The following is a 274,124-nucleotide window of genomic DNA, read 5'->3' on the forward strand; positions in this document are numbered from 1 at the left end:
AATGGATAGCTGTGCCCTCCCGCTAAAGGCAATCTGGAAATCATATACTCTGACCCTTTTCCAGCCACTCCCGCCAGTGCACGGGAAAGATCAATGTATGCTTTTCCTATGTGGCCTACAACACGTGGCTGTTAAGTGAGGGTCATTGTTATGCAAAGTAAAAGTCAACCATTCACAACAGTAACAATACACTAATTGCCCTAATTAGATGCAGCATTTCATGAACGAGATCACCCTGATGCGGGTCCCTCGGAGTCACAAAGAGCGGATGCTAAGGGAAGCCCTGCAGAGACCAGGACCATATGCGGCCATGCTTGTGGAGGCGATGATTCCCATCTACATAAGGATGTCCTGGCGCGGAAGAGTGTGCTTCCACGGAGCATCCAACAAGGCACCTCTCCCCAGGAACCTCCTGTGGAGGCTTTTCGAGGACCTAAATGAGACCTTTCTTGAATTGTCCCTGGAGGATTATTGTTCAATCCCTATATGTGTGGACCTACTTTTCATATAGTTTTTCATTGAAAATTTTATATATAGTATTTCTATTTTTTTATACCTGTTTTATAAAAAATAAATGTTTACATGTTTATAGCACTTACCGCCTGATCCTTCCCCTGATTCAGAGTCCGGGTTAACGGCCGGGGAGGATTGGTAGGGGATCTCTGTGAGGGTGATGAAGAGATCCTGGCTGTCAGGGAAAGCGGTTTTGTGTTCGCTGTCGCCTGCGCCGTCCTCCACAGACCGTTCCTCATCTTCCCCATCGGCGAACATCGAGGAGGAACTGTCCAGGTTCACTATGCCATTCACTGAGTCCACGGTCACTGGTGGGGCAGTGGTGGCAGACCCACCTAGAATGGCATGCAGTGCCTCGTAGAAGCGGCATGTCTGGGGCTGGGCTCCAGAGCGTCTGTTTGCCGCTCTGACTTTTTGGTAGCCTTGTCTCAGGTCCTTGATTTTCACGCGGCACTGCATTGCATCCCGGCTGTATCCTTTCTCTATCATTGCTTTGGAGACCTTCTCAAAGGTCTTTGCATTCCGCTTGCTGGAGCGCAGCTCCGACAGCACAGACTCCTCGCCCCACATACCGATCAGATCCAGGACTTCCCGGTCTGTCCATGCTGGGGACCTCTTTCTATTCTTGGATTGGCTGGACTCCTCTGCTGGAGAGCTCTGCATCGTGGCAGGTGCTGCGGAGCTCGCCCCTATGTCCAGCCAGGACGTCAGATTCAAAGTGCCCAGACAGGAAAATGAATTCAAATTTTCCCGGGTCATTTCCTGTGTGGCTGGTCAGAGAATCCAAGCTCGGACTGCTGTCCAGAGCGTCAACAGAGTGGTGCACTGTGGGATAGCTCCCGGAGCTACTAAGTTCGATTTGCATCCACACCTAGCCTAATTCGAGCTAGCCATGTCGAATTTAGCGTTACTCCACCTGTCGGGGTGGAGTACCAAATTCGAACTAAAGAGCCCTCTAGTTCGAATTAAATGGCTTCCTGGTGTGGACGGTTGAGCGGTTAGTTCGAATTAACGCTGCTAAATTCGAATTAAAGTCATAGTGTAGACCAGGCCTCAGGAAGGCGGATTTTGGTAAGCTCAGAGAGCTGATAGGTAAGGTACCATGGGAATCAAAACTGAGGGGAAAAACAACTGAGGAGAGTTGGCAGTTTTCCAAAGACACACTATTAAGGGCCCAAAAGCAAGCTATTCCGCTGGGTAGGTGTCAAGGTTCCTCCCCCACTCTGAACTTTAGGGTACAGATGTGGGGACCTGCATGGACACTTCTAAGTTTAATTACAAGCTTAGATCTGGTAACACTGCCACCATCCAGAAATTTCAGTGTCTGGATCACTTTCTGTTCCCCCAAAACCTTCCCCTCCCTGGGCAGCCTTGAGAGGCTTTTTCACCAAGTTCCTGGTGAACACCAATCCAACCCCTTGGATCTTAACACAAGGAGAATTTAACCATCCCCCCTCCTTTCCCCCACCAATTCCTGGTGAGTCCAGATCAAATCCCCTTGGATCTTAACACAAGGAAAAAATCAGTCAGGTTCTAAAAAGAAAGCTTTTAATTAAAGAAAGAAAGGTAAAAATTATCTCTATAAAATCAGGATGGAAAATACTTTACAGGGTAATCAGATTCATATAGCCCAGAGGGACCCCCTCTAGCCTTAGGTTCAAAGTTACAGCAAACAGAGGTAAAATCCTCTCAGCAAAAAGGAACATTTACAAGTTGAGAAAACAAAAATAAGACTAACACGCCTTGCCTGGCTATTACTTACAAGTTTGAAACATGAGAGACTGATTCAGAAAGATTTGGAGAGCCTGGATTGATGTCTGGTCCCTCTTAGTCCCAAGAGCGAACAACCCCCAAACAAAGAGCACAAACAAAAGACTTCCCTCCACCAAGATTTGAAAGTATCTTGTCCCCTTATTAGTCCTCTGGTCAGGTGTCAGCCAGGTTTACTGAGCTTCTTAACCCTTTACAGGTAAAAGAGACATTAACCCTTAATTATCTGTTTATGACAGTAGGAAAGATAGAAAATGTGGCAAAAGACCACCTTGGCTCAATCACGAGATCTTGCATGATCTAAAAAATAAAAAGGAGTCATATAAAAAATGGAAACTAGGACAGATTACAAAGGATGAATATAGGCAAACAACACAGGAATGCAGGGGTAAGATTAGAAAGGCAAAGGCACAAAATGATCTCAAACTAGCTACAGGAATAAAGAGAAACAAGAAGACTTTTTATCAATACATTAGAAGCAAGAGGAAGACCAAGGACAGGGTAGGCCCTCTGCTCAGTGAGGAGGGAGAAACAGTAACAGGAAACTTGGAAATGGCAGAGATGCTTAATGACTTCTTTGTTTCGGTCTTCACCGAGAAGTCTGAAGGAATGCCTAACATAGTGAATGCTAATGGGAAGGGGGTAGGTTTAGAAGATAAAATAAAAAAAGAACAAGTTAAAAATCACTTAGAAAAGTTAGATGCCTGCAAGTCACCAGGGCCTGATGAAATGCATCCTAGAATACTCAAGGAGCTAATAGAGCAGGTATCTGAGCCTCTAGCTATTATCTTTGGAAAATCATGGGAGACAGGAGAGATTCCAGAAGACTGGAAAAGGGCAAATTTAGTGCCCATCTATAAAAATGGAAACTACAGACCATTTAGTTTAACTTCTGTGCCAGGGAAGATAATGGAGCAAGTAATTAAGGAAATCATCTGCAAACACTTGGAAGGTGGTAAGGTGATAGGGAATAGCCAGCATGGATTTGTAAAGAACAAATCATGTCAAACAAATCTGATAGCTTTCTTTGATAGGATAATGAGTCTTGTGGATAAGGGAGAAGCGGTGGATGTGATATACCTAGACTTTAGTAAGGCATTTGATACGGTCTCGCATGATATTCTTATCAATAAACCAGGCAAATACAACTTAGATGGGGCTTTCTATATGGTGGGTGCATAACTGGCTGGATAACCGTACTCAGAGAGTAGTTATTAATGGTTCCCAATCCTGCTGGAAACGTATAACAAGTGGGGTTCCACTGGGGCCTGTTTTGGGACTGGCTCTGTTCAATATCTTCATCAACGACTTAGATATTGGCATAGAAAGTACGCTTATTAAGTTTGCAGATGATACCAAAGTGGGAGGGATTGCAACTGCTTTGGAGGACAGGGTCATAATTCAAAATGATCTGGACAAATTGGAGAAATGGTCTGAGGTAAACAGGATGAAGTTTAACAAAGACAAATGCAAAGTGCTCCACTGAGGAAGGAACAATCAATTTCATACATACAGAATGGGAAGAGACTGTCTAGGAAGGAGTACAGCAGAAAGCGATCTAGGGGTTATAGTGGACCACAAGCTAAACATGAGTCAAAAGTGTGATGCTGTTGCAAAAAAAGCAAACATGATTCGGGGATGCATTAACAGGTGCGTTGTGAGAAAGATACGAGAAGTCATTCTTCCGCTTTACTCTGTGCTGGTTAGGCCTCAACTGGAGTATTGTGTCCAGTTCTGGGCACCGCATTTCAAGAAAGATGTGGAGAAATTGGAGAGGGTCAATAGAAGAGCAACAAGAATGATTAAAGGTTTAGAGAACGTGACCTACGAAGGAAGGCTGAAAGAATTGGGTTTGTTTAGTTTGGAAAAGAGAAGACTGAGAGGGGACATGATAGCAGTTTTCAGGTATCTAAAAGGGTGTCATAAGGAGGAGGGAGAAAACTTGTTCACCTTAGCCTCTAAGGATAGAACAAGAAGCAATGGGCTTAAACTGCAGCAAGGGAGGTTTAGGTTGGACATTAGGAAAAAGTTCCTAACAGTCAGGGTGGTTAAACACTGGAATAAATTGCCTAGGGAGGTTGTGGAATCTCCATCTCTGGAGATATTTAAGAGTAGATTAGATAAATGTCTATCCGGGATGGTCTAGACAGTATTTGGTCCTGCCATGAGGGCAGGGGACTGGACTCGATGACCTCTCGAGGTCCCTTCCAGTCCTAGAATCTATGAATCTATAAGAGGCTTTCTGATTTGTTTCTCATGATTTTGCAACCCAAAGAAATTTCACACATGCAAACTAAAAATGCCACTGTTGCATGAAATTACCCAATTGTAGATTTGGAAAAAAATGCCATCAGAGGAGGAGGTGAAGGTGGTAGTTCAATATACAGAACTGCAGGGCTGCAGAGAACTACAGTTTGTGGTCCGTGAGTCCAGGTGCTTCACCACCTTATCTGGAGAAGTGGAGGTAGAGGAGTGCTGGCATGCCCATTCCATGGCCATGTGCACTACTGAGGCTGGGGTAGGTTGGGAAAAAAGAAAGGCAACCCCCACTAGATGGCACAAATTATATACTTTCAGACCTCATAGGTGTTGGGGTGCAGGATGCCAGCATGTGCCACAGCACCCATGCAGGTTGCATGATGGCCTCATTGAGGGGCAGAGCAATGTGCATTTGTCCCCGAGGCTGGAGGATGTCCAGCAGCTGGTGATGTTGGTCCTGAACCTCCGCTGGGGAGGCGCAAGTCGAGGGCCACCCTCTGCAGCAACTCCTGGTATTGGTGGTGATCATCAGGAGGCGAGAAGGTAGGGGGAATTAGGGCCTCATCTAGAGAGGAGGAAGCCTCCATCAGGACCAGTGGAATGGCGGTACCAGATTGTGTTCTGGGTCCTCTTCTGGGTCTGAGCTGATTGGTTCTGGCAGAGAGACCCAGGTGGAAAGGTGCAAGACCATTGACAGTGGGTACAGCTGGTGGTAAGGGTCCCATGTGGGCCATTGCTGCCAGGAGGTTGGGCCCTGAGAGTACCACCTCTGTGGGACTGGAGTGTAGCCTGTCTGGTGTGGCTGATGCGCTTGGGAGTCTGATCTATGTTGGGAGACTAGGGAGAAGGATGGGTCTTCTGCCGAGAAGCTCTCTGAGTCCAAAGAAACCTCCAGTAGTGGTGGAGCTGTGGATGCAGACAGTGCTGCGATCAGCAGAGGTGGGTCCCAGCTGAGGAGGATCGGTGCATCTGCTGGTGTAGGAGGCTAGGGAACCGAGAGAAGTGGTGAGGGCGGGTACAGTAAGTTGAAGTGTGTCATCAGGACCAACAGTTCCACCTGTCCCAGCATCCAGGGCACGTCCCGCTGGCCACTGAACCGGGGGGGTGCACAGAGCAGAGCCTAATGTGTCCTGCCAGGGCAGAGGGGTACATCCCAGTGGGCTGTCTCCTCACTCAGTCGGCGCAGGGACCGTCAGTGCCCACCTATATTTTCCACTTGGCCTTGCCCCCTGCCTTAGGGAGTGGTGTGGTGGGGTCTGCATGTGACATCTTACCCAAACGGGTATGGCTCAGCGAGGAAATGCCATGGATCACAGTAGTCTGCAACAGGAAGCTGTTGCAGTGTCAATTGGAGTGCTTGCAGCTCTCCTTTGCCTTATCGGTGGTGCCACTGGATCTGGGCAGGAGGTGGTGGGTGGCGAGGTGCACCTCTCCCAGGCAGTAGAGACAACGAGCATGCTCGTTGCTCACAGAGAACGAGCGAGGACACAAGACAATTTTTAAACCCTGGAACGTGACACACCCGACTAGGTCCCGTGTGGGGTGACTAGCTAAACTAACTACGCTATTTACAGAACGAAGAAAGAAAGAAACGGAACGAAATAACTACCCGGTATATACCACAGACTATTATTCTCGTAGAGACTATGAGCATGCAAAGAGAAGCTTCCGACTACGACCGTGCGGTGAGATGGAATTTAGGGGGCACCACCCCACACAGCTTCTTATAACCTTGCATGCAGCATGAGGCAAGGTAAGATGCGTGTGCGCGTCAATTGACACTGCTGCTAAAACGTCTGACGCGCATACATACCCCATGTTTGGAATACGTAAAGGGACCATCACTCAAAGAAGAATATTACTTTTGGATTTTTTGGTTTGAAATGTCTGTTTCAAAATTGCCTTCAATTAAAAAAATATGTTAACAAGTACTTTAAATTGAAACAAAATGTTTCAGTTTGGGTCCAGCAAAATGGGTTGTTTGACCTGACATTTTTTTTTTAACTTTTCAACTCTGAAATTTTCAAAAAAATTAATTTTGGGGTCTACCCCACATGGTTTTTTTCCCCTTTCTGAATTGCCAGCCAACCAAAAAGTCAGTTATTCACACAGCTCTAGTCCTGATGTCTGTTTCCATTAATGCCACTGGTTGAACTTAACACTATTATGAATTTATATTGCACTTTACAAAGTGTTTCGCTAAGCCTTAAAACACACCTATGAGCTAGATAAGTATAATTATCACCTTTTTACACAAAGAAACTAAGGAGCACATCAGGTGACTTGCCCAATATCACACAGAATCAGTGATAAGAACCAGGATTTGAAACCAAGTCTCCCGATTCTCAGCCTTATCTCTACCTAACTCACTCACAGCAATACTGCCTAGCAGGCAAAAATAGCCTCTAATTTTGTGCTCCCAACTTTATTCAGTGTGGGCATGCTTACATTTATTACATGTTTGTGCAGTGCTCTGTACACCTGATCAAGTCCTTTAGTCATTATCATAAGATAAATATTAAATAATTATAATGATAAATCTAAGACCCAGTATTGGTCAAACACTATTTAACTGATATTTGTCTGAACTTCTAGAATAATGCGAGTTGAAGACTGGGACATATATGTGGAAAGTATTTTATTTTTATCTACAGTAAAGGAATACTAAACCAGCCAAGATAAAAAGCATTTCACAAAAATGGCATGAAGACAATTGTCTGGTTCACTTTGTGCACAAAACTTTCTTTCCAGCTCTACCATCAGCTCTGACATCACTTCATTTTTCATAGAAATGCTTCCAATTCTAGCTTGGAGAGGTGAAAAAAATTCAAGTGCCTTCTGCTTCAGGAAAGTCTTGAATTTTCCCAATTCAGCCAAGAGAGTTGAGCTGTACGCACCATTAATTTCTATGCAGAAAACAACGTTCACTTCAACCAGCAATTAGTAGCAACATTTCTATCTTGTGTAGTGATGAGATTTTTATGCTAATCATTAAATAGCAGTAAATTAATCATTTGGGCACATTTAGATGGGATGTATATTTCATGAGACAGATAAAGATATCGAGATCAGTTTGATATTTACTCATGGTAAATATCAGTGTCTCAGATCATTATGAGAGAAGCATACTAAATACATATGCAGCCAGAAATGTCTGTAGTGTAAATGCATAAGAATCACAGCTTTACCTTAGTACTAGGAAATTACTGTCCTTCTTATCTCTGTTTAATTATTGTAAGGGAGGTAAAAACCCAAGGGATCATACACTTAAATCATTCAAAGACACAGTATAAACTTCAAATACCACCATCACATGAAGGACAAAATCAGTAACCTGATTTCTCAGCCTATAACTCCCTCCTTTTATAAACAGAAAAATTACCCACTTTGCATCAGGCATTCATCTCAATTTGCAGATAGTCTAGTCAGCCAAATGAATGATGGATCTGATTTGACCTCCCCACCCACCCCAAAGAAATGTCTGGAAGTTCTGACTCCTAACAGAAAGGAATCCTGCCTGTGTTTGTCCCCTCCTCTCAGATGATGAAGGAGGTTTGTAACATCTCCAGTAAAATGTTTGTTTAAATTTACTGACACTGTTCCACATATTTTTATTACATTTAAATACCTTCACTCTTTCTTCAAATTAGGAAAGGGCATCCCAGTGCAATTTTGGAGGTATTCTGGTTGACCTGAAGGAAACTTAGTCTGGTGCATTTATTTTATAATGTTATCATAATATTTACAAGAAGCCCGGACTTCCTATGTGTTGCCTGCACATGAAAATAAATTTTTTTTACCACCTCTTAATTTCTTGTCTCTGAAGAAAGCATGACAGGAGGTCCTCACTCAGAGATCAAAGGCAGTGTACAAGTTGAAATCAAGGCTGATCCCCCAGTCCTGTTATGGATATCTCTGAATCACATGGCTAGGTGATTGCAAATGCTTCCAAATAGAGAACTGAACAACCTATGTGTAAATTTAATAGCTAAAACCTAAAACATCATCACTACTAAAGAAAATAACTCCTACTTTGAGCAGGAATAAAGGCAAAATATTGAAGGGGAGCTACAAAGACCCAATAGAAATGGAAAGAAAAATCTATATATAAATCATTTCATTGTTTATTTACCACTGCCTGTAGGACCTTTGAAATAGAGGTTTATCAGTTCTATAGTGTCTACTGGAAAACATGGAAGTTTGTCAAAATAGCTGGCATGCAAATCTCCTCTGAAGAATATCCATTCCTCTCAGGCCATGAGACTGGTGGAAAGAGTGATATTATCTTCAGAAGAAGTAATTTCCTTAGTTTTATAGGCTCTTCGTGAAAGCTGTGATCTAACACGCAATCATAAATATAGAAGTTTTGCTCTCTCTGCATCTCAGATGGTATTTCACAAAGACTATGGTGAATTTTCTCATTGGTTCAGGTAAATTTGGACTGAGCGTTTAACATCCAAGCTGTACTCCAGATTCTCTTTTGGATGGACTAATGAAGAAGGTGGGAAGAATAATCTCTATGTAAAATTTGGAATTGCACTTTGGTATGTATATTGGAGCTATGTACAGAACAGCTTTGTCTGGAGGCTTAATACAATATGGCATTCTATGGAGTGCTCCCAACTCAGAAACTGCCAGTTGACATAATGGCAGCTAACGAACATGCTTTAATTGAAAATAATACCTCTATCAATGGCTCAAATGGGGCAGAGGTTAAGGCTTGTAACACCAAGTTTACCCTTCCTGTTGGAAACCTATGGATCTTTGAGGAACAAAATCACTTTGACAGAACTTAATAGACAAAGATGTGGTGCCAAAGTTCATGTAAGGTCTCAAAAACAGGACAAAGATTTGAATGTAGAGACTTACAAGAGCAAAAATCTCCCATTAGTGAGGACCACCAGCCATGCACTCATCAAAGAAACATTTCTGCTACTTTTACACTACACTGCTTTTGAAAGCTGTAGAAATTTTGTGGTAAGTTTATGTCAACCATTTCTTTTAAAAAAAGAAGAGATAATATCTATATACAGTGTCTGTGTAGGATTAGTGAAACACGTATATTAGTTAAAAATCAATATAGGAACACTATCAGGGCTCTATTGCGGTAAATCTCAATAGCTGGAAGGAAATGGATGTCTCAGATAATTATCATTTGGACACCAGAATCTTCCCCAATAGCTCAACAGTTCAAATCCATCACAGGCCAATAGCAACTGAAAGTTATTGTAGATTATTGTATTAGCAGGAGTGTTGTAAGCAAGAGATGAGAAGTAATTCTTATGCTCTACTCCACGCTGATTAGGCTTCAACTGGAGTATTGTGTCCAATTCTGGGCACCATATTTCAGGAAAGATGTGGACAAATTGGAGAGAATCCAGAGAAGAGTGACAAAAATTATTAAAGGTCTAGAAAACATGACCTATGAGGGAGGACTGAAAAAACTGGGTTTGTTTAGTCTGGAAAAGAGAAGACTGAGAGGGGACATAACAGTTTTCAAGTATATAAAAGGTTGTTACAAGGAGGAGGGAGAAAAAAAAATTCTTAATCTCTGAGGATAGGACAAGAAGCAATGGGCTTAAATTGTAGCAAGGGAGATTTAGGCTGGACATTAGGAAAAACTTCCTAACTGTCAGGGTAGTTAAGCACTGGAATAAATTGCCTAGGGAACTTGTGGAATCTCCATGATTGGAGATTTTTAAGAGTGGGTTAGACAAACACCTGTCAGGGATGGTCTAGATAATACTTAGTCCTGCCATGAGTGCAGGGGACTGGACTACATGACCTCTCGAGGTCCCTTTCAGTCCTATGATTAGTGGCAAGTTTAATACCTGATGTGACTTTTTTTTTTTTAGCCATTTTCCCAGTTCTGTATATCAATAAACTCAGTAGGCATGCTGCAAAATTTAGAAGTTTAACAATAATTAATACATGCCAAAAGAACATGAGGAGAAAACATGCCCTAGAATATCTCCCAATTCTATCGTCTCCTCTTCTAAAAAAACAACCCCACACCTCAGCAGAGTGGGTCTGGCAGGCCACCCGGGCTGGGAAAGAGAAAACCAGTAGTGGATGAGGGAAGTCAATCCTCAAATTAACTTCTCATTTTCACTGCCAATGTCCAGCTACCAACCCTCTCCTGTTTAGAATCCAGCCTCCATGATATTGCATGGGAACAGCGACAGTTCAAGGACTAGAAATGTTTAGAGCTGTGCAGGTCAAAACCAGCTCCTCACATTTCACCCAGGTATCAGTTGGCAGGCAGTGAAGATCACAGAACACAGCTGTACTGTCTCCTCTGCATGAAACACTGTGTGTGGTGGGAGAGTGTAGCCATATAAACATGCACTGCAGATACATATAGTGAAACCTGCATTAGAAAGAACAGGATACAGCCTTCTTTCCAAAAGAAAATGACTGAAAGCGCTCGTAGCAACTGTTACTTGGACATTCAGAGGCAGGTTGTGATGCTTAATACCAAATGGCCAGCAAGCTCCCTTCTGCTGGGGGTACTGACAGAATTCCCACTATTCCTTCTGTTTCCCTTCTATGATGAAAGACTTGGCTTTTCCTGGATGAAGTGTGAATTGAACAACATTATCCCTCACCACGTGTAAGATTTTGTTACGCACTGTCTCTGAAGTCTCAGTAAGGGCAACCAGCATGATTTGAATGGATTTGGAAATTTTTTAAAGCTATACTATTTTAGCCATTGCACCTTTAAGACATTAAGCAAATAGTAACATCCAGGGTTAGCCTGACCTATAACCCCAACACAATGTGAACACTGTATTAGTTAAAAAAGCTATGGAAGCATGAGATCACTTTTAGTGCTAATGTGTCATACTAATATCTAAACTACAAAAATCCTTCACACATTACATGTAAACACAGTAAAACTACTATTGTGATGCAACAGATTTATTCAGTGTATTTTCCTGCTATACAGGGTTACTTATTTACAGACGGCTATTCTGCAATAATTTTAGGAGACAGACATTAGACATTGATTAGAGTGTAAAAGTACTTAATAGAAGAAACATGAAATAAAAATCACTAATGGAAGGCATTAAATCAGTAAACAGGACCATGTAAAAGGAATTTGCTTTGAGGTCAGAGAACAAAAATAAAAATCAGCAAAAACCAGGATGGAAAAGGAATTTCCCACAGCTGTGGACCACATGCATGAGTGGACTGAAGAATATAAGTCTTCTTTCTTGCTTTTTTATTACCTTGGCAACATCTCTTCCATGTCAGCAATTACATAGGAGACGACAGTCCAAACAGCAGCACAGAGATTCATCTGGCTTGGATCCTGAACTGTCATTGTGTCCCCTTGAGTATGATGAAACCAGAAGTATTTACTGATGTCATCATGCAAGCTGGCACCTACAGAGAAAAATGGGCAATTCCTTATTATGTAAATACATATATTTTAAGATTAACATAAACATGAATTTATTCCTGTGCTGGTCTTCATTAAATCCATATGCAACAGAGTAAGTTCCCATATGATAATTTCACTGAGCCATAGAACATGGGATTTTTCAGCATTTTAGCATAAACAAATTTTACATAATGTTAGCAGCCTTGTTACGAGTACATGAGCCAGCAAACATATAATATATATAGAAGGGAAAGGCAGTATTTCCCTTAATATCTTTGTTGCACCAGCAGTAGTGTAAACACATTTCTATATACGAAGCACAGGAACCCAATGTAAGGAAATCCATATAATTATTCCAAGTGTGGTGTTTTTTAATTTTTTGTTTTTAATGTTGGTGAATTTGAAACAGACTGCTTCTTTTCTTGTGATGCTAACCATCATGTATGTATTAGTAAGGCTGCGAGTCTGTCACAGAGGTCATGGAAGTCATCCACCCAACTGCTTCACTTCAGATTCCCTCCACCTAACCTTCTTCTCCCCTGCTCTTTCCCCTTGGCCTCCCATCACTTCAATGACCCTGTTCCATTCCCTTGTCTTGTCTTTCCATTTAGCTAATCACTTCCTATTGAAACTTCACACAATTTACAAACAAAACAAAACATGTCTCTAAAATGCTATTTGCCACCATCACACTGATTGCTCTTTTTGTATGTTGCATCCCTTTCCTTTTGTCTGTCTCATCTATTTAGATTGGAAGCTCTTCAGGGCACGAACAATCTGCTTCTCTGTATTTGTACAGTACCTACCACAGTGGGGCTTGAGCTTGATTGGTCCTTAGGCACTACTGTAATAAACATCATTAGTAATAATAATGCTATAGTGACAAGTAGAAGAGGCCCTAATCAGAAATGGAGACAGAGCTTAGATGCTGCACTGAGATGCGCTATAGACATACCTCACATAGAAGGCCATTTGATTGTATAAGAGGAGGTTACTCACCTGTGCGGTAACTGACATTCTTTGAGACGAGTGTCTCTGTGGGTGCTCCGCTGTAGGTGTCGGTGTGCCCCACACCATTGTTTGGAGATTTTTACAGCAGTACCCGTATTGGCTGCGCATGCGTGGAGCCTGTCTCACATACCAGTCTTGTCTTAATAGTATGCGTGTGCGGCCGAGCTCCTCAGTTCCTTCTCTACAACGGAGGCTGCCTCAGCTCCAAAGTAGAGGGGAGGAGGGTGGGGAGCGGAGCACTCACAAGGACATTCATCTCAAAGAACGTCAGTTACCGCACAGGTGAGTAACCTCCTCTTCTTCTTCGAGAGGTGTTCCTGCGGGTGCTCCACTGTAGGTGACTGAAACACAGTATCTCTCAAGGAGGTAGGGACTTCGGATCTGGAAGGAATGCAGTAGATAGAAAAGCTCTGCCCACACGTGCATCGGTGATGGGTCCCTGTGTAAGAGCATAATGTTTTGCAAACGTATTTTCAAAAGCCCAAATGGCAGCTCTGGAAATGTGCATCCTAGATTCAAAGGAATTCAAATGTGGTTTTGGAAAAGGTAGAGAGATGGATAGGCTCATTGATGTGGAAAGATGAGTGTACCTTCAGTAGAATTTCAGGGAGTAAGTGTAGGGTGACTTTGTCCTTAAAAAATATGGTATATAGTGGATCTGCCCTGAGTGCTGCAATTTCTCCGGTGCATCTCACAGAGGCAATTGCTACCAGAAATGCAGTTTTCATAGAGAGATGTAGGAGGGAACATGTGGCTAATGGTTCAAATGGTTTTTGGATTAGGCATGTTAAGACTAAGGGAAGGTCCCAGAATGGATTAGGTGGTTTGATGTCTGGGTATAGGGTTTGAGGCCCCTTAAGGAATCGCTTACTAATGGAGTGAGCAAAGATAGTCCTATCGTTGATGGCATCATGGAACATTGTAATTGGGACCAAGTGGACTTTGATGGGACTCAGGGAGAGTCCAGAGAGTTTAATCACTAACACATAGTCAAAGATTAGTGGGATAGGCACGGAAAAAAGGAGCGGTTTTTGTGACAGCCCACCAATGTGTAAATCTTGTCCAGTTATGAAGGCAGGTGGTGCGTGTAGAATTTGTTGTGCTATGAAGGAGTACATTTTGAACCTGCTCCAAGCAAGTTCGCTCGCCATGAGAGAACCATGAAGGAGCCAAACCTTGAGGTGTAACATGGTTAAATTGGGGTGAAGTAGTAGACCATGTTGTTGGGACAAGAGATTCAGGCGGAGGGTATGGGATGGGTGCGGAAAGTGACATCTTGGTAAGGAAAGGGTACCATGCCTGTCTGGGCCATGTGGGGATATCATTATGACTCTGGCTTGGTCTGTTCATATTTTTATCAATAATTTGTGTATGAGTGGTATCGGGGAAATGCATACATTAGGTCGGTGTTCCATGGGAACATGAACGCACCCCCTGAGGAGAGTTTGCCTAGTCCCCTCTGGAACAAAATCTTGGTCATTTCTTGTTTGCTGCAGTTGCAAAAAGGTCTGTGGTTGCGTATCTCCGTGTGTGGAATATGTCTAGTACTATATCCTCGTTTAGTTCCCATTCGTGGTCTATGGGAAATCTTCTGCTGAAGTCGTTGCGGTGGTATTGAGAGAGCCAGGTAAGTATGCAGCTGATATTCAGACATTGTGTCTGAGACACCAGTTCCATCGTTTCATCACTTCTGTACAAAGGGAGTGGGATCACCCCCCCATTGCCTGTTTACATAGAACATGCAAGCAATGTTGTCAGTCATTATTCTGACATGTTGGTTTTGTATGAAGGGGAGAAATTGGAGGCAGGCATTGCATATTGCTCAGAGTTCTAGATGTTGATTGAAGGGACGTCTCGGTAGGAGACAAAAGCCCCTGGGTAGTGTATTGGGGCATCTGTACTCCCTATCCCATAAGGGATGCATCTGTAGTTATGACAACCGATGGGATGTCCTGTAGAAAGGGGACCCCAGAGGAAAGGTTGTGAGGCAATGTCCACCAGTAGAGGGAGTGCTTAACTCTAGGAGTTATGTATAAAAATTTGTTCAGACCATGGATATTCTGTCTGTAGACAATGGAATCCAACTTTGGAAACACCTCATGAAGAGGTGAGCATTCCTGACTACAAAAGTGTAGGCAAGCTTGTGCAGCCACTTGTGGAATGTTGCATAGCTTGAGAATAAAAAGGTGGATGGTGTTAAAAAGGTGGAGTGGGAGAGATGATATTCTTTTGCATGAGTCAAAACGTGCTCCTATGAACTCCAGTTGTTGGGTGGGAGTGAGTGACGATACTCTTTGTTGATTTGCAGGCCAAAAGCATGGAAACATTGGACTGTCCGTTGTGTGGCTTGAATGGCTTCTTGGAGGGTCCTAGCTTTGAAAAGGCAGTTGTCGAGGTAAGTAAAAATTATGATTCCCTGCCTTCTGAGATGAGCTGTTACGACTGCGAGGAGTTTGGAAAAGACACGAGACACAGTCGAGAGGCCGAAAAGGTAGGACCCTGTACTGGTAGTGTTGTGAACTCAGAACGAAGTGAATAAAACATCTGTGGGCAGGATGTATGGTCACAGGAACATAAGCATCCTGCAGGTCGAGGGTTAAAAACCCAACCTCCCTGGTCCAGTGCTGGAATTATGGTTGCAAGAGTCACCTTTTTTTTTTTTTTTTACAAATTTATTGAGGCATCTGAGGTCAAAAATAGGTCGCCATCCCCCAGTTTTATTTTGTGTTAAAAAGTAACGGGAGTAGAATCCTTTTCCTCTGTGTTGGTAAGGCGCTGCACCTCTTGGTGGAGCAGTTGTCCATGAGAGGGGGCCCCAAAATGGGATGGGGGGTGCGGGGAATGGGCACTGAAGTAGGGATTCTATACCCTCGGTCACATCTTCAAATTTGCTTATTAGTGGGAGGGGGTTGACACGGAGCTGATGAATTGGTGCGATGACATTGATATCTTGGTCACTGACATTGTTGTTCATATGGTCTATGACATTGTTGGATAGCATAGATGTTGATAAGGTTGGTATCTATATTGTATCCTCCTATTTGCAGGGGTTTGGATACCGAGAGACCATAATGTCGCCCCTCGAGTCCTTCATGGAGTGAAGCACATTGTTGGTGTTACTGGCAAATAGTTTATCACCATCAAAAGAGAGATCTTTGAGAGTATTCTGAACCTCACAAGGAAAAGAAGATGATGAAAGCCATGAAGCTCGACATATCATGACTGCTGTAGCAGTGGACCTCACAGCTGTATTAGCAACATCAAGCGCAGCTTGTAGTGCAGTACGGGAGATGATTTCTCCCTCAGAGACTATGGCTTTAAACTGATGGTCATTTTGCCCTCTGGAATGTCATCAATAAAGTCCATGAGTTTCTCATAATTTTTCTGGTCATATTTTGCCAGAATGGCCACATAATTAGATATCCGGAATTGTAATGTGGATGAAGCATACACTTTACGACCAAGCAGGTCCAGCCTTTTACTGTCTTTATCAGTTGGGGTAGACCTGGGAACTGGCGTTTGTTCTTTTGGTTAGCTGCCTCTACTACCAATGAGTTTGGCACTGGGTGAGTAAAAAGGAACTTGGACCCTTTGGAAGGAATAAAATATTTCCAGTCAGCTTGCTTACAGGTAGGTGTACTAGTAGCCGGTGTCTGCCATATGGTTTTGGAAGGATCCATGATGGCTGGACTTATAGGTAAGGCAATCTTGGATGTGGAGGAAGGTTGCAGGATGTCAGTCAACTCATGTTGGTTTTCAGAAACTTCCTCCAGATTAATCCTCAACTCATTGGCGACTCCTTTGAAGAGGTCTTGAAATTTTAAGAAATCATCTGACAGTGTTCGTGGGGGAGGCAGTATAGCCTCATCCTGTGTGGATATGGGCTCCACAAGGTTTGGGGAAGCATGTGTAGCGTGTTCATTGAAGTGTGGAGTAACAGCTTGTTGTGTCTCATTCATAGCACTGGTGGTGGGAGGTGGCATTGCTCCTATTTTTGGCATCTTGGTGATCATAGTGCCCATTGTAGTGCCGGACGGTACCATGAGAGAGGCAGGCAACTAGAAGCCTGAAGCCTCAGCACCGGGAGCTTGCGTTGTCACCGCAGCCACAGGCGGGATTAGCGTGATGCTGGGGGAACCGGCGCATCAAAGGTGCTGAGCCAGGGGAAGGTCTACATAGAAGAAATAGACCTGCCCAGCGAACTTTTTGCTTGCAATATTTCCCTTCTGGGTGAGGGAGGCAGGCGTTTTCTTTTTTTTTTGTCCTTTTTGGAGGTGGGAGGGCTGCGGTTCACTGAGGAGCCCGTATCTGGGTCAGAAGCAGGTCCAAGTGACTTCTGTATAAGAATAACTTTCAGTCGGAGTTCTCTGTCTTTATGTGCCCTGGATTTTAATTTGGAACAATGGGCACATTTTTGAGGACTGTGGGACTCCCCCAGGCATTTTATACTCTGGGAGTGACCATCTGAAATAGGGATGATGTCCCTGCATGTAGTGCACCACTTAAATCCTGGGGAGCCAGGCATATTAGCGTCAGCTGAAGGCTGAGAGGAATAAGCGGGAACACATTTTTTTTTAAGGGGATGAACTTATCTAGTAACTAGAGTGCTAAAATAAGGGGAAAAAGGATGTAGAATGGGTAAGAGAAAAAGTTTTAATGAGTCTGCTGTAGGTCTGACTCTGGCTGAGGATGGGAGAGAAGGAACTGAGGAGCTCGGCCGCGCATGCGCACTGTTAAGACAAGACTGGTATGTAAGGCAGGCTCCGCGCATGCGCGGCCGATACGGGTACTGCTGTAAAAATCTCCGAACAACGGCGCAGGGGCGCACTGACGCCTACAGTGAAGCACCCACAGGGACACCTCTTGAAGAAGATTTTAGTATGAAATGTTATTCTGCACAACTTTTCCATATGGGTAACTTGATTGATTACAGTGAATCCTAGAATATAGAATAGTGTTTTCCTTAATTCAGGGAAAAATATCTTTCATCTTGTAAAGTATAACCCACATAAATGCTAAAATAATGTTGGTTTGGAATGATTTGTTCTTGACAAATCCATGTTGGCTATTACCCATCACACTATTGTCCTCTTGGTGCTTACAAAGTGATCATTTAATAATTTATTCCAGTATCCTGTATAACGTAAGCCGCTTGTCTTCACTTCCAAGGCCCTTTATGGTCTACACCTGCCCTGTCTATCATCTTGCAGTCAGTATTGAAATGTCAACTCCTGCCTCCGATTGGCCCGCAGTGCCGTTGCCTCCATCACCTACTTGTTAAATATCCAAACAAGCGCTTTCATGCTTTCTCCCCTGCTGCCCCTCATGCTTGGGAGGCGCTCCCAGTAAATGCCACACAGTTAACTCATTTTCTTCCTTCAAATCACTCCTTAACAGGAGAGGTTGCTCACCTTGTACAATAACTGGAATTCCTTGAGATGTGTCCCCCTAGGGGTGCTCCATGTCAGGATGTGCCCACACCAGTGAACTCTTGATCACAAATTTTAATCAGCACTGTCCACGAATCAGTGCTTGAGCCCTAGACACCTCCATGCCCCAACATGAGGACATATAGGGAGGGGTGGACTTGCTGCGACTCCAGTTCCTTCTCAACCACAAAGTCCAATGAGAGACTCTGAGGCAGAAGAGAAGGAGGACAGATACTGGAGCACCCATTGGGACACACATGTCAAAGAATTCCAGTGGCTGTAGAAGGTAAGTAACCTCTCTGTCTTCTTTGAGTAGTGTCTGTGTGGGTGCTCTACATCAGGAGGCACCCAAGCAGTACCTTCATCAAAGAGGAGGGTGCTAAGGAGGTGGATTCAGTACTGAACATAGAACAGCCTTGGTGAAAGCCATGTCAGCTCTGGAAGCAGTCACAAAAGAGAAATGCTGGAAAAACGTGTGTACCAAAGACCAAGTGACTGCCCTGCAGATGTCCGAAATGGGTATGCTTTTCAGCAGGGTTGCTGAGGCAGATTGAGCCCTGGTGGAATGAGCAATGACTCCTGGAGAAGGGCAACCTCCTAAGGTTTTGTAACAGGTTAAGATGAATCATGCAACCTATATGGACCGTCTTTGGGTGGAAATCACCTGACTTTTCATGCATTCTGCAACTGAGATGAAAAGCCTGGGTGAAGCCCTAAAGGGCCTAGTCCTGTCTAGGCAGAAGGTAAGGGCTGTTCTTACATCCAGTGTGTGAATGTTTGATTCTTCTCTCAAAGAGTGACATCCTGGTTGATGTGGAATTCTGAGGAAACCTTGGGAAGGAAGCGAGGGTGAGGACATAGCATCATCTTGTCATGACAGAACACTGTGTACAGTGGATAAGGCTCCAAGTTCCCCAATCCTCCTGGCCCAGCTGATGGCTATGAGGAATATAGTCTTAAAGGAACGGATGGAGGAGGGAACAGTTTGCCATAGGTTCAAATGGGGGTTTCCTCAGTGCGTTGAGGACTAAGTTTAGGTCCCAGGGTGGAGCTGATTCTTTACCAGCAGGAAAGAAGTTGAAGAGATCTTTGATAAACCTTGTCGTAGTTGGGTGGTCGAAAACTGAAAACCCTTCAGTTTGGGAAGTGAAAAGCTGTGATAGCAGCTAGATAAACTTTGCTGGAACTCAGTGATAACCCTGAGGCTTTTATATTGAACAGGTAACCGAGAATGTGTGTTACCTGAGACTCAAGAGGAGGTATAGATTGGTGACTGCACCAAGTCTCAAAGCATTTCCACTGCTGGAGGTAAGTTTTCCTTGTTTTAGGTTTTTTGCTATGAAGCAGTACTATTTGTATGTCTCATTCTATATCAGAAAGCCATCTAGTAGCCATGCCTTAAAGTGAAGTGCTGAAAGATTTGGATGAGTGGTCAATCCCAAATCCTGGGTGAGAAGAATCACCATCAGGGGAAGGCAGAGAGGCAGTCGGCAGAGACATGCGAACACACTCTAGGAACCACACCTCTCTCAGCCATGATAGTGCTAGGAGGATGGCTACTAATTTTTCTTGTTTCAATTTGTTCAGAACCCTGAGCAGTAGGGGAGTCAGGGGATTTATGTATAGCAGTACGCGAGGCCAAGGAATGATTAGAGCACCTCCCATCCATGCCCTCCCCTCAAGCAAAATGATCTGCACTTTGCATTGGATGGAGTTGCAAAGAGATTTATCAGTGGGTGTCTGAGGTAAGACATATCTCTCGGAATACCTCCGTGTTCAGTTCCCACTTGTGATCAATGCTGACATGTCTGCTGCGGGAATCCACCACTCTATACCTTAGTCCTAGAAGATAAACCATTGAGATCTGTATGAGGTGTGATATGCACTAGTTGGATAGTTTTACGGATTAGGTACATAAGGATTGGGATCTTGCTCCTCCTGGATGACTGATATATTGCTGCTCTGTTGCTCAGCATTATTCTGATCAGGTGGCCCCTAGTGTGTAGTAGGAAGTGTTCAAAAGCATAACCAACTGTCCTCAGCTCTAATATGTTGTTATGGAGGATAGCCTCCCAAAGGGTCCATCTTCCTTGAACTGTGAGGCCCTGGGAATATGTGCCCCAGATTATTAGGGAGGGGTTTGTAATGATGATTCTTGTGAAAGGCGGCTGCAGGAACAGAACTCCCATGCACACTTTTTATGGTTCTTTCCACCAACTGAGAGAGGTGAATACTCTCCAAGGTACTGACAACTGTTTGCATAAACTGTGCTTATTGGGCATATAAATGGGTCTCTGCTAGGCCTGAAGACTCTGAAAGTACAGTCTTGCTAAGGATGTCACAAATGTACAGGCTGCCACATGGCCCAGAATTTGTAGGCAAACCTCTGCTGTAGTTTGTGGGCTTTGTTGTATCTTTGACACACGTTGGACATAGTGGTAAATCTGTCCTTGGGTGAGTACACCCTGGCAGTGGAGTCCAGAGTGGCCCCAATAAAGTCTATGTGCTGAGTAGGTACAAGGGTAGATTTTTCCATGTTGAGGTGGAGGCCAGTGAGTGGAAAAAGAGACAGAGTTTTTCTGGTTGCTGTCTGAGCCGCTAGAAATGAGTGCCCATTCTGTAGCCAATTGTCCAGGTAGGGGAAGACAATTATTCCCATTTTGGTGAAGATGGGCTGCGGCGACCCACAGGACCTTAGTGAAGATTGTTTGGGGGGTGTAAAGGCTGAAGGCTAGGACACAATACTGGCAGTAGTTCTTGACTGGCACAAAATGTAAGAAACATCTTTATGAGAGATGCATGGTGATATGGAAATAGGCATCCTGAAGGTCAAGGGAAACAAACCAATCTCCCAGATCCAGAGAGGGAATTTTCATTGCTCAGGTTACCACTCTGAACCATTGAGCTTGGATGAAAGTGTTCAAAGTTCTGATTTCCACAAATGGTCCCCCCACCATTTCTCTTTTGACTAGGAAGTATCAAGAATAGAGCCCTTTTCCAATATAGCCCAGTAGAACAAGTTTGATCACCCCCAGTAATAGGAGGGATTGTACCTCCTCACTCAAGAGATCCTTGTGAGAAGGGTCCCCAAAGAGGGATAAGGAAGGGACAACATAAGTCAGATGGGCCAATTAACCTATTAGCCTAAATGTCCCCTGGTTTGCAGTCTAAGAGGAAAGCTCTAATCAAGGGCAGCTCACCTGTGCAGGAAAAGGCAGGGCTTCTATAAAGGCAGGGAGCCGTAGCAGAAAGGAAACTGCAGGGGTGAGGGCTGCTGTCACTGGGCTGAGGGAGAGAAAGGGTTCTGGACCCAAGAGCAAGGGTTTATCTAGCAGACCCAGGAGATAGGGGTTTAGCTAGAAGAGTGGAGAATGTGAGCCTAGAATAGGCAAGGTAGGAAGTAGTCCAGGGGAGTGACAGGAAGGTTTGTGGTAGTACAGACCTTAGCTGCTGGAGATATGGCCCCTGGGCTTGAACCCAGTGTCAAGAGTGGGCCTGGGTTCCCCTACCAGGCATGGAATCAGTGGCACAATCTGTGCAGTCAACTTGGAGACTGTCTGTTCTAGCCACGGAGGGAGTGGCAGAGCCATGGCAGGGGACTTAAGGATTGCCCGGGACGATGTGAAAGACTTTGATAGGACCCCAGAAGGGGAGGACTATTGCAACTTGGCTAGAGGGCTAAGCCATGAAGACAAGGCACGGTAACTCCTGAGGAGCAAGAGGGGGGCCACAGAGTGAGACGACAGACTGAGGAACTGCGAGAAGAGGGCATCAGGCTGGCAGAGCTAATCCCCAGACATGGCCAGTGAGCAGAGGTGACAGATGCCTACAAAAGCCTTGACAATGGTTAGACTGCTGGTGTGCGGATACCACAGGCTATTACACTGACCAATGCTGTCTCTCAGTTTCTTTTGCGCCCCATCAGTCTGTATCCATCTGTTGTCTTTTGTCTTACACTGTGATTACCTTAGGCAATACGGCAATACAAATAATAAATAATATCAGAGGAAACTATCTTGGGTACTTAGAAATCAGTATGCATTTGCCATTCAACAATATATATGGTCTGCCCACTAATATACTAAGCTCTCACTGTCTTTACCTTCAAGAAAACTCTCGAAACCCAGCTATTCCATTAAACTTTCAAACTGTAATGGATACTCCCCACCCAGTACGTATTCTGCCTTGTTTGTACTGTGTCTTCATGGTTCAGTACCTCTAGATTGTAAATAAGACCTGCTAGATGAAGGGTACTGATCTTCTACGGTACAGTGATGTGTCCATTTAAGTTGCTAAGCAAATGAACGATAAAGATTTATAAGCAGTTATTTATTATTTGTATTATAATAGTTCCCAGAGGAGCTCCATTATGTTAGGCTCTGTACATAAACATATTAAGAGACAGTCCCTGCATGGAAGTGTTTACAGTCTAAATAGACATGAGGGAGTAGAAGGGGAAAGAGTTACACATAGAAGAAGTGACATCCTCAGTGTCGGATAGCAGGTGAGTGGCTGAGCCAGGAACAGAAACCAGAACTCCTGATGCCCAGGGCAGTGCCCTACTCAGCAGACCAGGCTGCTTTTCATTGCTTGTTTGCTCAAACAGTAAGCAAAAGTCTGAAGGGCCTTGACAAAGTTCCCAAAAATCTGTGAAGCTAAAATAAACCCTGCAAACAACAACTTACAATGAGCTAAAATACTCCCCTCACATCTCCCAAACACCTTTATGCAGATAGACGGATCTAGAACACACTCACATCCACCCCCATAGCAGCAGAGGGAGCCTTTGGTAAGCTGGCAATTCAAGCACAAGGATTAAAAAAAAGGCTAATTTTTATTTATGAAGTTGCTTTCCCCACCATGCTGAACACGTGCAGTTTTGTTATCCAGTAAACAAAAGATTATTTAAAAAAAAACAAAATGAAAATCTTCCTGACCTCAACTTCAACCTCAAGTTCTCCTTGACTTTAATGCCGCTACTCAGGGGAGAAACACAAACACTATTGAGTCCTAAAAGGAATCCAACTTTTGGGAAGTAAACCATGAGATATGTAGCAACATATGATACTGTACCTCTTTGAAACAGAGTACACAGCATAAGAATACATACATAAAGAGGAAACCTCAGCCTTGGCACAACTGTGCTGTGCCCTGGGAAGTTCACAAGGTCCTGCAGAAAGGGAAATTTTCCTCCTCAGATCACAGAGCATGAGCACAGCCACTCCACATTGTACCTGGCATTCCTACATGGAAGAATACCTGGTGGCTCCATTTAGTTGTAGATTCAATAGCCCCAAATTCCTGTGCATTGGTTGCACAGGAAGTTTTCAGGGGTGGACCCCATGTGGGTTCCTGGCATCTGCAGTTATGGGGGGAAGGGGAAATGTATGATTTGACTTCAAAGGAATCAACTTTAAAGCGAAGAGTAACAGGAAAAACTAACCTGTTAAAAGATCTTGTACAGTAATATAATGTCTTGGTTTTTTGATAAACAAGAAATTTCACAAATATCAGTTCCCCTGAAGCAGCTACCCTTTTAGAAGAATGGGTGTTTTAAGAGCTACTTTGGGTATAAAGTTATCCATTTTAAAATGGTATCTATTGTACTGCAAGTGATGTTTAGCATTTAGATTGCTACTGTAGGTGTTCCACAAATGATTTTTTACCTGACTTTGGTTAATGCAATCATCAGAACAATTATTGTAACGAAAACCCAATTATTGTAGCTGGTCCCTGAAAATATTACGTTGCATCCCGTCACCTGCTTCTTCCCGCAGATCATTGCTGACTTTCATGCCAATGAATTTAGGGTAAATTTTACAAAAAATGCAAAGGTGATGGAGGAAATTAATATTTGTTTGGAGAGGGGTGACAATGCCATTCGTTCTGTCGTTTAGTCTCAAATGCTGAAATTACAGGGTAAGGTGCTTGAGCAACACTGCTACAGATGCTGAAATAGTTTCCAGCACAGAGTTTATATAACATCACATGTCGTGCTGTATTACGTCCGGAGTCATTTCTTTTGACAGTCTTTAAAATTCATGACTTATACAGAAAGGAAAAAGGAAAGTATTCAGTCAGTTGCTTCCTTGGCTAACTAAATGAGATCACAATGTACGAGACAAAAACTAAAGTATGCATTATTTCTTGTTTTAGTTAATGTATTTGAGTGTTAATCCTGTGGATACACTAAACAGACTAAATTACAGTTCAGGATTATTGCAGTTACTTTTACAGCATATTAACCTTTCACTCATTACTCCAGAGCCACAGTGGCAGCTGGGGAGACTTGCATTAAATTGTATGAAATCAGGTCTCAGGAAAAGAAATGGTTCTGCTCTGTAGAACATAGGTTAACTGGAATCTAATACAACATATCCTAAACTGGTCCCAATTTACCAAAAGCAGAATAAGCTGCAACATTAAAAGTGCTCTGGAGGCCGTTTCTCCGCCCACCCTCTGGTTTTAAATAAGCACAGATTTAAGAAAACAAACAAACAAACAAAAATGGGGGTACAGTACTAAGCTGAAATCTCAAACAGCACAGCTTGAAATCAGACCTCATGTTTGCTACACCATCTTCAGCCTGTTTTGTTATAAGAATACGGTGCAAAAAATGCTTCAAAATGAAGACTTGGTATGGAATGTTGTGAGGAGAAAAGGCAAGGACTATGAAATAAAAACTAACAGTTTGTAAAGGTGCTGTGTAATTGCTGATCAGGGTTACAAATCCATCCCATTCCCCCTTCTCAACTAGTTTATCAACTACAGTCATTGTTTTAACGGCAGAAAATGTCAGTGCGACAAACAATTTTTCTCATGTATCTGAACAAAGTGGTGTTACCTAGGTGCCAAGTGAGCAAAGCACTCACAGTCATGCTTAACTATGTGATGTAAGTAGTCCCACGGACTTCAGTGGTAATGCTCACATGCTTATGGCCTAGATTTTTAACAGTATTTAAGCATCTAACGCCTAATTAAAATCAATGGGAGTTAGGCATCTAAATGCCTTTAAAAATCTGTCCCTATGTCCTTAAATGCTGTGTTGGATAGGGGCCTATATGAACCATCTTTCTGATTAACTGCTCTCCCAAAATTTAAATTTCTTTAATTTTTCATAGTAATGACTGTCCTCACTAACCAGTTGCATCCTTATCTAATACTAAGTTTGTAAACGGTAAGATACACCTGTACAGTGCTTTGCATAATTTCCCCCCCAACCAACACACTACTGAAATGGAAATTAATAAGTATGTTTTGTTACTCTGACTACATAATATACATCTGAGTTGTAAAACAATGGTGATTACTTTCCTAATAAATATAAAATATTTTGGATATTGCTGCTAAAATGCCTTATGCATTGGACCTGCCAACCAATGTGTGTCCAACTTATTAGTATATCACCATCAATTTAAACTGAGATGTGCCTGAGCCACAAAGTTCAGATCGGGGTCCTATCTCAAGGTTCAGGGCTCGTCAGATCTGGGGTTTGCTTCAGGCTATCTTTAAAATAAGGCTGTGGGTCATTCACCCCTGTCTAAGACAACCCACAATTCTCTCAGTGGAGTTGAACAGACAGAAATAGGCAGGTAGCAAGTGATTCCTAAATATTCCTGAACTATAAAGTGTATATTTTTCTTCAAATACATTGAAAAAAACAACATACTTCAATGGAAAAGGAATCTATATGCAATTAAAACTCCTCCTCCATCATTGTCGACGGATTGCATTAGCCTTTTTTGTTTACATTCTTGCAGCAACACTGAGCCAAATTAAGAAAGGGGGAAGGTGGAGGGCTGTTTGCACTTCCTTACACCAGTTCTGAATTTGGACCATTGGGTGTAGCATGTTGCTGATTGCATATGAATTCCAGGTGATCTACATGAAACAACAAGACTAACATTAGGAAAATAAACAGTAAATAAAGCATCATTGCTAACTAAACTAATTCTTTCGAGATGCAAATTCCTGTTGATATGTTGGCTATCCTCTCATGACAGATGATACAGATGATACAAAACTCCTCAAGTTAGTTAAGTCTCAGGCAGACTGCAAAGAGCTACAAAAGGATCTCTCAAAAACGGGGTGACTGAGCAACAAAATGGCAGCTGAAATTCAATATTGATAAATGCAAAGTAATGCACATTGGAAAACATAATCCCAACTTTACATATAAAATGATGGGGTCTAAATTAGCTGTTACCACTCAAGAAAGAGATCGTGGAGTCACTGTGGATAGTTCTCTGAAAACATCCACTCAATGTGCAGTGGCAGTCAAAAAAGCAAACAGAATGTTGGGAATCATTAAGAAAGGGATAGATAAGAAGACAGAATTATCATATTGCCTCTATATAAATCCATGGTATGCCCATATCTTGAATACTGCATGCAGATGTGGTCACCTCATCTCAAAAAAGATATTTTGGAATTGGAAAAGTTTCAGAAGGGGCAACAAAAATGATTAGGGGTATGGAACAGCTTCTGTATGAAAAGAGATTAAGAAGACTGGGATTTTTCAGCTTGGAAAAGAGATGATTAAGGAGGGATATGATAGACGTCTATAAAATCATGACTGGTGTGGAGAAAGTAAATAAGAAAGTGTTATTTACTCCTTCTCATAATGCAAGAACTAGGGGTCACCAAATGAAATTAATAGGCAACAGGTTTAAAACAAACAAAAAGAAGTATTTTTTCACACAACACACAGTTAGTCTGTGGAACTCCTTGTCAGAGGATGTAGTGAAGGCCAAGACTGTAATAGGGTTCAAAAAAGAACTAGATAAATTCCTGGAGGATAGGTCCATCAATGGCTATTAGCCAGGATGGTCAGGGATGGTGTTCCTAGCCTCTGTTTGCCAGAAGCTGGGAATGAGCGACAGGGGATGGATCACTTGATGATAACCTGTCTGTTCATTCCCTCTGGGGCACCTGGCATTGGCTATTGTCGGAAGACAGGATACTAGGCTAGATGGACTTCTGATCTGATCCAGTATGGTTGCTCTTATGTTCTTATGACACAGACTGGCTAAATGACCTGGAATTTTCAAAGACACATAGGGCAGTTAGGTGCCCAACTCCAACTGGCTTTCAGTAAGAGCTGGATACCTAACTCCCATTGGTGTCTTTGAAAATCTGTCCCTAGATAAAGCTTTACCAGCTCCACTGTGATCATACAATTGTACAATTCAGGAAGCAATGCAGAAATGTGTATTTGGCAGCCTTTTTGGATAAAAATACCTGTAGCCTAATTTTATATTTCATGTTAACATTGCTCTGTACAACCTTTATACAACTTTCATGAGCTGCTATAAAATGGTTATGTCCTAATTATGATGCAACTAAAGCAGATAATTTGATAATACAGGGCTATCTTGTGCAATACAGAGTAAACTAACCTTGCCTAGTTTAAACATTTGCTACAGTCCCTATGATATACTGTGACCCTGCCAAAGTCTAGGATGTCATTTTTAACTGTGCAAGTCTAACTGGGATATTTTCCCCATTTTTTAAGAAAAAAATCTAATGTAAATAAATGTTGCTGAAAATTTTTAACTTGTTTACATAATACTTTATCTATGGCACAATGCAAGGAAAAGCACAGCAGACTAATATTGACAACTGATGATGGTCGAGAATACCAAGTGATTTGATCTTTTATAGAAACTCACCATTGAATGATGATCTGTAGATTTTGATGGGGGATAGTAATTCAACACATTCTTTAAAAAAATCTTAATTTATGCATCACTGGGCTTGGCTCCCACTGCAAAAAGTCATAATCCCAAGTCTCCATAATTAGAGTCCAATTTGACTGACATCTGGGAAATTCAACTTGATTGTTTAAGACAATGTGGGAAACAGGTTTGCAGTAACAGATTGCATTTAACTCTTCATTTCCCTCCATCTACTGTCCTCATCTACTGGCCTTCCCTCTCTTAGATCGTTTTTACTCTTTCCTGCATTATCCTCTTCTCCTGTCCATTATTTTCAGTAATGCATCTGTTCTTCCCCTTTCTTCTTTCTTGCTGTTTCCTTCATTTCCTATTTTCTTCCTCTCTTCCCTCCCACCACCTGTTTTCTCTCCTCCTTCTCATCTTTGCCCTTTCTCGGTTTTTTAATTCTTGTCACACTGCATCCTCCTTCGCCTCTATCCTGTTCTCTCTTCCTTGATCAAAAAGCAATGCGTTTCTCCTTCACAAAAATGGCACATTCTCATGAGATTTTTGTACTCATAAAAACCTTCAAATTTATTTAAGAACTTCTGGAGTTGTCTAATCCCAAGAGAAAAGTTCTTATTATACCTTGAGCTGTCAAATGAAACCTCACAGTTCACCTTCATTCCAAGGATTATTATGTACAGATCATAGAACTGTCTAACAGAACCTATCTTTTCTGTGAAGCTTTATTTAGAAGGTCATAACAAGACAACCTGTCAAACTGGGCCTGACAATCACACCACCTGAAATGTTTAGAGTTCCTTCACCTTTTTTAATCAGTTTGAGGACTGGGAAAGGCATAGAGACCATGCTGGTTTTGTTGGTAAATGATCTCCTTTAGTCAATGAATGAAGATCATTGGCTGGCTGGGAAACTAGCAGAAGTCTTTGACAATATTAACTGTGAAGTATTGTTAACATAAGTGCAAACCTTGGCAAGGGTGGCTGAAATTTGCTTGAGTGGCTCCATTCTTCTCTTTTGGAGAGGACTAAGGGGTAAGTATGAGGCAATTGCTCATCTTCTGTAACCGCTCTCTCATGTGGGGTATCAGAGCTCTATTGTACCCACTTTTCAGTGTGCATGTGAGACTGGCAGAGAACGTAGTCAGAGGGCCTGGCATCCTGTGAAGTCATCAATATACCGATGAGTCAGCTCTATGTTGGATCCTCATGATGCATTTGCTCCACTTTCCAAATGCCTGGTCAAGATTGGGGTTTAGAGGAGAACTAGCTGATTGAAGCTCATTCTGGACGAAAAAATAGTCATGTTGGTGGATTGGGGAGAAAAAAAATCAATCCAAAGAAACAGTGGATGGTATCTACCCATTCATTAAAAGGCATGCTTGCTTTTATTATTCAGGTTCACTATCTAGAAATCACATTGGATCCCCTTCTGTTTCTGGATGGTCAGACAGTGGTGTGCTGGGTAAGACTTTTCATCATTTTCATTTGAAAAAGAAGTTGCAGCCAATGTCATCTCTAGTTTAGATTATTGCAGTGTATTCTCTACGTGGAACCACCTTTCAAGATTGCTCAGATATTCGCTGGTACAAAATGTGATGATAATTCATATATGTAGCTTATTCCACTCCCTCTCTGTATTTTAACCTGGCTGTTGAGATCAACTGAATATATAAACTGACGGTTCTTAGAGTTGTACATCTGGTGACTGGTACGTGTCATACCTGGAATTTGCTTCCTTATTTGGCTCCCTAAACTTGAGCTTGACACTAAATTTTGAGACTCAAATAAATGTCTCAATCCAGCTGAGACCCCTTTCTACTCAGTCCACATCATTAAGAAAAGCCTGATTAAATAGACAGGTCTTACAAAATAGCCACAAGAGCAATAAACTCAGGCTTTGTCAGCCTGAGACGGAAGCAAACTTCAGATAAGACATTTGCCTCCCCCAGGTGTGCAAATATACCAAATTTTTGCATGCATGCACGCATGGCTACATCATAAATCCACACAGAAGTTGAAATAGATGAACTACCACAATCTGACTTAATCAAGTGGAATACCCTGCCATAAAACCACAAACTGCACTACCTGCCAATTAGCCTTTGAGTGCAATTTAAGGTGTTTTGTTTTGCCCTACAAAAACAAAACAACTGAGGAACACATTTTTAAGATGATATCCTTTGCCCAAATTAACTTTTCATACTTGTACTCCATCTCTTGAAGCCTTTAAGTCAAGACAAGATGTCTTTTTAAAAAGATATGCTATAGCTCAAAACAGAAATTATGGGCTTGAGGCATAAATTATTGGGTGAGGTTCCTCTGCTGGTGTTTATGCAAGAAGCAATGATCATACTGGTCCCTGTGGCCTTAACATGTATGAATACAGAATAATCTTGTCTGCTTCTCAGTTGAGATGTTACACTATTCTGCATAATGTAAGATCACAGGAACTGACATACACGGAGCACTCAAAGGTCTGTCGGTTTGGTATTCATTTTCTAACCATAGTTAATATTGAATGCCTAGAAAGAGATGTGAAAAACAAAATTCAGATTGTAGAGATCATGTCTGCACTGCAAGTGAAGGTGCGACTGTAGCAGGGGTTGGCATAATCTAGCTAGCACGGGTATTACTAGGAGAGAAGTGGCAGCAGGACTAGCAACCAGAGTACAAGCCCACTGGGGACCCTAGGTATATATTCTGGTTGCTAGATCTTTAGTCCTATTGTTACCCATACAAGCTAGATTAAAGCTAGACCATGTTACAATCAATCACATCTTCACTTGCAGTATAGATGTACCTAAGAAGTATTGCTGCATGGACTGGAGGACTGATAACGTTCTGAAGTCATGTGTCTTCAGGGTCAAAAAACATACAAGGGAGACTTCAAAAGAGTAACAGCATTAGAGCTAAGTGCAGTCAAATTGTTCCTGAGACTGCCCTCACTTCTCACAGTTGTCAGCGAGTCCAGATCTGCAAATGTGGATTTGGGCTTTCAAAAACCCAGTTCAGCAGAGGAGGCAATAATAACTACTTCAGTAATTAGGTTCTGTCATGCACTGTATATCTAGGGCCCAGGGCTGATTTGGAATTAGAAGAGGCACCCAGAGTGCTTTTAGAGCAATCTATTTTAGTGAATGTTGCAGCCAAATATCCTTTTCCTGAAACAGTGAAAGGGCAATCACGCTGTTTTCAGTTCCAGTGAATTTCAAAAGCATTGCAAACCAAAAGAAAAAGGATTGAACAGAGGGAGAAAGCAACTGACATGGAATAATGCTATCCAGGAAGAAATCCACTTATTGGATATTGCCTTATTTTTCTGAAGAGGGAACAAGTCACATTCACCAAATTGCACATAAACCAAGCCGCACAGGAAATGCAGGGAGGGGAGGAGGAAGTTCTTTATACAGCTTGAAGAAGCTGAAAGGAAAAAATGCAGATCTGCAACAAGGAGTTAGATCTAGTAGGCTCTATGCAGGTACACAAGGACTGGTGAATAAATGGGTGCAAGGAATCTTCCCCCAGCCCTTCACTCCTAGGCAAGGTTGAGACACACATGGTGTGGGAAATGCTGACATTTGTGGACTAGTGACCCAACTCAAGGGGAAGGGCAGCATTCCTTTTTGCCTAGTAAACCCAGCAGAGCTGGCCCAGCGTATGGGGGTAGGGGGGACTTGCGCTGCACTGTGTTACAAGGTATTGCTCTAGGATCTTCTGCACCAGAGCCCCAGAAAGAATGCTAAGTGCGTGCTTGGGGCGGCATGCTGCGGGGGGCACTCTGCCGGTCGCCGGGAGGGCGGCAGGCAGGCCGCCTTCGGCGGCATGCCTGCGGAGCCGTGGGACCGGCGACCGGCAGAGCGCCCCCTGCGGCATGCCGCCGTGCTTGGGGCGGCGAAATGTCTAGAGTCACCCCTGCTCAGGAGACAATTCCTCTAGGGATTTCAACTGCAGTGCGGCCCCTTCCAAATTCCACTCCGCATATCACTAGTAGCTGAAAGCCATGATTTGGTTCAAGAGGTTCTAAGAAGTAGCAGTTACTAAATAGGGTATTTTGAATAAAGAGTTTCCAAAAATGTCAAGAACGCCATTATCAGAAAGACTAAAGTGATGCTTTTAAAGTGTCCACATCTGTTTCACAACTGAGACCTCAGGGAAGCTACTCCCCAACCTTGCAGCCTACACTAAAGAGAGAATTTAAGAGGAAGGCAGAGAAAATAAAAACTATGTTTCTTCACCATGCTCTGGCCTTTCTCCCTACTTCCAATAAATATAAAAATAAATACTCCGGAAATAAAAGATGTACATGCAGAGTGTTCAGCACAATCAAACCATATCCAATTTATGTGTTCCAAACTATGATTATCCACGAACAGCTGTGCTATCACTAGCCAGCAGCTTTTTGGTGGACAAGGGGAAACCCATCCATAATAATTAGGAAAGAGAAAGAGATGCAGACTAATTAGCTCTCCTTACTGCTTCCTGTTTAGCACTTACTATGAAAATGAGATGCATAATCTGTGATGTTTTCCAGATAAAATGTTTAGAACATGAGGTGCTCAGGATTGGTTGCACGATGGAATCTGCAGCACAAGTCTTGGATTGTTCAAATACAAAACAGAAATTTTTGGAGCTGACTTTAGGTGTTAATATATGAAACCCTCTAGACCTTTTGTCATGGAAAAAACATGAACTATGAGTTAACTCCGAGGCCTTGTCTGTACTGGGGATTTTCACCATCAGAGACCATCTATCAATGTAGCTGTACCAGTGCAAGACCCAAGAAGAGACAAAAAGGCAATTATAAAGCACAGTTTGCACTGAAGCAGCTAACCCTTGCTTGAAACTCAAATAAACTGCACAGGTACAAATTGCAGCTTATAGCCGCTCTGCCTATAGGAGGGTTTGCATTGCTGTAACTACACCAGTGTCTAATCACTAATGGTTTTAACTGTGGCACATCCCTAGTGTAAACAGGGCCTGAGCTATCCTGTCAGATGGACTTGACTTGTAAAGGTCTGAGTGAGAGAAAAAGAAAGATAATGGCTGGATGGACTTCAGCATTTTGCTTCCAATGACATTTCTTCCAGTGACATACTTTGTGCATACAAAGGGTTTTAATTCTGCCCTTGAAATGTAAATGAAGGAATACTGCCAGCACAGACTTTGATTTCAAGCACATTCTGCTTGTATTGGAATCTGTGTATAATTTAGAAGCAAGGTTTCTACTGCTGCAATGTCTCATTTGCTTGCAAATTCAGTTAGCATTTTTAAGCATGTGGCAGAGATATCAATAAATAACCACATAATAACAGCTAGGCAGGTGCCCAATAGGGATTACAGATATCATTAATGCTTCTTGTTTATTCATAGCCTAAAACTGAAAACAAACAAAAACACCCTTTGGCCTGAAAGCAGATAGTTGTGCACATAGTTAGTCCGTGTCACCATATAACACTGTCACAGTTACCCTCCTCTTTTTTCTTCCATTTCTTCATATGTGCATCTTGCCTTAAATTAGAGCCAGAACCTGCAATGGGGTCTCACATACAGAGCCAGTTGCAGGCACAGCTGCCCAGACAGAGCCAGCTGAGGATAGGGGCCTTAAATTAGAAACTTTTGCGGGCAGGGCTGGTTCTTACTGTGTATTTATACAGTGCCGAGCAGAATGGAGCCCCAATCCTGGAGCCCTACCTTTCATTTACATTTGAATAATGTGAATGAAGGGCAGAGTGATGCATATGTTGATGGTTCAGAAGATAATCTTGTGGCAGAGCTTTTCTGATTTTTTAGTACAACATTTTAATAAGCTTTGGTGTTTCACTGAATGCGTGCATGTTATGTCCTTGATTTACCCTGAATTCAAATGCCACTGACATCAGACTGAGATTGTGACTCTGAGCTGATACTGCGTAATAATTTATTTCAAATTCAAAGGAAAATTCTAGGATTTTAAATAATATGCCTAATAGTCATTGGATCAGAAATCTGGATCTGATTGAACAGAATAGCAGTAGCCCAGTTCTTCCTTATTACTGTCTGGCGGTGCTGTTTGTATTCACTTCAACTCTGCCAAAAGTTTTGTTCCTGGTCCCCCTTTAAGATAGAAGAGGATAACCTGATGGAGCTACACAGTATCTACATGTGGAGTATTTACTCATATCTGCATCAAATCCTGAAGTGTACTTTGTGCATGTATGTGGATTGGTTTGTTTAAATTAATTGTTTGCAATCATATTTCACCACTGTAGTAGTGCAGGACACTGAGAACAGTATTTGCACTGGGATCCTCATAGAGGGGTGGCCTGGGGTTGAAAGGCAGTGCTGGGGAAGAAGTGGATTTTCCGTTGTGCCAGAATTCAATGATTATGATTTTTTTCTGTCCTGAAATGGAACAAAACTGTATATGTGAGTGGTAGTAATAGCAGCCTAGTGAATCTGGCATCCAGCTGTCCAAGGGCAGCTTCCAGCATACTGATGCAGATCCCCAACTAGTGCAGAATTATTGCACTGTAGACTTCAATGGCGCTATGACAATCTACATCAACTAAGGATCTGCCCTATAGAGGTGATTTTTTTTGCAGCTTTGCCTCAAAGACCCAGAAACATTTACCCCTTCACATCTGCTGTCCTTAAGACACATGGGCCCTTTCAGACACATGGACCAGGATGGTCCTTCATTCTTTGAGTCTCGGCATAAAACTGTCTAGTATTCTGCCAATCTCCACCAGAAAATTCTCTCCTTGTAAGACCGCGACTTTAGCCACAATGGTGATTAAGTCCAGCAAAATACAATATGCCCACAAATTTGCCTGTCGTGATCTCCTTAAAAAGGCCCTTGATGATGCCACATCACCTCCTGACTCAGTTTCTGCAATACATTCCAAATGGGTGTCAGCCAAATGATAAATTTTGGCTCTCTGCCTTCAGTATCTAGCACAATTGGACTGGGGACAATACCACAGTAGAATATAACAGAATACTCTGGCCTAAGTAGCAATCCCCTGCAGATAGAGAATGTCTCTGAAGTAGCTCACAGTTCCCTTACAGGCATCAGCAAAAGCTTGAAGGTACTATATAGTCTTTGGAAACTTACAGAGTTGTTTGCAAATATCTTTCAAAATAAATCCTGAAGGCTATGGTTATGCAGTGCACAGTGCCAATCCAGTGAAGAACCTCCATATGAAAGCTAGAGAAACTGGTGAGTATAGAACCCAAATAGCAAAAGCTGGAGACTGCCTCAACAGTTTCATTATTCAAAGAGATTGGAGTCATGGGTGGACTTGATCCTATGTTTAGCAAGAGTGAACGATTGTCCCAAAGAATAACTCATTCCACTGGGATGAGATAGAGGTGCAGTAATGTGAATTTTTTCCTGGTCTACCAGTACAGGCTTCATGCTGTGCGACCCGAGCCATTAAGTCTTTCTCGGCAACTTCCTTCACCTCAGGTGCTAGGTGCAGCTGCTGCCCTGCGTCTTTGCCACCTGCATTAGCCATCATTTCCAGGGTTCTCATTGGACTTGTCCACCTCACATAATGTCCAAGGAGATATTTTGGACCAGCCTCCATAGCTGATGGCATAGCTCCAATGAGCAATCCCCTCCACCACGATACAGGTTGGACTCCAGGGGAATGGCGAATTTAGACCCCATAATTTTGTATACATAGTTGGGATTATGTTTTCCAATGTGCATTACAGGCAGTCCTCGGACTTGCGACACAATTGGTTCCTGAAAATTGTATCATAAGTCAAAACGTTGTAACTCGGAACTGCAGTACACTCCATTGTGCGACAAAGCATTGTAAAATCAAAGCCAATGGTCATAAGTCGAATCAGGGTGTCAATTCAGATTGTAAGTGGCATTCGTCTTAAGTTGGACATTGTAAAATCAAGGATTTCCTGTACTTTGCATTTTTCAATACTGAATTTCATCTGCCGTTTTGTTGCCCAGTCACCCAGTTTTGTGAGATATCTTTGTAACTCTTTGCAGTCATCTTTGGACTTAACTATCTTGAGTAATTTTGTATTGTCTGCAAACTCTGCCACCTCACTGTTTACCCCTTTTCCAGATAATTTAGGAATATGCTGAACAGCACAGGTCCCAGTACAGATCCTTTGGGGACCCAGCTATTTCTCTCTCTCTGTTATGAAAACGGACCATTTATTTCTACACTTTATTTTCCGTCTTTCAACCAGTTACTAATCCATAAAAGGACCTTCCCTCTCATCCCATGACTGCTTAGTTTGCTTAAGAGCCTATGGTGTGGGACTTTATTAAAGGCTTTCTGAAGTACTTTATATCCACTGTTTCATGCTTGTCCACATGTTTATTGACCCCCCCCCCAAAGAATTCTAATAGATTGGTGAGGCAGGATTTCCCTTTGCAAAAGCCGTGTTGACTCTTCCCCAATGAATCATGTCCATGTATGTGTCTGATAATCCTGTTCTTTACTATAGTTTCAACCAATTTGCCTCGTACTGAAGTTAAGCTTACTGGCCTGTAATTGCCAGGATCTCCTCTGGAGCCTTTTTTAAAAATCAGCATTACATTAGTTATCCTCCAGTCAACTGGTGCAGAGGGTGATTGCTCAGGTTTAATATAATTAAATAGAACTAAACTCATTTATAAAATACAGTCCAGCCAGCTCACAACAGGAACAGTGCCCTCTTGGGTTTCCAAAGTCTGCACAGTGATTGAGACACCACTGTGTCACAGCACTGCTGCTGGCTCTGGGAGAGTGGCTTTGCTGGAAAATCAGTCTGAATCTGGTTTTCTGGCTCTCTTGGGGGAGTATATGCAATGATATTATAGCTTCTTTATATATCTGCGTTTTGCTTTTGGACAGGTTTGTTTTCTCAGTATCCTCTATCACAGACTCTTAAGAGGCTATATTTAGGGTTCCATTTCATGTCAGTCACTAATTTCCTCACCTCCTCTTCACTAAATTCAGGCCTGGAGTAAATGGATGCAATGTCTGCTGACTGCAATGCAAGTTGGGCCAGTTAATGACAGGGCTGAACTGTCCAATAATTTAGTAGTAACAGCTCTTTCCCTCTTTAAAACACTTTACTTTTTCTGTAATCTTCGCAACACCTCTGTGAGCTAGGTATTATCCCTCATATTACAGATCCATCCAGAAAAGTAAAAAGACTTGGTGAAGAAAGGAGTTCATATCAGAGCTGGAATGATAATTCTGTAGTTCCTGGCTAGTAGTCTTGTGCTTAGACCACAAGCTTCTCTTGGTGGCTCTCTACTGCAGGTTACAGACTCTCATTTCCCCTCCATGACTTACAAGTTCCTGTGTAATTCTCCATAAAACAGTGTTCTGACTTGAAAAGCATGGTGACCTGTCAGAAAGACTGCAGCAGCCTGAGAAAACTGTCTGACATAGATTCATGTCTTAATTGGGGAGGGGAGAGGGTGTTCTTAACTCAGGTTAGCTAACTCAGGTTACAATAGTAGTGAAGACACTGCAACTTAATTTTTTCCTTCACTGCTATCTTAACCCAAGTTAGCAAACTCAGGTTAGCTGCCCAAGTTAAGAACCCACTTTGTTTCAATGAAGACGTATCCTTAGATTCAGCACCAAATCCCTGGGGCCCAGGTTGAAAAGGGACCCGCCCCAGTCCTGTGAAAATGAGCGCGTGAGGGAGGGTGGGGGACAATGAGCGATGGAGGAAGTGGGGATGGTGTGAGTGGGGTGGGGCGGGGCCTCGGAGAAGGGGTAGGGTAAGGGTGTTCGGTTTTGTGCGGTTAGAAAGTTGGCAACCCCAGGCCGCAATGCTCCAGTCTTTGACAGTTCAAACAGAAGCTTTTAACTGTTTAGGACTTGCTGCAGACTCTCTCTGAAACCATTTAAAACCTGTTCCTCAGGGTTAGAAGCCCACTGCCCTCCCTAGGCTTCAGAGCCTTAGCTCCAGCCCAAGTCGCAACTCCAAAGTGCTGTTTACCCAGCTATTTTTAGAGCACTAGCATGAGCTCTGCTAGGTCGAGTCTCTTGACCCAGGCTGGGAGGCTCATTCCAAAAAGGTATGTAGACACACCAATACAGCCCTCCATCAGGCCCTGTTGGAAGGTAGCTAACTAGTCGCAGGTGAATTGGATCCATTCCTTCTTAAATGGGCCAGTCACCTTGTTTAACACTGTTAAAAGGCTAGTTGGGCCTCTGTTCCCTTTGAGGTCTCTCTGAGTGCAGCCCCTCAGTTTCCAGATCTCATACCTTTACTTCTTCTCGATTATAATTCTGCAATTTTCCCTCTCAAAGGCTTGGTCTACACTTAAAACTTAGTCTGGCCTACATCACCCTGTGTGTCAACTCTGCTTACCCAGCAGGTCCGACTGGATTCCGTACCTATGGATCTTCCCCTTCAGGAGTCTGTGACCAATGGTGTATATAGTGACCAGTCTTCTCAAAACCAAAGAACTGTTTATTTTAGCAGCAAGAGCAAAGTGTTAGAGGAAAAGGACTTTAAAACTACCTTCAGTCTATGTGCATGTCTAGCTTACTTAAAGGCTGCCCATCCCCTGAGGGTAACCTGAGCAGGCCTAGCTTCTTCAGACATCCCAGCCTGTGCTTGTGCCTTAGTCTGGTTCCCCCAAATTCCCTCCTCTTTTGAGAGGGAGAACCCCTTTTTATACTGCCATAGTCCTTTTGTTCTTCTGCGTCCCCAGGCTTTGGCACTTCCAGACCAAATTAATCTTCAACTAACAGTCAGGGTCCTGCCTCTTACCAGCCCTCAGGTGTTTGCTGAGAAGTGCCTTATCTTGTGCCTCCCTTTTTCCTTCCTGCTTGCTTTTTCCTTACAGCCCCCATATAAACTAAACCAATATATTCATATAGTAAACACCCCAATAACTGGGTCCACATATTACTATTACAACATTATTATTACTGAGCAGCTCCACTTACATCACAGATAAAATGAAGGGGAAATGAGAGTGCATCGTACCGTTGCTATGTATCTAAGTCTAGAGGCCCCAGCTGAAATCAGGACTCCATTATGCTAGGCACTGTACACACACAGCCCCAATGAGCTTACAGTCTAGATCAGTGGTTCTCAAACTTTTTTACTGGTGACCCCTTTCACACAGCAAACCTCTGAGTGCGACCCCCCTTATAAATTAAAAACATATTTTTATATATTTAACACCATTATAAATGTTGGAGGCAAAGCAAGGTTTGGGGTGGAGGCTGACAGCTTGCGACCCCCCATGTAATAGCCTTGTGACCCCTTGAGGAGTCCCGACCCCCAGTTTGAGAACCCCTGCTCTAAAGAGACAAGGCAGACAAAGGATGGAAGACCAGAAGGACTATCACACACACTTTGCCGATGGGGTACTGAGAAACAGATTGGTTAAGTGAGTTGTCCAAGCTCCTACAGGAAGTCTTTGATAAAGCCAGGAACTAGACACAAATCTCCTGAATTCCAGTTCAGTGCCTTAACCACAACACCCTCCTTCCTCTCCAATTTCTATCTAAATTCTTACGTAGCATCCATCTGTGTTGGTTATGTGTATCTCTCTCCCTCTCTCTACCCTCCAGGTATCAGGATGGTGGTTTTTTGGGGAACGCTAGGTTGAAGAAATGGGTTTAGTATTTTGCTCTGAAGAAGCCAAGGTTTGTGATCCTCCCAATATCTTCCTGAAGTGACTCTTAAATTAGATCAATCTAATCACTCTTACTGTTGACAGTTCTGCTGCAGTGGAATGCAGCTGTCAAAGGAGGTCGCCATTACAGAGGGTGAGGAGACCCATCAAGTAGCTTTGACCAATATCATGGAGGGCTTTGAAGATAAGGACCGACGCATTAAAAGTGACCACATATGGAACCTGTGAAGAAAGAGCACCGGGATGATGTGCTCTTAGTGTTCTTTGTTCCTGAGATCAGGGGCTGCTGTAGAGTTTCAGACTGCAAGATCTTTATGGACCCGTAAGGTAGATCTCTGCTCCAAAATGCCCAGCAAACTTTTGAATGTTTAATAAATAATGAAAGTGACATGACAGTGGTTTCCATTTTGGAAGTCAACAGAAACTTGATAGTTTTTTAGGAAGTGCTCCCTTTGGTGGGCAAAATTCCAGCAACAATGGACAGAAGCAATGGTCCTTGTAGATTTGGTCAATGTGACAAACTACTAATAATACCTAAACCAGGTATCGTTTTTAACTCCCTTTTTCATTATATTCATCAATGAACTTTATTTCAGTAGAATACAATGGATCATTGAGGGGAAAAGTAGTACAAATACAGTACTATATATATCCTAAATAATGAAAGAAAACACATAGAAAACTACAGCAAGTTTGTCTTGAGATTGTATCTTGCCACAGTATATAAAGAAATTTCTGCTCACTCAGAATTTAAGGCCCGAGGGACCATTAAATCATTTAGCTTGGCTTCCTGTGTGTCACAGATTATTAAATTTCATACAGTTACCTCTGTTTGAGCCCAATAACTTGTGTTTGGTTAAAGTATCTTCCAGAAAGGATCCAGTCTTGATTAGAAGATCAAGAGATAGTTTGTTCCAATTGTTTAGCACCTTCAATTAATGTTGCATCTTATTTCTGATTTGAATTTGTCTGGCTTCAGCTTCCAGCTAGAGGTTCTTGCACCTTTCTCTACTAGATTAAAGAACCCTCATATTTTCTCCCAATGAAGGTAGCTATACACTAATCAACCTCTCAGATTTCTTTTTCTACAAGAGAAACACACTGAGCTCTAAGTCTCTCACCATTAGTCATTTTCTCCAGACCTTGAGCAATTTTTGTGGCTTTTTTTGTGAAACCGGTCCAAATTTTACATCTCTTTCAACATGTGGACACCAGAACTGTGATATTGACTTAAAAACAATTTGTGCTCCAGAAATGAAATACTTCACTAATATGCCTTAACGATAATACCACAAGTATTAATAGGGAGCTGCCCTTAAAAAGTAGCCTCTCTGGATCCACAGACATTTATCTAGAAAAATCCAGCATTCCCAACTATTAATGCACCTAATTTCTTGTACAACAATATTCCAAATAGGAACAATTAAAGAAAAGAAAATTAAAATAATTACATTTAGCTTCCATAATTTTCTATTTGGAAAATATTATTCTCTTTCCTCCCATCCCTAACTTTCTTATGGAGTTTAAACTAATAGAGCTTTGTTTCATTTATTCCATCTTTTGTGTTTCAGCTTCAATGAAGATGGAACAGTTCAGGGAATAAGGTTTAATTAACTTGTTACTTCTAAACTGCACATTGCTGCACATCAACGCTGAACATTGTGTTTTAATGTAGGACACTGCATGTTACTTTTTAAAATCAGCTAGTGGCAAATGATCACATATTAAATGAATAACCACTCCCACATTAAGAGTGTAGTTTCCTGTGTGCTGAACAGTAGAGCTACAATATGTCTCAGGCTTGGGCTACACTACGGAGTTAGGTCATAGAATCACAGAAACACAGAACTGGAAGGGACCTTGAGAGGTCATCTAGTCCAGTCCCCTGCACTCAAGGCAGGACTAAGTATTAGTCAGGACTAAGTAAGGCAGCTTACGTCGATCTAATTATGTCAGTGTACACTCTGTACAGCCTTGCTCCTGCGATGTAAGTGCCCTGCTACACTGAAATAATAACAACTCCACTTCCAGGAGAGGCGTAGCGTAGGGCTTATGTCGGTGTAGTTAGGGCGCTGACTGCCTCAGTTGTTGGCTGTCATTCTTGTCAATTTCATGGCTCCATGTGAGAGCTGTGAAATTGACAAGAAAGAGGTGGGGGTGGGGGCTCCAGCTAGAGCCAGGTGTACCCGGGCTCCCCACTCCCACAGGGCTCCTGGCTTCCGACTCTCAGGCTGCATCTGCCAGGCTCCCTGCTCAAAGCCAGGCTGCCCCCTGGGTCCTGGCTCCCCAAGCCCAGCCATGCTGCTGCCCGGGTTCCCCACTCCCTGTGGGGAGCTTGGCTACATCAAGGATCCCAGCTCCACATTCCCTGCTGGGAGGCCGGGTGCTGCCCTGAGGCTCCTGGCTTCCCACTCCCACAAGGCTCCCAGCTCCCCACTGGGAGCACAGCAGCCACCAGGGCTCTCGGCACCCCATCAGGAGCACAGCAGTCACTCAGCGGGGAGTCAAGATCTGGAGGTGGGGGCAGCTGTGCTCCTGGTGGGGAGCCATGAGCTTCGGGGCAGCAGAGAGCTGAGAGCCTCATGGCAGCATGGCTCCTGGGGGCAGGAGGGAAGCTGTGTATGGAGCTGAGAGCATGGTCTCTCAGCCCCCTCATGCTATCGCTCAAGTCAATGGAAGCGCTCCTGGTGAGGACACATGCCACCAACAGAAGGACAGTATGGACACGAACCAAATAGGTTGACTTAAGTTTTTAGTGTAGACGTACCCTCAAAGAGACACATCTAATCTTCCTAAAAGATAGGGGTCTTCTGAGTATTAATCAATTGATGCCTTTGAAATGTTTTGAGACTTTCATGTGGTTAAGTGCTTAACGTGTTTAGCATTAAGTGTTTTTATTCTAATCCATGTCAAATTACTATTTCCACAGCCCAAAACAAGGGAACAAGATGTAACATTTGGACTGGTATTCACAGAAGTAACAGAGACCACATAGCTAAAATAGAGGTAAATCCAGTAACAAAAAAAGATATGAGAACCATTGGAAACTACAACATTCTTTAAATCTGTTAATTCCGTTTTTCACTGTTAAACCTAATGAGGCCATTTAATATTTATAAATATTCATATGAGATTCTTTAAGGGCTGCTTCCTCTCTTTAATAAGGTAAATGGTATGTTACACCAGTTGTTAATCCGGTGTGTTGTAGTTCCTTAGTCTATCGCCACCAAAGAAACACTACCAATTAAAATGCAGTGCAAGTGACTATAAAAAAAGAGAACAGCCACTAATAAAGCAGGAAAACTGAAGTAATGCAGCAACAATTTATAATTAAGCTTTCCACGCAGTTTAATTTTATAGTTTAACTCTTCCAGAAAGGGTGAACTTAACAAGCACTGCTATCTCTGTGTTAATTAGGATTCTCAAAATGTAGTACATTTGCTCATAATAAAAGATAAAGCTCCCTTGATATTGAAAACATCAAGTATATTTGAGACGGCTGAGAGTTAAAAGTAAGGAAGCATCTTTTTATATCAAAAGTTTATGAGATTTACTTATAGATGTATATATTTTAAAGGCCAGAAGAGACCATTACGATCATCTAGTCCAGGAGTCAGCAACCTTTCAGATGTGGTGTGCCGAGTCTTCATTTATTCACACTAATTTAAGGTTTTGCATGCCGGTAATACATTTTAACATTTTTAGAAGGTCTCTTTCTATAAGTCTATAATATATAACTAAACTAGTGTTGTATGTAAAGTTAATAAAGTTTCAAAATGTTTAAGAAGCTTCATTTAAAATTAAATTAAAATGCAGAGCCCTCCGGACCGGTAGCCAGGACCTGGGCAGTGAGAGTGCCACTGAAAATCAGCTCGCGTGCCGCCTTCGGCACCTGTGCCATAGGTTGCCTACCCCTGATCTAGTCTGACCTGCATAACACAGAATCTCAGCCAGCAACTACTCCCTTCTCCACAATCCTGGACTTGAGAAACCTTCCCTACAACATTTTGATCTAAACTGAACCAGGGAAGTGGGATCCTAGCTGGAAGGCTTTCCAGCTAGCACAGACTGCTGTAAGCTTTTTGGTGAGAGAACCCCTTTTGCTTATTAGCCTTGGTAAAGTTTAGGAATTAGCTTGTATGTTTATCCTTTTATTTCCTTTGTAACCAATCCTGACTCATATGCAGCTATACTTGTAATTACTTAAAATCTGTCTTCCTTTAATTAATTCACTTGTTTTATTGTTTTGCCTAAACCAGTGTGTTTTGGTTGAAGTGCTTGGGAATCTCTACTTAGGTCAACAAGCCTGGTGCATAGTCATTACCCATTGTTGGAATGACGGACTCCCTATAAGCTTATACCCTTCAGGAGGGTCCTGCATAGTATAAGACGCACATTTCTGGGGAGCAAGGCTGGGGCATATGCGGCTCTCACCCTATATGTAATTCATGGATGCCTGATAGCATTCATGTATTCAGCTGGGAGTGACATTACATGCTGGTGGCTGTGAGTGAGCAGAGTCTGGAAGGGTTTGCTGCTCATAAGCAAAGCAGAGTAAAAAGCTTCCCAGGCTGGAGAATTAAGGGGACACAGCAGTCTGGATTGCACCCCAGGGAATGTCACAAGGATACAACAGCCTTACTTATAGACAGGACAAGTTCTGAAAGGTTAATATAGACGTGATATTATGCTAAACAGTGAGCATTTTAATAATGCCCTATGAAGTAACCTACATCCACTTCTATGAAAGTTACAGTACATTTAATTCATTTAATTACAGCAAAGTAATTCCTAGGTCTCAAAGCTTATTTTTTATGGGACAATGATAAATGAAAACCATAGCTGAATTATTTTACAGGTTAATAGTCATGGCTCTAAATTCAATCAAGATTTTAAATGGTTCTAATAGATGTAATAGTTATAGCAGGTTCTTTAAGTGCCAAGCAATTAAAATTGTTCTCTTAGCATACTGCTTCAATTTAATATCTCCCAAGTTGCACAAAATTTGACTTCTGCTGAGAAACACACTCTTATACTAAATTTTCCTCCTGTACCATAATAAAAGACATTTATTTATTTAAAAGGGAGACTGAGTGGCTCACAGAAATTGATACATTGATGCCAAGATATGACAAGTATATCCCACTTGTCCAGGATTTAGGTTTTCACGGCTATGGGGAGGGTTCACCAATACCAACCCAGCACAGAACTCTGTATGTAGCAGGAGGAGAACAGAAAAATAGGCCCGGCCTGCCCATCCACCCATGCAAGGAGACCCTGAGTTGCTGGGAGTAGGTGTTCTTCTGGATGTGGTGTTCTGTCCCATCTTGTGGCACTGAGACCAGACAGAGAGACAGAGACAGAGACAGGAAGGGGGAGTGCAGGAAGTCACACACTGCCTCTCTCATATCAGATACCTTGTTTTCTTGACTAAAATATTAGAACATCTGTCTAGTTAGGGTCACTACATGTCTTTCCACCTGTTCAGAGAGCAGACAAGCCTGTTATAACACAACATGTGAAACAATATACTGTACTTGCAAGTGCTGACCAAGCCTCTTGGTAAAACACATGTGCTGTAATAAAAGGCATTATGTGTATACAGAGTTTAGAAATAAAGCTTAATTGAGAGAAAGCCGAAATGTGCAATAAAAACGACAGAAATTAAGGATTTTGGAAGACAATTGAATAATTAACAAACTAGTTCTTTAAGATTAATGGCCATCTCAAATCACTAGATCACCCTATAATAGACTTCACAGCAATCAACTGCCTTTGCCTACTGCTTTATGAAGCAACAGCTATAAGACCACAAATGTTAGAAACACAATATTGTCTGGTTTTACTAAGATTGTAGAGATTTCTCATTCTTGGTTCAAATTATTCTCCAAATTGTTGAATATAAAGACCACTGCAGGAAATCTCTCAAGCATTCAGAAGCTACACAATGTATTAAATCCCACTGCTGTGTTTTTCCACAGATTCCACCTCTTGTACTACATCGGTGGTGTTCAGATGCTTAATTAATGTTTTTAGATCACTTTGCACATCTGTGGCACCTGACAGTAGTTAGCGCTATTATTTGTACAAATATGGGTACTCCATGCAGTTCCACAATTTAAGGGAAAGGATAAATGAGTGATACAATATTCAACTGTACTCCCCTGTAAAAGAGAATAGCTTAGCCTCTGAGAAGCAGGAGTGCAGTAGTCTGAACTAGGAGTGGGTGGAAAACAAAAATTCAGTTTTAGGAAAAATGTTGAGTTTTCAGAATTTTGTTTCATTCCAATGCTGAATGAAAATGAGATCTTTTGAAATTTTTGTGAAAAAATATGGAAGACACTCACCTCAGAATAGCCAGTAGTTTGGTGGCTGGGGCACTCACCTGTTTTATGGGAGACCAAGGTTCAATACCCTCCTGTTCCTGATTCAGAACTGCAGCTTGAACCCAGATCTCCTGTATCCCAGGAGTGTGCTCTGGTCTAGAGAGTCAATCTCGCCTGTTGGAGAGATCTCTCTCCTATTTATTTGTATAATTAAATATGAATTGGGCCAGAGAGTGGGTCCCTTCTCTGAATCAGGTAAACCTTCCAGACAAAAGAGCCAGCATTCTTTTGTGGATAAATTCCTGACTAGCTAAACCTAATCTAAACCTTCACCAGAAGTACCGGTAGTTATGAATGAAGGTAAAAAGCACAAGTAGTATTGTTTTCACTGGGCTTTCTGACTCAAAGGAGGAGGTGGAACAGAAGCTACTCCTGAACTCGAATTAATACAGTAAAAATTTAAATGATAAGGAACTGAATATTTTGGGTCACAAATTCTTATTGCTGATGTATTCCATGTTTTCTGTAATACGTCGTGGAAACAAAATAGCCAAGTGTATTTTCAGGAAACTATGTAAATGAAATTGATGAAGTATCCACACTTGACTGCTTGTTTAAATTGGATAACATCGGAAAAGCTGTTATAGTATGTTCAGATTGTTACAATATTATTATAGACCATAAGTGTTCATTTGAACAGTGAGAATACTGCAGACAAAGCGTGAAGCTTGCAAGATGTTTAAAGCCTTCTCTCTGGTACAGTATGATACAATCTGAAGCAGCAGTTCTTTTAATGGAGTTAATTCTTTCATTCCATCTCTCCAGGGGAAAGCATCATACTTTGCATTGTGGGGGTACTTAGTGATTCGCTTAACAGGAGATTAAATGAAGCAAAGTTTCAAACAGCAAAGAAACAAACCAGCTAATGCTCCTAATGTTTAACGTTAAAGGTGAACTGAATTTCAGTTGATGAAAATTGCTATATAACAACTAAGTATTGTTATTGACTGGGTTAAACAGATTTGAAACTTAAGAAACCCCCCCCCCCACACACACACACAGTTTCTCTCATCATGCACCTCACAAACAGGGGAATTTCTCTATAGCCCCAGTGCTTCCCCTTCAGCCCCTCTGATGCGCCCATCATAAACAACAGCTGAGGTTCCAGATATTCCTACATACTCATTCCCACCTTTGCAACCAGAGGCATGACCACAGATGTAGGTGGTAAAGGCTGTGTTAGGTGGCAGTGTTGGTGGCTGGGCAGTGTCCTGATCTGTGAGGTGCACATGGAAAGAGACAATATGGGGTGGAGGGAAGAATTCATCAAGAATTCATTGGTCCCTAGAAAAATTCATCTCTTTATAAAAGGGGATCTTTCTTCCCGAAAGCCAAAGCATATTTTACCATGACAGCATTTCTGCCCCTTTATATTTTCTAAACATGCACCAGATACACTGGGAAATTCTCATGTGCTAATGACTACACAGATATACAGATCATCTGGACCTGAAGTCCAGGAGCAGCGGTACATATCCACAGCCTTTCAGAAGAAAGGGAGATGGAAGTGGCATGGTTATTGACCATTGGCAGCTCTTACCCATCCCTCAATTTAGCATATTTTTATGCAGGTGTAAAATACATGCAGTTAGAGCCTAGGATCAAGGACGTGTAAATTACAGGGTTACAGCAGTTTGATGTGCCACTTAGTAACTTGTGCATGGAACAGAAACACGGGCAGCTGGTGACCCGGAAGTTGGGGAGGCTATCCCCCAACCCCTCTTCTTCAGTCCCCCCTTCCCCGCAGGAGCCCAAAGCATGCCGACCATGGGCCCCGGCATCAGGCAGCATGGCCACAGCACTCCCTGCCTGGAGCACCAGGTGGTGCAGTGCGAGCGCCAGGCGGGCAGCGCGGCCCCAGTGCCAGCTGCCCTGAGTCCCTGCAGCAGGTTGCCCAGCCCCAGCCAGCCTGGGTCAGGGCAAAGTGCTGGGAACTGCAGGAGGAGACCTGGGGATGGAGCAGGGCGGGGCCACGCCTTCCCTAGGGTGACCAGATATCCCAATAAAATTGGGACTGTCCTGATATTTAACTCTTTGTCCCACATCCTGACCAATGTACAATTGGGATGCCATTTGTCCCGATATTGTAGGGTTGCCAGGCATCTGGTTGGTGCGGGGCTAACAGGCTCCCTATCCAGCTCCATAGAGCTCCCCAGAAGTGGCAACATCTCCCTCTGCGTCCTAGGCACAGGGATGGCCAAGGGGGCTCTGCGTGCTGTCCCTTCCATGAGCGCCAGCTCCGCAGCTCCCATTGGCTGGGAACCACAGCCAATGGGAGCTGCGGGGGCCGCGCCTGCGGGTGAGGCTCTGTACGGAGTCCCCTGGCCATGCTTCTGCCTAGGACCCAGAGGGAGATATTGCTACATCTGGGGAGCCGCCTGAGTTAAGTGCCTCCTGGAGCCCATACCCCACACCCCAACCCCTGCCCCAGCCCTGAGCCCCCTCCTTCACCCAAACTCCCTCTGTGCCCCAACCCCCAGCCCCAGCCATGAGACCCCCCCACTCCTTGCGGCCGGGCCGAAGCTGGAGATGTGCACCCCTTCCCTGTGGCTTGCAGCAGGGGCTGGAGCTGGGGCCATGTGCCTGTGAGGGGGGCATGTGCGTCCCCCACCCCCATGGCTCTGGTTGGGGCTGTGAGCCTGTAGCTGTCCCACCAACTTGTCCTGATATTTTACTCTTGTGATCTGGTCACCCTATCCTCTCCCAGCCTATGATATCCACCACCCATGAGTAGAAATAGTGCAACTAAGATCTGAGCCCTAAGCAAACAACATTTTCCCCAAAGTAAGAGGCATATGCTCCACAGCCCACTTCAGTACCTATCAACCGTCCACAAGGTTAGGAGAAGAGAGAAGCCAGAAAGATTCCAAAAGTATCTGATGTGTCTGCATCATTTCAGTATCACAATTAGACAACAAGGTACTTTAAACATAAACCAGCATAAAAAGAAAGTTTTTGTTTTGTTTTTAAATACCAAAAACCAAAATATCTTCTGCTAGGTTATTCAAGTGTTGAAAATATGGTAAAAGCTCAATTAGTCTCACATCCTTCAAGCCTATAACCTGGTTGTTAGGATGCTCACCTGGTAGAGAAGAGATCTGAGTTCAAGTCTCTTCTCCAGAGTGCAGACTCAAACCTGGGTCTCCCATATCTGGGCAAATGCCTTAACCACTGGCTAAAGTTATAAAGGGACAGAATGGCACACACACCCAGCTAAAGGTTATAAGGGGACATAAACAGTTTGCTGGCCCTGAAAAACTTTTCCCCAGCTGAAGCTATCATGTCAAATTTGCAAATAGTTTCTGCCAACCCGAAAATGCATTTTTCGGCAAATAAACTATTTGTCCAAAAAATTTTGTCCTGCTCCAGTTTCAAGTCACAGTACTTTTGCAAGAAGATTGCTACTTGCATGAGGCTCAGAAGTGTCACTGAGAATAAATGTAGAAACTATTTTTCAATTACATATACAGGGCTTTGTCCTTCACTAGATTTTAGTGTATCGTCACCTTTTCGTCTTTGAGTGCTGAATCCCCACAGAATAAATGTATTGAAAACAATTAATTTTTTTAAATTAAATTAAATAAGAACAAGTGAGAAGTGGGCTGAATTTCAAAGGGTTTTGGGGTCCTGTGTTAGAACAAAGCTGAAAGAATGCTCTACTATTTTTATACCTCTGGTATAGGAAAGATTAATATAAATCGTAAAGCCTAAAAGAAGATTTTAGGTCTGTTGTCCCATGCATAATCTAAAATCTTTATTAAACTGATGCTCAAACACACATTCTGTCCTAATTCTGTGGTTAGTCTTTAAATATTTACATATTTCCTCTCTAATAAATATTACCCAAGGAAAAGATTTTTTTAAAATGTTGTCAAACATCAAATAGAGCAACAACCGGAATTTAAGAAGTAACAGCATACAGAAACAACCAGGCCAACTCAGCCACTTTGTCTATGACTTCATCCAGCATTCTCACCTGGTACTCCATCTCTCACCCAATATTCAGTGTCTGTTTCACTACCATTTTCGTAAATGTTTGTAACATTGATAGGCTGCAGCAGCTGCATAATCTCCTTCAGGATGGCACGAGCTTTATCACTGCCTGTAAAAGCCAGGCCCATCGGCATGAAGGTACCCGAATCAGACTCCATGACGATGTCAAAGTTGGAGATGTTACCCTAAACACATAAGAAACGAACATTTTAATGTTTATTTGCAGACTATTTTTGTAAGACTCCAATATTTGCCATTTGCTATATGTTACTAACAGAGCATGCAATACCGAAAAATTAAAGAGAATGCAGACAAGAGATGTATATGAACTATATAAAACAAAAAGCCTCATCTCTCATATAGGAATTGCTGATAAGGCTCTCCTTCCTGAGGCAACGTAAGACAGAAGGCTTTTATAAAATAGCCAGTCTGGTGGCACGAACATATTGCACTACTAACTAGTCCTCTTAACACCCCAACCCTTTTGAGGCCATTTAGAACTAGTTATACCTGAACTGTCTTGAAGGCACCTAACAGAACACACTCCATCTTCACAAGTTAGAGGTTTTGCTTCTACACACATGTCTGGGAAATTCATGACTGCATAAGTGTTACAAGAAAAAAAAAGTGCTATTAAGCAGTGTGTCCCATGAATAATAGACCCATGCTAAATTGACTCACTGGTAACTATGAAAATGATCTCACACAAATATTATCACCAATGAATGTTCAAAACCTGTCACCCTGGTGCCACAGGTTTTCTGAAGTTCAGCAATAGAATGTGCTGTGCATGCTCAATGTGCTATTTTTAATTGCTGTAACTTGGTTCTTTCAAGATCAAAGTATTTCAGATGTGGCAAAAATAGGAGTTCCTAATTCAGGAATAGGTATGCTAAAAGTTTTAAAAGAAAAGTCTTTGAGATATTTGAACACAAGGAAGTGTCTGAAAAGCAACTTAAATAAAGACTAAGTCACCTCCCCAACTGTTGGACAACTAAATGGCTAAACAAATTAAGATATTTTTGAAAATAATTAACTTCTTGGTTAAGTCGAAAAGCCTGAAAGGTTTCAACCTAGAAAGGTAAAAAAGTTACAACTAACTGGGAACAGAGAATTAGAATGGAAGTGTCCTCTCAGCCGTATCGCCAGTGCAATTGCATAGGTCATGAGTTCTCACCCTGGGGTCAAGACAACCCTCCCTTTCCTTACGGCGAGTTGAGAAGAAGGACCAGAAAGTGCATTCTGTTGTAATGTGCTAACCATATTGAAACAGCCGAAAACCATGACTATAGATGATAGAATGTGTAAGACGCTAAGCTTTAGATTTCAGGCTATGTTAGCTGCCAGTGATAGTATGAGAGAGTGTTCAGAACAGTTTTAAAACATTTCAGTCCCCCGGTGCCTGAACACAGATGTACAAGGTGTCACAGTTCCTGGGTAACTGCACCTGTATTCCCCTTCCGCAGTCTGCTCCAGGAGTGCCCAATCAGGTCTCAGGCCTCAAGCTATCAGCTGTCTCTAGTCCCACTCCCTTCTGACCAGGGTTTTAAGGCTGCACATCTCCCTGTCATATACAGTGATATCCTCAGCAGCTCTCACACTTATCCAGCCCCCTGCTCTTTACCCTGCCTGAACAATGACAGGGTTTTTACCAGTGACCACACAGCTCTTAGAAAGCAAAATACATTTATTCTTAAGGCAAAAGCATCACAGAAAAAAACATATAAAATGATAAAAGGATTTAAATGCTCACTAATCATACTGGGACTCTCCCAGCTTCTACATGGGAAGTTTGTTAGGTCAAAGTCTTTCCAATCCTTGTGCAAAGGTTGGAGCCACCCTACAACCAAAGGTCCTGTTTGCTGAACCAAAAGGACCTAGTCTGTTTAAACTCAGCCTTTTATACCAGAAGTCTTTCTTTGTCCCCCAGCCTCCTGAAAACAGTTAAAATCAGTCCCTCCCACTCTTCCCCAGCAGGAGAAGCTTCAAAAGCTGGAAAATCTACATAGCCAGGCTTGGGATTTTGCATTAATCACTATTTAGTGATCCCAGATCCCACTGGAAGCCCCACCCACCCCCAGTGATCCAAGATAGCACAGGAAACCACCCTCTATTTCCATCCCAAAGTGAGCCAGGAAAACACAAATACATTTGTATTGGTACAAAGGGCTATTCTACCAGCTCAAACTGTGCGGCCCATCTCAGGCTTTCATGCTTTCTATGAAAATACAATATGGTCCCCAAAGATACCATATCTGTCACACAAGAGTTACCAGTTAAAAGACAATATTTGCTACAGTAACCACCTTTCTCTCCTGTATTAGGTGTAGGAGGGGAAAATCTGGGTATCATTCATACCACCAATCTGGCAAATGCTAACTTTTTAATGCTGACCATTGTACCAAATCTGGCCTGTAACAGAAGCATTTCAAACATTGGCTCTTGAGCAGCTCCACTGGATGCCTGTAAAGCACTGGCTATGTCTTCAAAACAATAACTCTGCTCAAAACAGTACTCATATTTAGAGCCCTACCAAATGTATGGTCCATTTTGGTCAATTTCACAGTTATAGGATTTTTAAAATAATAAATTTCATGATTTCAGCTATTTAAACCTGAAATTTCATGGTGTTATAATTTTAGGGGTCCTGACCCAAAAAGGAGTTGGGGGGGTGGCAAGGTTATTGTAGTGGGGGTTGCAGTACAGCTATTCGTACTTCTGCGCTGCTGCTGGCAGCAGCACAGCCTTCAGAGCTGGGCAGCTGGAGAGCAACGGCTGTTGGCCAGGACTCAGCTCTGAAGGCAGAGCCACCACCAGCATCAGCACAGGAGTAAGGATGGCATGGTATGGTATTGCCACCCTCACTTCTGTGCTGCTGCCTTCAAAGCTAGGCCCTCGATCAGCAGCTGCCACACTCTGGCTGCCCAGCTCTGAAGGCAGCAGGGCAGAAGTAAAGGGTTGCATGGTATGGTATTGCCACCTTTACTTCTGCACTGCTGCTGGTGGGGCACTGCCTTCAGAACTGGGCACCTGGCTAACAACCTCTGCTCTCTGGCCACCCAGCTCTGAGGCCAGTACAGAAGTAAGGATGGCAATACCACAACTTCCCTAAAATAACCCTGTGACCCCCCCTCGCAATTCCCTTTTGGGTCACGACCCCCAATTTGAGAAATGCTGGTCTCCCCTGTGAAATCTGTATAATATGGGGTAAAAGCGCACAAGAACAGATTTCACGGGGCAGACTATATTTCATGGTCTGTGATGTGTTCTTCATGGCTGTGAATTTGGTAGGGTGCTACTCATGTTACAAGGGGTTTCTAGTGCAGTAAGAGTGATCGATAGTGTGTAAATGAATTGAGACAGACTATTTGTGGCTGGTAGAGGGAAGTGTTGGTGTGAATGGAAGAATGAATATGGGGAAAAAGATTATCTGAAAGGCAAAATTAGCCACACCAAGCAAATGTCAAGATATCAGCAACACTGGTGTGCAGAAAAGACCACTTAACCATTGTAGAATTATTTTATAAGTTGCTGCTATGGCATTCTTCAATTGTTTTCTATTTATACAAATATTCACATATGTTTTCAATATTAAACTGACAAAATGAACCACCCACAGTATACAACTCTGCCCTTTTCCTCCTCTTTTATATTGTAACTGTTTAATTGTTAGCACATGCTGGAGGGGTATGAAAACAGAATGTCGTTGCAAAACCAGATCGGGGTGGGGGTGGGGAGGAAGAAAGAGGCCACAAAGGTTAGAACTGCTCTTTATCCTTGAGAAGACTATCTTTTTAAAGCATTTTGTCCATTAGAATGTAATGAGTAATTGCATGTATATGCAAAGTGTATTTAGAAAACAACAGTAATGTAGGCTCCACAAGAGGTGGTCTGGGCTGATTTCACCACACCAACTTGAGCATTTGTAATAAGATACTAAGGTTCCTATGCATGAGGGAAGAAATATGTTTCATGTAAGACTGTCCTTTATTTCCTTTAGATGGTGCAGAGGTAACTGCTGTTTATCAAAACAGGCTGAGACTGCATTTTGTTCTCATAAGCAAACACTGGAATATAACTGTAGGATTACAGAATAACTGTGGGCTCAGCTGTTCCCTCCACCTCTCCCTGTACTGAAAATTTCATTCATATGCAAGCTCATTAAAAACTCAGGCCACTGAGATAATCACTTTTGTCAGGGGCCAATGTATTTGCTGCAACTTGCAATAATGCAACATACTTAATGGTATACTTCTCACCATGATACACAGCACAGAGAATTAAATGAAACACACTGGCTCTTGTTAATGGGAGTTGCCTGCCTAACTCTCTTCACACTAATGACATTTATCCTTTACATTCCTGTGACTTGATCCTGTACATAAACTAGATTTAATGCAGGATAAATCTGCCACAAAAGAGGTAACTTCTTTCTGGCTTATTACGTCTATTGCTTACATTTAAACTTTGAAATGCATCAACATAGAGTTTATTGCTCGCATATGCAAATAGACTGATCCCTGCCCGTATTTTCCCTCATTTATTTTTAAATATGTATTCTTACCAAACAAAGCTAAAACACATTTTAAGCATATATCCCCTCCTCCCTTTCAACCCATAAGGCAAGCAGCTAAAACCATGAAATCACAGCCAAGTCCTTTCAATCTATAAAAGGAACTGAAACATCTGGATCTCATGAGACTATGAACGTATTGATTCTGTCAGAAAGGTAACAAGCCCCACTAAGACCAGGAACTGGGAATCCTAGTCAGCCATGAAGTCAACTGTTTAGTTAAAAAAAACCCTTAATACTAAACAGGGATGATGATGGTTTGTCAGGCATGAGACTCAAACCATGTTCCCAAAGTCTCATGACTTATCTACTGAGTCACTGAATTTCCTTTTTCAGAGCTGCAGCACTGGGAAACCAAAACTCCCAGATTAAACAGGGGGCAGGGTGGAGCAAGCTGTTCTAAAAGGCTTTGGCAGCATTTGGGCTATTTAAAATACACTTATCTCCTTTCTATAAACCTGAGAATCCTAAAGATAATTTGGAAGAAAGAGAGAAGAGTCCAGTGGCTTAGCTGTTCTTGACTGGTTCTACCACCAGTCCTAATTTAGAAGACTCACCACTTTACAAGGAAAGCATTAGAGTTTCCTTTTATGACAAAATATTGCCCTTGATTTGCTGGTTAAATATTTGTTCCAGTATATGGGACATGATGCGAGTTTGGCAGTCTCCCTCAAGTTTTCTGCTACTGAATTACACTTAGCATTAGGAAACACCTACACTTGTATGTCAGGATTTGATCCTAAGCAATTTGGATCTAAATATAGTATTGCAATAACCTTCTCATACTAGATATAGTCAAATGATAATCACCTCACTCAAGTAACTATATACATGTCTAAATCAACACAACAGGTTTATTAGCCTGGTAATGGAAAATGAGTATGGAAAATGTGGTATGAAAATATGCTAAAAGCCTAAGTGTGTAACTTGCAGGTAAAAAAAGAAAACCAATTAGATTATTTTTAAAACTCATATATCACTATAATGTCAATTTGAGTTGCTATTTTTAGCCAAGCTCAGTTAATAAAGCAAAATGGTATAAATGGAAACTGAAGAAAAAATTCAGAACAGCTGTTAGGAAGTAGAGATGAGCTGGTCTCAGAATACAGTAGAAAAGCACAATTCATACTCCAAAAGAGCGAGGACAGCAAAAGTCCAGGGAAGCGTTACTTGGAATATTTCCATACAAGTTACCCTGTTATTAAATGGGAGAACCTTCCTGTGAGGCATTGTACAAGGAGGATTCTTTATCCCTCTCAATAGTCAGGTGAAAGATTTTTCTGTTGCACTTAGCTGGACCTATGTTTTGTACCTCTAGACCAAGGGCTGGCAACCTTTCAGCAGTGGTGTGCCAAGTCTTCATTTATTCACACTAATTTAAGGTTTCGCGTGCCAGTAATACATTTTAACGTTTTTAGACGGTCCCTTTCTATAAGTCTCTAATATATAACTAAACTATTGTTGTATGTAAAGTAAATAGGTTTTTAAAATGGTTAAGAAACTTCATTTAAAATTAAATTAAAATGCAGAGCCCCCTGGACTGATGGCCAGGACCTGGGCAGTGTGAGTGCCACTGAAAATCAGCTCATGTGCCGCCTTCGGCACACGTGCCATAGGTTGCCTGCCCCTGCTCTAGACCAGTGGTTCTCAACCTATTTATCATTGTGGGCTGTAACACAATGTGTTACCTGGGCCACAGATTGAGAACCACAGTGTGCTCCCCACCCCCCGAGCCCTCCCACAGACCACTATGTTCAGTGCCTCCCACACAGAAATCCCTCCACAGAGCGGGGCCAGGAGCAGAGCCCTGGGCAGGGGGCCAGATGGCACCCCGGACCCCTGACCTGGACCCGACCGTGAAGCAGGGCAGCCAGGCAGCAGCCCAGATCCCGACCTTGTGGGGCTGGGAGCCCCAGACCTTGGACCCCACCATGCGGGGATGGCCGACAGCCCTGGGCTCCAGACACCCGCTGTGTGGGGCTGGGCGACAGACCTGACCTCAGACACTGCGGGGCCGAGTGGCAGTCCCGATCCCGGACCCCTGCTGTAGATGGCCGGGCGGCAGCCCCAGACCCCTGCTGTGTGGGGCCAGCCAGCAGCCCAGATCCCAGACCCCCACCACGGTAGGCTGGGCAGCCCACACTCTACTGTGCCGGGCAGCCAGGAAACCAGACCCAGCCACGCGGCTCAGCAGCCTTTAGCACACAGCTGGGTCTGCAGCTCTCAAACTATGGGGCAGGCCTCCCAAGGGAGGCGTGGGAATGTGTCAAGGGAGGCTCGAGCTGTGTGCCCTCCAAACCCCTCGGTCCCTGCCTAGAGCACCTTCCTGCATCCCAAATCCATCATCTCCAGCCCCACCCCAAATCCCTCACCCTCCACACACCCAAACCTCTCCCCAACCTGGAGCCCCCTCCCGCACCCTGAACCCTTCATTTCTGGCCCCACCCCCAGCCAAGAGCCCGTACCCTCTCCCAAACCCTGAACCCCTGCCTCAGCTCGGAGCCCCCTCCCATACTCTGAACCCCTCAGCTCCACCATACCCAGCCCAGAGCCCCCTCCTGCACCCCAAACCAGATCCCGTCCCCCCAGCCGGAGCCCTCACCCCTTCCTGCACCCCAACCCCCTGAGCCAGCCCAGTGAAAATGAGCGAGTGAGTGAGGATGGGGAGAGTGAGCAACAGAGGGAGGGAGGATGGAGTGGGCAGGGGCGGGACCTCAGAGAAGGGCCAGGGAAGGGGGCAGGGCCTCAGAGGAGTGCCAGGAAGGGGGGCGGGGCAAGGGTGTTCGGTTTTGTGTGAGTAGAAAGGTGGCGACCCTAATCTTTGCTCCATACAGTTTAGTGACAAAACTCTCATTGACTTAAATAAGGTCCAGATTTCACCTACAATCTTTTACTTAATTATTACCATTTTGCTTGGTGAAGACAAATTACCAATATGTCTATGTGTTTTGTAGGTGTATTATTGTTTCTCTCTGTTTGGCAACCCTCACAGACAATACAATTTGTTATTGTGTGTTTTGAGTGTCAGTCTCAATTGATATAAACTGCAAAAGGAAAAGGAGATAGCATTAAGAACAGCAACATGCTACATACAGTAGCCCTGAGATTACCCATGGTCTTATTTGTGGCTATTTTTTCTCTTTTGACCATTTTAGTATAGTAGAGAGCTTTGCCAATGAGAGATTTTTGTTATTCAGACCTGGATACTTATTATATACAAGCCCCTTTATTGCTCAGGAGTAGAAATAATCAACATTTTCTGAATGTTATTTTTTCAATCACTGGCCTTTTTACAAATACATCTCTACCCCGATATAACACGACCCGATATAACACGAATTCGGATATAACGCGTTAAAGCAGTGCTCCGGGAGGCGGGGCTGCGCACTCCGGTGGATCAAAGCAAGTTTGATATAACGTGGTTTCACCTATAATGTGGTAAGATTTTTTAGCTCCCGAGGACAGTGTTATATCCAGGTAGAGGTGTATTTTCTTCCAAAATACTGTCAACGTTGTTGAAGTTTTTCAATTAAAATATTGTGGCTTTTTTCATTTTACCCACAAATTTTTATGGAAAACATCAAACTGGTTACCAATTTTTTAAATTTCTTAAATCATGGGTTTTTAGTAAATGAAATTTTTTGATAACATTTAAAATAATATTTTTAATAAAATTGATTTTTGGAACAATTCAAAACAAACAATACTTTAACATTTCCTTATCTTTTGCAAAAATAGACTTTCATTATTCAACCAGTCCTGCTCATGAGCCAATGAAGTAAAATGAAACTGAAGTATTGAGGAAAAACAAAGTAGGAGCAAATACAACATGTGTTCCTTTTCAGCTGTCATCTGAGACCCCTTTCTACAGGTGGAGTCTGTTTATCCCTTTCTCTCTTCATTAGCAAACAGACAAACTTTGTCTCTTTCCATATGCCCTTCACAATCTGTCCCCAACTTCCAGACAAAGGAGCCCTGAAGTAACTGTAAAGCAGCCCATGTCGCCCAGTGACAAGATGGTAGCTAAAGCTGTGGAAAAAATCAATGGCAGAATCGGTCTTTCAGACATTGTAAATGCTTATCCAATGCACATCCCAGCAGTAGCTTTACATCAGCCTGCCTGTAACCTGGGGGCAGAAAGCCATCCATCCTCAAAAGCTGTCTCCTCGTTAACTCCAGTGAGCCTTTGGATGGAAGGGCAGGCGGGGAAGACTTGATGGTTCCTGGTGCAAGTGCTGGAGGAACCAACTAGGGGAAAAGCTCTTCTTGACCTGCTGCTCACAAACAGGGAAGAAACAGTAGAGGAAGCAATAGTGGATGGGAACCTGGGAGGCAGTGACCATGAGATGGTCAAGTTCAGGATCCTGATACAAGGAAGAAAGGAGAGCAGTAGAACAGAGACCCTGGACTTCAGAAAAGCAGACTTCGACTCCCTCAGGGAACTGATGGGCAAGGTCCCCTGGGAGAATAACATGACGGGGAAAGGAGTCGAGGAAAGCTGGCTGTATTTTAAAGAATCCTTATTGAGGTTGCAGGAACAAACCATCCCGATGTGTAGGAAGAAAAGTAAATATGGCAGGCGACCAGCTTGGCTTAACAGTGAAATCCTTGCTCGTCTTAAACACAAAAAAACAGCTTACAAGAAGTGGAAGATTGGACAAATAACCAGGGAGGAGTATAAAAGTATTGCTCAGGCATGCAGGAGTGAAATTAGGAAGGCCAAATCACACTTGGAGTTGCAGCTAGCCGGAGATGTTAGGAGTAACAAGAAGGGTTTCTTCAGGTATGTTAGCAACAAGAAGAAAGTCAAGGAAAGTGTGGGCCCCTTGCTGAATGAGGGAGGGAACCTAGTGACAGAGGATGTGGAGAAAGCTAGTGTACTCAATGCTTTTTTTGCCTCTGTCTTCACAGACAAGGTCAGCTCCCAGACAGCTGCACTCTGCAGCACGGTATGGGGAGGAGGTGACCAGCTCTCTGTGGAGAAAGAAGTAGTTCGGGACTATTTAGAAAAGCTGGAGGAGCACAAGTCCATGGGGCCGGATGCGCTGCATCCGAGGGTGCTAAAGGAGTTGGCCGATGAGATTGCAGAGCCATTGGCCATTATCTTTGAAAAATCATGGCGATCGGGGGAGGTCCCGGATGACTGGAAAAAAGCTAATGTAGTGCCCATCTTTAAAAAAGGGAAGAAGGAAGATCCAGGGAACTACAGGCCAGTCAGTCTCACCTCAGTCCCTGGAAAAATCATGGAACAGGTCCTCAAGGAATCAATTCTGAACCACTTAAAGGAGGGGAAAGTGATCAGGAACAGTCAGCATGGATTCACCAAGGGCAAGTCATGCCTGACTAACCTAATTGCCTTCTATGATGAGATAACCGGCTCTGTGGATGAGGGGAAAGCAATGGATGTGCTATTTCTGGACTTTAGCAAAGCTTTTGATACAGTCTCCCACAGTATTCTTGCCAGCAAGTTAAAGAAGTCTGGGCTGGATGAATGGACGGTAAGGTGGATAGAAAACTGGCTAGATGGTCGGGCTCAACGGGTAGTGATCAATGGTTCCATGTCTAGTTGGAAGCCAGTATCAAGTGGAGTGCCCCAAGGGTCGGTGCTGGGGCCGGTTTTGTTCAATATCTTCATTAACGATCTGGAGGATGGTGTGGACTGCACCCTTAGCAAGTTTGCAGATGACACTAAACTGGGAGGAGTGGTTGATACGCTGGAGGGTAGGGATAGGATACAGAGGGACCTAGACAAATTAGAGGATTGGGCCAAAAGAAATATGATGAGGTTCAACAAGGACAAGTGCAGAGTCCTGCATTTAGGACGGAAGAATCCCATGCACTGCTATAGACTAGGGACCGAATGGCTGGGCAGCAGTTCTGCAGAAAGGGACCTAGGGGTTACAGTGGACGAAAAGCTGAATATGAGTCAACAGGGTGCCCTTGTTGCCAAGATGGCTAATGGCATTTTGGGTTGTATAAGTAGGGGCATTTCCAGCAGATCAAGGGATGTGATCATTCCCCTCTATTCAGCACTGGTGAGGCCTCATTTGGAGTACGGTGTCCAGTTTTGGGCCCCACACTACAAGAAGGATGTGGATAAATTGGAGAGAGTCCAGTGGAGGGCAACAAAAATGATTAGGGGGCTGGAGCACATGACTTACGAGGAGAGGCTGAGGGAACTGAGATTGTTTAACCTGCAGAAGAGAAGATTGAGGGGGGATTTGATAGCTGCTTTCAACTACCTGAAAGGGGGTTCCAAAGAGGATGGATCTAGACTGTTCTCAGTGGTAGAAGATGACAGAACAAGGAGTAATGGTCTCAAGTTGCAGAGAGGGAGGTTTAGGTTGAACATTAGGAAAAACTTTTTCACTAGTAGGGTGGTGAAGCACTGGAATGGGTTACCTAGGGAGGTGGTGGAATCTCCTTCCTTGGAGGTTTTTAAGGTCAGGTTTGACAAAGCCCTGGCAGGGATGATTTAGTTGGGTTTGGTCCTGCTTTGAGCAGGGGGTTGGACTAGATGATCTCCTGAGGTCCCTTCCAACCCTGAGATTCTATGATTCTATGATTCCAAGGAGTCAAGGTGTGTTGGCAGCTGCAGACTATGGAAGCTGAAGAGAGATCAACAGGCTGCTCATACACACTTTGAGTCTGTCCTCCTTGCAGCTGAGGTTTATGAATAATAAACAAATTGAGCACATATTTACTATTAAATGTTCATTATATTCATGTTCTACCGGGCAATGCTCTCCAGGGGCCAATAGACACAGTCTACTAGGTATTACTTATATTTTAATTGTTTGTCGGGGTACCCAAGAAAGGGCACTCACATAGTTAGTGTAAGTCCCACTAAAGTGGTACAACAAGAAGCCTATGGGACAGGTTCTCCAGTATGCCAAGTTTATCTTGAGGCACTTGTGCACAAAGTGAATTTAAAGCATACATAGGCTTGCACTGGAGAATACCCCAGGTGTAGGTGGATTCCCTACCAGTGCAAATCTAGCTGAGGTGGCTTCTGCTACCCAAAGTAAAGGGAGGGAAAGGGTGTATCGCAGGGGGTGGGGAGGGGAGGTGAGGGAAGGGCAGGTCACAGGAAAGGAGGGGAGGGGAGAGGAGGGAAGGGAAGGAGGCATGGTGGAGTGAGATTCTACTAAACCTGATGTAGTAAGAGGAGGCCCAGAGATATAAACCTTGGTATCAGAGGCCCAGTATGAGGCCTGAGGCCTGAACTAAAGTAATGTCAAGTCTTTGCTAACATAAAGCAAAGTTAAGCTGTGAGCCAGAGGCAGGCCCTGCACACAGAAGCTGGCAAGGAAAGGGCTGATGCTGCAAAAAGAGACATACCTAAAAGGTACTGGATACCAGATATCAGAACATTCGCATACTTGTACATTCCACACAGATAACAAGGAACAAGCTGACTCATCCCAATGACAGGGCCAAAAGGGTAATATGATGGATAGAGTTGTTTTGTTCTAACCAACATGTACAAGGTGAGAGATGGCACCTTACTACATAGAGGGGTTGCCCCTCAATATGTCAGGAGTGATGTGTAACTTGTTTGTACCTGTGTATAAGAATGCATCCCTGGGGTGGTGTCTTTGTCTGGCCTAGGGGGCAGTGGAAAATTCCGCCACTGACTGAGCGGAGTCCATTGTCAGGGAGCACATATGTACTAGCTAGCAGCACCTTAGCAGCACCTTGGACTTCTATGCCGGGGAGATGGAGACTGTGTTTCTCTTCGACAATAAACCTGGCCCAGGTGCCTTCGTACCTTACTAGAGTCTGTGGTCATTGGGTGTTCTCTTGGGGTCTGCTGTGTCAGCTATCTGTGCAGACCCGGGGCAGCACACAGAGGGAACAGGCACACAGCCGATTGATATCAACATTGAACAGAGCAGAGCGTCGATGACACCTGATTCCCTTCTAGCTTTAAGTACCTGAGGGGCATTTTTTCAGCAATGTAAATTAAAATTGCCCATATGCTGCTTAACTTATGCTGAGACTATGCAGCTGAGAATCACAGAGCCACGATTCGCTCCTTGTCAGTCCTCATTTGGGTACAGTGGAGAATCAATCTATTTTTGCGTTTTATAAAAGCCTGCTTTTCCATTAAGGTCTCCTGTGGAAAACAATCACAATTTAATATTAAGAAATGTATATTATAACTCACTAAAATCACTGTCATGCAAATATAATTGTTCATGTAATTATATCTACATTCAACTCATTAGCACAACAAGTGATAGTAATAAATATTAACTGTGATTGTAGAAAATTAAGTGGAAGTGGCTTTTTCTTTTTTGCATCTTTATGTGTGAATATTTTTTCTTATCCGTTTCTTCCATTCTCATCCTAGTGACTCACAAACAAATGCTTAAATAGAGATATCAAACTGATCTCCCTAACACAGATCTCCATGTTACATTATTTGCCTAAAACATATAGGACAATATAAGTGAGATGGAGGTCATACCATTGCTAAAATAAGCACTCAAAAAACAATTAGCTGAAGCCTGAGGCATAAAACCTATTTGTCTTTCATTCTTATCTTTTTTCCTCTCCAGCACTATTATCTTCTCCTTTACTGCAGCAGCCATGTATTGATTTAAAAAAAAAACCAGAAAAAAACTCTTCCTGTTTATTTTTTAAAAGGTCATCCTACCTGTTTTTGCAGGTACAGAACCACAACAAACACACACATAGCTGTGCAACAAGATAGGAAATAACATGCTCATTGCGACTCCTTAGCACACACATCCTGCATTCTTAATGAAAGGAAAGCAGGGGTTATTAGATTCTTAGAGTTTTCATCAAGTACCTAAAAGGAGAAATCCTATTATTCTCATCTCAGCAGCAAGAGAGAGCAACAGTAGCCTCCTTACTCTCAAGCCATCTGATTCCCTTGCGTGCATGCATGCAAATAAGGACCACATTTCAGATATCAAAGTTTTTAAATTTTCTGTTAGCAGGAATAACCAAGCAGGGCCAAAGATCAAATCTTTTTTCTAATAAGTACAAAAGTAAATCAAAATAAGTTGCTCCCGTTAGTATCTTTGATACAGTCAAGTCTTAATCTAAACATTACAACAATGGACAACAGGTCCATTACGGCCTAAATAGTTTTACGTTACTTGCCTCGAGATAGCAATATTACTACACAGATTTATTGTAAGAAAGTTTTCTTTAAGATGATTTGAGTTAAATTTACACTTGATGTAATGCTTCCAGTGATTTCAATGGAATTACAAGAGTATGAATTTGGCCCATTGTCTCTTAATTGTAATTTTCTGAGTTTTCCAGTTGTAGAGATTGTAGTCAGTGTTGTTGTAGCCAGGCTGGTCTAAGAGGATATTAGAGAGACAAGGTAGGTGGGAAAAAGAATTCTCTGTAAGCCCAAAAGCTTGTCTCTCCCACCAACACAGGTTAGTCCAATAAAAGATATTACCTCACCCACCTTGTCTCTCTAATTGCAGAGATACTTTTGTTTCCCTTGGAGACTCCCTGTAATATCTCTATTCCTAAATAAATATGATTTGCCACTCATGTTTTCTCAAATTTATCTACAGAAAGAGCCACAATATGGGTGCTAATAACCCTTATTATGGCAAGTTCCTTCCTCTTAGCCTGTGTAATTCGGAAAGAATGGCAGTATTTGTGACATTTTGTGGTTTTAGATTTTTTTATTATTATTATTTGTATAAAACCCAGGAGCTATACAATCAGGGCCCCACTGCATTAGCAACTGCACTAAACACCGGTCCTTGCCCCAAAGACTTAGGGCATGTGACAGGGCATCAGGGGCGGCTCTAGCAATTTGGCCACCCCAAGCATGGCAGCACGCTGCGGGGGGCGCAGTGGCGGTCGCCGGTCCCGCGGCTCCAGTAGACCTCCTGCAGACGTGCCTGCGGGAGGTCCACCCGAGCCGCGGGACCACCGGACCCTCCGCAGGCACGCCTGCGGGAGGTCCACCCGAGCTGCCTGCCACCCTCCCGGCGACAGGCAGAGCGCCCCCCGTGGCATGCCGCCCCAAGCACTTGCTTGGTGCGCTGGGGTCTGGAGCCGGCCCTGCAGGGCATGACTCACCACTGTGGCGCCTCCTGATGACTGTCCAGGGAATTAGCACTGCACCCTCTTCTGGTGGTGTCTCACCTGCCATCACCTCCATTCCTGGACCCACATCATTCCCAGGACCAGGGTGTCCACTTCAGTGACACTGTCCTCCCGCTGTGCCACACTCTGTTCCCCCCCCCCTTCCAGGGGGACATGCAGTCTACTGTCCGGCCACTCCCTTCAGTGGCAAACTGCAGTCCACGGTCCAGCCACTTCCTTCAGTGGCTCCAGCACCCTCTTTGCCCTTGCCCTCAGTCTGCAAATCTCTGCAACCTGCCAGGAGCTGCCTTTAGCTCTCAGGGTCTCTGCCTGCAGCAGTGCTCTGTCCAGGGTGCTTGCTGCCCTCCATTTGCAAGGCAGCCAGTCCTCCTCCCTTCTCAAGCTCCAGGTCCTGCAGCCCTTCTTATATGGGCCAGCCTGGCCCTGATTGGCTGCTCCTATAAGCCCTTCTGTGATTCACTGCCTCCTGCGCAGCCTTCCTAGGGCTGTTTTTAACCCCTTTTCTGCCAGTGTGGGACAGATGCCCCATCACAGGGCCTGATTCTCATTTACACCACAACTGCCAGAGTAAAGGCGCCTCAGTAAAAATGAGAATCAGGCCCTTTAAGATCTAGGAATCAGTCTCAATTTAAAAGCAATGACCATTTTGGCTGGTAATACTTTTATGAGCAATGGTACTGGTGATTCAGTATGCAGACCTCTACCCTTTGAGTTGATACTGAGCAAGTGCCTTAGTATGGTGTTGGTAGTGGACACTGCACTGTTGAAGGTACTGTTTTTCAGAGGCAACACCTGACCAGCTATATTCATATATTAAATATACCGTGGCAGTTTACCCTGGTGTCCTGGCCAAAACCCTATAGGTGCTGTGATGGGGCTTATCCCTACCACCTATTAAAAAAATATTAAATATTCAAAAGCCCTGAGGTAGGAGGGTGCACAGGGAGTAGCTTAGGCTCCTGTGAAGGAGGCCCTGAGGTAGGGTCAGTTAAGAATACTTTAGTGGAGCCCAAGAGGTATGGAAGAGTGGTTAGACCAGCAAATAAAGGAGAAGCTTGGAGGATCTAGGGAGAAGCCAGAGAACCAAAGGGAGACTGATTTAAACACAAGCTGTGGGGAAGCAACACATGGGGCTTGAAGGTAGAAAGAAGCCAAGGGAACCAATAGCATGTTTGAAAAAGCAGAGCTAGCTGCTTAATACAGGGTCCCTAGGTCACAACTCAGACTAGAGGGTCCCCCTGAGGAAGGGGCTTGCCAGCCCAAGAGAAGAAATATTGAACTAAGGTGGGACTGAAGACTGACCCCAAAGGACAGGCCAAGGAATAGCCTGAGGGTGGGGGAGGAGCAAAGGCTCTTTTGTGTTGGGACGTTTTGTGAACTTTCAAGTTGGACCTTTCTGTTATTCTGGAAGGGGACTGAACTTTGTGAGACTTGGCCAGCAGTGTGAGTCACAGAAGACCCAGTGAGAGACAGATGGGCTTGTAGGAGGTGCCAAAGACAAGGACGTCTAGTATCATTGCACCCTGACACAAGAGGGCGCTACATGTGGTGAGTACACTACTTTACAGGTGCCATTAGGTCGGGGTGCAAAGAGACTGAGAGACTCTCTCCGTAGAACACCAAATAGCCTGTACACCCCGTCATTAATGCATCTAGTGTGCAGATACTGCAATAATGGGAGCCACAGAAATACTTGAGAGTGTTACAAATAAAGCTATACATAGGCCTATGAGTTACTTTCTACTAAAACATTATCTCCCTGTAGCTATATTATCTTTATTCTGTTGCTACACCAACTATGTCAGAATTGTACGATTCCCACTAGGGTAATGTCACCCTTCAAGGGTCTATTTGCCAGAAAATAAATATTCTTGAAATCTAAAACTAAAGGGACAAAGCAAAAAAGTAATCAATTCAATTCCATTTTATGCAGCTAAACTGTATATACAGAATCTTTCAAATCATACATCTACAGTACAGTAACTCCTTACTTAATGTTGTAGTTATGTTCCTGAAAAATGCAACTTTAAGCAAAACAATTTTAAGCTAATCCAATTTCCCCCTAAGAATTATGTAAATGAGGGGGTTAGGGTTCCAGGGATTTTTTTTTCACCAGACAAGCCTATATTATATTATGTGTATACACACACACACACACACACACACTATAAGTTTTAAAGAAACAATTTAATACTGGTACACAGTGATAATGATTGTGAAGCTTGGTTGAGGTGGTGAAGTCAGAGGGTGGGATATTTCCCAGGGAATGCCTTTCTGCTAAATGATGAACTAGCACTCGGCTGAGCCCTCACACTCAGAGAGGGTTAACTCTCACACTCTACAAGGCAGCAGGAATGGAGGGAGGGGAGACAGCATCACAGACAGAGATAGAGACACACACTCTGTGTGTGTGTGTGTGTGTGTGTGTGTGTGTGTGTGTGTGTGAGAGAGAGAGAGAGAGAGAGAGAGAGAGAAAGAGATGCGCATTTCCCCTTTAAGTACACTGCCTTGTTAATTAGATCAGCTTGCTGAGACCGCAGCTGCTGCCAGCAAGCTCCCTCCATCCTGAGCCCTGTTGTGTGTCCCCCCTGCTCTATGGAAGATGGGGTAAGCGGGGTGCAAAGGGGGGGGGACACCCTGACATTAGCCCCACTCTTTCTCCCCTCTCCCCCCGCACAGCAAGCAGAAGTCTCGGGGAGCAACTCCAAGGCAGAGGGCAGGAGCAGCACATGGTGGTGGGGCGGGAGGGACAGCTGCAATTGCTAGCCTGCTGGGCAGCTGCTGCACATGGAACTTAGGGGAGCGGGGAGCTGATAGGGGGAACTGATAGGGAGGCTGCCGGTCCACCCTGGTTCCAAGCCCCCACCAGCTAGATGCAATGGGCTGCTCTTCCTGCAAGCAGTGGACAAAGCAGGTGGCTACCAAACGACGTTAGAAGGGAGCATTGCACAACTTTAAACGAGCATGTTCCCTAATTGATCAGCAATGTAACAACGAAACAATGTTAACTGGGATGACTTTAAGTGAGGAGTTACTGTACTTATACTTGTTCAGCTCTATTATCTTCATTAATCTACCCTGCCACATGGGAATAGTGCATTTGCACTCTCACAAACATTTCAATTTCAAGGAAATCCATGTCCTGTTCTGCTGATGTACAGCACCTTTAAAATATTTCTTTTATTTGACTTTTAATCATAACCACCAAGAAGTAGTTCAGGCTATCATAATCCTATTGCCTGAAATTTGCACAATAAAACATTAAAAGGTTAAGATATTTTTCATGCTCAAATAGAATGTACAGAATTAATTTGCTTTATTTGGTTACTATGTATAATGAGGATTTCTTGTAGGTAGATTAGCAAGAAGGGGAAAAATAAATACAAATGAGAGTGTGATTCTTACTTATTTTTTCCAATTAAGTATTAAATGCATATTAGGTTAAACTGTGCAGTCTTCTTAAAACATCCAGAACTGAACTGCAATAGAATAACAAAAATTGACATAATTTTTTCTGCCAAATTAAAAGTGAGTTAAGTATCATTCGCCGCCTTTATTTGCTAATTTGATTATTAAATGTAATCATCTACATCAATCTACACCTAAAACCAAACAAGGCTAGCCACAGCATACAAGCACAGACTTCTTGTCAGAGCATGGGAACAGAATGACACGATTCCATATAGTGGTAACATTTCTTTTTTAAGAGACTACTAAGCTAGCCCTGGCAGATCCTATTTCTTTATAGAGTGAAAATGGATGATATCTTCACCATCTGCTTTGGCAATGTCCCCCTTAACAGCATCATGCATATAGTACAGTGTGTCTGCTGTGTCTCCATCTCCTGCATACATGGATTTTTGGAAAGGATTTACATAAAATTCTTGTTATACAGTCTCCTGTTTTGTTTCTACTTAGTCCATCTGAACACCATAGCGTCAGTGATCAATCCAGCATTTAAGAGACACTATCCTCCTCCAACGATACCACAGCAAACCTGTCCAAGTGTCCTCTTTGACATATCTACCAACTGAGGGCTTGTCTACTTGGGGAGTTTAATTCTCAGTGAGCTACCTTTTGTCGTCAAAACTGTGCAGTTTAGACATGGCCTCACTCATGTTACTGAAGGTTAAACCACCCCCTTCCCATGCAGACAAACCCTGATAAGTCTAAAATGTCCTAATAGTGTTGATATAATAGGTGCGTAGGAATCCACATTATCCAATGCCTATTTTAAAGCACACTAGTAAAGAAGCAAATTGGGACCCACTCCCACTGTTCCTTATATGGCACCATTGTGATGTTAACTCAAGCCATTATATCATTGTTTTCCACTACATTCAATGTGATTTAATTCCATTTATTTTTTCATAGTGAATTTTTAATTCTGTGCCTCCTCTCAAAATGAAACTTCCAGTTATTTGTTCTTTTAAGTTAAATAATGTTATGAGCTAAGTGAAACCTTGTTATGGGCTGAATTAAAACCTCATTCAAATAGATGTGTGAATGAATCCCCCATTCAAAACAGCTGTAAGAGACAGTTACGTGGCTATACCTCAAACAAAAAATTATAGGATCTGCCCAAAAAGTAGGTCCGTTGTGGTGGGTTCGGCTAGGTATTGTGTGAAGAGGTGGGTGCAGAGGGGAGAGAACACACAGAAAACTGCAAAAGAGATAGACTGAAGGAGCATCTGAAATCACAATGGCTAATTAGAAGAAACCTGGGAAGAGGTTTTTGAGCAAGTTGCAAATAGTGCAAGTTGAAAAGAGTGCTCTTGGTGCTGTGAGCAAAAATGGTGCTGTGCCATTTGATGACTTCTGTGTTCAGAGACACAAGGCTTTGTGCATTCTTTGTAAATAAACAAGACTTAAGAGAAAATACCAGACTCCATCTATTTCTACATCCCCCGAGCCCTGAAATTCAACTAGCTGCTTGGGTCAAAAAAGGAGCAAACAGGTGTCAGAGAGGGATCCAGTATCCAGGGAGACAGCTTGTGTGCTGGTATTCCTGTTAACCGAACATGGAACAAATAATGGAAATGCTTGCAAAAATCAAAAACAGCCAGTGGGATTTAAAACAAGAGCTGGTGAATTTTCAAAAGGAATTCAGACAAGACCTGCAACAAAAGCTGGAGATGTCCTGGAAAAGACTCAGAGAGGATTTGTAGGCTGAGATGAGTTCTATGTTGGAGCAGCAACTATGAAGTACCTGGACAGATTAGGAAACCCAGCTGCGGAACACCCAGGCTGGAACAGTAACATGGATTCATGAGGTGACCAGCAAATTATCTCAGTCAGACACCAGAAAAACTGGAGATGAAGCAAGTTTCGGCCAACTTGGAACTTGCTAACAGAGATGAGCTGCAGCCAGGACTTACGGAGCTAAAAACTCAGATACATAAGGAATTCAAAGACTCGATGATCACGGTGGATGGCAGCTACCTGGATGATTAATTGAACCAATCAGAGGACTAGGGTTAGGACTGGACATTAACAACAGTTTTCTACCTCCTTTGTTACTCACAGAGGCCCAGAGGGGAGAGGTCAGGCTGTCCCAGCTGAAATAGTCCAAAATCCCACACACTATCTTTGAGGGAAAAACTCTCTGGGAGGTTATTTGATTCAATTCAATGTTATACAGTAGCTCAAATGAGTGGCTAAGAAGAAGGACAAAAACGGGGTGTTACTAGCAGCCAACTTTGGTGGCCCAGCTCTGATTGTACTGCAGAGCTTACCACCAGAAATGAGACTGAGTTATCCAGATCTGGTGCAAGCTCTTGACATGCAGTTTGGAGTTAGTCATCAATCTAAGCTGCCTGCGGCACAGCTACAAGCTAGAAAGAGAGGACAGAAGAAAACCCACCTGAACTGGCTGAGGACTGGCAGAGACTTGTGCTCCTGTCATACCCAGATACCACCAAGGCCTTTAAGGATAAACTGGCGATAGACAGAGGACAGCAACAAAAATGATAAAAGGTTAAGAAAACTGGGCATGTTTAGTCTTGAGACAAGAAGACTGAGAGGGGACCTGATAACAGTCTTCGAATATGTTAAGAGCTGTTATAAAGAGGATGGCGATCAATTGTTCTCTATGTGCAATGAAGGTAGGAAAACTAGTACTAGGCTTAATCTGCAGCAAGGGAGATTTAGGTTAGATATTAGGAAAAATGTTCTAACTACATGGGTAGTTAAGTTCCGGAGCAGGCTTCCATGGGAGGTTGTGGAATCTTGATCATTGGAAGTTTTTAAGAACAGGTTGGACAAACACCTGTCAGGGTTGGTCTAAGTTTACTGGGGTCTGCCTCAGTGCAGGAGGCTGGACTAGATGGCCTTTTGAGGTCCCTTCTAGCCCTACATTCTATGATTCTAACAGTTCTGTTAAAAGCTCATTTGGACAGTCTGTACCCCTAAGTTCATTCCTTTTACAGACTATGTTAAATTTTTTACAAAGCATACTGTGTGAAGAGTTAGTTGCATTTTACCTTTTACTTCCTTGTAACCAATTCTGACTTCTATGCCTCATTATTTGTAGTCACTTAAAATCTATCTTTCAGTAGTTAATAAATTTGTTTTATTGTTTTATCTAAATCAGTGTTTGAATTGAAGTATTTGGGAAACTTCATTTGAGATAACAAGATTTGTGAATATAATTTTCTATTAATGAAATGACAGAGTTTATATGAGCTTGTATTGTCCAGGAGGGTGCTGGGCAGCACAAGACGCATATTTCTGGGGGAAGTCTGAGACTGGGAGTTTGCTGGTGTTGCCCTGCAATGTAATTCATGGGTGGTTGGCTATAGCACTCATACAGTATAGCTGCGAGTGATTTACATGCTGGATTGTGTGTGAGCAGACCAGGAATGGTTACTCTCACAGTGAAGCAGTGTAAAAGGCACTGTGGGCTGGAGAACTGAGGGGAAACAACCATCAGTCCAGACTGTACCTGAGGTAACATCACACTAGTACTCTGCCACAAGTGTCTAGAGAAAGCCTCCCTCCCAGTTCAGGAAACAAGCTGAAGGGGCAAAGCTTGGAGGTACGAGGACAGCCTCACAGTTTTTGTTTGTGACTGGACAGTTAAACAATAATAATGGGAGTTTGTCTACACAGTGTGCAATAGGATCTGTGATGTGTATAGTCATAGTTGATACATGTTCAATCATAAAAGAGTTATTAGACCAGACATGATAAGAAAATAAGGGAATAGGGGATCCAGAACTGAACTGCCTAATTGGTCTCACATGGAGATAATGACTGGCACAATAGCACCCATCTAAAAATTGGGTTTGACAATTGGATCTTAAATTTAAGCAAGAAGTCTGGGTGGTTGAAATAGTGGATGAGCAAGTAATTGGCTTAGATTCCATTATGGCTGATAACGATGTAATCCATGCCAGGAAAAGTGTCTTACAGAGTCTGTCCTTGGAAATTCCCTTTAAAGATATGGCCCAAGTGAGACGAATGGTTTGTAGATAACTGGTGTGCAGTGAACTAATTGTCCTGCTCCGGGGGCATAAACCATTACAACAGCTACATGCTGTGGTAGCTTTCCAGCCAGGAAAAGATGGGGAGTGGCTGAAACCTGTTCTGAGAGCCAGAGTTTCAGGGGAATCTTAGCTGCTAAAGTTCTTGTGGCTATGAAACAAGAATTAATCCCTGTTTGTTTGCTGAATGTTTCTGACAAGCAGCAAATAGTAAAAAAAAACAAAACAAAAAAAAACTGCAGTTGCAAAATGTCAACCAATGGATCTGTTAAATACTGCTATAGAAGAAAACTGCAAGGGGGAAGGTGAGTTCCCAGAGTTTCTACTGGGCTTGTACCTGAGCAGTGCTGTACACTCAAATAGGGAACAGCAGAACAGTCTAAGAGTTTGTGGTTAAGAATCAGGAGTTGTTCTCCTGAGCCAATAAAAATATAGGTTGTATTACACTGATTCAGCACAAGATTGATACTGTGGGAAATCAACCCATTAAACAGCCACCTCAGCAGTTACCAATAACAAAAAAGGGAAGAGATACTCCAGGCATTGAGGAAATTTATCAGGAAGGCTCATTGTGTGGATAAGAAAAAGGATGGCAGCACCGAATTCTGTGTGGACTATAAAAAATTAAATGAAATCACTTCAAAGGTTTCTTATCCATTACCACAAACAGATGATACCTGGGATGCTGTAGCAGTGTCAGTTTGGTTTTTCACAGTGGATGTTAAAAGTGAGTATTGGCAAGTAGAGGTGGATCCAAACAACAGGGGAAAAACTGCTTTCACAGCAGGACAAGGCTTATGGCTTAAAGTGATGGCTTTTGGCTTGTACAATGCAACAGCCACATTTGAGAGGCTTACAGAGACAGTATTATGTTGCATGCCCCTCTCAGGCTGTTTGTTATACCCAGATGATATCCTGGTACATGCTAAAACCTTTGAACAGGAACTAAAACATTTACAAATGGCCTGTGATAAGCTGAAGGCAGACAATTTGAAACTGAACTCAAAGAAATGTAAGGTATTCCAAAAAAAGGTAATCTACCTCAGGCGCACAATTAGTGAGGAGTGAATATCCACTGACAAAAAGAAAATTGGAGGATGTACAAAGCTGGCCAACTTCCCAGACACTCACAGATGTGCAGAGTTTTATAGGCCTCTGCTCCTGTTCCAGAAAGTCCATTTGTGGGTTTGCCAATATTGCAAAATACTGCATCGGTTGTGTGAGAAAGGGAAACCATTTCAGTGGTCAGCAGAGCAAAATGTATCATTTTGAGAGTTAAAAAAGGCTCTACTGACTGCTCCTGTCTTGGCCTATCTATGTTTCAAAACCCTTTTCATATTTGATACAGATGCTAGTAACTAAAGTTTGGGGGCAGTATTGGCACAACACAAGGGACTTGAGAGGGTGGCAGCTTACTATAGCAAAAATCTAAGGTCTCCTGAGAGAAATTACTGCACCACCAGAAAGGAACTCCTAGCAGTGGTTACAGCTATAGAAAATTTTCATCATTACTTGTATGGAAGGAAGTTTCTGGACAGGACAGGACAGGCTTCCTTGCAATGGCTCATTAGATCCAGGAATCCTGAGGAACAGCCTTGACTGTTGGTTGGAATAACGGCTGGGTTAGATTTCACAGTCAGACAGTGGTTAGGTCATAAGCATGGTAAGGCTGATGCCTTGTCCAAACAGCCTTATTGGGAGGCCAATTGGAAACACTGGCCCAAGTAGGAGAGCAAGGAATTAGTTGCTCAAGGGAATGGATGTGGCTCTCTTTCTTGACTTTTCAGAAGTGCCTATGTTCTTAATTCATCCCTGGAACAATGGGGATGGAGTTGCAGGAATGGACCCCAGAGCAATTAAAACTCTCCCAAAGAAAGAATCCTCATACAGGGATACAGTGTGAGTGGAAAATCAACCGGCAAATGCAGTCAGCCTGGAATATAGTGTCCCCTCACAACACCACAATAAAAGGTTTCTAGTCACACTAGAAAAACTTGGAATTTAAAGTCGAAATATTGTACAGAAGATGGTAGAAACCAGTGGGTGATGGATACAGGCACCAGCGGGTTGTCAGGTACATTGAAAATAAGTTTTGAGGTTATGTCATGAGATCAAAACTGATGGACATTTTGAGATTGCAAAAACCTTAGCCAAGTTAAGGGAGAATTTCTATTGGGTAAAGTGCAGGGAGGATGTAGAAAGGTAGTGCAGGAAATGTGATGCTTACATTGCAAAGAAGGGCACTGGGAGTAGCTCTTTGCAGCAGTATCTTGTGGGGGCACCAATGGAGTGCATTGCCATTCATGTTCTTGGGCCCTTGCCTGAGACAGAGGCAGGCAGTTATTATTTGCTGGTAGCTATGGACTACTTCACAAAATGGCCTGAGACTTACTTAACAGGAAATTAAGAGGCTGCGACAGTAGCAGTAGTTCTAGTGAATTAATTCTTCACCAGATTTAGGGTCCGGGGTGAGGTACTCACTTTGAATCCAAAGTGTTTCAACAGGTTTGAGGGATTCTAGGGAGCCACAAAAAATGCCTTCAGATTCTGCATGTCTGAGGTGTTGCAAAAGGTTCAGTAGGACTTTGGGGTTCAGCTGGTAACCTTTGTAGAACAGTGAAGACGCAATAAATCGACCAGCGAGCGCTCTCCTGTCGACTCCGGTACTCCACCAGAGCGAGAAGCGAAGGAAGAGTCGATGGGGGAGCGTCAGCAGTCGAACTAGTGCAGTGAAGACACCGTGGTAAGTAGATCTAAGTATGTCGACTTCAGCTACATTATTCACATAGCTGAAGTTGCGTAACTTAGACTGATCCCCCGCTCGCCCAGCATAGACCAGGTCTTAGCTATGCCGATATAAGCTTTCCCGAGTAGACCAGGCCACAGAAAACTGAAAAAAATGACAGAGAGTGAGGGACAGACTGAAGGAGCAACTGAAATCATAATGACTGTCTCTGGAAGAAACCCGGGGAGAGGTTTTGGGGCCTGGGGTGCAGCCTGAAAAGAGTGCTCTTGGTGCTGAAGCAAAAGAAGCTATTTCCTGCTATTTAATTCCTGCATTCAGAAACACCGGACTTTGTACTTCTTTGTCAATAAATAAAACTATATCAGAGAAAATACCAGACTCCATTAACTTCTGCTTCCAACTAGAACATCAATGGAGTCCTGAAATTCTACTAGCACTAAGTTCAAAAAAGGGGCAACAATAACATCATAAACACACTGGCAGGAATTTTATTGCAAGACATGTATTCTGAAAAAACCTGCTGTCATGGTAGAACAAAAACTTTAAACACATTTTTCTTCATCAATTTCTTGGCTTTGCATTGCAGGTTTAAGCATTGTTGAGATTAACTACTACCAAATAAGGGATCACAAAACACAGATAAAAATCAGGAGTTAGTTATATGATTACAGGGTTAGCTTCCTACAAAATGTTTATATTTTGAAAATTGTTGGCTCCAAGACAATTTTATGAAGTTATCCTTCATGTCATGCAATCCTTTGAAGAGACAACTGTGCACAGCTAATATGGAAATAATATTATGTGATATTTTCCTCCTAAATACCAATCCTCAAAAAGAGTTTTATAATTTTATTTAGCATCATCAAAAATAGCTAGTGATGGCATTTAAAATGTCCTTGATCCCATACAGTAAATAATACTTGGCTGAAAACATTTTAGATCGTACTCACCATTAAAATGTTATATATCTGTGCTTCCAAAGAGAGTTCTCTCTTTACTAGCTTATTCATTACATTTCAGTGCATTATACAACATGCAAAGAAACAGAAATATAAAGGGTAAATTAAATGGATTAATATTGCCAATGTGTATGGATTGCTCACTCCATAGCAGATATCCTTATGAAATATTTGCTTCATAACAGCTTTGTGACATGGCATGGTAGATCATGTAAAGTACATGCAGAGCTTATCATACCCCTTAACTTTTGACCTTCAGATGAGAAGTCCCTATCATTTTTCCCTTTTGCAAGCCAAATGAATGTCTGAGTCAGAGAGTTACATTAACAAACCAATGGAAGCTAAGCACAAGAGGATGGAACTTTCTTTAAAAGGATTATATTAAAACACAGAGTATTTCACAACATCTGGGATATAAAGTAGTGCCTATGTATCTGCAGGCAGAACTGGACTCTATACGTTTAGTTAGACGAAGAGTCTGACATTTTGAAAATCTAGTATTCTCAGTCAAAAAAGCAAATACTGTAACAGATTATTTTATTACATTATTTACCTTGTGTAACTGGTAGTACTGCTCAGCACCCACCCCTCCTGGTTCTTCCGCCGTCCACAGCACCAACCGCAGAGTTCTTTTGGGGCGGAGCCCTAAGACATACAAAATTAAATATGGCTTTTAGTCCCAAATGTTCTATTTGTCTAAACAATTCATGTGTTGGCCTCCATTTCCCCAGGGCAGCTGCATATGGATTTCCATCAGACACCCACCTCTGCTCTATGACCTCAACAAAACAGTGAGCGTTAGTACTTTTACTGCTGCAGAGTAGAAGATGTATAGCTGGGGCCACTATTAGTGCGGTAGCAGCTGTGTGTTACAGCCATCTCTACAGGCCTGAACAACAGACTCTCCACAGTCACTTCCTTACCCAAGCCTCTTACAGGGCAACATGTGCTACTGCCCCTGCCATGCCTGAAGTAAATCAACTAACCAAACCGCTTTCAGCGGACTTGCTGGTAAGGATCCTCAGTACCTTCACCTTAATTGAAGATATGCTATTAGATTTGTATGAGAAACTCTAAGGGTTTTAAGTACTAAAGGACAGTAGGATATAATTTTGCTATTCATTATACATTACTAATAGCAGAGAGAGCTGTACTTTAGATCCTTACACACAACAAGCTGTTGAGCATATGCAAAGCTTTTTAAAGCAAGGCAAGTGCAGGGCAATATCAGCCGAAGGAGAAAAGTAGGGTCTATACTGCAAAAGAGTTTATTTCTGTAACAGATCCGGGCAGGTATAAATTCTGGTCTTTGATTTATGGTTAATTAATTCAGTTAATTAACAACAAGGAGTCTGGTGGCACCTTAAATACTAACAGATTTATTTGGGCATAAGCTTTTGTGGGTAAAAAAACCTCACTTCAGATGCATGGAAGGAAAATTACAAATGCAGGCATTATATAATGACACATGAAGAGACAGGAGTTACCTCACAAGTGGAGAACCAGTGTCCACAGGGCCAATTCGATCAGGGTGGATGTAGTCTACTCCCAATAATAGATGAAGAGGTGTCAATTCCAGGAGAGGCAAAGCTGCTTTTGAATGAGCCAGCCACTCCCAGACCCTATTCAAGCCCAAATTAATGGTGTTAAATTTGCAAATAAATTTTAGTTCTGCTGTTTCTCTTTGAAGTCAATTTCTCAAGTTTTTTTGCTCAAGTATAGCTACTTTTAAATCTGTTATAGAATGTCCTGGGAGATTGAAGTGTTCTCCTACTGGCTTTTGTATGTTAATTAAATCTGGTAAATCAGTTCATGAAAAAGTATATTTATTCTGTGCATCAACATTTAACACTTTTTTAAAAAATGCTTAGGGCTCCCATACAGTATAATTTTTAAGAATGGTCAAGAAAAGATGGGCATAGGGTGAAGCCAGTTGTGAAAAAGTTATGGGAATGTAGTCATGCACATCTCTGTCATTAATTATAACCACCACCACCCAATTTTCCCCACCTGAAAGAAATCAGGAATATAATAGAAACAAAATATTCAAAATATGAAAAACTTACACTTATTATTCTGTAATTCAGCAAGTACAAACAATAGAATCCAGTAATTAAAACTAAATTTTCTAAATGCAAGTCATCTGACTCTAAATGCAGGAGAACGCTCGTTTTCTAAAAAAAACCTCCCCCCCCCACTCCCATCCCAACAGTTTGCTGCTCCACTTCTAAGTAATTACAACACAGGATTAGTATCCTTCCTATTTCAAATCAGCCAGATGACCAATGATGACATATTATGATAATAATATAGATATCGCATTGAAGTTAGCAAGACTTGCCACAAAATAACCAAACTTGGCAGCAGCTTGGTTAATAAAAAAGGCTGCTCTAAGATCAGGGGCGGCTCCAGACACCAGCACGCCAAGCGCGGGAGGGTCGCCGGGAGGGCGGCAGGCGGCTCCGGTGGACCTCCCGCAGGTGTGCCTGCAGAGGGTCCGCTGGAGCCACGGGACCAGCGGACCCTCCGCAGGCACGCCTGCGGGAGGTCCACCGGAGCCACGGGATTGGCGACCGGCAGAGTGCCCCCCGCGACATGCCACCCTGCTTGGGGCGGCTAAATGTCTAGAGCCACCCCTGTCTAAGACATAAATCATGTTCCGGCCCCAAACCCACATCAGAAGAGAGTGTGTCACTTTCCAGATGGTGCTAAAGATTAAGGCTTAAGTGACAATTAGACAGGATTTGCTGCCATTTTATGCATTCCAGAAGTGGCTAGAGATTACTTAAATATTTTAGGCCACCTTTGTTAAACATTAAGCTTGATGATCGAGATCTTGATGAAGCTATGATTTTATCAAATTAACAAGGCTAACCTTTGAGCAGAGATTATCACCCTCAAAAAACAACTCAAAAGGAAATTAATAAAAAAAAGTTGGGTTACGAGTCACAAACACAAAAAAGAAAGAAATCTAAATTTAATTCTGACACACAAAGTCGTTAATTTGTTGTGCTACTGATATTACAGGTTTCTCATTGCAGGTCAGTCCATGGTTTTACATACAATGTCTAAAATCCTGATGCCACTGAAACCAATGGCAACTTTGCCCATATATGTTCCATAACCAAAGTATAACTGACTAAGTCAAAATGCATCAAACTTTATGTTTGAATTCCTGGTTCTTGCTAGCTTGTGTCACAACTTACTGTTATTTAAACTTTGTGTGTGTGTATGAAAGATTGAGATCAATAGTGCAAAGTACTAAATTCCCTAAAGTAAATACTTTCCCACCACAGATTAGAAATGTAAACCAACTATTCATATGGAAGGTTGGCAATTAATGGTACAGTCGAGTCTAACAAAAATAGGGTCTGATAGGTAGTCAGATAAGTTCTTTTAGAGAATTCATAATACAGTTTAAAAGGTTGTATTCACATTCAAAATGTCAAAATTATTCTGCCTTCACACTGAAGAAAGGATCAATTTATTTAAAGTCCATAACACTGGGCCATATTCAAAGGCAATTTAAATGATGGTGTAAGTCACACAAGGTATGCAAGTAGGTTGAAGAACGGTTGTAAGTGGATGTAAGAGGTAAAGTAATGTAAGTTGCATTGATATAGTATTCGGTGGGTGTGTAAAATGAAGGGGCAGAAGGCAGGAAAAGCCTTTTTCTTATACAATCCTGTTAGTTGCTATTACTGCTGTTGCCCCATCCCTTCTGGCGTTTTCACCTATGTGCTATGTTCGTTTTGCACACCTTGGGTCAGATCCTGCACTTGCCCCTTATGTGAGTTAATTACATTGGTGGGGAGAGCATACTGATCTTTCTCCCTCTCTTGCACAGCGAGCATAAGGGCCAGGCAGAATCAGAGGCAGAAGTCAGCTGCACCTAATAAAAAAGCATATCAGCAGATGTACAGGCTGCGTGCCTGGGAACTCTGGAAGCCAGGATGTCTCCCAGGGCTCCCTCTGGGGCACTGCAGCTCCACCACCGCCAAAGGGCTCAGCCTAAATGGAACACTTGAGTCTCCACTGAATACCAAACTGGTGCAAATTACACTACATGACCACTTATCCCACTGTTTAAGCCACTGCTGTATTTGTTACAGAAATTTCCATGGAGCTGCACTTGCTTACACCAGCTTCAAGTCTGGCCCGCTTTCAAATTTAACATTTTTTCCCCATTAGTAGCCTACAGTCTGCTTTTATGAAGTACATTTACGTACCTGAAACAAGATACAAAATGGCCCTGTACAGCACATTACATTGTTGTTATTCATTAAATCCGTACTGCATCCTATATGTTGTTCAGGTTTGTAGGGTGATCAGGTTTCATTAGACACAAGAGATTCACTGGATCACACTAGCATTTAAAGCCCTGACAGGAAACTTGAGACATCTTTGAAAAATGCCTGATGCCAATACAAGAGGAAAATCTAAATTCTCTGTGTAGAAAACACAAAAAGAAATATACAACTACATGCTTAGTTAACAGAAGCCTCAGAATTAGATTGCCAAATGCATTAGTAAGATTTGTGTATGTTCTGGCACTGATCTGGTTTCCATAAATATAATTAAATGATACACTAAATATGATTTCCTATAAGGGTTCTCACTGTGATATTAATAAGGAGGTGTTTTCATACTTCTTTTCTCCTGACTCTACTCATTTACAATGGTTTAAGTTAGGAAAAACTCCACTCATCACTGGTTTGAATTAGTTATGCAAGATAATAATCTTACATAGCAAAAAGTCTGTCTCTCTAACACCAGCCTACTATTTGCATCTGTGTCCAATCATCACTCTATTATTCCCCAGAGTTGACATCTCTGTTCTCCTTGTCTAATGGTTTGTATCTAGTAGTTTGAGGGCCCATTTATTTTCTCCCAAACACATGGTGCCAAGGATTCAACACTGTTAATAAATATGCTGTACATGGTGCTATTCTTCTAATTCAAACAGCCTACTACCAACAATTTAAATTAAGTGCCTGATGCACATCTGATGGAAGCTCCTATCTATTTATAGTTGGCAAATGACAGTGGCCCATTAAAAAAGGAATCCTTTGATCCTGGGTAAGAGTTTAGAATCTGAAGTTGAACACAAACCTCTTGCTCACAACCAGTTAAAAATTCATTTCAGGTGCAGGAAGGCTGGGAAACTATCCCTTTTAAGAGAAAAATCTATTCACATTACAATAGCATTCACTGGATTGAATGATAAATTTAGCAGAATAGATAGACAATATTAAACTAAGTTATACATCATATACAATTCTTTTGGATGGCAAGCCCATACCCAATAACAAAAACAGAAGCTTTTCATTGACAGTCAATAGAACTAAGCACCCTAAGTGTTTTTGGACATCCCACCCATTCTGATTTAAAAAGTCTCTTCGTACAATTATGCAGAAAATTAGCTAGTGGGAGAAAGAAAGATTTTTTTCTTCAAAATTAAGGGAGAAATATAAAGGGTTATTTAAAACCATTAAAAAGAGAAAGAACTTCGTGGAAAAACACATTTACGTATTCCTATCCTTTAAAGCCCAACTTTGGTATACCAATATCCTAGATAAGTTAAAAATGTGAAAGGAATATAGCTTTTTGGGTTGGAAAATGTGGCATGCATGTATTTTTAAAGTAGATCATACAAGTTGCTTTGTTTGTTGTTGCTTTTGCTTTGTTTGTCTGGGTTATTTTATTATATTTTATTTTCATAATGTTCAGGCCCAAAAGAAAGAGTAGACAGTGTTGGAGCAGATATTAGTGATGGGAATTTAGTAAAGATGCAGTGAATTCTGAAGATGGTTTGAAGGAAGAGACTGAGGATTCTTGGACCTCAGGAACAAGGAAGGCTGTTGCAATCGTATGGGTTAACTAGAAAAGCAGCACAGAGTCATGAGTGGGAAAACTCCACCAAAGGTGTAGTTGGCAGAATGTAGGGGAGAAGAAGAAAAAAAGGAGGAAGTGAAAACTGAGATATAAGCAGTGCTGAGGAGAGCTCTGGAAGTGAGGACAAAGTTGAAATGTGATTTGGGAAGAGTCCAGTGAAGGGATTATAATGTGTGTGTTTGGTGAGAGAGAGGAAATTACCCTGTCAGAGTGACAGGACAGGAAGATTATTTCAGCTGAGCATTTTGGATACACTTCAGAAAAGAGGCGGGAAAGGAGGAGGCAGAACATGAGATAAGGAAGGTACATGGAGTAGGGACAGAGCAGGAGGGTTGGATTTTAGAAGTCATGTAGAGGAGGAAGGGAAACTGCATTTGGTTACAGTGTGAATGTGGGAGGAGAAGGACAAGGAGAAACTGAGATTACTCCAAAGGCCGTGAGCTGAGTGGCAGGCAGAGACAGAGAGGGAACCATGAATTTGTCATTTGTTATAGAGAACAAGGGGACCAGAGATAGGGGAAGGTTTAGGAAGGAATCATGGGAAGCTTACTTTTGACACGTTTAGTTTAGGAAAGTGATGGGATATGCAAGAGGAAATGTTAGACAGGCAGCTGGAGATTCAAGACTGGACAGGACAAAGGAGTTGATTTGTGAGTAATCTGTAATCATGGCCAGTGGCAGATTAGCCATTGGGCCAATGGAGCCTGTGCCCAGGGGCCCCAGCCAATTGGGGCACCCCTGCGCCCTGACCTGCTCCGTCTGCCCAGCACTCCCTGGCAGGAATGCTGGGTGGACGGAGCAGAGCAAGCCCTTGCACCCCGACCCCTCTCCCTGGCAGCAGTGCTGGGGTTGGGGGTGGGGGGGAAGACTGCAGGCGGAAAGGGTCGGGAGGAGCCCCCACTTGCTCTGGCCAGGACTCCACAAAACTGTAATCCACCCCTGATCATGGTAGCTAAAGCCATGTGAATGAGGTCACCTAGGGAAGGGGCCTATTGGAAGAGAAGTAGGGAGCCAAGGACAGAGCCCTGAGATCTCACCTGAAGAGAAGGACATTGAATGAAAATGGTGGGAAGAGCCAGGACAATGGAGTCGTTGAAACTAATGCTTATTTAAGATGCTCTTTGTACAGTGACTACAGGGCCAGGTTAAATGAGTGTTACAGAGCAATATACCGAGTAGTTGTGCCTTCCTGTATCTGGGGTTTTAAATAGAGAACTGATTAGTGCAGTGCCCCAACAGCAATACAATTCACACCCTCAAATACAATCTATTACTCTCTCTTCCTGACTAGTAACCAGTGTAAATTTAAAACAAAATCCCCAAAGTAAAAAAATTCACATAAAAGACCAAAGTGCTATTTCAGCCACCTCCCTGCCCCTATGGAAGATCCAGGTCTCTGAGCAACCAGCAACAAGCAGAGAGACATTCTCCACCTGTAGTGTTCATTTTTTTCTGCTTGAGTAATCTAATTTGGGGACTCCCTTCCTCTCTTTCAGCAGCAAATTATTAGAAATACAGGAAAACATTGTAAAAGTCTTGTAGAGCAGAAAATACCATGTCCTCTCACTCTCATTCTGACACTTTACAAAGTGTGGCTTGGATGTTAAAGTACAGTAGTCTCAGCTCTGCCTCTGGCCTCTGATGTACTTTATGTTTTGGAAAAGTAGATTGGAAAACCAGCGATTTAATGCTCAGTCCGCACTGCCTTTATCTTCCCTCAGTCTTGATGACACAGACACCTGTCTAGTGCTAGGCTAGGCGATACTGAAAATATATAAATTAAAATAAAACCCACGAGAACAAGATGATGCAGTGACCTCATTCTGAATGGTTCTTTGCATTTCAGTAGCTCCATTGGGTTTTGCACTTGGAAAAGGCTGAAATTCCCTCTGGCACCAAGCTTTTAAGACATTTTAAAAAAAATATAAATAAAGAGCCATTCTTTATCTTGAAGCTAGTGAGTACACTTGAGTTTGCAGCGAAGAGGAAGCCAACAGGAGAAAGGACAATAAGCTTATAGGGGTCTGTTTGCTTAAATTTACCAAAGCAGCAATATACTTTATGGCAGGACCACAAATATAATCATTCTTTTAGTATAGTGTACTAACATGAGAAGTAAATACTCTGGTATTTTCTAGATGTGCAGTTCAGCTTGGATGTTAAAATGAAAGCATGACGTTACTTTCCACATTTAAAGTAAGAGCAGCGCAGGGAAATATATTTCCTATTTAGCAGATTCAAAAGTTACTTTCTCCTTATATAAAAAGCAGTCACATACCAAAAGATGCAACTTTTGGAGGGAGAGTCTATCAGAACAAGGAGGTAATATCAAGGATGCAGATATTTTAATTAAAAAGTAACTACTGTAAAAGGTGACAACATTGCTTTAATTTCTTTCACAACATGATAGCCTACCTCTCATACAGCAAACTACTGCAAATCCTCAATTATGATCAATGCAGGAACATTTTAAAATTTAAAAGTAAGTTAAAAATGACATTCAAATGACTTTTAATTAAAATTATGTGAGGTGAACCAGAATATTGCACTAACAGAAAAGGAATTACTTCAGTAAGAAGCATTTTATAATAGATAGCTTCAGTACTCATGTATTAAGCCAGTGAATATGGAACAGAGAAATGTGAATTGATACATGGGCTACAGCAAATGGAAGAGAAATCTATTTTACGTAATACTTCCTGACTTACAGTTTTCCAGACACATTAGTCAAGGCCATAACTCAGGAAACAGTTTCAATTACAATTTTAAAAAGTCTTAAAGGGACACTGTCAACTCTCATTCTTGTGAGATCCAAACATTTTAATATAGATAGAACCTTGCAGTTCATGCCCATGATGTTTTTAAAACATTCTTTTCAAGTGTAGTTCTCTCTGGCTTTGTCCACACTAGGAAACAGGAGTTTAGTTTTACCAGTGCTGACCATGGTTTGTCCTTGTTAACATTTACAGCAGGGTGGGCAAACTACGCCCGCAAGCCGTTTTAAGCTGGCCTGTGAGCCACATCACGTGGCTCAGCCCCACTCTGGCACTCCGGCTGCAGCACTGGGCTGGGGGCCGCACCACGTGGCTCGGCCCCGCTCTGGCTGGGGCGCTGGACCGGGAGCCGCACCACAGAGTTTGGCTCTGCTCCAGCACTCTGGCCAGGGCGGGGCCTGAACCAGGTGGCTCCCAAAAGCCATAGCATGGCCCCACTCCAGCTCTCATGCGCTCCAATGGGAGCTGCAGAGGTGGTGCCTGTCAATGGGGCAGCAGGCAGAGCTGCCTGGCCGTGCCTCCACGTAGGAGCTGGAAAAGGGACATGCCACTGCTTCCAGGAACCGCTTCAGGTAAGCACCGCTCGGAGCCTGCAACCCCTGAGCCTCTCCCCACCCCCAAACCCCCTGCCCAGGGCCGGCTCCAGACCCCAGCGCGCCAAGCGCGCGCTTGGGGCGGCATTTTGCCGGCAGGGCGGCAGCCGGCTCCGGCGGACCTTCCGCAGTCATGCCTGCGGGAGGTCCACCAGAGCCGCGGGACCAGCGGACCCTCCGCAGGCATGTCTGCAAGAGGTCCCCCGGAGCCGCGGAACTGGCGACCGCCAGAGTGCGCCCCATGGCGCGCTGCCCTGCTTGGGGCGGCGGGATTCCTAGAGCTGCCCCTGCCCCTGCCCCAGCCCCTCCCACTCTCCAAACGCCTCTATCCCAGCCCGGAGCACCCTCCTGAACCTCAAACCTCTCATCCTCAGCCCCACCCTGGAGCCCACTCCCTCAGCCGGAACCTGCACTCCTTCTGCACCCCTGCCCCAGCCCTGATCCCCTTCCTGACCTCCAAACCCCTTGGTTCCAGCCCAGAGCACCGTCCTACACCCCAAACTCTTCATCACCAGCCCCAACTCAGAGCCCGCACCCCCTCCTGCACCCCAATCCTCATTTTGTGAGCATTCACGGCCTGTCATACAATTTTTATTCCCCGATGTGGCCCTCAGGCCAAAAAGTTTGCCCACCCCTGATTTACAGCTAAGCCAATTGCTGAAACTGTGCTATTTCTCATCGTACACATGGTCTCTCACATGTATATATATTCCACCCATCACTGAAGTTTGTGTGGGTCACACAGCCAGTGAATGCATGCAAGCTTTATACGCAGGGATCCTAGTTTTCTGTGATAAAAAACCAAAATTGTCTGATTAAAAAAAAACCCAAACACATAAAAATCCATGTTTTCCACGATTAAAATGAAATGCTGAACTTTAGTTCCCTAGCCACACTATATATATAAGTATCAGTTGAACACATTTTATTGATATATTTACAATTTTTAAGCAAGTTCAAAGCCTACCAGTGCCATCAATCATTATAATAAAATAAAATTAATAGAACTGCAATTTGTATTTGTCTACCTTCAAACGTAATTTACAGCCTTGCTGCATAGAGTGCAGAACAGCACATTACCATCAATGTGAAATTAGTCCTTGCCAAACTCAGCGATACGGTCTTTAGGGGTGATTTTTAAAGTTTTTGGCACCTTTTCATAACTTTAATTACTCGTGTTTGGAGGCTGAAGTGAAATTTGAGATGCATTAAAACACAAACCCCTAAAGGCTGTTGAGTAACCTCTATACACCGGAAGCACTTAGCCTCTCTGTGCCTCAGCTCCCCATCTGTAAAATGGGGATAACAGCACTGCTGTGGTGCACAGGGTGCTGTGAGGATAAATACATTGAAGGTTGTGAGGCACTCAGATACTGTGGTGATGGGGGCCATAAAAATACCTAACAGATAGATGTTATTATTTCATGGGCTCTCATTAAGAGGTGCAGAGATACCTGGTTTACTTAGCAAATACTTTCAGAAAGTATATACAGTTAAAAGCTGCTTCAAGGATATGACAAACAGCACTTAACCTCATACTTAGAGCTCACTCAACTGTTCTGTTATGAAGCTAGCCCCTCTTTTAAGTTTAGGAAACTGTTCACAAACCGATACAATTTTCTTTCAATATTTGTGTGAGGCCAGTGGATTCACAACTACTTGACACTGATCCTTTGGCCATTCCCTAAACATTTTTTTAAATCTTACCCCCAGGAATTTGGTAACTCAACTGTTTCAGTTTTACCAGTCCTTCCACCTTCCCTTTCCCTAAAAAAAACAAAAAATAAAAGACCAACCTGGAGCTAACAAGCAAATCAGCCAAACACATACACACAATGAACAGCAGAGAATTTCTTTATAAAAATACAGACCTTTCCCATACGTAGCACATATAATTAGTGACAACAGCAGATGCAAAACCACAACTGTATCATAGCTAGGTACTGTTAGATCAATGGAAAAGTCTACATAGTGGTTATTACGCAAACAACTTGTAATAGAGTCAATGAAACTCTATTTTATGAAACTCGTTTTAACAGAATCAACAGCGCGTAACAGCTCCATTATATAATCTAAAATTCATAACCCAAAATGCTCACCTCCCTTTACAACAGTCTCACTTTGCCATTGGTATTGGAAAGCTAGCTTTTATACTCATACATATGATAATTTACCAAAACCAACAAAGCAATGCTGAGATATAGCTTTCTATATCTAGAGAGAGAACCGAGACAGCACATTAGGAGACCCACAGTAAGCAATAGAACTTATGAATGTGAACACAGACAAGTCAAACTATGCAGTGATTTTATGTCCTCTCTGGACTAGACTGAGATCACGAACTCATTTCATTGGGATCCAAGCCGGATATGAAGGCAGGTCTTTACGGTTCAAAATGCAGTGTTTGAACTCACTGTTCTATAGCTAGCCCCAAATTTAAACCATACTTGGTGTGTTTGCTTCTAAACAAAGCTCAGCTTGGTTCACTAATTTATTTGTCACATCATTTATGCATATAGAATTTTGCTGTCATTTATTGCGGAATATTCTGTTCTGTGCATCTGAATTTGTAAATCTTGCATTAACAAACCATCATGGGAAGATCAAATGCACACTGTGTTGGTGTAACAAGAACTTATGTAACGGCAAACCAGAATAGAGGTCACCAGCAAAGACTCTAATAATTCTCAGCTGAGAAAAATAGGCCTTTGCCACAGGTTTTACAGTAAACATATAGGCCACCCAACCTACTAGCCGTGGAAATCAAATATTTCAACAAGGAGTGAGCGATGCATTTCATTCTTGCATCAAAGGAAACCCACTGAACAAAAGTTATACGATGTCACTAAGAACTTGCCCTTAGCAGATACAAAACAGTACACTCTGAAGGGCAAAGTCAGCAAATAAGAAACTTTTTGGGGTGGGGGGTGGGGGGACTATACATGATTTTTCAAGAATCATACAAAAGAAGACAAAAAACAATTTGAAAGCAACTAAGAATTCCCCCATAGAAAAACTGAAAATTATTTTACCCTTCCTTCTCCCCAAAAAACAAAATCAAAAAACAAAAAATCCCAAAAGCCACAAGCTAAATTACTTTTAGTCACAGACTTTACTCTATTTAAATCTACTCAGTCTGCAGCCAGGAAAACAAGAGGGAAGGGTTTCAAATAAGCAAAATGAAAGATGCATTTATTTATTTATAGAAGTGTCTGGCACTTGTCATCGTTGTAGTATATGAGTGGCTAATAGCATAACAGAACACTTAACATCCTTCTCCCCCATAAAGAGCTCAGCATGGAGTGATGAGCTTTTCAAGTATACATACTCTTGTCTTTAGAACTATGGAACGTTAAAAGCCTCACAGGCAAGGCTGGAGGTTAAACTGAGCCATAGTTGAGGATCATGGGGGCTGGTTTTATTTTTAAACAAACATTTAGATGATTTGGAACTATCACCTACTTTGTGTGTGTACCATCGAGCATAGAAACAGGACAGTTGTGAAGACAACTGTGGCCAGTTACTCACGAATAATTGGTCATTTGTTCACTGCACTCTTTAAAAATTACTTAAAGCTGCACTCTACAGAAAGTGTACACAATCTGATGGGTTAGAGCCTCAGATAAGCTTAACTTGGGACTTAGACACCTAAATAAGAATGGTAGAAGATGCTTAAGTGCTCTGCTGAATTGAGGTCAAAATGCAGAAGTGTTTTACACAAGCCAGTTTTCACAGTTGTGATGCTATAGACCTTTTATGGCCTAACTTTGAGGGAATCCTAAAGTACAGACAGTCAAAAACTGGTATAATTACATCGCTTGTGCACGTTCACACAACGCTCCTTCTGTTGGCGGAGCATGTCCACAGTTGGTACTCTAACATCGACAGAGAGCAGTGCACTGTGGGTAGCTTCTTTATGTTCGCATGGCAGTGATGCGTGTCCTGTTCATAGCCCTTATCCAACAAGCAAGAGAAAAGCTGACTGTAGGTACCGAAGTTCTTACGGCTGGAGCAGAGCTGGGACTGCACAGCCTCTTCTCCCCACAGTGCCAGCAGATCCAACAACTCAGGTGTGCTCCAAGTGGGAGAGCGTTTGCTGTGTGGAGCCACCACAGTCAGCTGGGAAGATGCGATGTGAGCTGTCCACGCTGCACAAACAGGAAGTGGAATTTAAAAAATTCCTGGGCCTTTAAGTTGGGGGGGGGAGGAGGGGGCCAATGCCTGCATACCTGACTGTGCGGCAGTGGAGTTCAAACTTCTGATCAGAGTGGTCAGGATGAGCATTGTGGGACACCTCATGGAGGCCAATTATAGTGACATCACCAAGCACAGTGTCTACACAGACACTTTGTCAATATAACTTTGCCACAAAAAGCTCAGTGCTTCTCGTTTTATTTTGTTGGCAAAGTAGGAGAGTTTTGTTGGCAGAAGGAGCATTGCAGCGTGTACACCTCTGCTGTTTTGTCGATGAACGCTGAATTTTGTCAACAAAACTGTATAGTGTATACAATGCCTAAGTACCTTTCCCAGACCTGAGGAAGAGCTCTGTGTAGCTCAAAAGCTTGTCTCTCTGACCCACAGAAGTTGATCCAATAAAATATATTATTTCACCAACCTTGTCTCTTTAATACCCTGGCACTGACATAGCTACAACAACACTGTAAAGCACTACAGGGTTTCTCTCTGGGAGACTGTCAATAGTTCCTTCTCCATTTTTTACTGACTTTCCCAAAGCTTAGTGTCCAGGACAATCACAGCCAGACCCCATGAATGTTGTTCCTTCACTTTACCAGCGGCGGGACTGTAGGTTTTACTGTTCAAAATGTATCCCTCCCCCCACTTAAATGGTGCATACACAGTTAGAAAATTGTATTCTAATTATTTGAGCTGTCAAGCCAACAATATACAGCCCATAGAGTGTCCTTATTCTAACATACATTTATTTACAAACTTTCATTACATTTTGGCGTTGGCTATGAATGTTCAAAGCACTCTTTATGCACTCTTTTTTTTGTTTTGGGAAGGTGACTAATTTGTTCAGTCTTCTGATGAAGAGGGAAATCTTTAGGAATATTTTTCTGGATGGTGAATATTTGTGCTCAGAATGGTGGAGCTGATGACTATCTTCAGTTTAAAAAAAATTACACCGAGAGTCTTGGAAGTCTTAAACATTAGAACATTTCTTTAAATAAATATTTACCAAGATCCTTAATAAGAGATAATGCTTCCCATGATATAAATGCTCCACCACCATCATCCATGGCTCCTTGCCCAACATCCCAGCTGTCCAGATGTCCGCTGACCAGTACAACCTAAAATGCAATTAGAAAAGGACATTTATATGAAAATATCAAACTAGAAAAGTCATACAAGGTGCTTCTACCTATTGTGCTACAAACATTCATAGGGTAGATATGCCCCATGTTGTCTAAAGATTTTCATAAATCTTTCATAGTTCTGCTTTTTAGTTTAAAACAAGCTTAAATCGAGGACCATAATACTTGCCATACTGGCTCAGACCATTGGTTTAATCAAGTCTGGTATCCTGCATCTGCTAGTGACTAATAACTAGTAACTAATGCTAAGTGAAAGGTTTAGTCCCTCCTGCATGCCTAGCAATCTTTAGTGATCAGTTTAAACTCTTAAGCATGAAAAGCATGATTAACTTTATTTTAGGATGTATAACTAGTAAATATGTACTTAGATTGTAGGGTCCCCCAGGCAGAGACAGTCATTTTATAACATGTTTGTGCAATGCTAAGCACAGTGAGGCCATGGTCTACGACTGGAATCCCTCTCTACATGTTACCACAATATAAATCACCACCACCCATCTACTCCCACCACCACACCAACTTCCAGCACCATGTAGTTTATAATTACACTAATTAAATGGACATTTTAAAATAGATAATATAGGAGTTTAGAGTTTTAGGAAGACACTTACATTATTATAAGTACCGATTAATATTTGTCAATACTATCCAGTTCTTTCTGATCCTCATAACTAAAGTATTTAATTCTAATATACTGTGGCTGTGAATGTCTTAGGTTGGCTACACACTGCAGGTGAAATCTACCCTACACAAAGCCTGAGTAACTGCTATGAGCAGGAGACAATTGCTTTCAAATATTTCAACTGAAAAAAGATATTCACCGACATATTTAGAGATACGGTATGCAATACATGTGGTGACACTGACCATCAAAAACAGTCTCGAGAGTCTCTGGTATGCAGACTTCATGAACTAATACTGTAGCTAGACTGACATAGGTTCATTACTGTCCATTGGATCAGTGATATGCAAACTCAGAAGATTTTAGAGAAGAGATGTAAGGGCTCTGAAAGAGATGTTAACTGTCTAGAATGTCAAAAATTGTCTGTGCCACAACTTTAAAATGGCCATAGCATTTTAACCAGCAATTGGTTTTGGAAAGATAAATATTTACTCCTGGGAAATATAACTTCCGGCTGAAGTGAATTGAGGGCAAGTTTAAAAACATATTGAAAACGGAGTTTATAATAGATTTAATGCCTTAACTTCAGCAGTGAAAGAATGCCTCACTAACACTGAATGATGTTCCCTGGCAACAATCTCTACACAAGAGTCTGATAGGGAATTACTTCTCATTCCTGTGAAATAACACATATAGCAACAGCAGGAAACTTTGAATCACACAATGGTGTAATCCCTCATGGGATTACAGAATCCAATCAAAAAGCATCTCTCCCAGCTTCAGAACATTACATCGAAACAGACTAAGGTTCAAATGGATTGAGAAAGTCAGAGTATTTTATGGATGAGCTTTTACTTATATTAATACCAAGAATAATTAAGTAAATGCAACCAGTGTATGTCTAAGAAATTTTACAGTATACAACTGACTGTATACCAACCCACTTCTACAGGAACCACTGTTATGGATAGTCCCTCTAGGAATGATCTCTTCACTGTTCAATGGTTATACACATGCACACACTTTTATTTTGATTTGTAAAATATATTGTAAAAGGTGACCAAAGCTCTAGGCACTTTTTACATAAGTTACAAAAAAATTATAGCAACTCAAGCTACAAGCCAACCTCCACTGAGAGCCCCTCCAACCAAACAACCCCCAGGACTCTCACAAAAACACTATGCCCATCCTGATATATGCCCATCCAGACATATGGGTAAGGGTTACAGATGGAAACAGTTCTGCAGGGAGTTCCCTTTTAAAATAATATGGCAGTCATTTGAAGCATCCTAGGGATCTGTGGATGCATTTGTGGACTAAGGTAGTTCAGGCTATCAAGGATGTATGATAAATGAATTTGTCACATGGCTTTCCAATTTGTCACATAGCTGTCACCTCCACAGATGTGCTACATACCTTGTATATGTACATCCATATAAAGATTTTTTAAATGTGCACCAAATTTCCATATATAACTGCCTGCTGGTGCAGATAGAACATAAACATGATACAATGATCTAAGTAATTTATTCAGTTTCACTAACAGAGAAACCACAAACATCTGTGTAAAATAGCACTGGGCTACATGTGCCAATTCTATAAAGATATTTTTAGGATTAGATAAATTTCCATGCAACATGACAGTCTGAGCTTCGGCTTTTCTGCAGTTTCACCATGAAGGAACTGTCTTTCTATCTCAGAATCCTTATAAAGGGCAGTAGGGAAAGAAAAATGAAACACAGGAAACATTTTAAAGGTAATAATAGGAGATATACCAATCTCCTAGAACTGGAAGGGACCTTGAAAGGTCACTGAGTCCAGCCCCCTGCCTTCACTAGCAGGACCAATTTTTGCCCCAGATCCCTAAGTGGCCCCCTCAAGGATTGAACTCACAACCCTGGGTTTAGCAGGCCAATGCTCAAACCACTGAGCTATCCCCCCACTTATTCTATTTTCTTGTAGGCCAGCACTGTTGACTGATACCAGATGCCTATCAGTCAGATACTGAATTCCTATAAATCAGGCTGCACTTAATATGAAAGCTAGGCAGAATCGCTATTTACCCATACATCTATCAGAGCATGCTCCTTTTCCACGTCTGAGTGCTTTATGCCACTACAAAACAATTCTCCATGCCATATTTGCTCAGATCTGCTCGAGTCATTATGCAAAAATTGTACACAAGGAAAATGTCAACATCTCCAGTAGGAAGACAAGGTAGAAGCTTCCATTACGTGAGCCACTTTCAGACTCTTCTCAAGAAACCCTCTCTTGACACTGATACTCTTCCCAATTACCATCTTGTCTCAAATCTTTCATTTTTGAGCAAAGTGTCTCCAACAGTTGTGGTGAAGGGACTCTGCTGTTACCTGGAGTCATTATTATAGGCAGTGCGGGTAACTATGCCTAAAGTTAAGGTTGCTCAATCACTTGGCATGAAATTTTCCATGCCTTGTGTCTGCTTCAGGCTGCATTTTTTTTTAATTTCAGCTAAAAGTGCTCAGCAGTTTCTTAGAATGAGGTGAGGGGAAAATCTATTGTTTTGCCCATAATGAATTATTCTTACAGTTTAATTAAAAAGCTCTAGAGCCTCCATGGTTTTGAACAGAGGCTTGACATTAGGCAGGGGAGGGAGAGTGGCCTGATATCAGGGATGTGCCTTTTGCTGCCCCCATGAAAACTTCAGTTGACACATGCTCAGTAAAGACTTGTTAGAGTTGGAAAGCTAAATTTTCCAAAGATTCCATCTGCATTGAGCATCCTCCAGTATGGAGCTGCAGGACTTTCCTTGCAATGGCTGGTGTGGCACCCTGACTGAAATGCAGTGGGTTGACTAGATGAGGAGAGAGCATGTATGGGGTGCCTGGGATGAGGAGCCAAAGGTGGAGGTGGGGCAGGAAGGACATGGACAGACAGGTCTGTAACTAAGTTCCCTTTAAGCCATGTGGCCACCCAGCAGTCTATCAAGTGCCATGCATTTCAGGTGCCCCTCCCCACACTGCCACACTGCTCCTGCCCTCTGCCTTGGAGCTACTGGCCAGCTGCTCCCGGGAGCCTCCTGCTTGCTTTGCAGAGTGGAGGGGGAGGGGAGTGCTGATGTCTGGATGCCCCCCTACCCCCACCCACCCTCTGCCCTTGTACCCCATCTCTGCAGAACAGGGAAGGGGGACATGATAGGGTTCAGGAGTGGGATGGAGGGAGCTTGCTGGCTGTTGCTGCTTGTCTGAACAAGCAGGCTTCAGACTGGTGAGTGCCAATCTACTTAAAAGGGCAGCATACTTAAAAGGGGCAACGTGTCTCTCTCCCCCTCGCTCACACACACACACACACACACACACACACACACACACACACACAGTCTCTCTCACACTCACCTCCCAACACATACTTGTATTGTTGTTGTTCTTACTTCTTGATATGTCTTGCAATGCACATATATTCTCTGTAATTTTATTCTTTCAGAGTGTGTTATTTTAGTTTCTGGACTGGTCTATGCATTTCATAATTTTTATTTCTCTCTTACGCTTAAATGTAGTTCTTTGAGTAGTGAGTTCTAAAATGCCTAACTTGTCCTGGCTGGAGTAATTATCCCTATGATAACTTTTTAAAAATATATATATTATATCTAGGTTTTTTGTTTCTACTGGTGGCGCACATCCGTACATTACCTTGATATTGGTGCACATAACAAAATTTGTTCCGCACATGGATGGAAAAAATTAGAGGGAACTGTTAAGATATAGATATTCAGGCCTGTCTGTAAAGGCCTATACTTTAAGAATTTAGGTATTCATTTATCATTTAGCTAGTTATAGAGGTATAAAAGAAAGAATCAAAATCACTGTCTGTCTGTGTAAGGGCCTTCTCTCACTGTGAGTCTGAGGCCCTGTTCTTAAACTAAGGCCTTTGGCTAAGCAACAAAGGCAGTCATAAGCTGGGAAGCGTATGGTCACATCCTCACATTCCAAACTAGTCACACTGAAATAAGGCAATCTGGGGCCGTTAGAAAGGTGATCCAACCTATCACCTCCAGATAAAGGGAAGAGCCTAGAAGATGTAAAAGGATAATTTAGTTTGATAGTTTTCTGTTTGGTAAGAACTGACTTATCAATAGACACAGCAGGGAAACCCTTATGTCTTTATAGATGTAGTTGTGAAATCCTCACTTCTGTATTGTTTTGTCATTATAGTTCCCACTTTGCTATTGTTTATTTGCAGGGTCTCTGTCTGGTTCTGTGATTGTTTCTGTCTGCTGTATAATTAATTTTGCTGGGTATAAACTAATTAAGGTGGTGGGATATAATTGGTTAGCTAATCTTGTTACAATATGCTAGGATTGGTTAGATAAATTTCAGTAAAATGATTGGTTAAGGCACTGCTGAGAATATTACTATATAAATTAGGGGCAAACAGGAAGTAAGTTGGGATTTGAAAATAAGGAAAAAGGAACTTGGATTTAAGCTTGCTGGAAGTTCACCCCAATAAACATTGAATTATTTGCACCTTCGGACTTCGGGTATTGTTGCTCTCTTCATGCAAGAAGGACCAGGAAAGTGAGAGGGTGCAGGAATAAGCCCTCTAACAGGAACATTAGTCTGTAACCATTAGAGGTTACTCCTCTCAGAACCTGGAATAGAACTCAAGAGTTGCAAGTCTCTGCATGCCTCTGTTGTCAGCAAATAGACTGTGCCAATAGGTTTCATAACTATCTCTCATCTCCCCTTAGCAGCTGATCCATATACTCACTCAACTACTGCTATCAGTGACTCTCTTACCTTAAGAGGCAGAGGTCTGTGCTGTGAATCTAAAAGATTCTAATCATGTTAGTGTATCATCTTGGAGTCAATGGATAAAATCTGTGTTTTTTTCAGTTTGCTTTTAAAAAAAAAAACCCTAAGAAATTAGATACCAAAAGCTACATTAGAAGAATGTTATAGTTGAAAAGTCAATCACTCATAACTTAGGATGTACCAGAATTAAGGTTGCTTGTATAACATTAATTGTTGGTCCCCTTGTCATATACTGTGGCAAAGTACCTGCTTCTCCCCAGCTGGCTCAGTCCCTTTTTGCCTTGAGGACACAGGCTTGGGCAAAGTAAAAACCTTCCGAGTCACGCAGGGTCTGGCTGATCCTCCTCTCAGTCAGCCCCTTGCGGTTTTTCTCCCCTTCTGGGGACAGAGTGCAGTCTTCCTTGCTGGAAGAGGACAGAGCCTTGCTGCACCTATTTGCTGGCAGCTTCTCTGCTTCTCTCACTCCCCTTCTGTTTCCCTGCCAGGGAGGGTTTAAAAAGGTCACCAGCAATTGGGGCCAGCTGAACCAAATTAGTTCCCTGGTAACCCTTGTTCCAGCTGAACCTAATGTCTCACAGCTGCCTCTCCTCAATGGATAGGGAGAAGCCTTTTAACCCCCCTGGGACTAATTCCTACCCCCCCCTTTGTAGCCATTTGGCCTGGGTTTGCCACATATCCCCCCCCCCCGCTCAACACTACGGGGTTGGGCTACTTGGGTCGGAAAGCAGTGCACCCTTGACAGGCCATCTGCATTGCCATGTTGGGTTCCAGACCTATGTCGTACTTTGAAGTGAAAGGGTTGAAGCGACAGAAACCATCTTGTTACCCTCGCATTTTTGTCCTTGTTTTGGTGCATCCACTGCAAAGGGGCATGGTCCGTCACCAGGGTAAACCGCCGCCCAAGTAGATAGTAGCGGAGGCTTTCTATGGCCCACTTTACTGCCAGGCATTCCTTCTCCACTATGGCGTATTTCCGTTCCCTAGGTAGGAGCTTCCTACTGAGGAAGAGGATGGGGTGTTCGTCATCTCCAACCATTTGTGAAAGCACCGCCCAGCCCTACTTCTGAGGCATCCGTTTGTAGGATAAACTCCTTCCCCCAGTCCGGAGCTACTAGTACGGGGTCTGTGCAAAGGGCCGTCCTCAGATCGGCAAAAGCGGCTTCTGCTGCAGCAGACCATTTTACTATGTCTGGGCCCCGAGCTTTTTAGGCACTAAAACCATGGACCATTGGGCTCTGTGAAGATGTGATGGTGAACCTCAGTCGTCCTGCCTGGTTTTTCTGAGAACACATCCTGGTTGCGTTCTATCAGGCTGATCATCGGGCTATTCTGTCTTTCATCTCCAGCACATGTTCTACAACGTTTCTCCCCAGGTTCGGCTGTTCTTCCCAGTCTTCTTTAGCCAGGTCCAGTATGCCCCTGGGGTGGCGACCATATAACAGCTCGAAGGGGGAGAATCCAGTGGAAGCCTGAGGAACCTCCCGTACAGCAAACAGGACATAAGGCAGGAGGGCATCCCAGTCTTTCCCATCACGACTAATCACTTTCCGTAACATGTTTTTCAATGTCCTATTAAAACGTTCAACAAGGCCGTTCGTATATGGAGCATGGTACATAGGTCCTTCATCAGTTTAGACACAAAGGGGGTCCCTTGGTCTGTCAGGATCTCCTTAGGTATTCCTACTCTGACTTCTCCAATGGCCCTACAATGTCCATAGCTATTCGCTCAAATGGAACCTCGATAATTGGCAGAGGTACCAAAGGGGCCCTTAAGTATGGTCAGGGCCCATGTATTTGGCATTCCGGACAGGAGGTACAATATCGCTGGACGGCCGCATAAATGCCAGGCCAAAAAAACCTCTGTAGGATCCGATCAAGGGTCTTATCTACCCCTAGATGGGCCCCAAACAGATGACTGTGGGCCAGATCCATTACCGCCCTCTGATGCTTTCGGGGGACCAAGAGTTGTTCTATAACTTGGTCTTGGACCCGGACTACTCTATATAGCAGATCTTCCTTAATCATGTAATATGGCCCTGGGCCCTTAACTCTCCCCTCCACTGGGACCCCATTTACCTCGACTACTTCCTTGTGAATATTGTGGTATATGGGATCATTGGCCTGATCCTGATGCGGGACCATCGCAACCGTCCTCTCGAATGCGAGGAGATATGCCTCTATATCGTCATCTGTAGTCATCTTCTGTAAATAGTTGCTAGCCCGTAGCAGCCGGGTCCTATTAATGGGCCAGGATCCTATTTTGCTACAAACACAGAACAAAAAGACAGTCTTGTGTTCTGGGTAATTTGTCCACTCTGCCAGTATGGCCACCGTGAGCAGGCAGGTTTCTGCAATTTATAAGAATCCAAAGATTCTCTTTGTTTTAGTGATCTGCAAGTTTATGAGAAATACCAAAAGAGTAGGGACAGAAGGTTATATGCATTATCAACAAAAAACTGATACACTTTGGCCCACCAGAGTCAACAAAGTCCTCTAATTAGTACAACATCTTCATATACATGGAGTACACATTTGGCATTGCTCTCAGACACTCTTTAGAATATATAATTTATAATATTAGTAGCCTCAGATATTGTCTGGGAAATGCTGGAGTACTGTATTGAAATATACACCTCTACCCCGTTATAACGCCACCCAATATAACATGGTTTTGGATACAACGCGGTAAAGCAATGCTCGGGGGGGGGGGCTGCGCATTCCGGCAGATCAAATCAAGTTTGATATAATGTGGTTTCACCTATAACGCAGTAAGATGTTTTGGCTCCCAAGGAGATACAGGTGTAGTATATAGACTGTAGCATCCATGATCATCCCTCTCTCAAATTATTTCCTAATCTGTTGGCTAATATAAAATATGGCCTCTGCTTATTTTGGGTTAATTTACACTGTAGTCTTTTTATGCTTTTTTGTGCCCAGACTTTTACCCTGCCCAAAAAACAAAACTAAAGGTGGTCTACCTCATTGCGGCAAACCACCTCAATCCATACAAAACAACTTCCTTTCACAATACTCTACATTCCTCATCTCCAGACCAGGTTTTAAATCAATTACCATAGTTCCTTATGTGTATAAAACACAATGACATTTTGTAAATCAGTCAGTTGTCTGTTCCATCAAAGGCCTTCCTGAAATCCAGATAAATTAGGTCTTTTCTTTCATCCTTCTCCAGCCTGATAATGTGCTTGAAAGACTTGAAGTGAATTTGTCAGGCATGTTCTTCCTTTCATGAATCCAATCTAACTGTTCCAAGAACAGAAGAGACATTGGTGGATGAAAGAAAAAACATCCGCTGTTAGCAGACTGTTTCAGGAAATGCTACATAATGATTGTGACCATTCAAACAAACAGCACATTTGCTTTTGAAAGCATGCAGCATTCTACATCATTACTATCAGTAGTTCTTAGCAAAGTTTGGAGAAGATTAAATTAATTTTAAACATCTTGAGGTGTAAGAGGAATTTTATGACTAGTATTGTTGTCCCTTTTTGACCCAAGTGGCTAGTCAAATTTCGGGGCCTGGGGGATGTTCCAGTTGAGAATAGAAATTTGAGGTAGTCAGGTATTTCTTTGATGCAGTTTTATTTACAAAGACTGTACAGAGTCCAGTGTCCCTGAACACAGAAGGAACCAAGAACCTAAAAGGAGTAGTTTCTTAGCTTACAGTCCCCAAGCCTCTTTTGGCTACAGAAAGCCCAAAAGTTCATTCTCATTTTCTAGCTTTTTCCAGGGTCACACTGTGTTTACAAGCTGCTGCTTGGCTTTCATAAAATCATAGATTCATAGAAGATTAAGGTTGGAAGAGATCTTAGGGAGTCACCTAGTCCAACCCCCTGCTCAAAGTAGGACCAGCCCCAACTAAATCATCCCAGCCAGGGCTTTGTCAAGCCGGGCCTTAAAAACCTCTAACCCTTTCTTGCCTCCCCTTCTCTCTCTGTTCTTGTCTGAGCTTTTCGTGTGTTCTTCCTCGCCCTCATCCTTCCAAACAGACCTGGTAACAATACCCAGTCGAACCCTTCCCTCCAACAGCATGGTGCTAGTTTCTGGGCAGACTCAATTAGCATTTGTTTAGGTATGACCCTTTAACTGTCTCTTACAACTATCTTAAATGGAGGACTCGTTCACACATCAGTTTGAACGAGTTTTTAATTCAACCCATAACAAGGTTTCATGCAGCTGATAACAGTATGTTGTTAGTGGACAGCATTACATAGATCACTAGATTATCATAATAATCTACAATATATTTGTCAAAACATACATAAGCCCAGTTCTCCATTGTCTTACCGTACCTACTTGAGAAAGGCCTTGTCTAGACATGTTTAAAACCTGGTTTATTCATCCCCAATGTAATTACATTGACTTCATTGGATAAATTCAGCCTATAAAGGGTGTGGGTTTGTTTTTTTGTTTTGTTTTTTAACTTTGTGTTAATCAATTGCCAATTAACTCAAGGTAATTAACCCTTTTATAAAGGCCACCCTAGATATTCTCCACTTCTTTGTTCCAGGCTTCAGACATGTGTGATTTACCCTGGGGATCAGCCTAGGGTAAATCACAAATGTTTGACAGGTTTCAGAGTGGTAGCCATGTTAGTCTGTATCAGCAAAAACAACGAGGAGTCCTTATGGCACCTTAGAAACTAACACGTTTATTTGGGCATAACTTTTCGTGGGCTAGAACCCATTTCATCAGATGCATGGAGTGGAAAATACAGTAGCAGGTCTAAATACAAAGCACATGAAAAGATGGGAGTTGCCTTACCAAGTGGGAGGTCAGTCTAACAAGACAATTCAATTAACAGTAGCTGACCTTACATAGGACCTAACCACATCAGCCACACCATCAGGGGCTTGTTCACCTGCACATCTACCAATGTGATATATGCCCCTCTGCCATGTACATTGGCCAAACCAGACAGTCTCTATGCAAAAGAATAAATGGACACAAATCTGACATCAGGAATTATAACATTCAAAAACCAGTAGGTGAACACTTAAATCTCCATGTTCACTCAATAACAGACTTAAAAGTGGCAATTCTTCAACAACAAAAAACTTCAAAAACAGACTCCAACGCGAAACTGCAGAACTGGAATTAATTTGCAAACTGGACACCATCAAATTAGGCCTGAATAAAGACTGGGAGTGGTTGGGTCATTACAAAACCTAAACCTAATTTCCCCCTTACTAATTTCCCCCTACTGTTACTCACACCTTGTCAACTATTTGAAATGGGCCACTCTCATTACCATTACAAAAGTTTTTTTCTTCCCTTGGTATCCTACTGTTAATTGAATAGGTTGAATGACCTCCCACTTGGTAAGGCAACTCCCATCTTTTCATGTGCTTTGTATTTAGACCTGCTACTGTATTTTCCACTCCATGCATCTGATGAAGTGGGTTCTAGCCCATGAAAAGTTATGCCCAAATAAATGTGTTAGTCTCTAAGGTGCCACAGGGACTCCTTGTTGGTTTCACAAATGTTTTTCACCTGGAATAAATGTTTGGTAGTGTCCACACTTATGCTTTACTAGGTGTTAACTAGATTGAATTAATTAGCAGTTTACCCAATAAAAAACATCTAATGAAGACATGCCCTAACTGTAAACCAAGAACATTAAAAATTTTAATTGATTTTATTTGTATCTAAAACAAATTTTCCTTCAAATTCAGTTTTCTGCTTTGGTCTCCAAATAATATGACTTCACCCTATAGCCCTTTTTATTAGATTTCACAAGCATTCAGAATGGCTTTCAAATAATCAGCCTAACTGTCTTAACCAATTTGCAGTCCTACAGACACGGTGATGTTCAGACAGAAAAAATGCTTAAAACAAAAAAAAACCCCGTCTATTCTATTTAATATCCAGTGTAATAAATCTCAGCTTCCAGGCTCCTGATTAAATGACATTTCTGTGCATGAAACAGAAATGACACACTCGGTTGCACAAGAATCAAAAACCATTACTGCTAAGAAGCTGACTAACCTTCAAAACGTCTCTGTATCACAACATACATAAAACATTTTGTATGTTGAATTTTACAAAACATGAAGTGATTTGAAGTCCGGCGCTACCTGAAAGTATACTTTTCCCATAAAATATTGTAACTAAACCTCTTCTTAACCCCATTAAAAGGGAATCTCAAAATCACTGAGCTGATACCATTTGTGACAAATGGGAAGGTGTGGGAGAAAATTAATCTAAATTTGTCTAATTAGAAGCTGTTACCTGAGAAGGGACATGCAGTAAAGATAGGCTTGGCAGAATTTGATTTTTTTTAAATATAATTTTGACAGATTTTTTTTTGTTTTTAAGTATTTTAATTTTTTAATCAATTTAAATTTTCATTGTTGTGGGAAATTATGGAGGGGGTCAGACAATGAGTGGCGGGGGGTCAGAAAATAATTATTTAGTGACAGTAGATGTTGAGATTAAAAAGCTAACGCTTTTAAACCATCAAAACACATGTGGTCAACATCATGTATCACAATATACAAAGTAAATATCCTTAGCTCAAATTCTAAACTGTGAAGCAGATTTCTCTTACTTTGCCTAACTGTAAATTTTGATCATTATCGATAGAAATATATTTTTTCTGTTGGTATATGGTGAAATAGATTTTTAATGACATTTACTGATAAAAATCTAATCCTTTCCACCCTAAGTAAAGATAACAAGACAGAGACTAGATGTAATTTCAGAATTTAACCAAGTGTTCTTTGTACTTAAAATTATTACCATTTTCCCATTAAATGCTGGATTTTAAACCTCACCATTTCCATATGCTTAACATAGTTTAAAGTTTTATAGTCGCCTAACTCAATATTTCCTGGAATTCTCATGTTTTAGAAGACTGGGTGGTATGGGTGGCCAGTGATATACAGGAGGTCAGACTAGATGGTCTGGTGGTCCCCTCTGGGCGTAAACTCTATGACAGGGGTGGGCAAACTTTTTGGGCCGAGGGCCACATCTGGGTGGGGAAATTGTATGCAGGGCCGGGGCGGGGGTTGGGGTGCAAGAGGGAGTATGGGATGTGGAAGGGGGTGTGGTGTGCAGGAAGGGGCTCAGGGCAAGGGATTGGGGCAGACGAGGGGTGCAGGGCATATGAGGGAGCTCGGAAGGGGGTTGGCGTGCAGGAGGGGTGCCGAGTGCAAGAGGGGGCTCAGGGTAGGGGTGCAGGAGGGGTGGGAGGTGCAGGCAGAGGGCTTAGGACAGGGAGTTGGGGGGCGGGGTGCAGGAGGGGTTCGGGCTCCGGCCCGTGCCACTTACCTAAAGCGGCTCTGGGGTGGCAGCGGTGCGAACCGGGGCCAGGGCAGGCTCCCTGCACGCCTGCCCTGGCCCCACGCTGTGCCGTTCTGGAAAGCGCTGTGGCCCCTGGGGGAAGGGGGGGTGGAGGGCTCCGCATGCGCTGCCCTTGCCGCGTCTCCAGGTACCTCCTCCAAAGCTCCCATTGGCCATGGTTCCCCATTCCCAACCAATGGGAGCTGCGGGAGGCAGTGCCTGGCGACAAGGGCAACACATGGAGCCCTCTGCCCCCCCGCCCCTGGGGGGCTGCAGAGAAGTGGTGCCGGCCACTTCTGAGACCGGTGTGGGGCCTGCAGCACCACGGGGGACAATCCCACGGGCCGGATCCAAAGCCCTGAGGGGCCGGATCCGGCCCGTGGGCCGTGGTTTGCCCACCCCTGCTCTATGACATCAACACTGTTTTAAAGATAATTTTTCCAAAAGGCATGATGATTACACACTTAACTCCATTTTGAATACCCCCTTGTCTGGGAATAGTATGAAGAATAACATCTTAGTAGTAAACAACTACAACTAATCATAGAGGAAATATCATAGAAGTTAGACACTTTCTCATTCAGGGATGCCAATAGCCGCATATTACTCATGCTCGCAATTTAAGGATTAGCACAAGCAGAGTGTGATGAGTGTTCTGAGCCAGAGTGTTCTGATGAATCATTTGAGGTAGTTATCCATTAGTCCAAAAGATCCAGCCAATCCACATACAAGGGTGTAACCATGTGACACCCGTCCCCTCCCAAAGTACGCATACAGGCTCCAGACAAAAGCAGCCCCAATCCAGTCTGCTCAATGTTGCTACCTTGTTGGGGATACGCCAAGCTGCCTGGTAGTTGTGACAGACTGCTTCTGCTCCATCCGGAGCCTGTTCCTGCCCCTGCTCCAGAGATGGACAGTTGCCCAGCTGTCTTGACACAGAGACTCTGCAAATGCCCCTGTAGTGACAAGCAAGGCTGATTGGGGAAGCAGCCACAGCTGGGGCCATGCCCAATCAGGATCCAGCTGGCCCTGATAAGAGGGCTGGCGGCCCGGAGCTGAGGAGTCGCTCTCTAGCTGTGGAGAGAGAAGGACCTGGCTGCCTGGTAGCTGGGAAGGGTATCAGAGGTGAAGCAGTGCTAGGGAAGGGCTGAGGGAGCTGGGGAGCTCCAGCCTGGTAAAACCCCAGGCTGCAGACTTTGCCAAAAAGGCCAAAAGGTACTGGGGCTGCAGAAGGACAGCTCAGGGATAGGCAAAGGCAGCCAATCCTAACCCCCTTGCTGATGATGACTGGATTACAGACTGCAGTCTGCCCCAGGGAGTGAAGGCTAGATGATGACTGGCATAGCCACTGAGGTAAGGGATAGAGGGTTGGGGGTTCCCCTGGGTGGGAATACCCGGATTGTGGGTTACTGCTGGGGACAGAACCCTGGTGTAGAGGGGCACCGGGGTCCAGGAGGGACATGGGGGCCAGCGGTAGGCGAGACACCAGCCTGCAGAGGGTGCTCCTGGCTGGCAGAGCTAATTCCAGGGACGACCAGCAGGAGGTGCTGCACCGGTGAGTCTCAACTCTGCCACAACCCCCACGTAGAGGCAACAGTTATCCCTGAACTAATTTGCAAAAAGGAGCAACTACCTCCTCGGTTTTAACTAAAGGTTACCAGGATTCTTGTTTTGATCAACTCTAGTTAAGGGTAACCTGAGTGTCTGAGTCAATAATTTCTCTCTTAGTCGCCAAGATTCTAAAAAAAATTCCTGTAAGGATATATATGAAATCCCTCTCTCCTCCACAGTAACACAAGTCACTGATGTGAATTTACTCCAGGTTTGTGCTAACTACCAGCTGATTAGGGATGTTTGGTTACAATGTGTGGTCTCAAGTCTAATTCCTAGTGGACAGATGTTTACATCACACTCGTCACTCACATTGGCAGTCTAAGAAGAGAGGCAATAGATTCAATGGCTGTGGAGAATAAGCTAATCTTACATACACAGACATGATCCCTCCAAACCAGGGAGAGGGCACAGTGACAAGGTAGCATCCCTTGCAATGCCTCTGACCATACTGTTTATGCTTTATGGATAGCAGACTTATCTCCTAATATCTTTGTCTAGGAACATTCATGAACAATACATTTACTTTAAAACAGTTTAAAAAAACCTACCTCAGTATAATACACTTTAATGTCAATACAGTTATTTTCATTGCCGAGCTCATGACGGGGGGGTCACAATTACACACTATACAATACCAAACTACCAGTTTATGTTTTGTATTGCTTTGGGGAAAAAATGCTCGACTCTTTGAAGCACTTTGAGACACCTAGGGCCAGATCCTCAACTCTGCTAAAGCTGCTTTACTCTGTGCCGGTGGTACAAAGCTGCCTGAACACTGGACTAACTGGCTATTCTGGGATTCTCCAGGGTTGAGTAAAGTCCCTTTTCACAGATTTCCCATTGCAGGTGGTTGCAGTTTTTTCTGTTGTATTCTGTATAGGTTTTTATACTGTGCTTGTCACATAGTATCTGACCACCTTCCAGTAGTGCATTAAGCAATGGGACTACAAATGTCACAAGCTGACCATAAATCAGAGTAGCCCTGAGGTTGCTCTAATCCTGGGGTTCTCAACCTTTTTCTTTCTGAGGCCTCCCTCAAAATGCTAGAAAAACTCCAGGGCCCAGCAGGGCAGGAGGGGGACTCAGGGCTCCAGGCCCAGGGTGGGAACTCTTGGGCATAGGTGTAGTTTGACTTCTATGTTGGGGGCAGGGTGGGGTGGCAAGGGCCAGCAGGGCTCTGACCGGCTCTGGCCAGCTCTGCACAGTGGGGTCCAGGGAGGGAGGGCCACCTCCATCCCCTGACTCACCTCAGCAGGCTACCCACCTGTCTGGTGCTATGTGCCAGTGGCTACACCCTGAGGGCTCTGCTGGGCCCAGGGCTGCCAGGGTAGCTCTGACAGGCTGCATGAACAGTCAAAGTAGGGGCTGGGAGCTGAGGAGCAGCCATGACCCCAGGCAACAACAGCAGATGGGGGAATGCCATGGCTGCCCACTCCATGGCACCACTAACTAGAGGAGCATCTGCCTCGCACTGCCTGGCTCTGGCTTTCCGCCAAGGACCTGGCCAGAGGACAGGGACTGAGGGGCACTGGGGGAAAGGAAGAGGTGGGGGGGGTGGAGCTGCCCCAGGACTGCCCCACTTGGTAAGGCACTTCAGTTGGCACCCCCCCAACGCTCAGAGTTTCAGCTCCATGTCGCTCCTGGTTTCAGCCCCGCTTGGGGCACTGGGTTTCAGCTGTGGGGCTCCGCAGACCCCGTGAAAGGGCTCACGGATCCCTGATTGAGAACCACTGCTCTAATCTACCTGAAAGACCAAACTAAAGGATCAGGGGAGCATGAGCTGGCGGTGGCAGTTCCCCAGGTGCAGCTTAGCTGGACCCAGGTATCAGTGACCTGGAGCATTATGAGATACAGGGGCTGGTTAAGTGCTTCTCACTCAGCACCCTGTCACACCCCCACATAACCTACTCAGATCCTCTCAAGGAGCTGCTGGCTCAGATCAGCTTTCTGGGTCACTGCTGGCTATGGGGGATCACTGCTATTTCTTAAAATTAGTTATACTGACTCTTCCCCCTCCTTACATTGTAAGCTCTTCACAGCAGGGACTGTGTCTTCACATCTGTGTTTGCAGGGTGCCTAGCACATTGTGGACAGTACTAGAATGAAAATAATAATAATAATAATGGAAGCATCCCAATCTCATCTATTTCTAAGTCAGACATGACCAGTAACAGAAAATCACTGGCCATTTCAGAGGCATAAGGCTCAAGCTTACATTTTCTGTTTCCAGTAGTATCAGGATCTGCTTAGTAATACTAAAGGCATAGCAGTTTGTCAGAAAGCTTAGCAATTACTGAATAACTTAGCCTCTGTGCAGGCTTGCACTAAAGATTTTATAGTTGCCATTAGTGGTATTCCACTTTAAATAAAAGTCCAGTTATCCTATGATATATAGTTTTGGGTAACTGAATAGAGGCAAATGTGTGTGTCAAAGTTGTCTTATATGATAAAATATTTTAAATGGGTGCCCCTTTGTAATGAGGACATTGATTTCAGAATTAATAGCCCACATTTTTTTTAGTTCCACACTAAATGTTGTTGTCAGTTAAAGAAAGCCATTAAGTAGTACAGAAATTAGGGACCAATTCTGGATGGTGCCACGTGCCTCCCTATGAAATCAGGTACTTAAGGTACAATTGAAGCTGTCTCTCTGGAATATTTTTACTGTGTAATCCAGTACTGAGGAGATCAGAAGCTCCCTCTTCTACTTACAGTAGTCTATATCATGGTGCAGAATTAAGTCTTCAAATTCAGTTCCAAACAACAAAGTCTAGTAAGCATTTGGAATTTTTGTCTGGTTTTATAAATCAATGTGAAAGCCCATGAAATGCTGGCATTTTCTCTTTAGGGAAAAACACAAAACAGTCTCAATCACATTTTTATCTACTTACTAAACCACACTTTTAGAGTCTTAACATAATTAAATTTTCAGCTAGAAAATCCATAAAAAGATGAATATTCTTTCTTCCCCAGTAGTTTTCTTTACATAATATTTCTATAAATGACTACAGTACTTGTGAAATGTCTAGTGGATTGACAATGGGCCTGGGAACCTGGTGTTTCTTATTTTGGGGGCCTTAGGTGAGATAACTATGCTGCCTCCGTTGCCTCTTCTGTAAAAGTGGGATAATAATTTCTCAACATAAAGGGATACTATGAGAAAAAATTAATGTTTGAAAATGCAGAATGTATATAAAAGTGCTAAGAAATGTAGATCTAAATTCCCTGCAGTTGTAAATTGAAGATAATGGAGCTGCACCTATTTACACCACCAGAGAACTAGGTCCATTATTTTTAGTGACTATCCACAGCCCTGGGATCTAAAGGCCTCTGCCTAGCGAGACATATTAGGGGCAGCACTAGCAAGTAACACTGACAGGTTTTCCCACACTATTCCATCAACATACTTCAGCAACCCTGACTTGGAAAGATCCCTTTAGATATGAGATGATGGTTCAGTCTCCGTGTTTATTCAGTCCTGGGCCTCTCTGCTTAAATACTGTGGTAAAGACATCAAGGTAAGAATCTAGACAGACAAACCAACCAAAGGTGTCAGTTAGTGCCAAGTGTGAAGGTTTGGGTGATGTGGACAAATTAGTTTCCTAGGCCATTAAACAGCTATCAAATGGTGATCACTTCTACCTACTGCCATTATAGGTGGGATTTGAACAGCTGACCTTCAGTTGAAAGGTTCTAAATCCCATTATCAATCTCTGGAGTCACCTCATCTCCCAGTATAATTTTTTTCTTTTTACCTAATGATGCTGCAGCAATAAATATCATAAATTACTTATTACATAATTTCTTTTCCCCCCAAACATCACATGTGGGATTGGGTGTCCACACCACACGAGGCCTGAAGGGGTAAATTAGACCAATTACACTATAAGGCTGCACCCCGGAGGAAAGCCAGGCAGTGCTAAGGCCTAATTGGCTAATAAAATCCAGCTGCGGGGGGAGGAGCTGGGCCCAGTATATAAAGCCAGGAAGCTAATAACAGCAGGGGGTTTTAAGGAAGTAATCTGCAGTCAATGCATGAGAGAAGGGAGGGGTGTTTGCAACTATAGAAGGTAGTCTACAGTTACTCCCTAGGAGAAGGGAGTTTAGGCTGGCAAACCCAGACAAGGGGGAAAGCCTAAAAGACTCAGGAGAAAAGCAGCAAGGAATAGGATAGTGCAGCCCTTGGCTGCTGAGGAGAGAATCTCTCAGTTGGAACCTGGAGTAGAGGGCAGGCCTGAGTTCTCCTACCAGCCACTGGGGAAATGGCATAGACCAAGCGGTGGAGAGTGGACTGCCTAGACAACTCATGGTTTGATACCCTGGAAGGGAGTAACCTGGTTTGGGGGCTGAATCGCAAAGAAGAGGCAGTGGCTCCTGGGGCAACAGAGGGGTGAAAGAGACAGAATGTGGCAGAGGGCAACTGCAGGAAGGGGTGTCAGCTGGCAGAGCTAATCCCTAGACGTGCCAGGAGGCGGAACCCTCCAGTGGTGAGTAGAGCGCCCCATCACAACATGCCAATCTGCAATGTTAACTTTAGACAATTTTTAAATGTTGGCTGTTTAATCATGATCAGTTTAAACATCCTGGGACCTATGTTAGTGATATCGAGTACCGTTACCTCCATCCTCAACAGCCTCCAAAAAACAATGTTATTTTAATACAGAGATTTATTCTGCCAGGACAGCTGGGTCCAACACAGATTGAGTTTTCTTAAATGAAGATTTTTGTACTATACTTAAATTGTTATTCCTCTTTCGTTTGTCCTTCATTTCATATCCTGCTCTGTGTTAAAATGGATTTAGTTTCACCCCCAGGCTGTGTTCTCTTGGGCTGTTATTGAAGCAATATTAATATTTGTATCCATAGTTTTCACAATTTAACATGGTGGTTATCACAGTAATATGCAAAACTAATAGGTATTGGATTAATTACCTTGAAGGGCACTGTTAGTTAAGAATCTCAAGGATCCTTACCTGTTAAAATATTTTAATGCTTGAATGTTGAGAGTGACAATTACTTATCCTTTAAAATAAACTTTTGACAAGACTGAAACATATCATCAAATATTAATTTTTTCCTGTATGATACTTTTTGCAAGGCACTATTATGTAAACACATTTGCAAGTTCAGAGTAAAGCAGGTGATAGCTATTTGATTTTTATAAAAAATTAGCTATAAACTATCATTAGCTGAAAAAATTTACTTTTCCATACAAACGGAAAGTAAAATTTCTAAAATAGGAGAAAAGGTACTAACCTATAAAAATCAGAATGTTGAAGGTTTATAATGAAAAACCTCAATCATATCCTACAATAACGTATATGAATATAATGTGTGTATTCCTTATAATATCTCTAGTCATGAGTAATGTAACTATCAAATTTAAGGATAAATATCAGCCCATATTTCTACCTGCAATCTGAAATTAAAATAACTGTATCAAAATAGTATTGTATCAATTACAATAGAAAAAGGATCACACTAATGTGCACAGTTATTCTGAATTATTTTAAAGTATGTATTTTTGTTACAGTATTTCTATTTTTCACATACAGTAACATTTTCCAAAAAGTGGCCACTGATTGTGGGCAGCTGAGTTCTTGGGTGTCCATCTTGAGACAAACTTGGGCCTGATTTTCAGAAGTGCTCAGTACAAGTGTCACAAATTATCTCTTGCTTATCAGATGGATCCTGGGTTACCAGATGACAAAATGTATCCCCAAGCCTTGCTTACCCCTCCTCTCTTCCACCCAGACTCTGCCGCCTTCCCCTGCAGAGACCCCAGATCCAAGGAGCACCATCCGTAATATCCAGGATGCCTGAGAGAGAAGTAGTGCCAGAAAGATGCCTGACATCCCTACCACCTTCGGCACAGGAGGGTAAGATCCATGCACAAAAAGTTCCCTTTATGCATGGATACGGTGACCAGACAGCAAGTGTAAAAAATCAGGACGGGTGTGGAAGGGGGTAATAGGAGCCTATATAAGAAAGACCCAAAAATTGGGACTGTCCCTATAAAATGGGGACATCTGGTCACCCTATGCACAGATCTGGATGGGGAGGAATGTTGGATGACCTCACATAACACTGCATTTATTTCTTTAAACTAGGTAACACCTGAGGACATGGAAATATGGCTTTACACAGAAAAGAAATAGCCCTCCACCCTCACAAATATCCATGTTCATAGATTCATGGCTTTTAAAGGTAGAAGGGACAAGTATGCTAACCTAGTCTGATCTGCTAAACATAGGGCAAAAAACCTCTCTCAGTAATATTTGCACCAAGCCCATAATGTCTGTTTGAGCTAGAGCATATCTTTAAGAAAGGCATCAGCCTTGATTAAAGACTTCAGGTGACAGAAAATTGTTTCAATAGTTAATTGCTCTCACTGCTAAAAATGTGCACCTTATTTCTAATCTGAATTTCTCGCTTCAGCTTCCAGCCATTGGATCTCATTATGCCTTTTCAAGTAGATTAAGGAACTGTCTACTATCAGAAATCTCTTCCCCATGTAGACCTTTATCGAGTTGCCTTTAACCTTCTCTTGGATAAACTAAATATATTGACTTTCTGAAGTCTCTCACTATACAGGCAGGTTTCCCAGACCTCTGATCATTCTTTTAATTCTTTTCTGAGCCCTTTCCAGTTTGTCAGCATCCTTCTTGAAGTGTGGACACCAGAACCGAACACACTATTTTTACTAAAAGTCTCACAAAAATGCCATATGCAGAGGTAGTATCATTTCCCTACACCTATTTGATATTCCCTTGCTTATGTGTCTGAGAATTGTGTTTGCCCCTGTAGCTCTAGCATCACATTGGGAACTCACACTTAACTTGTGTTCTACCATGACCGGAGTCATTTTCAGTGTCACTGAATTACAGCATAGAGTGTCTATTTGGTAAATGTGATAGACATTATTTCTTCCTAGATATATGACCTTACCTTTGGATACGCTACACTTCAAGTTGGAGGTTAAATTCCATCTTGAGGATACAAATCTGAGTTAGTGCTGATTGAACTAACACACTAAAAATAGAAGTGTAGCCATGGTGGTGAGTAGCTAACTGCCCTGACTACATGCCTGCTATCTTGGACAGGACTGTACTCAGGGTGGCTAACCCCTCCTGCTGCTCATGCTGCCAGGGCTACCCTCTATGGGTATAGATATGTCTCCTTGAGCTGGAAATTAGATCTCTAGCTCAAAGTGTAGACATAGCTTTTGAGTCATATCTGCCTAGTTACTGACAAAAAAACAACTAGTGTCAGCTCTAAAAAAGAACTATATATATGGAGTAAGATGTATAGCATCCCATTCTCTTTCATTCATCAGTAAAATTGATAGCTCAGTTCCTATTTCCAAAGCTTTATTACTGGGGATGGTTAGAGCAAAGACAAAGAAGGAATAACACAACTTAATTTTCAGATGCCAGGTTCAACTACAGTAGCAGTACTGACAAAAATTGCCTGTCCAGACAAACGAGTAAAAATTTGACATGGAAGTCACTGAGGGAGAATAACTATGAATGTTAAGGTGGTATTTTTCTCTATAGCTGCTCTTTAACATACTGCTAAGATAAATTACCCAAAAGCTTAAAATGCCTCATAAGAAAGTTCACAATTATTTCTAGTTAAAAGTAAATTTTAAAAGTTTTGTGGAAGAAGTTGGGAAGTAGTAGAAATACTGAAGAAAGAATTCAGTAGGGTAAATGGAGTACTGCAGAAAATACTTTGGGAAATTCTGCAGAAAATATTGACACAATCATTTATGTCACCCAGAGTTGTCCATGATTCATTGCCAGTACCATATATTCAGTGCAGCTCTAGAGACTTTGAGAGGAAGAAATATATAAATTGCTGCTTGGGAACCGAGCCTTGACACTCATAGAATGGCAGGCAGTGTTTCAGCATGTCATATGCTCTTACTCTGCGGATATCACTAGTGCAGATGTGATGGAATACTGAACGCATCACAAAAACTATAAAAAAGAAACTATAAGTTAGGTAGAATTGCCACAATCAAAACCTATATTAGGTTATAGTAGTCTTCTAATAAGGAAAGTATCCCTCTCAAGAACTCTGGGGAAAGATTGAGAAACAAGAGCAGAGCTAAAGAGAAGACCTACAAACTGTGTTGTAGAAAAAGCTTTCAAGTAGTTATGACTGAATTAACTTTCCTTTGGGAATAAAGAAGAAGAATGATGAAAACTCAAAATACATTGAGCAGCAATTGTACTGGCAAAGGATGGATCGCATATACCTAGAGATTGTGTAATAACTAGTCACTCCATAGTTACATTTGTCTGACTTTCTATCAAAAACCTAATTTGGCTTCCTTGATTATATGCCTCACAACAGCTTCTTTAACAGCTGCTGGAACCTGGCACGAACCGACATCCCTGTAGGGACACATGACTATCTTGGCAGACCATGGACCCTGTACTTCCCCATTGGCCTTCCCCAACCAGGAAGTACAAGGATCTAGCTCACAGGTTGTGACACTAAGCTGCCTCAGCACCTTTAACATCAAGGTGAAACTCTGAATTAATGTTAAACTGACAGACCAAGCGTTTGTCCCCCGCAAGACATAGTTCTGCTTCCATGTCTCAGTCTAAATGAGAGCCGTTTTATTGGAAGACTAACACGAAAACTATTCCACAACAATAAAAACTCAACAACCAAGTAGAAACTGCAGCGATTAAAGTTTAAGGGCTTTCATCACTTCCTTGGGAAGTTACTTGATTATCAAATACATCTTATCATTGAAAGTCTCATGCCTTCGCCTCCCTCAATGTTCAACTCAAAATTTCCTTTCAGTTAATTCAGCCCTTGAATTTTAGAACTCAGCAAGGTGAGGCAGGAAATACCTTGCAGTTCAGAAAGACGTGCATCTTCAGCTTTTGTTGTATTCACATTATACATTTTGTTTTATTTTCAAATGATTCTATTGTCACTTTAGCTACAGTCTACACTGTCAGCCACTCAAAGTACACAATGGTATGAAATACAAACCTGTTTATCAGGATTACATGGAGGCTCTCTCTTAAGAGACTGCAGTTCCAATTTATATATAACAAATGCTGGACATGAATAGAGGCTAAAGCCCTATCTCTCTTCAGTAGTTATACGGCTCCCATTACCATAGTATCTGAGCATCTCACAATCTCTGATGTATTTTTCCTCCCAACACTCATGTGAAGTAGGGAAATGTTATGTCCCTCTCCATTTTAGAGAGCTGTGAACAGAGGAGAAGCCAACAGAGCGAGGTCGCCTGGGGGGAGTTCCCACAGAGTTTTAGCCTTTCAGGCTTCTGTGAGCAGTAAATACAACATTTGAAGAGACTCTTAGGAGGAAGACAATATAGATAGTGAGTGATCGGCTCTTGTGAGCTGCATAGGATGTGCCATGTTTGTCTTTCTCCCTGAGGATGGAAGCGACTTCATCCATACGAAGTGCAAGCTGGTCTCCATATTGGAAGAGAAGGTTAAAGGACTAGAGACCCAAATATCAACCCATCAGAGTTGCATCAGAGAAAATGTGTTGCATCAGAGAAAATGAAGACTTTCTGGATAGAAGTCAGTATTTGGTACTGCAGGCACAGCATGCCAAAGAATCAGAGAGGGCAGTGCAGAACAGGGAAGAAAATTGGCAGCATGTGACCTCCAGAAGAAGAAAGAGGAGAACTCATGTACCCCATATGCAGACAGAGGTAAGAAACCGTTTTCAAGCTCTCTGCACAGGTACTATGGCGGAGAATGGTTTAAAAGAGTCATCTGAGGGAAGGGATCAGAAGGAGACCCCATCGACCAGAAGGCATAGGGATGGGGGTTCTATGACCACCACTCCCAAGAGGAGCAGATGGCTAGTGGTGGTCAGGGACTCCCTCTTAGGGGGACTGAATAATCCATCTGCCGTCCTGACTGGGAAACTCGAGAAGCACGCTCCTTGTCTGGAGTTAGAATTCAGGATGTGACGGACTCTGCAGAGACTGATCAAGCCCTCGGACCGTACCCCTTCCTACTTCTCCACGTGGGCACTAATGATACTGCCCAGAATTACTTCGACAATGTGGTTCTGGAAAGAAGGATAAAGGAGTTTGAGGCGCAAGTCATGTTCTCGTCCATCCTCCCTGTTGAAGGAAAAGGCCCAGATAGGGATTATTGAATTGTAGAAGTAAATGTGTGGTTACGCAGATGGTGTTAGAGAGAGGGCTTTGGATTCTTCTACCACAGGATGTTGTTCCAGGAAGGATTTCTAGGAAGAGATGGGATCCCTGTAACGAAGAGAGAGAAGAGCATCTTTGCAGGAAGGCTTGCTAACCTAGTGAGGAGGGCTTTAAACTAGGTTTGCCGGGGGTTGGAGACCTAAACTGTGAGGTAAGAGGGGAAATGCAATACTGGGAGGAAACAAAGGAGGAGGGTGCAACAGAGAAGACCTCCTGATTCATACTGAGAAAGCAGGGCAATCGACTTGTTATCTTGGGTGCCTGTACATGGACACAAGAAACCTGGGAAACAAGCATTGGAAGTTCTGGCACAGTCAAGGAACTATGATGTGATTGGAATAACAGACTTAGTGGGGTAACTCACATGACTGGAGCACTGTCATGGATGAGTATAAACTGTTCAGGAAGGACAGGCAGGGGAGAAAAGGTGGAGGAGTTGCACTGTATGTAAGAGAACAGTATGATTGCTCAGACCTGCAGTATGAAACTGGAGAAAAGCCTGTTGAGAGTCTTTGGGTTAAGTTTAGAGGTGAGAGCAACAAGGGTGATGTCATGGTGGGCATCTGCTATAGACCACCAGACCAGGAGGATGAGGTAGACGAGGCTTTCTTCGGACAATTAACAGAAGTTTCCAGATCACAGGCTCTGGTTCTCATGAGGGACTTCAATCACTCATCTGCTGGGAGAGTAATACAGCAGTGCACAGACAATCCAGGAAGTTTTTTGAGAGTGTTGGACAACTTCCTGATGCAAGTGCTGGAGGAACCAACTAGGGGCCATGCTCCTCTTGATCTGCTGCTCACAAACAGAGTAGAATTGGTAGGAGAAGTAGAAGTGGGTGGCAACCTGGGCAGCAGTGACCATGAGATGGTTGAGTTCAGAATCCTGACACAAGGAAGAAAGGAGAGCAGCAGAATATGGACCCTGGACTTCAGAAAAGCAGACCTTTGACTCCCTCAGGGAACTGATGGGCAGGATCCCCTGGGAGGCTAATATGAGGGGAAAGGGAGAGTTGGCTGTATTTTAAAGAAGCCTTATTGAGGGCACAGGAACAAGCCATCCCGATGTGCAGAAAGAATAGCAAATATGGCAGGTGACCAGCTTGGCCTAACAGAAATCTTCGGTGAGCTTAAACTCAAAAAGGAAGCTTACAAGAAGTGGAAACTTGGACAGATGACTATGGAGGAATATAAAAATATTGCTCAAGCATGCAGAGGTGTAATCAAGAAGGCCAAAGCACAACTGCAGTTGCAGCTAGCAGTGGATGTGAAAAGTATCTACAGGTACGTTAGCAACAAGAAAGTGGTCAGGGAAAGTGTGGAACCCTTACTGAATGGGGGAGGCAACCTAGTGACAGATGATGTGGAAAAAGCTAAAGTATTCCATGCTTTTTTAGTCTTGGTCTTCGCAGTCAAGGTCAGCTCCCAGACTACTGCATTGGGCAGCACAGTATGGGGAGGAGGTGAGCAGCCCTCAGTGGTGAAAGAACAGGTTAAGGACTATTTAGAAAAGCTGGACATGCACAAGTCCATGGGGCCAGATGCAATGCACCCAAAGGTGCTGAGGGAGTTGGCTGATGTGATTGCAGAACCATTGGCCATTATCTTTGAAAACTCGTGGTGACTGGAGGAGGTCCCACACAATTGGAAAAAGACAAATATAGTGCCTATCTTTTAAAAAAGGGAAGAAGGAGAATCTGGGGAACTACAGACTGGACAGCCTCATCTCAGTTCCCAGAAAAATCATGGACCAGGTCCTCCAGGAATCCATTTTGAAGCACTTGGAGGAAAGGAAGGTGATCAGAAACAGTCGACATGAATTCACGAAGGGCAAGTCATGCCTGACCAACCTGATTGCCTTCTATGATGAGATAACTGGCTCTGTGGATATGCGGAAAGCGGTGTACATGATATACCTTGACTTTAGCAAAGCTTTTGATACCGTTTCCCACAGTATTCTTGCCAGCAACTTGAAGTATGGATTGGAAGAATGGACTATAAGGTGGATAGAAAGCTGGCTAGATCATCGGGCTCAAGGGGTAGTGATCAACGGCTCAATGTCTAGTTGGCAGCTGGTATCAAGCAGAGTGCCCCAGGGGTTGGTCCTAAGGCCAGTCTTGTTCAACGTCTTCATTAATGATCTGGATGATGGGATGGATTGCACCTTTTGCAAGTTCATGGATGACACTAACCTGGGGGGTAGGGATGGTGTAGATATGCTGGAGGGTAGGGATAGGGTCCAGAGTGACCATCAGATTTCTTTTAGCCCAATCCTCCAATTTATCTTGAAGTTCAACAAGGATCCCATCCACTGCTACAGGCTGGGGACTGACTGGGTAAGTGGCAGTAGGGCAGAAAAGGACCTGGGAATTACAGTGGATGAGAAGCTGGATATGAGTCAACAGTTGCTCTTGTTGCCAGGAAGGCTAACGGCATATTGGGCTGCATTAGTAGGAGCATTGCCAGCAGATCAAGGGAAGTGATTATTCCCCTCTATTCGGCACTGGTGAGGCCACAGCTGGAGTATTGCGTCCAGTTTTGGGACCCCACTACAGAAAAGATGTGGAAAAATTTGGAGAAAGTCCAGCGGAGGGCAACGGAAAAGATTTGGAGGTTGGGGCATATGACTTATGAGGAGAGGCTGAGGGAACTGGGCTTATTTAGTCTGCAGAAGAGAAGAGTGAGGGGGGATTTGATAGCAGCCTTCAACTACCTGAAGGGGGGTTCCAAAGAGGATGGAGCTAGCCTGTTCTCAGTGGTGGCAGGTGACAGAACAAGAAGCAATGGTCTCAAGTTGCAGTTGGGGAGGTCTAGGTTGGATATTTGGAAAAACTATTTCACTAGAAGGGTGGGGAAGCACTGGAATGAGTTATCTGGGAAGGTGGTGGAATCTCCATCCTTAGAGGTTTTTAAGGCCTGGCTTGACAAAGCCTTGGCTGGGATGATTTAGTTTGAGATTGGTCCTGCTTTGAGCAGGGAGTTGGACTAGATGACTTCCTGAAGTCTCTTCCAACTCTAATCTTCTATGGTACTAAGGACGTGTTGAAGGTTATAAAGTCAGTTTGTGTCACAGAAGGAAGCTGAACTCAAGTCTCCCAAATCCCAGTTCAATATCTTACCACTGGACCATGCTTCCCCCATGAAGGAAGCTTGAAAATGTGACAGTGGGATTTACAGATTGCTGCAGGCTGAGGGTATTATTGCCTACTAAAACGTTTTAGACAGCACTGGAAATGAACCCTTCTGAGAGGATGAAGCACTATACTGTAAAACATCAATCATCAAGGACTTGGGGGATAATTGGGATTCAGATAATCAGAAGTCAGACCGTGAGTTTTGTAATCTGCACCCAGTCTTGGGTCAAGATCCAAGGAGAGAAGGGGAACTCTGGGAATCTTGAAGGTCTGCTCCTGGAGAGTTTCTGAGCAACCCAGGAAAGGAGCTTCTCAGCCAAAATACCTCTTAAAACAGACCTTCAGTTAACTAGGGTTATATTGCATTTCCTACAGCACATATACGTGTTCAAGTCATTACATTTCCAGTCTATTTAATCTTTCAGAAGCAAATTTCTTATATTCAACCCTAAGGCTTCAAAAATCTGAATCAATAACACTCTAACATATAAAGTAAGAAGCACGATTTTTCCAAAGTCTATAAACATGAGGAATGTGTATACACACACAAAGCACAGTACTATTACTTGGGTGTTACAAGATTTAGGTTTCCTTATGATGAAATTCATAGCAAATAATTTTTTTAAATAAACCTGCAGCACCTTGAATTATATCTAGTCAAAATATTTAACTTTCTCATACTTGAAGAGGAAATATTGTGCTAGGTCACCTAGACCAGTACTAACAAACTGTTAAAGAAAAATAAATACCCTACATTAAATACTCTCTGACTATGCTTAAATAACCAGTAACTATTTCTGAGAAGTATGTGTCCCAAACTATTACAGGGCAATGAAAAATGAGTCATCAGTAAAGCAGCAACATCAAGTGTCAATATTCATGGCTTTATAGAAGATAACTTCTCCTCCTGTTCTTAAATCTAGTAAGTGAGCCTTCTTAGATATTTGTAAAGGAATTTTCCTCCTATCAATTCTTTTTCACATCAGAAGCAAGGGTGAACCATGGTGCAAAAAAAAAAAAAAAAAAAAAAGTTTCCCCTGAAGTATTTTCAGTAGAAATAAAACATATCAAAACAATTAGATTATTACCATATTTAAAGAATTTGTTAATGGTGATGTTAAGGTTAATGTCACACTATAAGTGGTCTGAGTCACAATGGCCACACATTTATGTGAAAGGGATAAAAATTATACAATCAGATTTCAACCCTAAATATTTTGAACCCAGATACTGGATTGTAAAAAACAGAGTACTTGGAAAGGCACATATGAGCTAAACATACTTCATTCCAATTGCCCCATTTTCAGTCATTTGTAACTTTTTCAAAAAGGTCTTAGCTGGTCAACATGATTTGCAGGCTCTGGAACTTGTTTTGCCTTGAAGCATTTTCAGCTCTCCACCCGCCCCCCGTCCAGTTTAACACGCCGCCTAAGATTTTTCTTCTATTTTATTTAGGTTCCATCACCATGGCATCTGAATGCTTTCCAATAGTATGCAACTGCCATGTGGTATTCTTCCCTTTCTATCCACAGGGGGAAAATTGTTGGAAAAAAGTTAATGAGTACTATGCATTGCACATTTCTATTAGTAAAGGCAAAGTCAAAGAAGTGCACTTTGCTCTTAGAAGGGATGGTTGTTATTCTGGAATGATCCAGAGTTTCGGACCAGTCCCCAAGAAAGCTCCATCTCCTGAACAAGTTTTACCCTTGTAATACACATCTCCATTATGCCAGAGGACAGCAGTTGCCAACCACACTACTTGTCCCCGAGTTTTAGGTCATCTTTTAAGTATCGCAGGCCTAGCTCATTGATAACCTTGAAAAGAACTGAGATCTTGAACCTGATGCAATATTCTATGGGGAGCCAGCATAGTGAGCAGATGACAAATGTGATGCTTTTGTTTATGAGGGTGGTATATTATTAGATTGTTTTTAATGTTTTTATAATGTTCTTATACATTTACAGAATTAAATTATAGCTCAGAGCCCCAAGAGCCTTGGCAGAGGATGCTTTATAAACTGAATTAGCATTAGTTAGGTTTATACTTGAAAATAACATGGAAAATGTTAACTATACACACAAACAGGCCATTGTGCATCTGCATGTTTTCTGGTTTTCTCTGTAGTTTCTCCTCTCACTCCAGACAGATGAACTATTCTAATACGAAGATTAAACCCAACTGTACCGCGGCCACACACTTAAATCACATGGTAGATGGCAAATCAACTAATGTCGCCTGAACCAAAACTATTATGTGTAACGGATTGCTGCATAATTTGAATCTTCCAGGACATGGAGGGCTCAGAGCTAGAAGTGCATGTCTGCAGTAGTCAGTTGTGGATGGGAGCAACTTGGCTGTTATGAAAGGAGACGCATAAGTGAGAGAGGATTGGAGGAATAATGTGTGGAAAAAATGATGTGAAAAAGTACATTAATGACAACAGAGTGAGAAGAGAAAGAAAGGCACAGTTTTTTCTCAGGGTTACAGAGAAGAAAAGCATAAGAAAATTCTGTGTCTGCTTAAAGCCTTTGAAGCTAGATTTAGGCCCCATCTAGAATTTACTGAACATTGTATAAACCTTGTATGCACTTCCAGATAACAGTTTAAATACGGTTTTGGCAAGCTAAGATGAACATAACCAGACTGAATGCTGTTCAGAGTATTTATTATTTATTTCAGTTTCCAAAATGTGTTCTGGTTACATGTATGTCAGTATACAAACAGCAGTTAGGACCAGTGTCTAACAATTAGACTCTCCACAAATTCCTAGAATTCTCCTGGCCATCACACAACAGACACCCAACTCCTCCTACTCTCTCCCTCCTTCCTTACAACAATTCATTCCTCCTCCACATGAGAGAAGCTTATATCTAAAATTAGTTAAAATCACACCTTTACCCCCACCCATACTAGCTGGACCAACTGTTTAAAATAATTTAGCTTCTTTAGCACAGTTCAACAAACTGTTTCTGAACAACACAGATGAGGCTTTAATTAGGAGAAGTAGTAGCTACAGAGTATATAAGCCACAAGGGCTTGGTTTACTCTGCCAAGAAGAAGTCGGAAAAAAAAAAAAGACAATTCCTACAACAATTCATGACAAACACCAGATATAAGCCTGGTGAGAATAGATTCTCTCAGAAAGAGTGTGTCCTCACCCCCAGAAAGCTGCTCAAAGCATTCAGGTGAGTTTAAATTCCACTGAAGCACAAGAGACTAAAGAATTTGATGGCTAAGAGCAAAACAGGCTAAGTACAAAATATGAATACTTAGAAACAAGAGGCATCAAGGATGTATAGTACTCAAAGTGCAAGGCCAGGACATATTCAGCCAATTCCAGAAGCTTGTTAAAGGAGTTTTTTTTAAAAAAATGCATTTTCTGGCTAAAGCTGATAATAATAATACCACCTAGCTATTATATAGTGCTTTTTATCCACAGATCTCAACACGTTTTACACAGGTTGTCAATATAATTATGTAACTATTGTCCTACCACATATAATACAATTACCCACATTGTATGTGGCCAATTAACAGGCACAGGGTATTCTCTTACAGATTGTATGTACAGACATTTTGAGAGTCCCTCAGTTTTTCATTAGTGCATTTTCTCCCAGCCTCTTCTAGGTGATAGAAACATCAGGCACTTCACTTTAAAGACATTTTAAAAAGACATCAGCCTTGCTAGAAGGAGCCACATATAAGATTACGCTGTCAGACAAAAAGCAAAGCAGACACAAGGAAACAATACAGAACCAGCCTTAAGCACAAGCAACTATTCAGGCTGGGATCCTCACTTTTTGAGGCGCATGCATTAAGTAGATCATGGTGCATAGGTCCACAAGATACATTATTAAGGGAACAAGAGTAACCTATGACAATGCATAGGAAAGATAGGAAGTATTGTAAGAGGGTACCCTGGCTTAACCTGGACATCTTCAAGGACATGAAACTCAAAAAAGAGTCATAAAAGAAGTGGAAATTAGGTAAAATTACAAAGGATGAATATTTTTTTAAAAACACCACTACCATGTAGAGACAAAATTGGAAAGATCAAGGCTCAAAATGAGATTAAACTAGCTAGGGACATAAAGGGCAGGGCTGGTGCAAGGATGTTTCGCACCCTAAGCGAAACTTCCACCTTGGGCCCTCCCCTCCCCCGCACACCCCACCCTGAGGCGCGCCTCCCGTGGCAGCTCCCCCACTCCACCCTGAGGTGCCCCCCCCGCCCCAGCTCACCCTTGCTCCGTGCACGAGCACCCCGAGCACGCCATGGCTGCTTCACTTCTCCCGCCTCCCAGGCTTGCGGCGCCAACCAGCTTAGGCGCTGCAAGCCTGGGAGGCGGGAGAAGTGAAGCAGCCACGGCGTGCTCGGGGAGGAGGCGGGGAAAGGGTGAGCTGGGATAGGGAGTTCCCCTGCGTGCCGCTCCCCCCACCACCTTACTTGCTGCAGGTGGCCCTCCCCATGCTCCCTTGCCCCAGCTCCCTCTGCCTAAATGCCGGCAGCAACCGGGGCGGCCGAAGATCCGGCCGCCGCGGTCCCTGCTGAAGAAAATGGCACCCTCCAAATGCCAGCACCCTAGGCGACTGCCTAGATCGCCTAAATGGTTGCACCGGCCCTGATAAAGAGTAACAAGAAAGTATTTTACAATACATGAGAAGGAAGAGGAAAACCAGGGACAGAGTAGGCCCATTACTATATGAGGAGCAAAAGACTAACAGAAAACACAGCAATAGTCAAACAAAATGTCTTTTTTGTTTGTTTTCACCAAAAAAGTTAGCAGTTATTGGATGACTAACATAATAAATATCAGTGTAAATAGGGTAAAATTTGAGGCTAACAGGAAAAAAAACAAGTTAAGAACTACTTAAACAAGCTAGATGTCTTCATGTCAGCAGGGCCTGATGAAATACATCCTAGAATACTTAAGGAACAGGCTGAAGAGATCTGAGTCATTCGTGATTATCTTTGAGAACTCATGGAAGTGGAAGGGATCTCAGAGGACTGGAAAAAGCAGATATAGTGCCTATCTATTAAAAGGAGAACAAGGACAACCCTGGGAAATTAGAGACCAGACAGCTTAACTTTGGTACCGAGAAAGATAATGGAACAAATAATCAAACAATCAGTTGGCAAGTACTTAGAAGATGATAAGATAAGTAACAGTCAACATGGATTTGTCAAGAAAAAAACATGTCAAACCAACCTAATATCCTTCTTTCACGGGGTAACAAGTCTTATGGATGAAGGGAAGCAGTAGATGTCAGATCTTGACTTTAGTAAGGCTCTTGATATTGTCTCACATGATCTTCTGTAATGGGCCGGTGTGGCTCCCCTCCTCCCCTGGGAGGGTTGAGCCCCGGAACTGGAAGGGGCGGGGCTACAGAGCAGTGAGCCCGCCCCTCAGAGGGTCAAGCGGCGACCCGGAAGCATAAAAGCTGGCCACCCAAGCTCAGTTAGAGCCCAGCCACCACCGGGAGCGGACCTGCCCGAGAGGACTCGGGACTGGGAAGCTGCTGGGGCCCAGAGCAATTGCCCGGACTGGCCGGAGCTTCCCCTCGCTCGATACTGGGAGGACCCGCCGGAGCTCCCCCGTGCCACCTACGAGGATGAACCGCCAGAGACGTCACCTCTCCCTTGCTGTTACCCTGAGGAACCCCTGGAGCAGAACTGGCCGGACTTCCCCGAGGAACTGCCGGATCTACCCCCCAGCCCGGGCTGCGAGGAGCCCATGCTATTGGACTTCCCGGGAGCGGATGCCATGGACCAGGTAGGCTGAGAGGGGGAAATTGGAAGTGACCCAGGGGCAGCCGACCCCCGTCAGGCTGCAGATCAAACAATGCCCATGTCAGTGTGTTGCGGTCAGGATCCCCACTGACCGTCGGTGGTAATAGCCGCTGCTTAGGGCCCCGGGCCGGGACGCAGTGGAGTGGGTGGGCCTGCGTCCCCCCTGCCACCCCACTCACGGGTGACAGTCTTCCCCCTCACCCCAGTGCTCAGCCTTGCAGCAGAAGGCCTGAGCCCTCATTGACTCTGATATTGTTGCTCAGCCTTGCAGCAGAAGGCCTGAGCCCTTACTGACTCTTATATTGTTGCTCAGCCTTGCAGCAGAAGGCCTGAGCCCTAACTGACTCTTATATTGTTGCTCAGCCTTGCAGCAGAAGGCCTGAGCCCTAACTGACTCTTATATTGTTGCTCAGCCTTGCAGCAGAAGGCCTGAGCCCTCATTGACTCTGATATTGTTGCTCAGCCTTGCAGCAGAAGGCCTGAGCCCTAACTGACTCTTGTATTGGTGCTCAGCCTTGCAGCAGAAGGCCTGAGCCCCTAGCTGTCTGTTGATAGTGTTGCTCAGCCTTAAAGGAACAAGGCAGAACCCACGTAAGAATGACGGGCCGGTGTGGCTCCCTTCCTCCCCTGGGAGGGTTGAGCTCTGGGCCCACACGTTTACATCTTCCCATAAATAAATTAGAGAAATATAGCCTAGATGAATCTACAATACGGTGGGCACACAATTGGCTGGAAAATCATACTCAGAAAAAGTAGTTATCAATGGTTCACAATCGAGCTGGAAGGGCATATCAAGTGGGGACCCACAGGGATCTGTCCAGGGTCTGGTTCTGCGCAATGTCTTCATAAATGATTTGTATAATGGCATACAGAGTACATTTATAAGATTTGCAGATGATCTCAAGCTGGAAGGGGTTGTAAGCTCTTTGGAGGCCAGGGTTAGAATTCAAAATGATATTGACAAACTGGAGAAATGGTCCGAATTAAATAGAATGAAATTCAATTAGGACAAATGCAACAGACTACACTTAGGAAGATATAATACTGAACTAGCTGGACCATTGATCTGACCCAGTATGTCCATTCTTATGTTCTAATAATCAACTGCACAAGTACAATATGGGAAGTGACTTCCTCGGAAGGAGTACTGCAGAAAAAGATCTGAGGGTTATAGTGGATCACAGACTAAATATGAATAAAAAATGTAACTGTTGCAAAAAAAGCAAACATCATTCTGGGATGTCTGAGCAGGAGTGTTCTAAGCAAGGCACGAGAAGAAATTCTTCCACTCTATTCAGCACTGAAAAGGCCTCAACTGGAGTATTGCATCCTGTTCTGGACACCATACTTTGGGAAAGAGGTGAACAAATTGGAAAAAGTCCAGAGGAGAGCAACAAAATGATTAAAGGTACAGAAAATACGCCCTACGAGATAAAAATGAAAATATTGGGTTTGTTTAGTCTGGAGCAGAGAAGACTGACGGGGGGACATGAGGTTGTTATAAAGAGGAGGGTGATAAATTGTTCTCCTTAACCACCGAGGTCATAACAAGAAGCAATTGGCTTAAGTTGAAGCAAGGGAGATTTAGGTTGGGCATTAGGAAACATTTCTTAACTGTCAGGGTGTTTAAGCACTGGAACAAAATTACTTTGGGAGGTTGTGGAATCTTCATCATTGGAGGTTTTGAAGACTAGGTTAGACAAACTCCTGTCAGGAATGGTCTAGATCAGGGGTAGGCAACCTATGGCACGGGTGCCAAAGGTGGCACGCGAGCTGATTATCAGTGGCACTCACACTGCCCAGGTCCTGGCCACCAGTCCGGGGGGTTCTGCATTTTAATTTATTTTTAAATGAAGCTTCTCAAACATTTTAAAAACCTTATTTTCTTTACATACAACAATAGTTTAGTTTTGTATTATAGACATAGAAAGAGACCTTCTAAAAACGTTAAACTGTATTACTGGCACGTGAAACCTTAAATTAGAGTGAATAAATGAAGACTCGGCACACCACTTCTGAAAGGTTGCCGACCCCTGGTCTAGATAATATATAGCCCTGCCTCAGTGCAGGGGACAGGACTAGATGACCTGTCGAGGTCCCTTCCAGTCCTACATTCCTATGATTTCTGCATATCATAAGGCTGCTCCCAAACAAGTAGAAGAAAGCTAAGCAAAGCAGACTTTATCTGAAATGAACAAAGGAAAAACAGGATGTTCTATCCAAATAACAGTGGGTTTAAATGACAAAAATGCCTAGAAGTTAGAAGTGGATAAGACCTATTATATCATCCAGTGCATCTCTTTGCCAATACAGGATGGTTCCCCATAGTATATGTTGTAGTACTTGGGACATTTGCAACTACTGACTGAACAAACTGCTTGGGCATCACCACTTCTCTTGATCTGTCACACAACACATTTTTGATGATATTCATCCTAAGAAAAGGAGAATTTAATTTCATTCCATTGCTCCTAGTATTTCCTGGTATTTCAAATAGATACTTATTCTGCATACTCTTCTTTCCCCCAAAAAACTGTCTCCTAGCCAAGCTATACATAACTAGTTACTTTTAATACTTCCTCACTGTCAGTCCCCTCTTCATTTTTGTTACTTTCCTCCAAACTCCCTTCAGTTGGCCTGTAATATCCAAAGTTGAATGCAGTATATTTTGGATGAAGTCCCAACAGAACCCCTGAAATGTACAACGATGGCTCAAGGCAATCTTGTCCAGCTATTCTACATCAGTCAAGAGAAAACTGTCTGAAACTAAACATGTGGAAGATCTTAAAAGCACCATGCTATAAAAGGTCACTGTGTATTTAGAATTTTGATCCAGCCATAAACGATGAGAGTCGTGCAAAGAACCAAGGAGGAGTATGCATCACAGGTTCTGTCTACACTAGCGACTGTACACGTGTCCCTGTATGAGGTTGTGCCATAGCTACCCTACTGTCCACTTCTAAACCCCAGAAGCACATGTCTGAAGGCAAGTAGTAGGTGAGTAAGCTAGCACGCCTGAGGGGTGTGGGTAAGTACATTCCTCAGGCTATGGCCCTGTACCATTGCCAGTGTACAGCATGTATGGGGGCAAGAGGCATATATCACATCTCAGGTTTCTATAGTCCTCCACCCCCAGTTCCACAATGCACTGAACCCTTTTCTTCCTGACCTTTACCCAAAGTATAAAGGTCCCTGTCCCCCCATTTTCACCAGTAGTAACGAGCTGTGCTGACCATATCAGAACAGCTTTCTGCTGCACTCTGTAGATCAATACAGGTGAACATGGATCCTGTTCTGAGAGTAGCCACCTGACCTCACACAGTTTCTATCACGATGCATTTTCCCAATGCAGACATGGCCTAAAGGCTCTTAGCTGTATAGTGGGAGTGATGTCTGATGAGAAAAGCTGGTTTCTAACACAGGACCACTCTCATGAAGGGAGAGAAGTACCTTTCTCATCAAAGCATATCAAGACCATTTACAGAGGGAAGTACTTCTCTCCCAGAGCAATGGTGGCAGAATCTGGCCCATAGAATGCAGAAAAGCTCGTCTTTCAAATATTCTCTCTCCATGCTTGATTTTAAGTACAGATAGTGGGTAGAAAGCTTTCAGTAGTTATTACTACATATAACTAGAATATTAAAAACAAACATGTTGTACCAAATATCTAATACTGTAGCTTTCAAAACTGATCAAACAGAACTTTTAAAACCAATATTTTTCTCATTATGCAAATGTCTATTGAAATGTTTAACTATGAAATATTCATCATAGATATGCACATCCAGATGGCAAAATAAAGCTTTGAATATATAAACATGAGATTTTAGATATAGATATGTGATGTCTTGTTTATCCAGACTTAGAGTTGGTATTCATCACAATTTTTATCAGAGAACTGATACTAGTATCAGAATTTTTTTTTTTAAAGTTGTGGCTTAGTCCCATCCCTCCTAGTTAACACAAAGTTGGACATACATCTATTTTTCATATAGCTTCTCAAAAAATATCTTATGCCCCCTGATCTTAACTATGGAAGTTCTTGTTACTCACCCAAATTCGTAATCTTATTTTGAATTTTACTATGCTCTCAACTTCAATAATATTTTGCTGCTATATATTTCACTGGTTAATTACAAGGATACGTAGGAATGCTTGATTTACCTTCCCTATATCATTTTATCACAGGGTCACCCCCAGCAATCCTTCAGTACTGACGTATGTCATTGGCCATCATGCTGTGTAGTTAGACTAGGCATTTCTTACACAGTCTTGACTAACTTAAATATTGTGTCATCTCTAAATTTTTCGACTTCACTGGTCACCTGATTTTTAAAGATAGGTACAACCTTTGCTACACTCTAGTCCTCCTGAACAGAAGCTTATTTTAATGAGATTGGATTTTTTTTCACAGTTCAGTTGCTACATTTAAGAAACTATAGCCCTTTAATGTCTGTGTCCTTCCCAGTTTTCATAGTTAACTGACCCTCAGAGTTCACTAGAAAGCCATGTGACAAAAATAGTCAGTACAACCCAAGAAACAAAGTGCCTGCCTGTAAAACATAGTGAAAACTCCTCCAGGTTTTTTTTTAATCAAAATGTATTCGAGGTTTTAGAAATGTACTGACAGAACACAATGCTGAAAAAACATCAGAGAAGTCAAGACAAATAAGTTTTTCACTTACTCTTGACTACTTTAACTGCTAGCTAGAGAGTGTAATTTGCTCTAAAAAATTTCAGTGCTGGAATCTCATATTGCAAGCAGCTTTCAGTCCCATGAACAAAGTAAAGTGGTCTCTGTTTTTTAACTGCAAAACTCAGTGATGTGGAGAACATTGGCATCGCTACAAAGGACAGACAGAATGGATGCAGTCTAAACAGATATGGCTGTTTGGTTTCTGTTCCGGAACTGCCGAACATAGAAGTAAACTGTAGGGACCTTGTTTGCTTGCACTGAATATCATAAGCAGCACTGCTTTGATTAAGAGGTCCACTTTCCTTCTACTGCAGAAACAAGCTCATAAAACAAAGTCGCAATGTAACAGTTGTTAAATATTCTATACTTGCAAAAGTACATTAACTGCAATTACATACAAAAGCTAAACAGAAATAGGATTTTACACAGTCCTCATCCAAAGCCAGAACTCCACCCACAGATATTCCATGGACTGCTCTCAGCATTGCCTAAAAGACAGAACTCTTTCTAGTCTGCTTTTGTACTGGGTTCCCTGAAATTCTTGGTCCATATCCTACTAACTCAGATAGTCAACATCTCTTTTAAGGAGAAAAATCTACCACCCACCAAAAGCACACCATAAATCCAGGCAGTGCTTAAAATACCAACACAATTCGCACCTCTACCTACCACTTAGTATTAATCTTCTGTTCCTGAGCAAGTTAACAGAGCAGCTCACAAAGTGTCGTCTTCTACTCCATCTAGACATTGCCAGTATCCTGGGCCTCTCCTTATCAGGCTTCAGGCTAGGACATGGAACAGAGATAGTGCTAGTGGCACTGATAGATCTCCTCTGGGGCCTGTGCTAAGGCCTCATTCACATACCTCCCCACAGTACGTGACAGAGTTGACCATGGAAAACTGATATCCTGCCTCAGGAGTGTGGCAGGGGTTAACATGTGCACACTGAGGTGAATTTGAAACTCCTTTCAGACTGCACCAGACAGTGAAAAGGGGCACCTGCATGTCAACCAATCTCTTCACTTGTGGCACTCTTATCCTCCCAAATGTCCAACATCTGTATGAAAAAGAAATCTCACAGTAAGAGGATTTAGCGTTTAACAAACTGACAGGTTGCCTTTCAATTAAAGGCAACAACATTTTAAATAGTTCATTCAATTATAAAATATCTTCTTGGGAAAAGCAAACAGCAACAGGTTTTTAACAGAACAGTTAAACTCTCCAAGTTAATAAACCAGTAATTAATCATTCTGTCTACCTAGTAACCACATTTCAGCCACACAAAATGCACTGAATAAAAATCATACGTTCTTTTCCCTCAATAAATTTTCCATGGGTATGCAGGTATCCATTTACCCCATAAAGAAATCAGCTAGTGACAGGGTTGGCTTTTAGAAGAGTTACAGTATGTGGATGTAATTGCTTTCACTAAAAACCATATCACACGTCACAAAGTATTCCTTTCAAAGGATACCTAATAAATCAAACAAACATTATTAATGTTAGTTATGCATCTACTTTCAGTTGCAATATTTTTAGAGTCCACATATGTGAGATGAAGAAGTTGAAAATAATGCCATAGTCTTCATATCATAGGAAGACTCTTTATTCTAAACAAAAACAAAAAAGCCAAACACAAACAAACAAAAAGGATACTTTTAACACTGTATTGTGTTTTTGAACATGCACTATGCTCATCATTGCAAACACTTCCATTTCACTTTCTAGACTCTCTCCCCTACCTTGCAGGGTGGATTAAATGGATAATAGAAACAAAGGAGCAGTGATTTTCTCCTTCTTAAGAAGTAGGTCTGCCAGAGGACCCACTGCATAGAATCATAGCCCTAGAAGGGACTTCAAAAGATCATCAAGTCCTGTCCCCTGCACTCATGGCAGGACTAGGTATTGTAGCCCATCCCTGACAGGTGTTCGTCTAACCTGCTCTTTAAAATCTCTAATGATGCAGATTCCACAACCCCCCTAGGTAATCTATTTCAGTGCTTAACCATCCGGACAGTTAGGAAGTTTTTCCTAATGTGCAACCTAAACCACCCTTGCTGTAATTTAAGCTCATTGCTTCTTGTCCTAGCCTCAGAGGTTAAGGAGAACAATGTTTCTCTCTCCTCCTTGCAACAACCTTTTATGTATTTGAAAACTGTTATGTCCTCTCTCTGTCTTCTCTTCTGCAGACTAAACAAACCCAATTTTTTCAATCTTCCTTCATAGGTCATGTCTTCTAGACATTTAATAATTTTTGTTGCTCTTCTCTGGACTTTCTCCAATTTGTCCAAATCTTTCCTGAAATGTGTCCAGAACTGGACACAATACTCCAGCATCTTAAGCTTTGGAAACTGGGTGAGGCTAGAAGATATCCTCAAAGCATTATACTGGATAGAATAACTGGGTTTCAGGAGGCTGTGTTTAAAATCTATTGCTTAACCTGCTGGGTCAAAGGGTGTATGTCATAGGTCTTTATTGGTCCAATACTAATCAATATTATATAATCATAGAGCAGTCAAAAGATTTCTATTACTTGACTTAGGTAGTTTTTTGTTAAACTCTTAGCCTCAATGGAGTTTTTTTTTAAAACCACAGTGATGTTACAGTTTATACCAAGGTTTTGCATTTGAATCCAAGAAAGAAGTCAAAATGAACTCTTTGCTTACATGTTCATTCAGTATATAAGGCTAAGTACCTTAAATGCACTGTAAGTGTAGTGTCTCAATTACTAAAGATATAGTAAACAGAAAAAGAATTAGTGATTAAATCCATGTTTAGTTACTGCACATTGTCCTCATTACATGCTGTTGAGTAAACAGCTTTCCTGACCAACACTAAACTGACTTTGTAGAAATAATTTTGGTTATTAGTTACAGTTTAAAAATCTTCCAATAATGTCAACTTGTCAAGCATTCTGGAGGTTGGAGCAGCATCAGAAGTTTAGTAAGGTTAGAATTTCAAGGAAGAATGGGTTGGCCTGAGATACTGGTCTATAAATGTGCTTTGGATCATTTCCAGCTCTGAACACACTCACCAAACATTCTTATGATTGGATGGCCAAAAACACTGTAATTGCATACACTATGCTGTAACACTCAGAAACAAAGCACTCCAAGCTGCAAAATTTCTTTTAGAAATCTCTCATTGCTCTTGGAGTAACCAAATGGGTGAACTGCACAGCTTTTGGTGAATAGAAGCAATTCTATTTCAGTGCTAAACATGTTTTCATGAGGACCTGAGATTGTATCAGAAGTGAGTTAACAGTGAGGTTGTGCAACAAAAGAACTCTAGCTAGCAAGAAAAGATGCATTCACCTTTTATGGCACTAATTTTAAACAAAACTCTTTAAAGCAAAGTTTAGAATCCATCTTTTTAGGGACTGCTAAAGCCCACATCACTATAGTAACTGAACACCATTCAAGAACTTGAAAACAGAAATCTCTCTTCCCTATTCTTCTATCCCAGAAGACAGTAGGAGAAATAAGTGATTCGCTCATAGACTTGTCTTGTTGGTGTGTGTGAGAGCTTGTGTGTAGAAGTTATCGAGAAAAAGCTAAATCAAAGAAATGTGTTTGCTTGTGAGGTCTGGTCATTTTTCTTGTAGGAATGCACTCCACAGTCTATGTTAGCTCCTGTGAAAGTTCTGTCTTCTGCCCTCCACCTATTGTTTATCAGTTTACTTGTCCCAGATGTCGATGTGATGGAGAGCATGGCTGCAGATCAACTACAGATCTCTCAGGCTACAGCCATTTCCTTATAGAACTCTAAATACCAGAACAGAAACCTTGACTCGGACTCTATTCTGTGGGGAGTCAGTGCAGACAGAGCATTGGGATGGTGAGTTCATGGTGACCCGTGCTGCTAGGCAGATGGGCACTATGTTTTGTACCAGATGAAGCTTTGTCAGGGTGTGTGGTTTAATTCCCAGCCGGGAATGGCAATAATTATGTGGCTGTTACAAATATGTGGTTCGTCACTTGACATAGATCTAGCCATTAGATGACACCATCTTCTGGTCAGCTGCAGACTGAAGAAACGGTTTACCTCTACCATGCATGTTTGGACATCCAACAGAACTGAAGTCCAAAATAACCCCAAGGATGTGGAATGACTTGATCGGAGGTCAAAGGTGGAAAATCTGAATAGGAGGTTTTGGGCTCAGTTATTAGAGGATTCATTCACGTGGAAGATGAGGTCCTCCAAGATGAAAACTCTTGAGAGCTGTATAGTATGTCAGATACCTCCATCTGTTCCTCTGGAATGGACAACGAGTTCACTAAGCCATGCACTGCGATTTTTTAACTGACGTTTTTGAATAAGCCCCATTACTGCTGGGAGGCCATAGAGGCATTGCTTCTGGGCACTTCAGATGGGAACTGAGAATGCTTTGACTGGCTGCGGCCCTTCCTTGCTGTTACTGCTCAGTGGCTCCCCTACTGGCCACCAGCTGAATGAAAGTGAAGAGCTCTGGCTGCTTTATAGTGAGTCATAGGAGCACAATAGCTCTATATCCACTGCAGACTCCCACAGAGCAGGGGGAAGATGTATCAGGAGACTTGCAGGTGGTTTCATTGACTATAAGGCCAGAAGAGAGGAACACATCATCTAGCCTGACCTCTGGTAAAACACAGACCATAGAGTTTCATTCACTTACCCTGGTTATTGACACCATAAACTTGCGTTTGGCTAAAGCACAACTTCCAGAAAGGTTTCCTTTACTGACCTGAAGACAAAGATGGCAAATCCATGACTTCCCTTGGTAATTTGTTTCAATGGCTAGCCACACTCATGGTTAGAAAATTGTGTTAATTTCTAATTTGAAGTTGTCTGGCTTCAACTTCAAGCCATTGGTTTTTGTTATGGTTTTCTCTGCTAGATTAAAGAACTCTTTGGTACCAGGTATTTTCTCCCCTGAAGGTAATTTACACACTAATCAAATCACCTCACAATCGTCTTTTGATCAAACGAACAGACTGAACTCTAGATCTCTCATTGTAAGGCATGTTTTCCAGCACCTGAATCATTTTTGTGAGTGTTCTCTGCACCCCCTCCAATTTTCCAACATTCTCTTCAACATGTGGAGATCAGAATGGGACACAGCACTCCCTTCACTGCACACAGAGGCGCAACCACCCAATAAACCACACCCTGGCCTACACATCCAAGGACCACAACAACCCTCCCTGTCAAACCATCACACTGACTGTCCACCAAGACCCACAAATCCCTTCCAGATCCAATACTTTTCAGGACAGTCCCTCACTCTGTAGGCATGGCCTGCACTCCCCAGTCTCAGATTTGCACTTGCCTGCACTAAAAAAGCATTTTGTTCTAATGGGCTCAGCCTACCAAGTGATCCAGATCATACCGTCCATCCTCACCATCTACCACTCTGCCAATCCTCATGCCATCCACAAATTCCACAAGCAGTGACCCCATGTTTACTTTCAGATCATTGATGTAAATATTGAATGGATTGGGCCTAAAATCTGATTCCTGCAGAACTCCACCAGAACAACTCTCTCCCATTCACAATCACTTTCCAAGATTTGCCTGCCAGCCATCCAGTTCCTAATCCACTTAATGTGTGCTTCTTGGATATTGCATAGCACCAATCCTCTAATCATGATATTGTGTGGTACCAAGTCCAAGAATACCACATCCACGCAGTCACTTGTAATCTCATTCAAGAATGAAATCTGACCTGTTTGATAAGACCTGTCTTCCACAAAACCATGTTGATTGGCATCAACTGTATTCTCATCCTCTAATTCTGCATCTCTTGAATCCTGCATCAGCTTCTCCATCATCCTGCCCTGGATCAATGTCAGGCCAACCGGCCTACTGCCACCCAGGCCATCCTGCTTGCCCTCTCCAAACATTAGCACAACATTAGCACTCCTCCAGCCTTCTGGAATCTCTTTGGTATGCCAAGATTTATCACAAATCTATATCAGCAGGCTGTCTGATCTGACACACATTCTAATAACATCATATAGAGGGAATTCACGTCACATAAAAGGTTAACACATGCATTTGACAAAGATATTAATAACCAGTGTGTTATTAATTTTCAAATGATACCTCACAAGGCATATTTTGTACCAATATAATTGCAGTAGGGTGTGAATATAGGGGTGCCTAAGGTCACAGGGATAAATACTGTTCCCTCCTAAATAAAACGCTCCAGTTTGGGATCTGGAAGGAGAAGGATGGGAGAGAGGCCCCCTTCCCATTTTTCCTTCCCACTTCCCCACCAGCTTCCTTCAATCCCCACCCAAATGTTTACAAAGTGAGGTCCAGATCAGTGTTCAAACATTTCCACTCCAAAACTATGATCAACCATGTAAGAGGAACAGGTGGTGGAGGAGTGGTGGGGTGGGGAAATGAAGCTTGCAACCTAAAGCCCCACCTGTTATTTTGGGCATCAACTATTATTAATTCAGGTTGTGTGTGGAACACTAGGTGAGCCTACAGAATACATGTCCTTCAAACAGCTGATCTGAAGAGGAACAGGTAAGTGGCATTTTTAGAAGTTTTATATTTTATATTTTATAACATTTTATATTCCTTTAGGAAAAACAAAAAAAAGCCTTTTCAAACACCACCCCATACTAAAAAAGAAACATCTTCTCAGCCCTCTAGATACAGTTAATGTGGAAGGGCACAGAGTTAAGCTCCGATACTACAAAATGACGCCTTCCTTCTGGGGAACTCAGCAGAGTGGAGCAGGATAGTACAAACTAACTGGGTTGAAATTAGTCATGTACTGAATACCTCTCTCTTCCCCTTGCTAGTCTGAGCTTTCAGCAAGTAGCTCTACTGTTAGCTCCTTTCTGAGAGGAGGAAAAATCTTTGCAGGTCCTTTCAATCAAAGAGCAGTTATTTTAAGTCTGTAATATAAACAAACGTGCTTTACATAGTTCACAAGGTGTGGTTCATATAGATGACTGGCAAGTCAGCAATCAACTGGGGAGTAAAAATGTCTTTAGAAACAACATGTGGAGGATCTTCACTTCAGATTGCCTTTGATCTTCCCTATGATTTATCCCTGCACATGGGGGTCTCCCCAGGACAAACAACAATGCTAGATGAAGACACAGTCACTGTGTATACTGGGACTCAGCAGTGGCAGGACAGGGCTTACATTTAGAGCATCATGAAAGGGAATCATTTCTTCCCCTACCAAGAAGCATTACTGCATGACAGGAAGAAAAGGGCATAGATGAGAAAACTGACACAACACTAAATGGTTTCCAGCAGAAAATTGGCATGGATATTTCAATACAGCCATTTAGATTAAGTTGAGCTGTGCATATTCATATATATTCATTCCTGGCATACATCATGACAGCTCCTTCAGGGCTGATGAAATGCAGTGGTTATTTAACTCTCCTGTTCAGTACACCACTTGGGAAAAAGAGATCCTCTCTCTTCCCAATGTCCCAATCCCTCTATGGCTTGTCTCTCAAAACGTTTAAGACTATGGACCACCAAGGTAGTCTCCAAGGATCATTGGGGCTTCCCAGACCATAGTTTGAGAACCATTGCTGTAAATGCAGACTGTAAGATTTTTGTATTTTGAGTCCAGAGAGACGTGAAAAAGAAGTGTGCACTACTTCAAACATGAATGTGATATTCCAGAACTGTGCAGTACAGAGAGTAAGGGAGTCTGGCTATTTATGATGGTGGGGATATTGGGGAACGGGGTGCTGGAAGGCTGCCATCCCTACTGGGGCAAAGTTAAAGTTGTGGTCTGTTATCTGTGGTATGGGGGTTGCTCTAGTGGTGAGATGCGTGTCTCTGTGTGGAGGACTAAAAACATATGTCTTAAGTTTTCATTTCCTTGTCTTTGTGATTTTGTATTAGGTATGTTACATATAGGCTTGGTCTACACCGGGGGGGGGCGTGGGGGTGTGTGTGGGGGGTGTCGATGTAAGATACGCAACTTCAGCTACGGGAATAGCGTAGCTGAAGTCGACGTATCTTATTTCAACTTACCTCCCGTCCTCACGGCGCGGGATTGATGGACATGGCTCCCCCATCGACTCCGCTTCCACCTCTCGCCCTGGTGGAGTTTCGGAGTCGACAGGAGCGCATCCGGGGATCGATTTATCATCTCTAGATGAGACACAATAAATCGATCCCCTGTAGATCAATCGCTACCCGCCGATCCGGCAGGTAGTGGGTAGTGTGGACATACCCAATCACTTTAGCTCATGCATAATGTGATGTTTTGTGTACTATGGTTGGAATAGGAAAAGTTTCCAATAAAAACAGAACCAATGCAAACCTTTGCCCAGAACTTGAAATGAACCTTTTGCCAGTTCAAAGAAATGTTTAGATAGCTTTTCATGATTATTTAATTCCATACAAGACAAACCATGAAAATATACTGAAAGAGAAGCTGTTTGCTTTGCAACAACCACCACCTACCCCATCCCACCAAAGTTTCTGTTAAGCATCTAAATATGTGGGTGTTTACCTGAAAGGTAATCTCTGCAACATCTTAGGTTTTCCCATCAGCTAATTTCTCTCTCATTTATCTTTATCAATATTTATATACACCTTTCAGCTACACCAATTTCGAACAAAGGCTTTAAAAATCAAACTATATTTGTGCTGTACTCTAACCTGGGTTAGATTTATTTTTAAATGATGGGCATGATATTGGAGCTAATCCATGCCTCTGAGATACCATACAGACCAACTCCAGAAAAAACAGGGTTAAACTCCAGAAAAAACAGGGTTCCTAATGGGTATGCTCAAAGTTCCTCAACTAAGTGGAGACAGTAATAGGTATCTAATTCAATAAGCCAACGTTTAATTGTTTAATCAGCTTCAGTTTTTGAAAATGGGGCTAATACTAATTATTTAGGTTAAGCTCCATGCTTGAGAGGGACTGTGATTTGGTGGGTTATGTAACAACATCAGAGCCAGGAGCCTGTGACATTGTGTATATTGTATATGATTGTGGTGAACTCCCTAAATGTCTCTGAGGCTGTATTTCCCCATATGTAAACTGTAAGTAACATTTATGACCTACTTCACAATTAAAAGAGGTTATGTAAAGTGCTAGGTAAGTGCCAGTCCGTGCTAGGGATGGGGTAAAAAACATTTCCTGCAGACTCCCAAACCCATAACCCCTGAGATTGTAGGGAAAGCCCCCCCCCACACACATTCATTTGCCAGTGCCAATATCATGGTAACTTTCTCACCAATTTCTACCAGCCCTGCAGAAAAGCTATGGATATTATGACAATATATACACCTGAATTAAAATGATATTTTTATAAAGAAAGCAAACCCATTACAAAACAATATACTTGTATTTATATTTATACTAACAGCACTGAAGCCATAAAAATATTAGTCAGCCATTTTTGTCCACTGTTGTATAGCTGCTCTTTCATAAACTATTTAGCTGCTAGAGGATCATCTCTCAAATAAATGCAATAAGAGGCTCTCAGATTCATGGGGGGAAGGTCACTTTTATATCTAGTTTTCCCAAGCTGGATGAGTTTCTTCACTAAAAACTCAAATAGAATTTTCTTTGTGCTTTAAGCAGACACTAATTTATTGGGCAAAATCTCTTGTTCCCAGTATATTACTTTATTCTGAGGGATGCACAAATTATACATTTCCCCCGCTATATTTTATGGGATAAATCTTAAATAGGTGACTTTCATGGACAGTTTGTTATGGCCAAGATGTCTCTGCTCACAGAGCATGAGTAGATCTTTATAACAGTAAAGGTGCTGTTTCAATCATTAGAAAAACAAAGTTCTCTCTTTTCCATGCACACTTCCAAGAACCTTCAGAGTTGCAGCAATTATAGTACACTAGGGGGTCATACACTTCATAGCTTCTGTAGGCCAAGCACATATTGGGCACCATGATCTCGTTGCATCTCTCTATTGCTCCCCACTAGTTCCCCGTGTGCAAATCTCACATCGCCTTCTATTTCAGGGACTCACTGCAACCCCTCCATGCCAGGGGCACTGTGTTTCTAAGTTAAATCCTAGTGAGGAAAATAGAAAGGTGCATAAACTCTGGCAAATGAACTGTACAAATATAATTAGGAAGGCCAAAAAAGAATTTGAAGTACAGTTAGTGAAAGACTCAAAAAGTAATAGCAATTTTTTTTTTTAAGTGCATCAGAAGCAGAAAACCTGCTAAACAACCAGTGGGGCCACTGGACAATCGAGATGCTAAAGGAGCACTCAAGGATGATAAGGCCATTGCGGAGAAACTAAATGCATTTTTTACATCAGTCTTCACATCTGAATATCTGAGGGAAATTCCCAAGCCTGAGCCATTCTTTTTAGGTGACAAATCTGAGCAACTGTCAAAGTTTGAGGTATCAGAGGAGGTTTTGAAACAAACTGATAAACTGAACAGTAATAAATCACCGGACCAGATGGTATTCACCCAAGAGTTCTGAAGGAACTCAAATGTGAAACTGCAGAACTACTAACTGTGGTTTGTAACCTATCATTTAAATCAGCTTCTGTACAAAATGACTGGAGGATAGCTAATGTACTGCCAATTTTAAAAAGGGCTCCAGAGGTGATCCCAGCACTTACTGGCCGGTAAGCCTGACTTCAGTACCAGGCAAACTGGTTGAAACTATAGTCAAGAACAAAATTGTCAGACACATAGGTGAACATAAAGGCTCTTAAGCTGTCATGGGATAAGAGGGAAGATCCTCTTATGGATTGGTAGCTGGTTAGAAGATAGGAAACAAAGGGTAGAAATAAATAGTCAGTTTTCAGAACGGAGAGAGGTAAATAGTGGTGTCCCCCAAGGGTCTGTACTGGAACCAGTCCTATTTAATATATTCATAAATGATTTGGAAAAAGGGGTAAAGAGTGAGGTGGCACAATTTGTAGATGATATAAAACTACTCAAGATAGTTAAGTCCCAAGCAGATTGCGAAGAGCTACAAAAGGATCTCACACAACTAGGTGACTGGGCAACAAAACGGCAGATGAAATTCAATGTTCATAAATGCAAAGTAATGCACATTGGAAAACATAATGCCAATATACTCCTAAAATTATGGGGACTAAATTAGCTGTTATCACTCAAGAAAGAGATCTTGAAGTCATTGTGGATAGTTCTCTGAAAACATCCACCCGAAGTGCAGCATCAGTGAAAAAAGCAAACAGGATGTTGGGAATAATTAAGAAAGGGGTAGATAATAAGACAGAAAATATCATATTGCCTCTATATAAATCCATTGTACGCCCACATCTTGAATACTGCGTGTAGATGTGGTTGCCCCATCTCAAAAAAGATATATTGGAATTGGATTAGGGGTTAGGAACAGCTGCCACATGAGGAGAGATTAATAAGACTGGGACTTTTCAGCTTGGAAATGAGACAACTAAGGGGGGATATAATAGATGTCTATAAAATCATGACAGGTGTGGAGAAAGTAAATAAGGAAGTGTCATTTACTCCTTCTCATAACACAAGAACTAGGGGTCACCAAATTAAATTAATAGGCAGCAGGTTTAAAAACAAACAAAAGGAAGTATTTTTCACACAACGCACAGTCAACCTGTGTAACTCCTTGCCAGAGGATGTTGTGAAGGTGAAGACTATAAGAGTGTTCAAAAAAGAACTAGATAAATTCCTGGAGGATAGGCCCATCAATGGCAATTAGCCAGGATGGGCAAGGATGGTGTCCCTAGCCTCTGTTTGCCAGAAGCTGGGAACGGGTGATAGGGGATGAATCACTTGATGATTACATGTTCTGTTCATTCCCTCTGGGGCACTGGCATTGGCCACTGTTGGAAGACAAGATACTGGGCTAGATGGACCTTTGGTCTGATTGAGTATGACCGTTCTTATGATCACAGGAGGCGCCATATGGGGTGAAACATAATTCCCTGGTCTAGCCACAAGGAGGTGAACCTGCAGTGAGTGGAGCCCTTTACATAGGGGCTCCGTGTGCCCCCCACATGCCAAGGGCTCCCATCCTCCCCCTATAGCAGGGGTTCTGTATACACCCACATTCCCCTCTTGTCCCCCCCATCCCTCACTTCTCCAACATGGCAGGAACTCTGTGTGCACCCCTTCCCCCAATTTCGCCTTCCCCAGGGGGTCTATATGCTCCTCCAGTACCAAGATCCCTTTCTCTCCCGCATCTTAGGGACTCTATGCTCCTTATCCCCCCCCCCCCATTGTCTCTGTCTCTCTCTCTCTCTTCTTCTTCTTCTTTTCTTTTTAATCTATAGACAACTACAGAGGTGGTTGAAGCTGGTGGCTCTGCTAACCAGATGCCACAGACTTCATATGTCTCCCATTTTCCTCTTTTGGAATTTCCAATTTTTGCAAAAATCAACAGGGTTCTGCCATTGATATCTGGAATATTCCCTGAAGTTTTGGAATTTATTAGCTGTGTTGATCTTTGCTCAGCCCCAAAAGGAAAGCTACTGCCCTCGGTGTTCCAGTGCAACTCCAGTGGGGTTTACTCAAAATTTACACTTGTAAATGAGGAAATAATTTGGCCAAAAGTACAGGGGATATTTTTTTGGTTCTCTCCCAGGTCAAAATAGAAGCACTAGCTTCTCTTTATGATATTCCATTCTCCATCTCAACCCTGGAAAAAACACCACCACTCAATCCTTTCCTCGAGAGGCAGGAAAGATTTATTTTTATTACTTTGTTTCTGTCACATGAAATTATTTTTAGATCATGTACCTTACATAACTTTCATATAACCCGAAGTACTAGAATCACCAGTTGCTTGTATAAAAGGAATAAACCAACTGAAAGCTAAACTGTAGTCATCTTTTCAGATAAATACTCTTTCCTCAAATCCACCATCATCCTTACGCATATGTATCTAAAACAGTGCTGACTTAACCAATGAAAAATGTGCTACATTTACTGGATGGGAGCAAAATTAAATTATTTCTTTTTTTACAGGTCTTATTTTAAAGTTTTAAACCCCCAAAACTAATGAATTAAAAGAAGTTTTCAGACTTGGGCTTGTTTCCAAAACCTACTTAATAAGCTATAGCCTATTTTTATGTGGTATCACAGCTGCAGACTTCTAAAAATGCATGCAGAATACATGCTAAGGAGACAGTCAATCATCTTCTAAATATTGCACCAGTTAAAATGAACAGCTCCCTGGAGCACTTTGGCATATAAGCAAAGCTCAATGGACATCAAGCAGAAGATATGAAAAAGGATGGAATGGAGATCCAAAAAGTTAGGATGTCTGTGAATACAGATAAAAAATATGAGGAAGCAAAACTGTACCAGCACAATGAACCAACTACAGTAAAAAACCCTCATCAGACAAGACAAAATAAAAATAACTGTCAATAGTTCAAGGTCTCTTGCTTCCTTCTCTCTCACACACACAATTAACTTGATCTGAATTCCTATTCCCAATTACTTGATAGAAAGGGAAAAGCAAGAGTATTTTATGTTCTATGACAGGAAGAACAGCACATCATGTCACAATTCATCTTCTCCAAGGACATATGAGATTTGTCTGATTTCATAGATCATTTTGTTGCCAAGAAGTCAGATGATAGCTGCTTTCCGCATTTCAGACTGTAGCATATGCCCTAATCTACTGAACTGCACACCACAAAAGTAGGTCTCTAAACCTATCATTATATCTTACATCAACAAATTCCATTAGAATGCAGAAACGTTATTCCATTAAATACCTTCTCTTGCAAGCAGCATATTAAACTGCTTTCCATTTGGCACAAGCAGAGAGGAGTAAATCTTTGTCCAGTTGACATCACTGAAACCAAAATTTAGCACCATGGTAATTAGGCCCAGACATACAATTTAAAAATAAAGCCCAGAATCCTAAATGATACAAAAGTACTAAGGCAACATAAATATTTTCCCTGCTGAGTTCAGATGTTTAACACAAGGAAAATGCTATTTCTATTTAACATTTTTAAGAGCTCCATGGGGGAAAAAATGAAAAGATCTTTGTAGCATTGACTCAACTACACTTTCTAAATCAGTACAGGCTAGAGCACTTTGTTGCATGACAGAATACTGTTCCATCTCCACCCCGTGTGATAATGTATGCATGGTTAGATGGACTGTGACCAGGGCCGCCCAGAGGATTCAGGGGGCTTGGGGTCTTCAGCGGCGGGGGTCCTTCCACTCCGGGTCTTCAGAGCACTTTGGCAGTGGGTCCCAGAGTGAGTGAAGGACCCGCCACCACACTGCCACCGAAGACCTGGAGCAGAAGATGCTCCGGGTCTTCGGCAGCAGGTCCTTCACTCAATCCAGGTGTGTTCGGTGAAGGATCTGCCACCGGAGACCCACCAAAAACTCTCATGGAGGCCCCTGTGAGGCCCGGGGCAAATTGCCCCACTTGCTCCCTCCCCTCCTGCTCCCCGCCCTGACTGTGACAGAGGGATTTTCTTTAGGCAATTTACACTTGAGCATTCGACAATGTTCCTGGTTCTTGCCCTTTACAGTGATCATGGTTGAAAGCTTACAGATGGTGACAGATATCAGAGGCAGCATTATGAACACATAACGTAGCTATGAATGCTTTACATATACATATATATATATGCAAAAGAATATGGGGCTCCGGCTAGCCAAGTCCACAGGCTTCTGTGACTTTGACAAGAGGAATACCAGTATTAGTTTGGTTTTGTTCTTTTCAACTGTTCTTATCCTACGCATCAGACAACCTCCCAACCCATGTTTTATAGACCCCTCCCACCAACATCTTTAAAAGAGATTTGAATACAGAGAGGCACTTCTTCCATGACTCCCATGTGTGGAAAAAAATGAATTAAAAAAAATCTCCTAGATAAAAAGTCTCTGGACCAGGGTTTCCCTTGATAACTGGCATCTTGCACAGTTAAAGTACACAGTCAGTGCTTACCACATAAGCTTATTATTATAGCCACTTGATTCTTTCTGTAGCATGTGGATATTTTAAGCAAATCTTTGACATTTGGCACTTATATTTTTGGCACTTATTTATTCAGGATGAAAGGTACCATATAAATATACAGTTACTGTTTTATGCATCATAATTTTTTGCTCTTTTTTTCTTTGACGCCTCACGCAAGGGTTACAGCAGCCAAATGCTGGACTACCTCACCTACTCCTAAATATCAGAATGCAAGAGGGATTTAGGATAATTTTATAAAATAAAAAAATCTTCAACAGTAGAGAAACAAAGCTTCTGTAATTGTTCTGTAGAACCTACGTCTGTTTGGATGTATTCCTGCAATAAAATCCCAATGTAATTCTGTCAAATGTTGTGTGGGAGTAGAAACAACAAAGGAATGGGTGGGAAGAAAAATATTACAGTGCATCTGCTTATGCTCTTACAATCAATCAGCAGGACTACAAGTCTATGCATTATTCAGATAAATTTGCTGGCCAAGAGAATAAATTCCCTCAAGGTTACATTTCAAATTCTAATGCCACAATTTTAGTAGCAGTCTGGTGTAATTTGGGAAAGGTAGGAGCTATACACTTTTCTAAACACTGGGCAGTAGAGTGGAGGAGCAAAGCCCTAACAAGGAGTTGTAGGCAAAACTCTGACGTGCTTCAAAGAAAAAAAAAAGAGATTGGGATGGGCAGATAGCTGAAATGTACATGTGTCATAAACAGTTAGTTAAGGGTTAAGGTCTCTTTTACCTGTAAAGGGTTAACAAGCAGTACCTGAGGAACACCTGACCAGAGGACCAATCAGGGACAAGATAATTTCAAATCTCTGTGGAGGGAAGTTTTTTTTTTTCTGTGTTCTTTGTTTTGAGTTGAGTCTCTCTTGGGAGTTAAGGGAGTCCAGACATCTTAATCAAGTCCTCCCAGGTTTCTGCAGTACTTTTCATCTATTCAGTCTAGTGAGTATTAGAAAGGCGTACTAGTATTATAAGTTTATTTCTACATTTGCAATTGTGTGTTTTGCTGAAGGAATCTCTTTATTTCTATTGCTGTTACTTTGCTTTTACTGAGAGAGAAAGGGGGAGGGGGAATTCTCTCCAGGTTTATAGGTTAGACTCTGTGTATTGTTCCATCCTGGTATTACAGAGATAGTGTACTTTCTTTTTGTTCTTTTAATAAATTCTTTTCTTTTCTTTGGACTTGGTTAATTCCTTCTCTTGTGGAAATTCAGGGGAAGGGGAGGGGGGAAGAGTGAGTTCCTCCTGGGTTTGATTCACGGAGTTGAATCGGTGTGTATCTCTCCGGAGTAGGCTAGGAGAGAGAGGGAGGGGGGAAGTGGGCTTCTTCCCTTTGTGTGGAGATTCAGGGAGATTGAATCTGTGTTCCCCAGGGAGAGTTTTGGGGGAACAGGCAGTGTGTTATCCACTTTAAACGTAACTGGTGGCAGCAGGACCAGATCTAGACTAGGATTAGTTTAGAGGAGCTCATGCAGGTCCCCATCTTGGAACCCAAAAGCTCCAAGTGGGGGAGAAAACCTATGACAACATGTTATCAGCTGTGTCTGAAACTAAGGATAAAGTCCAGAGAGCGCTTTGCCTTGTGGCAAACCTCTCACACTTACAACAAGGTATCGGAGTGAAATCGAGTACAGCAGAACGACTGCCACACTGAGCTCAATTCACTCTAACATTTAAGCTCTACTTGGTGCCGGGGATGGGGGCTTTCAGGAAATCAGTTATAGCTCCTGATCCTGCCCCAGCATAGCCCTGGTGTGAAAGTAACTAGAAATTGTTCTTTTGCCACTATCCCTTAGGGACTTTATGCCAGTAGAACAGTGTTTCCCAAACTTGGGATGCCGCTTGTGTAGGGAAAGCCCCTGGCGGGCCGGGCCAGGCCAGTTTATTTACCTGCTGCATCCCTGTGGCCACGGTTCGCTGCTCCAGGCCAATGGGAGCTGCAGGAAGCGGAGGCCACTACGTCCCTTGGTCCGCGCCGCTTCCAGCAGCTCCCATTGGCCTGGAGCAGTGAGCCAGTAGGAGCCGCGATCAGCCAAACCTGCGGACACAGCAGGTAAACAAACTGGCTCGGCCTGCCAGGGGCTTTCCCTGCACAAGCGGCGTCCCAAGTTTGGGAAACACTGCAGTAGAGGATCAATATAGCAAAATTCCATTCTTCCATACACCCCAGCTTACTCCCGAGTAGTTTGTGCCAGAGAGAATTCTCTTCAGCAAGGGGGAATTCTTCACTGACCATTTCCAGCCAGAGTTCAGACACTTCGTACCATCTAATCATTACAAAATGGCCACAACCCATTTTTTGTTACACCAATATCTATAATACTATTTGGAAAATACAACAAACAATATAAATGTTTTAATTATTATTGTCCCTTTACAACACTAGCACCAAAACAAGTCAGTTAGGGTACAGAACTGTTTCTTACAATGATATAGATATGATGTTTCCAATATAAACTATTTAGGGACTCAGAAGCCATTCAGAATTGCAGGGCAAACTTTGCACTAGTACTTACCCAGACACATTATTTTAAATGGTTTCAATTAGCTTTTGAATTTCAAATTGACAGTTTTGGTTTTAGATGTTTTTGCCAAGCTCTAGACCATTAAATTTATCGTACTTTTTAAGTCTTAAATTAACTAGGCCCCTTTGGCAGTTTGGAAAAAAAAATTTTTGAAGCAGCCAAGTTTACAAAATTAACTTTGGTGCATCAACTGTTTGGTGTTTTTATTGTGACAACCCAACCTTCCTTTGAAATGAACAGTAGGCATTACTGTCATCACAAACCATCTTTTCCCCATAAGAGCCATCATATTAAGAACACAAGAACATAAGAATGGACATAATAGGTCAGAACACTGGTCTATTTAGCCCTGTATCTTATCTTCTGACAGCAGCCACCAACAGAACAGGGAAATTTATTGAGTGATCCATCCCCTGTCTTCTTGTTCCAGATTCTCACTGTCAGAGGTTTAGAGACACCCTGAGGGGTTTCATCCCTGACCATGCTGGCTGATAGCCTTTGATGGACCAATACTCCATGAACTTATCTAATTCTTTTTTGAACCCATTTATAGTTGAGGCCTTCACAATGTCTCCTGGCAATAGGTTCCACAGATTGACTGTGCATTTTATGAAGAAGTACTTACTTGTGGTTGTTTTAAACCTACTTGCCTATTCATTTATTGGGTGACCCTTGGTTCCTGTGTTCTGAGAAGGGGTAAATAACACTTCCTGATTTACTTTCTCTTCACCAGTCATGATTTTATAGACCTCTATCATATCCTCCCTTAGTTGCCTCCTTTCTAAACTGAAAGCTTAAATATACTATATCAACTGGATCACCCTTATCTATGTCTGTTGACCCCCTCAAAGAATTGTAACAGACTGATGAGGCATGATTTCCCTTACAAAAGCCAAGTTGACTCTTCCCCAGCATATTGTGTTCACCTATATGTCTGATAATTCTGTTCTTTACTATAATTTCAACCAAACTTGCCTGGTACTGAAATTAGGTTTTTTTGGCTTGTAATTGCCAAGATTACTCCTGGAGCCTTTTTTAAAAATCGGTGTTACATTAGCTACCCTTCAGTCATCTGGCACAGAGGCTGATTTAAGCGATAGGTTACATATCACAGTTAATAGTTCTGCAATTTCATATTAGAGTTCCTTCAGAACTCTTCGGTGAATATCATCTGGTCCTAGTTACCTATTACTGTTTAATTTATCAATTTGTTCCAAAACTTCCTCAGACAGTTTCTCAGATTTGTCACCTAAGAAGAGCTCAGGTGTGGAAATCTCCCTTCCATCCTCTGCAGTGAAGACTGATGCGAAGAATTCATTTAACTTCTCTGCAATGAGCCTTTCTTCCCTGAGTGCTCCATTAGCACCTCAATCATCCAGTGGCCCCACTGATTGTTTGGCAGGCTTCTGATGTATTAAAAATAAAAATGTGCTGTTAGTTTGTGTGTCTTTTGCTAGTTGCCCTTCAAATTCTTTTTTTGCCTGCCTAGTTACACTTTTACACTGACTTGTCAGTTTATGTTCCTTTCTATCTTCCTCAGTATGATTCAACTTTCAATTTTTAAAAATGTCTTTGTCTTTGTGATGGCGTGTCTTCCCCACACTTGCCCTGAAAAGGTTAAGGCAGGCCAGAGGGACCAATTAGCCTAGTAGGTGGCAAACTGGAGGGAATTAAGATTGTGAGAGAAGCCTTAATTAGAAGAAGTTCATCTGTGCAGGAGCAGGCAGGGCCTGTTTAAGCCAGGAAGCTGGCAAGAGGAGGAGGATGCTGGGAAAGACTGCAGTCACCCCTTGGGAAGACGGAGGAGTGTTTGGAGGCTGCAGGGACATGTAGCCTGAGGTTGCTCCCTGGGAGGAGGGAGTGGTGAGGCTGGCAGACCCAGAGAAGGGAGAGAAAGCTAGAAGGTTAGGAAGAGGCTCAGGGAAATGCAGCAGGTACAGGTTAGAACAGACCTTGACAGCTGACTGGAGTCCCAGAGCCAGAACCCAGAGTAGAGGGCGGGCCTGGGTTTCCCCAACCAGCCACTGGGGAAGTGGCACCAGCAGAGCAGTGCATAGGAAGACTGCCTGAGCCTGTTTGAGAGAAGAGACTCTTCCCAATCCCCCCGGAAGAAGAGAAGGCGCTTAGTGACCTGGCTGGAAGGCCAAGTCATGAAGAGGATACTGCGGTTCCTGGAGTGAGATTGGGGCTGACCTGAGAGAGATGGAGTGACGGCCAGGGCCGGCTTTAGGAACTGTGGGGCCTGATTCGAATACCCGGCGGCTGTCCGGGTCTTCGGCAGCACTTCGGCAGCAGGGTGTCCTTCACTCTCTCCGGGTCTTTGGCGGCACTTCGACGGCAAGGCGTTCTTCACTCGTTCCAGACCCCCCGCTGCCGAAATGCCGCCGAAGACCCGGAGCAAGTGAAGGATGCCCCACCGCCGAAGTGCCACCGAAGACCCAGACAGCCACCGGGTATGTAAAAAAAAATTAAAAATTAAAAAGGCGCAGGGCCCTATTCCAGGGAATCGGGGGGATTGGACTAAAGCCGGCCCTGGTGACAGCGTGCAACCATGGGAAGGGGCATCAACCTCATGAGCTAAGCCCCAGAGCGGCCTGGAGGAGGCGCCAGCCTGGCGGTGAGTGGAGTCCCCCATCACAGTCTCTAACCACCTCTTTTACTTTGCTGTTTATCCCTGGTGGCATTTTTTGGTCCTATTACTGTTGGGGGAGGGGCTCTTTGGGGTATACATATAGTTTTAGCATCTATTATGGTGTTTTTCAAAAGTTTTCATGCAGCTTGCAGGCATTTAATTCTTGTGACTGTTCCTTTTAATGTCCGTTTAACTAGCCTCCTTATTTTTGTATAGTTTTGTATATTTAAATGCTACTGTGGTTGGTTTCTCTGATATTTTGCCCACTCCAAGAATGTTAAATTTAATTACATTATGGTCGCTATTACTGCGTGGTTCAGCTACTTTCACTTCTTAGACCAGAGCCTGTGCGCCATTTAGGACTAAATCAAATCTCCCCTTGTGGTTTCTTGGATTAGCTGCTCCAAGAAGCAGTCATTAAGGGTGTCTAGATATTTTATCTCTGCATCCTATCCTGAGGTGACATGTTTCCAGTCAATATGTGGATAGCTGAAATCCCCCCATTGTTATTGGGTTTTCTGTTTTTGTAGGCTCTCTAATCAACCTGAGCATTTCACAGTCACCATCACCATCCAGATCAGGTGGTCGATAGTATATTCCTACTACTATATTCTTATTATTCAAACATGGAATTTCTATCCATAGAGATTCTATGGTACCATTTGCTTCATTTAAGATTTTTAGTATATTTGACTCTATGCTTTCTTCACATATAATGCCACTCTCCTACCAGCACAACCTACTCTCTCTGTCATTCATATATATTTTGTATCCTGATATTACAGTGTCCCATTGATTATCATTGTTCCATCAAGCTTCTGTGATGCCTATTATATCAATAGCCTCATTTAATACCAGGCACTCAAGTTTACCCACCTTAGTATTTAGACTTCTTGCATCTGTATACAAGAACTTATATCATTTGTCAATATTTAGTTGTCTGCCTTCATATTAAACCTGGTGACATGCCCAAGTCCCACAGAAATGAAAAAATAGGGGTACCATTCATTTTGGTGGGAATTAACATGAACATAAATCTTAAAGTAAAAATTTAAAAAAAAACTGATTATATTAGCTCATTTAGTTACATTTTTATCTCTACTTCCTCTTGCTATTAGGCCTTCTATGAAGTAATGATACTTTAAATGACTGCTTCATGGAGCAGCTGGTACGGGAACCCACAAGGGGAGAGGCGACTCTAGATTTAATCCTGAGTGGAGCGCAGGAGCTGGTCCAAGAGGTAACTATAGCAGGACCGCTTGGAAATAGTGACCATAATACAATAGCATTCAACATCCCTGTGGTGGGAAGAACATCTCAACTGCCCAACACTGTGGCCTTTAATTTCAAAAGGGGGAACTATACAAAAATGAGGGGGTTAGTTAGACAAAAGTTAAAAGGTACAGTGACTAAAGTGAAATCCCTGCAAGTTGCGTGGGCCCTTTTTAAAGACACCATAATAGAGGCCCAACTTCAATGTATACCCCAAATTAAGAAAAACAGTAAAAGAACTAAAAAAGAGCCACCGTGGCTTAACAACCATGTAAAAGAAGCAGTGAGAGATAAAAAGACTTCCTTTAAAAAGTGGAAGTCAAATCCTAGTGAGGCAAATAGAAAGGAGCACAAACACTGCCAACTTAAGTGCAAGAGTGTAATAAGAAAAGCCAAAGAGGAGTTTGAAGAACGGCTAGCCAAAAACTCCAAAGGTAATAACAAAATGTTTTTTAAGTACATCAGAAGCAGGAAGCCTGCTAACCAACCAGTGGGGCCCCTTGATGATCAAAATTCAAAAGGAGCGCTTAAAGATGATAAAGTCATTGCGGAGAAACTAAATGGATTCTTTGCTTCAGTCTTCACGGCTGAGGATGTTAGGGAGATTCCCAAACCTGAGCTGGCTTTTGTAGGTGACAAATCTGAGGAACTGTCACAGATTGAAGTGTCACTAGAGGAGGTTTTGGAATTAATTGATAAACTCAACATTAACAAGTCACCGGGACCAGATGGCATTCACCCAAGAGTTCTGAAAGAACTCAAATGTGAAGTTGAGGAACTATTAACTAAGGTTTGTAACCTGTCCTTTAAATCGGCTTTGGTATCCAATGACTGGAAGTTAGCTAATGTAACGCCAATATTTAAAAAGGGCTCTAGGGGTGATCCCGGCAATTACAGACCGGTAAGTCTAACGTCGGTACCGGGCAAATTAGTTGAAACAATAGTAAAGAATAAAATTGTCAGACACATAGAAAAACAAACTCTTGAGCAATAGTCAACATGGTTTCTGTAAAGGGAAATCGTGTCTTACTAATCTATTAGAGTTCTTTGAAGGGGTCAACAAACATGTGGACAAGGGGGATCCGGTGGACATAGTGTACTTAGATTTCCAGAAAGCCTTTGACAAGGTCCCTCATCAAAGGCTCTTACGTAAATTAAGCTGTCATGGGATAAAAGGAAAGGTCCTTTCATGGATTGAGAACTGGTTAAAGGACAGGGAACAAAGGGTAGGAATTAATGGTAAATTCTCAGAATGGAGAGGGGTAACTAGTGGTGTTCCCCAAGGGTCAGTCCTAGGACCAATCCTATTCAATTTATTCATAAATGATCTGGAGAAAGGGGTAAACAGTGAGGTGGCAAAGTTTGCAGATGATACTAAACTACTCAAGATAGTTAAGACCAAAGCAGATTGTGAAGAACTTCAAAAAGATCTCACAAAACTAAGTGATTGGGCAACAAAATGGCAAATGAAATTTAATGTGGATAAATGTAAAGTAATGCACATTGGAAAAAATAACCCCAACTATACATACAACATGATGGGGGCTAATTTAGCTACAACGAGTCAGGAAAAAGATCTTGGAGTTATCGTGGATAGTTCTCTGAAGATGTCCACGCAGTGTGCAGAGGCGGTCAAAAAAGCAAACAGGATGTTAGGAATCATTAAAAAGGGGATAGAGAATAAGACTGAGAATATATTATTGCCCTTATATAAATCCATGGTACGCCCACATCTCGAATACTGTGTACAGATGTGGTCTCCTCACCTCAAAAAAGATATTCTAGCACTAGAAAAGGTTCAGAAAAGAGCAACTAAAATGATTAGGGGTTTAGAGAGGGTCCCATATGAGGAAAGATTAAAGAGGCTAGGACTCTTCAGTTTGGAAAAGAGAAGACTAAGGGGGGACATGATAGAGGTATATAAAATCATGAGTGATGTTGAGAAAGTGGATAAGGAAAAGTTATTTACTTATTCCCATAATACAAGAACTAGGGGTCACCAAATGAAATTAATAGGCAGCAGGTTTAAAACAAATAAAAGGAAGTTCTTCTTCACGCAGCGCATAGTCAACTTGTGGAACTCCTTACCTGAGGAGGTTGTGAAGGCTAGGACTATAACAATGTTTAAAAGGGGACTGGATAAATTCATGGTGGCTAAGTCCATAAATGGCTATTAGCCAGGATGGGTAAGAATGGTGTCCCTAGCCTCTGTTCGTCAGAGGATGGAGATGGATGGCAGGAGAGAGATCACTTGATCATTGCCTGTTAGGTTCACTCCCTCGGGGGCACCTGGCATTGGCCACTGTCGGTAGACAGATACTGGGCTAGATGGACCTTTGGTCTGACCCGGTACGGCCTTTCTTATGTTCTTATGAATTGGCACTTTCAAAAAGCCACACCTCCTTGTGATGACTGAAATTAACTGCCAAAGTCTTGTCAGAGGGAGGTAGGGGCCAAGTCTCAGTTTACTGCTACAGGAAAGAGGCCCAAATGGCAGTTCTTAGAAACAGTGCTTTCATACATTTTCAATATGGTAACTGAATGAGAGGAGTGAGAAAGCCATAGTGCAAAAGTTTAACAATGGAATCCACAACTTCATGGCAACAGGCTTGTAACATGTCCTTACTCACATTTCTATCATATGCATGATTTGGTCTGACCAAATGGATTTCTGGAAGCCACATCAAAGGGCTAATGGATAAACATTTTGTGAGCATATTTAGAATTGATGACAGCCCATAAAACAACACCCTGAACAGGAGTGTTATATACAGTCAGTGAACTTCCAGTTGCTGCCTACAAATAGTTCCTGTCCTTATATGCATGCAGCTATGTATGTGTGTCAGATCCGAAACATGGACATTTTTCATGTGCTTTTATTTCCTGGAGCTTTTCCCAGTATTGCAAATTCCAGGAGAAGATTGTTGTTTTTTTTAAGTAGGGAGAGGAAGAGGAAATAGTAAGTACATAAACTGCTATTTCCCTTGTGGAACAGGCTCTGTTATATTAATCATTTATTGGGAAGGAACTTCATGTTCCAGTATCTTAGCATCACTATAATTCAGGCCATTCCTAGGATTTGTCACTTAGAAAGTTCTATCTAATCTACAATTTGGCTAAGTGGAATACAGTATTTATTAATACGTTTTGTGCTTTTAATACTCAAAGTAGAGCCACACTTATTCTGTAAAAACAGAGGTGCAAAAAGCAGGGTGAAGCAGTCCTGCAACGGTTATGCATGGTCCTAAATGAGCTAATGATACCCTTCTGTTATGTTGTACAGTAGTTATACTAGATCACAGAATTAGGAGCCATTAAAAATGTATATTCTCTGCACTGTACTTAGACAAGCATTTTCTTCCCACTTATTAACTGGAAAATCAAGTATAGTCTGCACAAGTTATCAAAGGATGGGTGTGTGGTAAAGTTATGAGTTTTCTGCTTTGAAAACTTTTCAGTAGATTGACTATTTTGCAACTTCATGGTTAGGGAATTAATAACAGGCCTGTAGTTTCCTGGATAACTTCCCCACCCCTTTCTTAAAAACAGGAATTATATTAGCAATTCTCCAGTCATAGTGTATGACCCCCAAGTTTACAGATTCATTACAAATCTTTGTTACTGGGCTTGCAATTTCATGTGCCAGTTCCTTTAATATTCTTAGATGGAGATAATCCGGGCCCCCCGATTTAGTCCCATTAAGCTGTTTGAGTTTGACTTCCATCTCAGATGTGGTCATTTCTACCTGCACATCCTTGTTTCCATTAGCCACCCTGCCGTTACCCCTAAAATCTTCACTAGCCTCATTAAAAAACTGAGGCAAACCATTTGTTTAGGTGTTGGGCCATGCCTAGATAATCCTTAATCTCCACCCCATTCTCAGTGTTTAGCGGTCCCACTTCATCTTTCCTTGTTTTCTTTTAATTTATATGGCTATAGAAACTCTTACTATTGGTTTTCATTCCCTTTGCAAGGTCCAACTCTGCTTGGCTTTTGGCAGTTCTCACTTTATCCGTACACTTTCTGACCTCAAAGAGGTAACTTTTCTTGCTGATTCTCTCCCCCTCCCCAGCCCCCATCTTCCATTCCTTGTAGGCTTTCTGCTTTCTCTTAATCATCTGTTTCAGATGCTTGCTCATCCAGTTTGGTCCACAAACCTTCCCTACCAGTTTTTTCCCCCGCCTTGCTTGGGATGCAGGCTTCAGATAGCTTCTGCAACTTTGACTTAAAATAATTTCAAGCCTCCTCCACATTCAGATCCTTGAGTTTTTCAATCCAGTCCACTTCCCTAACTAATTCCCTTAATTTTGTAATGTTAGCTCTTTTGAAATCAAGGACCCTTGCTGTAGATCTATTTTTGTTTATCCTTCCATTTAGTTTAAACTGAATTAACTCATGATCACTCAAACAAAGGCTGTCCTTTACAACCAGCTCTTCTATGAGGTCCTCACTACTCACTAATACCAAATCTAAAATGGCTTCACCTCTTGTTGGTTCAGTGACTATTCAGTGAAGAAATCTGCCAGCTATCACACCCAGGAAAATCTGGGGCCTACTGTTATTAGTAGCACTTGTCCTCCAAGCTGTATCTGACATATTAGTCTCCCATAATCACACAATTCCCGGTAGTATTTATTTCATTAAAAACATGAAAGGGGTCTTGTCAGGGTTCCCTCTCCACTCTAAACTCTAGGGTACAGATGTGGGCACCCGCATGAACGACCCCCTAAACTTATTTCTACCAGCTTAGGTTAAAACTTCCCAAGGCACAAATTCCTTCCTTGCCCTTGGTATCGCTGCCACCACCAAGTGATTTAAACAAACATTCAGGGAGGGCCCCTTGGATCACCACCTCCCCCAAAATATCCCCCCAAGCCCCTACACTCCCTTTCGTGGGGAGGCTTGAGAATAATATCCTAACCAATTGGTTACAAAGTGAGCACAGATCAACCCCCCTGGGTCTTTAGGACACTGAAAAACAATCAGGTTCTTAAAAGAAGTTTATTAAAAAAAAAAACATAAAAGAATCACCTCTGTAAAATCAGGATGGAAGATAACTTTACAGGGTAACAAAAAAGATTCCAAACACAGAGGATTTCCCCTCTAGGCAAAACTTTAAAGTTACAAAAACAGGGATAAACCTCCCTCTTAGCACAGGGAAAATCCACAAGCTAAAACAAAAGATAATCTAACATATTTCCTTAGTATTACTTACTATTTCTGTAATATTAGATGCTTAGTTCAGATATAGCTTAGGGAGATGTATTTTCCCTACCCTTGCTCCTTGCTGACCTGGAGAGAACAAAGGAACCCGAAAACAAAAACCTCCCCACACAGATTTGAAAGTATCTTCTCCCCTTATTGGTCCTTTTGGTCAGGTGCCAACCAGGTTATCTGAGTTCCTTAACTCTTTACAGGTAAAGGAGGGATTAACCCTTTACAGGGTAAGGAGGAATTTTATGCTACCCTTAACTGTATGTGTAGGACAGGTCTCTATTCATATCCAAACCAGATTCTGGTGGTCTGTCGTACACCCCAAATACTATGTCAGGGGAACCTCTAGTAGTTTTCTTCCCCAAAGTGATTTTGGCCCAAACAGACTCTGTCTTATCCATTCGCACAGCTTCTTGTAATGATAGTCGATAAAGTTTTCAAACCAATATGATTTAAGTTTGTGGTGGCCCTTTAAAAAAAATGCTATACATCTTTTGGGAAGATTTAATAAGCTATTATTACCTGTAACTTCATTATATAATGGATCAGGAGCACTATTACAGGTAAGGTGGAGTCATGTCATCTCCTTAAAAGTGGATTTGTCTAAGTCCTCTAAAATCAACAGACTTCATTGTATTTCTTTGACATTTGGTGTGTCTCAGGAGAGTTCAGTGTAGGGTTAGTGTTCCAAATGTGGAGTCATTTGAGCCAGGGGTTCTGGAGATAAAAGCCGCCCCCTCCTCCAGCAATTTAAAAAAATGTTTCTAGTTTGGTCAGAGCTAGAGATCAAACTATAGTAGTGATGCAGCTCAAAAGACTCTCAATCTATTAAGTTTTACCCAAGGTAGTGCATGGCACCCGCTAAATATCTGGGGGACCCAAACTGAGAATGGTGTTTAAGAAATGTGCATATATTACAGTGTGTATGAGCCAATATGGAAAAAAGGCCAAAGGGTTTCCATTCCTGCTATTTTTTACACTTTAAACTCAAATTTTATAAGTGCTCTAAAATCCAAATGGCTACTCAGATTGCCTTGAAAATTGGTGTGCCTCACAGAGGTTTCAGGGTAGGGCTAGTGATCCAAATTTGAAGTCATTTGACCAAGGTATTCCTAAGTTATTGTGCCCCTCCAAAAAAAAAAACCAACAAAACTGTTTTCTTCTGTTGACTTGTACTGTTAAACTGAGAGGTACTAATGACTGGATGAATCACAAACATCTTGATCGCTGTGAACTCACACTTCAATTAATGTATCTAAGGATAAATTAATCATTATCCCCATGTAAGATAAAAGGAGTTTTGAACTGAGTGGCTGGAGGCTGCTGCAATTTGTGAGTAATGGGTGGCAATTTCATTTTGGGGGGAATGTAATCAAAGTGTTTGGGAGAAAAATTAGACATGTGAATGCTTCTTGAGAGGGGAGAACGTTGAAGTTCAAGTGAAGGAGGTATAGTACCCCTCAGCTCTGCCAGTGCACCCCAACCCTCCTGCAGCACACAGCTCTGCCAGTGCACACCAACCTCACTGCATCCCAACCTTTCTGCACGCCAACCACCCTGAAGCCAACCCTTCCTGCACCTCCGGGTCTGCCAGTGCACCCCAACCACCCTGCAGCAGCCAACCCTTCCTGTACCTCCAGGTCTGCCAGTGCACCCCAACCACCCTGCAGCAGCCAACGCTTCCTGTACCTCCAGGTCTGCCACTGCAACCCAACCACCCTGCAGCAGCCAACCCTTCCTGCACCTCCGGGTCTGCCAGTGCACCCCAACCACCCTGCAGCAGCCAACCCTTCCTGTACCTCCAGGTCTGCCAGTGCACCCCAACCACCCTGCAGCAGCCAACGCTTCCTGTACCTCCAGGTCTGCCACTGCAACCCAACCACCCTGCAGCCCAACCCTAATTAAATTTTCCTTGTTGTCCTTTTAATAGATGGACTCCTGTAGATGAGAGTGAATGGGTTGTAAAAGGAGGCAAAAAGCTTGTACATTTCAGCAATTGTGGGGTTGGCAGAGTAAAGGTACACGTGTTAATGGGCATATTGGGGCTTTGCTGAGTTAAGATTGCTTGGGCAACTTTAACATCACATCTCCTGGAGTTCAGAAATTTCAGTTTTGCTCAACTCAGTGTTCTGCAAAGGGGCATCATACTGCCAAACAACCTTAACTTTACGTTAATATTTTTTCCCATTGCATTGTATTAAAGTCTAGTGAAGTCCATACCACAGCTATGGTTACCAAAATCTCTAATGTACAAACATTGATACATATTACAATGCACAACATCAGACTGGCTCTACATCATGCAGTGATCTTCACAGACAAATACATACCTTAAATTTTCTACCATAGGTGCCCAACTAGTTGCATATTTGCTAATGGTGGTGTTTTGAAGGTCCCTGCTTACTGTTCAAAACATATGGCTTTAGAAGCTTTTATAATACTTATGTCTCCCACTGTTGATTTCTCACTCAGGTTCAGAAGGCCAAATTTGCTATTGTTTTAATGCAAAACTTTAATTGGAGACTTTGGCTCATAAAAACAGCACCTTTCTATTCCATCGAGTTTTTAATGCATTCCAAGATTCTTTAGCATAAAGTGCACTGTAAGAGTTTAATTCTATATTGCATTTGATTGCATGAATAGGTAGATGGTTCCAATTTTTACCAGAATAACAGTGTATCATTTGTGTGGCAAAACATGCATTAACCTCCTGTGAAAAAGAAGTACTGAAAACCCTCAATGTTCACTTATTTTATTTTCTGTTTCTTGGGTTACATTTTAAAGGTGTATATGCCACCACTCCCATTAACATCAGCAGGGAACTTGTGGCTAAATCTCCACCTAGGGTTTCAAAAATCTTTGCTGCTCAGTTCAAGAACATTTCTCTTGTTGGGCTACTGAAAGAGACAGGTGAAGATAGCCACAGAGAATATACATGGGCCTTCTGCTTTAAATCTGTTAGGTTTCAATTTTTGGATATTATAATGCTTGCAGTGAAATACTATAATTTTGATATACATCGAGTATGATTCAGGAAGGGTAAATACAATAGCTACTCAGAAGTGTTGCTAAAAATTCATGTGACATAAATTAGGGTACAGTTAACAATTTAAGACTTAAGACTTTGTTCAGTAAGGTTGCATTTCATGTAGCTAAATTCATAACTGATGGCATATTAACCACTCAACCACAATGGCCATTGCAGAGTTTTCAGAAGCTTGATCATTTGGCAGGGAAAAGGATTACACCAACTTCTCTCTAGAGTTCCTAGCTGTCATAATTCAAAGCCGTAACTAAAGACATAACACTATTAAAGGACAAAATGCTATTAAAGCAAATAAAAATATGAAACAAGTATGATTTTTAAAAGACTATGATAAAGATATAGTACTCCTATATTTCATTAAAATTAGAAAACTGAAGTTTAAAAAAGGATTCTGGCTTAGTAGCTTGATTTTAGCAGGGATTTCTAGTGCTACCATAGTTAAGGTTACATCAGCATTTCCATTATAAATGTACAACCAAAAAAATGTATTCCATGATGTAACTTGGCATTAAAAGGCCACATCTCAGGCACAAGTTTTCTACCACCACAAATTTGGTTTGGATGATTTTAAGCTATAAAACTGGAAATAAAAAAAAATGGAGAAAGTGGAAAAAACCTTAAGATAGTAGCTTTCAATTTCAAAACAGCTAACATTTAAACTGAACTTGCAGCTAGTTAGCTAGGTTCACCAGAACATTACTCTAGTTCTACACTGGAGTAACTCCACTGAAATACAGTGGTGATCAGAACCAATTAGCTCATTAAAGGGCTAATTGTTTTTTATATTAAAAACGAAGTTAATTCAACAGCTGATATTTATCTTCGCATGGGTTTACAGCCTCTCTTCAAAGTATTTTGTACTTACAGGAGCACTTCATTTATTCACGCTGACTAGAAGACCTAGTGCAGATTACCAGATCAGTAAATGAACAAGGAAGTTCAAGGGCACTACATGGCCAAATGTACTTCTTGTTTTTATTTTGACACATACAGCTAACATCATTTAAAATACTGAAACTTATTTCACTAGCATTAGGATTTAACCTCTGTTAACATAGTTTTGTTTTGTTTTTGTTAAAGGCGAATATCCACATAAGGAATGCACCACTTTCATAAAGATGAACTTGTGACACAGCTGAAAATAAAAAGGAGCTGTTCAAGTTCCATATTTTACCTGAGCTCTCTCACCTTAGAAACTAGTAATCCTTATGCAGGTGTACCACACTCTCCCTTAAACCAAGGCTGAATTTGACCTGCTGTTTTGAAAGCAAATATCAAAGCCAACATGTACAGAGTGCAGTGGGCTGGCAAATGAAAGTTACTAGTTTTCAAATACAAGTCACTCTTTTTCCAGATTCACACTAACCTGTTCTGGGTACTTGCTCCCGACTATCTCTGCCACGGTGTTAAAGGAACCAGTATCGGGATAGGTCTTGGCTCCCATCTTCAGGGTCACAACGATCTTGGTGCCTCGGGAAGACATCCGTGCCATCATTTCGGCATCTTCCACTGAAATACAAGCTGTAGGAATCTTCGGCACATCAGATTGGTACTGCTGCCACCCAGTGTGAGGGCTACAACAATAAAGAAGACTGCGTTAATGATCTAATTTTGCAGGTTATTTTAACTACTCTAGGGTTATTAACACAGCACGTTTTGTTTAATTAATTATTAGTAAATAAAACTATATTGACGCATTCCAACCCTCCTTAAGACTTTCACTTTCCCCTCCAACAGATATCCAAAAGCTCTACATACTCCAACTTCATCAAACTTGTACTCTAACACAAAACTTTAACAGTAACCTCATATACTTTTATAACCACTGTATCAACAGATCAGCACATCTCACATTCGTTCACTTGGGAAGTTATTCTGTCTTAACTAGTGTGGCAGAATTCAATTTAAATGATAAATGTTGGCTAACATCAACTTCAGCTGACAAACTGAAATTGATGGAAAAAATCCATCTGTAAAGGTCAGGTGAGTGCAGCTTTCTCCCCGCACCTTGTGCCTGCAGGGATCAGGTGTCGCTAGCCCTGTAGCAGGGCAGGGAGCCCTCTGCAGGAGTGAGTGAATGGGGCTGTGACAGTAGTGCTGCAGAGGGCTCCCTGAACAACCACAGGGACAGCAACTCCTGATCCCTACAAGCACAAGGAAGGCTGTGGTCCTGGCGGGACAGAGTGGAGACCCCCAGCCAGGACTACGTGGAGGAGGAGCCATAGACTGTGGGGGAGGCCATTCCACTGCTGAAGGGATTCCTACCCAGGCAGGAACTGTTCAGCAGCCGGGTGGCCTGCCCCACAGCCGAGGGCTTGTTCTTCTCCTTGCAGCCTGGCTGGGGGTCTCTGCTCTGCCAGGTCAGGACCACAGACTCCCACACCTTGTGTCTCAGTGTCTGGGGCCTCACCCATGCAGGGAGCCCGTTGCCGCCCCCACAGTCAGTGCTGGGAACCCTTGGCCACCACACTATCAGTGCTGCCCTAACCCCAACCCTACCCCTTCTTAATTTCCCACAACTGTAAAAATAAAAAGTTAAATGTATTTTAAAAATAAAAATTGGTATTAATCACCAAATTGCAAAGAAATAAAAAAATAGTATTCTGCCAAGGCTACTCTTAACACTGCCAAGGTCACTGTGACCCACAGATCTTTGATGCCAACTGACTGGCAGTAGCGTGACCAGATATCTCGATTTTATAGGGACAGTCCCAATTTTGGGGTCTTTTTCTTATATAGGCTCCTATTATTCCCACCCCGTCCCAATTTTTCACTGTCTGGTCACCCTAACTGGCAGAGGGCACAGAGGGTTTTACAGGGATCCCCTGGGTCAGATATATGCATAATAGTTCACTGGAGGGGGTCATGTGAGGTCACTACCGAGAGCCAGTAGCTCACTAGTTGTCATAATCACTGAGAAATGGATGTACGGATAATACCTATGGAGTTATGTATCTATACTAAAATTTGTGTGTTCTTAAGGTCTTGGAGTTATGGCAGGCCACCAGGAGGTGATCTACCTTAGAAATGTTCCTTTCAGACAGGAGGTAGCAGACACCTAACTCCTGATCTGGTCATTTGTGTATGGTATGTCTCATGATGCAGGCCTACTTGCATACTGAGCCAGAGAAGAAGAGGTTGAGAAATCTACAAGATGAAACCAACAACAGGAGGTGTCCTGTTTGTGAATAAAGACAAAGGATGGAACTTGTACATCTTGTGGAGGGAGCAAAGGAACATTCTGGGTCCTTCACTTAGGACGCAAGCTGACAACGTGTCTCATGAAAGGAGGATCTCAGCCAACCTGGCTGTAAAGCGCTGCAAGCATTTAGGTAAGTGTTACTCTATGAGATAGGAGAGTATCTAGCTAGTTAAGTCTAAGCTCTAGAATGAGTTATGATTTTCTTTTATCTGTAACCATTTGTTTCTAATACTTTTACTTGCTATTACTTGGATCTCTGTGCTTTCTTACATAAACTTATTTCACAGATCTAATTGCTGGGTGTTAAGTGGCCTGGGTATCTGAGGTGGAACCATTAAGCTGGGGTGCACGGTTTCTTTGTAAGTAGTGAATCTGTGAATACTGTAAGGGTCCAGTGCACAGGAGCTGAACACTCCAGGGGGATGCTCTGAGGTCTCGAGGCTTTGAATGTGCCCATTGCTAACCTGCACACCCAGCTAACATGGGTATAAATAGCAGTGTAGATAGTGAGGATCTGCTTAGGCGAGTACAGACACAACAGAACACAGCTCTCTATGTGCCCAAGGAGCACCTCCCACATCTACAGTCAGCAATGTAGTGTCCCGCTGCTGGAGCCTTTCCATACCACAGTGAAAGGCTCCAGATGTGGGGAAAGGCTCCGCACCTCACCACCGCTGGAGCCTTCCCCTGCCACAATGAAAGACTCTGGCAGCACGGAGCATTCTACATGCCACCAGTGAGGGCCTAGAGGAGAGTGCTTGTATTGCTCATGGAGCATGGGAGCTGACCTCCGGCAGGCACAATCAAGGTTTCCTCACACTAAGGGCAGGTAATAGCGAGGTGCCCGATAATCCTGAGTACCCACAGGAAGCACAAGTCACTGCTAAAGTTTTGCGTGAGAGTGCGTTACAGTGGGTTCTTAAATTTTGAAGGATTCGCTACTTGATGACTACTACACCAGGAAGAAAAGTGGAAAGTATTCAGGACCACAAAAATAAGTGTTTAGTTTTCCAATCTTACAGAAAAGTGACAGACACTGACATTTAAATTCACTACTTTATTTATTTATGTCAGCATCAGACTGGAAAACAATAATGTGTTGTCTTTGAAGAGCAGTCATATGAGTGACTTCAGGGAAAATTAACACACCGCAACCATGAATAAATATCATGTATCTGCCTCAGAAAACTTCAGAATCCAATCACAATCTGGAGTCCTGAGAAAATGAGTGTTTTAATAGACTCTAGGGAAGTAAATAGCATATCCACTAGATGTAGCGTCCATGTCTCTCCTGAGCAGGAGAGAAGAAACTTCGCAAGTTTCAGCTCTTAGTTTCTATTCATTCTTTTATCAAAGAGAGCATTGAGGGGACATAGTTTCCATTGTAAGACTTTGTTTTCAGTTGCTTATAAACTTGGCCATACTCGCTACTTGGGTTGAAATTTTCCATGCCAAGTGTCTGTCTTAGGATGCGGTGGGTTGTTTTGGTTTGTTTTGGTTTTTGTGGAAAATTTCAGCCAAAGTGGTTTGCCATTTTCAACAAGTCTAGTGAAAAGTACATAATTTTATCCCTGTTACATTCTGGTGACTTTTTTTTTTTAAAGCTCTAGTACCCCCACAAGTTGGAGTAGGATTATGAACCTTGGCAGCCAGATGACCAATGTGTTACAGATCCCCATCCCCTTGAAAATGCACCCAAATCTGGCCAAAATTATAAACTTTTTTAAAATTGCATGTTCAACAGAGTCCTATTACAACTTTACAGCTAATTCCCCCCAAAATTCCATCTGCAGTGGACATGCTCCTGCTTGGGGCTGAGGCAGGACTTTCCCTTTAACTGCAGCTCTGGGCTGCTGGGGCCACTTCCAGATACCCAATTTGCCAGCAGAAAGACTCTCTCTCCTGTGCTCTCAGTGCAATCCCTGGTGATACCAAGGCAGCTTGGAGGAAGAACTGGAGGGAGGAACAGATTACAACAAGGAGCTTGGCAGGTATGGGGAGAAAGGGAAACTGGGACTGGCTAGGCAAGAAGATGGGGAAGGACACAAGTGGGAGAGGGAAGAGACTGAAATGAGATGAGAAGGTGGGGGAGACTTGGTCTGGCTGGGCAAAAAGATTGGAACTGGGAACCAGGAGAAGGATAGACAGATGTGAAAAAGAACCAGAGTGCAGGAGAAGAACTGGGATTACTGGACGAGAAGACTGGGGCTGGGATGAGAAGTCTGAGCAGTAGAGACTGGGCATGGTTGGGAAGGAGAGTGGGAATAGAACAAAGAGACAGATGTAGGGAAGACACATGACAAGGACAGGGTAGGAATGGAACCAAAGATTCCTGAGCCTCACCATTCCTCTGCTGTCAGCAAATATCTCTGAAACCCACTGGCAACGTGTCATCCTCTTGGGGGGAGGTGAGCTATGCAATAATTGATAGCAATAGTAGATTGTATTAGCTCACATGACAGAGGTGGTGTGGTGGATGTAAAGGTTCCAAGTCTGCTGATGGTCCAAGTGGGTGTCAATATGACACCACATTCTGGGATTTGTGTTTTCAGTTTGCTTTTTTAAAACCCTAGGAAATTATGCACAAAAAAAGTTAAAAGAACATTAAGGGTGCAGAGTCAGGCACTCAAAATTTTTAAAATGCCAGAATTAAAGTTACAGAGGCATCCTTAGTTCAGTCCCCTGGTGCATATCCATTATGACAGTCTTTAATTACATGGTCACATACTATGTTTCCACAGGACACCTGCTTCAGTTAGTTCACAGGATGGACAGTGCTCACTTAATGAGCAGCTATTCAGTATTTAATTTTCTCATCATTGTTCAATGTGTAGCCTCATGCCTTATTTACCAGAAGCTATTCAAACATTGCTATAGTATCTGAATGCTTCACAAACATTAATTCATATATTTTCACAATGCCCTCTAAGTGAGGGAGTGGTATTATCCCCATTTAACAAACAGGAAATTGAGGCAGAGAAAGATTCATGTCAAAAGTATCCACTAATTTTGGGTGCTGAATGTGAGATACCTGGAATCTGATTTTCAGAGTATTTGGCATTATATATAGGGCTCCGTGACTTCTGCAGTGGCCAGTGTGGCTGACCACAGGGCTGCCCAAGCAGCTGGCTCCAGGGCCAGCCACTCAGGTGGCCCTGGGGACAGTCACATGGGCTGTTGCTGGAGTGGCTGTGCAGTCAGTCACTCAGGCAGCCCTGCAGCCAGCTGCACCGGCTGCTGCTTGGGCAGTTCCAACAGTTTGCCCCGGGGATCACCTGAGCAGTGGCTGGCTGCTGTTGCTGCTGGCTCTGGCCCCGCCGCCTCCAGCAGTGACTCTCCAGGGTGCTCCCCCAGCAGCAACTGCCTCCCCAACATGTAGCCAGGGTATTTTTAGTAAAAGTCATGGACAGGTCATGGGATGTGAATTTTTGCTTCTTGCCCATGACCGATCCATGACTTTTACTAAAAATACCCATGACTAAATCATAGCCTTAATTATATATCAGTGTATATGTTCAAAGCACAGCTCCCATTGATTTCAGTTGCAGCTGTGAGTGCTCAGCACTTCTGCAAATCAGAACCTAGGGTCTCGGGTTAGGCACTCAGAAAATGAGGAACATACCATTAGTGACTGCCTGTAAAAATCATTGTTTAAGTGACTTGCCCAGCATCACAAAGGAACTCTGTAGCAGAGGCAGAGACAGAATCCAGTTATCCAGAGCAGCATTCTGCTGCTTTCACCATGAGCTCATCCTTTCTGTTCCTGAAGCCCCCTGCCTCATTCACTACACACCATCCAAATTCTGCAACAAATGAAATAGGGGTCCTACGGACAACAGTCTCCTTCAGTACACCACTCAGATTCATTCCCAGAGCACTATCCATCCTGTGCACTGAATGAGGAAGGGGACCTGTACAGGAAAAATATAGTATGATCTGTAACAAAAGACTGTATCATAATGAATATGCACAAGGGGACTGAATTAAGGTTGCCCTGGCAATCTTAATTCTGCTATTCCTTATTTTTTGAGCGATTAACTATGTAATCTTAATAATGTTCTTTTAATGTAGCATTTTTGCATGTATAATATAAAATGGTCTGGGAAAGATATCATTTTATTATATGGACTTCAAGTTAGACCACCACATCAGCAGCAAAACCTGGCTCTGGTCTTGGCAGAATGCTTGTCTGCTTCACTTTTCATAAGCATCATCTTAACAACATTATTGCAAATGGCAGCATGAACTCAACTCATTTATAAAGCAAAAGTAGTTCAACAAAAGATGTCAAATTAGACTAAACAATTACAAATTCTCACACAATACACCCTAAATTTTGTATACAATGTAAGCAATAAAAGCCTTTCACTTAGATATCTGCTGACCAAATAATGCAAACACACAAAACCAAATTCTGGACTCATGTAACAAGGAATAGCTCCACTGAAGTGCCTGTTTACATCAGTCTTAAATTTGCTCAAAGTTTTCAAAAACCAGGATGAGACATCTTATTTTGTCTCATGCCATTGCTGATTTTTTAATATCCAAAGCAGAACCAGGCAATAGAGTCATTATGGACCAAAACTGTCATCAGTAACTAGAGCTTTTAGCACTTTATATTTCAGATGTATTTGGGAATTCCCAAATTTCAAAGAAGCCATTTGAAGCAATGTGCTTAGTGGTCCCTGTTTATGACTATTTGTCACACAATTATACAATGCTGACTGGAATGACAAATATTAACATTGCAGTGAGACCCTGCCATGCCTATTAGGCAAGATTCTGAAGAGGCTGAAAACTTTGAAACCAACTCTTGTTTCTATGAACTTCCTAACTAGTGTGGTAAGGTTGGAAGGACAGATTTTATTGCTGCTTTCAAACCAGATCACGGACATACATACTGACCATTTTCTGCGTAGTGTATTATTTATTTTTTTTGGCATGTTAAAAATGCCTCGCTCTTGGAAATGTTAATACTGTGTTTAGCAATTAAGCATACAATTTGTAAGAGCTGAGTATGTTTACATGAAACTAATCTCATACTTTCACACATTTAGCAAGAATTCACAAGAGAAATGCTACTTTCTCAAATTCTTCCAGATTGGATAAAAACACTAGAAAATACTATTGAGGGAAAAATTCCAATGGCTAGGGAATGAACTTGATTACTTGGGCAGATCTTTCCAATGTTTCTCATATGAGTCTATAAAAAAGCCTCTTGCAATCTAGACAACATTAATGAAACACGCTACACTGATAACACTGTGCCTTTAGAACAAACATGTAAGGAACACCATCAATTTTAGAAAGAACTCAAGTAGTTTAGTATTAGAGGTACTGAGGCCCCCTTCCCCAACCAAATTTCTTTACCTTTCTAATCACATTTTCCTATATTTTTTAAGTGTTTTATGCCACAATGGGGATAAGAGACCTGCACAAATATGAGGGGAGACTGACTGTCTTTAGTGACTAAACACACATTGCTGTAAAATGCACAATTATTGGTCCTCAAGATTTTTTGAGCTACAGTAATCTTCACTGTTACTTGTAACTATAGTGAGTACAAAATTTTCAAACAAAACTGGGATTTGTAAATTGATGGTGTCCTTTTCAATTACTTTAGTAGCTTCCTCCTAAAGGGTCAAAATACTATTCAAAAATTATGGTCCTGATTCAGCAGAGCATGTTTCAATACTTTGCTGAATCAGACCCTACCATTCCAGTTCCGCAGCCCTATTCAGTCAAAACTCTGTATTAAGTTGAAAAGATTAAACTAAGTTAATAGCATTTTGCCTAAGTAATAACAGCTGCATTGTGCCCTATATGAAAAGGGAGACACTTCACCCACCACTAAATTTCAGCCATCTGAGTTTGGGGCAGCAACAAGGAAGCAAGAATGTATTTTGGCAAAAGTGCTTAGGTAAATCCCTGATCTTACAAGAAATGCCACAAGGTCTCATAGGTCCATGTAGAGCTAATGTGATTTCAATTTAAGTTCTCATCTGAAAAGATATACACAGTTACATTACAGGGGACCGATGGTGCAAGTAGAATTCATTTCTTACCAGTACACTGCACCAGCTAAAGTGGGGGGCACGTGATCTCCCGACATGACTCCTCCAGGCCCTGCCCCCAGCCTAGGGTTCCACGCTCTCTCCCTGCCCCCCCATGATCCATCCCACATTACCTGAGGGGGGAGGGGCTCTGTCTTCCCTCCCGCTGCACCAGAGACTTCTGAACCGCCAGGTTCTCTGGAACCACAGTGGTAAAAGGAGCAGTCCCGCCCCCAGCCCTGTCCTCCTGCAGGGCTGCTGTACAGACCCCAGACAGGACTCAGGAGACACAGCTGCATTGAAGGGCTGCGGTACAGCTCCTTCTGTATCTCTTCCTGTATCTTTCCGGTATGGAGTATGGGCTATAAATATCTTACTGGTACGGCGTGCCAGACTGTACCGCCCTACATTCACCACTGCATGGGGCTCAGTACTTTGGAATAATAGAAAGATGGCAGAATCCAGACTGATGGCCAAAGGAGTCTGTGTTTAATGTACTATACCATCCTCTCTGGGTAGGATATACTCATTTTGACTCATTAGCCCAGACCTTGCATAATTATTTCTGTTTTGTCCTTTAACATACTGTAATGTCACAAAAAATAATAAATTTTAAAAGTATGTGCAGACACAAAAAGCACATTTTCAAATAACAATTTTCAGCTACAGTGCTAGAAGTTATGTTTAATATTTTGTGGTGTGGTTGAGGCTTTACTCGGGATGCTGATGATGAGAGTTTCCAAAAAATAACCAAGATGAAAGATAAGTGACAAATCCCCTTATATCTATTCACATTCTGAGAAAACACGCAGTGCAACAACTGATACAAAATCAAGAACAATTTCAAAACCTTCACATTTTAATGAATCCATTCACCTGGGTTTCCTGGCAGCATTGTTTCTTAGCACTGATAGGCAGCATACACTGCACTGTCATAATTCAGTTTTATCACCACCTGTATTGATTTTTCTTCTACTGTGATTTCCCAAATGTTCAACTAAAAACTAAAAGCATATTTGTTTCTCTAATATAAATAGTGATTACATTTTCTTCAGATGCTCTATCCTAGAAGTTACTCTGTAAGCGTGACTAAAGTTTCTAGCTGACAAATTAAGATGTATACACCCTAGAGCCTCATGGGTAGTCTAACATTTTCAGGTAAAGTTAACCTTGGCTACATCAACAAACTATTTTCTCCACCATTAAATTTTTTTTAGATGGTAACCATTAGCTTTTTCAACTAACTTCTGTGTTGCTGCGAATTATTTTTTTTTAAAGCAACAGAATACACATAACAAGCTTAATTTGCTGTTGGCAGACAAGAAATCCCCTGGCAAGCAACTAGCTCAGTTGGTATCAGACTCTGCTACTGTCTCAAAAAGGTGCAAGTTATGGACTCTAAGCATCATCAACTTGAAAATGAGGCAATGCCACAGTGCTGTATACTCCCAATCCTAGATCAAACATATTGTTAAACTGGAAGGTGTTAATGGCTACCATCAAGCAAATCTTTGATTATTAGTCAATCACAAAGCTGGTTAAAGTCAATGGGTGTGCAAAGCATGCTTCATTCAGGTTAAATGGAAGGAGCAATTAAGCCCTTTTTACATAGTGGTAGCTGAAAAAGTACAAGCCACCACCCAAGGCACTGGGCTATCTGGCAAGATTTGTGCAGAGATGCCTAGATAAAACTAGAAGGGGACACTGATCATCTAGTCTTGTCTCCTGTACAACACAGGCCATAGGACTTCCCTGAATTAATTCCTGTTTGAACTAGAGCATATACTCTAGAAAAACTTGATTTAAAAATGGCCAGTGATAGAGAATCCACCACAATCCTTGGTAAATCGTGGTAAGAGCAAGACTCAACACAGGAAGGCTTTCCCTGGGACTGACTGCAAATGCAGGGGTTACGGGATGGTTAAGCAAGCTGTGCATGTGAGGCAGAAAGCAGAGAAAGTCAGGACACTGGCAGAGAAGTGAATTGTGAGAATGGTCCTGAGAAGGAAAAGAGAGACTGCGCTTCCTGGAGCACAGAACTCACTGGAGATGCAAGTTTGGAAGCTGGGAGCAAGAAAATGGTATGCCGTTTGTTTCTATCGTGTTAAGAGAAATGAGACTCTGGGTACATTCTTTGTAAATAAACAAGATTGCACCACAGAAAATACCTGACTATCATCATTTTCTTCTCATAATGGAAACAACCTGGCAAAGCCATGAATATTGGCTAACTGTTGGAGCCGAAGAGGCAACAGTATTAAACAAAACCAGACTAACCCCAATTCTTGAAACTTCCTACTTGTAGGTGGGCAACACTCACCTTCAACTTGATCCATTACCATATATCTTTTATCTTAGTTTATTATCCATCAGCAAGTCCTGTCAATGTGGCAGTACTCTTATCCAATGGAAAAATAAGAATTATTTTTGTAAGAGTCTATGGTACATTAACTCCTGCGGTATTTAGATGCCATTATGATAGGTGCTTTTTTTATAGATTGCTATAAGTCCTGAGATGCTAGATCTATCGAGTTCATTTCTTTTTTTGTAGTTAGAATTGGTAGACAAAGGTAAGTGCATCTAGCAAGATCTGTCCTTTACAAACCTAATAAAAGTATTATAAAGTCATGCTTTTCACTCAGTATATGCATGAGCATCCTGAACAGTTGTCAAGAATGAGCTAAAAAAAAACAAAAAATGAAAGAATTTAAAAAAAAAATCCAAATACATACCAATTCATGAGATGCTTGAGTGTTAAGGAAACCAGCAGAGGAAATTCAGGAGGCTCTGACAATAATTTTCACTACATGAGTGTAAGGAAATATAACTAGAAAAAGACAGACATGGCACATATCAAAAGAATGGTAGAAAGGAAAAAACCAAAAGAACAAAACAAAAAAGAAAAAGAAACTGCCATTCAATTAGTCTGCTGTCCATTCTGGGTAAAATAGACCAATATGGAGTCACTAAAGGATGGGGAAGAACAGATGTACTGCTGCAGTGCTCCTTGCAGAAGTTAGTTCTGACAATTTGTATTGGAGTCTTTGACCTTCCACAGCCCATTACTTTGTTTCTTGATTGCTAATCCTTATCTCCAAGAGCAACCTAAAATGCCCAAGAAACAAGCTTCATAGAAACCACTGTTTCAACTTCAATCAGATGCTGCCAAAGAAAATGCCTCTCAAGTCAAGGCCTTATAATACCATAACCTAGGTGGAAGGGTAGATGTGTCTTTACAAAAACTCCACTAAGATTGTAGAATGGAGGTTGGCAACCTTTCAGAAGTGGTGTGCCGAGTCATCATTTATTCACTCTAATGTAAGATTTCGCATGCCAATAATACATTTTAATGTTTTTAGAAGGTCTCTTTCTATAAGTCTCTGATATATAAGTCAACTATTGTAAGTAAAGTAAATAAGGTTTTTTAAATGTTTAAGAAGCTTCATTTAAAATTAAATTAAAATGCAGAGTCTCCCGGACCAGTGGCCAGGACCCGGGCAGTGTGAGTGCCACTGAAAATCAGCTCGCGTGCCACCTTTGGCACGCATGCTATAGGTTGCCTATCCCTGTTGTAGAAGAAAACAAACTGATGACATGAACACTAGAATGTTTACAAGAATTTATTTCAGCCATTATACACACAACTATATGAAAAACATTTAGATTGCAAAGTCAAGCACTCAGAAGTTAGGAAATGCCAGAATTAAGGTTGCCTGTACCGCTTCAATTCAGCCCCTATCTGTACGTGATTGTGATACAGTCTAATTATATGATCACATACTATTTTTTTTTCATAGGACCCTACCCTCATTCAATAGGGAAGTCCCACAGAAATTAGTGATAAAATAGCTGGCCTGGAACTTTACACAAAGGGGCATGATGATTATTATTAGTGAGTTAATTAAAAAAAAAATCTTGAGAAGAATGAGTTGCAAGTTAGCTGCCTATTCCCGTAGCAAGAACATCAGTTCTCATTGATAGGATCATACCCTTTTAGTGCCTGCAGTTCTCCATTACAGATCCTGCATTTTGTGAGGGATGCAAGGTGCAGAAAACACACAGTAATGATAACCCAGAAAAGACCTGACCTAATAGTGGGCATGCATAGGGTGCATCTGTCAAAATAACAGAATTTCAATAAATTAAGCAGCAAAATCTGAAGTGTGGAATGCAAGAGAAGCAAGAAAGACCAACTCCCTGCCTGCAGGTTCTCTGCAGACTGTTCCATCCCACAGGCAGCCAATCTCAGTCCCTCCTACAGGCAAGGCTAACTATCCAATCTGGGATCCCCTTGTAAAAGGGAGCCCACTCACAGGCTATATGCGTCCCATGGGGAATGGGATATGTTCTCCCAAACCCCCAACTCCAGAAACATGTCCTGGCTAGAATGGCCAAAATGTCATATTATGCAACAATAGAGATAGCCAATTGTTCACATAAAAGCATTTTTCATTGAGAAAGTCCTTTTAAAAAAAACCTCAAAGATGTTCAAGGAATAAATCTAAAAAAGAAATCAATTATTTTTTTCTAACATTTGACAGAGATTCTGAGAGAAAAGTTTTGCTTGCTAGTTGTGTGTGTTTGTGCGCGCGTGTGTGTGTTCAGTAGTCACCATTTCTCATGTGGGCTACAGGGGGAGCTTTTTCATTTATTTGTTAATTTTTCTCTATTTACTGAATTTGGGGGTTATTTCTACCCTTGGTTTTTGTCAGGTTTGATCTGTCAGCTTAATGACACAATGGGATTTTTACAAAACCAAAAATCTTCATAACTGAAAACTATAATTTTTAAAAAAAAATTGATGAAATTGTAACAGAAAATTTCAAAAACTAACAAAAATACTTTTGTATGTTTTTGACTGGTCTCAATCAGTAGGTCTGTTCTGTATATACACACACACACACTGAGTCTTATCTGCTGACTTCAGAGACCAAAAATAAGTTTTTACTACTTTTTATTCCCATTAGCACTACAGAACAGCTATGCGAGAGAGAGATCTGGATTCTTTTCTTACATGTGCAGAGTTGCTAATAAATTGTAGTTGAAGGCCCCAATTTTGCCTCCATTTATAAACTTGTGAAGATGTTAATATGTTTATAGTTGCTCCCCGGTTCCCAAACATGTGGTATTTCCCCACAATGCACTTTAATCGCAGCAGATTACTGGTTGCTAAAATAAATAATAAGACTCTTGTACTACCATGTGCGAAGGTAATGTTTCCTGTTATCAGGCACAGATTACTCACTTTGTACTGTATGTTACGTAACACTTTCAAGATTATTTTGAACTAACATTTAATTGATGCAGTATCTGTGAAAGTATTTGTAAAATCCTAATAAACAGTATGAGATACTCAGGGCCAGATCTCATAGGCCTTAAGCAAGCAAATGTTTCATTGCAAAAAGAGTAGGGTATCAGTTCCTCTACCACATGGATTCCATTATGATTAAGATTTGGGAAGCATACATGTATCCAACACTATATGTTCATTAAAAATAGGCTCTGCCAAACAAATCTAACAGCTTTGGTGTAATTATTGGTTTACTAGACCAAGGGAATGCAGTGAATACATATTTGTATTTCTCTAAAGTATTTTCTTTAGTGCCACATAGCCAAAGGAATTATATAATAACCAGATAGATTTTTTTTTAAAAGCTACAGCATAGATTAGATATGGTTTGACAAACAAAGAGCAGAGAGCAATTATCAATGGTAAAGCTGCCAAACGGGAACCATATAACATGGAGTCAGTACTGGAACTGTAAGGACTGTTGTACCAGGGAGGTAGAAGAATCTTCACAACCAAATTCAGTCTCCAATATAAAATGGAAGTTCACATCAGCCATACTTCAGATGATGCTTTCTGCATCTTATGGTCATTAGGATGATCTTCTAGCAGTGACAGTTTCTTAAGGGAGTCAGTTAAGAAATACACCTGTTTGGCCTCCTCAGGCTCCTTTCATGAACTACCCAATCTTCTTCCTCCTGAGTTTATATCTTTACCACCCTCTGGGAATACAGCTGCCTGCTGAAAGTTACCCTCCCTGGGTATACCAGCAGTGGGATTCTGAAGGGAATGCTGCTGACAGACTTAACTGTCCAGCAGCTGTGAGGCTTCTGTCTGTACTTTTTGTTTGTTTACCTCTTGGCTTTCCAAGGCCTAATGCAGGATCCTTGTTTATATCTTCAGTGGCCCCACATGGGAGAACAGATTTAAAAACCTGTGCGAAAAAATGTAAAACATACACCTCTGAAGAAAGATAAACAGATCCCAACTGCGTGACATCTTCAGTATCTGGATGGCAGAGAGTTTGACAAAAACTAACAACATAGGGCTAACAACATATTAGAAAACTAAACGTAAGCTAGCTAGAAGGCTTAACTATTATAGCACAGGGTCCTCAATACCATCTTCATTTAACAAAGTTCACTACTATGGATAGGGGGAAACCATGTTACAAAAACTCCAGAGGTAGGCAAATGGATAGAGAAAACACAGCTTCCACCACATAGAGACCCATTCCTATGTTCTCACGTGCAGCTCTGCACTGGAGTTGTGGATAACACTAGCTAATGGGGGGAAGGGGACTAGTGGTTTGGTCAACGTTTCCTATAGTAAAGCATATAGGCACTAGCAGGAGGGATATTTGGCATCTGAGTCCCCCTGTTGTGTGGTACAGAGTATTGAGGGGAGGGTCAGATAAGGTACCCCACCCTCTTGAAAGATGGGAGAATGGGCCACTTTCAAAGAGCTGAAAGGGAAGCAGATTAGCTTGGTGCCACTAAAGAAACTGATAGGAAAGGGGGTTACACTTTGCTGAGAGTCAGACCCCCTCCAATCAGAACAATTCAAAAGGTAAATAGAGGGTAGAAAAGGGGCTATGGCAGTGTGGTTGTTGCGGGGTTGTCTCTGAGGTGGAAAATGAATGGGTTTTTTCCACTTCCCTCCTTCATCCACACTGAACACCATTCAGAGCAGCATTCACTGTCAGTCCCTCTTCATAAGTTCTGCAGTGCAGATGCATAAACCCATGTTATGCAGAAACACACTCAGGAACAATTTTAGTTAACATGTTTGGTACTGGAATGTGGGCAGGGCTCAGTGGAGATATAATTATAGTCTAGAAACAGGAGACTCAGGGGCACATGAGTGCAGTTTAAAAATCCTTAAAGGTAACAATATAAATGAAGGAAAGGAATTCTTCAGCCTCAGAAGATGGCAGGAGAAAGAACAATATCCTAACACTGAAGGAAAAGGTTTAGGCTAGATAACAGGAAAAGTCCTTAAGAATAACTATGCAGTGGAACAGGCTATCAAGCATCCAAGGCATCATCACTGCAGATATTTAACAAGGGGAAGTACAGCCATTAGTGGAAATAATAGAGCAAATGTACAAAATATACACAAGACTAGATAAGTCAGTGATCTTGTATGTCCTGCTATGTATGGGTTTAATCCTGATTCTACTGGCATCCAGGGAAAAATATTCATTGTCTTCAGTAGAAGTAAAGATCAGATCTTATAAACTCTATGTTTTAATGAGCAGCTAGAAGGAAGAGCAAGTGTTTGAAGTTACAGGTTAGAAACTGAAGATCTAGTTCCACTAATAAATGGCCCTTCATGCCTACATTAATATCCAATATCTCACCAAGCAGTAAACAAAAACAGCAACCAGAACCTCATCCAGTAGGCTGCTTTGTTTTGTGAAAAGACAACCCAATTACAAATATCTTTGTTTTGTAAATTCATCCCACACTGATATATACTTTCATTTCTATGGAATATTAAACTCATTTTTGTTCTATTTAGCAAGAAAAAAACAGCAAAATTCTCTATATTAAGCTAAAGAATCTTCAGTATAAGAGGATGACATGTATTCTAATAAAAAAAAAAGTATTATAGGAGTGTGTGCCATTAATTGCCCCTCAAAGAGCAAACTTCAGTACATCCACATTAAGAGCACTAACTCAATTATTAGGTAGTTAATGTAAGGTAGAGTGAAATATATGCTTGAATGATCATCAATATTTGCTCAAAGTGATATAAGTATGTAGCACTGCATGTTACATTTATTTGACAAGCTTGTTCTTCAATAAAGAGATAAATTATTCAATGGTAATAGGCAGGGAAACTTATATCTCACTAAAGTACTGTATATATGTTACCTCTAGATAAAATGATTGAATCTAGAAACAGCGTTTTTCCCTTCTATTGTCACTTTTCAAAGTCCAAACCTTGAAATCTATTGTAAATAAAAAAAGTTCCTTTTAGATATAAGCCTTTTGTTTAAAGCCTATTATATTGTATATTATACATTAACTTTCTTTATAAAACTGGCATATCCTCAAGCAGTGAGGAAAGATGGCAGGCAGAACAAAGTGAAAAAAAATGTTCAATTGCCAGTCTGAACGAGCACCACATTCTCCCTTTCACTGAAAGAAGGCACCTAGTTTCATAGAACTATTGAAGTTTCCTTCTTGTTATGCTCTTGGGAGTTGGAAGACAGGATTTTGCTCCTAACATTTTGACATTCTAAACTAGATGAAGTCCAGAGATCTCCCCATAGCAGCATAGTTCCTCCAGTGAGCTTGTTATGGGCTTAAGCAAAGACTGGGAAATGCAGAAAAGTTTTATAGTAAAAATGACAGAAAGGAGAAAGGTTCCTCAGGAATGTCCTGTGAGTATTCTGGTGATCAGTTTGGGATCTATAGAAGATAGGAAATTCCCTGGTAGATGGCAGTTTCCATTGTGAATCAGGTTTGGGGACTTTCTGGAAAATGTGTTCAAAGCCTTGAAAACTAGGACATTGTGAAAACTACAGTCTCTTTTGGGAACATTCAAAGATATATAGAAAAAACCTGAAAGTTTCTTCTTCTGAGGCAGAGATTTTCTTCAATAGGTGGAAGTGGTAGGTGCACTAAGTAACTGTTTGGCTGAGGAATTGCCACTTCCACAACCTGAGCCACAGATGTCTTCTGAGTACTATGGTTGGGCCATAGGGTCTAGAAACAAACCAAAAAGTCAGTGCTTACCCGAAACAAGAGGTACAACACCAGATATTTTCTGCAAGATGGATCCGAGCTTTCATTTTCAGCGATAAGGAATATAGTTATGTAACAGGATCATTTGTCCATGATGAGAAATCCCTGCAAAGAATTTAGATGGCTAGAGAAAACATCTCAATATTTCATTTTAAGAAACACTCTGCTGTAAGCAGAAGTCTCCAGACTCCCTCTCACTAGAAAGACAATAGCAGCACCGATCTTAGGAAGGAGAGAGAGAGTTCAATTTGCTTTTCTTTACTGAGCAGATCTTTTGGATTTTCCTACTGAGTTTTCTGGCCTTATCCAGTCATTTCATCTCAGTGAAGATGGCCGCACAAGGGGACGAACATAAAGGAATCTAAAAGCTCCCCTTTTGAACCTGAGGGGAAATGCTTTCTAGTTTTGCTGTTTGACTTGATTTTCATATTGTCTTTCTTTTCTCTGGATTTCTTTGCCTCCGGCTGAATGTTCAGTGTGCTAATAACCTATAACATGGTCTTGGAAGATTCAGAAGAAAAACAACCTACCATGTACCTCATGCTACGAACCCTTGAGTTCAGAGTCAGAAAGTTTCCTTTCCTCAAAAAGGAAAGAAGCACTGCTGTTGGATAGGGAACCCATTCTCTGGTGCTTTGTCTTTTTCTAATTCTTTTAAAAGATTGATTGAAGAACTTCACCACAAATCTTTGTTCTTTCTTCCTTTTTAATCTTTGAGACCTTTAGAACCTTTAACATCAGTTGAAGGAGGAGAAAGACTTGTATCAATCCTCCTCTTAAATTTTATTTGATTTATTTTCCTTTGTTAAGAGAGAGCAGGAAAAGACTGTCCAAATCAAAGAAATGTTCTTTCCATGCACTTGTTCATCCAACTTGTTGAGGAAAATGTTTTCTGAGAATCAGGGTGGACTAGTGATTTGCATTAGAATGTAAAATGGTGATCATCATCTTGATAAGGTATGTTCAAATCTAGCTAGTTTGTGTGCTGGAGCCGTGAAGCTGCAGCAGCAGGCACTTCACTGTGGTCTAGCTTCACAAGTAATCACCCAGGGCTATGGGCAGGCTGGTGCAAATTAGATTAAAGATAGCTCTGGTGTGTCTACATGAGTTGCAATCACATTCCGTGATTGCTGTCTAGACATGCCCTTCAGGGGCATAAAAAAAATATTCGAAACCACAATAAGATTGTCAGATGTAGGTCAGATAGAGAAAGCCCAACCTGCCTAATAGAGTTCTGATATAAGAGTTGTGGAGGTGGAAGATGGAAAAACTGTACATTCTCTCTACATGACATGGGGGTCAGACACTTCTGGTCTCAGGCTACTGCTAGGAAAAGTTAAGTGCAGGAAAGAGTATTCCAATGAGACAGTTATACACACAAACACACTCAAGACAGCACCAGTTTAACATTAGGAGAACAAAGTGCTGCAGAACACTTCTCCAGCTAAACAACAAAAGCAAAAGGTAGAGCTTTCTTCTCCCCTGCCTATTCACTTCAATGAGGTGCAAGACCTACAGTCTCACAAAACACTAAACAGGGCAATTTTTACCTCTTGAAATTAAATAAAAACCTATGTTAATGGCACCTTAAGATTACAGCTATACACTCATGCATAATACGAACAGGCAATTTATGAGGATATTTGAGTGTCTACCTTAGAAGCTTGCATAGTGACAGATTTCAGAGTGGTAGCCATGTTAGTCTGTATCAGACAAAACAACAAGGAGTCCTTGTGGTACCTTAGAGACTAACACATTTATTTGGGCATAAGCTTTCATGGGCTAGAACCCACTTCATCAGATGCATGGAGTGAAAAATATGGGAGCAGGTATAAATACATGAACAGATGTGAGTTGCCTTACCAAGTGTGAGGTCAGTCTAATGAGACAATTTAATTAACAGCAGGATACCAAGGGAGGAAAAATAACTTTTGAAGTGGTAATGAGAGTTGCCCATTTCAGAGAGTTGCCAAGAAGGTGTGAGTAACAGTAGGGGGAAATTAGGTTTAGGTTGTGTAATGTAATTAGTATTAGGTTTAGGTTGTGTAATGACCCAACTAGTCCAAGTCTTTATTCAGGACTAATCTGATGGTGTCCAGTTTGCAAATTAATTCCAGTTCTGCAGTTTCACATTGGAGTATGTTTTTGATGAAGTGGGTTGTAGCCCACAAAAGCTTATGCCCGAATAAATTTGTTAGTCTCTAAGGTGCCACAAGTACTCCTCTAAGGTGCCACAAGGACTATGAGAGACTTAGCTTTTAATTTTTTTTTTTTTAAATTTATGACCATTGTTGCATTAACTTTTTTCTTCATTTAATATGCACTAGGGGGGAGATTTTCAAAGGCACAAATGGGATTCCCCTTTCTGGCCTCTGAAAACCTTCATATAGAAGAAGCATTACCTACAGGCTACTATAGGCAATGATTTGCAATGTGGTTGTTTGACTGCCCCTAACGACCAGAGACTGATTCTTTTACCTTACCTGAGTGGTAAGCAAGTTTTACTGAAGAACAGTTAGGCTTATCACATTATAAATTGCAGCTGCACTCACTATTCCAAGTAGCTATGCTAGTTTTCTCATGGATATGTCTAGTCACATTGACAAGTTTATGGACTAAGATGCTAACAGAAGTATTGGAGCATAAGCTTTCGTGGGTGAATACCCACTTAGTCTGTTAGTCTATAAGGTGCCACAGGACTCTGTCCAGACTAACATGGCTACCCCTCTGATATTTGGCACGTTTGAAACAAAGAACTCTGTCTGACATTCTGGGAAGTACTACTTCTACTCTCCAACACTATGAATGCTGAAGAAAAGGAAGGAACATCATATAGTTAGGGCCCTACCAAATTCACTATCCATTTTGGTCAATTTCACGGTCATAGGATTTTAAAAATAATAAATTTCATTATTTCAGCTAGTTAAATCTGAAAAGTCACAATGTTGTAATTGTAGGGGTTCTGACCCAAAAAGGGGTTGCAAGGTTATTGTGGGGCGGGGGGGTGGTATTGCTACCCTTACTTCTGCACTGCTGCTGGTGGCGGTGCTGCCTTCAGAGCTGGGCATCTGGAGAGCGGTGGCAGCTGGTAGGAGTAAGGGTGGCATGGTAAGGTATTACCACCCTGCTTCTGCGCAGCTGCCGGCAGACCTTGGCCCTCAGTCAGCAGCCGCCAGTCTCTGGTCGCCCAGCTCTCAAGGCCACACAGAAGTGGCAATACTGTAACCACCCTAAAATAAGCTTACAACCCCTCCCTGAAACTGCCTTTTGGGTTAGGACCCCCAATTTGAGAAACTGTCTCCCCCGTGAAATCTGTGTAATAGAGGGTAAAAGCGCACAAAAGAGCAGATTTCACAGGGGGAGACCAGATTTAACATTCTGTGATACATTTTTCATAGCCATGAATTTGGTAGGGCCCTACATATAGTGTTGTTACAGCCTTGGATCAGTGACCCCTTGTGGATGCTCACTAGGTTGCTGTAATAGACCCAAAACTTGGATCCCATTTGCTTCTAGGCTAGTGAGGTCTGGACAGATTCATCACTCCTCAAGCTCTGGGCTTCTCGGCAGAGTCCCGAGATCCAGATCCTCTATTTAGCACCCTTTGCTGAGATATGGGAACTCTGCATTCCAACTGTCTAGACCCTGAAGGAAATGTTGGCTCTCCCAAGCCTCCCCAGTAGCAATTGCATGCTCCCAAAACTTCCAAAGCCACGAACCCTCAGGATTACTGTTTCACCCTTTGGAGACTACATGACAGTTAAAGCAAGAAACACCCAGACCTTGCAAAGGAATTTCTAGACCAAATCAGATTTTATTCATAGACAAAGCACAAGAGATACACAGATCTGGGGGGGGGAGGGGAAAATCCTGCATGAAAAACCCTCCCTAACCGCTCTCCGAGCCTTTTGAGTTTTGGTCAGTCCTTTCAGAGTCCCAAGAGCGGCCGTCTCCTCCTGCCCAGTGAGAGGGAGCCCTTGCTAAGAGCAGCTCCTCAGTGGTTTCATATCCTTTGTAGGTGATCTGTTTTTTTGGTTACAACTCACCTGAAGAGTAGACTGGGAAAAGTGGTTCCCCTGGGCTTATTCTAGGTTGCTTCCATCTGAACGGAAGACCATCCAGGTTAATTATGACTGATTGCGTTCCATTGCTAACCCTCTGATAGTAGGCATATAGAGTTGCTGCTAACACCAGAATATCCCCGTCCAAGATGCAACAGTGAAGGCACAGTGCAATTTACAATCAAAATGGTGTTTATAAAACAAAATGGAGTATGCAGACAGATGTATATGGCCATGTTAATCTGTCACAAGCACCAATAATAATTATACTCAGCACTTATGGTTATGGGATATGAAAGTATGCTTAAGTATTTTCCTATTTTACAAACAGGGAAACAGATTAAGTAAGTGACTTACTCCAGGCTCCACAGTGACTCAGTTGCAAAGCCAGAAACAGAACTTCCAAATGTCTGGCTTTAATTCTGATGATCCTTCAAGTCTACACTAGAAAATTAGGTCGAATTTATAGAAATCGATCTTTAGAAAGCGATTTTATACAGTCGATCGTGTATGTCTCACTAAGCACAGTAGGTTGGTGGAGTGTGTCCTCAATACTGTGGCTAGCATTGACTCACGAAGTGGTGCACTGTGGGTAGCTATCCCACAGTCCCCGCTGCCCATTGGAATTCTGGGTTAAGTTTCCAATGCCTGATGGGGCAAAAACATTGACGACATGTACCCCAAACGACCTGCGACAGTCTCCCCTCACTCTATCCCTCCCTCCTTGAAACAGCAGACAATCATTTCGCACCTTTTTTCCTGGGTTACCAAGGCAGATGCCATAGCACGGCAAGCTTGGAGCCTGCTCAGCTCACCGCTGCTGTTCTGAGCATTGTAAACACCTCACACATTATCCTGCGGTATGTGCAGAAACTGGCTATGAAACCCCAGCACAAGGACAGTTGTGAGGAGGACATGGACACAGATGTTCCTGAAAGCATGGGATGTTGCAATTGGGTCTGCATGGCGGCAGTGGGGCAGGTTGATACAGTGGAATGGCAATTCTGGGCCTGGCAAACCAGCACAGATTGGTGGGACTGCATAGTGTTGCAGGTATGGGATGATTCCCAATGGCTGCGCAACTTTTGCATGTGTAAGGTCACTTTCATGGAACTGTGTGAGTTGCCTTCCCCTGCCCTGAAGCACAGGAATACCAAGATGAGACTTGCCCTGACAGTTGAGAAGCGAGTGCCGATAGCTGTGGAAGCTTGCAATGCCTGACTGCTACTAGTCAGTTGGGAATCAATTTGGAGTGGGCAAATCTACCGTGGGGGCTGTTGTGACCCAAGTAGCCAAGGCAATCACTAACCTTCTACTAGCAAGGGTAGTGACTCTGGGAAATGTGCAGGTCATAGTGGATGGCTTTGCTGCAATGGGGTTCCCTAACTGTGGTGGGATGATAGACGGAATGCATATCCTTATCTTGGCACCGGACCACCTTGCCAACCAGTACGTAAACCACAAGGGGTACTTCTCAATGGTGCTGCAGCACTGGTGGATCCCAAGGGACGTTTCACCGAAATCAACATGGGATGACCGGGAAAGGTGCAGGACGCTTGCATCTTTACGAGCTACGGGCTGTTTGAACAGCTGCAAGAAGGGACTTACTTCCCAGACCAGAAAATTACTGTTGGGGATGTTGAAATGCCAAGAGTTATGCTTGGGGGACTAGCCTACCCCTTGCTCCTATGGCTCATGAAGCCATACACAGGCAGCCTGGACAGTAGTAAGGAGCAGTTCAACTATAGGCTGAGCAAGGGCAGAATGGTGGTAGAATGTGCATTTGGATGTTTAAAAGCTCGCTGGTACTGTTTGCTGACTAGGTTAGGCCTCAGCGCAAACAATATTCCCATTCTTATTGCTGCTTGCTGTGTGCTCCATAATATCTGAGAGAGTAAGAGGAAGACATTTATGGAGGGGTGGGAGGTAGAGGCAAATCGCCTGGCTGCCAATTTTGAACAGCCAGACACCAGGGCAATTAGAAAAGCACAGCTAGGCGCGCTGTGCATCAGAGAGACTTTGAAAACCAGTTTCATGACTGGCCAGGCTACAGTGCGACAGTTGTGTGTGTTTCTCCTGGATGCAAACCCACCCCCTTTCTTGATTTTAATTCCCTGTAAGCCAACCCCCCTCCCACCTTCGATCACAGCTGGCAAAGGAAATAAAGTCACTATTGTTTTGAAACCATGCATTCTTTATTTATTAATGTAAAAAAGTGAGATGACTGACAAGGTATCCCAGGTGGGGTGGGGGAGGAGGGAAGGACAAGGCCACATTGCTTATTGTAGCCACACTACAAATCAAAACTGTTTGAATGACAGCCTTCTGTTGCTTGGGCCATCCTCTGGAGTGGAGTGGCTGAGTGCCCAGAGCCTGCTCCCACCCCACTCCGCCTGCATCTTGGGCGTCTGGGTGGGGAGGATATGGAACTTGGGGAGGAGGGCAGGCAGTTATACAATGGATGCAGCAGCAGCAGTCTCTGCTCTTGTTGCCCTTCCTGCAGCTCCACCAGATGCCTAATCATGTCCGTTTGCTCCCCCATTAGCCTCGGCATCTGCTCCTGCGTGCTCTGATCATGCTCATTAAATGTTTTCCTAGCCTCTGCCACCAAATGCATCCATGCATTCAGCTGTGCCCTATCAGTGAGGGAGGACTGCATGAGCTCTGAAAACATGTAATCGTGAGTGCGTTTTTTTCACCTTCTAATCTGTGATAACCTCAGGGACGGAGATGATACGGGGAGCAGAGAAGCATTTGCACCTGAAGGGGGGATAAAGAGGGAGAGTAAAATTTAAGAAGATACATTTCTGAGAACAAAAGGGAGACTCTTTCACAGTGAGTCAAGCAATTCACAGCAGACCGCACATGTGCTTTAGGTACAAGGTCGTATTTTGCTTTTAATATTGAGCACTGCTAGTATGGTCACACATCACACACAGCTGGGCAACAGAATTCGGTTTCCAGGCAGCCATGGTAAGCCAAAGGGTACACGGGGTTGGCTTCTTTCGCCTTCATAACATGTGGGAATGGTTTCAAACTGCAGTGCCCTCCTTTCCCATAGCACGCAATGCCAGTTGGGTTTGCCATTTAAAAGGAGGGGGCTGCGGTTTGGGGATGGATGTGCAGCACACCCCTTCCCCCACCGCGTGGCTATTCTCAGAAATGATCCCTTTTAGCCAAGCGCAAACAGCCCAGCATGAACGGGATCCTTTTACTGTTCCCTTAGAGAAATTCCCCTATTTCAACCAGGTGACCATGAATGATATCACTCTCCTGAGGCTGACACAGAAAGATAAAGACCGAATGTTGCATGAATGCAACCAAAACCCAAGACCATTTGCTGCCATGCTTTGTGCTGCAATGATTCCAGACTACTTGCTACTGGCTTGGCATAGTAAAGTGTCCTACCGTGGAGGATGAAATAAGGCAGCCCTTCCCAGAAACCTTCTTCAAAGTCTTTCAGAGAGCTTCATGGAGATGTTCCTGGAGGATTCCCGCTCCATCCCCAGACACGTTAACAGACTTTTCCAGTAGCTGTACTGGCCGCGAATGCATCCCAAGTCCTCAGGGCAAATTAAATATTAAACACAATTGCGTTTAACCCCTGTAGTGTAGTTACAAATGTGCACTCACCAGAGGTGCCTTCTCCACCTTCAGGATCCAGAAACCTGCCTTGGGAGGGTATTGGCTCCAGGGTGATGAAAAGGTCCTGGCTGCAGGGGAGAATGGATTCTCTGCTTGCCTGCTGCACATTCTCCTCCTCCTCCCCTTCCACAAAATCTTCCTCCATGTTGTGTGAGACTCCCCTCTTGCAGGTGTCCATGGACAGTGGTGGGGTAGTGGTAGGGTCCCCTCCTAGAATGGCATGCAGCTGATCATAGAAGCGGCATGTTTGGGGCTCTGACCTGGAGTGACCATTTGCCTCCTTTGTGTTGTGGTAGGCCTGTCGAAGCTCCTTAACTTTCACGCGCACTGCTGTGTGACCCTGGTGTAGCCTCTCTCCATCATGCCCTGTGCGATTTTGGCATATATATTAGCATTTCTTCTTTTTGATCGGAGTTCTGCCCATACAGCAATCAAATCCAGTGTCTCCTGTTCGGTCCATGCTGGAGCTCGTTTGTGATTCTGGGACTGCATGGTCACCTGTGCTGCTGAGCTCGCCATGCTGACCAAACAGGAAATGAAATTCAAAAGCTCCTGGGGCTTTTCCTGTGTACCTGGCTAATGCATCGGAGTTGAAAGTGCTGTCCAGAGCAGTCACATTGGAGCAATCTGGGATAGCTCCTGGAGGCCAATACCGTCTAATTGCACTACGCTGTGTCTGCACTACCCCAAATTCGAACCAAGAAGGTTGATTTTAGCGCTACTCCCCTCGCTGGGGAGGAGTACAGCAGTTGATTTTAAGAGCCCTTTAGGTTGACGGAACGGGGTTGGCTGTGTAGCCGCATTGCTTATAAAATCGACCTAACGCAGCTAAGTTTGACCTAACCTTGTAGTGTACAACAGGGCTTAAATATGTAGTCATTGAACATATTGTGCAGAATGGATATAAAGTGGTACCAAACCAGAATGGTAGCATTTTTACACCAGCTTTACAGAGCTGCAAATGTCTACACAAGGTGCAAGGCAGCGAAGAATCAGGCCTATCGCACCTGCATTTATCCCCAGGTCATCTACTCCAAACAGTCTTTTAACTTGGCCAGGATCTCCTTTGTCATCTCCTTACTTATGGGTGTACCACTTCATGCCACGCAAACATGACACCCACATTTTGGTGTGACAAAGGTGATGGCACTAGTCACTAAAAGGCACACATACTGTGCCAATGAGCAGCACAGCAGTTCCTATATGTAAATAAAAAACAAAAACTTGAAAGCATCACATAATATACACAAGTTTTATCTAAAATTTTCAGAGTTGCCAGATGTAACTGGATTTCTAGAACTCTGTTTAATGTCAGCAGTAGCAACAACTGCACGTATTAAAATCCCCAACACTGCAATGACAAAGTAAGGTGAAGGGAAGAACAAAGGTGGATGGGTTACAAGTATTACACTGAATGAAAGAAGAAGAATATCCAAAGAAATGTTTAATGCCACCAATATCCTTTAACTTGTATCTTATTTTGGAAAGTATTAAATACTCTCAACAATTTTTCCTGATACAATAGGTTTGTTAAAGTGCCATTTAAATGCTTGTATTTGATTTTTTTTTAATCCCTACTTAGATAAGTCAGTTCTATCTACAGGATTTCAATAAACATGTTTGGTTTTATGCACACTACAGTAATACGATAAAAGTAAGTAAATTCACTTGCTCACATGCAACAATGATCCATTTAAGTTTCTCTCTCCTTAGCAGGTAGAGAGCTTAAATTTTGGCTGGCTGCCTTCCTACTGGAATTCAAATCTACATTTTAGCTGTCAAGCATCACTGAAATCTTGTCACCTGCTAAGAAATGGACCTGTGAAATTGAGCCTCTGACTGCTGTAGAGGACAAAACACCACAACACGAATAAAGTACTACGTTGCACATGTAGGTTTCTTAAAAGGCTCGTAGTTGTTTTCACTTAAAACACCCAATTGCAGTATTATGTAGAAATGATTTTTACTTTAAAATAGATAGTTAACTGGCATAAAGATTTGTGTTTTGGAAACCTGAAAAGTAGAAATATGATTTGGATTGTCTATACAATTACTCTGGGCTTTTTCCACTACAAGCCATACAATTCTTCTCAAACCCCAAGAGAATGAAACACAAGATTATTTAATTAACCAAGAAACAGTGAAACAAGTTCACAGATGGATTAAAATATATCCAATTTCTCCAGATTTGGGAGCCTAGGGCAAAAGCAAGATAGAATTGTGAAAAGGAGGAGAGAATAAGATTGCAGGAAATTAACATACATACAAAATCAGTTTAACAAAACAGGAGTAACCCCAGCCTTTGCATGGTCCCAACATAGGAAGAGAAGTTGAACCAAGAATCAGGAGTGCCCAGGGGATGGGCAACTCATTTACATTAAGTCCACACACATACACAGATCTGATAACTTTAGTTCATCCCACAGCCTCACACACCAGCCAGACCTGCTAATGTCATTTGGTAGGCTGTCCAGCTGGTGTCCATAACATTGTCAGGTTTCAATAGCCCAACAGACCAACCTTATGCGCTGAATACGGCCTGTGGAACGTAATTCTAAAAAACAAAAACAAAAATCTAATAATTCTAGTTAGTCAAAATAATAATTAAAGAGCCAAAAATAAAATATCACTCAAGTCTGCAAATTGTTTACTTACTATTTTAACAAGATAGGCCTATTACTATCCTTAAAAGACCACAGATTTAAAAACATTTTAAAGTTTGTTTTCTATGTGCACTGTATAGCACAATACTTCACTGTGCTATACAGTGATGGGGGGTAGCTTGGTGGTTTGAGTATTGGCCTGCTAAACCCAGAATTGTGAGCTCAATCCTTGAGGAGGCCACTTAGGGATCTGGGGCAAAATCAGTACTTAGTCCTGCTAGTGAAGGCAGGGGGCTGGACTCAATGACCTTTCAGAGTCCCTTCCAGTTCTGTGAGATAGGTGTATCTCCATATATTATATTACTGTAGTCAGATTCCTGTTTGCTATATGGCACTATGCAAGACACCAACAAAACAGAAACCAAATAAAACAAAACAGAGTGGTTGCACTACTGCAAAAATGTAAGGGCTGAAGTATTGTTTGGAACCATATTTTTTAGCCACTGGTTGAAACAGATTACATTCCAAATTGAGTGTCCTTTCACATTTCAGTCCTGACCTGCTGTTCAAGTTAATCTTTAACTACTTACTTCCAAGGTTCTTTACTCCGTGTTTGAGCTTGTGTGTGAGGGCACATGCCCCTAGTATTCATTCTGAGTGAATAAGATAATGTTAACTCTCTTGTTGTGCATCTAAAAAAGCACTTACATCTGCTCTCTCTCCCTAGTGTCAAGTGAGACAAACATCTAGCTAAAGGACAAATTAGTAATCCCATTTACTTTTATATGTCTAAAAGTCTTTCACTCTTCCTAGACAGGTGTAAGATACACAGTGGAATCTTAGTTAAAGTCAAATGTCTGGGGAAAACTGTAATTTGTTCAGTTGAACATCAGTTTGCATAAGTGCTATATACAACAACAGATGGTCTTACTGAAGAAAAAGTGATGACAAACCCAGTTCATGTTCTGTGTGTACTTATTACTGTTTATTTACCATGATGTTATTTATTACAGAAAATGAAACTGAGAGTTGCAAGTAAAAATGAAGTGACAAGTTGAAGGTTTCATAAGAACGTTTATAATTAAGAGTAGGTTAAGTTTCGGATATTTAGTAACAGTCACAGTCTAGGCCACTGGACCTATTGCCTGGTGATCCAGGCCACTTGCTGGGTTACAGGGCCAATCTTCTGCTTCAGAGTGGGAGCTTTGATATATGCTGTCTGTTGGACTCTCAGAAGATACAGGAAATCGAGCCTGATATTCTATGATTAAATGCCAAAAATGGAATGTTTGATACACAATTGAATGACCCATAAAAATCTTTAACATAATCCTAAAATCTACCAGCACCATTTACATACACACACACACACGCTCTCTCTCTCTTCTCTTTGGGGATACAAAGTTCCTACCTTTGCATCCAAGGTACTGCCTAGGCTACTTCTCGTGTTGGGAGGAGGATGGCCAGCTAATGAAAATAGTTTTTGCTTGGGAATAGCAATAGGGTGCCAAATTTGGACAGAATAAGATTTGGAGGAACCTGGCTGGGAGAAAGTGTCCATAACAACAAGTTGTGGGCTGATGAAAATATAGTACTTGGATTGCTCTATATTTTCCAGCGTGGCCCTGCTATGTATGTTAAGAACATAAGAACGGCCATACTGGGTCAGACCAAAGGTCCATCCAGCCCAGTATCCTGTCTTCCGACAGTGGCCAATACCAGGTGCCCCAGAGGGAATGAATAGAACAGGTAATCATCAAGTGATCCATCCCATCACCCATTCCCAGCTTCTGGCATACAGAGGCTAGGGAGACCATGTTACCAGCTTGCTTACTTAACTGCTGCAGCACAAGACTTTGCATTGCTTTCAAGCTATAGTGAACATTTTTAGAAGATTCATTTGGTTCTTAGCATTTAGCTGTTACATAGACCTTTCCATTTTTTGAATGCCTGAAAAGCTCTCAGCTTTGTCCCCCACTAACTGCTCACAAAGGGATCATTAGATAAAATTATGATATCATATAGTGTAAATCTTTTCTTCCTGCAGAAAAGAAGGATTTTTCTTTCAACTTTGTGCTTGATCTTATTTTTATCAACCAGAATAAATATCACTGAAACATTGCAACTGCTGAGAGATGTTGTTTATCTAGATAATATTTTAAAACTTATATTTTCCTCAAGATTTGTAGATTACTGTAAGTTACAAATTCTTTCCCAACCCTATTTTTTAAGAAGGAGTGTTTTTGCCACAAAATACCCACTGACAGCTGATAAATCCTGCATTAGGTTTCCTGTACACTCACTTTGCTGTACATGTTTATAATTTCTGAACCTTACATTAGCCTATTAATCATTGCACAGTTGAGCTACTCAAAGGGCAAAACAAGTCAACATTTGGTCTCTCCAAAAAGCCAAATACTGTTTATTGATTTAAGTCAATATTTGTTTACATGAAAAGGTTTATTTTTTTCCAATTTTTTTTTTGTTACTGTTGGCCCAGGGTATCCACCTTTGAAAGTCTTCTGAAGTTTTGACAATTTGGTGACGAAAGTTGCTACAGGCAGAAAGGCTGATTGTTGAAGAGAGAGAGACTCAACATTTTTGTAAACAAAGTTTCCTACACATTGCAGCAACTTTCTGCTAAGGTCAAGTCTAATCCCCACCAAGTTACAAAACCCCCTTTCATTTCTATGAGATCATGATTTGGCCCTGATGCATCAGTGTGGGGATGTGTTTGGAGCCCTACTTTAGAGACAGAACTACCATGCAGTGTGGTAGTACACACCAAATAACCAACTGCGAGCTCATCCAAGAGGGGCAGGGGAACCTGGCAGTGGCAAACAGTAACCATTGTTTCCTACCTACCCATTAACTGTCTCCCCAAAAAACCCACATGCATCCACTGCTGAAAGTAGAGCAGAGACAAACCCTTCTCCCCCACCCTGCAAAAGCCCACCTGCCCTTGTGATCCCTGCTAGTGGAACCCTTCAGGGACTATAAGTCCTGCTCTGACAACAGCAATCTAGCACCTACTTGCCCTAAATGGACCAAGGAAGAGCTGAGGAGCTGCAGAGGAAGAAAAACTGGAAAAAGAAAACATTGATTTAACTCCACATTGGGATTTTACTGAGTCTCTCTTTATCTTGCTACTCTTTAATAAGGAGCCTTAGTAATCTTAAAGTGTTGCTCTACCACAGAGTACTGATTTTAAACCCATGATTATTATTCTGTGTTAATATTGCATTATCACTTAAAAGCCACAGTGTTCTAGGCACTGTACAAACATATAATAAATGACAGCCTCTAGCTCAATGAGCTTACAGTATGAAAGTCACAATTCTGCTTTGTGAATTGCTACTCCTCTATTCATCTGGGACCACTGAAATATTGCCACTATTAATATCATCACAGGAAAAGCAGACAAGTGGATTTTCTACATGGGCTAGCAGATTTTCAGGATGATTTTGAAAGTCTGCTATAATTCCATTTATTAGCCATTTATACATATATATATATATATATATATATTAATATTCTGGGCAAAGATGTAGATATTCCAGCTCACAAAATTAGTGAGATTAGCATGGCATTGTATAAGTCGCATAAGTGCAGGGCCTCCCTTTCAATACTGAGGAGAAATCTGTCACTAATTTTTCTCCTGTAGCCACCAGCCCTCCCAATGTGCTGCTCTCTTCACTGATGTAGCATTTCCCATTAATCAGTAAGGAAAAGCAACACAACTTGAACGGACAATGGTCCTGACACTGATGGACGCATTACCTCTTGTCAAGCAGAGCTCATTCAGCACAGCTCATCAGGAGAATGGACAAAAAGGGGTGCAAGAGGTGGGTAAGAGAAAAAACAGGAGGAGGAGATGGAGACAGAAAATGCATCTTGGCTAGTACACTAACTCTTGTCAGTCACAGACAAGGAGAGCAGATTCAGGCATCAGGAAATGGCAGGAATGACAGGCTAGGCCCAAATCACCTATCTTAAAACAGGAAAACAGATTTTAAAAAAATAGCACTGAAGGTAAATGAGGAAAGAAAAGAAAGGACAGCCTCATTCCTTTTCACATTCAAATGCCCGGTCAAAAAGGGACTATGGTGGCTCTGGGCAATTAGAAGTCTGGTTGGCAGCGCAGGCAGGCTCCCTACCTGGCTCCACGTGACTCCCGGGAAGCTGCCAGCATCTCCCTCTGGGTCCAAGGCGGAGGGATGGCCACAGGGGTTCCGCATGCTGCTCCCGCCTCCAGCAGCATCCATTGGCCAGGAACCGCGGCCAATGGGAGCTGAAGGCACAACCCTATCAGGCACGGGCAGTGCGCAGAGCCACGTGGTCGCACCTCTGCCTAGGAGCCAGAGGGAGAAGTTGCTGCTTCCTGTGAGCCACCTGAGGTAAGCGCCGCCCATAGCCTACACCCCCTCCCATGCCCCAGCCCTGAGCCCCCTTCTGCACCCAAACCAACCCACCCCGGCGCCCACACCCCCAGCCCAGAGCCCGTATCCCCTCCCACACTTCAACCCCCAGCATCAGCCCACCTCCCATGCGCCAACCCCCTCCCCCAACCTGGAGCCCTCTCCAACACCCCAAACCCCTCATCTCTGGCCCCACCCCAGAGCCTGCACCCCCACCCAGAGCACTCAGCCCCTCCCACACCTCAACCCAGAGCCCCCTCCATCACCTCAACACCTCATCTCCAGCCCCAACCCAGAGCTTGCAGCAAGAGCCCTCACTCATTCTTGCACCCCAACTCCCTGCCCCGGCCCGGTGAAAATGAGTGAGTGAGCGAGCGAGGGTGGGGAAGAGCGCAAGATGGAGGGAGGGGGGATGGAGTGAGTGGAGGCATGGCCTCAGAAAAGGGGTGGGGCAAGAGTGTTCGTTTTCTGCAACTAGAAAGTTGGCAACCTTAGCTGTATCCCCCATTATTTTGGTGTTCAATTGAACAACAAAAATTAGCTTCCAATACTCTTTGGAGAAATCAGATAAGATACCATTGAAGATATAACATTTGTTTTGCTATTGTTTAAAAAAAAGGAATTTTCAGTAAAATATTAAGTCAAATCTCTATTAGTTAGCCATTTACTTAAGTTCTAACAATAGGTTCTACTTAAAATGTGTTTTCTAATATTATTTTAGTTATCACCATAGTCTCAGAGATTCCATGGTGACAGAAACAATGAGCATATTTAACTCATCATGAAGGACACACACAGTTTATTTTCGAGGCAGCATTTTAAACAGAGTTTCACCTTGTGACAGTATCCTGAATTAGCAGACAGGGGCAGCTCTAGCAATTTCGCCACCCCAAGCATGACGGCACGCCGCGGGGGGCGCTCTGCCGGTCGCCGGTCCCACGGCTCCGGTGGACCTCCTGCAGGCGTGCCTGCGGATACTCCACCAAAGCCGCAGGACCAGCGGACCCTCCGCAGGCACGCCTGCGGGAGGTCCACCGGAGCCGCCTGCCGCCCTCCCGGCAACCGGCAGAGCACCCCCCGCGGCATGCCGCCCCAAGCACGCACTTGGCGTGCTGGGGCCTGGAGCCGCCCCTGTTAGCAAAGTTATAGACAAGCCTGGCTCCTTGTATAGGGCATGGAGCTCAAAGACTCCAGCAGAGGAATGTCTAGCCATCTTCTGGCTTGCGCTCAGTTTTTCTATGGACAGTTGTTATAATAAAAAATCGTGTTTGCACTTCTGTATTTACAACTGCCCAATCTTTGTGAAAAAACTTTCAGGAACTATGATGTCAGCAGCATTTGTGCAGAAGACATGTATGCTAGCATTGGCCTTCTGGCGTTTCTTGAGCTTTTTTTTTTTCCTTAAGTATCAGAAACGGTAGAGTCTGCATACTTCCTGAATCAGTGTGATAGAACGTGCAGAATGAGATCTCTTTTGATAAATTAGTTATTGATCAAATGAGCAACTAGACCAGGGGTTCTCAAACTGCGGATCAGAACCCCTCATGGGGTTGCAAGGTTATTACATGGGAGTCGTGAGCTGCCAGCCTCCACCCCAAATCCAGCTTTGCATCCAGCATTTATAATGGTGTTAAATGTGTGTGTGTGTGTGTGTATATATATATATATATATATATATATAAATAAAGTGGTTTTTAATTTATAAGGGGGGGGGTGTCGCGCTCAGAGGCTTGCTATGTGAAAGGGGTCACCAGTACAAAAGTTTGAGAGCCACTGAACTAGATAGAAGAATAAGTGTATTGTAATGCTTTGGGTACACTTCAGCCAAAAAGAAGCCAATGTTACAAACTGAAACTCCTCTCACTTTCATAAGTTTCAGGTACCTCTTCAAGGAAACCTCATGGAAAGGATTTAATAACTACAATCTGAGTAGGCAACTTCAAATAAAGCCCCAATTATGTAATTAGCTTCACGTAAGCAGACCCCTTCTCAAAACCACACTGAGTCAGTGAGGTTCTGCATGGGTTCAGAGGTCCATCTTCATGGTTCTCTGTGCAGGGCTGGGATCTGGGCCTGTATATTTAGAAATCAGCTCAGCTGTCAGACTGTGGGTCATCCAACCATCTGTGGATTTTACTCTGTGAAGCATTTTCCAGGCAGCAAGCTCATCAATGATGTATTGAGTTTTTTAAAATGTTATGCTTAACGTCAAAATGTATCTGTCACCTTTTCTCTGCATGCCTCAATTTGCTTGCCTTGCAAGTGTTTCATCATGACTGCTGTGATGCCCTCTGAGCCTGTGTTTCAGTGTATTATCAAGTTTTGAGCTCATCTTTAGCAAGATCTGCCTCCTAGCTAGTAAACAGCTCCACATGTATGGTGACAAATACTGCAACCGTCTGTAGTATCTTTGGGGGAAAATATTGTATTACGTTTATGAATGGTTTATATATCAGCTATTGTATGCAACTCCCAGGGGCTGGTTTGCCGCAGCTTCTCCAGGAACTAAAAATGGGATGGGTGGTATATTTAGTAATGCAAATCACTCAGGCTGTAAACACCTCAAGAGAGGTACCACCCTCTGAGTGGTTTTGCATATACTGGTTAAAACAAGGTTTTCCAGAGACTAACAGACAAAGAAAGGGCTTTTTGTACAAATATCCCGAGTTTAAATTGATTCAGTGCCTTCTTTCTGATCCAGAAAACGGATAGGACCTTCTGTTCAAGGGGGGCTCCCAACCCTTGTGGAAGAGTTGGAAAGACTTTGGCCTACTAGAGCCCCATAAGACTCATGAGTGACCTCTGGTAAGCTTGTAGCATGTGTGTAGCATGTGTTTAGCATGTGTGTAGCAACTTTTATTCTTTATCTGTTTTCTCTGTAATGCTTTTACCTTAAGAATAAATGTGCTTGCTTAGAAAGAGCTGTGCAGTCACTTGTAACAGCTGGCAATAAAGTGGTCATAGCTCTCAGAGAAAGAGTAATGCACAATAACTGGCTTTTGGCAGACTGGCTTGTTGGAGATAGCACAGTGGAGGTCAGGGGGCTGTGCAGCTTTAAAACAGTCAGAAGGAAGTAGTACAAAGGTCCTTGCCCACAGACAGGTGGCCGCTGGAGATCTGCGACCTGACTAGGCATTCCTGGAGTGGACCACAGAGGGGGATACAGTTGCAGTTACTCTGAAACTGTGACACATATCTCCTCTCTGTTTCATAGCCTGAACAAATTCAAACATGGAAGCCTCTCACCAAATACCATGACTGGACACTGTACATTCAAATAACCCAATTGCTATGTATGGTTACCATACAATGGTCCATATTAGCTCTACTCCGCCCTGGTGCTCAGTGCTATCCCACATATATTACTGATAATATGGTTATTTTTAAAAAAAATCATATTTTGTGGATAAATGTTTGACAAATTCAAACCACCTTCCTCACAAACCTAATGAGAACATATAATAGGCACTGGATGTGATTCCAAAAAGTGGTGAGGATCTGCTAAATCAATATATATTTTGCCTGCTCCATCAACCTGAAAAAGTTCTCCAGAGGCTACATAGTTGTTTTCACATGGAATAAAATTTGGCAAAGGTAGGTATGGAAGAGGTCTGCATTTTCTGTTCTAGTATAGGTCACCTTTGATGGTCATCACAGCTGCTTATGTAGCAGTCCCTGGAATCTTCCTATTGTCACAGCAATTTAAGTGCATTTCATGTTAGTTTAATTATTCTCTCACATCTGTATAATCTCTGTTAAAATCTATCATGGCACATTTTTTCTTTTTGAAACCAAGTATTTCATAATAAAGTTATTGGAATAATTCTTTCTTTATGCAAGTCATGTCTCATTTGTTTATACTTGTATTAGTTTCCTTACATTCTAACAAAATACTGGAGCAGGGGTGGGCAGACTTTTTGGACCGAGGACCACATTGGGGTTGCAAAACTGTATGGAGGGCCGGGTAGCGAAGCCTGTGCCTCCCCAAACAGCCTGGCCCTGGTCCCCATCCAACCCCTACCGCTTCTCACCCCCGACTGCTCCCCTCAGAATTCCCAACTCCTCCAACCCCACTGCTCCTTGTCTTCTAACTGCCCCCTCCCGGGACCCCCCACACCTAACTGCCCCCCAGGACTCCACCCCCTATCCAACCCCCCCACCCCCTGTCCCCTGATTGCCCATCCCCTATCCACACCCCCGCCCCCTGACAGGCCCCCCAGGACTCCCACGCTTATCCAACTGCCCCCCATTCCCTGACCACCCTCCCCCCACATCATCTGCCCCATCCAACTGCCCCCTGCTCCCATCCCCTGGGATTTCCTGCCCCTTATCCAACCCCCCGGCCCCAGCCCCAGCCCCCTTACCATGCCACTCAGAGCAGCATGTCTGGCCACCGTGCCACCCAGCTGGAGCCAGACACGCTGCCGCACTGTCCTGCAGGAGAGGGCAGCCCCACCACCCAGAGCACTGCCCACGCAGCAGCATGCCTGCGGGGGAGGGGGGACAGCAGGGGAGGGGCCAGGGGCTAGCCTCCCTGGCCGGAAGCTCAAGGGTCAGGCAGAAAAGTCCCATGGGCTAGATGTGGCCTGCGGGCCTTAGTTTGCCCACCTCTGTACTAGAGAGACAAGGTAGGTGAGGTAATATCTTTTATTGGACCAACTTCTGTTGGTGAAAGAGACAAGCTTTCGAGCTTTCACCATCAGAAGTTGAGCCAATAAAATATATTACCTCACACACCTTCTCTCACCAATATCCTATCCTGAGACCCACATTGCTACAACACCACAGACAAAATACCCGGTACTAGTCATTTATCACATTATAAAAAAACCAAAAACACACAGTGATTTTTCTAAGAGACAAAGAAAAGCTGATGATCAAGCTGTTGAATGATTAAGGAAACGGAAATATGCCTGATTTAGACCGGTGTAACTGCAAGCAGAATTTGACCTGATGTCTAGCATAGGAAGGTCTACCGCACAGGACCATCTCTCACTAGGTTATTTAAACTACTTTTAAAAAATATTGTTTTACAGTATTAACAGGGATGGAAATGAGAGAATGGGAGCACTCAGCAAGAGAGAATATAAGATGGATGAAGAGTATTGTAGGGCTTTGTAAGTAATTACAAGAAACTTGACTTCAATGCAGGAGAGAAGGGTGTTGCAGTCAGACTGGTGAGCTAAGATTATCTTAGTGGGTGCATTTTGTATGAACGGTAAAGGGGTGGCGGCTGTTGAGTGACAAGGAAGAGGCTACAGAGATCCTGACTCAAAAGGAGTGTGGATCTGAATTTTAATTGCATAGACAGAGAAAACAATTGATCACAGAAAGATTTTTTAGGAAGAACTGGCAAGGTATGGACATTTCCTGAATGTGGGGCAACAAGAATGGGAGTGGAAGATGACCCCAAGTTACAGGCCTGGGTGATAGGCAGGACTGTGGTGTGCATAAACAATGACAAAGAAGTGATGGGGTGTTCCTTTCCCCCTGTTTTCTCTTATGCTGAAGACAGTGTAAGTTGACCATTTGTACTACTATTAATTTATGGTGACTGTTTCAAAGCATCAACATTTTAAAACTTTTATATTATATATATATATAAAATAAACCTAATGCTGCCATCTTTATACATCACAAAGGAGCAGTAAAGGACACAGCACATGTAAATGCCTCTTAGCAGCCTAAAATCTTTTTGACTCAAAAACAAAATTGCTTCAGTAAGTGTGTTAGTGGACTGAAAGTTTAAAAAAGGGTGTGGGTTTTTTTAATACAATCACTGGCTTTGCCAGGCTTGGGCCGCTGCAGCAGCTCGGAAGGCGGCTCCTCCCTGCCGAGCCAGGGCACGGCTTTTTGGCACCCCCAACCACTTGGCGCCCTAGGCGACCGCCTAGTTCACCTAGTGGTTGCACTGGCCCTGGGCCCCAGAACTGACACACATGGTGGTAGCCGGGTGATAATATAGTGTTTACCAGTGCCCATCCAGCCTTCATAAAGAAGAGCTTTTATTCAGAACAAACTCATTACAGAGAAAACATCTCTTAAACAATGAACAGTCTAGACTCATGCTAAGCTTACCAGGTATTATCCATCATGCACATGTGACCCTGGCAGTTCTGTATACAAGTCTGTCAGTTCTTTGTTCCAGAGTGAGTCTGCCCTGAGCCAGGTCAGGCTGACCCTTTATACACAGTTTTTGACATCTTTTTCTCCCAGGCCTTCTGACCTAGGTAAAACCAATCTCTGCCACTTTCCCCAGGGACCAAAGCTTTAAAGGGCTGGGTATCTGCATAACTGGCATTGGGAATTTGTAATAATTACCCTCTTCCTCTGCTCAGTGATTCTATAGGAAATCCACTCAGAGAGCCAGGAACACAAAGATATATTACACTTATTGATACAGTAGTCCATGAATTTCTTGTGTGTCCATAGCATCTGGCACATCTCAATACATTAGTCATTAAAGCTTCCATGCTGCCAAGGTCTCACATCTGTCTTAGCTTTCTCACAGTTAAGGTGTTAATGAAGCCCTGGACTTGTCTTTCTCTGCACAGATGAGCATTTTAAGTGTGAAACTCTCATTTTTAGAAAAAAATCTCCAGGTAAAATCTGAAATTCTATTAACAATTAGGAAACTAAAGAAACAAGTACAAAACATCCACTTGAGCACTTTAAGAAAGTAAAGTTCTACCAACATATACATACTTTTTTTTAACATTAAAAATTGATTTTTAAGTCATGAATTGTTGTTTTTTTAAAGTTAGTCAGATTCAGGATTATAAAACCTATTTATAGGAGACCAAAATAATTACATTAGTTGTTAACATTTACTTCATCCTCCTGATGTCATTTTAGGGCTATATGACTGCCCATGAATATAAAAACAACATGCCTTTATTCTCCTTAAACATACAAAATTATGTATTCTTGAAATCATTGACAATTTGCCTTATATTGCCACTAGAGAAGTATTTTATATTGGTTGTTACAGGAATATTTATGGTAGCATCAGGGATGTGAAAAGCTCTTAAAAGCAATCACACAAGATCTGGAGTGGTGACAATGATGAAAACATTTTGAAAGAATGAAAAAGCACTGGAGGCAGAGTTGGGAACAAATAGTTTCTAAACCAAACACCCACTTGAAACTGGACAACTTAACATGTTACAAGGAAGCGCCTGCCTGCAAAACCATGTAAAGTAAAAGGCGAAATGTGAGTCAGTCTCTCACACACACACACACACACACCCACATGGAGGGAGGAGGCAGGCAGGGTTTGGGCGAGCAGCAAGGCCAGCCCCAGTGTTTGGGAAATATGATCACCCTGTCTGACTAGCACCCCTTTCTAAGAGCTGAGGCCCTGTGGTCCAGTTGCCTACACCCTCTGCTCTGAGTAACGCTGGCTCCCCAGACGCTCCCCAGTGGCTTAAGCACACCATCTCTCAACTGCAGCCCTGTGGGTGCTCCAGGTTCATAGCTGAACTCTTCTGGGATACACAACAGCCTAAGCAGACAGATCTTCCATAGGATTCTAAGGCAAATTACCCTTTACTTTAGCAGCACAAGAAAGATACAGATCTATACACAATAATAAACATGCCTGTACATATTTCCCAGCCTCAGCTTTCTCACCATGTAGAAGAGTTCTTTAGGTTTAGGATAGAGTCCTCTCAGGGGTCCAGAATCACCCCTCCTGTAGTTCAGGGCTTTTTCTCTAAATCATAGAGCCTCTCCCCGCCCGTCTCTCTGACCCCTGCAATCCATGCACATGCTTCCTCTAAAATGGCAGGTGAGGGACCCTTTCTTTTATAACCTTCTGTTCCCTTTGGCAGTAACATAACAATCAGGCTTATTAGGGGAACGAAGTCCCGCACCCGGTGATCCCTTGTTCAGTGCCCCTCCCCACCCCCCAGGGTTCAGACTTGAAAAACTGGCTTGCCCTAGGCAGCAGCCATCAATTTGTCCAAGGGTGCTCCATTTGAATGGACAATCACAATTTAACAACCCTCTGTTAGCCCTGTGCAAGAATTTCTCCTGTTACCCACTGTGGGTTTTAGCTCAATATGGAGAAACAAAGACAGCTGAGAAGGCAAAGACAAGTTTACAATCCAAATAGAGTTTGCACCCTGACACTGATGTTTACAGAGTTAATAATCTCAATCAGAATTCATAAGTGGTACCCTGTCCGATTCCCCAAATTGTCATGTACAGAGTAAAACATTCCTACCTATTAATAGAAAAGGAAGCAATGGATCTGATAAGGGATGCCACCGCTCCAACTTTACCAGCTTCAACTGCTCCCAGTAATCTGTATTTGACAGTTTCTTTATAATTGATGAAAGGCTGGTTGTAAACAACAATCTTCCCCTTGGCGTCTTGAGCTCTTTTGTGCAGTTCATCAAAAGAGGTGACCACTAGGACTTCAGCAGTAATTCCTAGAAGTAAACATCACAGTAGTTTTAGATATGTTATCCTATCACCAGCCCCAAGCCACTTTGGCACATACAAAAATACACGTCATGTACAGCATGTGTAATGCAAATCAAGAAGAGGAGGTCAAACATGAAAACCTCTTACTGGAAAAGATAGCATGTGAAGTACTTCCTCAGAGAAGGTTATTCAACATGTATAACCATGTCCTTAGTATAAATCAGGCTATCAGCTGATGTTAAAATTGAAACTGAAGGCAAAGGAAGATGTGAGAAAAAGACTTTTTCCAAATAGGCTTTAATGCATGAATGCAATTATTTAAAGTGCAAAAAACATTTTGAAAGACTTTCTATGGCATTTATAAAACAGATATTTAATCTTCTCTTGTAATTGTTCTGATATGTTGCTAAACAACTTAGGCTGACATCACACATATGAAAATACATAGGTTCGGAATGCTACACTTAGAAACTGATGCATTCCATGAATCAGGCTTTTCACAAATGGTTAATGTGAATATTTACAATTCTTGAAGACAAACTGGCTGTAAATCCCTGTGTAATATATTTAAAATAAAAAACACTTCCTATGTTTAATTTACAGTACAAGTTAATTGCATCACAGAGGAAAAATTACCATATTTTTCAAATGAAATATTTTGTAAACATTTTGAATTTGCTATAATCCTATTGCCTTGTCTAGGAAACAAAGGAATTTAAAAGTAAGTAGGTTCTCCCATACCACAGAAAGTTTCCCACATCTCAGAACATTCATTTGGAGATTACCCTTAAATGTTGGTTTCCCACTGCATACATACAAAGCCACGACAAAATATTTCCATCGGTAAGAATCGATATTTACAGGTAGGCAAAGAAAGAAAAATGCTGCTTGAAAACTCAGTCAAATCCAGTGATTAGACTTTTGGATTAAGTTTGTTACAAATGACTAATGAATGAATAGTAAGAATGGGTATGATGTCTTGATATTTAGGATTAAGGATATTTACTTTGTATATTTTGACATGCTATGTTGACAATTTGTATTCATAACAGTTTTTATAAAGGTTTAATTTTTCGAATCTCAATGTCTATTACCATTAAATAAATGTCTGACTCTCCCATAATTTCCCGTAACTGTGAAAACTGGGGGGGAGATCAAAATCTAAAAAAAAATCCTTAAAAATGAACAGATAATATCTGTCAAAATTATTTAAAAAGTTGAATTCTACAAAGCCTAATGGATTTCTTGGCTTTTGAGAAATCATTCACAAAATTTGACCACAATGCATAAGACCCAATCCTGTGGATTGGTTAAAGCAATAAGTGGAAACTGTTTAACAACCTGGACCAGATTTTGCTACTAAATATAGAAGCAGTATGGATGCCTGGAGTTTTAGTGCTGTACATTTGACCAAAAAGCCACAAAACACATCAGTAAAAACTGAAAGTAATAACAAATGCTTGGCCAGCTTGGTTTGTTCCACAAGTTACTGAAAAATTTAAAAAAAGCTGGGTATCCTTGCAAGTCTTAAATAGCTCACTATAAAACATTATTAAAATGTTATTTGGGAAAGATTTTAAGTTAATTGGATATGCTAAATAATTCTTAATACTGCTATCTGATGCGTATTGCTAGACTCTCACTCAGCATCAACTTATCCAAGTCAAATGCTCACTTTATGGTTTTTTGGGATTGTTTATTTAAGATCAAAACAGTATAAATTGCCTTCCAAACATGAAAGAAAATGTTTCACATCAAAAAGTCTGTTTCTTAAAATACAGTTGTAAGAATGCAGGCAACTATATGGCGGGGGGAGGTGGGAACCACCACCATGAGTTTTAGCTGCAGAACTACCCTCATGTAAAAGGTGTGAAAATTTTAATTGGCTAGCTGTTCAAACTTCCAGCTTTACAGAAAGGGCGACGGCAGGCCAAACCAAAGTATTATCTTCAAATTTACTGAAGTTATAGTTGGCTTGTAGGTGAAGTGTACTGATAGGCTCCAGCTGCTTCTAATGAACAACAGATTTAACTGTATACCTAAGGAATGTCCCAATGACAGGATCATTCTAAAGTCTGGAACTGTGCCACTGGAAATAAAGCCAGGTATCTGCAAAATTTCATTTTCCACTAGAAAAATCAAGGTCACAGCAGGCTGGTACTGCAATCCGCACTTCATATTAGCTTTTGTAACAGACGAGAGAAAATGACACCATCTAACTCACCCCAATGCTCCACTTAGATGCCATACCAAGCATTAGAACGACATGCAACGTACTACTGATTGCTCATCAAGGGAAGCAAGGAATGGAACTGCTCTTGGCGTTGCCTTACTGCATTAATGAACAAAAATATCATGTCTGATTTTTTTTTTTTTAAGGAAAGGTACTTGCTATCTCTAGCAACCTATAACTCCCCAAGTAAATTCATGCAGAATTATCTTTATGATAAGCTAGGTATCAAGGAGCTTTGAACTGCGGAGTCTTAATTTTTTATTCCCAAGAAAGAGAATGCAGAATGACAAACTTAATTCTCTAGCCTTATACTTCCACTTTTGATTGTTCACAAATAGATTTGCTTTATTTAGCCTGTGACAAAATAAAACAAAGGTTCTCTTTGCATGTTTAACTTAATGGCAGCATGATATACATAAAGTATCAATTACAGTACTTTCCACAGTACAACCCAACTTCACTCCTGTGTAGCTGCCGACTAATTCAGTGTCTCATTAGCATATTTAAATCACATTCTATAGCATATCAGTCGTATCTATTAACGAGGTAATAGGAGCATTTCACTAAAAGAGACAATAGGGTTTCAGCTGTGAAGGTAACAATGAGACCAAAGGCCAAGTAGTTCATCCCAAACAGGAGCAAGTCTGGATTGCTGCCAAAAAAAATGGGGCACTGCCTCAATTATACCTTACTGAAGCTTTGCATTCTTTGGTAATAAACAGTCCTCCACCCCAAAATCTTAGTGTCTCACCACTCTATTTTCTTGGTTAATTTATAAAGACATTCTTCAATCCGTTTCTTATTCCTACCATTGTCCGTCACAGAAGCCAGCTGCAAGCTGCACTGGGGATAAGCTCAGACCACCTACATGATGAGGGAGCTGGACTGCTCATACTACAGAGGACAGATAAACTACAAAAACACATGAGGGTGAAAAAGAGTGAGTGGCATTTTCAGAGACTGGCCAAGGAAAGGGAATAGATGGTACTAAGGGGCTGAGAAATGAGACAGGTTTACTCGGGATGAGGTTGAAGCCCCCCATGTTAGACACTGTTGGTGGGTGTTACACAGTACATGCCTATACAGCAAGTGAAGGTGGGACTGTAACATGGGTAGACATACCTGCATTACATTTAATCTAATTAGGACGCGTAGCAATAATGAAGATGTGGCAGCACAGGCTTCAGCATGGGCTAGCCACCCCAGTACAAGCTTGCTGGGGACTCTATGTACATACTTCCATTGCTCGCCCCCAGGGCCACAGAGGCAAAAATTTGAAACCGAGGCCCGCCACACTCCAGAAAAACAAACAAACTTACTACTGAAGGGAGACTCTGGGGCACGAGGGGGTTGGAAAGTGAGCCTGCCTGCAACCACCCCCAGCAGCAGCTCCTATGGCATGGACCCAGTTCCCTGGTTCAGGCGTGACAACCTGGCCCATGGGATTGCAGCAGCACTCAGATTTGACCTGTCTTCCTCACCATCATGATGGAGAGACACTCGGGTCAATTTTGAATGAGTGCCATTGCGACCTGGACCTTGCAGCACCACTCAAGTTTGCACCAGGTCACAATGCTGCTCAGTTTGGGAGAGCCCAGGACAAACTTGATTTAGTTGGGTTTGGTCCTGCTTTGAGCAGGGGGTTGGACTAGATGACCTCCTGAGGTCCCTTCCAACCCTGAGATTCTATGATTCTATGAACTGCCCTTTTTGCATCCCCCAACCTGTGGGCGACACTAGTAGCCAGTGTAGAAGCCCGTATCACCATGTCTTCACTACTACAGTTACCTATTCTAGCTAGATTAAAGCTAGCATGGCTATGCCAACCCATGCTACAGTCACAGACATACCCTTAGTAAGTTTCCATCCACTCCCCACTGTGAGGAAAATTACATAAATCTATAGGGTATACAGCTATCGGGGTGAGCCACTACCCAACCAAATCCACGAGGCTCCTCCAATTTTTCAGATGAAATAATAATTAGGGCCATGTAATAAATGGGAGGTGGGAAGATGAGGAAAGTGGAAAACAGTGGGAAAAGGCAGACTGGAAACAATCTTCTACTACAGGCCAACTTTTATACAAAAGATTTCATTGCACAAATGTAGGTTCATAACTAATGCTAAAAGCCTGGCTAATACAAAAGTTTGCCACAGCACTTAGGTAACTATAGTAGACTGTGCATTAGCAAAATCTTAAATGCTTGTTTAGTCAGGAAGGCTGATTAGAACTATTCATTCACAGCCCAGGAAAGGCTTATAAACAAATCCTACCTGTAAATCTGATTTCTGCAAAGTTGTCATAACACCACATGTCTGACACCTGTCATGAAAATTCTCTCTGGAGATTCAGCTTCCAGCACCAGCCTGACAGATGTGACACTAGAAGCAGATCAGTTCAGATCGATATATGTAGAACTACCCCAAAAGACAATTTACTCACCCCAAGGTTAAATCCTTTAACCACTTAAAATCATTGTACTGGTCAACACCTAGTACCCTGAACTGGACAGCTGTTTGTATCATCAATGAGTTTCAGATTACAGTAATAATGAAAGGTATGTTTACTTCCAATTATAGGAATTCAAGAATTCACAAATCTCTACCAGGCTGCCTGATGGCAACTTCTTTATAGACAGACATTCTCTCACTTCCAACAGATCATTGATTCTAAGGGAAACTCCCTGGCAAGACAAGGTTGAATTCACAGTGTGCTAAGCATCAGACCTGTCAGAGATTTGTTGTTCTAACTCGCTTCTACTCTCTTCAGAGTATTTATAATTAAAAAACAAATACCTATTCTTACATATATATACAGATTTAAAATAGTCAGTTACAGTCAATCTAATTATGTATTCAAATAAGAGATTAGCAGTATTGAAGTGAAATGGAATGTGTGTCTTTTTTAAATTGTCGGAGCTATTAATTTCCTAGCTACTCAATTAGGACCCAATGCCTTTTCAATGAGCATTTTGTTATTGTCTTGAACAGGGACAGGCTTTCGGAGATCTGCTTACAGAAACAAATGCAATCCTCATTGTTATGACAACGTTTTGGCTAGCAGCAAGTGAGCTGCTCAAAGCTGCAAACAATCCACAACTTCATCTATTTCAAACTCTGCTAATATGGGATTAGGATTTCTTTTACAAAGCACACCCAGGAACAGCTATTCTGCTGATCTAGACACACAAAATCTCATTGCCAAATAACTAAATTGACATACCAGCCAATCTCTGCTCAGAACGGGTGACACACTTCTAAGCCTACCTGTAAGAAAGCAGCAGATTCCATCACCCAAGCCCACGTTAACTTCCCTGTCCATTACACAGCTTTACTTTCACCACATAACAAACAAAGGTAAACTACTGCCTGAAATACTGATACAAAAATCAATGACATCTAGCTCCGAGACTCAGAACCACCACCCACCCCAGGACCAGAGCAAGGGCCACCCAGCCTGAAGCACACACCACCACCCTAGCTGTGGAGGGCTAAGGGGAGAAAGAGTAAGGCCAGAGACAGCCATCAGAAGCTAGAAGACTCTCCCAGCAGTAGCTAGAGGAACAGTGACAGAAACAGCAGCAAAGTAAGGGCTGGAGGCTGTGAAGCCTAGGCAAAATCTTCACCATCAGTGATGTCAGACTGTGCTTTCTTTCATTTGGATTCAGAATATTTTTTTCCTTCTCTACTGCTTGGCTGTTTCCTGTGAGTCTCTCTCAGATTTCTCTCTGGCCCCATCCCAGCCTACACCTACACACACACACACACACCAATTCTCTTCACTCCCTCGTCTTCCCAGCCTCCCTTCCATTCCACCCCCATCAGTGTACCCCTTCCCTTCCTTCTTTCCCCAACTCCAGTGCTCCTAGTAACATCCCATCTACCATCCCCCTCCTGCAGATCCGGAAAACTAAAACCTGGCACTAGGATGATGTTTGCCAGGAATCTGTTAGACATATCTCTGTATGTTGCACTCCTGTCCCTCACCCCTTGTCTTATCTGTTCAGATTTTAAGATCCGCCCTAGATTATAAACCCTTCAATGCAAGGATATCTTCCTATGTGTTTGCACAGTGCCTAGCACAATGGGGTCCTACTCCCAACTGGTGTCTTTGGATGCTGTTGTAATATAAATATAAAAAGTAATAGAAGAGCTCCTTTCCTCTGTAGTCTGCTGCACAGAAAGAACAGGAGAGTAGGTCTGCTTCTGAGTATATCCTAAACTAAGCAGGGGGAAAGCTGCTCTGCAATAGTCCATGGTGGTTGGGCTCACCCTTGCACACCTTAGACAGGGAGTTTGGAAGGTGAGCCACTCAAATGGGCCAACTCCGAGGAGTTTCCTAAATTGGGTGGGGGAAAGGACTCTGCTTCTACTGAGCTTTGAGCTCTGCTGTGCGGACACCTTCTTTTCTTAGCATCAGCAATGGCTCCAAGCACCAGCGCTCCAAGCACGTACTTGGGGCGGCAAGCCGCAGGGGGCGCCCTGCCAGTCCCTGCGAGGGCAGCAGTCAGGCAGCCTTCAGCGGCGTGCCTGCAGGAGGTCTGCCGGTCCCGCGGATTCGGCAGCAATTCAGCAGCGGGTACGCCAAAGCTGCGGGACCGGCGGACCTCCCGCAAGCGCACTGCCGAATCCGCGGGACCGGGGACTTCCTGCAGACAAGTCGCCAAAGGCAGCCTGACTGCCATGCTTGGGGCGGCAAAAAAGCTAGAGCCAACTCTGCTCAGCATTATTCCTATTTCAAATTTTAGACATAAAAGGACGGAGATGTGTGTGATTTAGAGCTGAAACTTGACACTTTCACTGTGCTGCTTTCCAGCTGAAAGGAGAAACCAGCTAAGCTGTGCTAAAGAGCTCTAGAGAACTCAGCAAGTCTTTTGGCAAACGTGGCCCAGATTTCGGTCTTCCAAAGAAATCAGGCAAGTTAAACCTGGTGTCAAACTGCTAGAAGAAGAAAAAATAAAGTTTCACATCTTAGATTTTATCCTTCTGAAAACTATTACTATGTATTGCAATATAATTAATGATTCTTATAATTAATCCTCAAAAAAAGCTCTGCTAGGCCAACACAAACAAATACATATTGAGGATAATTATAATACAAGGGGATGGGGGAGAATAAGCATTTTAAGGGGTGGTGGGAGGAAGCAAGTGCAGACCAAAGTAAGAAAATGCAGTGAGGCAGAAGACTTTTATCAGAAATTCTGTAAAATCAGAAGATGCTTTTGGAAAATGTGATTTCACTTACCGCCTGGAACAGCAAGAAGAATTACTTCATAAACATAAAATTACATAGAAAGGGTATCCAAGAGAATATGAGGTTATTTGGCTATGATGATGCATAGCTCACAGACTAAATGTACTGTACACTTCTTTAAAAAAAGAAAAAACCCTATGCATTATTTTTTAAAAAGGCTATTGTTTACATCTTCCAACAAATACTAGATCTTATTGTAGCAGTTTGGTTTAAGCAAATGCAGAGAACTGTGCTACATAAGTACAGCCAGCATAGTTTTTAGTGGGTATTGAACCTCGCCCCAAACACAAGGCTCTGCACCAAGCGAGCCAAAGGAATAATGCTGTTAGCTGTAAGTAACAGGCTGTTATTCACACTGGGACACTAGCCATTGTCTTCAACAAGCTTGCTCTGCATGTCCAATGCTCACACCACCCGAAGTCTCATCTTGGCGGGATTTGGTAACAGAGTATGACTATCTATATAAAAATATTATGGACACCTGTAGGGATTGAACTAGGAATTGTCAGCAACAAAACTGCAGGCCTCTACTACTCGAGCTAGAGTATGTGTGTTGATATGGTTACAGTTTGTTAGACATAAATGTAAAACTTTCCAAATAAATTTTAATATCATAGAGTTTTCTGACATCATTTGTGGTATCTACTTGTGGATCATGTCAGTAATCATACACTAAAGGAGACCTGCAAACATTATATCTAGAAAAAACTAGAAAAAATAGTATTACAATTTTTGATAATTGTAGGAGAAATGCGACTTTTTATTGTTAAACCACGGCATAACATGGTCCATGAAATACCAGTATTATAAGATCAACATGAGTTTATTGATACCACTCCAGGTTTTTCTTTACAGTTCAGTGTCCACTTGGCCAGACAAAATGAATGTGACATCTGGATATTTGATTTTAAAGATTAAAAGACAGCACTGTGTGCTGTGCTCTATTCAATATTTAATTCACTGTTAATCACTCTTTCATTTGAGTTCTAAACCTCCAGATGGTTTTGAATAGATTACATTTTAACAACATTTTGGAAGCTATATGGAAAAATTCAGTAGAAAACCAGTACAATATTTGACTTTCCCTTGAAGCTTGACCAAAAAACTTCCCAACATTTACATCTGTAAATAACACAAATCTGCTAATTTAATACCCTCGTGTGAACTTACTTGGGTCAAATTAGGACTGTCCCAGTGAGGTGCACTAAGGTGTACGAAGGGTCCTTGCTAGTATAATCTCTCTTCAAAATTTGACATGTTTTTCACCCATTTCATCCTTTTGTTTAGAAAAAAACAATAATTTTGTTGATTTGCTTATGAAACTTAATGTTAGACAGCCAATTTGTTTTTGATGTACTCACTCTTAATAGCATCACTACAGATGTCAACACAATTTTAGGAATAATAGGGCTATTCCCACTAAAGTAGGCAGTAAAACTGCCACTGACTTCAATAGGATCAGGATCAGAGCCAATAATTGTTTGTTAACAGTGTTTGTTTTTAAACAACCACAATTGGTTTCTGCTTGGGCTGTCAAGCAATTAAAAAGATTAATCGCAAATAATCGCACTGTTAAACAATAATAGAATACCATTTATTTAAATATTTTTGGATGTTTTCTACATTTTCAAATATATTGATTTCAATTACAACACAGAATACAAAATGTACAGTGCTCACTTTATATTTATTTTTATTACAAATATTTGCACTGTAAAAACCAAAAGAAATACTATATTTCAATTCACCTAATACAAGCACTGTAGTGCAATCTCTTTATAAAGAAAGTTTCACTTACAAATGAAGGATTATGTACAAAAAATAACTGCATTCAAAAATAAAACAATGTCCACTCAGTCCTACTTCAGCCAATCGCTCAAACAAACAAGTTTGGTTACAATTTGCAGGTGATAATGCTGCCTACATCTTGTTTACAATGTAACCTGAAAGTGAGAACAGGCGTTCGCATGGCACTGTTGTAGCCAGCATCACAAGAAATTTACATGACACATGTTAAAGATTCATATATCACCATGCTTTAACCACCTTTCCAGAATACATACGTCCATGCTGATGACAGATTCTGCTCAATAACAATCCAAAGCAGAGTGGACCAACACATGTTCATTTTTATCATCGGAGTCAGATGCCACCAGCAGAAGGTTGATTTCTGGTGGTTTGAGTTCTGTAGTTTCCACATCGGAGTGTTACTCTTTTAAGACATCTCAAAGCATTCTCCACACCTCGTCACTCTCAGATTTTGGAAGGCACTTTAGATTCTTAAACCTTGCTATATCTGTCCTTAGAAATCTCACATTGGTGTAAGTTACACTTTCACGATAAAGAGATTGCACTACTGTCCTTGAAAAATACTATTTCTTTTGTTAATCATTTTTACAGTGCAAATATTTGTAATAAAAAATAATAATATAAACTGAGCACTGTACACTTAGTATTCTGTGTTGTAATAGAAATCAATATATTTGAAAATGTAGAAAAATATCCAAAAATATTTAATAAATTTCAATTGGTATTTTATTGTTTAACAATTATTTTTTTTAATCAGAGTTAATTTTTTAGTTAATCATGTGAGTTAACTGCGATTAATCAACAGCCCTAGTTTCTGCTAAAATATTATACCTTCCTCTCTTTAGATTTCAGTTTCTTTGAAACAAAAAATAAATAGAAATCAGAAAATATTCCTCGCTATAGGAAATGTTTAAGTTAGGTTATATGTGGGGGCTCATTCTACTAGTCAGTGTCCCTCTAAAATGAGATAACGGAGGAAGATATCTATCAGGAAAAATAAAATTCATTTTAACATACACAAATACGAGTTCTTTGATAGCTTCATGGTAGAACATCTGCTAAACTACTATTTTTACTCAATTATGGGATCCCCAAAGCAGCAATTATATCTATTTTCCTTCAAAGTTTTTGGGATATAATCAGTAATACTGGAAATCAACACAGTCTCCATATAGAATCTGTATGTTTTGCCAATATTGAAGCACTGGAAATAAGATCGGGATAATGCCTAAATATGGTAAACCTCTAGCTTGTTAGCTCTTGGTAACATTCAATTTAAAATACTAGCTCTGAACCCAGCTCTATGAGGTGCTGAGTATTTTCAACTCCTGATGACCTCTTTGGGAGACTCAGAGGGATATTTTTTTGCCTCACTAATGCAGACATGAGAGTTTTGGCATTATGGCTAGATCAAAGGAAAAGTGAAAACTAGGTCTCTGATGAACCTCCATTATTGAGCCAGCCTTTCCTTGAAACCGAGCCCTGCAGACAAATGTCAGAATCACAGATTTCTCAAAGGAATTAAAGCACCTGCGATACTTAAAAGGAACTGTGTCAACTTGGGGGGAAAAAAACCTACATTTTTCTTTGAAAGTTGGGACCTACTATTGTTACAAGTACACCACTAGTACTGAAATTGAAGCAGCTTACAAAATACATGTTTCTGTATTTTTTCCAGGCTGCTTATTTTCTACTATGTGTCTAGTCAATTTTACTGTTCCCTATCTACTCTGACAACGAAGAAACTGACTAACTGAAAAGTCTCTTAGAAAAATCAGCTCTGAGGCAGAAAATCCTTTATAAAAGTAACAACAATAAAAATAATTAAAAATGAAAGAAGAATTTAAGACTGTGAAACAATTTCCATTTTAATCTCCTAATAATTGCCTAAACATTTACCTTTGGGGCTGAAATTTTCCCATCTTTACTTTTTGCTCAAAGGGGAATTCTTTCATTTGAGCAAAATACCTTAAAATCTTGGCGTACACAAAGTGAAAATACATTTGTTCTTTACTAAAGCATTCAAGCCTTCGCTCCCTACCTCGTTTTATTTTATTTATTTATTTGTTTACTTAAGAGACTGAATTTGGAAACATGGCATCTTGACATAATACTTAGCCCAGGCAGTACTACCCTGAAGCAGGCTAGCAGTAATTATAGCTATATTTATTATATTACTCATACAGAAAGAGTGTAAAAAAGTATGGAGATTGGAGTTCAAAAAATGGTCTGATCCTTGCATCATCTTCCTTGGACAAAAAGGCTCTGCCTTTTGCTTCCTTGACAAAGTGCATCAGATCATAAGTGAAAGTTATCACTCCCCAGCAGAACAAAACATTGGGAATGCTCCAACATCAAATGAATTGTTGTATGCATTTCCTAAAAAAATGAGTCTTCAGACAAGCTATTCTGTAAAAGTTTGGAGAAAAATTAACATTACATTGACTGGGAAGTTCTAATAGCTAAATCTGTAGGTTTACAGCAATGTCTTTTCCAAAGAGAAACTAAGCATGACATTTGTGGATCTTTAAAATGCTCATTTCCATGAGCCAATAGCAATTCAATGCTTGAAGACTCAGATGTTTCTTCATGGACTTTTAGTTACAGTATTTCAAGCAAAGGATGAATCACCTCCACAACTTCTTGGATAAAATGAAAAATCAATAATGCTGATGAATCTCTGAGGGGATTAATTAGAATATTTCACAAGTGATTTACTGTAGCTCCTTCCTTCCTTCGTTTCTGGGTATTAGGACACAGGAAACAGCACTATCTGGGAGAAAGGGAGTAGGTCTGGGAAATGAATTGCCCAGAAGTCAGAAATGACAAACACCATCTTAGAAAACAGTTTGAAACCATTTCTACACTACAAGATTAAGTCGACCTAACTTACGTTGGCATACAGCGGCCACAGTCATTACATCGCTTGTGCATGTTTACACTTTGTTCCTTGTGTCAGTGGTGCACGTCCTCACCAGGAGCGCTTATATCGATTATACTGTCAGCACGGGGCATTGTCGGATGGCTCCTGAAAGCCAATTACAGTTGACCTAACTACAGCTACACCGCTCATGGAGTTATTAAATCAGCATCACAGGGCAGCGGGAGTGAAATTTAAGTGCAGATACTTGCACAGTTAGGTCGACATAAGCTGCCTTATTTCGACCTAACTCTGTAGTGTAGACTAGACCTGGCAATATATTTTCAGTCTCAAGTTTGAAACTAAGGTGCTTGTTAGGGTGGGCACCTCTCTAAGCAGCACAGTTTCTAAACCCCCTTGTTGGATTTTCTTAGGAGTCCTGTGCAGTGGGGATTTCCCTTCCAGGCACCTCCTAAATTGTGCAGTTACTTCAACTATCAGAGAAAGTGCAGGTCAGGAGCTCACTAATACTTAGCAATTCTGCATATCTTCCCCAGTGTCACAGCCCAAACAGACAGACTGATCTTGGGGTGACATAACATTAGTTAAAGTTGGCTGGGTGCTGCCTTCCAGCCACCCCTTGGACTGCTCTGAGAGGAATCCATGCTTCTCAGTCCCTGGGTGTTTTCAGCTTACAAAGCCTGAACAGAGCCCAGCCACTGCCCCAATCCCAGGGTCCCTAGGCACATGCCCATAATGCATAAAAATCACTCCCCCTTAACTCCCTCCTGAGAGTTGGAACCTGCAGTCCAGCCACCTAGACCCTCTGGGCGAAATCCGGACTCCTCAAACTCCCCTGTACTTAAACACTCCAGTTCCCAGAACTCCACCCCAAAAGGTATGAAGCTTCTGGTTCATAGTTTACTTTCCTTTGGAGGCATGTAGTGGTTATGAAGCACATGACTTACACTCATCATCTCCATGCTCAAGTCTAAACACATTTGCTCCTTTACTTACTCACATTATGCACAAGAGAATATAGATCATACTGAAAACTAAACCCTATACATTTCTCTGCTCATTTTCTTCCCCACGCCATTCTTTAGGGGTGGAGGAGGGAGTCAGTGTCTGTTGGGCTGTCCAGAGTACTTCTGCTTCACTGCATGGACTGAGGGATACAATATGGAGTCTTTTTCTCCCTAGGTCAGCTTGCTTCCTTTGCCCCTGACTACTCTGACCACTTCTCTTGGGAGTCCTGGGGCCAACTGAGCACAGGAAAGCAGACAGCCCCTTCATGCCCACATCTAATGCAGGCCCCTGTATGCAAGGTTGCTCCTCTCTACTTTTCAGCTAGAGAGAAAAGGGCCAATAACCCCAGAAAGTCCACGTCCTCCCTCTTTATGACTCTCTCTCTTTGTCAGGTGACACCCTTGCCAGCTTCCCCATACATGCACAAATCAATGCCATGTGACTTTGTTGCCAAGCCAACCTCTCCTGACAAAACAGTTCTCCTGGCTGGGAGCCAGACTATTGTCTACAGCAATTATATTTCAACAGTCAGCGCATTTGAAGTCAAATGAAGGAAAAGAACCTGATTAGAGGTGGAGCCCATTTAAGAAGGTGCTAACTTAGTGTCTCCCTGAAAAAACTAGAGGAGTAAGACAAGGCAAGTGTAAATAACTAAATAACTGAGGAAGGCAAATTGTGCATGGACTAGTTTTCTTACTGAGGTGCTCATCAATGACTCTAGATTGAGAGTGGGAACATGGTTTTCGTTTTCTTTGTAAGTAGCTTGGATAGGAAGTGGAATGGATGAAAAAAAACTAAACACCTAATGAATGGGTTTAACCTACACTATAAATATGTTTTACAAACACTAAGCCTTATAAATATTATGGGCTAGTAGGCTGATTTTACTAATGTTTCTTAATTGTTTCTCATTTTAGGCACAAGTTTACCCCCCATCATAGGGTTGTCAACTTTCTAATTTCTGAAAACCAGACCCTCCACCCTGCTCCACCTCTTCCCCCAGGCCCTGCCCCAGGCTTGCTCCTCTACCTCCTCCCACTATCACTCACTGCTCTCTCCTCACCCCCTCCAGTCCCCACCCCCACTCCCAGCTGGGCTCCCTCTGCTCAGGAGGCTGGGACGGGAGCTGCAGCCTGATGTGGAGCCTGCTGACTGACTGCCCATGAACATAAGAATGGCCATACTGGGTCAGACCAAAGGTCCATCAAGCCCAGTATCCTGTCTACCGATAGTGGCCAATGGCAGGTGCCCCAAAAGGAATGAACAGACAGGTTATCATGAAGTGATCCATGCCCTGTCACCCAACCCCAACTTCTGGCAAATAGAGGCTAGGGACACCAATCCTGCCCATTCTGGCTAATAGCCATTGATGGACCTAGCTTCCATGAAGCTATCTAGCTCCCTTTTGAACCCCGTTATAGTATTGGCCTTCACAACACCCTCTAGCAAGGAGTTCCAGAGGTTGACAGTTCATTGCATGGAAAAATACTTTGTGTTTGTTTTAAACCTGCTACCTATTAATTTCATTTGGTGGCCCCTTGTTCTTGTATTATGAGAAGGAGTAAATAACACTTCCTTATTTACTTTCTCTATACCACTCATGATTTTATAGACCTCTATCATATCCCCCCTTAGTCACCTCTTTTCCATGCTGAAAAGTCACAGTCTTATTATTCTCTCCTCATACAGAATCCATTCTATACCCCTAATCATTTTTGTTGCCCTTTTCTGAACCTTTTCCAATTCCAGTATATCTTTTTTGAGATGGGGTGACCACATCTGCATGCAGTGTTCAAGGTGTGGGGGTACCATGGATTTATATAGAAGCAATATGATATTTTCTGTCTTATTATCTATCCCTTTCTTGATGATTCTCAACATTCTGTTCACTTTTTTGACTAACACTGCACATTGAGTGGATGAGCAGTTGATGATTTGGCATCTCCCTCCCCCATCGGTAACCAGACTTTTGATGTCTGATCAGTACATCTGACTGGACACTGGACAGGTCCACTTTCAACCAGACTTTCTGGTAAAAAACTGGGCACCTGGCAACCCTACCATCATCTCCCCTTCCCCTCCAAAATTGACAAATGTATAACAACAAGTTGTCCTGACACCAAATCATGACACTGATTTTCCATTTACATTTTAAATTTCCAATTTGTCCTGGGTTCCTTACTTGCACACTGTAATGTAAAATTTCCCAAGCAAAAATTAAATTGCTTTTACAATATGTATTTCAGTAGTGCTCATCATGTGCTAGGCACTTCGTGCGCATACACATACCTCCCTCCTGCCAAGATGAGTTTACACTTTAAGAAATAAAATTAGCCTTTATTAAAATTTACTGATCAGCTTTCATAACCAAGATCATTTTCACAGAGGATAATACTAAATAGCATAAAGTATTATGGAAATAAGACTATATGAGGAACACACAATAGTTGTATATGGTACGACTCCCTGGACAATGCTGCCCCATCCCTTTTGTCTAGATTAGAAAGCTGAGTTCACAAGGCATTAGCATTTGAGGCACCACAGTTTAGTAAACTGATTTGAGGCAGTCCAAATTTCTCTAAATTACCAGAAGCAGAATGGTCACTGAGGCAGACTACCATTTTGCCTTTAACTGGCAATCATGGCAAAACCTCAAGCAGACAGGTACAGAAAGAGATGACTTCTTTTGAGAACAGGCTACAGTTTTAGTGTTCAAAGAATAATAATAATTAATAACAATAATAATAATAAAATCAGGCCAAACTTAAGCAGCTTTGCCAACTCCGGTTAAATACAGTGCAAGTTCCTAAAGTAACACCTCACACAGAAAGTTCCAGAAAGACAGTTCTCTCTGGCTCGCAGCATTTTTATGGCAGGAGAGGACTAGCTTGTCTACTGACATGATCTGGAAGATTCTTTTAGTACCATTATACATTTTGGTTTTTAAAAGTAACATATAATAAAGCCAAAAGGTAGTAAAGTGTTACCTTCTGGAGGAGTTGCAACACTGCTTCCAAGTCCTAATATAACAATGCTGTGGTTCCTTGGTGCCAACATCATAGCAGATTCTTCTCCTCTCTCCCAGTGAGGCACTTTTACAGGCTCGAGGTGGACATTTTCCAGCCCATCCTCCTGCAGGACACTGAACATGTATTTGATGGCCATCTCTAGATTTTTGGAGCCGCTGAGTCTAGGTCCAATGGTGTCAACAAAACGTGCCAGTCTTTCATAGGATCTGTTCTGGGCATTGCCATAAACAGCAAGGTTGATAATAGCCTTGGCAATATCGGAATACCCAGCTATTTCTCTTTTAATTTCTTTGAATGTGTGTTGGTGGCAGTCATCCCACCTTAAAGGTTTCCCGGTGCATTGTGGTAAGAGATGGATGAAAGCTATTAAGAATAGGAATTTCATTTTCCTTCCTTTTCTTTTACTCAGATGCCCTGTTGGAGGGAGGAAAAACACTATTTTAAATCATTCAGCTATCAGCGATACTCTTGTTATTTATCAAGCAGGCTAAGATAAAAACAAATCTGATCAAAGCAAACTCAAGTGGCGGAGAAGTAAACTCAACTTAGAGACAGAATTATTGTAGACAAACACAAAAAGATACTTGAACAACTGGACACAAACTTTATTGCTGTTTAAAAAGACATTTCACCCACTGGATTGCAACATTTCTTTAAATAATAGTATTCTGCACTAAATAAAAACTCAATGCTACTTCCATTTAAGTCGATGGGATGTTTGCCACTGATTCCACTGGAAGCAGAATTGGCCCCTACTGCTAACCCAGCACTGGACAAAGTGCATTACTACTGTCAGCACACAATACATCTGAACAAAAAGTCTTCTGAATCTCTTGTGAATAAAATTATTTCAGACTGACCATCTCTATAAATCAATAATATGCACTTTGTATAATACTTTTAATACCAAGATCTCAAAGCAATTTAAAAATGTTAAATAAATCCCAGTGCCACCAAGAGATAAGAATAAGAGATGTGAGGTTAAACTGAGAAGTAGGTTTCCTAGCCAGTCACTTGGGGCCGGAATTTCTGATGTCAATGGGAGCTGGGGGTGCTTAACACCTCTGAAAATCAGGCCCTGAGTGCCTGGTTCAAGGCTTCTCAGCCCACAAAACCCATAACTTCTACCCTTGAATAATATTTAACAATTCAATAATCTGGAATGCATACCTGCCAGGTATCTGGTATGCACTATACAGTACCCACATTCCTGTAATCTCCTATTGTACTCTGAAGAACCATTATACATTACCAACATGTTACTTCTCTTCTGATTAACATGTTGAATATTGGCATTCTCTAGCCTGCCAGTCAAATAACACTTAGGACATGGCTTCAGTTACCAGAGGGTGACCAGATATTTCACAATATAGCATCTCTATGTCTGAGTCCAGATATTTGCACAAGTGTGACATTTGTTTTAGGTACCTATATTTATCTTTGTTAAAGCCATATGCTTTAAAAGACAGCAACTATCTTCATTATCCCTACTTTAGATGTTCTCAACTGGTTTTATCTCCATCAAGTTGTCAACCTCTTTAAAAAAAAAAGTTTGTCTAAAATACAAGTAAACTGACCCAGGAACTTCTGGAAGCATTTGAAAGCTTGTAAGTTCTTAGATGTGTTTTTGGTCATAAAAGAATTGGAAAGTAGAATATGTAAAACTCTTCATTCCTATACACAAGAGGATAGAATTGTTACACTTCCTTTGAATTTAAATTGAGCTGCTATCTGAATGTTAAATATTATGCTCTTAGATATTAAACACTTTTAAAAAGTTTAATAATGAAAAATAAAACCCTTTAGATGGCCCTAAATCTACAGATATTGAGACCTTTTTAAAAATAAGAATATTATGCCAATTAGTCCCTGAAGGGTTTGATATACTCCTTTCACACATTTATGCACTCTTTATAACCAATAGCAAGAAATTATATTTTTCAGAGAGAACAAAACACGTTTATTTAGCAAAACCTTAATTCTAAATGCAAAATGTACAGTTTACTCTACAATGGATATAATTCTTGGTAATAATTGTTCTGTGCAGGGGCGAGGGACTAATTGAGTGAATGCTTGTAAAGTGCTTTGGAAATGAAAAAAGTGCTCTACTGCCGAAGTATTTTAAGCTGTCCACATTATATTTTCAGGTATTCTTCTTCACCTCTATTCGTTTAACAACTATTTCTGGATACATGTACTATTCATTTTATCATCACTGACTTGAAAAATTTTTATGGACACATGCGTACATACATGGAGGTTACCAGTAAAAACAGTAGAATACTCAAATATACTGCTGTACAGGTTTTCAAAAGCACTGTACAAACATTACTTTATTAATTCTCAATAGCCCTGTGCGGTAGGTAAGTTTTCAGCAAGACTTTATGACTTAATAGATTATAAATCCAGAAGGGATTGCTATGATCATGTAGTCTGACCTCCAACACAGGCCATAGGACAACCCTGAATATATTCCTGTTGCTCAAAGTCGTACAGCAATTCAGTCTGATGGCTGTCAGACCTACACCAAGCTAACACTCAGTTTTTAAAATCCTTAAGAGCAAATGCCCAAATTGTATTTAAGAACTCCTCAACCCTTTTTCTGAACACACATTTCTTGCAGTGGACCCTATGTTGATGTACTCACTTCTCCTTAACCTCCATCTTAGTCCATTTCTCAGCTCTTTTTTTTTAAATCCATCTTAGAACTTCATTATTCCAAAGGTGCTTTTTAATCTGACTACTGCTGACCCCATATCTATTCTTTTTTCTACTCCTCGTGCCCTGAACCCTTTCTTCTCCTTCATTAGTTTCACCATCTTTAAATGTATACAGTAACTGCTCGCTTAACGCTGTAGTTATGTTCCTGAAAAATGCAACTTTAAGCAAAACGATGTTAAGCGAATCCAATTTCCCCATAAGAATTGATGTAAATAGGGGGGTTAGGTTCCAGGGGAAAAAAATTTCCCAGACAAAAGGCATTATGTACATTTTAAACAATTTTAAAGAAACAATTTAATACTACAATCATCATTGCTGAGTATGAAGTTTAGTTGAGGTGGTGGAATCAGAGAGTGGAAGAGGGTGAATTGTTCCACTGCTCCTCTTGCTGTTCTTGCAAGCACAGGCACCGACTTTGCCGGAGGTGGGGGGCTCAACCCTCAGCCCACCCATTCCACCCTTTCCCCCAAGTCCCCACCTTTAACCTGCCTCTTCTCCCCCCTCCCACCTCCTCCTCCTTTACTCCGCACACTGCGTCCTATCTCCTCTGCCTCCTGCCCGTGGCAATCAGCTGGTTTGCAGCGTTCAGGAGGCAGAGGGAGAGGGGAGGAGCGAGGACACAGCACGCAGGCTCCCCCTTCCTCCTGAACGCCGCAAACCAGCTGATTGCCACAGGCAGGAGGCAGGGGGGAGGCTGCACGCCATGTTCTCGCTCCTCCTCTCTCCTTCCTGAACGTCGCAAAGCCTCCCCCCTCGCTCCCCTGCCTCCTGCCCATGGCAATCAGCTGGTTTGTGGCATTCAGGAGGCAGGGGGAGCCTGCAAACCACATCCTCCCTCCTCCCCCCTCCCTCATGCATGCTGCAAACCAGCTGATTGTCGCAGGCAGGAGGCGGGGGAGCAGAGGGAAGATGCTGATCCGCGGGGTCCTCCAACGGGCGGGAGGCGCTGGGGGGGGCATAGGGAATCTGATAGGGGGCTGCCAGCCGTGGACAAAGCTGGCAGCCAAACAACATTATAGCAGAGCATTGCACAGCTTTAAACGAGCATGTTCTGTAATGGAGCAGGGACGCAAGATTGAAACAATGTTAAGCGAGAGGACATTAAGTGGGGAGTTACTGTATTTATATTTCCACACAAAAATCTTTGTTTAGGTAAAGATTGCAGGCACACACTGGTTTGACTGCATATTACCTTTCAAGAACCATAGAGTTAAGAACAACAACAAGCCCTCTAAATATTAGATACCTAATACATTTAGGTGTTAAACTTACAAGAAACCTAGACCCCTTTAAAATTTGGAAATGCACAGTAGCCAAGGTATCCAAACTGTAAAGATACTTTGATGTTTCTCAAGATCTTACTGCAGAATCATATCCATCCAGAGCAGTCTCAGTGACCATAAAAACTACAATACCTTCCTCTTGATCATATAGCAGCTATGAGGGGATGTGCTCCTTCCCCATGTAGACTCTCTCTAGGAAGAGCACATTGGTGTTCATATATCCACCACAGAGACAAAGGAAAGGCTTCAGGGCTCAAGGGGTCTTCTTTCTCCCATATCGGGTCCTCTATGGTAAGGAGACCACTAGATTGTGAGGGTCTGGCTTGGTAGCATGTTGGAAGGAGCTGGAGCAATGATTTCAGTAGTAAGCTAGTAAGCACTTAGCACATAGGCAGGATAGACGTGTCCTTTGTGCTACTTAAAGAAAGCATGTGTATACCTAAACATATGAAAAAGTAGCATAGCCTGTGGACCTTGGAGTCAAAGGGAACAGAAGAGGCCAGCCGACATCGTTTTTGGGAGACCCAATTGCTAGGCTTTTAAATTGAGATCCAGAAGAGGATCCATAATCTCTTCTGGGATGCTGACAGTGCAAAGGCCCTAGAGGCACAGAATGAAAGAGCAGATGAGTTTGAGAATTACCTCAGGGCATTCAGAGAGGGAACTATAAAGGCAGAGGTATAGATTAAGTTATTGTTTATTACACCTCTACCCCATATAACACAGTCCTTGGGAGCCAAAAAATCTCACCACCTTATAGGTGAGACCGCGCTATATCTGGTTCAGGCCGGTACGCCGTGCCAGACTGGACCGGCTTCCCCAGCGGTGATTTAAAGGGCCCGGTGCTCCAGCTGCTGCGGGGAGCCCTAGGCTCTTTAAATCACCACCAGAGCTCCGGCAGTGGGGCTCGGGCAGGGATTTAAAGGGCCCGGGGCTCCCCGCAGCAGCTGGAGCCTCTGGCCCTTTAAATCACCGCCCAAGCCTGGCTGCCATACCTCGGGCAGGGATTTAAAGGGCCCAGGGCTCCACACGAATTCAGATATAAAGTGGTAAAGCAGCGGGGCTCAGGTGGCACTTTAAAAGGCCCGGGGCTCCCCGCTGCTTTATCACATTGTATCCAAATTTGTGTTATATCAGGTCATGTTCTATCAGGGTAGAGGTGTATATGGTTACACTACAGCCAGAATACTAGCGTGTTTTTATTGCTAAGCAGTATGTTTTCCCCATGTTCCTTCTCCTTGGACTGGTTAATTACAGGCTCCTAGCCACCCTCTGGTAGAGACATTAGTAATTTTCTCAGGACTACTCTGTTCACTTTCCTCTGATTTTGCCAAGTTTGTGGGGATGATAAGCAAGTAAATGAGCTAATCTGATTTTTGCCATAAACTGAACTTCTGCAATGTGGAATAAGACAAGGATTTAGCAGAGTTAGCATCAAGATTTGAGAGGTTTTGGGAAGGGGGGGTTAGTGTTTGCAATCCCCTGAACAAAGCTGATGCAGTTAGGAGTTTTTATATGGGAAACACAAGTTTAAAAAAATAAAGTTTGCAAATGCATCTAGACACAAATTTTCAACTTACTGTATTTTTTTTAGTTGGAAAACTGAACCCCTTAACTCAGAAATGCATTCTTCACTAGGAGATTGCTGCTACGGTAACTCCTCACTTAACATTGTAGTTATGTGTCTGAAAAATGCTACACGATGTTAAGTGAATCCAATTTCCCCATAAGAATTAATGTAAATGGAGGGGTTAAGTTCCAGGGAAAAATTTTTCACCAGACAAAAGACTATTTTATATGTGTGTGTATTTACTATGTTTACTATGTGTATACACACACACACATATATATACACACACAGTTTAAGTTTTAAACAAACAATTTAATACTGTGCACTGCAATGATGATTGTGAAGCTTGGTTGAAACGGTGAAGTCAGAGGGTAGAAGAGGGTGGGATATTTCCCAGGGAATGCCTTACTGCTAAATGATGAACTAGCACTCAGCTGAGCTCTCAAGGGTTAACACATTGTTGCTAATGTAGCCTCACACTTTACAAGGCAGCACGAATGGAGGGAGGGAGGGAGGAGAGACAGCATGGCAGAGCGAGACAGAGACACAGTGTGTGTGAGAGACATGCATTGCCCCTTTAAGTATGCTGACCCCACTCTAAGTACATTGCCTTTTTAAGTAGATCAGCAAGTTGCGACAGCAGTTGCTGCCAGCAAGCTCCCTCCATGCTGAGCCCTGTTGGGTCCCCCTCCTGCTCTGTGAAGATGGGGGGCAGGAGCAGGATGGGAGGGAGACACCCTGACATTAGCATCCTTCTTCCCTCCCCCCCCCCTCCCCCCCGCCAACCCTTTGCACAGCAAGCAGGAGGCTCCTAGGAGAAGCTCTAAGGCAGAGGGCAGGAGCAGCACACTGCAGTGGGGGGAGGGACACCTGACTTGCCCGGCAATTGATAGCCTGCTGGGCAGCTGCCAAACAGGGAACTTAGGGGAGCAGGGAGCTGATAGGGGGGCTGCTGGTCCACCCTGGTTCCAAGCCCCCACCAGCTTGCTCCAACGGGCTGCTCTTTCTGCAAGCAGTGGACAAAGCAGGCAGCTGCCAAACAACGTTATAAGGGAGCACTGCGCAACTTTAAACGAGCATGTTCTCTAATTGATCAGCAAAGTAACAATGAAACTACGTTAATCGGGATGACTTTAATTGATAAGTTACTGTACAGGGCTCAGCCACACCCTGAGTACTGGTCCCACCCCAAGGAGAGCTCCAGGCGGAATTGTATCCAGGTACCAGAATTCCTCTTGGAGCTTCTCAATGCACAAGGGGAGCACATGTGTGGCTAAAGGCTTTTGCAGATGCAGCATACTCCCCATCACATGCCCCAGCAATTCCACTGACCATGCGTGGCAGAGGTCTAGTTCACAGCCCTGCTTCCTCCCTTTGGGAGGAGCGTAAGAATTGTGATTGAAAATTGTTCAAGGGTGCAAGGATGGCAGTGAGGTTTATAATGCTCTCCTGGAGCAGCCCAGCAGGATGTGCTCAGTCGTTATACACTGTAGGAATCACTCATTACTTGACAAAGTAACATCATGCTCTGTTATAATACAATACAGCAAGCACTCTACTCCTCATGCAGAAGAACAGAGCATCTGTTGTCTCAGTCCACGGAAAATGAAATTCAGCATTTCAATGAATCGGCTGGGAAAATAACGTGCTGATCCTTACATATTCCAATAGTCAGATATTAATCAGATTTAGCAAACGAAAACAACTGTACCAGAGAGATTAACAGTAATGGGACTTAATGATTACTCAGCATATTTAATCAATCATTTGAAAACAAAAAACTCAGCACTTTGTTAGAACGTAGGCTGCAAAATAAGACACTAAAAAGCAAAGCAAGTGTTCAGCAAGTACATGCTTTCAACAGGGAATTTGAATATGGTGTTAGAACTAATTTGCAGACTCTTCGCTACAGAAAAACAAAGATAAAATTAGAAACTAGGGCGATTTAAAAAAATAGAAACCTGAGGGCTTGTCCACATGGTGCATTGATGTGCACCAGTTGGGGTGTAAATTCTAGTGTGCACCAGCATGTCATGCACCAACTGTCCCTATGTACCCTGCTGAAGTGTATTAAAAGTTCCCCAGAGCAAAGCCATTTCTTTGCCAATTGCGAATTACTCTTTCATCCAGACTTCCCTGTGGACTCTCCAGCTCCTGCAGCATACAGTTGGGTTAAACATCTACTACAGGACACATCCAGCTTTGCGGTGGGGGACAAGGTCTAGGTGTCTACCCGAAATTAAAATCCAAGCGCCCATCAGCAAAATTGGATCACTAGTATAATGGTCCCTTCCCAATCATTAAATAAATCAACCCACTACCTTTAAGTTATAGCTTCCAGAATCTGAAAATCCATCCCACCCTCCATGGCCCTCTCCTGACACCACACACAGAAAACCTATTTCTGGACTCCTTCAACCCACTGCCCGCACTGGTAACTGTCCAGGCCAGGAAAAATATATAGTCAGGCAGATTCTATACTCCAATGGGTGCAGGGCAAGCTATTCTACCTGACAGGCTGGGAACGGTAGAGTCCAGATGAACAATCTTGGGAACTTGAGGAGAACATTCATGCCCCAGACCTAGGGTTGCCAGGTGTCCGGTTTTTGACTGGAACTCCCAGTTGAAAAGGGACCCTGGTGGCTCCAGTCAGCATTGCTGACTGGGCCCTTAAAAGTGCAGTCGGCAGTGCAGCGGGGCTACGCGTAGGGGCGTAGGAACCGGAGTGGGGACATGCTGCTGTTTCTGGGAGCCATGCAGAGCCATGGCAAGCAGGGAGCCTGCCTTAGCCCCAAGTGCCGATTCCACAGCTCCCATTGGCCAGGAACTGTGGCCAATGGGAGCTGCGGGGGCAGTGCCTGTGGATGGGACAGCACACACCCGGAGCCTGCACCCCTGACCGCCTCCCATGCCCCAACCCTGATCCCCATCCTGCCCTCCAAACCTCTCGATCCCAGCCCGGAGCACCCTCCTGCACCCAAAACCCTCATCCCCAGCCCCACCCCTGAGCCCGCACCCCCCCATGCCCCAACCCCCTGCTCCAGCCTGGAACCCCTTCCCCCACTCAGAACCCCCAGCCCAAAGCCCTCTCCTGAACCCCAGATCCCTCATCCCTGGCCACACACCAGAGCCCACACCCCCCTGCACCCCAATACCCTGCCCAGCATGGAGCCCCCTCCCACACCCTGAACCCCTCATTTCTGGCCCCACCCCAGAGCCCGCACCCTATTCTGCACCCCAACCACTGAGCCAGCGCAGTGAAAATGAGCAAGTGAGTAAGGGTGAGAAGAGTGAGCAACAGAGGGAGGGGAGATGGAGTGAGTGAGTGAACGGGGCCTCAGAGAAGGTGGGGCAGGGGCGGGGCCAGGGTGTTCGGTTTTGTGCGAGTAGAAAGTTGGCAACCCTACCCAGACCTACGATGGGTTTTCCACCAGGCCCATCCTGATGGTACGGATCCAAGGGCTCCTGGAGGCACCCCGTAAGGAGTGGGGTACTGTCACCCAGATGGAGCTCATTCCCCTCAGCTAATTAACCTGGCCCCTGATTGGCCAAAGACTCCAGCAGGCACCTTCTTAAACTTTGCGGCAGCCCTGTGTCCCTGACTGCTTAATAGCATTCCATGTCTGCAGCTGTCTCTCTGGTCCTGCTTCTTGCTCCTGGCCCTCGCTCAAGACCTCTGCTTCAGCTGATACTCTGGCTCTGACCCTCTGATCCTGATTCCTGGCTCTCAGCTCCAGCTAACCCCCTGTGCATGGTAACTCAGCTCCTGATTTGGGCTCTAGTCACCTCCGCTCCAACCATGAGGCCAGTCTCCTGCTATGACCATTAGGCAAGACCACCCATGGCCCGGTGCATCACACAGAGAGAAACTTGAATGAATAAATGTCTGAGAAACTCATCTATTCTACTGTGGTAAAGTTTCCCAAAATCCCAGTTGAAAAAAAATGCAGACAGAACGAACACAGTTCATAAGGGTCATGGTTATGGGAAATGCGGAAAGGAAACAATAGGTTTAGGATAATAACCACTTAATTGCTAAAGGTCTAAATCTGTGAAGTATCGTTTCCCCAACTATGTACAGTGTGATTGTCCTCCAAGGAATGCAGGAAATCATATATTTTGAAATACATGCAGTGGTTAGGATAACATCAGATTACACTAAAAAGCCCCAGGCTAAGGGGAAAGAACTTGCATGCTGAACAGAGATGTCTGATACATTTAGTGACACCTAAGAGAAAGTTTGTTGTGACAGCTGTGGAGTAAGATGGCTTGAAAGTTAGGATTTGCAATATTAGAAGGAGATTTCCCTTTTAAAAAGTCACAGGGTTCTGCCATCACATGGAAAGAGAAAGCAGCAAAACGCTTTCAAAACCTGAAATGTGAGTAGTAAAACATATTTCTCCAGGATTGCTCTCCAGTGTTGCCACGATTCAAGAATGAAACACAATCCTAGATAATAATCAGTTAAGGCTCTTGGCTCTGGGAACCCACCCAGTCAAAGTTAAAATTATGACTTGCACTACAGAGTCCTTCTCATTAGCTTTTTTGCATCTAGAACTTGGGGAGGGAAGGAAACTGGATACAACATGGAAGTCTTACTATATGTGGACCTTGAAGCCTGACATAGCAGATGTAGGGACAGCTCTTGAGCTGGTGAATACCAGCATAGTTCCACTGACTTCAACAGAACCATGCTGATTTACAACAGCTCAGGAGCTGGCCTGTAGGTGGTTGGTTTTTTTTAAGTATTCTTTGTAGGCAATGAAAATGACTACTGTAGACATAGTAAGAAATGAAGTGTTTACAAAGGATTTGGGATCTGAGTTTGGAGATGGCCTAGCCAGAGGTGTTACGGGTACAGCTGCTTGCTACCCAGTTGAAGAATGTAACCTTTTTATACCCATATTTAAAGTACCATTGTATAATGTATACCGAAGTGGAAAGGCAAAACTGCACTAAACTTTTCAACTGAAAGCCTCAGTCTCTTAGTATGATACTTTGATGTCATCTCACTCATTAGCTGCTGCTAAAACAATTGACAACAAGCCTGGAAAATCACATCATGAAATACCTGAAGAGTTCCACAACAAAACAGACAGCAATGGTCAATCTGCAATTTGTCCAAGAAACAGTGAAGGCCAAGACAAAAAAAAAAAAAGAGAGAAAATGGACAATAGTTAATCACAGAGCAATGCTGAGACCAACAAAAGCTGAGATAAAATAGCAGAAATAACTATCAGTGAAGTAATCCAAGATTAAAAATCCTTGCCAAGGAAAAATGTCATCCTTTTGGATTAGAGGCACAAGACCAAGATGTGAGTCTAGCGGGAATCTCAAATAAGGAAGTAACTGAGTGAAACACATTCAGTGGGAGGAGGATATTTGTAAAGCAATAATCCTAAAAGAGGCACAATGATGTGAATGTTACAACTGATATGACTTACAGTAGATACAAGCTGATGGTGTGAAAAGGCAACTGTAAAATCAGTGGCGTTTTGAACAGCATACACAAATACATCACATTACAGAGTAGAGAGGAAACGTTTTCTTTCTCTTACGTGTTGGCAGCCACCCCTCAAATACTGAATTCAGCTTTGGGCAAAAATCTCTATACTAGCAAGATATTTACAAACTTAAGGGAAGTCACAGAACAGAAATAAAATTACATTTTGGATTTGAAGGAACTGATTTTTAAGAAAAGACAAAAGGATGCATGCATATTATAGGGTGGGATGACAGAGAGTGAACTCTTATATTTAAGGCATACAACACTTCCCATTATAAAAAATTCTTGCAACTTTTTGTCTGAGAATCTCTAGTACCTTTATTGATTAGAGCAGGCCTGGGAATACACGCATGCCTTTCACTTCTCCGTGTCATCCAGTTTGGGTTTGGTTGAGCTATAAACTGTTAAGTATTATCATTTTCCTTCTCCTGTTTCAGTTTCTCAGGAAACTTTTGGCAGCAGGAAAAAATAATAAACATTCGAAAGAGCTGAGCCCACCCCAACACAAAACCATCAGACAATGCACTGGGAACACGAAGTTGCTGGACCAGAGGCAGTGGGTAGGGAAATGGGAAGAGTGTGAGGTGGCCAGATATGTGGGTAGACTTTGCAGCCTTTTCCACAGGAAGACAAAAGCCATCTTTTACAACTAAGAATACCTCACAAATACTTTCTCTCCCATAACTCCCTCCCATGGTTTTTACCTTAGGACAGGACGATCTGGACCATGGCAAAGGATGTGATCAAGTGAGAGAAAAGAAGAGGCTAAAGGTTGGAGTTTTGGGGACTCAAAGACGAGGAGAATTTACACTTAAAAGGCAAAGGGACCAATACTAAGAAATCAAATTCTGAGCTAGCTACATTGCTTCATCATTCCGCCACACTGAAAACAAGGTCAAACAAAATGTCTTGTATCCTGATTTGCTAGTTAAGATGTACTCCTGCAGGTCTGATGCCAAATGTTTTGATTTCAAGGATTTCACTCTAAGACTAGCAGAGCAAATCTGGCTGAATAAAGGGAAACTTGCGTGCCAAGATAAAGCTGAAAAGAGGAACGGTTATCTATGGACCAACTGATCAACAAATCTCACCTGGATAATGCAAGTCTCTGAGGTTGAGGGGTGAAAGTTCTATTGGAATTTTAGCAAATTTCCTCAACAGCAGTCAATATGGAGCTGTGACTTTATCAGTCAGACCCCTGCAAAGGCTGGTCTGCTAACCCTGTGGAATTATGGAAGCTGAATACAATCAGTTTGCCAAATCATGCAGCAGTTACAAAGACATTTCTTGGAGCTCCTCCAAGGAGCATTCCAGCAGAGAGGCTGTTCAGCTTTGCTGAAGACACGTACACTCAACATTGCTGCATACTTTTGACAGAAAATGCCAAGACTCTCTTTAATGCAATTTGCCAATAGTTATATTTCAGTGCTAATATTTTCTACTAAAGCTTTTCACCAAAAATAAGACCTGTACAAGTGAAGTATGGCAAAAGGAAAGGGCCTAAAGTACTTTCTTTTTTTTTTAAAAAGGAAAGAAAAGAAAAGAAGTGCTGATACATACTGTTCAGTGGATGAAGTTCTTTCCTGGTGTAACTTCACTGACTTCAATGAAATTACATGGGTTGATAATTTGACTTAATAGTCATAAAGCACTCTTATATTGCAGTTATTAAAATGATGTACCTTTGAAATGTACTACATCTTTCTAAGGCCACAATCCTACAAAGCATTTCAGAAGCTGCTTAATTTTGCTCACAGGAGTATAAGTCATTGAAGTCAAGTTATTTGTAAATGCTTTGAAAGAACAGGCCCATAAGATTAACAACAAAATTTTCAAAAGCATCTAGTGATTTTGACTGCCTCAGTTGAGATACATAGAGACTGACTTTTCAGACTTGTGGAGCATCCACAGTTCCAAATGAAGTCAATGGGAGATGCAGATTATTCAGCATCTCTGAAAAGTATTAGAGATTTCAACACAATGCTACAACAAACTTTACAGTTCAAAATATTAGTTTCTTATCTGATCATTTTCATTATTCGACTAAGACTGCTACCTTCTTTTTGGTGTTGAAACTTCAGAAAAAATAGGTTAATCACATTCCTAGGGTGCTTACATGCAACTGACTATGTAAGTTGAAAAGTTTGCTGATTCCTGGTTGAAAATCTTGCTGGACTTATTGGGGAAATTGATATCTGGTGTTTTGCTTCTTTGTCATAAGATATGCCTTCAGGGCCTCTCTTTCCACCTCCAACAAGTGGTGGATTGACAAGCACCAACTGTACGAAAAGAACATAATTTAAATTATTTCCTATTGTATTAGAGATCTTCTCTCCAGCAACTATATACAAGCTTGCTAATGAGCATTATGGATAAAAAAGGATATTTATTTCAATTGTTTTTGCTTTTTAAAGTGGAGGGCTCTTAGATTGTCCATATATTCAGTCACTGAAGAGAGTTTTAAATTAGTTTTCTTCACTACTGCACAGACCAAAATTTAACCGGACAGAATCATTTGCATTTTTGTAGGACAAAGGAATTCAGTTAATACTTAAGATACCTAATATTAATTATTATTATTTGTATTCTATTAGCACCTAGAGGTCCCAGCTGAGATCAGGGCTCCATTGTGCTAGGCATGTCATAAACATATAGGCTATGTCTACATTGCAATTAGAGGTGTGACTGGAGTATGTGTAGACATACACAAACTAGCTGTGATCTAGTTAGCCTGAATAACAATAGCAGTGAAGACTCAGCAGCAGGGCAACAGCACAGGCTAGAATACATACCCAGGACCCGAGTGGGCCTGTACACTTGTGCTACTGTGACTGAATTGCGACTGCAGCACAGATTCATACGGAAAGACATTCCCTGCCACAAAGAGCTGACAATCTAATTAGATAAAAGAAAGGTTGGGAAGAGAGAGGCACAGAAGTGATTTGCCCAAGGTCATATAGTAGGTCAGTGGAAGAGTAGCTCAGTCATCATGTCCATTCAGTCTTTGGCTTGTCTACTGAGATTGCTAGCGTAGTGCCAATTTATGCCTGTTGTGATGGTGGTTTTTTGTGATAGGGCTACTTATGACTGGAAACTGGAGTCAGAACACCAAGTATCAGGGTAACTGCACTTTTATTCTCCCTTCGTGGTCCACCAAGGGCACCCACTTTAGGCTCCCAGCTCCTAACTGTCATCTCTCTTGGACAGAGACCCACATCTCACTCCCTCTTGAGTGGGGTTTTAAGGCTGCACCGCTTCCTAGATTATAACGCAATATCTCCAGCAAGCCACACTGCCTCAACAGACCAGCGTCTACACTTTGCTTACTCTCCAAAGGCTATGACCAGTGTGTTGCCCACAGTTATAAGCTACTATCCAGCCTTTTCTGAGCAAGCACATTTATTCTTCAGGTAAAAGCATTACAGAAAAAGCATATGAAAACTTGCTTGCTTGCTAAAAAGCTTGCCAGAGGTCACCCATCAATCTCACAGGGCCCTAGTAAGTCAAGTCTTTCCAACCCTTCCACAAGGATTGGGGCCCCTCCTTGGACAGAAGGTACATTTCCTGGATCAGAAAGAAGGCCCTGAGTCAGTTAAACTCAGGCTCTTGACCCAAAAGCCCTTTCTTTGTCTACTGGTCTCTGAGAATCGAGTCTGAACCAGTATATGTAAACCTCTCCAGTGGGTGGTGTCAGGAACCAGGGCCTACAGCAGAGCCAGCTCTGGCCAACCTAACAAGCACAACTGGCTTGAAGTAGGCTGCCTGAGTGGCTATGCTGCCTGATTGATTGGAATAGCCATCATTAGCAGACCAACTCTTACGCCCAGTAACAGTTCAGCAGTAACAGCACTCACCTATGGCTGCGACAGTTCCTGTGCCTTATCGTCCGCAGCCCGGCTCCTGCCTTGGACACAGCCCTGCTCCTGCCTTGCCTCACTCCATGTAATCCGGTTCTGACCCTCAGCTCTGATTCCTAACCTCTGACTTCAGCTCTGGCATCTGGCCTCGGATTCCAGTTCTGACTCCTGATTCCCAACTCTCACTGTGACCCTTGGCTTGGGCACCCACCCTCTGATTCAGGCTCTGACCCTAGGCCCCAATTCCTGTTCTAACCACTAGGCCTGACTCCCACTCTGACCATTAGGTATGACTCCTCCAACCACTAGACATGACTGCCCATGTCCCACTCATGAGACAGGGCAGGCAGTACCTCTCTGAAGGTGTTAGAACCTGAATGAATTTGCCTAATCACCTTCCACCGTTGTCAATTGTAGAACACAAACCATTTATTTAAGTCAATGGACCCCAAAGATAGATATTGTAACCTCACGCAGTGTCGCATTTCCCCCCTACAGATGTTACACACAATCCCTGCCCATAGTAATACATAAACTAAATACAATAAGGTATTTCAAAGACATTGCAGGAAATTGCCATATTTGTCACAATATGGACACTTACAACTGGAAAATGAAGTAACACTACCAAATGTCAATCAGATATTAACAACTTTAGTGACTGTTATGGCAAGAGTCAGACTAGCCATTTACAGGTCAAAGCTCTAGACCCCATTCCTAAGTCATGCAATCCCTTTTCTGAAAAGCGTTTTTAAAAACTGACTTTCATATTCTAAGTAGAGTTGTAAAATGTAATTATTTTGTTCCAAGCTTTAACTCTAACTCTTGTATTTTCTAGTAAGAAAAATCTTCAAGGCAATTATTTTTAAATGTAAACTATAGCCACTCATCATATATCCAAGTAATACACATCTGTAAATCTTTGTTCTCAAGGAATATTTGCTCACATATAGAAATGAACTAATGTAACATTTAAAATTAAATTTAAGCACTGCTTGTTTTCAAACATGATGCCTTTGTGCTATGTCAAATTACACAGCTTGAAACAACTAAAATATTAGGGGCCAGGAGTGAGCAGAGGACCACAAAGAATTATTGACAAATGAATGCACATTATGCAGAGTAGAATACACATAAAATGTCTATGAATCCCAGGTATCAGACTGAAAAAAGCAGAGTTATAAATGACAGACCATTATCTAGTGTAACCCTGATATAACAGTATAATCCTGAGTAGATTTAAACAGAGTTAAGGCTCCAAGACATCTAATAGCAGATTGCCCTTATTTATTACTTGGTGCACAATAGCACCAGCCATGAGAAGTAATTGAATTATCATTTTTACAAGTTCAAATCTCATTCATGTGCTAGACATACAAGATATTTAATTCAACAATATAGCATTTATGCTAATCACTTCAAGTATTATATTAGTATCATACACATCATACATACTATATTGTCTCCCGAAAACTTAAACCAATAAGATGCCGTTATACTGGATTATCTACAAAGATAAATGCAAAATGTACTTACAACACTGTTTTGTCAATTTAATCATACTTCTTATTGCCCTTAATGGTGTCCTATTGCACAAGACTTCCAAAACACTTGACAAACAGCAAGTTCTATGGATACCTTTTCTTTCAGATTTTCCACAAAGGAAAAATCTTTAGAAATATATATAAAAATGGTACAAAAGTCTCTTATTAAATATTGTTAATACAGATCAACTGTTATAGCAGAAATAAATCTCTTTACAATTTACTTTAACACAAAAAAAGGTACCAACAAAAGCTTTTCAATCAATGTAGGAATAGCTACAATCCCAAAAAAAGTTTAGATTTAGTCCACCAAGGAAGAGAGTTTTTCAAAATTCTAAGAATATTCACCAAGGCGTGGCTAATTTTGTAAACTATGAAACAATCGTCTCTCAATAAATTCATTGATTGAACCTCATGGTATTTAAAAAAAAAAAATCAGTCCTTAAAAATGTTCACAATTTCCTTGACCCAGCTGCCAAATTATCCATTTGTGCCATTTGTTTCATGGTCTTAACAGGATTCTTGAATTTGACAATACAAAGGCTGGTACTGTACTCAGGTCATAAATGTTAGGGGAGGATACTGTTCTTGGCAAGTAAAAGCTGACTATAGGATTACATATGCCATCTTGAGCTATATATCTTACAACACTAGTGACAGCACTAAAGATTGTGAAAGTGTATATAGAAAGCCCTCTCTCTCCCCCCAAATATATGCTAGCCCTTTCCCTTTAAACATGACCAGTAATACTCCTCAAAATAAACTAAGTTAAACCAAGTACAACAGGAAAGAAAACAGCAAGAGGAAAAAAAATGCTGTTCTTCCTCAGTGCCTAAGTGCTGCTCCAGAGCTTCAGCTGTCTTTAACGTACCCTCTTCGGTATTTCCAGTTACTAGAATTTACGTTAATCAGAATTCCCAGGCCTGTTGGCCCATGAGCATTCAGGGAATAAAGGTTTTAGACTCAATTCCCTCTGGACGCTTCTCTTTGATTTAGTTACACACTACTGGTGATTTTGGGAAATTGTTCATCTGCCGATAGGAAACTGGAATCATGTGAACTCCCCACCCCCAGAGTAAATCAGTGGGTATGAGACCTCTACTGCAGAGGAATAGTAAGACTTTCTGGCTATCAACATACAAGCAAAATGAAACCTCTACCTTGCCAAATGCCATCATCAAACCCAGATAATGCAGCTTCCATGTTTTTTCAATTTCTTGCTGAGATAAGGGTTTGGACGACCAAAAGCTGACTAAAACTCAATCCAAAAAAAGGGGAGGTGATGCAGGAAGGTTGGGGAAAACATCAGAAGGGTACATGAGGGATCCTTCATTCAAGAGGTTTACAGCATGGGACTCCTGATAGTTACATGATAGCCTTATCCACTTTTGATTGCTCCCAGATTCACAGGTGGACAAAAGCTCCTTTTATTTTTCTGGTAATGCAGAACATTATGGGGAACGTTTCTCTCAGGCTGTGGACCTCACCACATTTATCTATGCTTTTAAGACATCTAAATTAGATGAACTCTACATGGAGCAAGCCTTTGAGAAGCCAGTGCAGAACACTAATGCAGTTTGGTATTTCGGCCTCTGTCTCTGACTTCCTGTTTGCCAAACAGTGCAATTCCAGGTGGCAACATTGATCTATAAAGGCCTATACAGAGCAGGTCCTGACTACCTGAGACTACCTCACTGCATGTTTATCACTGCAAGTGGAGCTCAAAATCCCTACATGTGAACTTCTGGAGGTTAGGCAGCCTCACTAGGGTGCTCCCAACTCTGAAGTTGACTTTCCCCATTTGGTGCAGAGCTCAAAGCCTTGTCTACATGACAGTTACTGTTTGCTTCCAATGGGTATAGCTGAGCTGGTGCTGAACATGGTTGCTTGCGGAGACACTTGCAGCCAACTGTTTTAGCTGCCCATATTGCTGATGCCCATTGTCACCAATGAATACTTTTCATACTGTAGAGAAGGCTAAAGTGAGCTGACTTTCATACCTTCTCAGGCTTTTGTTAAAGGATATAGGAGAGTATAAGGGGCAGTTTTGCTTTTATGGTACAATTGAGGCCTGGGGGGAGGGGAGAGGGGGATTAGACACCATTGACCCTAGTTCATATTATTTGTACAGGTCTTTAAAAATATGGTATATGTACACATAGTTTTATAGATTAAAAAATAATGGTCTTCCGACACACTTTTACAAAACTCCCATTCAACAATTATCAATTGCAGCATGAGTTATGGAACTTCAGAAACCAAAAATCTAGTCAATTCAGTTTTACCACCAACTCACAGAGAAAGAGCATAAGCAAAGTCTCAGTTTCCCCAGCCTTGCACAAAAAAAAGGAGGACATTTATTTCAAGGAACACAAAGTGAGGTATACAACAAAAATTAAAAATGAAATGTAGTCTTCTGTTTGGCATTAATTATAGGTTGGGTTAGTAGCATGACTTATTATTAGGTTGTCTGGCATGTCCACTACAGACCTTACTTTCAGTATTATAACTTTGCCAAACATTTACCATTTGGGCTCAGATTTCCCATGCTGGGGATCTGCTTCAGACACAGTTCTTTGGGAAAAGTTTAGTGAAAGCAGTTTGGCTGTTCTTGAGAACAAAACCAACATTTTTCCAATGTTAAAAATTTTAGGTGACTACCTTTGAAAAGCTGTAGCATGCATGTAATTTTAGAGAAAATGACTTGAAATTTGGCAGGAGGTGGCCCTTGTACCAGGGATGTGCCTTTTGTTTTCCCCATTAAAATCCACCCACATTTAGCCAAGCCTTTGAAAAATCATAGTTTGAACATATTTAGGAGAGACTTGCTGAAGCTTTGCAGCTTCATTCCCCTGAACTTTTCCTACATTGCAGCTCTTGGCTACTGTGGGCTATGCTTGGGCTGGGCACCAGAACTGAGAGAAGGGAGCCTGTCTCTTCTGTGCCCTCAATGCTTCTCCTCCCACTCCAGGCCCAGGTAGCAGGGAGGAAGAAGCTGCCTGATTTGACTGCAGAGGAAATAAGAGGCAGACCTGGAAGGGAACTGAAGAGAGAAATAGATTGGGGTAAGCAGCCTGGAGATACTGGGACGGGAGCCTGGGATTGGAGGCTAGTAGGGGTGAAGGAGACAGAAACTGGGATTGGGAGATGGTGTAGCAGAGACTGGGATTTGGAACCAGGGAGGGAAAGTGGAGGTGGGACTGGGAGCCAATGGAGGCAGGGGGTAGAGGGAAGAGGGAGAAGCCTCAGCGTAGGGGAGAACTAGGATTGGCTGAGTGCAAAGACAGGGACTGGGACAGGGAGTCCAGAATGGTGATATTAGGACTTGCTGGGCAAAGAGACTGGGACTGGGATGAGAAACCTGAGGAGTGACGACTGGGACCAGCTAGGGGAAGAGAATGGGACTGGGACAAGAAGACAGAAGTTGGGAAGAGAGAGCACTGGACCAGGGAGAGACTGAAGGAATGGGGCTGAAGGTGTCACACTTGAGGGAGAATAGGTAGCAGATTGCCTTCAGAGTCAGCACAGAACCCAAGACTCCCAAGTCTCACCATTCCTCTGTTGTCAGCAAATACCTGTCAAACCCAGTGGCAAAGTGTCCCCTCCCTGGCTAGTGTTTGTCCACACAGAGGACAACTTCCTAGTGCTATCAGTTATTTCATTAGCTCAATAGGCAACATATCATGACCAGGACATGCATGGCCAAACCTAGTGGGTGGAGCAGGGGTCAGGATCAAGGAGTCAAGTAGAGGGTCAGACCCAGGAGCAAACAGGACTGGAGCAGAACAGGAATGAGGCTGAGAACAAGACTAGAAATAGGGCAGGCACAGGAATGCTAGGACTGGTGGGCATAAGCTTTCAGCAGCCAGCAACCTGCTGCAGCTGCTGCTGAGCTTAAAAGCAGGCCAATCAGGCAGCCCTACTGCAACCCAGTGGAGCTCATTAATCTGCCTGAAGGCTCGTCCTCGGGTTCAGCTGAAGGAGCTCAACCTTCACGGACACCTTCTAGGGGCCCTCAGGTCAGGCTTTTCAGGATGAGCTCAATGGAAGTCCTGCAGTAGACCTGGTGCCTGGACACTCCCCACAGCTCCCATGACCAGTTATCAGGACCACAGCCTTCACAATCCATTAGGTAATGAAACCTAACCTGCAATTCATCTGGAGCCCAGAATCTGCCAAACTAGGTATTCCTCTTGTCCTTGGACCACTACAGATGGCGGTGGTGGGTTGGGCAGACCAAGGAATAGGTTTTTACATAAAGTTTTTGGAGAGAAATGTGGAATTCCACAGGAGTTTTCTTTGACTCTAGTAGCTGCAGTTTGAACGTCAATAGGTTGATTTGCTCCATGATCTTCAATGAACCTATATAATGATGGTCTAACTTGGCTGTCAATCGGATTGACCGGAGGTTTCTGGTTGACAATCAGAGCACGTCCCCCATGATGAGGATATGTACAGCCTGCTGGCCCTGATGGGCAGAGCCCTCAATCTGATACAGTTCTGGTTGGAAGTCCACGGAGCCAGAAGACATGTTCTCAAAAGAGGCAGGTTGTCTCCAAGGCAGCAGGAGAAAAGGAACAAAGTGTGCCATGTTGCTCATAAGATTGACTGCAAATAGGACCACCATGCAATGATGGGAACGAGGCAGATCCACAATGAAGTCCAGGGCTGGGATGGGGTGGGCAGCAGCTGGAAGAGGCCAAATGAAGTCATGCATGGGTTCTTCATTCAGGAGCAAAGGTCACAAGAGCCAACATATTTCTTGACGAAAGACTGCACACCCAGCCGCTAGAAGTTCCATGAAGCTAAGCTCCACATTTTAGTTTGACCAAAGTGACCCTGAGCCGTGTATTGTGACAAAGTTTCAGGACTTCGAGTTCAGGAAGACCATTAGGGACATAAATGCATTCTTCATAGTTAAGGTTAAGATTTTTCCATGGTTATTTTTCTTAGAGAATGAGCAGGCTGTCCTAGAGGCGGATTGAGTAGACTGGCTTCTTTATTGCAGTACTTGTTCCCATGGACCCAATTGTTGAGTAAGCACTGAGTTAATCACATCACTCTCTTTTATCTAAGTTAATATGTAAACATCTACATTTACTACAACACCCCCAAAACCCTTATTGAGTAATATGACCACCCATACAGTGAATATTAATAGCTATATGCTGAATATAAATTATCCCCACCCCTGTTTACTGTTTACAGTATTAAGCATATTCTAGAGACATTTTTACCTTGAAGATACATTTCTTTGTGGTAATTGCAGCCACAAATTCCCTTGATCAGCAGTTCACAGGAAAGGGAGGAAGAGGCCATGACTCTGAGCTCCTTTATGTAGCCAGGAAAGGAAGGGAGGGGGAGATAACACTTCTTTACACAAAGGGTATTCTTTAGACACCCACATTACTTATGCAGCTGCAACATTTATCAATCCTTAACAAGCAGAAGGGAAGGGAGAAGGATGGCACTTTGTCAGCACACCAGTGGTTTCCCAGGTCTCTACTTAACCCTTATATATCCTAACAATTTTAAGTCATGGACAGGTCATGGGCAATAAACAAAAATTTATGGAAGCCTGTAAACTGTCCATGACTTTTACTAAAAATTGTTGGAGAGAAGAAGCTAACTGCTGGGGGGGGGGGAGGCTGACAGCTTGAGCCCCACTCCTGGGAAGGGGGAGGCTGATACCCCCTGACACTGCCAGGGGGGCATGCAGCTATAACTCTGGCTCCAGCTCCAGCCCCAGCTGCAGCCCTTGAAAGCAACAGCCATGGCTGCTGGGGATTGGGGTGACAGTTCCGGCCCCAACCTTGCCCGCAGCCAGCTGCAGCAGGGGCTGATGCCAAAGAAGTCACGGAGGTCCGTTAAAGTCACGGAATCCATGGTCTCCATGACTAAACAGTATCCTTACCCATGGTAGAGAATCCCATTCTGTAACTGGAAACCTGAACTGGGCTAGGTATCTGTATTGTCCATGGCCTGGCAGATCCAGGTAGCAAATGATGGACATTAGGCTCTCTTCTACCATTCTATTGGGAAAGCTGGATGGTTGAAGGACTGCCAAAAGAGGGTCTGTGTGGGATTCAATGTACTCATCTTTGCGGGCTGAGCTCCACCTTTCCATTTCTAACACTCGGGTGGTAAGTCATGACAAACTCACATCAGGGGACAACTAGTGACAAATCTGATGCTGATTTAAGTTTCAGGATGTGCAGAGATATTCCAAGTTCTTGTGGACATTAAGGACTTGAACTGGGAACCAGATTCCTTCCAGAGGGTGATGTCACTCTTCAAAGGCTGCCTTGATACCCCAAATGTCATACTTCCTTTCTGCCAGAGTTAATTTCATGAATAAAAAGCATGTGGGTGGAGTGGATTATGTGGACCCATTTGATGCGTCAGTACGGCTGTCAAACTCTGGAGTGCAATCCAGACCAGTGAGGGCTTGTGTCCTCACCTGCCTTAGAATCATAGGACTGTTAAGGACCTCGAGAGGTCATCTAGTCCAGTCCCCTGGACTCATGGCAGGATTAAATAACCCTAGATGCATTGTAACCCTTGGTGCCTTAAAATAGTCTGCTGCTGTAGCTCCCTTGTCTGGATGCTCCCAGCCAGCATACAAGCATGCACTGTGTGTCTATGTGATAAGCAGAAGTGGTCCAGCAACCTGCTTGTTACTGTCACAGGGAGCGCCACTCACTGCTTGTCTGGCGCCTCCTCCTGGTCACTCTGGGGATTAGCTCTCGAGGTCAATGCACCCTTCCTGCGGTCGCACGCGGTCGCACACAGTCACTCCATCTCTCTCTCTGGTCTGCAGGCCCTCTCTCGTTCCAAGAACCACAATCTCCTCTTCATGACTCGGCCCTCTGGCCAGGTCTTTCAGAGTTCCCCCCACTTCTGGAGTACAGTCCTTCAGTACTCTGTCACTCCCACAGTGACCCAGGCAGTCTTTCAGTTCACTGCTCTGCCAGTGCCACTTCCCTAGTGGTGGATAGGGGAACCTGGGCCTGCCCTCTACTCCAGGTTCCAGTCCAGGGATCCTCAACCCAGCAGTTCTGGGCTCTATTCTCCCAGTCCTCACTGATCTTTCCCTGGACTGCTTCCTACCACTCCCGGTTCTCCTCCTTACTCTGGGTGGACCAGTTCCAAAGCCTCCTCCCTCTCCCCAGGGAGTGACTGCCCTTTCCCAGCAGCAGCCCTGTCTGTTGCCAGGTTCCTGGCTTTATAGGCCCCACCTATTCCTGCACAGCTGAACCTGTTTGCAGTCAATTCCCTGCTCCCTGCCTCTTCCTCCAGATGCAGCCTATGGAGTTAATAGGTCTACATGGCCACCTAAACCCCTTCCAGTCCTGTGTGGGGTGGACATGCCATCACAGTTACCCACCAACCATACTTTATTATCCACCAGCTTTTTGGTTACACCTGGCAAGATGACCCCAACACACACACCCATGACCCAAATTTTCCCAAAATCATGTGCTCTGCAGTGTCCGGCCCCTTCCTGGACCATTCGGAGGAATAATAAGGTTTATTTGCTCCTCTACAGGGACAAAATACACAGCTTATTACTTTACCTGGTGCTAACAATCACTTCAATTCAAACAGCATGGGGTTGGTTTAGATTAAAAGTAAAAACAAGTTTAAGGAGATAGGATTTTAAGTGAGTTCAAGTATAAAGGAGAGAGTTAGAAATGGTAACAAGCAAATAAAAGTAAGAGTGAGACTTAACAAAACTACAGACTTAGTTCAAGGTACGATTTTTATCACACTACCTCTTCCTGAAAGATGGCAAAGCACCCTTCTAGTCACGATCTCCCACAAAGTCCAAAGTGCTCGGTTCCTTTGTCTTCTTAAGTGAAAGACAACTTGGGGCTCTTTACTCTTCCCTTTTATAGTCCAGTGAAGCTTTGAAATGGAATCTTCTGAAGATTGCCCCCCCAAAAGTAAAGTTCATTCAAGCTGTGGAGAAGACATGGTGTCTGCTAGTAAACAGAATTCTGTACTGGCTTCTTCCCCTGCTGGTATTTGCTAAAATCACTTGACCCATGATTGCTAATTAACTCTGATGACATCTGGCTGGAGGTATCTGCCAATCCTTTGTCTGGGAGAAACTTGTTTACCCAGTTTCCAGCCTTGTCTGGTAAATACATTTAAAAGTTTCACATATCCTTCATCTTTGTATAGTCCCTTGGGAGTTTACCACAGATATCCCCCACAAGAATACTACTGCTCAGTGTGTTATTAGTTTTCCAATGATACCTTACACGACACATCTCAGATACGATTTATGACAACAAATTAGAGTAGAGTGAACTTGTCAGGCCAGCTGAAACTCACTACCATGGGTTCTCAACCTTTTTCTTGCTGAACCCCCCATCAACATGCTATAAAAATGCCAGGGACCAATGGGGATGGAGGGGGAACTCGGGGCTCTGGGCCGGGGGGGACCCTTGGGCATAGGCATAGTTTTACTTCTATTTGGGGGAAGGGGGCAAGAGCTGGCAGGGCTTGAGCCAGCTCTGCACAGCGGGGTCCAGGGAGGCAGCACCACCTCCACTGTGCCCTGAGATCGTGCCAGCCCACTGGCTCCCCCGCACCCCACCCACCACTTACTCCTCTCGGTCTCCATCCCTTGGCCCCACCCGCCAGCTTCTCTCTGCCTCCTGGCCAGATCCCAGTGCGGCTACAGGAAGTATCTGCTTCCCATCTGTGGGGCCCCACCTGTCTCCCCGGAGGTGAGCTACCTGAGACTGGTGCAGAAGCCTGGCCAGTCTCAGCCAGTTGGGGGTTGGGAACAGTATGGAGGGCTTGACTGGCCCCTCCAGACAAGTGGGTCCTGAGGGACCAGCCCTGGCTGCACTGCCAGCTCAGCCCGGCAGACACAGTCACCTCCCAGAGAGCCTGTGAGTGTGGCCGGGAGGCAGGGTGTGAGGGAGTGGGTCTCTGGAGGGCCTTGGGGGGTGCTGCTGGGCTGTGACAGGGTGGGGAAGATCTCTGTGTGTTGGGGCACTAGAGAGTGGGCGGTTCTGTGTGGGGTGCTGGACAGTTGTGGTGGGGCTGTGAGCAGGGGGTGCTGGGTAGGGGCGGTGGTGGTGTGCAGGGCACTGTGCATTTGTGGTAGGATCTAGGGGTGGGGCGCTGGGCATAGCAGGTCCGAGGGGGTTCTGGCCATAGGGAATCAGGGGGGTGTTCCGGTGTTGGGCAGGGGGTGTGTGGCACGGCATAGGCCCTCCCCCAAGGGGAAGGGGCGTGGTAGCAGCACAGGGCCAGGCAGGCCATTACCGTCTGGCAACTGCCGGTTTGTAAATAGTGCCCTCACACTGGGTGGAGCAGGGCTGCCCCTGCTATGCCCCTGGCTGGCCCCTGGCTCCAGGGACCGACCCCCCCGCACCATGCTCTATTGCCCCCATGGGGGCTGTGGCAGGGTGCTGGTGGAGAAGTCCTTAATCAGCTCCTGCCACTCCAGCCCCAATCAAGGGGAATGGATTGGGGCTGGGTGAATAGCCTTGTGCTTGCCTAGTAACTGGCCACACCTGCCAGCTTCATTAACCTGGAGCTATAAAGGCTGGGGGGAAGCCAGAGGAGGGGGGGAAGGGAAAGAGAAAGGTCAGGCACAGAAGGAGGTGGGAGCCTCAAAGGGTACGTCTACACTACGGCATTATTCCGATTTTACATAAACCGGTTTTGTAAAACAGATTGTATAAAGTCGAGTGCACGCGGCCACACTAAGCACATTAATTCGGCGGTGTGCGTCCATGTACCGAAGCTAGTGTCGATTTCCGGAGCGTTGCACTGTGGGTAGCTATCCCGTAGCTATCCCATAGTTCCCGCAGTCTCCCCTGCCCACTGGAATTCTGGGTTGAGATCCCAATGCAAAAACAGTGTCGCGGGTGATTCTGGGTAAATGTCATCACTCAATCCTTCCTCCGGGAAAGCAATTGCAGACAATCATTTCACGCCCTTTTTCCCTGGATTGCCCTGGCAGACGCCATAGCATGGCAATCATGGACCCCTTTTTGCCTTTTGTCATTGTCACCATAAGTGTACTGGATGCTGCTGATAGACACGGTACTGCACTGCTACACAGCAGCATTCATTTGCCTTTGCAAGATAGCAGAGATGGTTACCAGTCATATTGTACCGTCTACCATGCCATTGTAAATTGGTGATGAGATGACGGTTATCAGTTGTTCTGTACCGTCTGCTGCTATCATGGGTGCTCCTGGCTGGCCTCGCTGAGGTCGGCCGGGGGCGCATAGGCAAAAATGGGAATGACCCCCTGGGCTGATGACGAGAACGGATACCAGTCCTTCTGTACTGTACCGTCTGCCACCAGGGAGGGGAGAGGATGCTGCTGTTTAGCGCTCCAGCACCCCGTCTACCAGCAGCATGCAGTAGACATAGGGTGACATTGAAAAAAGGCGAGAAACTATTTTTTCCCCTTTTCTTTCGGGGGTGGGGTGAAGGGTGTAAATTGACGACATACACCCTGAAACACCCGGGAAAATGTTTTTGACCCCTCCGGCACTTGGAGCCCAGCCAAGAATGCAAATGCTTTTCGGAGACTGCAGGGACTGTGGGATAGCTGGAGTCCTCAGTACCCCCTCCCTCCCTCCATGGGAGTCCATTTGATTCTTTGGCTTTCCGTTACGCTTCTCACGCAGCACTGTGCTGAGTCCCTGCTGTGGCCTCTGTCTATCATAGCCTGGAGATTTTTTCAAATGCTTTGTCATTTCGTCTTCTGTAACGGAGCTCTGATAGAACAGATTTGTCTCCCCATACAGCGATCAGATCCAGTATCTCCCGTACGGTCCATGCTGGAGCTCTTTTTGGATTTGGGACTGCATCGCCACCCGTGCTGATCAGAGCCCCACGCTGGGCAAGCAGGAAATGAAATTCAAAAGTTCGCGGGGCTTTTCCTGTCTACCTGGCCAGTGCGTCCGAGTTCAGATTGCTGTCCAGAGCGGTCACAATGGTGCACTGTGGGATACCGCCCAGAGGCCAATACCGTCGATTTGCGGCCACACTAACCCTAATCCGACATGGCAATACCGATTTCAGCGCTACTCCTCTCGTTGGGGAGGAGTACAGAAACCGGTTTAAAGAGCCCTTTATATCAATATAAAGGGCCTCATTGTGTGGACGGGTGCAGGGCTAAATCGGTATAACACTGCTAAATTCGGTTTAAACGCGTAGTGTAGACCAGGCCCTAGTCTATTTCTGGCCAGGCCTGTTGTAGGCAAAGTAGCTGTGACGCCTGTATATAGTTGGGAACTGGTGGTGGGAAACCTTTTGAGACTAAAGGGCACGGGTGTCCCTGAGTCATTGAAGAGGGAGGCCCAGGGGCTGAATGCCCTGCAGAGAGGGGGTAGCTAGGGGCTGTGTGAAATGAGGGGAGTAGCTCAGGGTGCAGGCAGAGGGTAGCTAGGGGCTGTGTGAAATGAGGGGAGTAGCTCAGGGTGCAGGCAGGGGAGTAGCTAGGGGCTGTGTGCAGGCACGGGGGTAGCTCAGGGTGCAGGCAGGGGATAGCTAGGCGCTGTGTGCAGGCAGGGGAGTAGCTCAGGGAGCAGGCAGGGGGTAGCTAGGGGCTGTGTGCAGACAGGGGAGTAGCTCAGGGAGCAGGCAGAGCATAGCTAGGGACTGTGTGCAGGCAGGGAGGTAGCTCAGGGAGCAGGCAGGGGGTAGCTAGAGGCTGTGTGCAGGCAGGGAGGTATCTCAGGGAGCAGGCAGGGGGTAGCTAGGGGCTGTGTGCAGGCAGGGGGTAGCTCAGGGAGCAGGCAGGGGATAGCTAGGGACTGTGTACGGGTGCGGGGGCTCCCAGTGCAGCTCCCAGCTTTGGGGGGGCACCAATGCTCCTGGCTTCAGCCCCATGCTGCTCTCGGCTGGGGAGGACGGCGTCGCCTTCAGCCCCGCATCGCTCCCAGCTTCAGCACTGGGGCTTGGGGCACTGGGTTTCAGCTACGGCCCCTCTGAAAGGACTTGCGGACTCCCCGGGGGCCATGGACCCCAAGTTGAGAACCGCTGCACTACCAGATATCAGTGAGCTCCTTGCCCTCTCGCACTGGGATGCTGACAGGGTCACAGGCTCCAATGGCAAAATCTAATGCATTGGCCTCCACAGTGACTGGCTTGAGGTTGGGGGGGTCTGGATGGGAGCCACAGTGAATGCTCTCTGTAGTTGGTCAAAGGAGACCAGGTAAATCAGATTCCTTTCCAGAGAGGTGCCTCGTAGGAGCTATCAGATAGGAAAATCCCTTGATAAAATGCCAATAAAAGTTGGCGAAACAGAGGAATCACTGTACCCCTCACAGGTCCCTCAGAGCTTCCCACTCAGAGACAGTAGATATCTTATGTGGATCCATAGTCAGCCCTTCAGGTGACATAATGTATCCCAGGGACTGATTGTGTTCTGGCTGAAATCACATTTCTCTAACTTAGCCTCCAACAGAACCGTCTTACTGCTTTCCAAGACACGGCACACGTTAGTCGTGGAGGACCTGGTTCTCTGATAGGACAAGGATATCAAGGCAAATCATGATGAACCAATCCAACATGTCTCTAAATGTATCAAGGCCACTGCACAATCCAAAGAGCATTACCAAGTACTCAAAGTGCCCATATCACGTGCAGAAGGCAGTCTTCCATGCACCCCCTTCCCAAATACGGACCAGATTTAAGCTCCATGGAGGTCCAGCTTCATAAAGATCTTAGCAGAACAAAGTCTCTCAAAGAGCTCACTGATGAGTGATAAAGTACATCGATTCTGGATGGTTATCTTATTCAAGGCTCAATAGTCTACCCCAGGGCACAGGGAGCCATCTTTTTGGCCACAAAAAAACTAGGGCTCCTGCCAGGGACATAGATGTGCAGGTGAACCCCTTTTCCAGATTCTCTCGAAGGTATTCTTGGTGCACCTGCAGCTCAGGCTCTGAGAGGGAATAGATACATACAAAAGGAACCTCAGCTCCTGGCTGGAGGTCAATAGGGCAATCATAGTGGCAATATATCAGTCTTCTTATTGAAGACATCTGCCAGATCCCTGTACTTTGTTAGTACAGCTGGGGCCACCAGGGAAGCTGCAGGTGCTGACAGAAGTTCTGCTGACTTGATCCTCCTCTGTTCCAAGATCCACAGGGGTGCTGGCTTTCTTTGGGTTTAAACTACAAATGGCCTCCATCACAGAACTGGGTTCCAGGAAAAAAGAATGCCAAGCAAAAATGGACCATGCCTATTCCCTAGTGAATAGATGGATCTTGTCTAGTGAGCCATGAGATGCCAAAAGTAACTGAGAAATGCAGAGAGCAAACTAAGCCAAACTGAAGGGTTTCAAAATGACCCTGAAGGGTTGTGACTTCCAAGGGCGCCATCTCTTGCATGACAAGCTAGATGAGAGGAGGGCCCCATCAACAGATTCCACAAGGTCAGGAACAGCATTGCTATGTGTCAGGATCCCTTGTGCCCAGGCAAACTTCATGTCTATAAAGTTCCTAGAGAAGCTGGAATCGACTAGCACTTCTACACTGACCTTCTGCATGGTCAGACAAAACAGAAGCTGGAGGGATGTTGGCCACTGGATGTTACAAGAGCTTCTGAGGGGAGGAAAACCGGTCTCGCCCAGACTCCTCTAGTGTGGCTGGTATGTTTCCTTATCAAGATGTGAGTCTGCCCTTCCATGAGTAGAATGAAATGTAATGTCCTATCTGTCCACAATATGGACAGGGACACCTCCCACCCCGACTCACTGTTGAGACTTCTCCCCTTCAGAAAGGGTGTCTAGGCCATATTGACGTGCATGGGTTCAGTCTGTGGGGTGGGCACAGGAGATTGACTGTCAAAACCTGCAGGACTCAGAACATCCTCTTTCTTTCTTGGCAGTATTTGTCAGTTTGAATGCACAGATCAATGAAAGGCAGTTGTTAATGTACAGTGTCACTCACTGCTTGTCTGGTCGCTCTTGGGATTCGCTCTTGAGGCAGATGCCCCTTCCCGGGGTCGCAAGTCATCATACCCTCTCTCTCTCTCTCTCTCAGGTCTGCAGCTCCTCTCTCATCCCAGGAACCGCAGCATCCTCTTCGTAACTCAGCCCTCCAGCTACGTCATTTAGCTTTTTCCCCTTCCAGGGTATATCAAAGTCTTTCCTTCAGCAGTCCTAGGCAGTCTTCCCATCACTGGCTCAGGTGCCACTCCAGTGGCTGCTAGGGGAACCTGGGCCTGCCCTCTACTTGAGGTTCCAATCCAGGGACCCTCGACCCAGCAGTTCTGGCTTTACTCTCCCAGCCCTCACTGCTCTCTCTGTGGACTGCTGGCTACCACTCCTGGTTCCCCAGCCTTACTCTGGATGGACCAGCTCCAAACCCTCCCTCCCTCTTCCCAGGGAGTGACTGCCCTTTCCCAGCAGCAGCTCCTGTCTGTTGCCAGCTTCCTGGCTTTATAGGCCTCACCTATTCCTGCACTGCTGAACCTGTTTGCAATCAATTCCCTGCTCCCTACCTCTTCCTCTAGATGCAGTTTGTGGAGTTAATAGGCCTACCTGGCCACCTTAATCCCTTCCAGTCCTGTGTGGGTGGACACCCTATCACACACAGATCAGTAAAAATGTCCAGGCCAGCCAGAGGCCCTACCTAAGCCACCTCATCCTTAATGTCATCATTAAGACCGTGCCAAAAATGATGGCACTGAGCGGCCTCATTCCATTCTGTATCTGGCACTAGGTTCTGGAAGTCAGCAGCATAATTATCGGCTAACTCTGCCTTAGGGTCTGGACTGCAGCCTCTGCCCTGCACAAGTGGTTTGCGTCACAAAAAATCACCAACGTGGCTTGGACAAATTCTTCAAACTGCTTCAAGAGGGGAATGGACTTTTCCAGGACTGGGGAGGCCCAGGTCAATGGCCAGTCGGTCTGCAAGCTAATAAGTGCTGCCTTGGCCTTGTTGGTAGGAAATGTCTGCAGCCACAGTAGGAACAGATGACACTGGTTTAGAAACCCATAGAACATCCCCCAGTCACCATCAGGCTTGTTGGGTAAAGGTCTCTTCAAGTCCTCCATAGGTCTGGGTCACAGGTGACACAACCTGAATTTGCAAGGTGACATTCTGCCTCTGCAGGGCATTGATCTGAGTCTGTAGATTCTTCAAGGTGTCCACTAGCTCTGCCAAGGAGATGTTGGCTTTAATGGGGTCCATCCTAGCAGTTAACCCAGGTTCTTTTGGGCTGCTCAACATGTCACCACTGGGGCATGGGCAGTCATGCCTAGTAGTTAGAGCTGGGGCCAGGAGTCAAGAGTCAGAGCCAGGAATCAGGAGAGGAGCTGGGGTCAAGCAGAGGGTCGGAGCTGGAGTCAGAAGCAACCAGGGAAGCAGGGCTAGAGCAGACTGAAGCAAAACTGTGAGCCAGGCTGGCACAAGATTGATCACATTTGTGGGTATACACATAGAGCTGCCATTGACCTACCACTGGGCTTAAAAGCAATCCTCCTGGCTCCCTGGAGACAATCAGGCAGACCAACCAATGAGGTGGTCCTACTGCAACCCAGCTGAGCTCATTACTTTGCCAGGAGCCTGGGGTGGCTAGTCCTCAGGCTCAGGGGAAGGAGCTCTCTCCTGACACAATCCTGCTAATGTGACCCTTATGGATGTCAATAGGATGACACTGGATGGAATTTGTTTTTTTCAGTTTGCTTTTTTTAAAAGTTAAGAGTTACCTAAAAACTAAACCCAAAACACTATGTTGTTAGAACATTATTAAGGCTGCAAAGTCAAGCACCCAAAAATTAGGAAATGTCAGAAATAAAGTTGCCTTATTTTCTGCACACTATTCAAACCCTGCTCTGAAGACAGAATTATTAATTTCCTTGTGGACTTTTCTCATCATGGGTGCTTATTACCATAGTATCTGAGTACTCATAACATTAGTTTTCTCAGCCACTCCTGTGAGGTAAATTGGAATCATCCCCAATTTACACATGAAGAACTGAGGCACAGAAAAATTAAGACCAAACTTATCAAGTGTCCACCAATTTTTGGGTCCCTAATGTGAGTCACCCTAAGCCCTGACATTTCAGAGTACTTGGCATTATGTAGCCCTTTATATGTTCAAAGCACAGCTGCCATCGATTACTTCACTTGCAGTTGTCAATGCTCATCATTTCTGAAAATCAGGTCCCAAGTGTCTCAAGATGGGCACCCAGAAAATGAGAAACACACAATTAGTGACCATCTGTAAAAAGCCTGGTTTAAGTGACTTGCCCAACATCAGAGAGGAACTCAGAGGCAGAGATAGAATCCAGTTCTCCAGGGCAGCCTTCAACTGCTGTAACCATGAAATCATTGTCCTCATCACAGGGCTAGCAGCATCTGACCCCCTTCTGGTCTCACTCAGCACACCCTCCCTTGTGTCAGGCCTTGTGCCTTTACCTATTCCAGGATAAATTCTGAATTTCTCCCACTCTTAGACCAGGTCTTAGGCTACACTATAGTACCCTGTATATCAATCACACTTATCCTGCAAGTTTGACTGGGTTTAGTATCTGTGGTTCTTCCCTTCAGGAGTCAGTGATCAGTAGTATGTGTAGTGACCAGACAATCTTCTTACAACCAAAGTATTGTTTATTTTAACAGTAAGTAAAAAGCATTTAGAGAAAAGGGATTTTAAAACAACATACATGCATGCATGTCTATCTTACCTAAAGGCTTACCCTCCCTTATTGATAGTCTAAACATGCCAAGCTTCTTCAGACACTCCACAGGACCCTGTGTCTCCATCTGGTCCCCCCAAACAACGTCCCTCCACCGCCTGAGTGTGTTCTTTTTTTACACTAAAACAAGGAGTCTGGTGGCACCTTAAAGACTAAGATTTATTTGGGCATAAACTTTTGTGGGTAAAAACCCTCACTTCTTCAGATGCCTGGAGTGAAAGTTACAGATGCAGGCTTTATATAATGACACATGAAGAGAAGGGAGTACCTCGCAAGTGGAGAACTAGTGTTGACAGGGCCAATTCAATCAGGGTGGATGTAGCCCACTCCCAATAATATATGAGGAGGTGTCAATTCCAGGTGAGGCAGAGCTGCTTCTGTAATGAGCCAGCCACTCCCAGTCCTGATTCATGCCCAAATTAGAATGGAATATCAGGATTGGAAGGGACCTCAGGAGGTCATCTAGTCCAACTCCTTGCTCAAAGCAGGACCAATCCCCAGACAGATTTTTGCCCCAGATCACTAAATGGCCCCCTCAAGGATTGAACTCATAACCCTGGGTTTAGAAGGTCAATGTCAAATATCAAAAAGGATCAAATAATATTTTAAAGCACTAATTTTAGAATGATAACAGAAGTAACAATAACAAGTAAAACTTTATGGTATCCAATAGGCTTAGCCTAGATAGATACTTATGCCAAAAAACAAGTTACTTTACTGAGTTATGTTAACTCAGAAAAATGTGAAACAAATCAAATGAAGTTACGAAACCAAGAAAGAACCACACGGTGATGCAGTCACAAAGGTGGGCCACCACCTACACTGGGGCATTCTTGATGGCATATTTGACAATATTTGACCAGGGTCAAATAATAAGCAGTCAATTGACCAGCTTGCCAAGCCTACACTGTAGGATCATAGACAGGAAACAAGAACCACTGATTTTTAAAAACAGGAAAATACAAATATCAAACTGCTTCATAGACATAGTGCCCATTATTGACTAAACAGTTCCTAATTCTTGAATTCATCCACTGATTTAACCTCAGGGTCAGCAGAAAAGGATTCACTTTGTATGTTTGTTTTTAATCCGCTTTACTTTAAATAAAATTTGCCAAATGATCTGGATGAAAGAATATATGGGATTTAACATCATAAGTGATATGATACTCCTCAAATACAAAAGCTTAAATCTCACATTAAGTTGCTTAAGCATTGAGGCTGAAAGCACAAAGCATTTTCTACAAATCATAAGAGAGTCTGAATAATATCAGGAAAAAAATGCAGCATTTGCAAAACATGTCAGGGCGTTGCCAGGTGAGAGGAAGTATCCAGGCTTGCTCACTAGAGAGCACAAAATTAACCAATCACATCTATGTACCAATCCTTTTCCGATACCACTACATGTGCTGAAACACTCTGACAAAAACAGATCTGCCTGGAGCAACAGGAGGAGGATTGCAGGTAGAAATCAAATAAGATTTCTGCCCTTCAGAGGAAAAAATATTTCTGTTAGTGGCAAGGACTTCCATTAAATGTGTTTTAACTTATCTACGTAGGTGTTGTGATTATTACAGACGCAAACAGAGAAAATTAACAAAACTAAGTCTTATAGCTGTGTCTGCATGCCTTGTTCAAAACCAATCCCTATGCATGAAATGCTCCACAAACTGGTTCATTAAGCCATCCTTCTTCCTGCTTTATGTGCCCCATAAGGCTTCTTCCATAATGCCCACAAGTGAACCAAACCAAACAAATCATTAAAATCAAAATCTCTTATTCCTTCCTGTAGTCTTTCTAGGGCATTTTATCTTCATCATTTCTTTCTATTAGTGTGTAAGCTCTTTGAGACATACATTCTTTTCCTTTTGTGTCCTGTACAGCACTGAGCACTTCAGCTGCGATTAAGAACACACTTTTTCTATAGATGTCTAAGGATGATAATAAGACTTCACCAAAGTATATGATTAATCTTAAAGAAATCAGTAGCTTCCAGCTCTTTTTCCTTCCAAACCAATTCAGAATTCTCCACATCCTGAACTCCATAAGACATCTTAGTGCAGTGTAAATGGAATTGAGTGTTTGTTCCATATGAGATAGAAACACATTATAAGGAAACACTGGTAGAAGGGGAGACCTGCAATTCAGGACCATCAGAAGTACTTATATCAGGAATGAGTACATCAAATCCTATTGTCAAAACAGAAGGAAAACAACTTCAGCGGCCTGCTCTGCACTGTGGTCTTTAGGAGCCAAACCAGTGAAATAAATGAGTTCTTATTGATTTAAAAGAGATAATTTAAGCCCCGAGCCAAAATCTCATGGGAGCATGATACTTCCTCTGAATTCTATTGTCACATAAATAATACTTCATAAGAGCCTTACCAGGGGTGCTTGAATCACTGAAATTACTTAAAACCCATTTCTCTTGTATATGTGCATAGTCAACTGCCTGCTCAGACACTATCAAAATGCAAAATATTAAAAATGTGGGATACCTATATATATTGAGTAGAATTGTGAAAAAAGAACAAAAGCAACTTCTTCCTCTTTTCCTGATAGTGATCTAGTAGGAAATTCTCCACTATTAATAAACTTGAGAACAGACCTGGCACTATAACCACCAATAAATGCGACAGAAAATAAACAAAATAAAACAGTTAAAAAAATAGAGTATGCTCACATCAGTATCAGGAAGGCAGGCCATCAGGGTTGCAGTGGTTCTTAGTCCCTGAGAAAATTAAATCTCCCGCTCACATCAACACATCAGGTCAAAGGCCAGCTTATGGAGCAGATCTTCAGCCAGCATAAATTGTCACATAGCTCTTTTGAAATCAGGGCAGCCATCAATTATGTTTTAAATAAATATCCTGTTATGTATTCTCAATTACTTTCTTATTTGTATTTACCAGGACATTCTCCCCTGCCTCAAGCTATGTTTTAGCCTCTACAAAATTTAAGCCATTTATTTACAAATAAATTTAAGGCAGGTTTTTAATATTGTTTCCTTTACAAGATACACGGTTACAATCCCTGACCCTTTAGTAAAGGCAATTTAGTGAAAGAATTGCAAAATTTAAAAAAAATCATAATACTAGTACACACAGAAGATTCTTTAGACAGTTTAAAATATAGACAAGTTAAACTCTTACATATATATTTTGGAACTTTTGAGGGATAAAATAAATTTAGTAAAATCTTTAAGAAAAGATGACTGATTTTCTCACCATTTTTAAAAACTATCTGGCACTCATCTGGTCTGTGTGAGGAGGAAAGTTTTGGCAGGCAACATGAATGATGTTTACAGAAGATTATGTATACAGTTTGAGAGAGAGCATTTAATCTAAATGCATGTTCATTAGATATTTGTACTGAATCCCACCCCCTTTCAGCAGTAAAGGATTTCTGCACTGTTGTTTTTTTCCCTCACGTTCAATGTGGAAAATGTATCTGCTTAAAGAATTTTTCCAAGTGCCTTTAATAATCTTGTTTGTACAAATACCTGTACATTAGGGCAAGGACTGGAGCAAAGATTCCTGGCAACCAACGCAAAAATCAAGTTGTGTGCCAAGGACTGTTCTAGGAATTATTTTGGGGAAGTTCTATGGCTTGTGTTACACAGGAGGTCAGACTAGATGATCATAATGGCCCTTCTGGCCTTGGAGTCTATGAATGATATGTTCTATGTATTGTCTGCAGTATTGTTGTAGCCATGTTGAGAGAGACAAGATAGGTGAGGTAACATCTTTTACTGGACTAACTTCTGCTGATGGAAGGGACAAATTTTTGAGCTTCACAGAGCTCTTCCTCAAGCTTTGAGAAGGTAACCAGAGTATCTGAGCTAAATAAAAGGCAGGACAGATTGTTAAACGTAAGGGTTTCGCACATGCTGTAGGAGACCACTTAAAATGAAGTGGCAAATAAGAGTTAGCAGACAGCAGGGTGTGTTACAAATTGTTGTAATAAGCCATAAAACCAGTGTCTCTGTTAAATCCATAATTTTTTAGTGTCCAGCAGAATTATGCATATAAGTTCCAGGGTTATCTTCTGAAGGTGTGCTAGTTTTCTCAGAGGGTGAGGACTGAGCAGTCACATATGGAGTGATCATTTTATGAAAAGGGTTTGCAAAGATATCTTTCCCAACCCCCCTCTTCTGGCCTTCAAACATCCCACCAAGCTCATAATCAGAAGCAAGCACCCCACAGACCAGGACAAACAACTCAGAGCAGCACCAACCCTGACAGAACAACAGATGCAAAAACCTGCAGACATATCTCCACTGCTACTATGACCAATACCCCCAAAAACACACCTTTCAAGATCCATGGTTCCTACACATGCCTATTACAACATGTGGTGTGCCTCATCCAATACATCAAATGCCCCACGCCCAACAATTATGTGGCTGGAACCAAACAATCACTATGCTCTTAAATAAACTCAAAAAAATAAGAGACAAAAAACACCCTATCACTAAGGTTGCCAGGTGTCCATTTTTAGACCAGAACACCCAGTCGAAAAGGGACCCTGGTGGCTCTTGTTAGCACTGCTAACCGGACCATTAAAAGTCCGGTCAGTGGCACAGGCAGGTTCCCTACCTGGCTCCGCGCAACTCCTGGGAAACTGCCAGCATCTCCCTCTGGCTCCTAGGTGGAGGGACAGCCAGCAGGCTCTGCATGCTACCCCCGCCCCCAGCACCAGTTCAGCTGCTGCCATTGGACAGGAACCGTGGTCAATGAGAACTGAGGGGGCGGTGCCTGAAGGCTCGGGCAGTACAGAGAGCCATATGGTTGTGCTTCTGCTTAGAAGCTGGAGGGAGCCGCCTGAGGTAAGTGCCACCCAGAGGCCGCACCCCCTCCTGCACCCCAATCATCTGCCTGGAGCCCCCTCCTGCACCCCAACCCCTGGGCCCACCCCAGAGCCCGCACCCCAACCCCCTTCCCCAGTCCTGGGCCCACCCCAGAGCCCGCACCCTCAACCCCTCATTTCTGGTCACACTCTTGAGCCCAATGCCACCAGCCCAGAGCCCGTACCCCCTCCCACACACCAACACCCTGCCTCAGCCCGGAGCCCTCTTCTGCACTCCAAACCCATCATCTCTGGCCCCACCCCAGAACCAGTACCCACAAATAGAGGCCTCACCCTCATCCACCCCCCTACACACACACAAACCCCCTGCCCCCTCCCAGATCCCCGTCCGGCACCCTGAACCGCTCATTTCTGGCCCCACCCTGGAACCCGCACCCCCAGCCCAGAGCCTGTACCTCCTCCCACACTCCAACCCCCTGTTTCAGCCCAGAGCCCCCTCCCATACCCCAATCCCCTGCCCCAGCCTGGAGCCCTCTTCTGCACCCCAAACGCTTCATCTCCAGCCCCACTCTAGAGCCCGTACCTGCAGCAGGAGCCCTCACCACCACTCCCCTCCCCCACATCCCAAGCTCCTGCCCCAGACCAGTGAAAAGAGGGTGGGAGAGAGCGAGCGACAGAAGGAGGGGAATGGAGTGAGCAGGAGGTGTGACCTCCGGAAAGGGGTGGGGCGGGGCAAGGGCAAACACATTTCACAACGTGATCACTCAGTATCTGATCTCTCAGATCTCGCCCTTAAAGGAAACCTGCACACCTTCAAAAGTAAGTCTGGGAACTTAAATTCTAAATTCTGCTGGACACTTAAAACAATGCACTTAACACAGACATTGTGGCTCATTACAACAACTTGTAACATACCCTGCTGCTTCCTAACCCTTAATTGTCCACTTCCTTTTAAGTGGCATCTGTGAAACCCTCATGCTTAATAGGTCCCATCATGAATTTAGCTTAGGGCTTGGCTACACTTACAAGTTGCAGCGCTGGGAGTTACAGCGCTGGTCATGCAGCTGTGTAGGGCCAGCGCTGGAGTGTGGCCACACTGACAGCTACCAGCGCTGCAGTGTGGCCACACTTGCAGCACTTTCCAGCGCTGTATTGAGAGGTGCATTGTGGGCAGCTATCCCACAGAGCACCTCGTCCCATTTTGGCGCTGAGTATTGTGGGAAGGGGAAGGAAGTGTGCGGGTCATTCCGCTTCCTGTTTGCCAGCGCCCCGTGGTGCATCGCTTCACATCCCAGCATTCACTCTTTCCGGCAGCGTTTGGCGCCATTGTGAGTGTCTTTCTGTTTTACTCTCTGTGTGAATCGCGATTTTTGTGGCAAATGGAGCCCGAGCTGCTGAGGACTGTGCTGATGAGTGTCGCCAGCACAACACGTTTGGCAGTCGAGCTATTCCTTCAGCTCCAAAGTGACAGTGAGGAGTCTGACGATGATATCGATATCGATTCTCCTGCCGCGTGTGACACCAAAGTGCTTGTGGCATTCACAGAAATGCTCAGCACCGTTGAACGCCGCTTTTGGGCTCGGGAAACAAGCACTGAGTGGTGGGATCACATCGTCATGGAAGTCTGGGATGACGAGCAGTGGCTGCAGAACTTTCGTATGAGAAAAGCCACTTTCATGGGACTGTGTGCTGAGCTCGCCCCCACTCTGCGGCGCAAGGACACAAGATTGAGAGCTGCCCTGACGGTGGAAAAACGGGTGGCTATTGCAATCTGGAAGCTGGCAACTCCAGACAGCTACCGGTCGGTCGGGAACCAGTTTGGTGTGGGAAAGTCGACCGTGGGAATCGTTTTGATGCAAGTTTGCAAGGCAATTAATCGCATCCTGCTAAGAAAGACCGTGACTCTGGGGAGCGTGCAGGACATTGTGGATGGCTTTGCACAAATGGGTTTCCCTAACTGTGGAGGGGCGATAGATGGGACGCATATTCCTATTCTGCCCCCCCCCCCACCTGGCATCAGAGTACGTTAATCGTAAGGGGTATTTCTCTATGGTTCTCCAGGCGCTTGTGGATCACCGCGGGCGTTTCATTGACATTTACACAGGCTGGCCTGGAAAGGTGCATGATGCACGCATCTTTCGGAACAGTGGCCTGTTCAGGAAGATGCAGGCAGGGACTTTTTTCCCAGACAGGAAGATCACAGTAGGGGATGTCGAAATGCCCACTGTGATCCTTGGAGACCCCGCGTACCCGTTACTGCCTTGGCTCATGAAACCCTATACAGGGAAGCTTGACAGGAGCAAGGACCGGTTCAACTACAGGCTGAGCCGGTGCAGAATGACTGTGGAGTGTGCTTTTGGGCGTTTAAAAGCCCGCTGGAGATGTCTGTATGGGAAGCTAGACTTGGGGGAAAGCAGCATCCCCGCGGTTATATGCGCTTGCTGTACCCTCCATAATATTTGTGAAGGGAAGGGTGAAACATTCAGTCAGGCATGGACCACCGAGGTTCAAGTCCTGGAGGCTGAATATGCACAGCCAGAGAGCAGGGCTAATAGAGAGGCCCAGCACAGGGCTACAAGGATTAGGGATGCCTTGAGGGAAGAATTTGAGGCTGAAAGCCAACAGTAATGTTTGCTGCCTTGCATGGGAGTGAATTGCACTGCTTACACTGTTATTCTATTATCCCTAATAATAATATGATTTGCAGTGCCTCTTTCTTTACTGGGCTAAGTTATCTTTAACTATCTGCTATAATAAAGACTGTTTTCAAAGCCAAGAATTGTTTTATTGAAAAGAAAAAAACTTCCTTGACAGACAGACAGACACACAACATTTCATGAACACAAGAGGGCAGGGGTGTGGGTTGGTGAACTGTACAGTCACAAGTTTGCATATGTCCTGTCTGGAGTGCTGTTTAATGAATCCTGCACTTCAGGGTGCATATACTGCATGGTGATGGGGGTTGAGTGCAGAGGGTAAGGGTGGTGGTAGGTATCAGGGCTGGTTGGTGAACGTACAGGTGTTGGAGGCAGTTGGTGGTGGTAAGAACCTGAATGCTGGGGAAAGGCGGTTTGAGCTGACATTGGGGCACAAGGCAAAAAGCTTTGGGACGGGGTGGGGTGGGGGAGTAGCACGGTAGTGCTCTGCTTGCATGGCAACGAGTGACTCTATAGAGTCCGCTTGGCGCGACAGGATGCTTAGCAGCCGCTCTGTGCTTTTTCTCTTGGCCACTGCATTTCTCTTGCGGATCCTGCTCTCCTTCTCTCTCCACTCCTTCAATTCTTTTCTCTCTGTAGCAGAGTGATGAAGAACAGTTTTCAGCATGTCCTCTTTGCTCTTTCGGGGATTTTTTCTCAAATTTTGAAGCCTCTGTGATGTTGAACATCTGGGCAGTCCAGTAGTCAAGGTCACTGTAGAAACACAGAAATGACAACATTTAACACGTACAGCATTGTATCCACTATCTCCAGACATGAATTGTTACACTGAGGGAGTTCTCACTTTAGCATTCTTTTCCCAAACGCATAACACAACAGAAGCCACGAAATGGTGAGTGAGGGGTGCTTATAGAGGGAGAAGTGGGGCTTGAGTGATAGAGGGGAGCTGGTTGCTTCGGGTAATCTGGAGTGCTAGAGGGGTTGAGTGAAGATGCAGCTGCAGGGGTGATCTTATCTCCCTATCTCTTCACTAAAGAGTCTCCCAACATTTTTCACAGGAGTTAATCCTGGAAGATGTCTCCCTTCTGCGAGTCACTAGGGCACAGCGGGAGGCTCTTTTAGAGCAATGTGGATTCCGCCCGGGACCCTACGCGGCTTGCCTGTGTTCAGAAATGGTCCCCCCACCACTGGCAGCACAGTGGCGCGCGGACGCGTCACCGTCACTGGGACAAGGGACACAGTGGCTCTGCCTATAAACCTGCGCAGGCATATTGCCCACGCTCTGGATGAAACTTTTGCTGAGATAACTGAAGCAGATTACCGCGACGTGATAGACCACATCAACGGGCTATTCCACATCTAGAGGCTGGCATGCATGCAGCCATAACCCCCCTTCCTCTCCAGAAACATTTCCACCCAGAAAATAAAAGCCGCTTACCGTTAACCCGCTCCTCTGCTTGTCCTTCTGCAACTGCTGGCTGCTGCGATTGGGTACTTTCCTCCTGGCTTGAGAAGAGCTCCTGGCTGCATGCCCACTCTGGGGTGTCTTCCCCCATCCCAGTAGCTTCACTCGCGGTTTCCTCCCCCCCCCGCCGCCTCCGCCTCCTGTCCCCCAGCCTGCTCAGAAGTGTCCATCGTTATCCTGGGATTGGCAGTGGGGTCACCCCCAAGTATCTCGTCCATCTCCCTGTAAAAACGGCAGGTCGTGGGGGCAGCTCCGGATCGGCGATTCCCCTCGCGGGCTTTGTAATAGGCACTCCGCAGCTCTTTAACTTTCACCCTGCATTGTAGTGCGTCCCGATCATGGCCCCTATCCAGCATGGCCCTTGATATCTGCTCAAAGATATCGTAATTCCTACGGCCGGAGCGCAGCTGTGCCTGCACAGATTCCTCCCCCCAAACACTGATGAGGTCCATCAGCTCGCCATTGCTCCATGCTGGGGCTCGTTTGCCACGTGGAGGCATGGTCACCTGGAAAGATTAACTGATTGCACTCCACACACACCTGGCTGCAGCAAACAGGAAGGAGATTTTTAAAATTCCCGGGGCATTTAAAGGGCGGGTCACCTGAGGCAAGAGCAGTAGAGTGCAAACTGATGAGCAGAGTGGCTGAACAGGAATTCTGGGATAACTCCTTATTCCCTGGAGGACACTTAAAGCGCTGGTGAGTGTCCACACCTGCTGAGCAGCGCTGGATCACCAGCGCTGCACTCCTTATACCCCTGCCGGGATGGGTTTTCAGCCAGCGCTGCAGCCAGGGAGTTGCAGCGCTGGTTGTGCCCTGCAAGTGTGGACGGGGTGTAATTGCAGCGCTGGAAAGCCTCCACCAGCGCTGCAACTTGTAAGTGTAGCCAAGCCCTTAGACACTCTGGTTACCTCCTCCAGACTTGGGGGAGGGATAACTCAGTAGTTTGAGCATTACCCTGCTAAACTCAGGGTTGTGAGCTCAATCCTTGAGGGGGCTATTTAGGGAACTGGGGTAAATATCTGTCAAGGGATTGGTCCTGCTTTGAGCAGGGGACTGGACTAGATAACCTCCTGAGGTCCCTTCCAACCCTGATATGCTATGAAAAGCTCTGTGATGCTCAAAACCCTGTCCCTTTCACCACAGAAGTGGGTCCAATAAAAGATATTACCTCACCTATGTTGTCTCTCTCTCTCTTTACACTCCATCTATAACAGTACAGTAGAAAATATCAGAATCACTATTTGCCAGTTGTTACCAAACAGTTACCAAATAAGCTTTCTATTCTAAATATAGGAGGAAACTGTGTGATGTCTGATACCTGTTTTTAAATATTGGCATTTTAATGGAGACCACTGCATATGCTGGGACAGTAATTCAAAATTAAGTTTTGAAACCCACCCATTAAAAAAATATAGCCTTATTTTTCAAAACCACCGTGTTCAAGCTGAGACACTTTAATGGGGGCCTGATTTCCAGAAAATACTGAGCACTGGACCTTTGAGGGGGGAGAGAAATTTAAAAGGAAAAAAAAGCCCCTTTTAAGCTTGGACACCCAAAAATCGCTAGTCACCTTTCAAAATGTAGGCATATTTTTTTTTAAATGACACAACATTTTTCCCCTTTTAACACCAAAAGCAAAGGCCAGTATTTTTTCCACAGCTTCTGTCAGAAATTTAAACTTTAGGATGTTTTCCTTTATCAATAAATTAGGGTTTAGAACATTACAGATGAGTTAGTTAAGACTTCATCACATCCGTTAGAGAGGAACATAACTGACTTCAGGTCAGCTTAAAAAAGATTTCTATTTAATTTCACATTTTCAGACTCTTCCATGTGCATAGAAACAAGCATCTAAAATTGTTGAAACACAACGTGTGACAGACAAGATTTCATGCATAGGCCACACAGCACCTTCTATTATTCATTACATCTGAAGATTCTAATCACTTGGTACTTTTTATAAGTGAGATATTTTTCCCCTGTAGCTGCCACTTCTTTAGTGTGCAGCCATCCTCCTCCTTCAACTTCTCACAGTTGGAAGGGAAGGCATAAATGACCAGACCAAACTTTCAACCTTCCAACAAAGAATGTAAAAAATTTTCTAGTCACTGGAGCAGAAATGAATAAATGAATCCCCAGGACGTCTGTAATTGTGCAATTAAATCAATAATAAACTTGGCCTTATAAGCCACTTTCTTTACTATTTGGGATTAAAGAATGCGATGTGCAAAACCATACTATAAACCAAATAAGAGGAATTCACATGTGCCCTAATGGCAGATGTCTCCCAACTATGGTCAATGTTGGGTGGTTCTTTCCCATCCCGCATTTGCAATCTGTTCTTGTCTGTCTTGATACTTTATTTTTATGCTGTTAACAATAGTTTGAATACCAAGGAACTAGCCAAGGCAATCCAAAGATTTAGCGTGAATTTACAAACTTCTGCTGGCCAAGTCCTAGGTCTGTCTATATTTGACACAAACCTCATCTATAAAACAGTGTCCAGCCAGCTTAAAAAAACTGTATCATGGGCATTACTCATGGCTGTCATCTAAGCCACAGCAGATGCAACACTGGAAAAAATTAGTTTAAGTTTTCAAGAGACCAACAATACATAACTTACATTTTATGAAGTGGATGCTTTTTATTCAGATCATGAAGTATTTCTGAAGAACATGAGACAATAGACCATCCTAAGAATGAAATAAGAGCCTTTATCCTAACCCAAGCAAAATCTGACCAGCCTTTTTCATCCTAACTTTAAACCTTATAAATCTTTTGTGATTGAAGCAGAGAGAACTACATGCTGGATAAGAGTATTAGCAAGTCCTCCATCCCAACACATGGAATCAGTCTTGCTCATGGTCATACCAAGAATTGCACATTACACAGGTGCTATACCATATAGTGTGTTCCTGAAAGTACATTTGTGGGGAGACAAATCTCAGTGTGTTAAAAAGAAGGAAATTAAAGGGCGGGCGGGGGGGGGGAGGGGAGGAAGAGGGTGAGAAAGCATAACACACACACTTTCCCTTTAGCTGAGGATCTCTGTTTTATTATAACAGGCAGGCACATCAGGCCTGACTTTCAGAGGTATTAGACCAGGGTTTCTCAAATGAGGAGTCGCAAGCTGTCAGTCTCCACCCCAAACCCCGCTTTGCCTCCAGCATTTATAATGGTGTTAACGATATTAAAAAGTGTTTTTAATTTATACGGGGGGTGGGGGTGTCACACTCAGAGGCTTGCTATGTGAAAGGGGTCACCAGTACAAAACTTTGAGAACCACTGGATTAGACATTCACAACTCCAGGTGAAATCAACATGAAACTGCACACGTTCAGTACCTTTGAAAAATCAGGCCCATAGTAACCAGACATTGGGAATGTTGCTTTTCATTTTCCAAAAGTGCTGCTGATTTTGAGTGCCTGACCAACTGAAGATACCTTGGGCCTGATTTTCAGAAGTGTTATTCACAGATCCTATTAACTTCAATTGGTATCACCACACTTCTAAAAAATTGGACATCCTTGAATTGAATTAAATAATAAATAAAAAAGAATAAAAAAAGCCAGAGTGGTTGCATTTCAAAGTTTTGTCCTTAATCTTTCTCAAAAGTGTATGAACGTGCTCTCATTTGAGACTAGCTTATTTTTTGCTTCTCAAAAGACACACCCATTGGTTTTCTAATTACAGTATTCTCCTTGAAGTACCAAAAGTATCCAAACTGTATAATGCCTTCTTAGAACAATGTGGGTCACTCTGTATCACTTGCAGGTTTTGAATCATTCTCTGTTGTACATTTATATCCAAGAGCTGCACCTTAGCTTTCCACTATCCTGATGTACACTTCTCTCTTCTTCTCTATTCTATACTTGCATCTCTTTTGTATAGTTCTCAGAAAGGAAATCTTTGAGCATGGTAGTAGGTCCTTAAGTGAAAAGGGATCCAATATTCCTATTCCAGTCTGAGGAGGGTGTGGCTGCCATGAGAGTTAGAAATGAGAGACAGCCCAAAGATAAGTGGGAGTTCAGAACCCACAGAAGGAGCTTGAGCACGAGCTCACTAAGAAAAGCAGAACAGAATTGAGGGCTTCCTTGAAGGAGGGAGCAGTAAGAACTCCCTAGTGAGCAGTGGAGGCAGATCAAGCCACTTAAAGCAAAAGACAGGAGAACGCGGGGGGGAGAGAGAGGGGTGTCTATTACAAACTTCCCCAGGCCAAAAAAAGCTGAGTGCTGAGAGCAGCAGTAGGAGATGCCTGTTGGCTCTCTGAGTCAGAGAGATGAAGCTGGAAGGCCAGAGAAGGCTACGGTCTGGGGAATGATAGAGGGGTGAATCAAGGGAGAACTAGAGCCAGGCCTGGAAAGAAAACAAGGTGGAGAAACACCCCAGCTACAGGGGCCGGGGTGAGGCACAGTGAGAGACACTGGAGCTGTAGTGAGCAATGCTGAAAATATATTGGGCGTGTTGGGACTTGAAAGACTGAATGTACTGCTGGGACTGTGCTAAGGATATCTGCACCAAACCATCAACACAACCAAACAGGTGAAAGAGGCAACAGTGTGGCACAAACTGATAGCAGGCACTAGGTGCCTGGTACCATTTTTACCATGTGAGCCATATGGAGCCACGTGTGAACAGAAGACTGGTTGGTAGAACCATTTCAGCTGCAGACTGGTAAGAGCAACCACTGCACCCATTGAGTCAAATAACCACAGTGTCCCATGAATAGGGTGACCAGATGTCCAGTTTTTAAAGGGACAGTCCCATATTTAAGCCCTCCTGCAGCAGGGCCGGATTAACTTTTTGTGGGCTCAGTGCCAAATATATTTGTGGGCCCCCATGGCAGCAATGGAGCATGGCGCAGGGGGTTCAGTCCCTGGAGCGAGGGGCCAGCCAGAGGCAATGGGGCATGGCATGGTAGGGGCAGCCCCGCTCCGCCCAGCCCAGTTTGAGGGCACTATTTACAAACTGGCAGTTGCCAGATGCACAATGGCCCGCCCGGCTCTGTGCTGCCAGCACGCCCCTTCCCCTCGGGGGTGGGCCCGTGTCATGCCACACAGCCCCCCTGCCCAACACCAGAACATACACACCCTGATTCTCTATGGCCAGAGCACCCCCAGATCCACTATGCCCAGCCCCCCCAACCCTGCCACAAATGTACAGCACCCTGCACAGAACCCCCATTCACTAGTGCCCCAACACACACAGATCTTCCCCATCCCTACCTCCAAGACCCACTCCCCCACACCCTGCCTCCTGGCCCCACTTACTGTCCCTGCTGGGAGGCAACTGGGTCTGCCAAGCTGAGCCACCACCGTCCTGGGGCAGGGAATCACTCTGGCCCCTTGGGAGTGGTGCGATCAGCCAGGCCAGGGCCTGCCCCACCCAGGCTTCCTCAGGACCCACTTGCCTGGAGGGGCCCAGCCAAGCCCCCCACACTGTTCCCCCCACCCCAACTGGCCGAGACTGGCCAGGCTGCTGCATCAGTCCCAGGCGGCTCAGCTCCAGGGAGACAGGTGGGGCCCCACTGGTGGCGGGAAGCAGAGACTGCCTGGAGCCAGAGGTACACTGGGGTCTGGCCAGGAGGCAGAGAGAAGCCAGCGAGTGAAACCAGGGGTTGGAGAGGAGCCATTGGCTGGCTGGTGGGCAGGCTGAGAGGAGCAAGTGGTGTGGGGGAGGAAGCCAGCGGGGTCTTGGGACGCAGTGCAAGCAGAGCAGGCCGGGGCCCCTTCTGAGCATGGGCCCAGCTCCATGGTGCCACTGTAAACCCAGCACTGTCCTGCAGCTGTCCTGACTTTTTCTTAAAAATGAGAAAACTTTCCACTATTTTCTGTCTCCCCTCCACCCCCATCAGTACTGGCGGGTCCTCCTGCTAGCCGGATCCCTACTCGTCAGCCACCTGCCCACCTGCGGTGAGTGTGTGTGTGTGGGGGGGGGGGGACGGTTCCAGTGGCCAACGAAGGGAGTGGGTGTGCAAGGCTGGTGGCGCGGCGAAGATGCAGTGTGTGGGGCCAGTGGTTCCCCCGCCGGTCCGTGAGCACAGCCCCCGCTGCGTGAGGGCTGTCAGCCAGCAGGGCCCCGCCCCGCCCCCTGTCCCATTTCCGGCTGGCACTGACTGCATGCTGTGAGCTTTGAGGGCTGGTGAGTGCAGGCAGGTACTAGGCGGCAGTCGGTTACGTGTCGCCTCTGCTGCCCACCCATCAGCCCTTTACGTACCCCCTCTCTCGCTGTCTTTTTAACCGGGGCGCAGTCAACTTGATGTTAATTTGAACATGTGTCCTGCTGCAATGTTCGATTCCCATTGAACTCGCTTGGAAACGAGTAATTTTAACGGGTGCTGGTGGTGGCTGAGCAGAGCCCTGAGTGCAACCTGGCCCAGCGGCAGAGACCCGTGGAGGAGCCACAGGAAGGATGGAGTGCAAAGGACCCTCTGCAGCACTAATGCCCCCCTGCCCCAGGCTGGCAGACAGCGCCCCCTGCCCCAGCCCCACTAAGAGAGCACAGACAAGGAGCGGGGCAGCAGCTGTGCGCCCGCCCACCCAGCCACCCACCCCTGGAGGCGGGGGGGGTCCCCCAGCGCCAATGCAGGCGCCCCTGGTGGCTCTGTCCGTCACGGGACGGCTGGGAGCGCAGTGCTCCCGGCACAGCACTGGGGCCCTGGCACGCAGCCTCGGTAGTGGCACAGGCCAGCCACGACCAAGGGGCCCCAGGCGGCGTGCAAGCAGGCCGGGCCCCGCGCCGGCTTCTGCAGCAGCCCGGCCTCCCCGCGGCCCGCAAGCAGCAGCGGGAGAGAGAAGCGGCTCACGCACCTTCCCCGCGCAGACCCGTCGGTCCCAGAGCCCCGCGGCGGCTCAGCCTGACGCCTGGCTCGGAGCGGAGCCCGCAGCTGCAGCACCTACGCGGCAGATCAAAGGGCGGCAGGACTGAGCCGCTCGGCGCTAACTAGAGCTTCCCGCGCTCTGCTCCGTTGCCTCATCCGGCCGAGCTCAGCCGCTGCGAGTCCTGCCGGGGGTGTCTGGGTCCGGCAGACCTTCTCCGCCCTATGGGGGACCGCGCCCCTCTCCGACCCCCGCCGCGAGCTCCAGCGCGGCCGCCTCTGCTTCGGGGCCTGACCCACCCGGCGGGGCCCGGGGAGCAGGTCTCCTCACAAGCCCCACCGCTTGCCGCCGCCGCTGCCACCCCGGCTTCATGCCGCAGGCCGCTGCCCTTCCACGAGCTGTGAGGGGCTCGCTGGGGGCGCAGGAAGCCCTGCCCCAGGGCTGAGCACCGGCAGCGCCGCCAGCTTAGGCAGTTCGTAGCCCCTGCGTCCCTGGGCTTGCAGCATTAGTTATGAATGTAGAAAATTGCTTGAGCCCTGGCACCTCTTTCATTACAAATTAAGCAGCCTCTGCTGGTGCCCCACCATTGACTCCTGTGGCGATCACCAGGAACATGGGCAATGGGTATCACAGGCCAGGGCAGCTAAGCTTCCCCCCACCCATGCCGTGGCCACGCCCATGCCCATGTTGTGCCCTGAGGCCATGCCCTCCCTGCCCCTCTACCGGAAGCTGGTGGGGGCTCAGCTCCAGCTGGCAGCCATGAGCTTGGGCCACCGGTGCTGGGGTCAGTAGTGATAGGGGGTCGAGCCAGCAGCTGAGGCCGGCACCGGTACTTGGGGGGGCAGCAGCTCAGCCCAATGCTTGAGTGGTGTCCCAGTGCTGGGGCCAGCCTGATGCTCGGGGGGAGGGGGGGTCAGCGCTCAGCCTGGTGCTAGGGCCAGCCTGACACTCAGGGCTCTGGTGGGCAGGACCTCCCCAATGTGGGAGTTAACCCACCGCCCATGCCAGGAGGGAGTTTGGCCTTTGAAATATATTATTTCCTGAGTTGTTACAGATTCTAAGGCCAGACCATCGTGATCAGCTAGTCAGACCTCCTGCATCACACGAGGCTGCAGCACTTCCTTGATTGTAAACTGGCCACTGATGGAGCATGCACCTCAACCCTTGGTGATTTGTTCCAATGGTTAATTACCCTTATTGTTAAAAATGTCTACCTTATTTATTACTGGATGAAGGGAGTTGCTGGAATGGCCTATTTCAATAATTGTAGTTTTGAAATGTAAGTGAACACCTATATCAATGGAGAGATGCTCCTTTTAATGGAATGAGCGGGTATGTCAGAAGAAGTTACATCAGAATTGCCTATGTAATAAGTTCCTTCTCTTCATTCATATCCTCCTTGCATAATATTTCAGCAATAATAACAGAATGTAAGTGGTTGATTGTTGCAATGTTCTCTGAACAGTCTTTGCATTAGTTCTCTGTGACAACTATGATGTATAGCAGGGGTAGGCAACCTATGGCACGGGCGCCCAAGGCGGCATGCGAGCTGATTTTCAGTAGCACCCATACTGCCCGGGTCCTGGCCACCGGTCCGGGGGGCTCTGAATTTAAATTTATTTTTAAATGAAGCTTCTTAAACATTTTAAAAACCTTATTTACTTTACATACAACAATAGTTGTTATATATTATAGACTTATAGAAAGAGACCTACTAAAAACGTCAAAATGTATTACCGGCACGCGAAACCTTAAACTAGAGTGAATAAATGAAGACTCGGCACAGCACTTCAGAAAGGTTGCCAACCCCTGATGTATAGCCACAGTTCATTATGCTATGGCCTAGTGTGTACAAAGTTGCATTGGTTTAACTATATGCTATACAGTGAAATGTAAGTACAATGTTTATATTCCAATTGATTTATAATTATATGGTAAAAATGAGAAAGTAAGCAATTTTTCACTAATAGTGTTCTGTTTGCCTGATTTTGTAAACAAGTAATTTTTGTAACTTGGGAGTATTCAAGACAAATCAGACTACTGAAAGGGGTACAGTAGTCTGGAAAGGTTGAGAGCCACTGGTGTACACAAGGTCTTAGAAGACAAACCTAGGCCTTGATCCTGCAAATACTTAGGCATGTGTTTAAGCATGAGTAGTTCCAGTGTAATCATTGGGACTGCCCACATGCTTAATGATAAGCACATGCCCAAGTGTTTGTAGGATCAGAGCCTTAGTAAGCAATTTTGTGACAGTCTGATACAATTTATGGGAATCAGAGCACAATATTGGACGGTAGAGGGTAGTTCTTTGCCGTTATGTATCATCTAGTTGGAATGGAAATAATGCTGATGAGCCTCACTGAAGTGTGTTTTGAGGAGAGATTTGAAAGAGGAGAAGGTATTACTATAAAAAGTCACTCTATCTCTGCCAGACTGGCCCCTCCACCTGCTCATTTTGTTTGTATTTTTCAATATGTTAAGTTGTGTCTTCCTCAGTATACGGAAAATTGCACATAAACAGCATACATTAATACATCTCCCACATATAAATTGTCAGTTTTGAAACCTCTGTTTAGGCAGAGGAAGTAACTGTTTTAATCAAAATGTTACAAAACTAACCTGTTGTCGTGACTGTCTGTCTTGTTTGTTTCCTGTGGTTTCTGAGTATTTATTGCATATCCTGCCCCAAGAAGTTTTGTGTCACACATTGCTGCTGGTTCGGTGTCTCTTAGTGGTGAGTATAGATAGTGATTAATGAGATCATAAATGTCTTATTGTGACTCAAACAACAAAATATTATCTGTAAGATTGATTGTGGCACACACAGCATTTTAACTGCCAGTGAATGATTCCCTTCTTTCCTTCCAATTAAAGATGAGATATGGGGCAAGTCTGCCTGAGGGATTTTATGTATGCAGTGTTGTTGTAGCCCTGTTGGTCCCAGGATATTAGAGAGACAAGGTGGGTGAGCTAATATCTTTTATTGGACCAACTTCTTTTGGTGAGAGAGACAATCTTTTGAGCTACACAGAGCTCTTCTTCAGGTCTGGGAAATGTACTCAGAGTGTCACAGCTAAATACAAAGTAAAACAGATTGTTTAGCATAAGTAGTTAACACATATTTCATAAACAACGAGGAGTCCTTGTGGCACTTTAGAGACTAACAAATTTATTTGGGCATAAGCTTTCGTGGGCTAAAACCCACTTCATCAGATGCATGGAGTGGGACATACAATAGGGAGGTATAAATACACAGCATATGAAAAGATGGGAGTTGCCTTAGCACTGATCCCCCCCACTTGGTAACGAGCCAATTCATTTAAGTTGGAGGTAGGCTATTGTCAGCAGTTGACAAGGAGTGGAAAATCACTTTTGTAGTGTTAATGAGGCCAATGTAAACAAGTTGGCCCATTTCAAACAGTTGACACGGTGTGAGTGTTTAGCAAGGGGAAATTAGTTTTTGTAAAAACCAGGCGTACTTGTGGCACCTGAGAGACTAACAAATTGATTTAGTTTTTGTAGTGACCTATCCACTCCGTCTTTTTTCAGGCCTAATTTGATGGTGTCCAGTTTCCAAATTAATTCCAGTTCTGCAGTATCTCTTCGGAGTATGTTTTTGAAGGTTTTTTTTGTTGAAGAATTGCCACTTTTAAGTCTGTTGTTGAGTGACCAGGGAGATTGAAGTGTTCTCCTACTGGTTTTTGAATCTTATAATTCCTGATGTCAGATTTGTGTCCATTTATTCTTTTGTGTATTTATACCTCCCCATTGTATGTTCCACTCCATACATCTGATGAAGTGGGCTGTAGCCCACGAAAGCTTATGCCCAAATAAATGTGTTCGTCTCTAAAGTGCCACAAGGACTCATTGTTTTTGCTGATACAGACTAACACGGCTACTACTCTGAAACCTGTCACATATTTCAAAGGACCATTTAAGGTGAAATGGTGATCTCTAATTATTGGAGATCAGGATGGGAGTAATATGGGGAAAGATTCCACATCCACCTACTGAAGGGTTCTTATGCCTTCCTTTGAAGAAGCATTTCTGGACACAATCAGAGACAGAGTATTGGCCTAGATGAACCTTACCTCTGATTCAGGCTGGCAATTCCTATGTTCCTTAATCTCTCAGTGCTACAGATCTCCATGTCTAAAATGCAGCTGATGATACTTCCTTTTTTCTACCCTTTGTCTGCCCCATCTATTTAAACTGTAAGCTCACTGAGGTAGGGACTGTCTTACTATGTGTATTTTGTGTTGCCTACCACAGTGGGGCTCTGGTTTTGGTTGGAGCTTCCAACAAATAATTAAGAATAAGAATAAAGCATTGGCATTCCCTATACAGTGTTTTTTGTAGCGCTCAAAGTATGAATGGAAAAAAAGCATGTGAAGATTCCCTAGAATCTGCCAGGAGAGGTCTGAAGATGTAAGGGTGCGGTATGTTTAAGAGTAAGCAGGATAGGCTTGGACAGATTTCCCATTTGCCAGCTATCTCTGCTTAGAAAGATAATCCCTGTTTTTTAATAAATTATTTACCATTTGTTCCACTGTCTCTCCAAAAGTTGCCCTGGGTTCAATGTATTTCAATGGTATTAAAAGAAGTTTCCCTGTTTTCCTCTTCAAAGGTCTCTATGTAACATTTCCTACGGTTGGCAGGTACTTGTGTGTGTGTGTATATATAGACAGACCAATACGTAACTGAGCTTTCAGATTTTATTTCCTTCCGTCAGTCTTTGCAGTTTCAATTCAGTCGGAAGAGAGAAATGTTCTAAAGTTCCCAACAAATGCTGGCATTCAGCTACTACGGGAATTTAAAGAAAGCACTGGAGCTCTGCCCTTGCTTGCTTAAGGCCTTGTGCTTCCTTCCCTTCATGCAACACCATGGAGAACACACATCCTAACAGTGCACAAGATTGATGCAAATGGGGGGCAGAAGGGGAATATGAAAGAAAGCAGCAGATATATGGTAGAATTTACCCTATCACATAACCACCTCTAGCCCCTCCACAGCTATACACAGGAGTTCATTTTACACACTTAAGGGAGGGGTGGGAGGTGTGGAAACAGCTGCTCAGTATGGGGTGTTTGCCTTGGAGTCAGAAGTCACTGACTGTGATTTCCCTTGTCAATTACTGTAGCTCAGAGTGTCAGTAACTTCTTGTCCCTTACTTTCACATACCACAGAAAGGGTAGGGGAAGGAACCTGCACTGGTATCCCACACGGTATGAGTTGTGCTGTAATTTGTGGGGCCCCAAAACAGCACAGGGACCTCATGAATAACATGAGATCCCTGGACTCATCCCTCTATATTTCTGCAGATCTCCAGGTTACTAGAAAATCATCAAGCTTTCCTTCCTGCTCCAGAGTTGCTAGTCCAACCAGACCCCCAAGGGAGTACATGCTCCTTCCACATGTGCCCCTTTTAGCACAGATTATGTATTGAATAACAGATTATTCTCATCTTTCACTATACTGAAGAAAGTTACAAATGATTTTCTGTGTTTAAGCATCTGTAATGCATCATCTCTGTAGAACTTAGGCACCTTTATCAATCCCCGTGTTTGGGCTTATTTTATATAGAGAGGCAAGGTTCAAGTTATTTTCCCCTCCCCACCCAACACCTCCTGCCCCCAAATTTAAAACTCCAGATAGATGACAATATCCAAATAAAGCACTACTTCAACTTCCTGGAGCATGGATAGGCATTAGATGAAATTCTCCTCATGGTGCCCCCAGCATTCCTCTTTTCATAGGAAATCATCAGCTATAATAAAGATTTCAGTCCAGACGCTGCCTTAAGTCACACTTACACAATGCCATTGTCTAGGAAATGGAACATATTTAGTCATTCCTTTTATATCATATCTATGTAGCATTTATCATCATCATCATCATATCTAATCCACAGAGAGCCAATGGTGCATTATTCCTATTAAAGGCACCTTTGGGATGAGATTTAAAAGATGTAGCAGCTTTGGATTGTCTTGTTTCCAACAACTTTGGTGACAGTGGAAAAGATTTTTCACTCCTTCCATTGCCTTCACATCATACAGTTTAGAGGATGGTGTGACGCAGTCTGTAGAATTAGTCAATGTTTGTAAAGTATTTTTGGGTGAGTTTTGACTAAAAGTGCTATATAAATGCAAACACATGAAATGGGTTGTAGAAGGTTGGTGTAACAGGATATACTGGCCCTTTAAATGGCAAGCCCACCACTTCTTACTGGGTCTCAGCCCTTTAAGGACATGCATTCTGCAGGCTGTAGTTGCTGGATAGAGGATGGGAACTGTAGGCTGGAAGCACGTGTGCTGGGAAAGAAGCTGGTTTAAGAGGGAGCTGGAGAAGGAACCCAGGATGGTGTAGGCTGGCAAAAAGATGCCTTTAGAATTCAGATGCTTAAGAGCAAACATAGGAAGTAGCCTCAGGGAAGTATGAAATGAACATCTGAGGATGAAATAGACTTCTACCTACGTTGTTTAGAGTTTCAGGGTTGGAGCATGTAGTAGAGTGAGGGCACAGGGTCCCCTATGTGGAACTAAGGCACCAGCTAGGTGGTGATGTTTCTAGACGAGTGGTAAACCCTAACAGAAGTGGAGAAGGTTTGCACAGATCTGGGATGGGGCCGGGGGTGCAGCTCAGAGAATGAGGATCTGGTAGAACAACTAATTTTGAGCCCCTGCACCATGAGGGGAGAACCCTGACAGATGGGAAGATGGTTCACATAGATCCAGGAGAGGGTTGCAGATTTGAGAGTGAAGAACTGGATAAAAGACTGCTCTGTTAGAGTTTCATTTTTTTTGCCCAAAAGGCTAACGTATATTACTAGCAAAGGGAGACAGTCCCAGAAGCAATTCCTTCAGTTGGATTTTAAAAAAACAAATAAAAAACAAACAAAAAAACCCATTAAACTGCCTGTCTTTGGGGCTGATCTGTTAGTTTCAGAAGGAAGCATGCTCATTTTGTCCACTTTTCTTTCTAGAATGAACTCTCGTTCTTTAGTTTTGTAGTAATAGAAATTGTAAGGATGAAAGACAAAAAACAAACTTTAAATTTTTCTTTGAGAGGGGGTGAGAGTAGAAACAAGTGCGTGTCAAAAAAATTTCCACAGGAACTTTGAACCAAGACTATTGCACTTCCTGTGCTTCAAACATTAAATAGTATCATTTCTTCCCATGGGAATACTACATTCATGGAAAAGATACCATTTAGTGTATAAGTTGTTAAATCAACTTTGTTCACTGTTGTATTTAGAGATAGACAAGTTTTAATACCACAGTTGTGACATGACAAAACAGAAAAAAAGAATCTGTTCCCATTTCTCCTAAATATCCTCCCAGAGCTCTTAAAAGCTGCTGTGTTTAGAGAGACACTTCCATTCCACCAAGGAATACTAAAAAGAATGCACCAAGGTTTGTTTATACCCTCAGACCGCAAGGGGACTCATCGAGTGGGAGGATAACTAGGAAACAGAATTTTTCCCCAACAGCAAGATCAGTTTCCCACAACAAGAGAAGCCCCAAGCTGCTCTTGGATTACAGTTGTTGTCTGGTGGAAATTATTGTTCTATATACTTCCATGTTAGATTCACTATTTTTTTTTAATTCAAAAATGTCCTTGGCACACAGAAAAGTAACAAAAGATCTAAGAGGAAAAAAAATCACAGAACCACCACATTAGAAATTTTAGAGCATTAAAATCACACCCTGCAGTGAATTTAGGGTCTATTTCTTTAAAACAAACAATTAGATGTATTGTAATATTTTTCCTGGATTTTTTTTTTAAAACAAACATTCCTACTTTCTCTCATTCAGTGTTGGAAGTGAGTTGTCAGAACTAGGGGCCACGTCAATTAATTCAGCTTGACCTTTGGTCAAGAGAGGTTGTGGACTTCAACCCTGGCCTACTTACAACAGTTTTCAACCACAACATGCTGTCACTTTAATTCAAAATCGCCAAACCCCATAGGCTACTCCGTAAACAAGTATTATTTCAAAGGAGTTAGCATTTAAGCCAAACATGCCCAATCTAATGCAAACTCTAGAAGAGAACAACAAAATATGGGATACTTCATAACCATACCTAATGCCCCCATAATCCCTTCCATGTGTATGATAAAAGGAGATGCAAGTCCACAGCATGTTTTCTCTCAGAAGCTGGGCCTGTTCCTGTGCAAATCTGGGAGACAGAGTAGCTTAAAGAAGTTAAGGTTGGGATCTGCAGCAGACAACAACTCTGGCCTTCTGCACAGCAACTCCCTGGCTTCATGATCCTCTCAGATATGTAGCACTAATATCAGCCCACTCTCCTGCATAAATATTGTCTTCATTAAGTACCAGGGAAGGAAAGTCACTGCAGTTTGATAGCAACTCAAAATGCTGAATGCTTTGTAACTTCCAGTGGAGAACATATGCTGTCAGGACTTCTCCCTTTGTCTCTTTCCTCCTACTTGTCCAAAATTCTGTTTTTGGGGTCATTCCCACACCACCTCCAAAAGCTAAACGCTATCGTACTAAATATAGAGGAGAGTTAGATGCCTATGTTTTCCATAAATCCTTTCTTCTGTATGCTTCCAAACCAACTGCTGAATCATTTCACCTCTCCATCCCCAATCCACATCAGGTGATCCTCCATACCCATCCACACCTTCCCTCCTACATGGGAAGGTGGGGGCTGGGGGGATGATTGCCACCTCAGGCTCAGCAGGTCTGGCTGCATGCTGGAGGAGGGAGTGGAGACTGGGTGGGCTTGGGAACAAGGGAAGGGAACATGTTTCTCCTCCAGCCCCACAGAGCGGATAGAAAAGATACTGTTTAGGCCTGCATTATTTCTTCAGCTGAGGAAATCTCACTGAGAATCTGTTCAAGTGGGGTGGCTGGGACAGGGTCTCCCTGCCCGCACCCCTCACGACCCATGCAACATTCACCCCAAACCTGGTGATCACAGGAATCAATAGGAAACCAGATACTTCAGTATCAGCTCTGGCCCATGTGTCTCTATTGGAGCCATGGCTGGTCCCAGGACCTGCCCAGTTGTGAGGGGAAAGGGCACTCACCCTATCAGTTTGATTTTACTGAAAAAATGCTTCATGGCCCAGAAGAGAATTGGAGCTACCATAAAACAAATTCTACAGGATCAAGCCATGGTTTGCCAGTTAATCTATTTTCTATCAGTTGCCTGTAATGCATGGATGAGTTAAAATTGTAGCAAAATTAATTTAAGGGAAATTTCA

The 274,124-nt window shown here is 43.1% G+C and overlaps 1 protein-coding gene and 1 long non-coding RNA gene across 2 annotated transcripts; one reads left to right on the top strand and one right to left on the bottom strand.

The window, feature by feature from the left end:
- Nucleotides 1–11,447: 11,447 nt before the first annotated feature.
- CPQ (carboxypeptidase Q) lies at nt 11,448–240,438 on the bottom strand. The gene is made up of 8 exons (XM_045008096.1): nt 240,220–240,438; nt 215,922–216,377; nt 199,547–199,754; nt 159,662–159,869; nt 90,373–90,484; nt 76,464–76,555; nt 50,022–50,223; nt 11,448–11,931 (listed from the first exon to the last, which is right to left on the bottom strand). The coding sequence occupies exons 2-8, from the start codon at nt 216,346–216,348 to the stop codon at nt 11,771–11,773; spliced, it is 1,410 nt and encodes a 469-aa protein (XP_044864031.1). The 5' UTR covers nt 216,349–216,377; nt 240,220–240,438; the 3' UTR covers nt 11,448–11,770.
- Nucleotides 108,854–111,084, top strand: LOC123365338. Its single transcript, XR_006577532.1, has 3 exons — nt 108,854–109,323; nt 110,591–110,715; nt 110,947–111,084. It is a non-coding gene; the product is annotated as an uncharacterized LOC123365338 (long non-coding RNA).
- Nucleotides 240,439–274,124: the final 33,686 nt, after the last annotated feature.

The sequence above is a fragment of the Mauremys mutica genome, chromosome 2, assembly GCF_020497125.1.
Source record: "Mauremys mutica isolate MM-2020 ecotype Southern chromosome 2, ASM2049712v1, whole genome shotgun sequence".
Taxonomy (NCBI): Eukaryota; Metazoa; Chordata; order Testudines; family Geoemydidae; genus Mauremys; species Mauremys mutica.

Excerpts from the sequence above, each read along its gene's own strand:
- CPQ (XM_045008096.1), bottom strand. The coding sequence starts at position 216,348 with ATGAAATTCCTATTCTTAATAGCTTTCATCCATCTCTTACCACAATGC. Across the intron at positions 50,224-76,463 it reads AGTACTACCAGTTACACAAG|GGTAACATCTCCAACTTTGA; the intron begins GTAAATAATGTA and ends TTATGTGTTTAG. Across the intron at positions 11,932-50,021 it reads GGTGAGAGATGGAGTACCAG|GTGCCAGCTTGCATGATGAC; the intron begins GTGAGAATGCTG and ends TTTTCTCTGTAG.